Genomic DNA, 245,783 nt, shown 5'->3' with positions numbered 1-245,783 from the left:
TCTGAGGATGCTGTGTAAATGCTTCCTGAATTCCAGTAGTCTCAGTGCTGTGCCCACTGCCCTGGGGAGCCTGTTCCAGTGCCCAACCACCCTCTGGGTGCAGAATCTTTCCCTAAAGCCCAGCCTGACCCTCCCCTGTCCCAGCTCCATGCTGTTCCCTCGGGTCCTGTCGCTGTTCCCAGAGAGCAGAGCTCAGCGCCTGCCCCTCCACTCCCCTCGTGAGGGAGCTGCAGGCCACCATGAGGCCTCCCCTCAGCCTGCTCTGCTCTGGGTTGAGCAATATGAGTAACTTCAGCACTCCTCAAATGTCTTGCTCTCTAGACCCTTCACTTCATAGCACTCCTTTGGACACTCTAATAGTTTTATGTCCTTCTGATATTGTGGTGCCCCCAAACAGCACACACTACTCGAGGTGTGGCTGCACAAGCACAGAACAGAGCTGGACAATCCCTCGACCAGCTAGCAATGCTGTGCTTGATGCACCTCAGGACACTTTGACCCTCCTGGCTGCCAGGGCACACTGTTGATTCATATTCAACTTGATGTCAACCGAAACCCTCAAATCCCTTTCCACAGTGCTGATCCTCAGCCTCTCATCCCTCAGTCTCTCTGTACATATAGCCAGGGTTGCCCTGGGTCAGGTTCAGAGTCTGGCAGTAGCTCCTGTTAAACTTCATGCAGTTTAGGCAAGGCCTCCCTACCCTCAACCTAGTCAACAGCTCCTACTAATTTAGTGTCATCTGCAAACTTAGTATTCACTTTAAACCTGCATATAAATCATTTATGAATACACTGGAGAGAACAGGCCCTAAAATGGAGCACTGGGGAACCCGACTAGTAACTAGCTGCCAGCCTCATGTAACCCCATTTACTATAATCCAACTTGTCAGCCATCATATACTGTATTTGTCTAGTTGTATGCTGGACATTTTGTACAGAAGGATTGAAAGTTTTTTTGAAATCCAAAAAGATTACATCAGCTGGCTTCTCTTGGTCAGCTAGATGGATGACCTTGTCATAAAAGGAAATTAAATTTGTTAAGCAGAACTTTCCCCTCGTGAACCCATGTTGGCTGGGACCCATGATTGTGTTGTCTTTCAGGTGTTTTTTAATAACTCCTGTAATAATCTTCTCCATAATTCTATCAGATACTGAAATTGAAACTGACAGGCCTGTAATTACCAGGGTCTTCTTTTTGCCTTTCTTGAAAATTCGGACCACATTTTCCATCTTCCAGTCATGTGCAACCTTTCCAGATTTCCAAGACTGTTAAAAAATAATTGCAAGAGGTCTCACAATGACATCAGGCAGTTCTCAGAGTAACCTGAGATGAATTCCATCAGGCCCCATAGATTTACATGCATCCAGCTTCAGAGGCAAATCCCACACAGGTTCAGGGGCAGCTGGGAGTTTATCATTACTGTGGTCATGGTCCTCTAACTCAGGGCACCTGGGGTCCCAGAGCTCACCATCAGTGTTGAAGACAGAGGTGCAGAAGGCATTAAACATCTCTGCTTTGTCTATGTCCCTATTTATGAAGTCACCAACTTCATTGGTAATGAACCGATGCTTTCTCTGGTCCTCCTTTTGTTGTTAACTTTTTTAAAAGCCCATTTTATTGTCCCCCACAGTAGTGTCCAGCTTCAATTCTAACTGACCTTTGGCTGCACAAATTTTCTCCCTAAAATGGCAAACAACATCTCTGTAGTACTCCCATGTCACCCAACTACTGGGTGACCAGTACACTTTCTTCTTCTCCCTTTCTTCTTCCCTTCTCCCTAAGTGCCATACACTTTCTTCTTCTCCCTAAGCTCTAGAAGGAGATCCCTGCTCAGACAAGCCAATCTTCTGCCCTGTCTGCTTGAATTCTGATATTTTGGAATTGCCTCTTCCTGTGCTAAGAGGTGGTACTTAGAAAGCCACCATTGCTGGTGGACCCCAACATCTTCAAAGGCAGTTTCCCAGGGAACTAGTTCTCTGAACAGCCTGAAGACCTGTTTGTATCAGCTGTGTTGTATTCCCAGTTAACATCTGGCAAATTGAAGTCACCCACACAGACAAGGAGAGCTGATCTAGAGATACCTCTTAGTTCTTCAATGAATAATTAATTCACTCAATTTTTTTTTTCATGTGCATTGATTCAGGTGAATGCACCTGGCTGTGCATCTAAAATGGAGCTAAAACCTTGCATTGTGGACCAGGGTACCCTGGGTGTGACAGATTCCCTGCTGAAGGACAAGTCCCATTCTGAATCAGGTGTGCAGCTCTTGCATGCACTGCTCAGAGAGGCTACTGTGGTTCAGAGCATTGATTCAATGCTCAGATTCCCTGAATAACCCTAAGAGCAGCCAATTTTAACATGTAATACCACATTCAATAGTAATAGTGAGTGCTAATCTAATAGTCTGTTACTAAATAAATAAATAAATAAATAAATAGATGCAGAAGTGGAGTGATAGACTCCTGCTGTAAACAAAACACTGTCAAGAACACCCCCCCACACACCAATGCTAATCAACCAAAGCATCTGCAGAAGGCAGCCTATCCTATTTTCTAACATTTGCAGGCTTTTTGCTAAATTTCAAATAGTCAGAAAATCAGAGTGTTCAGCACTCATCTTTCCTTGCATGAATTCACAGGATAGGAGAAAACTGCCCAACTCGTACTGACATTCAGGATTAGTATTTATAGAGATGTGAAATTATCTAAACAGCTATGATGAGGATCTGACTGAAGAGTAAAAAAAAGAGAAAGATAAGTAATCATCTCAGCATTCCAGTTGTCTGCATTCAGTTTATACTGAGAAATCCTTTACAGGAAGCAGAAAAACTAGATGATGTGCAGATGGATCAAAATTGGACTGTTCAGAGTGTTAATGAAGAAATCCCATCCCCATCTTAGTGCTACTGAATAGACCAATGTGAGAATTGTGAGAACAAGGTGCAAAGAGATGTTTCCTTACTGACACCCGCTATTAATGAGGTTCATGTGTCAGGCAGACTCAGAATGGACCAGGTGAAGAAGCAGAAAGCTGTGTTACAGAAGGACCCCAACAGGAACAGGACAAGGTCTTATGATGCTACCAGTAAAATGATTTAGCTTGAAGAAACAGAAGGCAAAACTGGTCAGGGTCATAGCTAACTAAAATCAGAAGCAAAACTGAGTATGTTACCAGCTCACTTCTCTGAAAGAGGCTTGTATAACCAAGCCAAATTGTCAGTGCACATTGGTAGACTGTTCCTCTAAGGGTCCACTAAAGACTGTAATGCTAGGGGATTACTGCTGTGCAGCTTCATTGACACATAGCTTTACATGGAAGCCTGGACAGTTTTTTTGTTCTGCAAGATCTTGGTTCCAAAAAGTAGGAAAACCAATACCTCCTTTTCCTCTCTTTATACTTTTAATCAACATAATCAGTTGCCAATATAACTTACATTTGTAGGGTATGCTAGATAAAGTGATTACCTAGTGACCTACCTATCTAATAGCTTAGTTTATAATAGAAGATGCTTCCTTAACTGAGGTCTCATCAAATTTTGCTTTAAAAGCTTCTAAAGTGAACCACATTTCAATTTAAACATGTTTCAAGTTAAAATATTTATCAAAGAAGATTAAAATGTTTAGCAAATGTATACATTATGTGCATTAATGTGGGACAAGCCACACTAACATTTACAGTGAGTTTAAATAAAAGCATCTTACAGACACGCTCATACTTAAGCGATGAGCGCATTTTTGTATACATATATTAACTCCTATTTTTTCTGCAGACTGTCAGTTATAAATACAGAAATGACTGCCAAGAAAATATGTTAATAAATGAATAAATCAAACAAATTTTGGTTCACTTATCTAGTGATAGGCACAATAGTAAAAATGCCAGCTGCCACAAGAGGAGAGATCATCTGTCTTACCACTACAACACAACAGCAATGAGAAATCAGTAACAGATATGCAGCAGTAAGGGTAGGGCTGGCTGATCATATGTAGCCTCAGTTTTACCAACTGGGAGAAAAAGCTATGAAGGCAATGTACACAGTACTCAGTCGACTTCAAAGCCTTTTTGTTTGTTTGAATCTGAATTCTGCATGTTGGTCATGATAGCGGAAGATCTACTGTTCAGTCCTTGCCTGTAAATTGGATGTATGAATCTGTCTGTTCAACCCAAGAATTAATGAGTGCAGTAGAAGGTCTTTTCTCTCCCTGTCACTTATTGATGGTTGCTCTTTTATTATAAGACAACAAGTTATACAAATGTGTAAACCTGGAAGGAATAAGAAACCCATCTCCTATAAAAAGGCATAATTCAAATAAAAGTAAACCAACTAAAAATATCACAAACAAGAAGCAGTGAAAAACCTGACAGTCTCAGTGGAAACCTTTACAGAGATAATTCATGGAAATAATCTTGATCTGAGAAAAACAGAAGTAAGCATTCTGTATATAAGAATAGCATTAAGTCTTGTGAATATCTTGGACGAAGCAAGAAAAAATGCAGTAAATGTATTCTGATACCACTCTGACCAAATTATTTTTGTATTCTACCAAGGTCTCTCAAAAGATGCATAAGATCTTCTCCCAGTACATGATACTGCTTTACATGAGGATATGGGACAACAGGTTGTGGCTCAGCATGGCGTGGTATGTGGAGCTGGGCAGCCGTGGGATGCTCCCCTTCTCAATGACCCCAATGAAGGGGATGCACCCAGCCACAGCTTCTCTCTTTCTCTGTGACACCATATACCCTGCATGCAGTTAGTTATCACATTTCAAGTCAAGCTAGCCAGTTCAAAAAGTCATGGAACTGGAGATAGGATGGGATATCTGTTCTATGCTGAGATATGTGGGATTTTCAAAGCAGTTGAGTCTGGGAAACAGTTTAATGACCTTCAGGTCTATGGCTTTTAAAGTACTAAATATGTGGAACTTTGCACCATCTTTTTGTACTTTTCATGTTTTTTGTTCCTTCTGCAAATGCTTTTCAAGATGAGAAGGATAAACTGGGATTGTGCAACAGTCTGAGGAAATGCTCGTTCCTGGGTGGCGCTCAATTCATTCCAATGACTTATTAAAGAACAAGATTCCACTGGAGCTCATCACAGGAACAAGATCATTAATTAGGTGGGCAAGGAAGAGCTTTAACTGAAGACACCAGTGAGATTTCATTGGCTTTTAGTAGCTTGAAGTAGCTCTGATCCTTCACATGACTGCACCAAGTTTTATTTACAGGGAGAGCAAAATCTCTTATTTTTGGAGGAAGAGTCTAATACAAAAATTGAAGCAGGCAGAAAGAGTGTGGGGTTCTCCACTCAAAATCATTTTAAATGCTGCAAATACCACTTCCCACCATAAATGGAGGATGCTTGAGTTATCACAGAATCACAGAAGGTTGGAAGGGACCTCTGGAGGCATCTGGTCCAAGCCCCTGGTCAAGTAGGGCCACCCATAGCAGGTTTCCCAGGACCATGCCCAGGCGTTTTTTGAAGATCTCCAAGGAGGAGATTGCGCAGCCCCCCTGGGAAATCTGTGTCAGTGGTCTGTCACCTGCACAGCACAGAAGTGCTTCCTGATGTTCACGTGGAACCCCTTGTGTTCCACTCTGTGCCCATTGCCTCTTCTCCTGACACTGGGCACCACTGAAAAGAGCCTGGCTTCATCTTCTTTGCACCTTCCCTTCTGGCATTTATAGACATTGACAAGATCCCCCCTGAGCCTCCAGTTCTCCAAGCTGAACAGCTGTAGCTCTGTCAGCTCTTCATAGGAGAGGTGTTCCAGTCTCTCAGTCATTTTGGTGGCCCTCTGCTGCACTCTTTCCAGTATATCCCTACCTCCCTTGTACTGGGAGGCCCCAAACTGGACACAGCACTCCAGGTGCAGCCTCACCACTACTAAGTAGAAGGGAAGGATCACCTCCTTTGACCTGCTGGTGATACTGTGCCTAATGCAGGCAAGAATATCACTAATTTTCTTGGCAGCAAGGGCCCATTGCTGGCTCTTGGTCAACTTCGTATCTTCCAGAACCCCCAGGTCCTGCAGTGCAGAGCTGCTTCCCAGCTGGGTGGGCCCAGCATGTCCCGGGGGTGCCTGGGGCAGGACCAGGCACTTCTTGAACTTCACAAGCTCCTTGTCAGCTCATCTCTCTGGCCTTATGGGTGCTACCTTGGCACTTACTCCTCTGGGTTTAATACATTGGGAAGTTTCTGAACTGGGGTTACAGCTTCATGAGAGAAACGCGTGTGCCTGGGCTTTCTTAGTGGGCAGGTTTTGTGAACTTCCACATGGCTCCCCATGGGCAGGAGTTGATGCTTGGTTTAGTTGGCACCGAAAACACAATTCTTATGATTTTCAATAGCAAATGTTTTGATGTGTAGGGCTTTCCTTAATGCTACTTTCAGTTCCCTTAAAATGACTCCATTGCTGGAACCACATTGTTCCATAAAACTCATTTGACATAAAATAAAATAAAATAAAATAAAATAAAATAAAATAAAATAAAATAAAATAAAATAAAATAAAATAAAATAAAATAAAATAAAATAAAATAAAATGCTTTTGTCCCTCCAAGAAAAAAAGGAAAAGGAAAAAAAAAAAAAGAAACGCAACCCTCCACACACTTTTAGTCCCCCAAAGTAATAAAAATAAATAAGCAAATAAATATAAGCAATTGTATTTCAGTCACAGTGAAAAGAACACGGAAAACATTTTATTTATTTTATTTATAAACATTTTATTTTTAAACGCGAGCCGTTTCCCTCCCGCCTGACCCCCCTCGCGGCCCGTAGCGGCTCGCCGTGCGCGGCTCCTCGCCGGCCGCGGCGCATGCGCAGCGCGGGGTGGCGGCGGCAGCGGCGGCGCCGGGGGGGGTAGCGGCGGGGCGCGGGCCGCGGGGCGGGGCGGGGAGGGAAGGGAAGGGGGCGGATGGCGGCGGGGCGGCGCCATGTTGCGCTGGCTGGTCGCGCTGCTCAGCCGCTCCTGCTTGGTCTCCAAGGGCGGCGCCATGTTCTACGCGGTGCGCAAGGGCCGGCGGACCGGCGTCTATCGCACCTGGTAAGGCCCCGCCGCCGGGGCAGAGCCGGGAGCAGCGGGGCTGAGGCGAGCTGGGCCGAGCCGGGCCGGGCCGGGCTGACCAGACCTGACCTGAGCTGACGGAGCCGCCGGGCGCTGTGTTGCAGGGCGGAGTGCCAGCAGCAGGTCGACAGGTTCGCCGCCGCCAGATTCAAGAAGTTCGCCACCGAGAGGGAAGCCTGGGCCTTCGTGAACGGCGGCACCCCCGGGGAACAGCAGCAGCAGCAGCAGCAGCCTGCGCCGGCAGATAGCTCGCCTCCCCTCGCCTGGCTCCCGACGGCCACAAATAAGAGTAAATACCCTTGTCAATATGTTATACGTGTTGGGGTTGGAGTTAAAGGGTCTTTAAGGTCTCTTCCAGGGAAGGACTTGGGGGTTCTGATGGATGAAAAGCTCGACATGAGCCAGCAGTGTGCGTTTGCAGCCCAGAAGGCCAGCTGCATGCTGGGCAACATCAACAAGAGGCATGGCCAGCAGGGCGAGGGAGGGGATTGTGTCTACTTGGCCCTGGTGAGGCCCCACTTGGAGTACTGCATCCAGGTCTGGGGCCCCCAGCACAAGGAGGATGTGGAGCTGTTAAAGTGGGTCCAGAGGAAGGCCACAAAGATGATCAGAGGGCTGGAGCACCTCTCCTATGAAGAAAGGCTGAGAGAGCTGGGGGTGTTCAGCCTACAGAAGAGAAGAGTCTGGGGTGACCTCATCACAGCCTTTCAGTACTTTAAGGGGTTTTATAAAAAGGATGGAGAAGGACTTTTTACTTGGCTAGATAATGATAGGATAAGGGGGAGTGGTTTTAAACTAAAAGAGGAGAGATATAGATTAGAGGTTCGAAGGAAATTCTTCACTCAGAGGGTGGTGAGGCACTGGAGCAGGTTGCCTAGAGAAGTTGTGGATGCACCATCCCTGGAGGTGTTCAAGTCCAGGTTAGGTGAGGCCTTTGAGTAACCTGATCTAGTGAGTGGCATCCCAGCCTATGGCAAGGGGTTAGAACTAGATGGTCCTTGAGGACCCTTCCATTAAGGACCCTTACAACCCAGGCTCTTTTATGACCCTGTGATTCTAAGATTCCAACCCGAGCTGTTCTGTAAGTTGGTATGGGTTTGCTTGTGCTGGGTCTCTTTTTGTTTAAAGGCTGTTAATTGAGACTCAACTTCACTTTGAGCTGGAACTAAGAATGACTGGCATATATGATCATATTTTTTTCCATATTTTTTTGGGGGGAGGCATCATTTTAATAAATTGACATTGCCATTAGGTGTAAACAAAATTGGTGTCTTGAGTTGTTTTGAATAAAACTTGATCCTATGTACATAGGTGGGGTTTTTCTTCTATTTTTTTCTTTTTTATTTGAAGATGCCCATGGTCCTTCAGCTGTAATACAGGAAAATGTTAGCCAGAGAGAGGAACCAGCAGAAGACCTCTTCTGTTGCGGTACATGTAAAAGGCCATATGAACAGTCTGCAAATGAAGAACATACTGCCAAACGTGCAAAACATGATGAGGTGCACTTGGCACCAACAGTTAGTGGAGACAAATTTTCATATATGGGTAAGGTCTGTCATTCTTCCTGTAATTCATTTGAGCTGTCTGTGTTCTATAATCAGCAGTGTAACTATTAGAAAGCTTTTATGGAGGTTTTCTATGGCAGCACCTAACTGTCATAGTGTAACACTGTTGTTTTTTCTTTTTAAATAATAATCTGAGCCACCATATATTATTTCACGTTGTGTTTTCAATGTAATATAAATTGGCTTAAGTGACATCAGCATACAGCTTTATCAGGTTGTTACAATTGTGATTTTTACATGCATCTAGATTACAGTCTTCATTTAAATACAGGCATAGCTGGAAAATTTTAATGTTGACTGAAGAAGACAAGAACTGTAGAGAGAATTTGGAACTTGGTGCAAAGATGCTTCGTGATGCTGACTTATTTGGGAGCAGTGAGGGTGTGAAGCTGCAGTGGGACTTCTGGTGTTCTGCATTCCTAATTTATTTGGGTAGTTTCTGTAGATAACATTTTGAAGGGTTGTTCAGGGAGTTTGGGCATTGATCTGCTAGCAGACATTTCCTTCTGCTTGAAGAGCCTGTGTCCTTGAAAGACTGCTTAAACTTCTGCTTTTGGGACTTCTCCTGCAGGTGACTTTGCAGTTGTTTATACAGATGGTTGCTGCTCGGGTAATGGACGTAACAGGGCACGTGCGGGAATAGGTGTCTACTGGGGACCAGGCCACCCTTTGTAAGTAATCGTGTGGGTTCTTTTTTGTATATGCTAATACTTGTTTTGGGTGTTGTTAACAGTACTGGCCTCCTTTTGAATATAAAGTCCTGCTAGTGAGACTTGTCTTAATGATAGTGCTGTTAGAATAATGAGTTACTGCAGGAAGACAGAAACCAGCTTTTCTAGGAAGTAAGGTTGTAGAGAAAAATGATTGGAAATAATATTTTTAAGAGGCTAAAGCTGGAATACAAGGGATGCAGGAAGTCTTAAAATCATTGTAGTTGTGCACAGTAGACAGCAAGAGTAACTACAGATTGATGGCAGGTGCAGATATGCAGGTTGCACTGCGTAGGAGAAGTTAGACTCTAGAATTTCCAATCGTCTCCTTTATAAGACAAAAAATATCTCTGTTTTATGTATGCTTCTAATATGTAATGATTGTACACCACTGATAATTTTGAGTTACTAATCTACTATTTGTTCCTTGAATACAGAAATATCAGTGAAAGACTTCCTGGACGGCAGACTAATCAAAGAGCTGAAATACATGTAAGTAGTAAACACCCTAAAATGCTTCTGTACGAAGAAAGCAATAGTATGCTCATGATTATTTCAGCTCTGGCCTTCAGAAACCAGTTAGGGAGCTGAGGGAAGTACACAAAATGCCAGGAGTTCAGGACTTGAAACAAATTGTTCTCCTTAGGTTTTACGGTTTTTATTGCTTTCAGACAAGCAGTAACTCAGCTTGAGAACTCCTAAATGTCATCAGGCCAAGCACAGATATTTAAAACAACCTTTGCATTAGGAAAGTTCTCAAATCTCTGTAGTATCCTTTGTATTATTAATGTGCACATCTCAGACTTTGCGTAACGGCTGCTTTAGTTGTGGTTAAGAGGATAATTACTTTCTTACTGTGTACAGTCAGAGTATTGTATTTCTTTGATAAATAAGTAATTTTCAGAGTAGCTTCTGTTACTTTTGAAGTAAAATTCTCTTGGCATTAGCAGATTTAGTCTTCGCCTGCACAGTGTGGAGGTAAACTGAAAGGGGAAGCTGATCTCCTTAAAAATGTCAAGAAGTTCCTTTTAGTGAGGGACAAGCAGAGCTGATGGGTTTGCCAGGGTTCAAACTTAGCATTGGAGAGTTCTTCAGCTCTACATTCAGTCCAACCCACTTCTCTTATTATATTTCATAGCACCAAGAGGAAAGCACAATCTACCTTTTAGGGGTTCCAAGCAGTTGGAACGTGTATGCATTCTTGTTCTATAAAGTTACAAAGATGCCTAAAACTCGATGTGCTATTGAGAGAGCTTGGGTAGTTACTCAAATGGGCAGAGAGCTGCTCCTGCAGTAAAGAATTGAACATCAGGTTTATTTTTTTTTTAAATGCTAGGGAAACTTAAGTTACTTTCTGTTTTTCTGATTCAGTAAGTGATCATCCGCATCCGTAATTTTGGAAAACTATGCTGTAAAGCATGATGGTATTCAGTGATGGAGAGACTGCAGTGATATTCTTTCTAGTTCTTCTGTATTAACATCAGGTACTTGGCTGGTATTTTAGTTACATGTGTTCAAAATCATGTGTTGAATTGTGCTTCTGTTGAAATGTTCTTAAGGCAGCCTGCAAAGCAATTGAGCAAGCAAAGAGTCAGAACATCAAGAAACTAATTATCTACACTGATAGCAAGTTCACTATTAACGGTAAGTTGATGGCTTTCCTGATTTTTCAAAGGTGTTGTGCACAATTTCATCGTATAAGGCCCACAGAACTTACTGGGGCTTGGGGAGATGAGTATAAAGATGAGAATGCCTAACAGAATTCAGTACTCATGACTGCTTGATGAAAAACTTTGAGAATATTGGAAGGATGATCTGCTAACTGTATGAGATATAATTAGAGACAAAATACCCATTACTGGGAAGAATGAAGAAGTAGCTAAAGAATTTTTGTCTTAATACGTTTGGTATGACACACACAGTCTAGAAAAATGTTGTTCGTGTACATGCTGTTAAGGATGCACTCAGAAGCTGGTGTAGTGACCCTGTAGTTTCATTTTGGCTTGGGTTTTGTTTGGAATGGAGAAACTACACAAACTTGAAGTACAGTTATATTTCCTGCTTTTCATGTGTGGAGAGAAGCAATAGAAAATCCTGTAAGTTGTTTCTTAACATTTACTGTCCTTAATTCAATTTAAAAACCAGAGCAGGGGCAGAACACGAGTCCTTGATACTTTGCTTCTAATCAGAACCTCTTTCAGACACATGCAAGCTAACAGAATTTGAAATGAGCAGGAAGTGACAGGTCCAGCAACTCGTTCGTTAATCAAAGCTATTCTGTATATTTATCTAGTTTGTTTTAATATGAGAAAAGCAGGCCTGCAGTGAAGTATAAATGGATGTGATTTGGCTTGTTTTTTAGGGGGTTCGGTATGCAAGGTCCATGATTCTTTGTTTGATTCAGGTCTTTTGTTATGAAAGCAGTAGGGTTGTCTCATACTGTCCAGAGCAGCAAAGAGATGAAAAAAAAACCAAAAAAACAACCAACCAACAAAACAAACAAACAAAAGTCTTTGTTTAAGGAATACTATGGAAATTTTGCTGGCCAGCAATGGATGGCCAGAATGTTAGATCTTGTTCTGTAGAAATCTGTGCATGTGGTCCTTTTCTAAAATGTTCTGTTTAGCTTGCAGAAGCCTTAATATGTCTGTTATTCCAATGTGTGTCTCTTCAATTTCTCAAACCCAATTTGTTCCAGCTTAGTGTACAGTCAAGCAAATCCTTAGCTTCAGTTTGTTGAAGTGCGGGTCATAAATGGATGTGTAATGTTTATGTAACATTGTAGTCTTCAAATATCTGTTTGGGAAAACATTGGCAAGTAACTGAAGCAGAAATGGAAAAACACAATTCTGAAAGACAGTAGCAGGGAACCAAACAATGTCTCCTATATTTGATGTCTTTGCCTGAGACTTTGTTTGGAGTTAATGCATTGAAAGACCTGTTAAATGGTTGTTTGCTGCATCGTGATCCTTGCTGACTTCTCTGATGTTTTATGGTAATACTCCCTGTGCACAGGTATTACAAGCTGGGTTGACAACTGGAAAACAAATGGCTGGAGAACAAGTTCGGGAGGAAGTGTAATAAATAAAGAAGATTTTGAAAGACTTGATAATCTATCAAAAGGCATAGAAATTCAGTGGGTGAGCATCTCATTTCATGGTCTTAATGACATCTTAAATACTCTTGTAAATTCTTATTAAGTATGACTGTAACAAAGAATTTTACAAGATGTTATATTGTACATCTCTAAATACAGTAAAGCTGCTTGTTCTTCTTGAAGTAAGATGATCACTTCAGTGTAAGCTAGGCTCTTCTAACTACCATTTCATTTATTGAAACACATGTTTATATTTTTGTTGCTGTTTCTCTTGTTACTACTTAGAAGACATCTGTAATAGTTACGTCTGGTTTTGGAAACCTGAGCTTGGAACATAACTGTGTCTTCTTGAGCTGTTGCTCAGCTCCTCGATTTGCTTTTCAGAATTCTCTAAATGCTGGTTCTTTCGTTTAACTTAATCACGAGTGTCTTTAAACAGGGAAAATTAAGACAGTATACCCCAAATAAACTAACTCCAGTTTTCTGTACCGTAACAGCATTTTTTTCCATGAAAACTGGGTGCAGAAAGGTCATTAAAATATCCATTGTGTTAGTTTCAAATTACTTAGCTCTCTAGTAGAGAAGTAAAACCATGTCTATACATGTATTATTGATAAAAGGTATTTTTCTGTAACCACTAATAGCAGTGCTAAACATCATAGGGTATGTCTTCTCCTCCCCACCTCCGAATTTGCGTCTAATTACAGTAAAGGAGTGCTGATTCTAGAAGTACGTCTCTGTGCCATTGACTTCATGGCCACTAATGGCATATTTATTGGACTTCTGTGTCCGCTCTGTAGAAAACAGTGGGGTAGTTCTTCAGCATGCTCTTCTACAGAAGTCTGTTGCAGATGTTCTGTCATTCATGTTGTCTGTGTTCCAGAGTTTGCAACTCCCACTAGATTATGTATAGTTACTCTTATTGTTTATTGAGTAGTAAAAATTGTAAAAATCTAAACCTAAGGCTGAAGTTCAGCTGTGCATAGTGTATTTTATATTAAAAAAAAATGTTGTATGTACATCCATTCCATCTGAATCTCTCAAACTTTGAGAGACACTTTATTTCCAGAGGAGAAATGTATTCAGGCACCTTTTTTATGGTAATGGATCTGCTGAAGCAGAGAGTTGTTCTCACACATTCTTTCACTTCTCTCTCTTACAGCTGCTGGTAGTGGCTTTTACCCTTCCTTAAATACGCTGCCACAGGGAAGCCAGCAGTTCAGCTGGTACAGCTGTGTCCTGTGGTTGGTCTGTCTTAGAACTGTCTGTGTGTGGCACAAGACAGCCCCTGGCTGCTTCTCACAGAAGCCACCCATTGGAGCCCCTGCCCCAAGCTAACAAAACCTTGCCTAGGAAACCTAATACAATCTCACAAGTCCTTCATATTTGTCTTCTCTCAGGTCTTGTCAAATGACAAGCCTGATTTTCTTACTTTCTTTCTCCCCTGTCCACCCTTACTTGTCACAAGGATTGATCAAGGGCTGAAAGTATTTTTTGTTTCTTATTTTTAAGGATGGATAGTAAAGACATCTGAAAATCAAGAGATTGTTTTCATATCCTGTTGCTGTATTCTGAGTGCTGTAATCACCGAGGCTATTGGTTTTAGTGGCATAGAGGTCTCTGGCTTTCTGAGAAAAGGTTAGCTTGGTTTAAGCATGGAATGCAGAGGGATTTTCTTTCTGCTGAAAGTAGGACTTTTGAGTTAGTGTCTAAGTCTTGCTGCTGTTACCTACACTTCTTAGGTTAGGTGGTCCTTATCCAGACCACCACTTCTCATAGCAGTGTTTTTCATAATTTGGCGGTTCAGTTCTTGCTCATTGAAGAGACTACAAAGATTACTGGGAAGGACACAGTTCCCATGTGAGGCATGTGAACAGGAGGGAAGTACATGACCAAATTTCATGGATATACTTTTTTTCCTTGATTTCTTCCATACTTAACACTCTTGTACTTTTGTCCTGACAGATGCATATTCCTGGTCATGCTGGTTTCCAGGGGAATGAAGAAGCTGACAGACTGGCAAGAGAAGGAGCTAGTAAATAAATGTGACATATTGGGACTAGAGACTACTGCACTTGCAGGAAAAGGACTAACATTGCAGTGACGATTTGAACTGCTGTTCTTGTTCCGGAGTTGAACTTTGAACTGTACTTATTTCTGGCCTGAAGCGCTAACCGTACACCAACGGTGGGAGAAGAAGAAAAAAATCAACATGTTGTATTCTGCACTTTTTGCTTTGCAATCAAGTCAATATTTAGTTGATCATATACAGTGTTTGCTTTTTTCTCCATCTTAACCGAAGCGCTGCTGTCAGTGTCTTTTAGCAGTCTCATAGACGTTTGGATTCACCAGAAAGACAGACTTCTGGAGAAATTACATTAAATCTTTACCCTATGTGTTCTGTATTTCCCTCTTATAATGAAATAAATTAATTTTTTTTTGTACAGAGATATATATAAAAAGTGCAAAGTCATTGAGGGGTGTGGAGTGAGTTGGTTGGTTTGGTAAGAGATGATAACCTAACATGGAGATGTTAATGTGCCTTGGCATTCTGACAGCAGCAGTAATCTCTCTGCAGGTAGCCTTGCAATGCTCACATGTGCCTCACGGTATCGCCAGTGACAGCACCTGTAGATTTCTTCATTATGTTACTTGCTGTTGCTAGTTGGCAAGAACAAATTAAAAACCCAGGTCATGAGAGAACTTGAACAATCAATTTTTACTGTTCTTCTCTCTAGCTGCTTCTAAATGTCCAAGCTCTTGGTTTCTGGCTTCCTGTCTCCAATATGTCATTATTTTAATGTGTATGGGTTCCCATTATCATTGTTTAGCTTCCTCTTCACTGTTGTCCCAGAGGTAATAATTGGCCATTTCATCTGAAATGGAACTAGAAGATGATCAGCTTCTTCACATCTTCCGGATGTCAAGTGTTTGACTTCTTTTTTTTCCAGTCAATGATGAGACTAATGGAATGGCTAATGTGCACTTGAATTAGAGAGTAATTACTACTAATCAACAAAAGTTTTATTTTCTGTGCATCTATATAGGAAGAGCAAACATTTGCAACATTATCGTTATCAACTTCTTTGTAAGACACCTTAATGCCACTGAGTAGTAGGGCCTAAGCTAGAAGTCGTTGAATCTTTTTTGTATTTGTTAATTGCTGTATAAAATGGTGGAGCTGCTGAAGCTTGGTTTCTTAATGGTTCTCACTTCCTTACAGTGTTCTTACTGTGGCAGAGTGCATGCTTGTAGGTATGTAGTGTCACGTGAATTGTGATGGAGCTAGGAAACTGGCTGGTTGTGCTATTGACTGATAGATGAGTGAGGTTTTCTTTTATTTTTTCATCCAACATTGCACGGCAGTTCCTGTAACTGCACGTGTAGGGGTGAGGTAGTACCCTGATTAGAGTTTGCCATCTGCTTTTTTTGATGTATGTGTAGATATGTATATACATATACATACACACAATTGTCCTGTTTGTTTATTGTAGAGGTTAGACTTTAAGGAAAGAACGTAGTTGTCCCTGATCAGATCATTAGTTGAAACCGTTTAAGTGTGACAATGTACTGAAAAGGTGTCATCTAATAATCTGTGTATCATACATCTCAGGGTAAACTTGCAGATCCTATTTATTGTATAGAAATCTCTGTTGTTTCAAGCAGTGGCTTTGAAGAAAATGTGTAAATAATGATGGGCATATGGTAACAGAAGTGTAACACTGTATTGTATTTAAGTTACTTTACTGTCTGAAGGAGTTCCTCAATGTGGAAACAAGGAATCTGATAGGAAATAGTTTTATGTTAATTTGATACCAATGTTTATCATTCTATTTCTGGAAATTCAGAATAGAGGAAAGCTGAAAGAAAGCTGCAAGGTAAGGCTGATATTTCTCAGAGGATTGAGAACGCAAAGAAGGTTGGCTGTAGAAGTTCTTCATAGTGAACTAAAACTTAAATAGGATATTGCCATTTAATAGACATGCTTCAGTGGATAGGAATTAAAGTTCTGGCTGGGTTTGTGCTTCTAAAAATGTGCGTAATTAATCAGCATTACACCAACTTACCTATAGTGTTTTGGGACTTGCAATTAGTTTTATCCAGGAGTGCAATTATGTGAAATATACCTTAAAGAGATCTGGTAACATTTCTAATAATCCAAGAAATATCTGTAAGACTAGTCATTTTGGTGAGTAAATTTCTCACTTTTTATGAAAATAGGACAGCACAACCTTTATGGGAAGCATGTTCCAGTGTTTTACTATCTCCTTTTTTCTCCTTTTTCCTCATGTATTTTTATTTCTCCGTGTTTGGATGCTGCAATGCAGGTGTTTGAGGCTGAGACCAACTGGTGCGTTCACCCTTGAGCATTACTAGTGCAGACCAGTAAGCCAAGCTGATTTTTAAGTTAGGCACGATGTGTGCTGCCACCAGCCACCAAGCCTGGCACTTGCAAGAAACCTGTTCACCAGCCCAATTTGTCCACGGAGACCTAGAGCTCGAGGCATGCTTTCATTGCTCGCGATGTCGAGCCGAAGCCTGTAAGGGAAAGTAACAGCTATTTACGCTGTGCCTGTGCTTCCAGGGCTTGAAATGGTCCTGAAAACAAAAAAAAGAAAAAAACGCGGCCCCGGGAGCTGCTCGCCGAGCTCTCCCTGGGGCGGGCCGCAGCGCGCCGCTCCCGCCCAGCCCAGCCCGGCCTCGGGGAGGCTCCCGCTGCCAAAGAAAAAAAATAAATAAAAATGGTGGAGGCCTGGTACATGGACGAGTCCCAGGAGGACCAGCGGGCGCCCCACAGGCTGCAGCCCAACCGCGCCGTCAGCCTGGAGCAGCTGAGCCTCATCGGCGTCACCTACCGCAAAGTAAGCGCCGGGGCCCCCCCACCCCGAGCGGGACGCGGCTGAGCGAGGCCCCGGCGCCGCGCCTAAAATGGCGCCGGGCCCCCGGCGCTGAGGCGGCAGCCGGGGGGGTCGCCCTAATGCCGCCGCTCCCCTTCTCCTCACGCAGCGCAGGCACCAGGAGTGTGCGCTCTGTGTCGGTGCTGAGGGCTCTTCTGAAGCACAGCACCAGCCGTGCTGGGCCGTGTGGTGGTCGTGCAAGAGCCCCCCTTTCCTGCGTGCATCAGGCAGAAGGGCTGCGTGACAGGGAATTTCTGTCACAAACTACAAATCGGGCATGCCTCAGCTGTAAAACGCGTTCATTAAGAGCTCGTGATTTTCTCTCCCCTGTAATCGCACCTCAGGGGCTTGAGGAGTGCAGCACAAGCAGTGCTGCAGAATTGGGAGTACCTCGGGGGGACGGGGACATACGTTGTTGGCCTTTGAAGTGTGCTGCACGCTGTGTGAGGTAGGGACATGCTGCAAGAGTCAATAAACCGTGGAAAATCCCGCAGTTATGAAACCTCAGGTAACCTTCCATTTCCCTGCTTTTAGTAGCTCTCCCACTTTCAGAAATTTGGCATCTGAGCAGAAAAAGTGGAGTGTATCCAAGGCAATTTATTAATACATTTCTGGCATAATCAGCAAAGACCCCAAAGTTACTACTTTCTAATTTAATCTTATTTATTGGTGCCATGCTGCTGCTGTTTTGTGTATAACAATAACTTTGTGTGCTTGGAAGCAAGTCATACCGAGTGGGGAAGTGGTGCTGAAAGCAGCTGGCATGTCTGCCAGCATCTCCAAACCTCAGAAACCGGGATGCAGAGGTAGCAGGAAGGCCTCCCAGATTATTTCCGTGTGAAGGTGGACAGGATATAGGTAAATCAAATGAATCTGGCCCTTGAATGATATTAAGGTTGTAAAAGCAATGTGAGAAGGCAAGTATAGTTTTCTTCAGGGGTAAGTCCATATGGGATGTCCATGCTGATTTCAAAAGCTTTTTTCTCCTTTTCTTTAATCATTCTTGGTTTTCCCCCATGATAACCAAAGAGTAACTCTGTTGGACTTGTTAGTATCTGGTATATCATTTGGCATGCAGTAGTTGTGCACTCATGCATTGAACTTTCAATCTTGGAAGGTAGTGGTACGTGCCTTGTGTACCTATGAGAAGCTAACTTAGCTACCCACTGGTGTTATTTGTCTCTCCACTGACATTCTCAACAACTTTGTTTTTTCCTGATTAATATCTTGAATTGCGTCTTAAGCGATTGTCTGAATTCATTTTTTTTCTGCCTATTTTTCAGTTGGATGCTGATAACTATGAGACTGATCCACGTCTGAAAGAGATTCGGAAAGCGGAAAATTATTCTTGGATGGATATAATAACTATACATAAAGACAAGCTTCCAAATTATGAAGAAAAGGTATGTAAGCTTTTGCTTTGAATGAAGATTTGTATTCTGAAGTCCATTGCTAGTGTGTGCAGCCAGCTTCGTAACACACGTTCATTGTGAGCAGAGTCTCAGGGGTGAGATTTCCATGTTTAAAATATATTCTGTTCAGAAGTCCTTAACTTAAAAAAAAAAAAAAAAAGTTTTGATACTGATTTTCAAATGGGAGGGGGAGATAGGTTTTTCGCTTCTTAGATTGGCTTCAAAGTTTTTTAGGTTAGTTTCCATGACTGTGTCATTTTGAACATAAGGTTCCTACAAGTAGAGCCCTATAGATATGGACCTGACTTCAGAGAGACTAACAAACTGGGATGAAGGCAGGTTGTTGCCAGCTCTTCATGAGATTTGAAGGCCAAAACATCCTAATGGCTGTTGCAAAATTCATCTTTTCGAAGGAACATATCATGGAATTTGAGGGATACATTCCCCTTACAAGAAGATTTGTTAACTTGGGCGGCTAACAGCATGGCTATTTCAAAGCAGCTGAATACGAACAGTGCCAGGCTCTGAGATGAGCCTTCTAAAAGGAATATTCTCCCTGCCCCAGGGTGTTGGACTGCTGTTCTGGCCTGAATACAACAACCTGGTGGCATTTCCATATTTTCATTCAATTTTTGTCCATATACTGGTTTGTTTTAAGTGTATTGTGTTACACTGGCATTAAATTTTTTACAAGGTGAATTAGGTTGTAACTCAAGTGTCCTGTGTGAGCTCAACGATACAAAGATAAGCCTTTACTCACTGGGAACATGGACTTTTGCTCATTTTGCTGTGCTGAATCAGTAAAGGCTGAGGTCTGTTTCAGGCCCACCTGCTCTAGCATGGCTAAACAGCATCCAGAACTAAACAGATGATGTTATCTGGTATAGAACATTTAAAGCATTTTTAGAAGCATCCAGAGACTGTCTCTGGCTGATTGGATTGGCTGTTTTAATCCTATTGGTCTCATCTGTCAGTTAAATCACTGCATAGTTAGAAAGCCTTTGTCTGCTTTGCCAAATGTTTCAGCCACGTTTTTTAGCAGTGCTTTTGTGTTCAGTAGTTTTAAAAGATACCTGCTATCCCTAGATAAAAACGTTTTATGAAGAACATTTACACCTAGACGATGAAATTCGCTACATCTTAGATGGATCTGGCTATTTTGATGTTCGAGACAAGGATGACAAATGGATCCGAATTTCCATGGAGAAAGGAGACATGATAACCCTCCCTGCTGGCATATATCACCGATTTACGCTGGATGAGAATGTATGTTACTATAGTTTACCGTAAGTTTTGATGACAAATGTCTGTGAGTGTATATCTTATTAGTAACTGCATGCCCTGAGACTTTGCAGTTCATTAGCAAAGCATATTAAATATGAAGTAGGAATATGAAAAATACTAAATAATTCACAGCATCTGAACCTTTCATCTCCAGGTCACAAATCCAGCTTCATCTCATCGGCTGTAACTGCAAGTCATTGCCACGTGATACCCATAGTGTATTTTGTGTGACAGTGGTGTCATAGCCAGGCCCTGCCTGCAGCAAGATTGCCCCTACTGCCACTTGTGGCATGGAGATGGATCCTTCTGTGTTACCTTGTTGGGTGTCTTTGTACGGAGAGACAGAGCATACCTGTCTAGATCAGTGGCATTCTTTATAAGCGCTAAATTCACCTTCAGGGAAAGAATGATTTAAGGGTCCAGAGCCACTACATGCAGCTGGCGTATGCCAGACTGAACGCTTGCTTCACAGGAGGTGACCTGCTTTTGGAGAGTATTTTTGGCAACAGGACTGTGAGATTGAGAGTCCTGAGCTGTGTGCCTGCCCTTGTGGACTTCTACATGTGTGTTTTTAATCTCAGCATTAGCCCTAGAAAAAGGGGAAATGTGTGTCATTGTCTCCTGCATAGCAAGATCCCATCTCTGGCAGGGTTCTGACTGTGGTATAATTTTGAATCAGCTGCCCAGGTAGCAGTTAGTATCTATGAAAAAAATAAAAACATGCTTTAGTGAAAAACCCAGCTTCTCATGTCTACATTTTGAGATCCACAATGAATCAGCTACAAACATTATTTTAAGGCTTTTTCATTACATACACAGAATGTAATGGGTTATGGGTTGAATCCGCAAAAAGTCATAAACATTTATGTCCACTTCAGGAACTTCAGTCCAGAAATGGAATCTTCAAAGTCTCACATAAATTCTTTAGGTACTCCTAGACCTTTGGGTTTTGCAGCTAAGTTCTTTAGGTACCTAACTTTGTTCGTGACATTGCTGAGCATGTAGGTACAGGATAAGCACTTCACAGTGTTTACAAAATAGTTAGGGCCTAAGCCTGTAGAATAATTGGTAGTAGAGAAGAGGAGAGTTCCCCATAACTCAGTGTTTGGAGCGCTTCTGCAGGATGTAAAACTCCGTTCTCTGCTGCCACAGCTGCACCTTCCCACCTGGCATACTTTTGGCTAGCTAGTGGCAAGGGCTATTATTTTTTCTTTTGAAATCTGGAGACTTTTCGCGTTCCATACATAATGGATTTTTATTTTTTGGCTAGTTTCTGTATTCCCCATTCAGCTCTTACGGCCCTCACTTTGAAGCTTGTGATATTCCTCAGGCACTGTGTAGTGATCTTGTGTCTTCTGCTTGTTGTTTAACTAAGCAAGTAGGCATTAGATGCTGTACTGCTCAGTATTGTGGATCCAGTGCAAAATGATCTGCATAAGACAGGATTTATCTGGTTTCTTTGAAACAGGGAGAAGTACTGTTTGCCTGGCCTGGAGGCACTGGTTGTGACACAGGAGATCACTGCATAAATGCAAAATCCCTTGCTGCAGTAGCTGGCAGCAGAAACAACAGCATAATGCTACAATATTCTGGAACATGTGAAGCTTTCAGTCCATCTTGAAACAGTTTCAAAAACCACTGCAGAAGTGCAAATGAAACCATTAACTTTGGAATTAAGATCCCATGGAAAGGAGCTCTTACGTTACTTGTGGCTTCTTGTTCTTTGACAGAATTACGTGAAGGCAATGAGGCTGTTTGTTGGAGAACCAGTCTGGACAGCATACAACAGACCAGCTGATGATTTTCCTGCTCGGAAACAGTATATGAAGTTTTTGACTGGAGAAGCACAGTAATGGTGTCTGTGACCTGACAGGTGGAGCAGCCTTGAAGCCAATCAGAATAAATGTGATTTTTCAACCGACTACACTACTGGTTGCATATACACTGGAATCACAAAATCATAGACAAATTTAGGCTGAAAGGTCATCTGGAGGCCACTTAGTCTGTTCCCCTTTCAAGTACAGGGCCAACTTCAAAATTAAACCAGGTTGCTCAGGCTCTTGAGTTTTGAAAGCCTCCAGTGCAGGAGACTCTACAGGCTGGCCAGGTACTTGCTCCATTGCTTAGCCGCTCTTGTGGCCTCACAATTTCTCTTCATGTCCAAATCCCTTGACACCGCGAGTGGTTGTTATCTCTTGCCCTGAGAAGAATCTGGCTTGGAGTTCTCTGCACTCCCTTCTCTAGTGGCAAAATACAATTAGGTCTTCCATTCTCCAGGCTAGACTAACAAGTGTCCTAAACTGGACTTTCATCAGTCCAAGTTGTTAGTGATGACATCAACCATGATTTGCCCTGACTCTGACTACTGAGGAATGTCACTTGTAGCCAGCTTAGTCAGACAGGAACAACTGGCTATTCCTAGCCTGATGGTCCACAAGTTTTTCACCTACTTTGTAGCTCGTATTCCCAGTCTGAGTACAACGCTACTGTGGGAAACTGTTGAAAGCCTTGCTGTATGCAAGGTAACTGCCATCCACTGTTTCCCCTCTGCAACAGAGCCATTTATTTCCTCCTAGACGGCACTTAGGATGGTCAAGCAGAATGTGCCTTTGGTAAATTGGTGTTGACCAACTATTCCCAGTTCCTTATATTTCGTGTGCCTGGAATGGCTTATTCCATAATTTGCAGAAATAAGGATGGCCAGCCTCTTGTTCCCCAGATCCTCTTTCTCTCCTTTTTGAAGATGTCTGTAACATTTGCCTTTTTCTGGCCAAAAAGATTTCTGTTATCTCTCTAATGATGGCAGCCTTCTGGTAACATTAGCCAGTTGCATTTACAGTAGCTCAGGAATCCATTTTCTAACCTTTTTTTTCCTGATGTTTCTGGCAGGTAGAGTTGGGAGAGGTGGGCTACATTAATATTCATTCTGCTCCGAATCCATGCTAATGAACTATGTAGGATTCTAGTTTTAATTAAAGAAAATAAACCCAACTTCATTCTTGTCTAAAAATGTTCACAAGATAAATTTGCATAATCGCCATTTTAGTATGCAGCTTCCCTAGCTCAGGCCTGGTACGTAAAGCTTTGGTTTTCTCTTGGCAAAATGTAGCAATTTGCTCCCATGAGTTATTAATAAAATTAATTTGACTTCAGTCTGGTTGCTTTTTTTTTTTTCTTCCATTTTTTTTTTTTCTGCTGCTGACATTAAGGATACGTTGAGAAATGGTGTTACTGCTGTAATTGTTAACCAGCTTTTATTCCTTGTTCTGCTGCTGACCTGTTCTGTAACTGGACAAAGCATTAAGTGCGTGCCTCAGTTTCTTTAGCTGTGAAATGAAGATACATGGACTTAAACGTGCTGGCCCAGTTTTCAGTAAGTGCCTTGCAGTTACTCTGGGCATGCTGCTCCTCAGCAGTGGGTACAGAAACATTTTGGTATGAATTTGCTCCTTGCAGCGAGTCAGCTGTGCAGATTGTGGTGCGTGCTTCAGCTCCCAGCGGATGATGAGAGCACAGATTCTGCACTGCCTGCAGCCTGTGTGCCAATTTCAGCCGTATGCAGTACAAACTCCTGTCTTGCAGTTGCTCATATAAACAGGACTCAAGCTAGATGAGACTTGGGGTTATGTAAATTTTCATAAGGTAGCACAAAGGAGAAAATTAATTGAACTTTCCCGCTGTTTGTAAGTACAAGTCTGCTAAACATCCCTTCTTTAGCAAGCAATCTTTTCTTTATCTTGCAGGAGCATTACTTACAATAATGGCTAGGTCTAGAAGTGTCTCTGAAAACAAAGTTGTGGTTTTGAAGTGAAGCTGTACCAGCTTTTATCTTAAAATGTGTAAACAGCAAGAAAAAAGGGCATATAGTTCCTGTCTCCCAGTATTGGATTGCAAGGTCGCTGCTGAGGCAGGCACACACCTGATCATAAATTCTGCAGGTGCTGGACTCAGTCTGTGGCAGTAGGGTGCAGGCACAACCCACGTTTGCGAAATGAGAGCCTGAAGAGAGCTTAGCTCAGCCTGCATTAGCTTTTGTGCTGTGGTTTGTAAGCCTGGCTGAAAATCAGAGTTACCAGCAAACTATCGGGTATAACTGTGGTCAGGTTCTTCAGGTAAGCCTGCACGGATGCTGTGCTGTGCCCCCACCAGACTGGGGACTTGTGTGCCATGTCCATGGCAGCAGCACTGCAATAGCTTGTGCAACACCAAATGCACGGGGGCATCCCAGTCTCAGTACAGATTTATGGGATTTTTCAAGGTACAGCTACAGGATTAAGTGACAGTTACCACCTGCAACAAGTTTTATTTATTTGACTTCTATGCCACAGAAAATGGTACTTCTGGATGTGCAGGAAAATGACTGCTTTTTCCTGGTGCTGCTGTCAGTCTGTGGTATCCAATATAATTAATCTTTTCCTTTGTTTTCTTTTTTACTAGAAGTCAACACAAATCTATTAATTCCTCCTCCTTCTCCCATGGGCCTCTCTGCTTTGATTCTCTTTCTTTTGCTCTTTGTGCAAAAAGAGAAATGGAAGCTGTGGAGCTGAGGAGCTCTGTGCTCAGCACTATCATCCCCGGTCAGACTGAGGGAGCCACCAGGAAGGGAGCCCAGGTGATGTTCTCTGCTCGTGGGAGATTTACGGCTTGGAGGCAGCAATGAGGGGATAGATACAGGAAAGAAGCTGCCCACAGCAATTGCTTTCGGCATCTCGCTGATGTAGAATGTGACCTCGGAAACAGGACTGAACCACCTTGTTTTGTTGCCTCTCCGGAGGAATATATACCCTCGGTACAGCTCCCATCTCCGGGCTGTCAAGAATAACACACGATAACACCGCTGAGCATCATTCATCATTTTCATAGCACAATGCATTCTGCTGCTGAGAGGTGGCAGTGACTGCGAGGGTCTTGCTGTGAATGCTTTTAAATACGTGCCCTTTAGTGCTATAGGTGTTCTTGAAGGGTTGAAAGCATTACTATCCACAAGCATTTTTGTCAGCCAGGAAAAAAAGCAATTTGGAGGCAGTATAAATATTCGGTGAAGAGCTTGCATGGGAGATTGCACTGGGGGAAAACAGCTGGACAGAGAAAATGTTAATATTAATAGGAAAAGCTCCAAGGAGTGGAGAGAGAACATACGATTCTATCACATATCTAAAAGCAAGAAGTGAAATCGATACTTTTTGGTCCAAAAACATGAGTCTGTTTTGCTGCAGCCAGTGGAAAACCTCAGTGCATTGATGTAATATTAAAATTTATGTAAGTGGTTCAGCAATATCACGTTGGCACCGTTAACTCAGACAAGGGGAATATTTCAACTTCTCCAGGATTAGAGTTTAAAAAAAAAAGATGATAATGGAGAAATGGTGCTGAATTGAAGGGTTTGAAGGTAGCTTTTTGAATACCTGTGTATTATTTTTCACATTAATGGAGCTTGTTCCCAAGTGCTGTGTACCTCACTTTCTCGTGACCGTCCTGGGAGAGCAGTGCCCTTGTTTTCTGCAAGTGGACTCAAAATGCTGGATGGTCAGTGGGCTTTTTAATGGACCAAGTGAACTGTTTGTGGCTGACAAACTCTGTGACCTTGCCCTCCTTTGTTAGCTGTCCTGGGTAAGTGTCTTTGGCAGGGGATCCCCTCGGGGAAGCTGATTGCCTTAGCACCAAGGCGTTTCACAGCCAGTCAGCAGCCACCTCAGGTGCCTGTGTGTGCTGTGTGCAGGTGCCTACAAATGAGATCCTCCAAATCTGGCTGAGGGAGATGCCGAGGGAAAGGGGTGAAGCAGCCGTGGCTGTGGAGCGCAGGGGTCATGCCGCTTCCCCGTGGCTGGGGGCCTGTAGCTGCCTGTCTGGGCTGCTGAACTCAATGAGTCAAAGCCTTTGTGCTTTCAGAGCACTGTGTCTGAATGTCCTGCTGGCAGAACAGGTGCTCTCCTGCCTGGTTTCTGCCTCCAGGATTTAGCTTGAGCTAAAAACTTATTGGAAGGGACAGTTTCATGACAAAGGGAATCGTTTAATATCAGCTGGCAGAGACCAATGCACATAAAGACTGAAGTGGCAGCTAAGTGCCACTTTGAAGAATGTCCCTTGTTGCCAAATGGTAAATTTAGGGGTTTGGTCAGACAGAAGCCGGGAACCCTTCCTGTGCTATACTCAGAAATTACATCATCTCTTTGGGATTTTGTCCTGTGGAAATGACAGAAATTCAGACTCCCTTCCCTCTCCCCAGAACAGGGTCACTGCCAGGTGTCTTCTGTTTCCTGAAACCAAACACCAACACATCAGGGAATGAATTAGTGTTACAATTAAATATTCCTGGCTCAAAGAGCCATATTTGATCTGAATTGCTGCATTCATTGTGACTTTACAACTTGAATCCCAAAACATTTTGTGTGTTTGCAAAAATGTACTCTGCTCTACCTGCAGCTTGAAAAACTTACGATTTTATACCATGTAGTCACTAGCTCTCCTTTTCTGTTAACTGTATTAATGCCCAGGTAAGACAAAGAGACAAAACTTTGAAAATTAAAATGCTTGGGTAAAGATTCAGCAGCTAAAGGGAGGGGGACGTATTTTGCTGTAGCTCTCTGTGGGTTACCTCCACTGATTTGAGAAGTCCCCTGCCTTTTGATCATCTTTTGTGCTTTTTGTCAAGATACCAATAAATAACTGTGGTGCCTGTCAGCGAGCCACATCGACTGGTAGAAAATTAGACAGAGTCTGCTCCTTGTGTTTTGGGTGGTGGCTCTGTGTGAACCACAGTTAGTGGCCACAGCGACAGCAGCCACTCTGCGCTCTAAATCCCAATTTTCCCTGTGGTCACAGGTAGTCCAGCCTGGAGGATTTGGATCTGGGCTTATTTTTTCTCTGTTTTACCAATGGTTCAGGCAACTGAACACCAATCTGCTGTTAGTGAGTGGGAGGGAAGCTGCTGGTGGTGATGCCGGGGTCAGGAGGCAGCCCTGGTGCTGTCAGGCTGGGGCTCGGTCCCGTTGCCTGCCCCTGGTGTGTGGTGTGCCAGCACCTGCTCAGCCCCTCTGCCGTATGATAGATGCTTTAAAAGCAGCTCAAGTCATTCTATTCCACAGCTTTTAACTTCAGTATTTTCGGTTCAGCACTGACAGTTTTGACAATTTTTCAAAGTCAGCTAGGAACCTCCTCCCTCCTTCACTCCCTGCCTCAGCTAAATAACATCCCATTTTTTTTTCCCCTCTCTTTGTGGGTAAATTGCAGGCTGTTGCTGGCTTTCAGATGGACTTTTTAATGCCGAGCACTCTCATACATAACAGAAATATCTGCAAATATTTCCAAAGGTAGGTAGGACAGATTGATTCAGAGCACCATGGATAAGGCAATAGCTGGATTCTCCCACCCACCCCAATCTCTTTTTTCCTCACCAACACCAAGACTGTGACTGTCTCACACACCTGCTGAAGATTTGTGATTCCCAAGCTGATTTGTAGAAATAAGCAGAAAAGCAGCTTTCCAGCAGCTTGTCTTCAAGTCAGTGCCGGTGCTTTTTTACATTCAGTACTACAAAACTGCTGTCCATGTGCTAAAATCTTCATGATTTTAGCACATGGCTACTGTGTAAAGATCCTCATTGGTAAAATCCATTTTTATAATGTTCTATCAGGAGGGCAGAAAGCAGGGAAGAAAGGGAAGGTGGCCTCGTCCTTTGAGATCATATAGGTGTGAGCTTAGGGACAGAACCACCTTGTTCCAACATCTAGAGTTTCCTTGGCCTTTGCTCATGACAGCAGCAATCTTGGTGGTTTCTCTCTGAGCAGCCTGAGAGGATGACTCTGGCTGCTGTGGTTCCACCTATTTGCAATAAATTTCTATCTGTATTTTATGTTTCAGGCTTGTTTTCAGCACACTGCTTGGATTGATTGCACGGTGAAGCAGAGAAGGAATACAAACTTCGCACTACAGCTAAATCTGACTGGAGATGGGGTGCTGAGTACCTGGCAGACATCTGTTGGAGGACTGCAGTGCACGTGATTGATGAAGCACATTAGCTGACATACCAGTAAGACAGACATAACTTACCTGGTCACAGCCCACTTATTCCCCTCTGATTTGATCTGGGAGACACCTGCAGCAAAGGCTTCAGAAAAGGATTGTCTGCCTACCACTTCTTAAACTACGAAACTACGATAATGCATGAAACTTTGCAGCTCATCCAGGTGGGTAGTTACTCCTGTTACATCCTCGTTTTGTTACCCTCAGGATGAACGTCAAGCTGCAGAAGGTTTTTGCTGCCTTGGTCAGTTTTTCAGCCAGGTCAGGAGCTCAGCCAGCTTGTGTAGAACCGCATGAGTGCTCACGCTGACATGAAGGATGGGGTAGGTGGAGGACCGCACATCCTTCCCTGTATACTGGCTGAAGTCCACCGTGGAGCCTGAGTGCTTGGGCACGTCTGCACCTGTGTTTGGGGGAATACTTAATGTGGCCACTCTGAAAACTGAGGCACTAGGAAAATAAAAGTAAGCAGCTGCTTGGAGGACGCCAGCATCACCTGAACTGCAGTTAGGTATGAGGAATGGCAGAGAGCTGCTGAAGTGCTTTTGAGGCTCAGGGTCTCTGTGCATAATGTAATTATCTGAATGCCTGAAGTACAGCATATTTGCTTCTTTTTTTAATAAAAGAGGAAATTTAAATGCAAAACTTCTGTTAAGGCACATTAAGCTTTAAGACTCGAATACAACAATCATCTCATTCAGGCTCTACTCTCTGCAGCTTTTCTCACTTAGCCAGATGACACATGCCTGCTGTGTTTTAGAACTGAGTGCTGCCCTCATTTACACCAGGAACCCTCATTAAATTCAGCTGAATTCATTGAATTTAACAGGATTGCCTGGTGTAATTAATGTTTTGAGGACAATTTTTTTTTCCTTAGCTTTAATGCTAAGGAAAAACCATACGCAGCATTTAGATGTGTAGTTGTCTGAACACAGGAAATTCAAACACTTCTATATATGTTAAGCCCAAGCCATCCAGTGACATTGACACCATTTCTTGCATTTTTATAAACATTTAACAATTTGCATAAATCCTGCAGTGATGATATGCCTTTGCATTTAAATTTTAATTATTCTGCAAGTCTACCAGGATGTCACTTGTTTAATGGCTCACTGAGCTTGGAGGTCACCCAGTCCAAGTCTCCTCTACTGATGTTTTTATCCGAGTAAAAGCTTCTGCTAATGAGAACACAGCAAACATACTGAAATGTATGAATGTCATATGTATGAATTAGAAATTAGAGAAACTTAGAGAACAGGGGATTATGTTTTCATGGTGTTTCTGTTTTAATGATTATTTGACTCTGACTAGGACCGTAAATTCTTGTTCTCTGCTGATCTGGATACAGGTTGTCATTTACACATGCAGTGAGTGTAAGGGACTGCTGAATCAAAAAAGAAAACATTTTTTTCCTTGACTGTAGAGGTGGATGGCTTCTGTGTGCTGGGTGATGATGACTCCAGCTAATTTCATTTAGAATTGGGAAAGACAAATCAAGCTTCCTGAAAGCATCTTTTGGAGTTGCAGAGGTGAGTAGATCAGACAACAATGGAACGAGACAGCTGACCTTAAGCAAAAATCATGGGAATCTCTGTTATATGTTATTAATTTATGTATCATTATAAATTTATTTAACTGGACTCATTCAGTGCTCTCAAAACCTTCAAATATGAGGAAGTTTATGTACCAGGATCCCTCCCTATCTGCTAAGAAATCCCCCACACAAGAAAAAGTGACCTATGTTGGAGAAAACACTAAAATTATAACGAGTAACTATTGGATCAGATTAAGAGTTGTGAAATCCTGAAAACGACACTGATTTCAACTCAGTTATACAACTTGAACTAAGAATTTGTCCAATTACTCTTAAACTTCATCTAAAATTATAAAAATATTTAAATTAAATGTAAAAGCTAATAAAGAGTAATGCAGAAATAACTTTTCATTTCACTGTATTTTAATGCTTCCTAAAGATAGGTAAATGGTGCTTAAGCCCACTTGAAAGGGGAGGTGCTGAATCTTTAATTTTTGTTAGTAGTGGTATCTTAGGACAAGTCTACCCAGGTGCTGCACAAGTTTAATTCAGACTCAGCTATGGAACCTAGAGGCCAAGCCACAGAAATACCATTTAATTTCTTTCAGTTGATTAGTACATACTCAGCCACTGATTTGTATGTACATTTGTACAATAATAAATAAAAATATGTATAAATAAAATATGTACAAAAAATAAAAATAAAATTGTACAATATACTGCAAGAAAGGAACAAGTTCTATGGAGCCAGGCTCTGTTCAGTAGTGGCCAATGCCAGGACAAAAGGCACAAATTGGAACAAAAGAGGTTCTGTTTAAATATCAGGAAACACTTCTTCACTGTGTGGGTGATGGAGCACTGGCACAGGTTGCCCAGGGGTGTTGTGGAGTCTCCTTACCTGGAGGTCTTCAAAAGCCACCTGGACATGGTCCTGGGCAGCTTTTTCTGGGTAGCCCTGCTTGAGCTGAGATGCTGCACAGACGATCTTCAGAGGTCCCTTCTAAGAACAACCATTCTGTGACTTTGTATGGTGGTTTTCTAGCAACCTCATTTCAGAGCAGTGGACATACAAAGGCCTAGTAGTCAGTATTCTGATTGGGGGAAGTAAGATACACACAATAAAAGCAACTGAATAAATGTGCATTCAGAATTTCTATAACACACTTAGCTGATGTAAACTTAGCTGATGAAATTATCTCAGATCATTTACTCGCTAATTACTGAAAAACACTAACAGTCATCAAGACAAATAAGGTCAAATGCATTTTTTCTTATAAAAGGAAGCACTGGAGTAACTGTTTGTATATATATATGCACATACGTACTGTAATGAGAAATAACTAGACAGGAACAGACTTGCAGGGATAAAGCTGGCTTGAGGTCAGCACAAAATCTTCACAGTGATAGGGCTGTTAGAGACAACACAGATTCTGTAGGAATGCCACTGACTATTTATAACTGGATAGATTTTATTTTACATTTACACATTACCAAGAAGTATATACAACTTTTAAAATCGGCTTTGCAGGAGAAAATTAGTTGGAAATGATCTATCCTAACTTGAGACACTGAGTATTAAAGCTATCACCCTCTTTGATAGCTACAGCCTCTAAAAGGGCCTGCTTCTTCTGCATACTGCGAGATGACTCCAGTTCATACATAGTTGTCAAGTTGAAGAGAACACTCTCATGCAGGTAGTGCTTAGGGTCCTGCTGAACCATTCCTTCCAACTGGCGAAGGGAATCCTTGAGTTTTCCCAGATAAAGAAGACAAACAGCAGCATTGTTATTAGCCTAGAGAAAAAATATATCATAAATAAATGTGTATATATATATATATTTACAAGTGATGAGTGAGAAAGTAAAAAGGAAGTCTAATCATTTATTATGTGCTATGTACTACTATTTTGTGTGCACAAGCAACTACAATAGATTCTCAGTCACCTAATCCTAACCTTTTCTTCTTTTCTCAAGAGTTATCCTGTGCTAGTAGGATGCCCTGACTTGTAAGAACTCAAACTCTAAAAGATAAGAGTATAAAATGTAATATAAATAGTATAGAACATTAGATAGTTAATTGGGAAAATGAATCAGATTTCAAAAACTACATAAGCTTCTGAATACTGTCTTTTTTTTTTAAAAAAAAAATGACTTCACTGTATCTTCTACAGTGTTTTTCTCTCTGGCTTATGTGTAGAAAATCCACACAAGCAACAGGAAGAAATTAACCTATCACAAAGGCATCTACAATTTACTTTAAGGAAGTTCAGCAAACAGGGCAGTCTAATACATCTTAAGGTATCAAGTCAAGTGCATTTTCTTCTCCTAACAACAGGTTTTATGAGTTAACAAAGGATTCCACCAGTACAAAGTCATATAACTTGTTTAGCTGCAGAATCTGAAAGCTGCAGATAAAGGAATAATACACCCTTTTAAAAAGTCTTTCTCTCTCTCTTCAGGAAACCTTATTGATTTCTCAGAGTTTATAGTACATACTACTTTACAGCCTGCAAAATGATGCAGTTCATGTGCTTCTTAAACTCAGTCCCCTCCATTTTTAAGTCGTCTCAGATCAGGCTTTTGGGGATAAGCTGTCTGAGTTCTCAGGGATGCTCCTATATGACCATGCACTGAAAGCTGCCACAGGTACAAATAGCAGAAGTAAATAAACAAACAGCTCTTCTTTGATCTCCTTTTATGATGGGAATCCAAGGCTCTGATGTGCACCATGTTAAAAATGTCATTTCAAAAATGATTATATTCCTTCAACACTGTGAAATCATGTTACTTTTACATATGTTGGCAACTGCTATTTCTTTTTCTGACAAGCATGCCTATACTAAACACAGTGAATGCAAAAAAAAAAAAAAAAAAAGCACTTTTGCAAAGGTCCCATAAACATAATGATTTGCAATGCCTTCATGCATGTCTAAGTATTTACCAGTTCTTCACTTCCCACCTTTGTCTGTATCTTAACCTCACATATACTAAAAGCTCTTTGGCATACAGGCCACATCTAATTTTTCTATAAAGCTCTGAGCATACTCTGGGTACTTATTAAATACATGTATGAAGGCATTACAAGAATAATTTAGGTGTTCATTATAAATGTAGCAATTTGGAGATTTACCACAGCATTTGATGAGTCGATCCTTAAAATTTCTGTGAAAAATCGATGAGCTTCTGCAAAATTATTCTGACCAAGGTGGAGGAATGCTCTAGAAAGTAAGTGACACATGAATGAGTTCTCCTGGAAAACCCAAGGTGATAATATATTTTAAAAAGAATGGACATCATTTTTTATTTTTCCTATTATAGATGTGAGAGTTTCTGACATTTGTTCTTCACGGTGTAATCTTGAACCAGCAAGGAGACACTGATTTACAGACAAATGGAATGACAACTTGGATCATTTGGCTATTATATATTCTGCCTACCAAAGCAAGAGTCTTCACTGTGTTTTCATTAATTTAAATGTAGATACTCTCTTCCTGGAATTATTTCTCTTTAGGAAATTAGCCATGCTATATCATTTTCAGAACACTTTTGAATTGTATTTTCTAAATGTATTAGGCAATTGCTAAACATTACAAAACTGAGCCCCCCATCATGAAACTCAATTACTGCTGTGTTTTTGAGCATTTTTTGAAACTAAAGAGGCAGCAGCTTTCCTAGCAGATCTGACTGTGGGATAAGGGCCCCAAATAGCTTCTCCTCTCCTAAGCATTATTTATGCAAATGTATATTCAAAAAGCAGACTGAAAACATACAATGCCTGGTAGAATGAGAAAAAGCTTCATAAAATCAACTGAAGGATCACAATTTCAATGCTGGATAATAGGACTGTACCAAGTACTACATATCTCATGGGTCTACATTCCATTCAGTCTCCCTTACAACAGATGTAGTTATATAAAAGACAGAAAGAGAACTTAATTGTGTCAAGGGTAGTTTGATACTCATTATGTATACTTTGAAAAACTATATTTTAAAGTTTCATTTAGCCATTAAATTACCTACCTGTTCATTAAAACCATAATCTGGCTCTGTAGTCCATCCAATTTGTGAGTCACTTTTTCAACATCTTGAAAGTACTTTTCTGCAGTTTTTATGTCTCCAATCTAGACAGCAAAATTGTGAGAAAGTTACCACAATAAGAAGAAAAGAAATCCAGGCTGATTACATCTTCTACAAAGGATAAGAACATGAAAACATGTTGAAGTCCATTATCTAATTGTTTGGTACCAAGACAACTGGGTAACGTCTGTTATCAAACAAGGTATCTGAAGAGCCACACTAAGATTACAAAAAAGAACACCAACACCATGTACAGTTTTATCTAGGGCAGTGATTTTCAGCTGTGTTTGTGGAGCACTCATGTACTGTAGAGTAGTGGTGCCACACCTCCTCATTTGGCTCTTTTGTTGTAATTCGCTCCAGAGTTTGTAAAATTAGCCGAAAATGAGAGGTCAGACTTACTTCCAGCAGCACCTGCCTTTCATAAACCCATGCTGACTGGGTCTGATCACCTGCTTGCCCTGCAAGTGCCGAGTGTCATCACTCCTTTTCCCACAACATTTCAATTTCCCACAGCATTCTCCTCAAGAAACTGGCTGCTCATGGCTTGGACTGGCATATGCTTCATTGGGTTAAAAACTGGCTGGATATCCAGGCCCAAAGAGTCATGGTGAATGGAATCAAATCCAGTTGGAGACCGGTTACTAGTGGCATTCCCCAGGACTCATTGCTGGGGCCGGTCCTCTTTAATATCTTCATCGATGATCTGGATGAGGGGATCGAGGGCACCCTCAGTAAGTTTGCAGATGACACCAAGTTAGGTGCGTGTGTCGATCTGCTCGAGGGTAGGAAGGCTCTGCAGGAGGATCTGGATAGGCTGCACCGATGGGCTGAGGTCAACTGCATGAAGTTCAATAAGGCCAAGTGCCGAGTCCTCCACCTGGGGCGCAATAACCCCAAGCAGACTGGGAGATGAGTGGTTGGAAAGCTGCCAGGCAGAGAAGGACCTGGGAGTATTGGTGGATAGTCGGCTGAATATGAGCCAGCAGTGTGCTCAGGCGGCCAAGAAGGCCAACAGCATCCTGGCTTGCATAAGAAGCAGTGTGGCCAGCAGGTGTAGGGAAGTGATTGTCCCCCTATACTTGGCTCTGGTGAGGCTGCACCTCGAGTACTGTGTTCAGTTTTGGGCCCCTCGCTACAAGAAGGACATTGAGGTGCTTGAGCGGGTCCAGAGAAGGGCGACGAAGCTGGAGAGGGGCCTGGAGAACAAGTCCTACGAGGAGCGGCTGAGGGAGCTGGGCTTGTTCAGCCTGGAGAAGAGGAGGCTCAGGGGCGACCTTATTGCTCTCTACAGGTACATTAAAGAAGGCTGTAGTGAGGTGGGGGTTGGTCTGTTCTCCCACGTGCCTGGTGACAGTACAAGGAGAAATGGGCTAAAGTTGTGCCAGGGGAGGTTTAGGTTGGATATTAGGAAGAACTTCTTTACTGAAAGGGTTGTTAGACATTGGAACAGGCTGCCCAGGGAGGTGGTGGAGTCACCATCCCTGGAGGTCTTTAAAAGACGTTTAGATGTAGAGCTTAGTGATATGGTTTAGAGAAGGACTGGTTACTGTTAGGTCAGAAGTTGGACTAGGTGATCTTGAAGGTCTCTTCCAACCTAGACGATTCTGTGATTCTATGATTCGGTGTTAGTCCACGGAAAATTAAGACAGGTGCTCACTGCTCACAAGCAGAAGCTGTCAATAAGCATGAAAACGGGAACACAATAGCCTGGTACTAGCGTAGGACCTGTGCTTAGTCAATACACAAGGTGTTTCTGGGTCAAAGCCAGAGATCACAGACAACTTGAACACATCAGACCAAAATGTGTCAGAAAACAGCCCCAACACAATGGGTCGCTGTGGGGAGACAGTCCACTTGCAGATTGAAAACTACTGGCTAGTGAATCACGCAGGCTGAAGGAAAGGGATGTGAAAGCTGGCTTAAGGACAAAGAAGTTTTATTGGAAGGGGGACAGAAAGGGGATTCCTAGAAGGAAACAGGTATTTCACCTAAGTGCATGTCACATACATTGCTATCTGAGAAAAGAAAAATATTTTCTCTGAAGAAGGTCCCTTTGGTAAACAAGCTAGCAATTTATGTTTCATAGGAGGATGCGCTCATATTTTTGGTGAGGCTTCCTGGTACAGTGTCTAATTTTAAGCTTGAGAGACGGAAGGAGAAGAAAACTCACTACTGGGTAAAATAAATCTATCAAAAGGAAGGAAACTAAACTATTTCAGGAGCATAAAACCATGCAAACCAGGCAGCCTTCAGGTGGGGACCTTCATGAAATCAACTTTTTGTTCAAAACCAGGACTAGCATTACTGAAGATGTTTGTGACAAATGTGTGGAAGTCCCCTTAGAGCTCTCAAATGGTGTATATTACACAACCTCCCTGGAAAACTCATTCCAGAACTCTTAAATACCCTTACTATTAGAAAACACACTCTACCCTGCTGCACTTTTTATGCCACCTTTTGTTCTATCCATAGTGGTCAGGGAGAATAGTATAACTCCTCTTTTCTAACAGGAGCCTGCAAAACACTGTGCTGTTTGTCTGGGAACATGTTATTTTTCTGAAGTGCTCCTAGGATTTATTTACCACTTTTACCTTTAATTTTTTTTTTTTATTTTGGTCAATATTGTAGAGGGTAAGGTCAGACAGCTTTCCACTTTTGAAATTCTCTAATGTGTTATTTAAATGGCAATTTTGGACAGGTCAGCCAGCAAACAGAGTCTATTAGAAACACACAATAAATACTAGAGACTAAAATGCACTCACTGTTTCTTTATCACATGTGAATTTCTGTTTCAGAGGTCAGGTGATTGCTGGCAGAATTAGAGTGCTTCTTAACATTTCTTTGTGGTAGCCTCTGAATTCTCCATTTCTCTCATCCCCATTTCCCATTTATAGTAAGGAAACAGCTAAAGGCTGGCTGTACATCAGATCTGGGTCTCTTCACTTTCAGTAAGCGTACAATGTTGCTTTTTGATTAAATGATTAGCATAATTTTCTATAGCACCTTTTTTATTCACTAATATATACACATGTAATTTTAATATTAGTGCTTCGTATTTCCTAGCATTATCTAATATCTCACGGTGAAAGTTTTTTAGTTTTGTCCACTGCCTCTACAATTTGATACAGTTTTAGCTCTCGTTCTAAATGCAACAATTATTCACTATATAGCTGTCAATAGCAACATTACCTAGCATATTTAGAACCAAATACATACCTGAAGGAAAATCCTTCCAATTCCGCTCAGCAGCTGAGGCTCTTGCTGTGGGTAATATTTGATGACAGAGTGATAAGCATCTACAGCAAGCACATAGTCCTGAGGGGTGAAAAGCACACAACCAGATACTTAAGCCCAGCACCAGATACTTAAGCTCAGGCCTTTATGTAGCCTTCTTTTTAAAGATATATGTAAACAGAATCAAAATAATTGCAACTTGTGAATGGGACAGAATTTCTGCCTATCACTGTAGGCTATTATCAGTTATACTGGAACTGCTTAAAACAGGGACCTTCCTTTATTTATTTTGCAACTGGATCATGTTCTATTTGTAGCTCAATGCCAGGAGAATGAATCTCTTTACTTCGTTCTTTCATTTCATTCAAAAAAACCCACATTTACTCTCCCGCATGGATTATGATTTAGGATGAGAGTCAAAAGCCTTGCATGTGACTCAGGTGTCACATGAGAAGTACATGAGAAGTGTCACATGTTTAAAGTATATGTATGATTACATAGTTGTGTTGAGAAGCTTTGGGAACTGTTTGTGCACATGCTTTTAACTTGTGAAAAACACAAAGTAATGTTACGGAAACTAAAATGTCTTCCATGTTTTCAGATGAAAAACTAGTGGCCAAGGGAAACACATGTAGTGGGTACATCCACAGGGCACAAGGTTGCACCAGTCTCAGCTACAGCTTCTTTGATCAATTCAGAGCAGAGGCAGGGAAAATATGCATTTGTTTATAAAAAACAGGCATTTGCAGAGACAGAAGGCTATGTGCTGTACTGACCTGGTGCTTCCTGGCAGTTTTGCCCTTCACCTTCATACAAGAACTTGTGGTAGGTGTTCAGAAGCAAATATATCAAAGAACAATCTTTTAAAATGGCACAGACATCTCGGGATACTCTGTACCATGCCTTTTTTTTTTTTTTTTTTTTTTTTGTTACAGTGCTTATTTAACTCATTGCTGATGTGATCCCAGCTACTGCTAAATGTACTTATTCCTCATCTCCTCCTTAGTCTGAGGAGGCCGCATGCCCCAGGTATAATGTATTTCTTTTTCTGAGATTGTATTTAAAGTGACTGAGCCCTATTTGTCCCAGGCATCAGGTCACTCTTTGGAACATACTGATTTTTTCATATACACAAAAAACATGAGAAGTCTTTAGAGTCTTAGCTACATATGAGAGCAATTACATAGCCTATGATAATAGAGACTGGCTTAAACAACCCCAGGAGCACTTTGCAGGACCCTTCGTTTGCAAGCAACTTGTATATTACACATGTAACTATTAAATTTGAACATCTAGCATATAGCATATGAAGTATTCCAACTCTAGTATGCCATGCCATGTCCATGTTCATTAGTGGTAATGGCAAGAGTTCAGAGCAAAGACAACAGGCCATACGGGCAACAATATATTTGTTTAAATTCCGATTCATTTAGCATTCACAACTCAAACACTATGTAATTTATACTACCAAAATTCCTCATGAATTTATGACAGGACAAACTCAATTTTCACTGTAACAGCTCTTGCTACAGGACTTGTTTGATCATGAAGTCCAACAGTGTTAGGTATTGCATAAAATTCATGGAACAAGGCTCCTCTGAACTGGTTGCCCAGCCACACTATATTTATTTAGTTATTTATTTAATTTATTAGCTATTAATCCTTGCAAGAGTATCATTTATAAATAAACAAAAGATTGTCTGTGACTTTGAGTTTTATCCCTTTGTGAATAACAATGTACTTACTGGACAAATAATTTTATTACATCAAATTCTAGCTTTTGTGCTCAATGTCTTCTATTCTGTAGTCTAAAGCAGTCCCTTTCCTGGTGGTCACTCTCACGTACACTCCAGCTTAGTCCATGTGACAAAGGCGTGCAGCAGAACTGTGAGGGACAGGGCTGTTGCACTCACATCCCCCACACAATTCCCTGGAGACCTTATGGTTAAGTTGAAAGAAAAGTGCTTCTGTCATCTCAGTATGAACTGACTGAAGGAAAGTCTTGGCCAGCATAGGCTGCACGAGGGGGCACTGTTTGCCCAATTATAACATCACAGGCTGCCTAGCATAGGTAACGAGCCAACCTTGGTAGGAACAAGCAGACAAATAACATCTTGGAGGTCTGCACTGCAGGGCCAGGCTTGGCCTAGTCAGGCAAACAAACCTTCTTCCCCTTTTGCATTCCCTATCAAGCATTGTATTATGTATTATGTGCATTATATGTGTATTATAACTAGGAGTATGTAAAGGTTCACACCTCCTAAAATGTGAGAGTAGAGGTGAGGCACTAAGAGCCTATGCACTGTATTTGTGGATCAGGAAACATATTGCACTTTGTTTCTATGTGATGGTACCTCACACAGCACCTGTGTGTATTTACCCCATGCCCTGCAGTGCCTGTCACAGGAATGGGGCCCATTTCTTCTAGGAGATGACAAGAGATAAAGTCACGTAGGTCTAAAACCACACCTGAGCACAGGCAAGGCTGAGCCCAGCATGAAACAGTAAAGCGTTATGAGAGCATCCAGACTTGCTTCTAAATACAATTTCATATCGTTTAGTGAAGGACTGGTTAGTGTTAGGTCAGAAGTTGGACTAGGTGATCTTGGAAGTCTCTTCCAACCTAAACGATTCTGTGATTCTGATTCATCTTGTAATTGCTTCAGTACATGCACATGAAACTTACTGCATGCGGTAGGTTTTATATGTGTATACTCCCCCCCACTTATTTATCACAGAAGCAGTAGTAGATTTCTGGGGTATCCTGTATACTGCCAGGTGACACAGAAATATGCCACCCATTGTATGTTACAAAAGCACCTTATTTGACAATTCCTTCTGAAGGAGCATATTGTAAAGTACATGATATTTAGTCTTATCTACTGAAGACCAGATTTTAATTCCCTGCTTTGCTACTGGGACATGGTAAAAGAACAATTGTCTGTGAGAATGATAAATGAGAAACCCTCTCAGAAGAGTGGAATCTTGTTTAATACAAGTTTTGGTTGGGATGAGTAAGAAATATTAAGTACTGGCAGTAAAACCAAAATAAAACCAGTCAGCTTGTGATCTTAAGACTTAAAGGTACTGTTGATATATTATCACAGTCTTTAACTTCTACAAATTGTGACCCTTCAGATTTTCCACACCTTCATAAGAAATCCCAAAAGAAGAATGACAGTTACACAATTCAGGATACAAATGAGAATTGGTATTGTTTAATAATTCAGTATTTCTTTAATTACGAAAAAATTCAGAGCTAACATTAGATATAATCATCCAAAAAAATGTTGTATTAAGCCACTGGATCTACCTGCACAAAAATGGCAAGTGGGGTTTATTTTCCCCTGATGCACTGCAGTGTAACTGTATTTCCTTTAATGGTTACTGCATTACACATTTGTGTTTTTTCCTCCTCACTTTAAGTACTTAAAAATCAGTTATGAGATATTTAGAAATAAACATAAATGATCATGATGTGTAGAATGCTAATATTAGGTTCAGAAACCACAGATTACAAATCAGCTTTAGTTATTACAAACAGTATAGCTCATGAAGGCCGTAACTTGGGAGAAGAGGATGGATAACTCGCCCTTCCTCTCTACCTAGTGCATTTGAAGAAGGGTTATGAAAGCAGAGATTCACAGCATTATGAATCCAGAGTGTCGTACTGCAGCACAGTTAGGCAAAAGACATGATTCATGCAGTCTTTCTCCTTATGCAACCAAAGTCCTTATGCATCAGTCCTTTGCACCATTAGCACAAGGTGCTAGCTCCTTCTTCAAGTGTAGTTTTAATTGTATTTAGACCCAAATGAAAAACAATTCTAATGCTTTTGTTTTTTACTAAGGGCAAGCTCTACAAAAGCTAAAACAACACTGACAAAAAAATCTTACAAAATGCAAAATATGCTCTTAATTAGAGTGCATTTATAATATATATGGAAAGTACTTAAGTATTTATTCCTCAGAGAGCTAAAAGTCTTGTAAGATAATGTCAAAAGCAATTTTAGCTCAGATGAAAAGAACTTTAAAAAGTTCTTAAGACACTTCCATGGTGATTTAGTAAAATGACAGACATTTTGCAATTATATTGTTGAAATGAAGCAATGCACATCATCAGTTGCATTTTAAATGAATGTTCTCTCATGCTGCTATATTCAGGGTACAGTTTCACAGTGACTTAAGCCCACGGTTCTTATAAATGAAAGTCTGTAGCGATGCATGTTAAGTGGTCTTCCCTTCCCTTCCTGCTGTATTTCTACCTCCTCCCTTAAGTTGCCCCTCGTTCACATGAAAATGTAAAAGCTGATTCAGTTGCTGTGACCGAGATTCACCATGTCTTTGTTTCTGTCACTTAAAGTCCAATAGTGGTGTATGGAGAAGAGCAAGAATATGTTTAAGAAAGGTTGTCCAAGGGAAAGGTGATGAATAGAAATATATAGCAGTAAGACTGCCTTAAACTGCTACTGAACTGTAGCAGGCAGAATTCAGTAAAAGAAACGGTCCCAGGATAAAGGAGACTTATGACTAATTGGTTTCTTGTGCAAGTCTGGTTAAAGCACTTATTGACACCTCATTCGCTACCTTCAAAACAATCTACTCCTCCACCTCAATAATTTAATGAGATGTTCAGCTGTGAAACTAAAGAGGCCATATAATGTATTTAAAAAGACAAAAATCATGAACAGAATTCCTTAGGTCAGATAGGTAACAGAGAAGAGAGATGACAAGAAATAAACCAAACTGAATTTGAGTACAGCTGAATTAGATTTAAAGAGACATAGGTCCAACATATGTTCTAAGTATTTTTTTTTTATTTTGAAGAGTCAATTTTGACAAGACTATTCCCTAAATACTACTGAAGTTTGTTGGGCAAAGAAACAGGTTAACAAGAATAATATCGTCAGCTTTTGCTTTATACCATTGTTGAATTGTTTTAACTTAACAAAAAAAAAAATATTAATCTACTAATAGCACAAGCTATTCAATTTACTGAATAGTACTTGGGGACCAAATATGACCACACTGCAGTATTTTAAATGTACACTAGATGGCAATGCATGACACTGACTTGGGGAATGATATTTTTTTTCAAATTATTATATATACTTGAAACACTTGAATAAAACATTTAGTTTTTAAAGTGTTTTACACAACAGCAAAAACAACTGTAGATGTGGAATGTTGTTCAATTAATATAATTGTTCATGAGAGAATTAACAGAAGTGTGTTAAAATTATTTGAAGAAATCGGAATACTCTAGAAGGTGGAGAAGATGATTACAGTTTTCTGTATGTTACAGTGGTCTTAAAATTAGTACATTTATAAATAACCAATATAATTCTTTCAGCAAGGATTTGTCACATAAGCAGAATAAATTAACTTGATGCACTACTCTGATTTTAACTGTAATAAGACTGTGTTTGAATATCACAGAATCATGGAATGGTTTGGGTTGGAAGAGACTTTAAAGATCACCTGGTTCCAATACCCCTGCCATCGGCAGGGACACCTCCCACTAGATCAGGTTGCCCAAAGCCCCATCCAGCCTGGCCTTGAACACCTCCAGGGATGGGGCATCCACAGCTTCTCTGGGCAACCTGTGCCAGTGCCTCACCCCCTCTGAGTGAAGAATTTCTTCCTTATCTCACCTCTTTTAGTTTAAAGCCATGACTTCTTGTCTTATCACTACACCCCCTGACAAAGAGTGCCTCCCCAGCTTTCCTGTAGGCCCACCTTTAGGTACTGGAAGGCTGCTGTAAGGTCTTTCTGGAACCTTCTCTTCTCCAGGCTGAACAACCCCAGCTCTCTACTACTCCATATAGGAATATTTCTGAAACTTGTGAGATTCCCAACTGCTCCACAGCCTATGTGCTAAATTCAAGTTTCAAATGGGAGCACTTGTGCATTAACATGCAGTTGCGGGTAGTCTGGAAGTTACTGTGGAAGTGTAAATTTCTAAATTAACAGCAGTGAGGCCCTAAATAAAACTGATCTTAAGAAGCATCTGAGCTGCAGTATTTCTGAGATATCATTTCCAAAAAGTTGATAACTAGTATTCACAAATATGTTGTGCTTCTCTCCACTTGTTTTTTGAAAAAGCAAGTTCCTTAAGAACTGAACCTATGTCAAGTACCTACTTCAAAACAAGTGCTTATTAATTCTTAAAAATACTTCATGGTTTAATGGACAATTATTACTATTCAGGATAGAATTGTTCTGATCACAACATAATTATGAACAGAATTTTCTATTTTCCCTAATTCACATAAATAGGGCATTCTGTTTTATATAAAGCAGTATTTGGATAACTGTATGTGATGCATGCTTTCTGAGTTACTACAATATTATGAACAGAGCATCAACGAGGCCCAGCCTGGGAAGCAGCTTAGTAAACGTCAGGTTTGACATGACCTTGGACAACCAACTAGCAGGGAGCAAGGAGCTCGGCCTGTGAAGGTTATAGTGCTGACAGAATTGCTCTGAGCCTGTTGCTGTTAATTGATTTGTGAAGCACAGTTAAACTCAGCATAACAGCAGTTTGTTGCATGCCTAGAATGGCAATATCCCTATTTCCCTGACTATGAGGTGAATGGCAGGAATTATCATATTTCTCAAGTTTCCTGATCACAAAGAGAAGCCAGTGTTCCACCAAATGCAGCAAAAAGTGCTTAAGGAATAAGGGGGAAACAAGAGAGAAACAACAAAACAGTGGTAGTTAGGTTTTCCTTTTATTCCTTTCTCTTTTCCCCACCCATTAGTGCGGATTTAAACCTGAAAGAAGCTATCTTACAATTGAGATAGGAAGGATGTATTTAGATGTTCTGGATCTTCATCATATACCAAGCCTATAGTATTCATAATGTGCATACACAGAGCAACATTCTTAGTGCACAGTTTGAAAAAGACAGAGCACATAATTGCTTTTAATTACAGCATTTAGTTAAGTGTTAGAAAAATTCAATTTAAAAATGTAAATTCGGTATTGTTACTGCACGTTCTCCGGGATGATTTGGGGAGAAATAAGTGCAGATATGTTCCCAAAGAACATTACTTCAAATGGTTATCTATTAAATAAGGCATTATTAAGTCTAATTAATTCTTCACTATGCAAAACCTCCGAGTACAGTCAGGTAGCCTTATCTATGCACCAGTAATTCTCCTGCACTTTCTCTGACATTCTATTCCGGAATATACGGTACCTCTGCAGTTGCTGCCACCCACGTACCTTCATCATTAGCAGACAGTTTGCCATGGAGTACATCACCCGGCCCAGACGTGACCTCCACAGCTGAACAGAGGCTGCAAAATAAGAGCAGCTTGTGAATTTGCACAAATAAATTAGAGGTTCTTTCTTGCCATCAATTATTGGTCCTATGAATTACGATTTTGAAAGATCCACCTCGTTAACACCACTGGGTTTTAGCCGAGAATTTTTAATTCTCTGCTACACTGCACCATCAGACAGAAAATCCTGCATCTCTCCAAGGGAATTACTCAAGCAGTTCTGGGGACCATACACGCTGTAACAACGCAGAGCAACAGACAGCCGCTCAGCTTTGAGCTCAGGCCAAATATTAAACACCAGAAGAAGCAGCCACATATTTTCCAATATAAGAACAAAAGATGCATAAAAAAGATTAGAGTGATAATGAGTATCAATTTTAAAAACATATAATCTACAGGATTAAATGAGATAAACTCAAAAATCAAACACAGCTAATGCCATTTCAGAGCCAAAACGTGCAGGGTCAGAACTGTCTGAGTCTGGGACTATTTCTGCTTGCCTCTGGCTTATAGCTGTGCTGGAAAAAATCTGCCAAGCCTGTCTGCTTTCCCCATGCTCCTGGAGCTTGCAGGCATTAAAAGCTGCAGCAGCAGATTTTTTTTTTTTTTCTCTTTTGGTTTGCAGACAGACTCCTGATGTTTTAAGAGAATAGTTCACATAGATCCTTATTTTTCTCAATCCATTTCCCTAGATCAATGCTAGAATCATTCCTCTAATCCTCCAAAATAAATGTTAGGAGTATTAATTCAGTACATTTGGAAAATAAATAGGTCTCAGTCAATCAGCTGTCAAGGTCACTGTAATGATTTGAGAAGGAGGGGAGAGGAAAGGGCGAAGAGGCTATTTCAATGAGACTGTGATAACTGAGACCACTCATTTGTATCCATAATGTATGCTATGATGAAAAGCATGGCAGGTCGCACAGATAATTTTTTTTTAACACACATAAATGCCATTACAAATAAGAACAGAGTCTGGTGAAATGTCTACTCCCCTTCACTTCCTAAAAACACCTTCACCACTCCCCACCCACAACAACAAAAAATCAATGTCAGCATTTCCAAACTACCTTTGTCAAAAGAAGGGGCACCAAGACTGAATCCAGTATGTCATTCACTGTACCTTAAAATTGTTCATTAATGCTAGCTTTTGTTTTAGGAATTCTCCCTTGACCACACATTGCTAGTGCTGTTAATGGAGAGGCTGCTGTAAACACTGAGCAATTATTGTATGCTACATTTTTTCTTTCCTTGGGGGTGTCTGTAAAACCTGGACATAATTAAATAAATCTCTTCTTAACTCTCCTTTATTATTTCACTTGTGCTTATCTCCCTGTTTGCATGTCCCCCTAGTTTGGTAACCATGTTCAATTTTTCAGGATCTTACCAAGGACTTAGGTAACAACAAATGAGACGCTGATTTCTGCAGTGGAGACATCTAGGTTTCCTGCTCACAATCCAGGAGCACCAGCCACAATACTTAAACAGGATTGCAAAGCAGACACACCAGATGTCTTCAGTCAGTGCTATAACTAAACAGGAACTGGCTCTGACCTTGAAATTGGGTAGCCCTGTGGATGAGGCTTCTTAGTGCTGGCAGAAAGGGGTTAAAGAAAACCTGCAAAGCCGTAAACAAAATTGAAAACCCAACACCAGATCATTATGTGATGCCTGAAAAATGCCTGAAAACCACTTGCTCGCATTCTAAACATTCAGTTTTGCTATTTGTCAAGGACTGTACTCCATACTGCCAGCCATTTTAATACAAACACTGTGCACTAAATTGCAGAATTGGCATCTTCTAGAATGCATTGCCAGGTAAGTGATGCTAGAATTCTTCTCCTGTTGAAAAACTGGCAGGTGAGGTGCTCTGTTTCAGATTAGAGGAGATGTACATGATGAGTTGACTTGCGTGGCACCTTCTTACACCAGCAATAAGGAAATTACTTACTAGGCATAATCTCCATAATGAATTATGTCTGTCTTCAAATAAAGTTAATAAGTTTTGCTTCAGCGAGATCTCACATGAAAACAAAACAAAACATCAAAAAACCAGCATTATCAGAAACAGACAGGGAGCAGACCCAGCTGACCTCCACAAACAACAGCAGTCACCCAACACTCCTTGCAAAGGGGACTGCTTCAGCAGCCTTGTCCTCTGGCAAATTCTGGCTGCTGCTTTTCCAACCACATCCTTCTGAGCTCATTTCAGCTCTGATGCAGCAGCAGTGAGGAAAAACGAGGAGCCTGAAACTCACATCAGAGAAAGACTGCTGGCCACAGGATGATGACACAGCTAGGAAAAAAAAAAAGTCCTTGTCCCCTAAAAGAGAATCAGACTCTTGTTTTACAAGACAAAGAAAAAAAAAAGCAGAAAAAAATATGGGGAAAATTAGTACAAAAAATGAGGGTAGAAAGGGAACAACAGGGAAAAGGAGGTAAGGGAACAGAGGCAAGATGAACAACAGCTATAAAGAGAGAAAACCAGAAACTGAAATGCTGTGCATGAATTTGGAATATCAGATTATCTTTCTGCTTTTTCCTAACCCATTTTGAGAAGAATATGTATATTCATTTGAATATATCTGCAAATGCCTCTATGATATACACTGCTCATACTTGCATACATTTTTTAGGGCATATCTAGATGGTGTATTAAGTGAAGTACATTGACACATTAAAGCTGCTCCATGTCCAACCAACTTGAAGACCAGGCAGAAGAGTTCAGACCAGGTCTGCACCACTCCATGTAGGCATCATTTTAGTGACCTGTTTATAATATGTCACTCTGCTGAGTACCCAAGAGCTGTACCCAGCCTTTTCACATCTCAGAGGAAGACCTTTACTTCCCATACCCTCCAGAGGTAAATGCTAGCATGGAAAGAAGTTGGTAAGATTTCCTTAGGCTGTTGGCTAAAGCAGAAAGGTTCTTGTTTTCTTGGTATTATGTTTTTAACTTCCATATTGCTGGGCACCATAAGTGGTTCATCTATTTCATAACAATGCTTAAAATGTCATTTCATATTCAATTTTTAAGCGCACTCAAATGATCTGATTAGTATAAATTCCATTAAAAAATACTTGGACAACTAATTTATCTAGATGACCTTTATACAGTAATTTATCCCACACTATTGAAGTTAAAAACTCAGATAGAAGGAACAGGAAAAAAAACAAACAACATAATTCCATATAAAATTATTTAGATGAGTATATTCTGAAACTCATTTTAAAAAGTGACTTAGGTATTTCAGGATTCTATGTATCACACAGTTGCAGTGAGAATTAGACTATTAGAATATAGTAACATCCTAGGCCAATGCAGCCCTTGTCTGATAGCAGTTCAATCTTAAAAAAAAATCACTAAATTTTAGGTGGGAAGACTGAGAGGAACCAATGAGCCAATGCTGAACATGAAACATTCATCTAAGCTGTGACAGCAATACACTTCTAGATGCATCACTAAAGGATGGTAGTCATGTTCTTTGTTTCTTCTCAGTAGGAAAAAAAAACTGATTTAGTGCAACAGTTTGATCAAGGGCAAAACTGTGAAATTAATTCCAGCAAATAAAAGTATAAGGTGTATCATTTCAGAGGCTGAGTAGACTATGAGATTACAAAAATACTGTTTTAACAACTCTGGGGCAGTCTTGTGAAAACTTCTGGCATACTTGGGCAAGTGATAAAACCATACTGCCTGTGAAAAAATGTTTAAAGAATACCTACCTTGTCTGTTCTCCTGTGTAATATTAGTCATACTTCCATCTTCAGCTAAGCCTTGTTCCAGATTTTCTAGTATCTGTAGTAAATTTTTAAAGTAACTTACATGAGTTTAAACAATGCTATGTATTAAATGCAAATTATCTAAAATTGACAGTCAATACGAAAACCAACTCAGGCAAGAATGTTTCACCTAGATACAGTTCAAAATTACTGATTATTACCATAGCACAAAGGAAGACATTACACGGTAGAAGGATGTTAGAATTCAGGTTTATGATACTTACAGAACATTAAATGTCAGCACACTCCGGGGACATACACATTTTGTTAAACAAAACATGAAATATGCTTCACCAGAGAATGAATGTTAATGACCACAAAGAATGTCAAATTGATTTTTCTAAGAGAGCCATCCTCTCTTGACTCCTCCACCCTAAGCATGGGCTCTGGTTTCCAAAACACCTTGCTTCTTTTGTCCTTAATCAAGTATTCCCCTTAGGTCTTATTCCGACTCCCTTCTCAAACTTTGGGTTTTATTGCCTCTCTTTATTTATTATAGATTTTAAATCATCCAAACTGTTGAGTGAATGAAACATTTGTAATATGATTGGGAGAATGAAAATGTATACTTAATGAAGCTTGTGTCTCAGCACTTTTGAAATATGCAGGTGAAGTTCCATTTGAAATGCAAGTCAACTTTCCATTTTCTAATCCCATTACAGTTTCTCCAAATCTGTTCTCCCATTCCCACAAATAACCCCCTTTGTTCTATTACAAATTTATTACTTTGGTTGTAGAATACTGTTTGAGATCTCCTTCAAAAAGAGCACTAAAGCTGTTGCTCTTGAACAGCCGTTGTGGTTAGACAATTAGAGAAATATAAGACATATCCCTGTCTAGGGCCTGAGTGCACTTTTGAACACATTGCACAGAGCACTCTTACCCTCTGTCAGTATAAGAAATTGTTTTTTTTCCACACCAGGAAAGCATTCCAGTTGTGCTCAGTGGTTTGTAAACAAACACTTAAAGACAACACAGGAAATCCTCAAAAGCAAAATTAATCTGGCCTCAGACAGCGTGTTGGTGCCTCCGACAGTCAATGAAGGGCAATCAGGACCTCCACGAAGCGAGTTCACACCATCTTAAGGTGAAAGGAATTGCCCTGAGAGATACCAACCTCTTTTCATAGACTAGAGTGAAAGCCTTAAGTTAGGTGTCATAAATTTAGCTACAAGTAACTTAAGAGCTAGGAGAGGCATTCGATGAAATGACTGCAGTTACCACATGCCAGATGAGCCAGGGCCATTTTCCTGGTAAGAACTGTTAGCCCATGACAAGTACAAGGTAGTTTGATTTAGTTCATAGAGAGCTAAAGCAAGTTGCCTTACCTCAAATTTTGAGAGGCTATGAGCAAACAATTGTACAGATACCACAACTTAGTTGATAGGTGGCAATTTATGAGATCACAGCAGCATGTCTGTGAGATTGAATCCCTGTCCCAATTTCACAAGCAATGTAGCCACTTAGAAAACACTTAGAAACCGAAGCACCAGATTTAAGTATTAAATGCCTAGTATATAACAAGTAACCTTGTCAGAGTAAAAAACACTCTTCTCTCCCACAAGCCAAAAAACCACCTTGTTGTCTGTTCCCTATCCAGTCTAAAAAAACCATGATCTCTCTCTTCCCCTGGAAAAAATCTAGTTATCAGCTTTCATTCTCAGTAAGGCTCAGAGCTCTTACTCTTGAAATGGTGTTAGCATAACGAGGTGCCTTCATTAATGAAACATATTGTTTTGTTTGAAAAGACAATAGGTTAGTTTGACAAAGCCATTCTCTGAAAACGCCCCAACTAACAGCATCAAGAAAAAAAAAAAAAAAAGGAAAGAATTGGATATTAGCATACAATTAGAATATTACATTAACCATTCTGTGATATTACTTGGGGATATCTAGCTGTCACCTCAAGCTCAACGTAATTAAAACAGAACTCGGTGCTGATTTGAGGCTAATTGGTTTATTCCCTAGGTTTATCTCCTTTTGCCCTTCTTAAGTATAGGAACATCATCTGCAGTCTTTCAATATTTAGGCACTTCCCTAGTTTTCCATGAATTGTTTAATAATAAAATCACTGATTCTAGTAGTTATTCAGTGTAAGCTATGGTAGTTGACATGAAATGTTTGATTTTAACAGATCCCTTCATCCTGCTTTTCCACAGATGGTAAACTGTTTATTCTAGCAATATCATATGCGATAGCTCTAAACGTCCTTGTTTCAAATATAAAGACAAATAACATTGAACACTTCTACCATCTACATTAAACAAGCTGTATGTATGAAATATGTTTTTCCTTGTCTTGAATATTTATAAAGACACAATTTCTAGTTTAACTGGCTAGCACTGTTTCACCAAGCCTCCTGTTTCATTCCTCATCCATCACCTGTGTACCACAACTACTAACCTAGGCACGCTACCTTTTGTATTACTAATTTCCTGTCCTTCCATTTCTCTTTTTAATAATTTGTTTTTTCTTCCACAACTTTTCATCAGCATTACCTTCTTACTCAAAAGAACCCCCCCCCCTTTTTTTTTTCTGGGTGCTTCTGTAATTGTGGCTTTTGGGGGACTCAGTTTGGTGCAGGATCATCATAATTTCTACAAACTCATCAGACAAAGCATCAGGACAAACACCTCCCAGGCTGAAATAATCTATGAGACACAGAATACTTATGCATTCTTAGTAACTGATCCAGAACTGGAAGCTGAATGAAAATAAAGAGCAAAAGCATTCAGTAGCTAAGAGACTGAAAAGTTCATTAATCTAAATTAAAACAAAAGACTGGGAGATACATGAAGTGTGTATATGGAAGGGTCAAAGAGAAACACAACTTCTCTTAAAGAAGAGTGGTGGAACTACAGAGGAAGTAGCAGATGGCCAAGTGGCAAGACTCTTGAACACGAAGAGCAACTTGCAGGAGCTTTTTCAGGAAGCAGGGCAGTTAACCCACTTGCCACTGTTCCACCCACCTGGTAGAGAGCACAGTACAGCTCTGCCACTTGAAGGATAAAAAGGTAAAAAGCAAAATACATCACCCTATGGGATACGTGTATTTCCAGGAGCTCTCCCTCATTCAGCTAGGAAGCTCAGGCACAAGGAAGGGGCAAGAATAGCTTAAGCCTGACTATTGCTCTTCTCACATTTTGGTCTCCAGGTAAGCATTTATTATATAGCATGTCCTTAGCAGAATTAGCACTACGATCATGCCTATGTTTTTGAGTGAAAGCTGGAAAAGAACCACCCTTTTTATGACTTAAATTACTACTGTTACTCTTACTGCCTGGCTGCTTGGAGTCCTTTTATTTCAAGGCAGACTTATAAGGGCAACAACTTGTGGCAATTCAGGTTGGGAAGACCAGCAATAACACAGAGACAGTAACAATATCACTTCATTCCCCCAAAAGACCATAACAGGCCTTTGGCATCACAGATTATTTCATTCCTAAATGCTGCACCTGCAGACAAGAGATGTAAAATATCAGATCAGATCTTGATTACAAATTTAAAGGGATGCTAGAGGAACTAAAAACATTATTGCCTATACAGGGAAAACAAAAATTATGCTTTTCATCTCAATCTCCAATCCTGATTCAGGTACAAGAAATATATAAGTAGATGAGGGCTGAAGAGACTGAGTTACCAACATAATGTCAAATTAAATATGGTTAGATCTTAAAGTCGAGTAGCTAATCCAAAGTTGACAGGCATCTGCAGAGAGCGTACAACAAAAAACAAGAGGGAATTTAGCAGGTTAAAAAGAGGTATCAGATAGGAATAACACAATTACATTAAGGAAGAGAAGCAAAATAGGAAGACAAATTTTCTTACGATAAGAATGCATTAGCATTAGCCTGGAATAGCCTCCCAGGGGAAGTGGCCTCAGCTCCACAGGCTGGCTCATTAAAAACTAGAAAACAACCTTGCATTGCAGAGAGACAGACGAGGTGAGCTAATAGGTCTTTTCTCTCTCCTAGTTTTTATGACTCCAAGATCATCTCATTTACATAATGACTATTCGTACGCCCTTCTGTAAATAAGGATGACCGAAGATTATTTTTCCACTTTTTCAAGTAGGTAAGTAAAACACTAGAGGTTTTTGGTTGAAAGCTCCCCAATTAATTCTGTTACAACCCAAATGGTTCCCAAGTGTCACATATAAATATTAAGAATAATGTGTAAATTCTTTATGTTATTTTCTTGGCTACGCCATACATTTTCATAAGCTTTCATGTGCTTTATTCTTAAACATTCCAGGTGAGATCTAGATTAGTAGACTGATAGCATTCCACACAAAAATTAAAACATATATCTAAATAATGCTTTTTTTTTTTAATATATTTATGAGATGTCCTTTTTCATACTCTTGTTTCTATAGCTGTCTTTGAATTGCTCCAAAATACAAGACACTTAATTTGGATACAAACAACTGAAGTAATATGCAATGTAGTGCCTAGAAAAACTAATTGTAAAATATTACCATAGGAAGGATGGAATGTTTTCTTTGTAGTCTTCCGTGTACTTTATTTTAAAAAGGAGCCCTGGCGACTGCACTCTGCCTCTGGTGGAACCTTTCAGAAGCAATGGGAGATTGCTCCCATTAGACCTACAATTGAACACCCTAATCTAGGAAAATCTTCTCCCAGAACGGGGAACTCCTTGGGAAGAGCCAGCAGAAGCCTCAGAGAAGCTTTCCCCAAGGGCACAACGGATCATATAGTGATCTAGGCATCTAGAGGTTGAGGGAGTGAGAGTATGAGTAAACAGGTCTGTTCTTCAAGAACTTATCAGGCAGGGAAATCCACATTTTTAATTTGCAAATGTCCTTTATTCCTATTTTATATTCTCTCGGTTCCCTTATTTAAACAATCAGCCTAGGTCATGTTCAAACAAAACCTTGAAGATAGTTTAGAAGCTTCCTTAGTATAGTGAATATGCTTTAAGGATATGCACTTCAAGGAACAGTGAGCAGGCAGAGTCACCTCAGGGTTATAAATAACTTAACGGTCTTGTGAAGAAGTGTGTTGAGGTGTGTGTCTCGGGGAATTAAGTTCCTTTTCTTTCATTCCTCTACTGACCAATATCTTTAATCTGTGGAGAATCATGGCTGATCACACTGTAAACGAGATATGGCCATGTCAATAAAGTTAACCAGATGGCTGATGAACGTCCTGCTCAAGTCACTTCCTCATTCACATCCATACAATTCTCTCCCTCCTTTACAAGATCAAGGAACTTCAGTCAAATTTTGGGATCTAGTCACACTTTCATTACTCAAGAGTGACAGCACAATACTTAAAACTAGATCATACAAAAACAAGATATGAAACACCTGGTCTGCTGCAGACCAGGGCAGGCAAATGTCAGTAGGCCCAGAAATCCTGCATCAGAGCAGTATAACATATCCTGGAAAAAAAATAAAAATACTTTCAAATTGAGGAGGACTGTTTATGAAGGACAATGCTGGAGAGAACTTGGCACTAATTTTATTAGATGAGATGGTCACAAGCAGATAACATCATTCATGAAGTGCTAAAAAGTAGCACTTCTTGGCCAAATTAGATCTTTCTCTCAACTGTTTCCAAATTAATTCCTTCCAACTCTACAACAAATGCCACATTCATTTCTTATTACTTCAACCTTTCATCTTTTTCCCTCATAAAAGAAATAACTATTTTTAACTGTAAACACTTGGTTATACTTGGTTACCCTAGTAACTGCGCTGTGCTGGAAGCAAGTTGGTTTTTATATACATAAGACCACAGTATCTATACAACTGGCAATTACCAAATTCCTACACTTGCATTATTCAATTTATTTTCAGAAGTAAATATAGGAAGCTTCCAAGGAACACCCAAAATAATCACGTGCGTTTATCTCATATACAGTTCTGAATTTTCAAATGTCACAGGTAAAGCAATAGTGCTTCATTTCTTCTAGAGGTTAGCACATTGTAACATTTGTACATAACTGTTCCATTAGACTAGTAGGGAAGATTTCTGTTAAAAGCATTTAAGGATGAATGATTAATGCTCAGGGTGCTGGGTTTAGTGGGTAAGGCTTGTGCTTACAATACCACCACTCCAATTCCAGCACTGACAAATCTCATATTATAATTCAGGCCCAAATTTTGCAATGCTGCAACTTGACAAAACAAGTAATTCCCCTCAGGCCCCAAAACAACAACAAAGAAAGCTTCATCAAAATAAACAAACAAACCCCAAAACAAGCTCAGCAGTTCATATTTATATTCCCATTTATAAAGACTGTCATTCATTTCCAAAGCCAGCTATCCAGGCTATTGCTGAAGGATGGAGCAGCATCTTTTGATCATGACTCTACCTGGAGCACTACATTCAGGACTGGGGTCCCCAGCACAGGAGAGACCCAGACCTGTTGGAGCAGGTCCAGAGGAGGGCTGTGGGGCTGACCAGAGGCCTGGAGTGCTTCTCCTATGAAGACAGGCTGATGGAGTTGGGGTTGTTTAGCCTAAAGAGAAGGCACTGGGCAGACCTTATAGCAGCATTCCAGTACCTAAGGGGGCCTGCAGGAAAGCTGGGGAGGGACTCTTTGTCAGGGAGTATAGGGACAGGATAAGAGGGCAATGGTTTTAAATTAGAAGGGGGTAGGTTTAGATTAGATATAAGGAAGAAATACATGATGGGGTGAGAAACCATAACAGGTTGCTCAGAGAAGCTGTGGATGCCCCATCCCTAGAAGTGCCAAGGCCAGGTTGGATTGGGCTTTGAGCAACCTGGTCTGGTAGGAGGTGTCCCTGCCTATGGCAGGCGGGTTGGAACTAGATGATCTTTAAGGTCCTTTCCAACCCAAACCATTCTATGATTTTACAATGAACAACTGTTTTGAACAAGCTGGATGCTGGTGAGTGAGGGAAAAAATCTCCCACATGCCCTTGAACATGTCTGCTTAATACATCTGTTCTGTGTCTTGTTGGGCAGAAGCACGAAAGCAAGAGAACTGTATTTGCACTGTTTTACTCATTTTAGTCTGAGCTGCTAAGCAGAGGAGAAGAGGATGCTGTATCCTAAAATGGAAGAGACTTAATTACTTCTATTAGTGAGTTCCTTCTCTGAATCAAGATGGAATCCAAAATGTCATAGTTGAACCAATGTTCTATTTAAGCACAGTGAAATGTATTTCCTGAACAGTAAGAAATAGCACTGCATAGAGAAGTTGTTACCTTGGCGCAGATTATCTTCATACTGTGCAGTCTATCCAGTGACTCCTGAGGATTACCTAGGTACTGAGGAAGTTCAGCATGTAAAATCCGCATGGAGAAAGGAACCATGGAACCTAGAATCATAATTAACTTCATTAAATGTGTTTGCTATAATGATGAGTGTGTACATCCCAAAGGTATTTCTCACTAGTATACATGACACAAAGACCATTTTACCTTCATATTCTTTTTGTCTCTTGATGAAAGATGAGAAAATAACAACCTTTTTCTTAGCTATAACATGCAATGTTATATGTTTTAAATATTATTTATGTATATATTTATATATTTATTTTACATGTGAAATGTTTTAAATATGTAAACATGTATGTAACCATAACCAAGAAGGCAAGAAAAAGGTGCAATCTAATTCAGATTTTCAAGAACAAGTTGTGCATGGAAGTAAAATGTTTATTAAAGATTTTTATAAACCAGTTAAATAAATCAGTTAAAATAAAGGATTAAAAAATGGGACTTTACTCAAGTTTCCACTACCAAATTGCCCCTAACATTAATACTTATCCATATAATCAGTGCAGAAGAACAAATATGGAATTGTAGGTCTTAAAAGCATTATTGCTAAAAAAAGTTATAAGACCAGGGCATGCATAAGTGCTTATGTGTAAGTTTTTTTCAAATAAACAAAGGCTGATATGAAGGACTCCTATAATAAAGGAAGAATAAGAACAGAAAATCAGAATGAGTCAAAGGAAATAATGAATAAAAACAGTATAATGAAGAACATAAAATAATAATAATATTGTAATATATTAAATCTAAAAATATATTAAGTCCCCTGTGAAATTAAGACATTTTATAAAATAGTTTCTTTTTTTTCTATTAATTTCCATAGTTCTGTGTAAAGATCTGAATATGTTAGGATGAAAATAACTTCAGAGTTATAACTCTAAAGACAACACTTAGTCTGAGTTCTATTCCATTAATGTTCTCTCTTCTACCAAGAGTTACCAACTGACTATACTGCGAGACTGACTCTTCATAAAGATGGTGTATTTTATGGTTTGTTGAAAACATCTAATAGGAAAAGAATTTTAAATAATATCCGGGAAAATAAAAGAAATGTTTTCATTTTAATATTAGTTTACTTTTATCTTGATTATCTTATTTCCCAAAGACCTAATCTTGGAAGTTTATGAGCATTATGGCTTACTTCAAGGAGAGTTTCAGGAACTTCAGGGAATCCTAGTTCATGTAGTATCTTGCTTTCCAGCTAACTGCATATCCTTTATATAGACAATAATATTGAACATGATCATAAACTGTTACTAATAAAAAAGCAAAACAAAACAGAAGCAAGTATAACGGGGAAACAAGCCTCGCAAAATACTGTGCTACAATTCTAATATTTTAATATAATACATTTGCTTACTTCAGGCATATTCCAATGGGATTTCCTTCTCAACTTGCCTCTTGCCTCATCTTTTCTCACAAATAGGACTCAGGAGCTTTTTATGAAGATTTTTGCACCTGTTCTTAACAGGCTTATATGTCAAAGAGGTAAATGCTATGTACAATGAGTCACTGCCTCTAGACATTTTTTGAAAGGTTGACAAAATTTTCATCACAGACCTCATTCACTAATTATGACCTTCAGAGTAAGCCAATTACATCTACATAAATTCTCTTTTGCCAAAGCTAACTATTCCCAGTGGCTTCTGTGCCTACTGCATTCCCTTAAGGAAGTACACACAAGTTTCATGCATCATCATATGTGGAATAGATATTAAGAAAACAAAACTGCATTTGAATTTCTTTTTAGTGAAATTTAAAAGGTTATTGAGCAAGTAACAAAAGATGTCAAATATTTAATGTATCTATCTTGTCTAGTACCTAGCATGACACAAGCAAAGATACAAAGTTGGCAGGGGTGAAAAACAAAGGAAAGTATTGCAAAATTAAGAGCAAATTCTGAGCAAGAGCACCATGGACAAATTACTTTGCAGACAGGTGCTTTGATATTCACGAACTTGCGCTGCAAATCTATGGAAGCAAACTTAACCTTAGGCTGGTTACGTTCTCTGCCACACCTCTGGTTGACTGGAGTTCTAATTCTGCCATCAAAAAATAATAATCCTGCCAATCAGCTATGCCCCAAACCAGCTATTTTGTTAGTGTTCTTCTGTAATACTGCTAACACATAAACCATGCACCTACTGATGTACTTAACAGGATTTCCAATATAAAAGGTTAAAACAAAATGTTTCGTTCAAGCAGTAAAGCTTTGGAAAACTTGACATATAAAAGGGAAAGAATCTAAAGTTTTACATTTTTGGTTAAGGAATGACTGTGTCTAGCACTCTCAACTCTGAACAAGGTTGTATCATTCCATTCTCTTGTTAAATGTGGCAAAAGGTAAACTCAATAAACACACACAGAGAAAATCTTAATTGGTAACAGAACAGCTCAACACACAGATAGATGTATATTTAATTTAGTGCAGATGAAATGTCTCACATCTATTTTTAGAGAAAATTATATATTTTTTTTCAAAGTACTTTTTGGGATTGTGGATTTTGGTAAGTATTGATTTTATATATTGCTGGATGAAGCCATGCAATTATGATTGATGCAAAGGGAAAGAATTGCTCATTACCAAACCATATAATCCAAATTGTTGTCAGAGGATGTGAGAATAATAAATGGAACCTCCAGGTCAACTTAGGCTTGACAAGAATCTACTTTATTCCCTATTACAATTAAGACCTCAGTTGTGATAAGCAGTCAGAACTATATCACCTCCAAATGTACTTTATTAATGTGTTATTTCTTAACCACCTCCTATTTCCTTCAGAGAATGTGACTAAAAAGCATAGCAGTGCAATCCTTACTAAGTATGTCAGGAGTAATGACAGGTCTCACCAAAAAAAATCAGAAAGAAGCACAGTGTAAAGGGCAGTCAGTGTAATGACTTTTCAAACTAGAATTTATATTACTATTTCATGTGGGAGGATTTAAAGCTCTAGCATCCATTTCTTCTCTCTGAAACTCATAACTTAACTAGTATCCTGCAAGTAATTTTACTGTGAGTATCCACCAAATTTGACCAGTGAACTTCTGTTGCTTAATGCCTGAATAAACAGGTTGCTGAAATTATATTTAAGATCTCAGAAACCCTGTTTCTGCCCTCTTCCCCAGTTTCCTTACAATACTTCCAAATAGTGGAATATTTTTGGAAGAAGGCATAAAACTGTATAGGTGTTCTCACAAAAGTGTGGTAATGGGGCAAAAAGAAAAAATGAGAAAAGACACTACCTTCTACCACTGGTAAGGCTGTCTTACCACTCCATGTAAACAGTATTTTGTAATTTCAAATGAAATCACTCATAAAAAACCTGCAGCATTTTTCCAAGCCACTTATCCACACATACTCCTTAAATACTTATTCTATTTATAAAAAAGAAACTCTGAGATCTTTGGGTAAGTAAACTTCCTCTGATGTGTTCCCATCTGCAAGTAGTTTAGTTAGATGATATGAGGTATGGATTATACATCTGGTTCAGTTCCTTCATTAATAAAGTGAATTTCTGGTTAAAGAGAATTATCATAAATCTACTAGATTTTGTAAAGCTTTCAACAAGTGGTACTTCTATAAAGCATCAATACGGTCTACACATACTTCTTGGATAAAAGCTATACAGCGTTAATATAAAATGCATGTGAAGATATCTGTTCATCAAAATAATTCTGTTACTCCTAGTTAACAGTTGTGTAAAAAACAAATAAATCTAAAAAGTGTATTAATGTATTCCATTACTGTATTGTCTGTATCTATTGCTGCACTCTCTTGCTGCTTTGAGAGAAGCAACAGCAAGGTACCAAAAGCCTTTTCAGAAGATGATGATTATGAACCTTTGCTATCAAAAGGCGATAAGGTGACCTGTGTGCGTACCATGGTGGAAGAGAAAATCGAGAGCAGAACAGGTTTAGAAAAAAACTTAGTAGAGTTTCACAGGGTGAACAAGAAATGAAAAAAGTGAAGGTAAATCATAATACGACTCTTGTGAATCTTCACCAGTGCTTCTGCCGTTCACTGACAAAATGTAAAAAGCAATCAAATAAAGAGAATCACAGAAAGTGCTGCCTGTAATACTTTCATGAGCTAACACAGCTCATTAAGAATTTTGGTCGAAACAATAAACTTCTATTTGTTTTTTCATGATGTTATCATATTGAGTGGTACCAAAAGCACATCTTCCAGACTTTTTTTGCACACAAATCCACAAAAACACAGCTTCTACTCTTGTCTTGCAAGGCACAGAAATCGATCCTTATGATTAAAAAAAAAAAAAAAAAAGTATTTCCTCCCTTTTTTTAAACTAGGAATGTGACAAAGGAAACAGGTGAAACTTAAAAAGTTAACTGTCAAAAATTCTGCTTAAAAAAGCACAATTACAGATATTATAAAGACAGAATGTAAGAAGCTGAATTATAATAGAAAAATAAAGATAATTTAAGTGAAACACACGTATAATGTTTTTAAAGGTGATCAATAACAATTCTATGCTTAGTTAACTGTATTGTCTTTACATAAATCAAACATGTCAGGAAACTGAATACAACATGAAAAATAACCACTGTATGTAAATATATTTTAAGACAAGATTAAACAGAAAATAATTAAATTTAGTAATCATAATAAGAACAGGTACTACTTAGTTTCCTAACAGATTATTCTTCCTGCATCCTTTTCACATAACACTTATGAAAATTTAAGTATTACACAGAGACACAAGAAATAAATATGTATGCATCCAATACACAAAACACAAGATAAGAATGAATAAGCAGTATATTGCTAAGGACATTCTTAAGGTTCATTTTTCTCTGTAGGTCTCCTTTCTTTAGCCAAACTCAAACAGAAAAAGGAGGTCTACAGGGAGTGGGAGTAAGAACAGATAGCCAGGGAGGAGTACAGAGACACTGTCTGAACAGCCATGGGCCAAGTTAGGAAAGCTAAGGCCCTTTTAGAATTAAATTTAGTCAGGGACATCAAGGGCAACAATAAAGGCTTCTATAGGTCCATTGGTGATAAAAGGAAGACTATGGAAATCGTGGGCCCTCTCTGGAAGGAAACAGGAGACCTATGGAGAGGGCTGAGGTTCTCAATAAATTTTTTGCCTCAGTCTTCATTGACAACAGCTCCAGACACAAGCCCCAGAAGGCAAAGGCAGGGAATGGAATAATGATGAACTACCCAGTGTAGGTGAAGTTCAGGTTTGAGACCATCTAAGGAACCTAAAGGTGCAAAAGTCCATGTGATCTGATGAGATACATCCATGGGTCCTGAGGGACCTGGTGGATGTAATTGCTAAGCCACTATCCATCATATTTGAGAAGTTGTGGCAGTCTGGTGAAGTTCCCACTGACTGGAATAGGGGAAACACAACCCCCCTTTTTTAAGAAGGGAAAAAACGAAGACCTGGAGAGCTACAAGCCAGTTAGTGCCTGACAAGATCACAGAGCTGATCCTCCTGGAAACTATGCTAAGGCACGTGAAAAACAAGGAGGGGATTAGTGACAGCCAACATGGCTTCTCTAAGGGCAGATCATGCCTGACAAATCTGGTGGCCTTCTACAATGGGGCTACAACTTTGATGGATAGGGGAAGAGCAACTGACATCATCTACCTGGACTTGTGCAAAGCATTTGATGCTGTCCCCCAAGATATCCTTGTCTCTAAATTGGAGAGACATGGATTTGATGGATGGACCACCTAATGGGAAAGAAATTGGTTGGATGGTCACACTCAAGGAGTTGTGGTCAATGACTCAATGTCCAAGTGGAGATCAGTAATGAGTAGTGTTCTCACGGGTCAGTATTGGGAGCAGCGTTGTTGGTGATATCTTTGTTGGTGACATGGACAGGGGGATTGAGTGCCCCCTCAACAAATCTGCAATGACACTAAGCTGTGTGGTGTGGTTGACACACTGGAGGGAAGGGATGGCATCCAGAGGGATGTGGACTGGCTTGAGAGGTGGGCCTGTGCAAACCTCATGAGGTTCAACAAGGCCAACTGCAAGGTTCTGCATCTGGGCCAGGGCAAACCCAAATATAGGATGGGCAGGGAATAGATTGAGAGCAGCCCTGAGGAGAGGGAGTGTTGGTTGATGAGAAGCTTGACACGATCCAGCTATGTCTGCTTGCAGCCCAGAAAGTCAACCACATTTTATAAAATATAAAAAGCCTTTAAAATCTGTGGAATTGTACAAGAGATGCAACTCATTCATTAAATAACAATTAATATTCTAGAGCTCTACCCTACGTAGACTTCTGAGGAGGATTACTGGTTATCTCTGTTGGCTCCTAGTGATTAATGCTTCTGATATGAAAAGGAAAGGTTTCCCTGAAGTTCATGGAAATAAAGGTAAGAATGAGAGATTCTGGTTTTCCACTATTACTGCACTATTTCCTTAAGTCTAGTCTTTCTTGATCATCTCTAAGGAGTAAATAAACACCCAGGCCTGATGTCAGAACATGACAGCATATAAAAGACGCCCAATCCTCTATGCAGCAGATCTTACAAAGCTGTAGTGCATGCTGCAGTCTACTTCTAAGCATGCTCTTTCAGCTCAAAACACGTTTTGAAGAAATTTGCCGTGGTACTTGTACTCTGCAGAAAAAGGGAAACTTTGTCACCAATAAAGTGGAAGGGAACGCTGTACATTAAAGAAAACAAAATTGGGCACAAGAAAAGAACAAAAGAAAAAACAAGCTAAAGAAAAGGAAACTCTGGCTAGTATACAATGACAAACAAAAAGCTATCCCTGTAACATGCTTTTTTTTTTTTTTTAAAAAATAACATTTACTTTGGAAATCAATTCAGTAGTCTATAATTACAAAACCAATCCACAGAACAACTTAGTTTAGGAGAGACCCCAAACTTCCATGTGGTATACGAAAGGCTCCCCATCTTGCGTTTCAGATCTGCTAATTACAGTAAAATAAGAAATACCCTGCATTATCAACAACGGTAGCTAAATTACAGGAAAAAAGCTTTTCTCATGAACAACAGGAAGGCATGGGAATGCTACCAGTTCAGACAGTAAACTGCCCTAAATAGTGTGATTTAATTGGAACTTTGGCAAAAATCCCAAACTGGGGGAAACTTACAGCTGGTATTAGTCCAGAAGCAGACACAGACATTTAATGGGGTGCCACCTTGCTGAAGTGGTTTGTGATGCCTGAACCAACCCTAACCCTCAGGCTCATTTTCCTCATAGAAAAGGAACTCACCATCAGGCATGATCCTAGAAACTCTCCGAAGTGTGATCTAAATGAGATATCTATACAGAGAAAGGTCTCGTTTCCAACATGTATACTATTAAGTTGTTGGTAATTACAGAAAAGTTCACTTGTTTCTCACATTTACAATTTGCTCATGCACAACCCATAGGTCTGTCTTGTTCCTGACATGCACGAGAGCTCTGCACAGTGTTGTATGGCACTGTAGATCCATGCTCACTGAACAACTCAGGAACACAGTTCTTGCCAAGATGAGGGCTTTTAGCACACTGAAATTCAAGGGAACTTCACACAGACTGTACCAGTCTATGTTCTTTGCCAGTACCTATTCGACAAGGCCTTCTTTAAGGCTGGGAGACAATAACAGTGTTGACAAAAATTCTATCTAGCATTACTGGATTTTCTTTCAGTTAGCAATTGATACTGTTACACTGAAGTCACATATTGAACTAGAAAATTTGAATATTTAGGAAGTCCACAAAGCAATGGAGGAGCATGTGCGCATTTATGTGTAACACAATCCTCTTGAAGATCTAATCCAACAATTCTAGCACTTTAAGCGGGGGGCTTAATTTGATTTGAGCAAACACTAGATCACAGGTATTTCATTCTATCTAGTCTTTTTTCTACTATATTGCAAACTCTAAATATTTCACCTAGCTATACTGTTATGAGTCTAATAACTTATTTGCTTAAAGCCTAAATTCAGAAAAAAATAATTTGAAAGCATGAAGACACTTTTTCAAGAGTTTGCTCGAATCTGTGCCACCTTCATTGGGAAAGCAAACGTGTTTCATTGGAACTTCAGTATCAAGCTATCACATCCTGCTGAAGGTTTTTTCTTGTGCTTTGTCCTACATGTATTTATTCACTCTCATTTCAAAATCCCGTTTAGAGATACTTTTTTCCATGAAGAAATCCTGTGTTCTTCATAAAAGTGTGGTTGTTCTTTTAATAAAAGTGTCAAAGCACGCTGTTGAAATGGTGTAAATTAGTGAAGGGAAAAAACAGGAAAACTTTCAAAAAAAGATTGTAAGAGTGAGTAGTTGAAAAAGAAGGTTTAGAATAGAAAGTGTTTCTTGATCTTATTCATCACTATAATTGAAATCTCATTATAATTAATTGTCAAAGTATCATTGAAGCGAACTTCTGTTGATATTTGGCTAAAAAGAAAAAAAAAAAAAAAAAGAAAGGAATAAAGAAAGACATGCCATAGTTGTACATCTCCCTCAAGACTATTGCAAGATTGTGCCATGAACTTTAAAAACACATGCTACGAGACAAATAATGTCATTATTCTGTAGTGGCTTGTACAAAATAATGAAGGGCTAAAGACATCGTTTTAAACTGCCAATAAGATAGAAGTATTTTCTTTCTCTTCCATCTCCTTTTCTGATGAGAAGGAGAACTTGCTCACTTTACTTAGTGACAAGAAGAAATTCAAGGACAAGAATGTAAACTCCTTTCTACAATTCTAATTGTTCAAGCAGAACATAAATCTTTCCTGCAACCAAGCCAGAAAAAGAAGTAAATGTTAATAGGATGAAACAATACTATACATATCACAGAGAGTGTTTCTGATGGGAATGGATGCATTCCAGATGGAAGAAGTAGATCACAAACTGCGTCTGAGATTTTAGAAAACATTGTAATTTTCATTTTGTACCATCTAGTTAACGGGAGAACAATTGGGAAGAGGTAATGACATTTGTTGATGTTTCTAGTTGATCAATAACAATAGTGTTATGAAGGTCTAAAGGGCAGGTTGTAGAATTCAGTACAAAATTTAATTAAAAAGCAGATTAACAGTAGGGAAAAAACTATACTTGCTTCAATAAACACTGTTGCATTGGGGAAAAAACAAGAAAGACTGAGTACATTAACATTAAGCTGTAACAGAAATAACTATACTTACTAGATTAAGTACTTTGGGGGGAAAAAAGAATGACATTATATTGTTGTAAATTCTTCACCTACTTGGTTATTGTTAGGCCACATACTTAATGCACAGAGTGCCTTACTCTAACACAAATTTCTTTGCAAAAGGTTCCTATGTAAGTGGAAATATATTTCATGTGAGAGTCCTCTGGGGATAAAAGGATTTTAACTAAACACTGGATTTTGGCATAGGCTGACTTCTGCAGAGCTATTTTGAATCAAAACCATGCCCTCTATTCTATTTTACTCAGTACAAAATTAAACAAGGCAACATAGCTTATGTATACCACCACAGAAATATTTAAATCAAGCAGCGTAGCCTGCAATTAAAATATTTACTTGTGACCACTGGACAATGTCTTTTTTTTTTTTTCCACTCTTCCGCATGCTGCAGATCTCTGCAAGAAGTGATACAGCAAAATCGTGTCCACTAATCATAGATGATTTCAACAAAGGCAATACCCTACAATTACTGCCATGTCTTGAAATTTTATTTTTAAGTTTAATAAATCTTCTTCCAGCTTGATGTTCTACTTGTAACCTCTATTGACCATTTCATGGTAAGTTTATTCTTTGAAAATGAATAATGGAAAAATAGTATCATTTTAAGACAATTTGTTTTTTAGCTATCACTTCTAAAAACAGTGCATCTATTTTTTTCCTCAAAGAATATGATTTTTGATTGTCACTTTGGTATGAATTAGTCTCATTCATATATATGAGACTAATATGAGACATATATACACCAGCATACAAAAGGCAAAAATGAAAGTTAAAAAAGGTCTCTTAAAAACAAAATTCATACTCCAACAGCATGGGAACACAGATGGATTAGATACTAAGATCAGGTAGAATTTTCTAAGACCACAGATTTCAATTTTTTTATTTTTTTTTATGAACAGCTGCATGTTTTCCTATCATAACATAGACATGCCACCTCATGCCAAGCAAATTCAAACTAAAGCCCTCAACTGCAGCAGCCCTTTTAGAGCAATAAAACGAGGATCCCAATGGCTAGTATTTTTATCTTTTTTATCATTTTTATCAGAGGTTATTTCTCATCTGCCTTCTAAAGCTTATTCAACAGATTTTAAATGACAAAAATGCAGCAGTAGGGCAAATGACCATTTACTGGAAGTATAAAGCAGGATCTTAACATTAAAAAACAAAAATAAAAGGAAAACTGCAAATCCTTCCCTTCATTGGGTAAAAAAAGAAACACAGAAAATCTAAAGAGGTATTCTGCTTTATGCAGGCAGAGACTCACAGAGGTGTGTATGTGTGCATTTATACGCATACATTTACATATGTCTACAACAGCACAGTCATAAAATTTATCCTCATACATTTTTAAGAGTGATGATACAGTGACATTGAATGTAGGTTTCACTGGCCATCAAAGAAAACTAAGTAAAAAATCCAGATTCAACAGAATATTTAGTTCCCAAGCTTTTGTTTATTACTTTCATTCCAAAAAGACTGAAGAGATAGGAGCAAAAATGCTCATAACCACTGAAAGAAAACATTTTGAAAATTTTATCTGAAATTGCACGCTTCCATATGCTTCACAACTTAAGTGCACATGAGCTAAGAGTACAGAGATATTCCGAATTAAAATCTGGTTTTGAAAGCTTTCAAAAATATTTTTTTCAGTAATCTGGAGTTGTTATTTGCACTGAAGCAAGGAAAACTGAAGAGAAAGAATGCAAAAAAAAAAAAAAAAAAGAAAAAACAAAGCCACCAACTCCCACCCTCCCCAAACCAAACTACCCAACCAACCCCCAGAGAAACAACAACAAAAAATGAAGAGTTGCCATACCACAAAGTCACAAAGGGATCACCATAAATCTTACCTACTGATAACTGCAGTAAGGCAGAATTTTAAGGAATACTACATAAAGTTGCCAGTTTCTATAATGACTATGTAGCCTTGGGAAAGAAAGCACAATTAAATATTTTGGCAGTACTCCATGCTCTTAAAATTGTACATATATTTGTTAACTCAAGTATCTATATTATCTTAGAAAAATTTGTATTTGCAAGTCTGACTACTCTGAATACCCATCTGGAACCACAACACTTCTATTCAATCTGTATTAGATGATTTTATAGTTGGAAGGTAACTGTGGAACAACACAACAGACTGAATTTAAAGAGACCATAAAGGGATGTACATGGAAATATATATCACCATTATATACTGCAACCATTAAGTTGAAAAGAATATGACCTCATGCTTCAGTTCATATTTAAGTTGAACATACCAACTTGGATCATAAGTTGACCGTAAGGACAATGAGGCTGGATGGATCTAACCTGCTGGGTGTACATGTCTTGTGTGAATACAATGGGATTAAGGCGTGGGAACAGCTATCACACTTTCCTTATAGAGTTTTGATTGGGCAGGGGGAGAGACAGAGAGGCTGTTCCCAGGCATGTGCGAGAGAACAAGCAATTCTGTTCTGGCTAGCATTACATTATGCAGTCTTGGATTATTGATAAAGGCATTTATTATACATGCATTGTTAACAAGCTAATTTAAATAATAAAATAGATATAAAACATTCATATATTTTGGTTGAAATATAATAGTAGGAATCCACAATCCACTGCTGTCTGGTAATCCTACATATAATTTTGTGGTGTAACAAGCATAAAAGGAAGAGTTTTGTTTCAACATTATAATTTTGATTCATGGTATATAAATGGAGTTAGCACTTAACAGTCAATTTAAGAAATGAGACTACAGATAGAAACAACGTAAACATTAATTGCACCATGTACAGTACTTTGCATCGTTTCTTTACATTCAAAATATTCATAATAAGGGATGAAAAACATTAGATTTTTTTCTGTGTTTTTGGTGCTTGAGGTAAGGGAAGTTTATATAGCTCTGCTTCTTAAAGCAATGAGGGTAGTCCGTCATTCATCACAGAGGAGCATACCTCAAAGAATTTAAATTCTAAGTAAATGTAGGAGGTGGGGAAGATATTCTATCAATTTAACTTAACATGGTGAATAAGGTCAACTTAATTTCCATCTGAAGCTTTCCCAGAGCTCTTTTCTTTCCCTTTTGGTAATGCCACTAGCCTCTCTTTTGCCTTGATGTTTTATATAGCATTCACAGCCATGGATCTGTGCACGGATCCCACTACCATTTTCTTCATCACAGTTCTAGGATCTAATATTTCAAAAATCTTCCTTTCCTGATTTCTACACTCTCTTCATTTTGTCACCTCCATTACCTGTAGGCATGCACTATTTGAGAGGGCAGGGGTGGAGTCTGCTGTGATCCTTGTATTAACCAGTGAAATTAGTTAAGTCACTCCTTGATCCTTCCTGCTTGATGTAGAACAGAGATTAAACTGGTCTCATTTCCTAGTAAAATCTTAAAATCGCTCAGATATGGATTTAATTCTTCCAAATTCCATTTTTATTTTTCCATATTTATTTAATCTTTTCCGCTTTCCCTTAGCTGCAAAGCTGTTTCTTCCACCAGCGCATCTGTCCTTGTTAATTCCTTTGATAATCTGGAGAATATTTTTACCTAAATATTTTTATACGTAAAAATTTACTGCTGTTTTTGTCATTTGCACCTATGGCATCATTTGAAGGAGTGTCCGTTTTACAGCAGCTAAAAGGCAGCTGTCACTCATCAACAAGGTCTGTCAGCAAGGAAGGACCAGCTCTGCTGTAACTAACAGTCAGGATTCCAGTTTGTCTTGCTAGTAGGGCTCTTGCATTTCAAAAAGCCTTTGTACATAGGAATTCCAAGCAGAAAAGAACTGTAGTTTGGCCCATATGGTCACCCACCTCTCTGCTTGACTGCAGAAATAACTGATAGTATTTTGTAGTAGATTAAAATAACAAAGGTACCTGTTTGGAGGCAGCACAGAAGAAATGTTTTCAATAGTAAACTACAGAGGGGAAAAAGTCCCTATTGCTATGTTTTTTGTGCAGCATTCTTAAATTCAGTAGTTTGTCATACATGTGCACGTGCATCACCATTTCTAGAAATCAAGGGCAGTGAGAAGCAGAAAAATCTGATTTCATATGCTTACTAATAATATTATTTTTTAACAGATAGTTACTCAGGTTGGGAACCAGTGTCCCAGATTGCTTTATGCACATCTCTGTTACAGGGCTGGATTTTTGTTGTCATTCTTGCAACTCATGGATTACAGAATTCTTTTTAGGGTTTTGTCTTTCAATTATACAGTCTATTCATCTTTTTTTTTTTTTTCTATTCCACTTTTACTCATAACTTCTGCTTCTGTGTTCCTTATGACAGTTCATAAACTCTCTCATATCAGCTAACATAACATGTCCTTTCCATTGGTAATGCCTGGGTGTTTCTGAAAGAGCCAAGGATTACAATAAAACATTAAAATGCTATTTCATTCCTTTATGAGATAATTTGCATTTGTTTCTGGTTAATAGACCAGTAAGTTACAGAAAAGTTAATGCTACCAAAATGAGTGTTCTAAAAGCTACAATAATTGAGAATAATTTATTTTGAGTTAAGAAGAAAAAAAAATGTATACAAGAGATGGCTTTTATTTCCCTAACCAGAGCTCTAGATGCTTACTTTTTCTTCCCCCTCCTTTCCCCTTTTCTTTCTCTTTTTGATGATACAGCATCATCTTTACTCCTTTAACATGAAATCAGTCTTCTGCATTCAGATTGCAAATGCCTAAATTAGTAATGCATTGTTAAATATTTAGTTGCATGGGCTCTAGAAGCTGCTTTCATAATGTACACTTTCTTATGAACTGTATCCCAGTACTAGTTTTTAAGGTGTGACACAATTTTGAACATAGGGATATACATGTACTAGTGTGTGCTGCAATAAAACTGACACTTTCAGATGGGCAGTAAAAGTTTTATTTATATATATATTTATAATATATACAGTGTATAATAGTATGACTCTAGACATCACTCAACTATTGGTTTAGCATATTTCACTAAGTCTGTATTACTTTTCTGACCTTACTAATGGCCAATGTAGCTTGAGATTTTGGTAGAAATAAACAAAACAAAAAAAAATACCCCCAAAAATTCACACAACTACTTATGTGTCTTTATTTATTCAAGCAGTGCTATTAATTTATTATTTGTAATGCTGCAAAAGGTAAAGAAAACATTAGTTCTTTTGCTGGCTTAGGTTGAAAAGAGACAGTATTTGTAAAGCATGAAAATGTTGATAAGTCAGGAAGAAAACTAAAGCACGGAAGAAAGGGTCAAGAATTCACTCCAAGGCAAGGTGGAATACAAGGAACAGTGTGTCAGAGATCCCAGGAGCCTCCTAGCCTACTTGTGGATGAAAGCACAAGACCGCTGTTGCCATTCACAGAATCACAGAATGGCCAAGGTTGGCAGGGACCTCTGAAGATCATCTAATCCAATCCCCTGCCAAGCAGGATCACCTAGGGCACATTGCACAGGATGGCATCCAGGTGAGTTTGGAGTATCTCCAGAGAAAAAGACTGTACAAACTCCCTGGGCAACCTGTTCCAGTGCTCTGTCACTCTCACAATAAAAGGTGCCCCCTCATATTCAGTCAGAACTTCCAGGCTTCTTGTCCTGTAGCTGGGCACAACTGAAAAGAGACCAGCTCCATCCTCTCAACTCCCTCCCCTCAGATACGTATACGCATTAATGAGGTCTCCCCTCGGTGGTCTCTTTTCCAGGCTAAACAGTCCCAGTTCTCCCAGCCTGTCCTCATATGACAGGTACTCCAGAACTCTCATCATCTTCATAGCTTTCCTGTGGACTCGCTCCAGTAGTACCATGTCCCTCTTGTACTGGGGAGCCCAGAACTGGACACAACACTCCAGGTGTGGCCTGGAGTAACACCTGGTAACACCAGGGCTGAGTAGAGAGGGAGGATCACCACCCTTGACCTGCTGGAACACTTTTCCGAATGCACCCCAGGATAACATCGAAGGGAACACTGCTGGCTCATAGTCAGCCTGCTGTCCACCAGCACTCCCAGCTCCCTCTCTGCAGAGCTGCTCTGCAGCAGGTCAACCCCAGCCTGTACTGGTTCTTCAGGTTATTCCTCCCTAGGTGCAGGACCCTGCGCTTGCCCTTGCTGAACTTCATGTGGTTCCACTTGGCCCGACCCTCCTGCCTGTCGAGGTCCCACTGAATGGCAGCACAGCCCTCTGGGGCTCCTCACAGCCCTCCTCAGCAACCTCAAAATCCCTCCGTCATCCTAGGTTAACTCATTGAGACTACCAGCACTTCACATAAAACGGACCCTATTTTTTTTGGATGGTGGCCCTATCTATTAAAATTACATTACTTACAAGCATTTTATTGTAAATGGTTGTTCAAATATGAAAGCCAAAGAATGATAAGATAACTTGCACCAGAGAGAATTTAATAGATTTAGAAAAAATAAAATTTTGAAATAGTGTGTAATGGGAGTGAAATTACTCTTAGAAACACTAATTTGTCAAACCCAGACTCTTAGAGTATCAGAATATCCTAGGAAACAGAACTACAGGGTTAACCTAGCGGCAGCAGTGAGAGTGCATTTGAGTACATTTGCAACTCAAGATAAAACCCTTAAACAATTGAGGCAGGTTGTTTATTTTTTCCTCTTCATCAACAGGACACACGATAAACTATTATTGTGTGCATGGAGATGTGAGTGTTAGCCCGTCTGCTGTCCGTTAGTAACTATGGAATCTATGGGCCAAGAATACATGCAGAAAGCTCTACAGATACTAGTCCCCTACAGCTTTGAGGAGAAAAGGAAAATGAAAGAACAAAAAATACCAAACAGGTCTTGAACAGTAGGGAAAGATTGTGCTTTCCCCCTTCCACTGTGAAAAGCCACAGAACAATTTAAAGCTATATTAAATATCAGAAAACTCATATAAAGAAAGCTTATTAATGCTGTACATATAAACTCTCTCATGATCTTTAACAGTTGTTTCTGGAGAGAATGAACTCTAAAGGTTTATTAATTTAAATACTCTAGAGCTAGAATATTTTATCATATTTACTTGTTAAAAATATCCCTCTCTCAAATCAATGCTGTATCAGCAGCATGAAATACACTGCCCATCTAGACTGTGATGGAGTAGCTTTACTCCTTATTTTTACTTCACTACCGCTGTAACACAAACATTACTTTAACTTAGTAGTTAATCATGTTCTATTTTTGGGGAAAAAAAAAAGAAAGAATCAAAAAGATCACCAATGCTTTAGATTTTAAAAACAAAACAAAATCCATTATTTCTGTGAAGACTAGTAAAAATAGTAATAAAAAAACACCAATAATTCATGGTTAAAATAAATGTTTTATAAATCAAGTATCCTACCTTTTCGTCCAGGGTATACATGAGGGTAATATTCATAATAAAGATCAGGCTGGTCCAAATTTCCAAATGGTTCAAATTCCATTTCTGCATTTTGGAAGAGATTCAGTTTTACGAGTAGTGCTAGCCTCACAAACCACAGCTAAAAATGATTATATATAAAAAAAGAAAATATGAAATCTGTTATTCTCTTTAATCACAAGACACATCTAAATACAACTTTGACTAAGTTTTTCTGATAAAGTTGAGTGAAGAAATTCTATGCTACTTGCTGGTAAGAATCAGGATTTATATTTACTTGCATATTCACAGAACACCTTTCCAAAGACCATTACAACAAAACTCAGAGGAGTAATGTTTTGTTTCTTTGTAAAGATATAGAGAAGTTGAAGACAAATTTTGGGTTTGTCCATGATGGTAATTGTTGAGGGATCTCCCTGTCCTTCCTTAAACAAGCTTTTTCCATATTTTCTCCCTTTGTTCCTTTAAGGAAGGGGAGTGAGACAGCAGTGTGGCAGAGTTTAGGTGCCCATCTGTGTGAAACCATCAGTGTCCATGAACTTTGTGCAGTGAGTCTTTTAAGACAGAAAAACTTACTCCTTTTATTAATGTTATATTATTAATTACTATATTTTAATTAATTAAGTATTAATTAATATAATTAATAATATAATTAGTATTATTAATTAACCTTTCAAAATATACAGTCAAGACAGAATTTTACTTTTTAGAACTGTTTTGTTTAAAATGAAGACCTACATTACATAAGCAAACAGAAAAAGTGACTTGGTACAATGCCTTATTAAGTCTAATTTTTAGGAACAATTAGGAAAACAAGTTTGACTATGTAAAAAATAAAAATAATAATAATAAATATATATATATATTCCACAATGAGTATGCTGGGAAAAAGCAACAAGGGGGTATCTTTGAACATACCTGCAAAGAATCTGTTGTATGGTTAGTAGGTAGTCCACTTTTTTTGTAGCCTTGACCATGAGCAGTTAGAAGACGTCCACACAAGTCAACTGCTGCCCTCCAGTTTTTACTGCTCTGGGAAGCAGGAAAGAATAAGTAGCAAAAACATAAATGTGCAACCCCTAAAATACACAAGCACTTGTTTTGTCTGAAGCGGCTACATATAACCATCAGTAAAAATGACAAGGTCAGGAAAGCTGGTTGGTAAGAGGCACAGTGTCATTTGTCAAAACTGCATGTGTAATTAGGTAAAAAGTGAAGTCAAGCATGAAAGAAAGCAGTATTATCAGATCACTAAATCAAAAGAATACACAACACCATGTGGGTCTTAAACTTAAAGCTGTATCATGTTTGCTAATACAGTTGCAATATTTAAAGTTTTGCCTTCTCCTCAAAAGAAGAAAATATTGCCACACAATCACATCCACTCTACTGTTATAAAGTTCTTAAAGCCTATTCCTGCAGCACTGAATTCAACGTTTCAGATTATAAACTCTGGTGTAGTTTGTTTAATGAAAACGCCTTCTAAACATTGCCCAGAACATGGAATTTCTAGCAATTAAGAACAAAGGAAGAAAAATAATTTAATGTATAAAATGATAAATTCAAAATCATAAAAATGCTTTCAACTTTAAAATGTAAACATCTGAATTTTCACTGCTTTGCTAACTTTACAATATTCTTACATATATTTTTCGTTCATTAAACAAAATTATCCCTAGTTATACAAGTCACACTGTACTGTCACTGTCATCCAATTAGCCTTGTATCTGCTAATGCAGCCATGTAAATACCTAATAAAATTAAAAAAAAAAAAAAGACAGAGAAAGCCTTCATACTTCTATTTTATACAGAATAATTTTCTCAAGGGACACAAGTCCAGAAGACACATATCATTATAAAATTAATATCTCTTGTTACCTGAAAGTCATCTTTTTTTCTAGTGGAATTTATTAAACACCACAAATATAATGATAAATGTAACAGAGAACTGGCATTTTGTCTGATAAAACATAAAGGAATAGAATATATATATTTCAGTGTTTGCAAAGTTCAGATACCTTGAACTGGCATTTCATTAAGTTCTCCCTAACATTTAGAGTTTGGAAAATGTGTCAATAAAGGAATCAGATAGGAAAACTACTAGTAGCAGAGAGATTTCATACTCTGGCCCCTATTTTGCAGCCACGCTAATTCAAAGGGCAGCTACAGCAGTGCACTGACCACCTCATCTTTCATCTGCATCGTCATACTGCAGGTAAAAAATTTCAATTCCACTGGAAATGCAGAAGTTGGACAACAGGACAACCACGAAGCAGCATAGGAACTTATGAGATGTATACAATCTTATGGAAGAGCAAGAATTGATATGTATATATTTTTAATAATTTTTAGGATACTTTAATAAAGGTAGAAGTTTAATTATCTGAATTTTCACTACATGTGAAAGACTGCATTCTGGTTGTATTACGAATATATTCATTGATTTGGACTGAAAAAAAAATACTACCAAGTACCTGACCACCACTCTCTCACAGGTAACTGTTCTTTAAAAGTCTCCACCTGCAGGCCAATTTTATTTGATTTTTTGAATTACAGTTGAACAAAGAGAGTGCATGACTGCAGAAGTATTCTTACTCATTCTTTGTATGCAATAGTTTACATTGTTTTCCTCAATGAAAGTACTGCAGCTCAGGTGATGCAACTAACAGGACTAATACCCAGGTGGTAAACCAGGAAAGTCATGCAGAAGAGACAGAATGAATAGTAAAACTGTAAAAGAAGCTTGCAGCGGAATGTATGTTCAATGACAAGTGAACTCACCTGGCGCACAAAGAGAATTTCTAACATTACTCGGCTTCTCAGGCAAACAACTGTGACTTAGAGCTATTGATGCTTTTTAGTTGCAGAAATTCAACATCCCCCTTCCCCTCAAGCCCTTTAAGCCCCCAACTACTGTTTGTGTTGCTTTTGTCTCCAATCTTCTCTCAAATCGGCTACAAAAATGTTAGAAATTGAAAACTAAAGGAATACAAAAAAGTAACTGTATTTTTAAGGAGAATTTCTAACTTATTAAAGTAAATACGTATGCCATACCATTGTATCCAAGTTTGTTATAATTGAAAATATATGCAAAAGCACAACATTAATCACATGCAAAAGTAACACTATATGATTTTTTTTTGAAAATAGACTCAAAGGGAGTCATTAACTCTACATGTAACACCATTAAAGTGATTAAAATGTCCTCCTCCACTAGCTATGACATTCTTCTCCTCTGTAAATTACATTTGTAGAGCACTTTTACATCAGTTAAGAAAATGTAGTTAGTAACCCTTTCCTGGTCTAGTAACTTGGAGAAATTAAAGAAAATTAAAGTTAGAGAAATTACTGCATGCTTAGAGCAACTGTTGCATATTTATAGGTGTAAGATTGTGGTTCTTTTTTTTTTTTTTTAGGTATGACACCTATCAAAGACGATTTTCCTATGACTGCAAACACCTTACAACTCAAAACATCAGAAAGGTCTCTAGCAAGAAATACTGTGCTATTTGTTCAAATAGGGTAAAAAGTTAATTCAAAATATAGAATAGGAGGAACTAAGATAACTTGAACTTGCATTTGTACACGTATGTGTAGTTTTTTATTTGATGCTGTAAAACAAAGCAACACTGAAGACAGGTTATTACATGCACTTAAGCAAGAGGTAAATGCATGTTCCTACACCTGATTAACAAAACTTTTTAGAAACTTAGATTTTCTGTTTTCAGTTGAAATACATAAATGCTTCGCCTCTACAGCCCTTTAAAGCCTCAAAGCTGTAAAACTAGTTCAACTGTAGAACTTCACCACCGTTGGTCTAACAAGAACACATTTTCAATTATTTGTTATACATATCATAGCAAAGATTTTAATTGTGAAATTACAGTTGTTCAATAAGCCAACTATCTACAGGTACAAATCTCCCTCAAATGATCCCCCCAAAACAACTTCTGTCACCAACATTCAAGCACTAACGTCATCCACAGAATTATCTTTTAACTTGCACAAGTTTTTTATTTTTATTTTTGTAAGGAAGGTAAGAATTTACTACTCAAGATGTACACCAGAATCAATCCAATTTAAGATACTCTCTTGTGATCCTGGTGAATGGAGCTGGTATCTGTATTTGCAGATATAATCCAGGAAGTATTGTCAATATATGGAATGACCACATCACTACACAGAGATCACATGATTTACAGTATCAGAATAATAGAAAGAGATAAAGCATGATCATTAACATGTAAAGTCACATAGCTTACTGGGTTCAGTTCTACACAGTTATAATAACAAGGTATTAGCTTCAATTGGAACAGGTTCCAAAAGGAATGTTAGGTTGATTAAGACATCTACTATCAGATAAGTAGAAAAGTTATTTTTGCCTTTAAAAAAGAATATTCGAGTAATGGAAATGTCACTGCTGTCTCTCCAAACAAAGTCATAGAAAGAAGAAGGAAACGCCAAGAAAATGACTTAAAAAGCCACATGGGAACTAAATTCATCAATAATTATTAGGTATCACCAAATTCCATACACTAAACATTTTGCTTAACTGTGACAGAGATCAGGAAGAATATTTTCTCTTTTAAAACACTTTGTTTGCAGTGCTAGTAGCAGCAAGATATAAGATGCTGAACCACGTACAGTGATAATAAAGACCCTGATGTCAGCTGTTCAGGGTGTTTTTCCCATCCACATAGAATTAGAACAGTTAAAGATGCAAATGAAGAATATTCCTCTGGAGCTGACAGGCTTGGAATACTGAAATAAGTTTGTTTTTTATTCCTGTAAGTCTACTGGGGAATGGGGAATTGCGGTCTGGGGAATTACACCTTCTTTCCTAACAGGATTTAGCATTCATTTTTGTTTTCAGTTGCCACTGGTTGACTTCCTACATCATGTTATAGTTCTTGAACATTTTAGATGGGATTCCAGATTTATACATCTAAACATAGATGTTCCCAGTAACTGTACTGATTAGATTTCTTTTGACTTAGGACTTTAGACACCAGCTCACATTTAGACACCTAAATTACAGGTATCAGTTTGAAGTTGGCCATTGTAGGAAGAGAATGAATTGTGTGACAGAATTGATCTCATTAATTTGTATGACGATGTGCAATTCATACGCATACCAAGCAAACAGGTAAAGGAAAATCTTGTTTTTGTGGAAACCGTATAGCAATATTCCCAACTTTCAACTGTGTCTGAATTCAAGCTCCATATTTTGTCCAGATGTTGATTAGAATATTCCCTGTGAGTGGACCTTCATATGAAAAGATGCATTCACTAAACATACTTTGTCAGGAATTTACTCATAAAGAAAGTAAAATTGGCAGTTACTAAAAGAGCTCTCATTATACTGATTCTGGCCTATCATGTATGTAAAAAACATCCATCTTATTAATCATCTAGAATGGAATTATAATATTTTTAAGAAAGTTCAAAATACCTTTTACCTTTAAGGCCAGTCAGAAGGAGGTTTTCCACATTAAGAATTTCAGAAGAAAATAGCAATATTTATACGGATATATAAGGAAAAAAATAAACCAAACTAATTCTTTCTTTAGAGTTTTGCAAACAAAACTAAGAAATAGCTGTATTGCATACTTAACTATCAGCTAACACAATTGGAAGCCTTGAAAACTCAAGAGTATATTGTATATTGACTTCTGGCTGAGTGGCTGCTATGTTACTAACCCCCTCTTCCTCCCCAGTAAAACAAATATTAAAAGAAATCTGCTGCAGGCAGGAGGAAAAAAAAAAAAAAAAAAGACAGCAGCAGATTCCCTCCTGCTTTTGATCCCAATAGCCGTAACTGCTTTTACAGAGCTTAAGAGTGCACTCAAAGCTAAAATACTACCAGTGGCAGCTCTGTATTTATGGTACGCGATGGTCTGCAGCACAGAAGAACATTTTGCATGGACAAAGCTACCAGGCCAAGTAGAGAAAGATTTAATTTTCTCATATGTCAAAACAACACTTCTGGATGATCAAAAGGATTGGGGAAAAAGGCCTCTCCTGCTTAGGCACAGACAGGGACCAGGTTTCTTAATGAGACTTTTTTTTTCTCCAAACTCTCCAGTTAAGCGGGGACACTGAAATGGACAGAAAAATATTTATCTCCATGATAGAGATCACTGTGTTTTTTCAGGTGTACTTTCAAAAATTACCTCTGAATTCCTTGAGCAATTTTTGAGGAGACAGACCACTTAGAATCTTCCTCAAACGACAGTCTCCTTTGGAGCTTTATTTGTAATCTAATGCAACTAAATTATAAAATGGTAAATACTAAATATGAATTGTGCTAACACTTAAAATTTTTCAAAAATAAAACAAGCTTAAAATGCTTTGACATTTCAACAGATAAATTTAGGCTCAGCCATGTAATAGTAATGAGTTCCATATAGGAATACAGTGATAGAAAGAATAAGGCAAGGGTCACAAGATTTCACAAGGTTTGCTGCTAGAGGCAACTATTTTTGGGTCTGAAATATTTACATTAAGGAAAAATTTTAACTTACAGAAAATTAAAGTTTAATTTGGAAGTATTTGTGTAGTTTTACTGCTCCAAAATAAAAAAATTAAAGCAGTTGAAACAATCACTTAAGCTTTGCTTACCATTTGCAACTACTGTATCTTACCTTCTGTAAAACACTACACTGAAAGCATATACATACACAGTTAAAAGAAACAAACAAAAACTTTAAATCTATTTTGAAACCATTTGCATTGTGTAAAAAGTAACATCTGATAAAGTTCACAGTAACTTAAGATTACCTTGTTTCTAACTTTTGCATGCAGAAAAGTTTACTGCAACCTTTAATACCTGTACTTAAACCCAAGCGTCCTTCCTACTATAAAAAGTACTGTAGCTAGTGCTTTTGTAGGATCGTGAACAGCAATATACGCATTTTTTAATTTCCTCCTTACTGTCATTAGCTCCCACTAATGTTGAGGGAAGCGTGGCATTTAACATATATTGAATTCTGAAGATTCTTACTTACAATTAGCTGTTTCAGGCCTACAAATGACTGTTCCACAGAGTTGGCATTTAAAACTTGTCTCTTCACAGCAGCTTGCTCCCCCAGGAAGCGAAGCATTAAGTCTTTCACTGCATCTCCCTTGGTGTCCATGGAAGAAACAAACGAAGAAACATAACAAGAAACTTTTAAACATTATTTTAACAAAATAAAATGTTGAGTTACAGGAGACCAACACAGTTTTCTACCTTACTTATCTTCCAGTACTTCCTGTGTGAAATGAATATAAATATATGCATATTTGCAGCTTTTTAATGAAAACTTTTAGATTTATTCCACATTATTTGCTATATTTTTCCCCCAATATTTAGCTTTCAACTAGCATAGAAAGATTCAAGGTTATTTGCTTCCTTCAAATTATTATCCTTCAAATACCCATAGTAAATATATACTCTCTCTATACATACTATATACTCTCTATACGCACAAACAATATACATAAGTATATTATTACATAAGTATATAATTATTTATACTTATTTATATATAAATAAGTATATTATTACATAAGTATATTATTATCTGTCAAATAACTGACAAAATACTCTTGAAAAATCTTACAAATCCAGTAAGTTTTACTGGATATTTATAATGGATAATAATGTTGAAAGGTACCATCTACTGATCAAAGATAAAGGGACACATGGTCAGCCAGCCTTAAATATCCACAGAAACTTTGAGAAATCACAAGACCAATTACACAACAACCCTCCAACAAGTATTCTTAATTTCAAAAGAATAAACTGTAGCAATCAGAGAAATCGGGTTATCTGAGCAGCTCATTCATTTGAAGACTTGAGGCGAGTTTGGACAGACAGACGTTTAAAATACAGATTTCTGAAGCCAGGCAAGATTAAATCTGCATTTTACATCATACAGCATCTAGGAGGAAGTGTCCCAATCCAGGCTGTTTCCAGCTTTGTTAGCAATAAACCGAGTAATTCTGTACATGGCCCTCTATGTGCCTGAATTTCACCTTCTGCTCTTTGTTCAAGTATTTCTCTGCCTTCCCACCTGTGGCACAAAATCCTAAGAGCACTGTGTACTACTTTTGGAAATTTTTAAAAAATAATCAAGAAATTCAATTAGTGCTTTATTCAAGCAGCTAATAAGAAATTGTAGACCATATACTGACATATATTGATGTACCAAAAGCAAATATGAAAAATTATTTCTGAAAGATTTTTGCCAATCTTGTGGGTTTTTTTTGTTTGTTTTTTACACATTTGTAATCTAGAAAAGCAAACACCTGAAAAAAGATTACCAGCAATGTATTAGCATTATACTCATATTTTTGCTATCATTATTTTTTAAAAAATATTTATTTTTTATATAACCTGCATTCTACAAGAGCAAAGATCTTTCTGGTCCACCATCCTGCCAGAGAATTGCAGATGTCCATGGAAGTAGTTTAAAAAAAACAAGACAAGCTCAAACTGTCCAACTTATAGTCCTACTGCATGCTTTATGGTCCATCCGTGCCCAAGGACATATTTGCCTACCATTTTCAAACACTCACTGACAGATGTACCTCCCGTGACATTTCTTTTCAGTCTCTTTTTCTGCAGAAAAGTACATCTGAGGGCAATGAATTCTACAACTTAAAAACAGTACAGGCACTGCAAAATGGTCCCTCCTTTTGTTACGCTTCTTACCCAACAGCTCTGTCTCCATAAAAATTTTGCTGCCTTTTATGAACTTCAGATCACTGTTACTCTTTTAAGCCAAAAGGTCCTATTCCTTTTAGCTATCACTCAGACAGAAACTCCGCAGGTACTGACCATCCCTCCTCTCTAATTTGTTTTAATTTCCTTGTATCCTTCTGGATTCTGTGGTAACTAGAATGGTGTGCAACATTTAAGATGCTAAAGCAGAAGGTGACCATGAGAAAGTGTAAGCATACAATAGAATATTTGCAAAAATGAGTAAATTTTAGAATAATATTTGCAAAAGGAACATGAAAGCGTTCACTTGAAGAATTCACATAGGAAGCTCTTAGTGAAGAGAGCAAAAAGCAAGCCACAAAGCTTTTTGCATGACCTGCATAAAGTACAGTAAAGTTTAGTTACGATAAAAGTAATTGATAATAAATGTTTGCACTTTCCCCATGGGTTGGAAAAGGCATTTATGTTTTCTGTCTAGTTTCTTGAGGAATGAGACTGCAACTACTGTTTTACTACATGGAATTGTTTTTACTTCTGAAGCTGTTAATCATCCTATGAACAAATAAGATTTAAACCTTTCAGACTGAACAGTCTGAAGGATTAACAAAAGACTGTGTGTAGATGAAACAAACACAAACTAATGATAAATGCACCCAGCAATTTTTGGGAAGAGGAAATATCACGAATGATGAACTGTGATGAAAAAGGGCATCACGACAGCAGAAAGTAACTGACGAAGAAATGCATAATGGACAGAGCAGCGCTCCAGCTAGTTCCCATGCTTAGAAAGCACAGGTACAGATTATCTGTAAAATACACAATCCAAGAAAGCTTTAAAAATAACGTTTCTTAAAATGATCACTGAGAAGGAACAAGCAGTTGAAATCAAGCACACTGTATATTTTTTGTTGTGATTTGTCCACTTTAAAACAACACACCTGTAACAAGAACAAACACTTTCTGAGTGAGCAGGAAAAAAGAAGCAGTGAGCTTTTCAATACAGGTCATTCAATATTTCAGCCCTTTTCAGCTCACTGTAAATGCACTTTCCAACTAATTTCTTTGTTAACTGCCTGCAGCCTGGTTGAACATCTTGCATTAACATTTAGCGTTAGGAAATTATTCATACCAAAGCTTTAATGAACATTGTTGGAAGGTGATTTAACATTAAAAACACACCTCCCACAATGTTTTAGTTGGCATTTCAAGTACTCTACAATTATAGTCTCAGTTACATATACAGTTCAAAGCTCCAGCATCATACAGAACAATGACAGTAACTAAGTGATGTCTGTCTGGTGACAGAGAACACTCAGACCACTGAAAAAACAGTAACCAGAAGTAAGGAAATTCATACAAAGATACAGCACTTCAAAACTTGACACCATGCTGATGTTTGCTTATAAAAAACAAACAATGAAGAAAGCACCAGGAAACCCCTTTAATTCATTTGCTGATATGCATCAGGTCTTACTGTAGAAATGTATCACGTGGACATAGCTGTAATGTTTTCTTTTCAGTTATGCACTAAATGGTACATCTGCATATATATGTGGTTCCAGATTCAGGGAACTAGAGGTACAAAAAACCCTTCAGTACTTCCCTGGACCAAGGAAGGTGAGCGAGAATGAAGGTAAAAATGGAGGCCCACAGTAAGAAGTACCTCATCTTTGGGGCCAGTGGAAGAAATCATTCTTTTTTTCCATTTTTTTTCCATTTCATTAGCTGTCAGGAGAGAAATGCTACACAGTCCTGAATGACTCACCAAGTTCTAAGGGATTTTTTGGGGAAGGTGGAATGGAGTGAACAAAAAAAAAAAAAAAAAAAAAAAAAGGCAAAGCTCTGAGCCTTCTCACCACTTGGGGACTGGTAGATGAGAAGGAAAAGAGCTTCCACTACTATGTTCTCCCCTTCAGGATCTAATCTGGAGTTTTCCCCATAACTTTGGTCCAGTAGCTTGCTCCAGCATTCAGTCCTTCCTAGAGCATACACCTTTCCACTGCTTAACAAAGACAGAAATGGAACAATTTCAGCCAATGTCAGCATTATTAAGAGCATTGTGGACATTACTGAGATAAAAAAAAAAAGTTATCTCCTCACCTGCAACAGTGAGCTTCACAAGCAAAGACCACTGTCAGCTTTCAGACTCTGTAGCACAGCTTTCTGATTTTGTTTATCTTCAAATGTGAGCATTAGTTTACTAACTAGAGGGCTAAAAACTTAACTGAAACTACTTAAAAAAAAATACAACAGGCTTTGGATTTTATGTATACTGTCAACACCATTTTTCATCATGTCCAACAAATCTCACTATAAATCAGATATTTTAGCCTTTCATGTCCAAGCAGGCAGTGACGTTAAATTTTCTAAAGAGGATTGGAGTAATACACACAAAATGACAGCTGGCAATATAAAAGCACTAAGATACACGCATTATTGGACAGCTCTTATTCAACAGTTTTAACATACAATGAAAGACTACAATGCAACCACAGACTCTTACCTGAATATTATCAAATTTCAGTCCAGGCATGGTGAGATTCTCTTTGTCTATGAACACAGTACTGTATTGCTGGGTGGCAACTGAAATTAGAACATTTCTGGTTTCCTCACTGGGAAGCCAAGCGTCATTTCTTCTGTCTAGTTCACTCATATTTAAAGCTGTGGCAAATGGGTCATCGCTCCCAGCAAAAACAGCTTGGATTTGTGAGAATGGCTTGGGGGACTGAGTTATTTCTAGTGCTGCTGCAGGACCATCTGCTTCAGGTCTCCCATTTCCCACAGAGAAAGCAGGCTTAGACGAAGCACAAGAACCATCTCCACCATTTGAAAGAGAAGACATTTGTTCTGGAACTGAGGAGCCTGCATTGGGATTACTAACAGAAATAAAATTGGATGTAGTAAACGAATCAAAAAAATCTGAAGCTAAAGTGTTAGTGTTAACGGGATCACCAAAGAACTTGCTTAGACTCGGACTTGGCTGAACCACCTGTGGATTAGACTTCACTGGAGTCTCAGTTATACTACTAAAACTGGGAGATTTTACCATCTGAGGCTCAAACCCGTCAGGTAGGAACAACTGTGGCTGAGTATTGACATTGTTTCCTTGGCTGAAAATAGTACACACAGGGATAGGCTCAGCCTCAGGAGATGGCTTGCAAGTACTGGGTGATGGTATCTGGTCATCAGACTTGCTTTTGTCAGTATTACTTGGTTTTGCTTCGACAGGAATGCCGTTTCCCAGCTTTGGTTCATCTTTCACTGCTTCCTGAATCGATTCTTCCTTTAGAGATGCCTGGTCATCTGTTCCAATCTCAGAAATGTCTTTGGGTGTTTCTTCGTGTTCAGTTTCGCTCTCAGTACTAAAAAACTCTTCCTTACTCACTTCTGCCTGTGGTTTTTGATTACCTTTAGCTTCCATTTGTTCTACAATCTCCTGCAGACACCCAAGCTCACCAGTGTCATCCTCACTGTTGTTTGGTGAATCCGAAATAATGACGCTCTCCATCATTTGCTCATTAAGCTTATCGACAAAGTTATTGGAATCTTCTGACACCGTCTCATTCCCCTCGGATTCAAACTCATCTCCGCCGAGATCGATGGTTTCCTCGTGGAAGAGGATTTCTTCCTGACTTTTCTCTCGAACCCTATTTCCACCATCCTCTTCATCCGAGGCACTCCTGGCACCCTGTGCATTACTTTCTGTGTTCTCCATGGCAGCTGAAGGAGAAAAAAGCACGTACAAGGGTTAGCTTTGGCACTTGGGCACTGCTCATGGTAACTAATAAGTACCTAATATTGAATTTCTTGCTGAAAATAAGTACGAAGCACTGAAATTCTTGCTTTAAAGCACAGTCAGCTATCTGATAACATTTCTTTTGATAGCTACGTAGAGGAAAAAACACTAAAAAGGCTTTATCATTAAATAAAACACCTTTCTCTCCATCTTTTGGTGCCCTGAGAGGGAGGCACAGCCGCTGGGCCTCCCGAGCCCAACCCACCCCTCAGCTGAAGCCCCACCGAGAGCAGCTCAATCTGTGTGAGGCAGGGCCCCGGGGACCCCACAATGTCCCCTCTCAGGACCTCCCCAGTCTCCCTCAGGACCTCCATGTCCCCCCTCAGGACCCTCCCGGACCCCCCCCCGGTCACCTCAGCGCGGCGCCGCCGCCCCCCTCCCGGTGCCGCCGCTCCCTCCCTGCGCCTGCGCCGGGCGCCTGCGCTGGGGCGGCTGCAGGAAGCGGCCGGCGACGGGCAGCGGAGAGGGCCATAAAGGGCGGCGGGGCGCGGGGCGCGCTGCGTGGGGGCGATGGAGGACGACGCGCCGGTTATCTACGGGCTGGAGTTCCAGGTGGGCGCCGGGTGGTCGGGCAGCTGGGTCCTGTCTCTGGGATGTTCGTGGTTTTGTCTCTCCTGGGGGAGAGAGCTGCTGGAGGGGTGGTTTTGGGGTGCCTGCTGCTCGCTCTGGGGGTGTGAGTGGGGTGAGCGTGGGGCAGGAGGGGGGTGCTGGCTCTGAAAATTGGTGGTTTTGGGGCAAAAAGTGTGGGTGTGGGGCCAGGAGGTAAAAGCAGGGGTTGTCCCTTCGTGGTCGTACCTGGCCTGGCTGTTAGGGCTTCTGCTCTGCCACCAGTTCCTTGTCCCCTTTCTGCCTTGGGAAGTCTCCTTTTGTGGTGCTGGGGTGGTAGGAAGGTGCCAGGAGCCTCAGGTGGCTTCTCGTGGTGGTCTGTGGCTTCTTCCTTGCCAGAAAGAAGTCTGTTTTCTTTCATTTTATTATTATTATTATGTTTTTTTGAAACTCTTTCCAGTGAGCTGTGGGTTTTACTTTGTCATGTCCAGCTGTGAAGGTACCTGGTGTCTGTAGGTGTCCCTTGCTGTACTTTCCATTTGGTGTACTTGTCCCTCAGGACAAATTTGGCCTTTTTGCTAGTCATTTTGGCTATGAGACTGTTACTGGGCTGCCTTACTGTAGTATATAAACTCCTTGGTCATCTTTGTGGAAGAGCGCAGGTCTCAGTGCAGTTTCTACAAGTGCTAGGAAAATGCCCCATTAAGTGGCTGGGTAGGTGGGAGAGATCCTAACCTGTGCTTCCTTCCCCCAACAAGGTTTTTACTCAGCTATTACACTTTCTCTTTGGCAACAGCTGGCTTATCACCATTATGTTAGTAGTAGGAGTTGCTGTGTTTCTTCTGCAGCTCCCAGGGCACTGTTCTCCTGCAGTGGATGTAACAGCTGAAATGTGTGCACACATGTCCTTTTTCTTTTCCAAAGTGCTCTTGGAAGGTGTTCAGGCAACACATGAGGGCTTTCTGGAAGCAGTTCTGGTGTCCTATCTTCAGAGTTGTGTATTCTGTAATCCTAACTATACCAATAGATCTCCTAACCAGTCCATGTGTATTTTGCTATTCGCCTTGCATGGGAGCTGGTGTGTAATATTTACCTGTACTAAATGTTAAATCTGTTGAGGTCTGGTAGTATCCTATTGTGTTTGGCTGTAACTCATGCTTAAAAAAGTAATAAAACTTACATTTGCAGACTAAAATATATCCTCCATTTAATAAAATTCAGTTTCTTTTCAGTAGGTCTTAAATTGACAAGTCTCCCAGAAGTTTTGGAAAGGCAGCCTGTGTGTCGTTTGGTGCCTTGGGGGACTTTCACCATCCAGCGTCCCAAATCAGACAGCTTCCCTTCTTCTGTAAAACATCTAACAGCTCTCTGGTGGGATGATGGAGCAAAAGGACTGAGAAGGTGGTGGTAATCAGAGAGAGTTATGGTTAATTCAGAGCGTTTAGAGAGAGGGGATGGGGAAGGCAAGATAATTTATGGGTAATACAGAAAAGGTAGAGCAGAGATGAAGGTTTTGGTTTTGATTTTCATTAACTGCCAGTGTAGCTTTAAAGCAAGTTACATCACTGTTTTTTTCTGAAAAAGGCCCTAATGGAGAGGCTTAAATCTTAAACCATTCTGTTTCTTCTAACTTGGTTCATCAGATCTAATAAAGATGTATGTGCTTCTAAAAGGTTCTTTAGCAAATTCACCAATATCCTGCGTTATAAGAACATGGTAAAGAGGATCCCATCAAGAAGCACATGTTTACTGTGTGGGTGACAGAGCACTGGCACAGGTTGCTCAGAGGTTGTGGAGTCTCCTCCTTGGAGATCTCTAAAAGCTGCCTGTACATGGTCCTGGGCACCCTGCTCTGCGTGATCTTGCGTGAACAGGGGTTGGACCAGATGCCTCCAGAGGTTACTGCCACTCTCAGCCATTCTGTGATTCTGCTATCTTTTTCTGTTCTGTTTCTTATTTGTCCTGTGTAGAGTTGGCTTATATTTACTCTCTAACCTGGTGTACACAGAGTGTTTACCATGTGTTATATAGGCTTAATTTTCAGGTGATCTGTAACTTCTTTCTGTATCCTATTTTTTGAATATTTTAATTAGGTGTGTAGGCAGTACTGAATGCTGGAAGTGCTGCACTGGGCTTAGTTTAAGGTTGCCTTGCAAACTTGCAAATTTGCCTTGCAATCTTGCAAAGCCAAGAGAGAAGCATAGTACACCTGAGGACAGGGCAGTATAGAGCCTGCTGGCTGGCTGCAAGGCCATGCAGTACAAGAGCAGCTACAGCTGCACCCTGAGATGGAGACTGGCTAAGTCAGCCTTAAAAAGCACATTAATGCTTTGTCACTGTTTGTGTACTGCTTTGTGATCCTGCAATAGAAAGCAATACTTGCCCATATTGAAATTTTTAGCTGGTTGTTAGTAGGTTTTACAAATATAATCAGAGTATTGTTGGTTTAGGGTTTTATGCCTGTTTGTAAGAGTAAGGCAAGACTTAATTTCTGTAAATGAAAATGTGACTTTTCAGGAAAAAAAAAGAGTGCAAAATACTAACTGGAATGGATTGGTTACAGGTTGTGTACAATGTGTGTATATGTATATAATTAGTATGCACTGAGAATAGCTCCAGCGGTTTATCTTTATTCTGGTAGAAAGCAGGTGTAGACTTACCTGAAGGAGTACAACAGAACTTGAGGAAGACATAGGCCACGTGTGCAGTACCCGGGGAAACCTTTGCATCCTCTTAGGCTCAGATGTGCTCCCAGTACAGGATAGGAATGGGTACGAAGGCTATAGCCTGATAGGAGTCGAGTTCTCTTCCTTGGGACAGCCTTTCTGATGGCTTGTAGGATGAGAGAAAGCTGTCTATACACAATGAATATGATCATTTTGATTTTTGCTTTAGAGACTTCTTTGGAGGATTTATTTAGAAAATTGGATCACTTCAAGAAACTGCATGATAATGTCTTAGTGAAATTCCTAGTGTTTTTCTCAGGCTTCTGTCTTTCCCAGTATTATTTCTCACATGAGAACCAATCCTGTGTATTTTAATCCAGGCTGAGAGCATAGTTTTAGTCTTCTGATCTGCCTTCCCCTTCATGTCCTCACAGCTGTCCTCCAGGATGGACATCTGTGGAGCTCCAGTCAGACATTTAAGGGGTTTAAAGGCTTACTGGAGAAACACACAAGAAAGTAGATAAATGCAAAACTGTCTCAAGTAATTTTCCAAAGATCTTCATAGTGTATTAAGTGGATGAGATGGAAACTACTTCTTTTAAGAGCCTCAAGCAATTAGCAGGAGCTCGGTAATATTGGGTATGGTAGAGCCTAATGGCAATAAGAAGCTGTAGTTCTGTGAACATGAAGGAGCTGTGACGGATCATTGTTGCTCATTACAAGTGAGCAGTGACAGCGTGAAAGGGTGATTTCTGATGATTGTGCCATGCACATTTTTGTGAGGGTTGCTGTTGTAGCTGTGAAGGTTTACAGAGCCTGTCAGTGTTGGGAATAGCTTGGTGGTGGGAATTGGGTTTTACAAGGTTTGAGAGAGCAGCTGGCAGAGTGCTAGGGGTGTGTGTGCTGCCAGCCTCTTCTCCGGTAGGTTCACTGCAGCTTCTGACAGTTGGTGGAGGAGGGTCTCCTGCTGTCATGGGAGAAGCAAGGGTGTCCTACTTTAGTAAAGAGCAAAGTGTACCTGCTTGAAAATTGAAAATATGCCAGAAGATGAAAGAATTGTACATGACATAAGTTTGGGGCATCCCTGAGGTGGAAGGATGACAGCTTTTTCCCTCCAGAATGGGGCATCAGCAAAGCCAGCCCTTGTCCTCCCCCTCCCCTGTGAGTAGCTGCAGGCTATTTCTGGGTTTGAGTATAAGCAGATGGTCAAATGACTTTAAATTCAGATTTGGGGGCTGCAAACCAAATACTGTGTCCTTTACATCTTGTATTGCAATTCCACTGCTTGTTAGTGCAGATTGTTTATATGATTTTCAGATGATACATGGGCTAAGCATATTCTTCTGATTGTATTACATTTAATGCAAATATTCACGTGTTGGGGGCAGTGTTTTTGTTTGCTGATACCAAACCAGTGCAATGCTTCAGCTAGACAAAATGTGCAGAAGTATTGACATTACTGACTTTTTTTTCATATTAACACCTGTAGTAGTAACAGTCTAATACACTCACTTTAAACCAAATTTCCTCATATTTTAGAAGCTCGTCATTGTGTTCCTCTGGGTAATTTCTTGCTGTTGCCAAGGACCATCTATCCTGTTTCTGTTCCACTGCATTCTGAGGTTTTTGTTACTCTGCCCTTCTGCCAGGAGGCTGAGTTGTTAGGGTTTGACAGAAGGGGGTCTTTACCCAACGTCTCACACAGCTTGTGTGATGCCCCCTCTCCAGTTGGTCTTTCCTGTGTTCTGGCATGGTGAATGCTGCTTCTACCACTTTATACTGCTATTAGTCATGCTTGTATTTTAGATTTTTACATGCCCTTTGTATTACATAAATAAATGTGTATTTCTGTTGTGCATTTGCAGTTCTCTTCTTTGTCCATTGTGATGTGTTCCAAGACCTCTTTCTAAGACAAGGGAGCAACACTTACACGGTGTCAAAGGTTCATTCACTGTGAGCCTGTTATTTTTTTCACCACAATTAAAATCATATTGTATTATATTCAATCTTACTATATGCAATAGGATCTGTTAAGCATATGTGCCTGACATGAGTAACTTTTGACAGATTGGGTTTGTCCTGATGAGTACAACTGTTTTCTTGGCACAGGAGTTTTTTAAAGTCTTTGCCCAAGCCTGCCTTTGTTTGTTTCCTTAGATTGTTGCAATTTGCTCTTGGGTCAGCTTTTCCCTGGTGTGTAGCTGCAATTGTTTCCCCATCACTGGAGGGGATAAACTATTTCCCCCACAGCTTATAGCAACCTCTTCATTCACCTTATTCTCTTCTTGGTTTCATCTTAAATTTTCCTGTTGGGATTGGGTCTTCCTAGCTTTAGTCTAAATGGCTTTCCCTGAAGGTTCAGTTTTCCTCAAGGCAACAGTAGGATTTTTTTTTCTTCAACACATTGCTTCATTCCTTTTCAAGTACACTTTGCTGTATCTTCATCAGGCAGTTTGGCCATTTCCTGCACTTTCACAGGATCTTTGTGCTTTGCTGGCAGTATGCTCAACAAAATCTGATTCAAGAAGGTGTATGATGACTTCCAAACTTCTGGTCCTTTCTTCCTTGAATCATTTTCACAAATGTTCTTACAATCTGGTAGCCAGTTTGTGTTAGGTGATACGCTATCTCTTTCATCTCCATTTGGCTGCAAATAGACAATAATAATCAGGCATTGCTTCAGATTGATGTAGCAAGGCTTTCTTCATGCTTGTATAAATCTGGTCTTCTAGTTATATATTGGAATAAGCAGGTAGAGTCTTCATGTAGAGTTTCATGTGGCTAGAGTTTTGGAGTGGCTGGAGAGTTGTGCAGAGGAAAAGAATCTGGGGATGCTGGTCAATGCTCACTTGAACAGGAGCAGGCAGCGTGCCCAGGTGGCCAAGAAGGCCAATGGCATCCTGACTTGTATCAGGAATAGTGTAGCCAGCAGGACCAGAGAGGTGATCGTCTCCCTGTACTCAGCTCTGGTGAGGCCGCACCTCGAGTACTGTGTTCAGCTTTGGGCTCCTCAGTACAAGAAGGACATCGAGGCCCTGGAGCGTGCCCAGAGAAGGGCTACGAAGCTGGTGAAGGGCCTGGAAGACAAGTCCTGTGAGGAGTGGCTGAGGGCACTGGGCTTGTTTAGTCTGGGGAAGAGGAGGCTCAGGGGAGACCTTATTGCTCTCTACAACTGACTGAAAGGAAAGTGTGGGGAGCTGGCTGGAGGTTGGCCTCTTCTCCCAGGTAACTAGTGACAGGACTAGAGGGAATGGCCTCAAGTTGTGCCGGGAAGTTCAAGTTGGAAACTGGGAGATCTTTTTTCTCAGAAAGAGATGTCAGGCATTGGAACGGGTTGGTCAAGGTGGTGGTGGAGTCACTGACCCTGGGGGTGTTCGAGGAAAGGTTGGATGTGGTGCTTAGGGACATGGTTTAGTGGGTGACAGTTGGACCAGATGATCTGGGAGGTCTTTCCCAACCTTTTTGTAAGAGTTCACATAGAATCATACTCTTTAACTCTTCATTGCTATCGATACTCATTTTTTTTAAATATTTTTGAACCAGTTTTATACTTTTTTCCTTCTCCCAAATGAGTATGCTTTCTTGACAGAGAGATGTGTCTGCACCTTTGTTTTTGACAAAGGGCAGTGCAGTTTTGCATGAGTGTAAATTGCCAGGGGTGGTTGTAGGCTTACTAGATATCTGAATCTCTAGCAGTTCTGGGTTCTGAGTTTCTCTTCTGCTGCAGATTAGGCAATTATTCAGTTCTCTGGCACAGACTGAACTGAGTATGAAGCAACATTAAGCTTTCAAAAGTGGAGATGCCTCTCTGAAGTAATCAACATCAGGGACACATCAGCACTGTGTTTTTGATAAAACCAAACAAGTGCACTGTTAGAAGTAAGATGCCATCTTCTAGTGGGTGCATAACTAATTGGAGATAGGGATGGAAATCTAATATATTAGCTCATATCAAGAGGAGCTGTTATGACAATCTGTGTAGTTTTACTGATGAAGATTGTGTAAATTGTGTGACCACCTCTGATTACTTCTGCGACAGTTTTTCATAGTACAGCAGAATGACCTAGGTGTGAAGGGACCTATGGAAGGTCATCTCTTCCAACTCCCATCTCAAAGCAGGTTCAATAGATGAGGCTGTTTAAGGGCCTTGTCCAGCTGAGCTTTCCTTTTTTTTTTTTTTTTGAGATTCCACAACATAGGTCTGGTGTATGACTACCATCACTGGGCATTTTTTCTTAACTTCTAGTCTGAATCTTCCTGTGTTGCAGACCTGTCTTTGCTGCATCTCAGCTTGTTGCTGTGTACCTTGAAGAATACAGATGTGCTCTTATCTGTACCCTCTCTTCAAACACTTTAAATAAGCAGTAAAACTTATTAGTTTAAGCTGAATAAATAAAGGGAAACAAAAGAGGATTTCACGTTCCACTTCAGTTACTGTTCTAACTCTGCCATTAAGTGGGAAAGGGCAATAACTGCTGCTGAAGCAGTTGTAGTCTGACTACAGAGATCTAAGTTTAAAGCAAACAAACCAAACCCCTTAGATTTCAGGTAAGTGAACAAAATTTAAGCCCAGAATGGGTAACCTCACAACTAATGCAGTCTGAGTGTGGACATCCATAAGCAGAGCTTAGTCTTGTTCCCATGTCTGCAATTAATTCTTCAATCCACATAGTAAAGGAAGGATTTACTTTCTGGTAATGGAGCAGGCAGTGTTTCCTTTCTGGTTGTGTGTACTGTGACTGTTTTCAGTTACAGGAGTAGTAGCAGGGATAATGTTTTCTATATCATTTGTTATTTATACATTTGATTACGGGTAGGTGATGTGAAATCTTAATATGAGATGTTCCATCTCCAGTGGGAAATGCTAACGTTGGATTTCAGATCATGTGTGAAACTAATAAATTATTTAAATTTTTGTTCTCTTTTCTAGAAAAACCCACACTTAAGTAACTCATTACCACCCCAATGAGCCTTCATGCCTCCATCACCCCCATTACCACCATCACTCTTCTTTTTATCTCTGTTCATCCGAGGTGTTTTTTTGCTATGGTATTAGTTCTATTTCTTTTCTGCTGTGATATTGGTATAAGTTTTATGCAAAGTTCATTCAGAACTTGCACTTCTGCTACTAAAAACATGGCAGCTTTACTATCTTGGGAACAGATGATGCATTATGAATGCATCTTATAATCGTTATTTTTGTATTCATTCATAAGCTTTTCCCTCTCCAGGTATGTGACTTATGGCTCTAAAGTACTTTAGGATGCAGTAAACGAAGAAACACCAGTTCATTATGTTTAGCTTGATTCTGTCTCTCTGACCCATATTGAATTTTAGTGTGACCATTGCTATAGACTATTCAGGTTGATGTCTGTTTAACTATGAGTTCACACCTTGCTTTAGAAAGCTTAAAAATAGCTTTAGCTGTACTGCAGCAACAGTTTATTTTTTTATTTTTAAGTTTGAGTTTGACATGGAAACAGGTGTTTCTATTTTAAGCATGAAATGGTGTACTTCTGTATTCCAGTACATGCAATATTCCTTACATTGGAATCCTAAACTCTATTTTCTCCACTCTTCCTCAATCTCAGTTTTTCTCCAGACTGATTTTGTCACCTTAAAAGACTCTATGCGGGCAGAATATGCAGCTGTGGCCATGTGATGCAAAGTGTGCTGGTTAGAAATGCCTTTGGAGCGCAGTGATGCTGTGTCCTGGATCTCAGCACATGTTGAGGAGCATTTGTTGTCGTCCATAGAGACTTTTGTGTTCTGAAAACACAGGGAGGAATTGATCATTGTTAGATTCTGTCGGTTTTCTGTTTTTTGTGTATGTGTAACCCTTAATTTTGTGGAATAAATCAGAATTGGAGAAGCTACAGAATACTATGCAGAATAAATGCACGGACTTTGGAAAGCCTGTGGTTCATTTGGTTTTCTTGGCAGATGGCATTGAGAAGTCTTTCGTGTTTGCTTTGCAAAGGCGGTACCTGCTTTGTGTTAACTGGGTGGGATTTTTGACTGTGTATTTCTAAACTTCCTTCTAGGCTGTTAAAGTATTTGGTTGGGAATATTGATCGTAATTGGGCTGCTTCTTTACCTGGTTTAAGCCATTCACATTTTTTCAGAGGTTCCTGACTGAGCTTCATGGTGGGTCTGAAGTTTAAACCTTTAACCAAAAGGTTCTTCATAGCTCATGGTAACTTTACTCTCACCTTGTTAATAACCTTTATCCTAATCTTAGACCTTCTTTATTAATGAGGTGATCTAATTACCGAGGTTCTTGGATTGTCTAGAAGCACCAGTAGGTGAGGCTTTGCTGGCCAGTGTGTGATGCCATGTATCATGTCGATTTTCTTGGTAAATAAAATTTTAATATCTTTTGATATAGATCGTTTCAGGTCTGTATGCAACTTAGCGTTCTGCGAATAACTGGCTTTGTATAAGACAGAGCTTTATTGGCCTAGATTAAAGGATGCTCATTATACTTTGCTCTTTGTTAAGTTTCTAATTGCTGCAACCATGAGGCAGGATGCTTTTTGAAAGATGTTAATTGCAGCCTGCTCTGACAGGTTATAGGGCAAGATGGCAAATCTGAGTCACTTTCTTCTAGGCTTCTGACAGTGCTCCCAATGCGGAGACTTGGTTAATCACAAGTGTTATTCAGTGGCTTCGCCTGTTGAAATAACATGCTCATTCTCAAAATGTAACTCCAGGTAGACAAAATTAGAGACACATTTGTCCATGAGATACCTGGTTGTCCATCATAATGCTACTCATGTCAAGATTCAGATTGTCCTTACTTGTGAATAATTGATGAATTTGATCCCGATGTGGATGTTTCCATCTTATGATGGACAATAAACAGTAGTTTACCATTTTATTTTGGACACTTTGTGTTTAACCTGATTCATTCTTAAAAGCAAAAACATTAGATCTACTTGAAAGGCTTGGAAAAGGGTGAAAACCCCCTTTGTTTCTTTATTTTATTAAAGATCCTGGAGGTCTCTTCCGCTCAATTTGCAGAGACTATAGAAGCTTGTTTGCTTGAAACAGACACATTGCCATTGGCTTACTTCTAGTGTTAATGTCAGTGCAATTGAAAGGAGGTCTGAAATATAGAAGAACTCTTGCTAGAGATCTGCAAATATAACTGCTGCTTAAGGCAGAACAAAAGCTTTTCTGCAGTCTTCTTGGTTAACTCCTATTATTTCTGTCAATTAGAAACACTGTCCAGGCTTGTAGTTAAGTGCTGTATAAATAAGACAGCAAAAAACACATCAGTATGGACTCAAACTGGACTCTGATCTACATTTGAATGTGTTTTGAGAAGAAACTGAATCATGTTCTGTAGTATTTTTTTCCCACCCATATAAATGTTGCTAGTAGCCTATACTTACTAAGCTCATTACTTTTTTTTAACCTTCTGTGCTCAAGACTGAGCAAAATATTACATTGTCTAAATTATTTTTTACATTTCAGATGCAAGATTTATCCACCCTGTGAAACTCAGAGTTTGTTCTGAAAAATGAGTTTATCCTTATTAATGTTGCCAGACAAGGGCCTGGATTGCTTTGTCTTGTTTAAGAAAAATCCATCTCTTCAACGTAGTTCTAGCATAGCAACTTGTTGTTTTAAGTATGTGTTGTGATCCAGTTGAAATTCATCCTTCCAAGCTTCTAGGCATCTTTCTGATATAAATCTATAAGTTTTAGACAAGACTATCCTGAAGCTAATGGGCCTGAATACTGAATGTAATCACTGGCTAGCTGCAAAACATGAGAGCAGCACGCAGGGCCAATTTGCAGCTATGAGTCCTGAAGTACTTGCTTACTGTGTAGGCTCCAGTGTTCCAGTGTATGAAGAAATCTGAACTATTTTGTGCCAAGTAGGGTGTGAATTGCAAAGGTCTGGCCTTTTTGTTTTGTTTTTCTCCCTGTTTTTTTTTTTTTTAAATAACCTGATATTCATTATGATTTTATTTTTTTTATATGGGAAAGCAGTAGATATATGCTACTCTACTTATGGTTGCTAGAAATGCCTTTATGAGTGTGTTTATTCTGCTTATCTACCATGAACTCAAATTTAGCTGAGCCTCAACCACTGACTAGTACAAACTAATAACTATGCATTATTAGTTTCTTATGGGTTTAATATGGTTTATTATTAATTCAAACTATTTCTCAATGTCTTCCATATATAGGAGGTTCTTAACTGTTGATTTGCTTCTTCCAAGACTGGTTGCAAGGTGGAGTCTAGTATTCTCGTTAACAGTAATATTACAATCATGTAGGACTATGACTGCTTATGGTAAATAAAAAAAAGTTAATTCTCCAGTCATTCAGACAACCCTTAGTGGTCTAGAATTGAAGGAAAAAAAGGGTTGTTTGTAAATTTTTTTCCAAGTTTGTTGTTTAGTCCTGAGGAAAAGGATAGCTTCATTTTTATGTGGGGTTCTTCAGTCTGAATTGTTCGGGGGGAGCAGTGGTGGGGAAACCTTCTGCAAGAAAAACGTTTTGTTTTGATATCATAGCCAATGTATTTAAGAGTTGTTCTAATTTTTTCCTTCATTCCTGATTCATGAAGGGGAATTAATTTGGAAGAATTGCTTTAATGATGAGTGTTTTCACTTACGATGAAGGCCAGGTAATACATTTAGGACCTGTATCTTCCATGCACATCATAAATGTCAGAAACTGCAGAAAAATGTATTAAAGTAGACATAAAGGACAGGAAACTGTGCAAACTAAGAATGATGTTTGTAATGATAGATACATAAGATTAAAGATTTCTTTAATGTGGATTGTATTAATTGGACTTTTCTAATGGCTTTCTCTTTCCCTAGGCTCGAGCTTTAACACCTCAGACAGCAGAAACGGATGCAATAAGATTTTTAGTTGGAACACAATCTCTTAGATATGATAATCAGGTAATTTTTTGGTGTAATGTTAGTTGTAATTTTTTCTTCTTTTTGTTTTAACATTGTTCCCATATCTTTCAGTTTTTTTCCTTCTATCCCCCTTTCCCCACATCAGTTTGAGCTTTAAGTGGTAGTCAAATTCAAGACTCCTGTGAGTAGGATACAAAGATACTGGTAAGAAACATAAATTAATGTGTAAATTTCTTAAATAAAAGATTAAATTCTTTTAAACTGTACGACTAAATCAGACAGACTTAACGAAGCAACTGCTGTGTTTCTGTGAATTTAAATCTTTAGATTCTCTGGAGCTCTCTTTAAGCCATGGAAGACATGCAAAGTAAAACAAAATTGTTTAACCCAAAATTATTTAACCCTTGATTGTCTCTTACGGGACTCCTGGCATGCATATAGTATGTGAAGCTTCATAGACTGGATTTTTCATTTTTAGTTATTGGTAATCAGCTGTGTACTTTCTGATCATAAACTCAGTAGGTTTAAAATTTGAAGGAATCAAATGGATTCTCTCAATTGAGCCAATTGAGAAAATGGCTCAATTTTTGTTGGGCTGTTTTCTTCTGTAGTTAAGAGTATGGTACTTCTAATTTTACAGTATTCTCTTTTTTTGACTAAAATTCAATGAATGTGTTCATACTGCAAGGAGATTTTGAGTGCCAGAACAATTAGAAAAACTATTGGCTGTCAGGTGGATGAGAGTTGCGGAGGGGCTACAGGGATGGCTTTTGTAAGAATTGAACTGCAGCTTCATTCTCTGTTCTTAATGTGATGCATTTACCAGATGTTTTCGGAAATGTATGCAGGAAACATACTGCACTTTATTCTTTTTTGATCGCTTAGATAGGGGTTGGACTCGATGATCTTGAGGTCTCTTCCAACCTAGACAATTCTGTGATTCTGCTTTCTCAGAGCTCTCCCAGTTACCTTCAGTCTTGTGTGTGAGAATCCCAAATACTTCTATGGCTTACCTTAATGCATGGCATTATGTAAGGACAGAGAATGGCAGTAGCCAGGCTGGAAGTGTTCCCCTGTCTCCTCTGCAGCCCATGAGAGCATGATGTAAGAAAATCAATTATGGGGATTGCGTAATTAAAGAAATAGTAATCTTGTTCTGAAAGAAGTAGTTTTAGTCTCCTTGCAATAGTCATTTCTGTCACTTGTAACTTCTCCAAACTTACAGGAGAATCAAAGGATTTTATTCTCTTACAAATCTTTACATTTTTTTCCTCAGTACTTGGGTTCAGGCTTTACCCAGCATAATTACAGCAGACAGATAACTTCTTTGTGCAGATACTGGTAATAAAACTGCTCATGTCCAAAAGGTGCTTTAGAACTAGGATAACAAACCTCCTTAATCAGGACACTACGGTCACGTTGAGGAAGTTCACCCTGTAGGCTTACACTTACCATTTTTGGCATCCTCATCTATAGTGTCCATATGCTGCACTGATTTACCCCAGGTGAGGCTCACTTCTGTACTGCGAGGGAAAAGCTAGAAAGCCAGGGATTCAATAACCGAACAATGACAACATGCAGAAATGGAGCTTATGTAAGACAGTTAGTATAGGTCAGTGAATGTTTCTGCTAGTATTTGTCTTTGTGGCATCACACCGTGATGCACAGTACTTGGTACTGTGAAAATTCTGTGAGAATTTTTTGTCTTTAGCATAGTTGCCATTCCGTATGATAAATAAAATTTATTATGTATTCAAATTCAAAAGGTTAAGAGGATTGATTGCATAAAAACAGTTGAGTATGTCTGGAATTTTGTGGTTCTTTGTGTAAAGCTGATAAACTGGAAGACTGTGCTGTTTGACCTGCTGCAAAAGATGGCAGTTTTCAACTTGAAAAGGATATAAATGATATCCTCATGAAAGAATTACATTTTGTATTTCCTTAGTTTTACTCTGGACCTTTGGTTAGTTCTGTGTTCCAGCAGGATCTCCAGCTATTGGTGAAGTCAGCTGAAGCAGAAATATAACAGCAGAGTAGAAATTGGTTACCTGTAATTTTCAAGGACTTCAGATGGGATAAAGAGCAGTCCCTTACTTTCTGTGCTAAGTGACCCTTTTAACCTGGTTAGTACAGGCACAGAATACGTGCAAGTGTAGTAAATGAAATTTTGATTTGTAGTTCACCTATGGGGACTTTGTTGGAGCTGCTGAAGGAGACTCCAGTGGAAGGTTTACTTCCCCTTTTAATTTTTTTAGGTAACTGAGAACAAACAGTTAAGCAGTTCTGATTGTGTCCTGTGCAGAAAACTAAAATCTTAATTTTTAAAGTAAGATCTTCACATTTCACATAATTTCTGTTAAATATCTGATTTGGTAAATTTGGGGGATCCACTTTGAGATGTAAAAGCCAATTATAATGTTTTTGCTGTATGAAATAATAATAGGAATTGCTCCTCATGGCTAGAGCCTGTTGGAAGTTTTGCCTGAAGGCTGTAAATATGTTGCTGTTCCTCACCTTGGAGTTCTGAGTTTGTTCACAAAAATAAAAATAAAATAAAATAAAAAAAAATAAAATAGCTCTTTTACAATTCAAATTTTAAGTTTATTCAGAACATCAAAATACATCTGATAAGAGCAGTATAAAGGGCTGTGATGTCTGGTGATGACGTTAGTGATTTTTAGTGATGAACATGTGTACCCTCTGTAGAGAGAGAAGTACTTGAATTAGGATGCAAGGAGTAGATTTAAAAAAAAAAAAAAGACCAAAATAAAGGGGGAACTATAGGTAAGTCTGAGTGACATGACTCTGGAGAGTTATGGAAGGCAGGAAGGACATGAAGTTGGAGATGCAGTTTCTGCAGGAGATGGATAGAGTCCCGATTCCTGTGTAGATTTGCAGATTCAGGGCAACAAATAGAGTTCAGTCTGAAAAGGCAGCTTGCTAATCAACTGCAGGAGTGCCTTTATGCCTGGAATGGCAGAGTGGAAGAACACAGGTGATGAGATCCAGCATGATATTTGAAGAAGCATTTGCTGCTGACAGTGTTTGGGAGGAGAAGGAAAGAGGTAACACGTAAATTCAGTCATTTCAAAAAATAGTGTACAATATTGTTTAATGAGATTATGGCTCTCTAAAACTTGTTGGAATTCGCTGTTGAGCTTACTAGAATTAGTCCCTTGAGGTTACTTGTGTGTGTTGTGTGAGGTTGGAATCTTTCTCAATTTCTTCTCTTTCTGAGGCAGCTGTATAAAAAAAAATCATCAACAATAGGGAGGAAAAATGAGAGTAAGATATATCTATTAAAAGACATAGAGCTAGTAATTTTAAAAAGAAGTCCAAATATTCTTAGTCTTTCAGTTCATCATTTTAATTTTGCACATAGCTTAAACTTGATTATATTTCCAAATGCTTTAGTAATTGGTACAGCTTTATATATTGGTGCAGATGTAGGATTGCTTGAAGTGAATTCTCAAAGTTTCTTACTGAGTTTCTAGTATTCGTGTTTCAAAACAGAGTCCTTTCCCTCTCTCCCATTCTTTCTTCACAGGACATTTAAATTTGACTTCAGTATAGGATTAGTGCAGACATCTAGACTAAGGATTGTGATGTTTTTATTTCTGTCTATTGCTAGAAGTGTTGAATTGCAATACTAGTGGCTTATTTACTATTAACTAAAATATGAAAAATCACCTTCAAGCTTTAAGTTGCAAAATTGAGAAGAATAAACATGGTATTTCATCAAAACAGGGAAATGGCTTGTTTTTCTAGAAAAGTCTATCCTGCATGAAATCGATAATATGCTAAATTGTTAGTATAACAATTAATTAAAGTAGATATCAGATACAAAATTCTCATTACATTGTTTTGTGCAGTCATCATGTATAATTAAGACCCACAGGAAAACATTTGAAATCCTAATGTTCTCTTTTATTGTATTTGCAGATTCACATCATAGATTTTGATGATGAAAATAACATTATAAACAAAAATGTGCTTCTTCATCAAGTGGGTGAAATCTGGCACATTAGTGCCAGTCCTGCAGATAAAGGTGTACTTGCTACTTGCTACAATAAAAGTAAGTTCTTTCTAACAATTTTGAACTTAAATATTTTGATATTTTGAATGCACAACGATGGAACATTTGGCTATGTGTAAACACTTTAAAATAGGAGTTACCAACACAGGCATTTTTTAAGATCACCTGTGCCATTAATTATACCTTGTCTGTCTCCTGTCCATAGATCATCCTGGTTACAAGCCTGTTTGTGTTCATGTCAAAGAATGCAGCATAACCAAAGTGTTGCTTACTTGATTAATGTAAGCATGTGAAATAAAATACTCCTGTTATTTTAGGCTTCATTCTTTTTATTGCTTTATATGTTTAGTTTTGAAAGTGAAAGTAAACATCTTTCCAAACGGCATCTTGCCAGCATCAAGCTCCTTTAAAATTGCAGGTGAAGTCTGTATATAGTGTTGTTTGTCATATATTTAATGCAGACATGCCCACAGAGGACTATAAATTATCTAAATATCTCAATGGAAACAGTAGGAGTGTTCCTTGTGTAACCTATCACTAAGTGCACAGCTGTTGAGATTAAGGATCTTCCTGCCTTTCCTAGGCAAGGCAGGTGTGAAGATATTCCTGTTATGAGGTGTGAAAAATCCCCTTGCATCACTTGAGGAAGGCGGTACTTTTTCTCTCTGACAAGCAAGAAATCAGTGCTGTCAACCTGAATAAATATTGTTCTAGCATATATTAGTGTATTCTTTCATGGAATAAAGCAGATCTAAGAATTTAAGAATAAAGTAAGTAGTGAGTTTCAGATTTCATGCATCTGTCAGCTGCAGAGCTGTAAATTCCTACTGCTCAACCTTGTGTTAGAGAAAGGGTTCCAAGACTGCTTTGTTCTCCTTTGTCTTCTGGACTGAAAAAAAAGAAGTCCTACAATTTGAATTTGGTGTGTGTGTGGGGAGCGTTGTTGTGTGTTCTTTAAAACAAAACAAAAATTGCTGTATAGTGGGAAAGACTTCATAGAATTTATGCATTTCCCCTCTCCCCTCCCCCTCCCCCCCGTGTAACTGAACAGCAAGGTGGTGAGAAGTTACCAACTCTGGTATTTAAATAGGATGTTACATAAATTAATAGAATATCCGGAGTTGGAAGGGACCCACAAAGATCATCAAGAAATGTTAACATCTCTTAATTTATTCAGTTTGTATCTGTTTTTAAACTCAAATATTTTACAGTGTGATAACAACTCTTAAATATATGCCTTTCTAAGAAAGGCATATGAAGTTATTTGTGGTTACTCTACAATGCTATAAGAAACATTCCTTACAGCAGTTTTTTTTTTTTTGAAAAAAAAAAGCCTCTTTGGGAGAGAGCTTATCAAGTGAGTATGTCTGCTAGCCAGGCAATTTAAATTTCTGTACCATTTCTGGTCTCCGTTACTGGATCTATTAAATCACATTCATGTTTTCTATTCTAGCTTTTCCGTGTTCTAGATTTGGCTTACTTGTTTATAAACATTAAGCTTTCTTGTTTGTACTTCGTTCATTTTCATTTAGAATCATCAACCCAAAATGTTCTGCAGAAAACAAGATCTGATTCTTAAATGTTTATTGATGACTCTAAATAGCAATGTATGGAGCTGAAAGCACACAGCACAAGGTTCTAATAATAAGGAATACAGAGTTCAGCAGACAACTTACTTCAACTAGTAATGCAACCAAATTAAACAATCGAAACCTTAAAATCCCTTCTAAGGTACTGTTTTTTCTAAATTATTTTAAGAAGATACTACTTTCCCTTATTGAAGCACCAGGTAAATGAGATCCTGTCAGGAACAGTCATAGGTATTGGGACCACCTCTTTTGTCTGAGCACAGTACTTCTGGCAAATTTTGACTGCTGTTGGAACTGAGAGAATGAATTAGTGATGTGTGGCCATTGCTAATAGCTGCTTCTCAGTCACTTCACTAAGTAGTGAAACTTGGCAGAGAAGAGAAGTGGAATCACACTTTGCAAGCCATAGATCACAGAAGTGAGTTAATGAAATAAGGTGAAGCACTTGTGGAAAAAACTGTGAAAATCTGTCTTGGATATTGGTGAAGAGACTGAGTTTTCCTTCATTTTATATATTTTTATATGTGTATAGTTACCTAACCATAACCATAGTTGGTTAGGATCTTTTTTTCACATCTTGGTTATGCTGTGTTACTTCACAAAAAAAAAAGCGTGGTACATGCGAACAAAAGAGCACTCTTTAGAGATTTGTGTTTATTGTCTATGGAGAGAAGTATATCATTCATATAAGAATTTTTGGGAATATAAAATCTGAACTGTAAATGTAATAGTGTGTACCTGCCTTGTAAAGAGACTTCTGATGCTCAGTGTTTGAAAAGGATTTGACATTTAGCGGTACAAAAATACATAGCTGATTTTTTTTCTTGTTCTACTGTTTTGGTCATCTGGAGTTGCTCTCATTAAGACCACAGATAAATTTTCTTTCTAAAGGTGATTTATTCAAGACAAAAATACTTTCTAGGCTCTTTTTCCCCAGATTGTAGCTACTCTTTGTTTTAAGTGATACCAAATTCTTCAAACACAAAAATCTTTCTGTAGTATCCAGTTATAATCTCCTGTCTTATTAAGACATTCACACTTTTTTCTTAATAAACTATACAGCCATTAATACTACTGTCTCAAGGTCAAAAGTGACACTAGCAGTCTTACTGTATGTGTTGAAATACAAACAATTTGTTGTTACTTGCTTTTCTTTCGGAGAGGTAAAATGTTATAGCTAAACAATTTAATATGTAAAGTATTTTTCTAATTTCTGCTGAGTGCTAGGAACTGTATGAGGGGAAACTGATATACTCATCTGATAAAGGTATGTTATCTGTGGGATCAAGAATTAAATGGTAAGATGTAAGCCCTTTGTGTTTGGGATGGGATGGCACAGGATGCAATGGTGTTCTGAAACTTACCGTTCTTTTTGAGAGAGGCTTGAATTAATGTAACGTGTCTGTCAACAAAAAGTTGAAACATACTCTTGGATGGGGAAGTCTTTTTCATTTTTTTCTCCCTCTCAAGTACTTCAGCTACTGATAAGCATCGTGGTATTTGTACAGCATATGCTTCCAAGAATACAGTTATGAGGCATTTTTCCAGGAAACATACAGCTAGAAAACCAGAAACCTCCTTCAAAATAAGCGATGCTAATGTAGAATCTTCTGATGTCACTCTGTGCACTGAATTTACAAACTTTTTTCCCCGATTTGTGAATGTGAAATCATTTAATTTCTTTTGAATGAAAGAGGCATAAGCAGGTAGAACTTACAATGTAGTAATTGTTATTGGTTACCCCTACTGAGGAGCAAAGTCTGGTGACAAACCGTAACAGTATAGCTAGGCTGCCATATCAGTGAAAACTTTTGTCTGTTAGCCACTAGATCACAGAATCATCCAGGTTGGAGAAAACCTCTGAGATTTTTCTTTTTTATTTGTTTGCCACTAAAAATTATTAGCTTGGATGTAGCTAAGGTATGAGAACCCTACAGATAATACAGTAAAACTGATGTAATAACAGGTAAGATTTTTCTAAGTTTAACTTTTGCATCTGTTTAGAAGAAACATACTTATTAGAAGGTTTTAAACAACCTTCATAATAGTGCATTATTACCATAATTGGATCCTTCCATATAAGCAAAATGGTGATTTTACATTGTCTCCATCTATTTTGGGCAATCGTGACACTGACATAACTTGTTTGGGTTTTCAGTTTGGCAGCTATTTGTTATTACGAGCACTGTAAGAATTAGGAATGCTGTATTTTATACCACATGCCCAGATTGTAAGGAGAAAGACTTATAAATATGTGAAAGAAGCTAAGTATAAGAGGAAAAACTGTGTTAAAACATGTATGAAAATCTTGAAGATGGGGGAAGCAAACTTCTAAAATTAATATTTTAGATACCTAGATGAAATTATGCACTGCTAGTCAGTTTTGTGACAATGATGCATCTTTCCTCTCTATTGTGCCAAGTCAACTGAATCAAAGAGGTTTTCCTTAAGCAGGATAAGATTACTATTGACAGCTTTGACATAGATAAGAATTAAGGCAAAAATGATTTTTGTAATCTTATAATTTTGAAATTTAACAATCTAACCTAATTTATAACACACATTAGGTTTGAAGAAGGAAAAACAAACAGCCAAAAGGATGGATTGCGTGAGGAAGTAATGGCCTCAAATGGCACCAGAGGAGGTTTAGGTTGGATACTGGGAGAAATTTTTTCACTGAAAGGGTTGTGAGACTGGAACAGGCTGCCCAGGAAAGTGGTTGAGTCCTTGTCCCTGGAGGTATTCAAAAGATGTGTAGATATGGTACTTAGTGACGTCGTCTAGTGCTAGCCTTGCCAGCAGTAGGCTAACTATTGGACTTGATCTTAGCGGTTTTTTCCAACCTAAATGGTTTTATGATTACACATAGGGTCTGTGGTAATACAGGCAGCAAAGAACTGGCTGCAGTTGGACTTTGACTGGCTAATGCTTTATCTCTGAAAATTTACATGGGTTTATTTCTATATAATGTCTATTGTATCTTAAAGTTACTGTACTTAGTGAAGCAGAAATTACTTTTTCTCACAGTGGCCCAGTAATAAAAAGGAGAATGTGGTATTCAACAGAAAATCTACATCAAAACAATCCTAGAAACTTTACACTCTTCCTTCTGTTACTCTGACTAGCTTCAGTCAGTTGCCTCTTAATTTCTTACTTTCTCTAAATTAAAGTGCTACAGTAGTGACACTTTCAAAAACATGAATAAAAAAAGTGACAAAGTAATTAAGGAGGTTATAACAGCTTGGTAGAAGTATACTTCTAAATATCAGAAAAGAATAATGATGGGGTGGGGTGAGGGTCAGGACTAACCTCCACAGAGAGACATAAACCAATGGGAATGATACACTATATATAGAATTAATATAAAAATGAAGATAAATTAGTCTTCAAATTTGCAAGTGTTTGGTAGCTATCCAAGAGCTCTATTCACCTTCTTAGGGAAAATCATTTCACATGTAATAAAGTTTGAAAGAAGCTTTGTTTCAGCATTCAAAAGAGCATCATGGCCTACACTAGGTTAATTTTTTCATTGTGATGAGGTAAAATGCCAGAAAGGTTGTAGATCATGGTAGAGAAGAGTAGCTTGGGAAATAGAACTTGTCAGCTTTTCATTGTTCTAAGAACCTGTTGAAATGCTATTTATATGAAGTCTCTGTATTGCTGGAGTTACAGGAAGTAGGAAAGCGTTCAAGTGGACTTCTAACAGTGTCCCAAGGCAGGGAAAAATATTGTGTCACAACTGAAAAAGTTCTTGTGTGTGAAGTGAATAATGAAAGCCTAGAGTTGGCTGAAGAAAGTGGGATCCTTAGGTTAAGATCAAGTTGGGGAGAACTTGGAAATAGGTTGACTTCTAAATGATGCCCTTTTTTGTCAGTCCAGTTTGTAATACACTGTCGCAGAGTATGTGAAACGTTTCCCAATTAAATGGTTGCACAGAGGTGGGTAGATGTTGTGTGTGGTTTTTGTGAACATGTGTATCTTGAACATGAGTTTCACACACACACAGAAAAAAAAGCTTTAATCTGCTCTCCTGTTTCTTCTATGCAACCCTCCCCTTTTCTCACCTGCCACTTCAGGATGCTGCTGAAATGGAGATGGAATATTTCTATAGCACTTCTCTGTGCTGTAGAAAGTAAATTTCAACTATATTAAAAGAGAATGCAGGGGGATTCTTCTGTAGGACAACTTAAGAGTTTTGCAGCCATGTTAGTTTTCCAGCAATGGATGGATTTTTCCTGAATTTCTTGAGTATGGTCCCTGCCCAGCAGGGTAATAAGGTAAATAATGGTCCTAATATGCTAAGGGAAAATTATCATCCAAAAATAACAATTTTTGGTAAGTATGTAAATACTTAGAGATGTTTTTATATATAATATTTATATTTATATTCATATATATATGTTTGTATATATATATAAACATACTGGTCTAATCCAGGCTAAGAATTCTGCATCAGTAGTAAATGCTGTTTGCCTGCTGAACCTCTCATCATGTCTAAATGGTTACGTGCATTACTGTAAACGTGAATTTTGTGGAAGTGTTTGGAAGCAGTTATTCTGACTTACAGATAAATGATTTACTTTTACATGCAAGTGAAGGGTGTGCTTGCAGCTCAAAAGTAGATAACCGTATCTCAACCTTAGGCATTGCCTAAGCGTACTGTTAGGTTTCATAGGTCTGATAGGGGATATGCTTGCTGAAAAACAGGGTGAAGGAGTGAAGGAAAAAGTAAAATTGGAGTAACAAGGAGATCTGAGGGAAGGAGATCTCAAAAGCAAATAAGGGATGTGTCACTTAAGGGACAAATGTATGGCTGCAACCACTTGTAAGAAAGCAAGAAGGTACAAAGTTGTCTGTAGCCTTTTGGCATGTGGTTCTGTAGAGTACTGTAGAAATCTTGTACTAGTACGATGTCTCTTCAGTGTTAGTATTTAGTAAGTGTTTTCTATAGCACTTACAGACAGTAAGTAGAAAAATCTGTTATTGTGACTAAATGTCTGTTCTATTTTTTGATTATTGGTCTCTATTTTGCATTTTCTTTCCTCTTTATCCATGGCAACTCCCCCTACTTTCTTTGATACCTTATGTTCTTCCTTTCCATGCCATCTCCTGAGAAGATCATTGGTGAAATAAATTCATTCTTAAATTCATTCTTGGCTCTGGCCAGCAGTGGTTCCCTTTGAAGCCGTCTGGAGCTGGCTCTGATCTGACATGAGGCAGCTGCTGGGCTCTGCTCACCAAGGACACCCCTGCAGCCCCATCTACTACCAAAACTTTGCCACGTAAACCCAAAATGGTCCAAATACTTCTTGAACTCTGGCAGGCTCAGTGCTGTGACCACTTCACTGGGGAGCCTGTTCCAGTGCTGTGTCAGTGAAAAACCACTTCCTAACACCTGGGCTGAACCTTCCTCCCCCCAGTGCAGCTTCTTGCTGCTCCCTCAGGTCCTGTTGCTGGTCAGAGAGGGAATATGCAGTATTCCCAGGGAGAATAGTGTATATCAACACTGATAATGATTAAAGAGCAAGACAATGATTGCTTGATTGTGAGGAATAAAAGTTGCTGACCATAACAGTCTTAACATTGAATAATAATTTTTTGATATAAGACAGTTGGCTTTTTCTGATTGTATCAGTATTGCTAGTAACAATATCTTTAGCTGAAAGTTATAAGCTGTAGTGTAAAAGGAATAGTCTTAGGACATCAGACCAAGATTTTAAGGTTTTGTATATATCCCAGTAACTTCAGCAGGGCCATGACATTGCAACTGGGTCATAACAGAACAACCACTGTATGCTACCAAGGTAATGGAATACATACAATAGTGCAATCAGCATTGCAACAGACTTGCAATAGTGTGTACTGTTAAACTGTTAAGATTCCCATGTGCAGTTCAGCAGTTTGAGGTATTGACACCCAGGGGTAGTCCCAGACCATCACTGTTAGTTTTGAGCGTAGCCTCATCCTGTCAGCTTGCATTGCATAAAGGGTGAGTGCTACTGTGCCAGCTGGCCTCAGGTTGGACTTTGAGTTGCCAAAAAAAAAAAGTCACAATTCTCTACTGCAGTTTGTTATACAGTATACAAATTATTTATTTTGGAGAATGTGTTTCAGGCAGACATTAGACAAATACTGAGAAAACATGATAAAGATATGTATGAAACTTAAGCTGTGAAGATAAAGAATTTCAGTTCTGGTATCAGTGGTATGATAATTCTGTTGTGAGGGTTATTCCACAAAACTGAGACAATTCATTTTTCTTGGAGATAATTTGATGCTTCTGGAGAAGATGGTATTTTGGAATAGGGCTATTTTGATACAGCATTTATCCAGACTAGTGACTACTGCAACAGGGTGGTTAAGATAGGATTGCTAGGTGCTGTGCTGGTATTTTTAAAAATGCTGATGAATTCAAGAGAAAGCTTAACATGTCCTGTTCTGAAGTGAATGCTGGGACACCTCCCACCAGACCAGGTTGCCCAAGGCCCAGTCTGGCCTGGCCTTGAACACCTCCAGGGATGGGGCATCCACAGCTTCTCTGGGCAACCTGTGCCAGTGCCTCACCGCCCTCTGAGTAAAGAATTTATTCTGAATACCTAATATGAATCTACCCATCTTTTAGTTTAAAGCCATTACCCCTTGTCCTATTACTACACTCCCTGACAAAGAGTCCCACCCTAGCTTTCCTGTAGGTCCCCTGTAAGCACTGGAAGGCACTATAAGGTCTCATCTCCCCTGAGCCTTCTCCAGGCTGAACAACCTGATCTCCCTCAGCTAGTCTTTGTAGAAGAGGTGCTCCAGCCCTACGATCATCTTTGCGGCCCTCCTGTGGACTTATTCTAATATGCCCATGTCCTCCTTTTGCTGGGGGCCCCAGAGCTGAATGTGGTGCTCCAGGTGGGGTCTCAGGAGAGGGAGCAGACAGGGAGATCACCTCCCTTGCATTGCTGGCCACGCTTCTTTTGATGCAGCCCATGGTTGGCTTTCTGGGCTGCAGGCACACATTGCCAGGTATTTCATTTTTTTCTTGAAAACTTCAGTGGGAACAGAGGATGAAAGATATGTTTTATTTACAAATGCACATATCTTACCGAGCATTTGGTTTTAGGACTTCTATTCCTTGCTTTCTCTACCATATTTTTAAATATTTGTTTAAACACTTTGTCATAATTTACTCACAAAATTTATGACCTTTTGAAAGTTTTTTATTTTTGAATTTGCCTAAGATTAGTTTATTCCTGTGGAGCTCTGAAAATACTTTAGCATTCTTATTTATTGAAATCTCATTACCATCTCTAGCAGTTCAAACTATCAAAAAGCTTTAATGATTTTAAATTTTGTTTTCAGACTTGTGAAACAAAATTGCTTAAAACCAAGAAAATAGTTCTTCAAGATGCATAAGCCACAAAGTCTGGCTTTCTGATAACTCTTCCTTGCTTTTCTAAATTTCTTTCAACTTGGTGCATATTTGTTACATCCTAGCATCACGGAAGTGAGGCAAATCTTGAGATATTTTGAAAATTCAAAAAAAAATAATTCATGGGGTTAGGCAAGCTACACGACTTTGACATCTGTGCATTTGTACTTGGACAGGTATACATGCCTGCTTACAGAAATGAAAATTCATTATGTGCTATTGCAGATTCTTAGGCAGACTTGTTAACACGAACAAACATCTGTTGTACTGATGACATCAGTATATGCTGTTGTATATGGTCTGTCTGATTTTTGTTGCTAATAAGATTTCTTTCACAGGAGGGGAAAAGTGGCTGTAGTCTATCAATTGCAGAGCTGTATAAAATATAGAACAGCTATCAGTGAAGGTCTCATTTTTGCCTTTGTAAATGCAAACATTTTGAAAACCATTTTGTGAAAGAAAGGCTAGTGTTGTGTTTTTTGTTTGGTTTGTTTGTGTTTTCCCTTTCTATTGCCTTCCTAAAAGTAAGGAAACAAAGCCCTAGATTTTGCTTATCACCTTTCAACACTTTTTTCTCTCTTTGAGTTGGATTTTCTTCCTTGTCTTGATGACTGGATAACCAGGGAAACTGGCATCCCAGGATGTGTGCTGATGAAGGGAGAGCTACTGATCAGTCTGCTTTCAGAATCTTAATTTTTAATGAACAGTGACGTAGCTTTAATGACTAAGAAAAGTGTGGAGGAGTGTCTTTTGATTTTTTTAAATACAGTACCCTTTTCCATTAAAAATAAATAAAAATGCAGTTTACTGTGCCCTGGCTGTATTCTCCATCTCGCACTCCTCCCTTAGGGGTTATTTGTAGTTCACCTGAATGTGGTAATACAATTACATGAACTTTTCCCAAAGTAAGAACATAAATTAATCTGTGCATGCATTTCATTCCCTGGCTGTGCCTTCTGTGTTAAAGTGTGTGTGTGTGTTGTTTTAAGAATCAGTTGTCATAAAACATAATATTGCTTCTCCTCCATTTTTGCTCTGGGTGTTGAAGGGAACAGATGAAGACGTGCTGAGATACGATTTTTACTTATCTCCAAAATAGATCAGGAGAAGTGGGAGCCTAACATGGTTTCAAGGAGGTAGAGGTTGGAATTGGTTATCAAGATAACCTTTGAACGTGTACAATTACAGGTTTTCTCAGACAATAGCTATCAGTTCTGGCAGGAAACCTATAGAGGCAAAAAAAAAAAAAGGAAAAAGGAATAATACAACCATCTGTATCTGTTGTTGAAAATTAGTTTTGGTATGGAGTGGAGGTGCAGTAAGGTGTTTGACCTTCATGCTGCGGTGTCTATGAAAGTTAGGCACTTCTCACATGCTTAGGGCTTTTTGTTTTCCTTCCAAAATAGTCTTCCCAACTTATTGACCAGAACAAAGATTGGTTCATCTGTACAAGTATCATGACTCCGGAGGAAGTAACAGCACATGCTGGGTAGGAACAGCACAGACTGGCATCTAATCCCTTTCTGAACTTGTCAAGGCTATCTTTCTCCATGAACTTTTTTTAACATTGAATTTCAGCCTGCTCTTTACTGATGAAACTCCCTGCCCTTTGTTTTTGAACATGTCTTGTACTGTTTTGGTGAGTACCACTTAGTTCTAGTATTGCAAAGTTTTGCCTATAATGGATTTAAAACAAACAAAACTTTATCATTGCTGTTCTGTTTCCCTAAACTTAATTCTTTCCAGGACACTTTCCTTACAAATGAAACCTATTGAACATCTCCTAATAGGACATGTGTTCCATCCTCTTCATTTATGTTGCCCTTATCCAATCCTGTTGTGCCCTGCTTTACATGCAAACATCAGAATTGCTCACGCTGTTGGAGGTATGGTATCAGTGTTTTATGGAGCTGTGAAATAATTTTTGTTTTGTTCTCTGTACTCTTTGTCAAAATGCCCAATATTTTGCTGTTTGTGTAGCTACTGCTCATTACCCTTGGAGAATTGTCAGTGGTGACATGAAGAGCTTCTGGGGAGTTGTAACAACCAGTTCTGATTGCAGCATCATGTCAGGATGGCTTAAATTATTCTTGTCTATGTGCATTAGCTCATGTTTGTACACAGTGAAGTTCATCTGTCCTATTTGGGCCACTGAATTTTCTGGGATTCTACAGAAGTTCTCACCTTTGACATGGTGTGGAATTACCTGAAAGTGTGTCAGAAGTAGACTAGGGGTTTATACCATGACAGTAATAACTCTCTTTGGGGAGCTCACAGTGAATGCCAGTTCTGTTCTTAACTTCAGCCTTTTGGAGCCTTGTTATACATCCATTGGGATAATGCTTGATGAATTCCTCTAACTATGAGGAGGACAAATGAAGTTTGAAAGCAAAGTCTCTCTCAAGCATAACAATATAGAGATTTTCTTGAAGTCAGACTGTTACCAATGCAAGAAAAATATTGTGTGGCATGAGTGACTAAGGAAAGGAGCACTTATAAAGTTGGTTAAAACAGTCTCAGACCATTTTAAAATTAAATACTTTGGGGAAAAAAAAAAATCCCATATCACTTGTTTTTCCATGTTTTAGCTTTCCCCTGTATATCTTAAGTGTTCAGTTTCTTAATCAAATCCATTGAAATATATATGGAAAAAAATTGTTTTCCCAATGCAAATGTGTTTTTGACTTCTATAAAATTAGGTTTGGGGCTTTGATTACATGTAGGGACACAGAAAGCCACCAGAGGGCAAAAGAAAAGTACTGTTATCTCAAATTTCACATGTGCAGGCATGCACATGTACAAACATCTTTTTGCTGTTTTTGTTTCTGCAAACAAGATAGGTGCCACTGTCTTAACAATTATGAAGATCCAATATAAATAGCTTTGTTTTATAGGTCCAGAACCTACACACATACAAACACAGAACTGCTGTTTAATTTTGATAAAAAAGAAAAATAGAATTTGTTTTTAAAATCTACCTATTTCAAACATTGAATCTGCTCTGAGTGTAATGCATTGCACTTCTCACACAGTGAACTTGTGTGTTTAAAAAACTTCCTGCAGATAAATTTTACTTGATAAGGGTGTTGGAAATAATGCTGTTGGTGGTGCTATCAGCTGCTTAGTAGTGAGGACAGTAAGCGACATGAACTTCTTTGGGTTCACTGTTCTTTGCTCTGGTGAAAATGCTCTGTTTTGGGACATCTTTGGTATAGCCCCATGAACTAGAGTCTCTCCAACATGAGGGGGTTGGCACAGACTGGGGGATGGCAAGATTGAACGCATCTCAAAATATTGCCCAGTGCTCCCCTCAGCAGTACTGGAGGCCCACATGGAGGAATTCCCGTCCTTGTGGTTTGAGGGGAGCAAATTACACATGTAATCTGCTTGGTGTTCTTTGTTCTCTAAGTGCTCTTTGTAGATCATACCTGGTGCTTTTCTAGGAATTCTTATGTCCAACTGGTGGTAGTGTTCCCATCTAAGTACCTCCCAATAAGGTTTTGAGTGGAAATAGTTGGCTATCTGATGCATGTGATGGAAAACCACTATGGAAATAGTTCCTCTTCTCAAGCTTATGGGCTTGAGAAGTTGTTTCATGTTAGTTGCTCTTCAAGTTGAAGGCTTCTGTGTGTAGATAAATGTTGAGTCCAGTCCAAAGGACAGGTAACAAAGCAGTGTCTCAGAGCAGATATGGAGGGAAAAGGGTAAGAACTGAGGAGCTTACGTAAAAAATAATTAGCTAGAAGCACAGATGCTTGTTATTCATTGATTTAGCATTTCATCTTTATTTGACAACTGTTATTGGGATAATTGTAACGTTTGTGCTATGAGGCAAAATAGAGCTAATGTCAGAAAGAAGAGGGAGGAGAGAAAATGACTGAAATTGATGTATTACAGGATGGTCATGATATTGAAAAGAATGCTCTAAAATATCGAAAGATAAAATGCTGCTGAATTAGAGCCCTCAGTGAGGGAGAATCCATTGAGTTATCAGGCTGCTCTGTCCTTCAGCATCAGAAGGTTTCCCCTTTTTTTGAGAATAGAGCAAGAAAAACTGCTTTCCTTATCCGATCTGTAAGTAGTCTTGTTTGCCCAGTGTTCAAATATTGAACTGATCCAGCATAGTAAACTGGAAAAAAAAAGTTCTTTCTCTACCTCCAGCCAGCACATTGTTGCAGTAAGTAACGTTTGGTGGATACATATATTGTCTTGTAGTATTTCTAAGCATTCTTTGTCCAACTAGCTTGTCAATAAGTGAAATCTAGAAGCTTGTTCTTCTCTGGTGTGTATGGACTTCAGTTATTGCTGAAACATGTAAGTGAAACCAAGCATTCTGTGCAAGATCCATCAGGTTTTTAAGAGGTTTTGGGACTTCACTTTTCTCACATTCAATTTTGTTACTCTATTTCTACCACGAAAAATGTAGCCTGCTTTTACTTCCTCATACCGCATCATTATTAATAGGCTAGAGAGACTGAAGGAGGGTCACTTGCTTGACAGACTCGTAAGAGGACACTGAAGATCTATTTTTTCCCTCTTCATGCTGACCTAATCAAGATCACAATTCAACTCCTAATCATATCTTAACTATTTGGTCAGTAGGATTATATTTATGTGTAAGGTAGTCAATCTAGATTTGGATGTATCCACGTGATAACACTAACCATGGTTAACCCTCACCATGTTTTTTTTATGCATGTAATGGGTTCACCTCAAAGGTATGAGAAGCCAGGATCCTCAAAGGTAAAGAGAAGCCAACATTTGGTCCTTGGTGCTCCCTGGCTTCATCAGCAGTCTCCACCACACAGGAGGTGAGATGAAGCTGATCATCCAGTTCCAACCAAGCTGTAGCAGAGTTTCAACTGACTTCCCTAAAGTTTAAAGTCACATTATGCAGCGTTTCACTCCCGTGTGAGTGAATATAAATTGCTCATGCTCAACCTGTGAGCTGAACCTTTAGGAACTGGTCCGCTAGCAATGATCTGAAGCCAGCAATGAAGATACAGGGTCAAAGCTGAACTTGAAATTTGTTGTTTTAAACTAGATATCAGTGAACTATTTCACATAGATTCTACATTGTATTTTCTGAAATTAGTATGTGCGGCATAAAGGAAATGTGAGTGTGGGAGGTAATTTTGTTGAGTACTTCAGCTCAATCTGTTGATACTGTTTTGGCCTAGACATAAGAAGCCAACAAATGATGAGAGTCAGTAAACTTATGACAGCAAATATGAAAGTTTTGGCATGTGCTTTTAAGGCAATAAGAAGGAAGAAAATATAATAGCATATGTTATTAGTAAAAGGGGAAGTATATTTGGGGTATATCCAGGGAATGGAAGTTATTGGAGATCAGTGTGTGAGCTGGAGGCTCTATAGGGACAGTATATGCCATGGTTCTGTGCTTTTCTGTAAAAAATAATAAATAAATAAATGAAATTACCTAAAAACCAGTGTTAAAAATAATCCCAGGGCACAGGATGGGAGGTGCAGTGCAGTCCCTGTGGCCAAGGGACAGCCTTTCTCTGTGGCAAGCCAAATGGCTTGGGGGAGCCAGCCTCAGAAAAGGGGCCCTCAGCCCCCCCAACCCTCCTCCTTGTCCATGTGAGGACATCTTCCAGGCGGCTCCCAACACAGCTGCCTTTGGCCACACATGGGCCGCTCTATCACAGAGCCTTGCTCACAGTGGCCACCACTGCCCCGGGCCCTATAAAACAGGCCCCTTGCAGCCAGCCCACCATTTGCTGAACATCTCTGCCCTCTGACTGCCAGCTCGTGTGGCAGGAAGGACACTAGGAGAGCAAGGCAAACAGCAGACCTCTTGGTGTGCGAGGACAGCCATGCAATAGATTTATACAAATCTATAATAGCCATCCTACAGTCAAACTTTTAGCTCAGAGACAGGACACTTTCTTTGTGAGTACTGACCAAATACACCTTATGTTTATGGCAAACGTCATCTTAGTGGGATCACAGATACATGGAAGAACCCAAGCTCTTTTGGAAGGACAGATCATGAAGGCTTAAAGGGAAAAGATCTCAATTACAAGTCATTGCTGGGTAAAACTGTGTGTATTAATAGAGTGGCTGCACTTCTTGATCTCCATTGAGGTAAAGAAAGAAGTGGAAATGGCAAAAGTCTGCCATAAGGGGTGGTGAACGTATCTTTCTCAATTGAGATATTAGATGTTAGTCCTGCAAATTTGGACAGTCACACAAACTGCTCACATTGCTTCAAACAGGACAAGTGGAATTACATCCAGATTTCCACGAAGTGTCAAGCAGTTATTATTTGTCTTTGGAACTCATATGCAATGAAATTGAAATGCTAAAGCTTATTTAAATTGAACATTGAATGTGCAACTGTCTGGTGATGGCCTAATTCAATGAGGGGATAAGTGGTTCTCAGTTGTCATTAAATTGTTAAGGAGTATAGTGTTTTAATATCTCACGAAACATCAAGTGGGAGCGTTAATGCATTGCTATCATCTAGTCCCACTTAACTGACAGCTGCTGTGGTTTTTGTGGTGATGGAAGTGAATGCCTCCACGAGACTCCTGCGTTCTCTTTGGTACTTTTGCACACAAAAAAAGGACAATGTTGATAATAGTGTTCAGCTTCGCTAGCCTTAGTGATGATGGAAGCCAACACGTATATAGGGTTCATTGGTTTTTATTGGTGTGTTGTGTAGCTCTCCTCAGCCCAGGGTTAAATCTCCCAAAGCTTTTTGTAAGCTTTTTGTATGGCTGGCTGATACCTTGCTTCAGGTACAGCTGCTGCAGTTCTGGTGGGCTGGTGATAACAAGAGTGTGAAGGCTACCACCAACAAACAAAAGCAAGTAGTTAGTGGTAATTTCTCCATTCTTTTCTACAATGTTAAAATACCTAGAGAGGGATACCTGCTGTATCAAAAGTGCCATAAGTCACTGTTGTGTCTTACAAGTTCTGTTCCTCTGAAGTGTTAGAAAGTAAGCATGTCTGTTTGTGCTGCTAAGCAGCTTTTACAGTGCTATAGCTAAATTTTAGCCTGAAGAACAGAGTTCAGCTCATAAGTGTAGTGAGGGTTACAGTTCCTCACTTGGGCTGGCCTCCTATGGCAGAATTCCAGAAATGCAGTCAGTAAATGTTGAGATCCCTTAAATATCTATCCTTGGAGAGCACATCCCAAGCAAAAGATATGTGCTGAGACGTCATCTCAAATCACCTCTGGATAGGGTAAGAAACCTCAGTATAAAAAAGTGCAATTTGTGCCTTCTCCAATTTTTCAGCCTGCTGACTGCCTGCTTTCTGCAGGTTCTGTCTCCTCCTTCCATATAACATGATTGGTTTACCTGTCTCTTCGTGTCATACCTGCTCCTTTGCAGACTTTTAGATCATTGTCTCTGTGTTGCCATCCAGCCTGTGAGAGTTTCAAAACGTCCTCATACATGTGTTAGCACAATGCAGAATGGGAGCCTGCTGTCTAGCACCCAAGTCTCACCTATGTTGTATTTGTGTGCCATAAATGTGAATTTAGGATTATCTGTGGTCTGCATGCTAGCAGTAAAGCTGCTGTTTGTGCAGTGCTTTCCACTTGTTGGAGTCTTGAGACAACAAGTAGGCATGAAAGATGTCTTCTGTATGAGTATGTCTTGGGCTGGACTTGATTAGAGGATGTTACTGTGTTTGTACTAATTATTTCTGCTTCCATCTTGACTTGGAAACATACTTCTATTAGGATACAGAGTGAGCTGGTATATCGTGTTTCTGCTGTGTTTCTATGTTTATGTTTTTCAAAATCAAAAGCAGTTTTTTGGTACCTAAAAAATAAATGGAAAGAAAAATCAGGCTGCCTATAATTTATTATTCTTACATATACCTCACCCCATGCATTTTTGGAAAAACGAAAAAAGGTACTATAAAGGTACTATGCAGGCCTGTAGCACTAAAGAAGAAATTCTGAACCCAGAAAAAAGAATGGAGGTGTTTTTTCCCCCACCATATTCTTTTACCTGTAAAAGATGTGTTCTGGAATAAATGGAATGTGGTTTATTTTTTTTACAAGCTGATTAAAAAGGCTACAAAGTTGTTCTTCAAAAAATGCGTACTTAAATAATTTTGGTTTTGATTTCCTCATTTTATTAAAACAAGAGAAGGATGTTTACCTTCATTAATAAGGAAAAGCGATAACTCTGTCAATGGTAAGAAGGAGGCTTCTGAATACTCGCTGCTTGTTCCTGTCCTACTGAGAGCATTAATGGGCACCAGCTGGGCTGTAGCTATAGCGGCTTCGCCACTTCAGCCTCGCACAGCAAGAGCTGCTGTGGCAGTGCTGCAGAAGGGCCTCCTGTGCAGATTTAGGAAGCATACACTTCAGTTGTTGTTCCCTGGGCAACAGAATAACTGCAGCCAGCTGGCTTTGCACCACCTGAGCTGATCAAAGAGCAAACCCTGTCAGGCACTGATACTTCGGCTCCTCCAGCTTCAGTGTGAATGTCTGCAGGCAGTGATGTAGGAAGCATTGTCATTTGGGTTTCAAGGTTAAACACAGGGGAATGAGGCAGAATGACAGCAGAAAGTAAAACGTAAACATTGTTCCTGTACATGTTACTGTCTGTGTTTCATTATTGATTTTAAGAAATCAATTAAAAAATACTTAATTACTAATGTACATATAGAATGTGCTTCAGAATGATTTAAAAAGAGAGCAGGAGACTAGCAATAACCGTCTTTGTTTTCTTTCTTCCAAAAGAATACATTAATCAAGGGTGATTTATCACATATTTAGGTAAGAAAAGAAAGATCGTAAAGAATAATTGAACAGAAAGACTCACGTGCTTTGTACAATGACATAATTGGGAAGGGCAGAGCAGAGCTGGACCTGGTCTGCTTTGGGTGACTGCAGTAAGCCTCTGAAAAGCCAGGACTGCAGTTCTGTATGTCAGAGCGTGCTTCAGTGGCATGGTAGGTTTTATTCAGCAAGTGGCGCCACAAGAATGAAAGGTAGATGATTGAACAGCTGTGAGCTGCAGGGCTGACTGATGTGTTCCTGTATAATTGGGATGAAAATCCACTTGTGTGGGATTGGGGGGTGGTGTGGTGGTGGTAATACTCATATGTTCATTTATCTGTATTCTTACACTTTACCATTTATATTACAACAATGCCTACAGGCATCACTTTGCTTACAAGTTGTAGTGGGGTTTAACTTCTTAAAATCACATTTTTAAACTTTGTTATCAAATGGTAAACATCACAAACAAAGGGTATCAATGGTAAACTCTTGAAATAAATTTCTTCTTTATCTTTTTTAATGTCTCTATTGCCTGTGAAAGATACTAGCTTCAGTTCTGGAAGAGTAACTGCAGTGGGTAAACTGGAGGCAAGCAGAACGTGGATAAGTGATAGTACGTATCGATGGTTATCAAGTTCTCGATACACACCTGAACGAGTAAGGGAAACAATTGGTGGTTTTCTGCATGTACTCAAACCTCTTATCTGCTGAAACTGCAGAGTATTGATCGCCATCTATACTTCTGATGATGATTTATTTTATTCATATTCCATGTGTTCTTTTTGTTCTTCAGTTTCATCTTTGTTTTAGTAATACTTGACTGTCTCCAAAATAGTTTCGGATGTTTTTTCTTTTTTTCCCTCTTTTTTCTTTTAAACCCAGACCATCAAGCAAAACTCTGAGTAGTTTTTCTGTAGCTTCCTTCCAGAAAATCTATTTGTGGAAGGAGAGTTTCAATAAAGGAATTAAGTTTGGAAAAACAATGAAATTACTGGGTTACTTTCAATTGCAAAATCTTAGACCTTTGTTTTTGTATTAGTGAGAACAAAAAGGCATACTTGTTATGTTGGAGCTCTATTTCAGACCACTTACTGTCTTCAGTGGCTATAGACCACATCTCTTCCTTCTGCATCTATTCTGAGTTATTGTGTCAGTTATCCAGCTATCAGTTGGTTTCTTAGAATATTTACTGGGATTATAAGTCATGTCCTTGTTAAACTTGCAATTTATTAAAGGGAATAAACTGTATTTTTCAAGATGTCTCTGTAAACAAATTTTTATAATGGCACCAATCTGAAAACTTGCTAAAGTCCAGCATGTGTTACACTTGGCCTCATTTCTGAACTAATTTAGACCCAAACTGCAATCACTGTGTAATCATCTTACATCTTCCCACACTGTTGATTCAGCACTAGTCTGGACTATGTTTGTTGCTTTCCATGCAAAGAATTCTTTGTAGTTTTCCAGGCTATAGAATTTTCTAAATAAATCTTTTAAAAGTCAATCAAATTTTTATAAACTTTTAGGTTATTCACTCTAAATCTGGAGACCTGACAGAGCTCACTTTTACTATGCGAGTCTGTAGGAATTCATGAATCGAAATCAGGGGTTGTTTGAAGTGCTTAGACAATTCCTTCTTGCTTAAAAATCTGGAAACTTATAGCAAGATGTAATTTTTCATAAGAACAGGAATGACTTCTAGTATAACGAGCAGAAGTATTGCATCTGGAATCAGCAGTCTGTGTACTTATATTCACATTTTTCTTTTTGCTTCTAGTCCTGAAATGACTCTGTAGATGTTGAGGAATGTCTGCTTGCTACAGCATTCCAGCCAGCAGTGCTTCAGTGAATTCATCTGTTTATGTATTATAATTCTCTAAAGGAGTAACAAGTGCTTATATTTAAGGTTACCTATATTTTTATTATTTTTGGTGGGAGGCTTATTTCTTTCTCAGAGCTGGTGAAGTTGGAGCAGCTCTCCCAGGGGAACATTTTTTTTCAGCGGTTGATAAACAGGATGCTTCACCTGTGTATAACTTCTACCCTTTTTCTGTGTTGAAAAAGCTGGTCGTGGGAAGCTGAAAATTGTTATGGAAATAGTCCTCATTGGGAAGTCCTTTGGAGTGCTGTAGTGAAAATTGGTATTGATTTGACCAAGTTGTGACCCTTTGCAAATTGCACACTCTGCATGCAGAGAGTTTTCTCACTTGCTTGACTTGTAAAGTAGGCATCTGAAGAAGGTCTTGTGCTCTGTAGCTCTCTTAGGCTTTGGATGAACTCCCCAAAGTTTGTCTCCTGCAGTTACTGCACCCTCAGAGCTGCCAGCATAACTGCGTGTGTAGATGCTTTCCAACTGAGTGCTGTCAAAATGTGGGATATTTGCTTATTCCTCGACTTCTTGTTTGCTTGTTCTTGAGCTTGGATCATTTCAACAGAACCAGGTAGAACAAACTGTACAGTCACTCTGGCAGATCTGTGAGTGTGATGTCCTCTGCCCAGGAGTTCGTGTTAATGAAGCTGGGGAGGAGTTGTTGCAATTGTTAAAGCATGTCTAACTCTGGCCTTAACTGTACCTAGTGAAAGGTGTGCTGAAGGTGCATGATGGATTAGACGAGGATTTTTTTGAGTAATGAGGAACAAAAGTGACAAAGATGCAACAGTTCATTGTCTTAGTCCTGGGTCATTTCTTCTGAACAATGCTTTAGGAATACAGCAGGACTCCCTTCTGCGAACCTTTTATTTATATTTTATGAAAGCGTAACTTAACAGTTATTTAGTGCTTAGTTAAACCTACAAATATATTTCTTCATACACTCAGTGATAAGACTGCAACAGTAGCTAGCTTAACCTTATCTATTTTTTTTCTGCATTGGTGCTGTGCCATAAAGAAATAAAAATTCTGGTTTAAATATGAGGTAAGGAAAAGTGGTCTCCAGCTATGTGAATAGCTTTAAGGAAAGCATAGAGATATGACCTAGTTATTATGTGTTTTGCTTGCTGCTCTTTCTTTGATAGAGTAACTAGTATTGTCATTTCAATATTACATTCATTCATATTGGTCTCTTAACATTTTTAGAGAAATAATGCAAGAGGTTATAGATAACAACCTTGTCATTATCAATGTGCGTATGCAGTGGGATGAAGTGAAGATAGTAAAATAAGGGAAAATCTGGGGTTTCTGCTTGCCCTTAGGTATTCAGTGTAAGCAGTGGAACTATAGAAGCAGTAGTGAAATTACTTAGTAATATTGTTTGCAAATTTTAATATGAGTGCTTGGGAAGTTACAACTAGGTGGGTAATTCCAGAAACTGTGCTACTAGAGAACTTCTCGTACAGCCACAAGCAGCTTATTGTGGGACTTGGATTTCTATGCAGTGAGTTATCTTCTGTCTATGGGTTTATAAAGGTTTGTTGCCAGTGCATTTTTGATTAAAATGAATCATGACCCACAAAAAAGTTCATGTCGTAGTGGAATGTCATAATGGAATGATACTTTAACTCAGACATAGTTTGCCTGCTTACCAGGACAAAAATGGTGTATACTTTCAAAGTTCCTTATATAAAGGAAAACCAAGCCTAAGGATAAGACCAGGTGTATCTAAAATTACTTCTGTGGGAGGCAGTGGTGATTCCATATTGGTTTCACACATCTAGGAATTAATAGTGTCAGAACTGTAGATGAGTACATAAGAAGTGCAAAGAGAAACTAAAAGTACTCTCAATTAAGTCTTTTCAGTCTACAGGTTTTAGCTATGTATGTAATTCCAGAATTTGTCCAAACAGTAAAAATGAAAGCTGAAGATTTGTAATGCACATGCTGTTGTTTATAATAGTTGATCATTCAATAGCTGGAAAGCAGCCTGTTTTTTTTTTTTTTTTTCCATGCTCATCTCCAAACCCAGCTGCAAGCAGAGCACTACACTGAGTGTGCTGCATCTTGAGGAGTTGTGTGTTGTGTGCAAGCTGGCTTTTAGTGTTGTTCCTTTCTGACACACACAGAATTGTTCTCCCATACCACCAGCCCCATGGAAGTGAAACACATAGGATGGCACGGAGTTTTGCATGTGAAATTCTGAGCCAACCTAATAAAAAGAAAAAAGATTGCCTAAAGTCCTACAAAATCACAGTCATTAATACAGAAGTCTAGCTTGCTCAAATTACTTTCCAGAAAGAGAAGCTTCTCATGCATTTTGGAAGAGCAAATGGCATCTGATACGCATCGTATAGTCAGAGCAGCTTTCCAGAGAGAATATATGCTGGGCACCAAGAAATGGCTTACATAGGTTTGTAAGATGTGGAAATCTGTTAAATTTGTTTTTATTACCCAAGTAAATTTCTTCTGCCAGGAATACCAACATATACTTCCATCTTGTTCCTTAGAAGCATCCACAGTTATAATCTGAAAACAAATATGAATTCTTCATAGAAATGTTGTATGCATTCACAATTGGTGGCCTTTGACAAATTTTCAAAGCATGAAAGTGCTATAGGAGCCTGGGTTACATCAAGTTTCAGAAAGATTTCAATATTTTCTTCTTCAGGTTCAACCACTCTTCAAATCACTGCTCATTTAGTTGTTTTAGAATTCTTATTTTTTCTATTTTTTTAATTTTTGAGAAGTTAAAATGACTTTGTAAGGTTGTCTTGAGACTCGTGGTGCTGTTCTGTCAGCAAAGATAGCTTGAGAAATTTGTAGTTCATTTTCCATGATGGCTTTTGTGGTTCTCTGAATAGACTTTGGTGATAGTGGAAAAGCTAAAGCTTTATATGCATGGTACAGACCTTTCACTAATTCTAATACACCGTAAATTTCTTTTCAGTGTTCTTTAACATTTTAACATTCTGCCACATATTTGAGTATCTAGCCAAAACACGGAGTAAATCTTAGTTTCTCAAACTACATTGCACGTTCAGTTTAGGTTATCTTTATTTGTGTTGTGTAGAATGCATACTGTGCATTGACTTGCCCTTTGTTAAAGAAAGGTAGCCATGTGCTACCTCTTCCTATTCTTTATTCAGTGGCACATTGATTTAAAGGGAAGGATTTGCCTCAAATGGTTTAGAAATGGCTATTTAGTTAGCATGCATTAGTATTATTACAAGCTCAATTACATGCTAATAAATAAGTGATTATCCATCATCTTCTGATATATAGTCTCTTGATACTGTATTCAACTTGTTATACAGCAAACTAGAATTTCTATACAGTTACCAAAATCATACATATATTTCATACTTAGTGCGCTCTATCAAATACGTAGTGCTCATGTATTCTGAATTCCATACCTTAAATTCCTTCTCTTACACCGTTTACTTTTTTCAGAAATGGATGTTGCTTTTTGTCCTATTGTGTGTTGCTTGAATGCCTGTTTTGTGTGTATAATATTCAAATTGGTTACCTCTGTAGTGGAGACATTTCTGTTAAATGTCACTGAGCCTGAGAAGGCCTTTTTCAGATTTACCATCCACCCTTTTAAAAACAAACGCCCTCATTACTACAGTCATTCCTGTTTTCCTCTCTGCTGATCCGAGCTGGTCATGTCTGCTCATGGGTCTTTAATCAGGCACTGGACTAAGATCAGCCAGATGTACCTGAAGACAGAACAATGAGAGACACACGTGAAAAGGCTTTGCAACACAAAACGTTTCACCCGTTGCTTATGCTTTGTACTTTGCACTTAGCATCCTCCAGCAGGTAGTGACACCCTCCATTCACCTAACATCCCCGTAGCTGGTTTCTTTGTTCCTGCTGCAGTAGATAATTGACCTGTCCTTGTTCTGGGAAGCCTGGACCACAGCTTGTAACGATATGAACATAGGTGGTGCTGCTCTCATCTCTTCCCATTCTGTGCTGCTAGAAATTCCTTTTTTTGGGGGGGGTGATGGGCGTTACCTTATGGTATTCTATAAACCATATGGTATTTTTCCCCTTCAATCTATAGTCAGCTCGTTCCTTGTATGTTGTAATACTTTGCTATATGCATATAAGTTCTGTTTTCTTTTGGAAGCTGTTTTTGTTCACTGGAGATACAGGAATGTATTTGGGTAGAAACCTGAAGTTTAGTGGTAAACGGTTATTGGTAGCAAAGGATACAACATAATGCTGTAGGTTTAACTGAAGGTAGCCCCTGAATGGAAAATATTAAGTGTCTCAATTGTTAAGGGCTCACGTAATACAAGTTGTGCATTATTCTCATTGACGTCAACAGGGGGAATGAAGCTTTGAAAACTTGCCTTAAACATTGTTGTTTTCATGGGCACTGACTTTTGCCTTCAAAACAGGGAGAACTGGGTTGAATGAATGCTAATTATGAGTTTGCAGCAACTTGACTGCTAACTTGGGGTCTGTCGGTATCCATGTTCTGTGTTCTTTGATTCAGCTTACTCTAATACTTTAAAATTTTTTAAACAGCAGATGTGCACTGCTTATAGATTTGTGTAAATGTTGATGCACTGTATCCAAAATATGTCTCCCATACAATGATCTGTTGACATTATTCTTTGTTGCTTAGCTTCAGACAGTAAAGTCATGACATGTGCTGCTGTTTGGAGGATGCCGAAGGAATTGGAATCAGGCAGTCATGAATCCCCTGATGATTCATCAAGCAACACTCAAACCCTGGAGCTACTCTGTCACCTTGACAACACAGCCCATGGCAATATGGCCTGGTAGGATTCTGCATATTTTATACTCCTAGAAAAAAACTAAAGGAGAGACCTGTGCTGTTAGTCTTGTGCAGATTTATATTGTAGAGGCTATACTACACACTTTAAAACTACACATTTTTTAAAAAAGTACAAATTGGATTTTTGTCCCAGATGTTTCATAGATTAAAAACATTTATTATAGTCCTACAAACACATATGGAGTAACAGCCTGTGTACTGTTTTAATGTGCTTCTCCCCACCTGCCCCCATCTAAAGCCTTTGTTGCACAAAGGTATTATACTTAGTGTTTGTCTTTTCATGGAATATAAATTTGATGTTGCTTTTCAGTCTCTACTCACCTGATCTGGCATGAGTGCAAGTCATTTATTGTTTATTAAGGATAAGAATTCATTATTTGGTGAACTAATCTTTTCTGTTATCCAAGAAAAGACAAAAAGAGCTGTAATACTGCAGAGAGAACTATGGAGGTTTGTTTCCCTTTCTTTTCTGTTCTTTGAAAGAAAGTTAAATGTGTCTGTCGGGTATTCATAAATACTTTGCTTCTGGGAAATGCATATGACATGTTTCCCCTGCTTTCTGAACAGATGTGGGGCAAAGAACTGCTAACACGTTTGCTATTTCACCAACTGAAATGTTGTTTGTGTTTGTGGGACCACCTGGCCACCTTCCACGGGCAGGAAAAGTTGAAATTATAAGAAGATGGTCTGTAGAAGTCTTGGAAATGTCTGCTTGTCAGAATAGAGCAGAAGATGATCATGCAGGTTCTACAGTCCATTTCGCAATCATCAGAGAATTTTAAGAAAAACGGAACAACAGAGCAGGTTTTTTTTAAATGAAATGTGACATCTCTGAACTGAAATTGAACAGGGATAATGCAATGTCAATGTCGGTATTACTATAAGTGTCTTAAATGAGAGTAGAAAGGGCTTCTGGTTTCTGAATTCAGATACCTGCTGTGTGAGGTATCCAGCATGATCTCGTTATCCTTAAATATATTCTAGTAGCAGTAACTTTAAATTGTATCAAAAAGGAAAGATGCTTAAAATCAATCTCAGTTCCTTTTCAAAATCTAGTTACGTAAAGTTTTCTTTTCTTTTTTTCTTACTAGCTAGTTAATGGATAATTTAGAAGTGATAGCTAATTCAGTTGATTTTTCATTGTGTCATGCATTGTACCATAAGTTTTAAGCCTCTATTTCTGGTTTGGGGCTTGTATTTGAAATTTCAAGGTGTGGTTTGGTGGCTTTTTATTAGGTTCTTCTTAGAAAAGAATGGACATAACAATGAATTAAAAAGTGTGTTGTCTAGGCTACTTTATTCTAATATCACAGCTTAGCTAATGTTAGATTTTTCAATGTTAGCAACTTTTAAAGCTTTGCTACTCATTTTCATATGAATACTTCTGTTTATAACTCTTCAATCACATTAGGCAATGCGATTTTTACTATTGAAAACCTCAGATAATTACTTTCCAATATAGTTGGGAATATTATGAGGACTTTTTTTTATCTTCACCTTTTGCCCCTTAAATTAATGTGCTTTGTCTTTTTATTTCCCTTAATCTGTTCCTATGTCTCTGATACTGAGATACCTGGGTTTCATCAGAGGAAAAAGAGGGGGCACATTGCTGCTTAATATCAGGATGTGAATTTATGTGCAAGCCCAAAATCAGTTTGTTTTTTTTTTTTTCTCTGCTATAGTTGGTAACAAGTTCATTTTCAATTTTGTCTCCTGTCATGTGATTGTTTTTGTTCAGTGCTAGTGTTTACAAATACCTGCTACTATTTTAATACCTGTTATCTGTGTGTTTTCTCCATGATTTCTTGCCATTACATTTCTTTGGTGTCCTCTATTTTTGATTCACAGTTTATATTCAAACTTCATTGTTGATCTCTGTAGAATGTCTTATTTCTGTCACTTTACTATTACAAAATTTCCGTGTTTATAATTGGTTAAAATTCAATTTACGGTATGTGTTTCTGCTCTTTCAAGTATCATAAATATGGCATTGATGCTCTTCTCATTAGGTTATATGCCTGAGTATGTTTTACTCACAAAACACAATTTTGACACTGAACCTGGGGTTCAGGGTGGCCACGTACACTCTGAGGAGGAGTTTCCATCCCCAGGGCACACTATAGCAATAAGCCTCAAGTTCTACACCGGCTGAGGGTTGAACAGTTTTTAAGTCATGATAGCTTTTGAAATTAAATATTTTACATTTGATAGAGATGTTGTTTGTTGAAGTTAACTTTGAAAATAAGCAGTCAGAATGCATGTTTTGAATGCGGATAAAACAAATTGGGCTTTCATCACGTGTGTATATGCTGGGTAGGCATCCACTGCCTGTCTCTGCTTTGCTTGCTCATACTTTCTTTGTTTTCACTGCTCTTTATTTTTTTTTACCTTCTTTTTAATAAGGTTTATCTTCTTGCATTACTTTTCTGTTGACCTAAGAAAAATTTCCTCACAGATTTTCTTATTTCTAGTGTCATGTATGAGGAACATATGGGGGGATTTTCTTACCACATCTGGTGCGTTAGGTATTGGTTTTGCTTATTTGTTTACTGGTAATAAAAACAACTAATCCTGTGTTTCCTTATCTTTATCTCTTTTCATTTATGGAATGCTGTTCTCAAATACCTATGAAATGTCTTAGTAAAAACTACCATGGAGGTATTAATATCAATTTGTCTTCTGTGAACCAAAACCACTATTTCCAATTGCTTGTGACTTCCACTGGCAGTCTAAGCTTTCCTTACATAGGCACAACATTCAGGCACCTCCTGCTCGAGATCTTTGAAATACTTTTCTGGTTTTGACAGTTTTTTGACAAAAATCTGATTTCCAGCATGTTAAATGCAGGTGAGAAAGCAAGTTCTTTTGTAGGGTTCTGGTGTATCTGCAGTGTAAGAGTTGTTACAAATTAACTGTAACTATTCACTTTCAGTTATTAAGATAGTTTCTGTAACTAAGTTTTTGGATCTGGGAACAGTCTTTACTCAATTTTTACTGTTCTACTCAGCTTTTGAATGGCACAGGCTTCAGAAAACTCAACAGGTGCCTAAACTAGGCAAACAAGTAGCCTAAGAAGGTGGGGGAGCAGGTAAGAGATCCTGAAATTCCACAGAAAAGTGAAAATGTTCTTTTAGCAGCTCTAACGCTTTCCTGTTGCATTCAGGTAACATTTGTTTGCTGCCGTGTTGTAACATTAATTCTTCTATACTACCACCTTGTTAGGATTAGGATCTATACAGGAAAATTCTACCTTTATATTAAAAAAAAAAAGTCCAAAACAATTCAGTGGTCTTTATCCAATCAATTAAAACTTGAAAGTAACAGTTCTTTTAGGAGGATCACACAGTCTTTAAATTACATCAACTTTTATATTTGCTTGACAGCAAAGGCGTATAATAAATGCAGTCATGATTTCTTTTGAAATGAAAACCTTATTTTATTTTAATACTTCATATGTCGTGGTACCAGAAAAGTAATTGTGAGGAATGAGATCCCTTTGATATTTGTGTAGAGGTTTAATGAGAGTGTCAGGAGTGCCTACTGCATGGGCTAGCGTATAAACTACTATGTTTTTTTCTTTCTGCAATAGTTGCCTAACTGATGCTAATTGTTTGTGACATAGGCCTTTCAATTTCTTCAAATAATGCAGAAAATTCAAAGCTAACAGGAGATGGATATCAGTGAAGCTAATTAATTACAGACAGAATCAAAGAATTATCAGCTTTTAACAATAGTTTGCTACCTGTTTCTTTCCATACATTCTCCATTACCCACCTCTGGTGTTACAAAGATGGAATATATAAATTTTTTGGGAAAAAGTTGCTAAATGACAAGTCTTCACTAAGAGTGTCCTACTAGGCAATTGTCCTTTTTCTTCTTAGCCATATTTGTTCTATTATTTGAAAAATGTACTTGGATGTGTATTCCTTTTTCACTCCTTTCCAACCATGCAGATGGCCTGTTTGTTGCAAACAGATGTAAAATAGTAAGAATGTGTTATATCCATGTTGCCGTTTTGAAAAATCCCATATGACACTGTGCAAATTCTGCTGTTCCCCCACCCCACCTGATGTTTCTTCTAAAATGACTCTGCAGAAATTGCTCTTTCCACCTCCAGCTGTTTCAAAAATGAGCTTGTTTCATCCCTTCATTTCTACATTAGGACATAGAAAATTCTGTAAGCATCACGTGGCCCCAGAGGCTGGACAAGACTTCTATCTGACAGCTCCCTGTGTGCTTTCCTGCCAGACATTCCTACCACTAAAACATTTTTCCTAGGTTGGCCACCTCACTGATCTTTGACAGACAAGTCAGTTAGATGTTTCTTTCATGACATGTCATATATCCTTAATATTCTTTTTCTTTAAGTCTTCTTCAAGCTATAGAATGGAAAAGGTGTCTAACTTCTGTCCGTCTGCTTTGGAAGTGAATCCTGGCTTTACACCCATCTTTGTTTTTTATCAGCTTTCGTTGAAGAAACTCATTCTGTTCTTCTGTATGTGCTGTTCATTCTGTGTAGCCATTAATAATGGTAACAGTAATGCAGCATCAGTGTCTGTATATGTGAAATGTGTTACTCCTTACTTTGAAGCTTTCTTCCTGTTAGTATTAAAATAGATGAGCAAAGTTATAAACTTGTAATCCTCATGTAGACTTTTTAACTGTACCTCTTCTAACAGTTTATTTTTTTCTTAACTCCTTGGCCCCGCTTTTTGTTTGAAATATGTTGCCAATTGATTCTTTTTCTTTGTTAGTGAGTAGGTTCTAGCTCCTTGGTGTGTTGTTCATAAAGCTGTAAAAGGTTTGTCTTTGTAATAGTATCTGCAAATCCTCCAAGCAGATACACAGCTTTAGTCTTAAAGCGCTTTTTCTGGTGTGGGAAATAGAGTTCAACAGGAACAATAAACTATGCTGCCCAAAACACCTCACTCCTACAGTAATTTAGATACATATACTCTAGATCTTCTGTTACTGTAGATATGTCATGGAAAAAAAACAAATGGCAATATATGAAGGCAGAGATGGAATAGTGAAATAATTTTTAATAATGAAATTACAATGTTTTTGCATATTTGCTTTAGAATACTCTTTTTCAGTGTTTCTGCCATGATATTTAAATATACTTGTTGTATATAATCCAGTATTAATTATTTTAGTATTTCCTTAGTGTGTTGTATTCTTTAACCTGAATTTCATGTTTTATATAATGTCAGAAACAAGGCATAACTTCTTAAGTTAAAACAGAAAACAAAAGTCAGTTATTGGGGTTGGGGACGGAGGAAGTCCTCTTCTCTTCCTCTCCTCTGAAAGAGAATGGACACTAGTAATACAGTCCAAGATCTATTTAAAACAAAAAAATGCTATCCTCGTGATAATGTAATTTTAATCTTAATAAACAGAAGACAATTCTGTTTTTAATGTTACTGCTCTGGTCAAGCTGAACAAGTTATATAACTTGCAGCTTAAAGGTAATCAACAGACCTTGGGGAGTTTGGGACTATGGTCTCTTGTACACTGATATTGCTATAGCTGTACTTAGCAGCACTTAACATATAGGAAATGTTGTTTGCATATGATAAATCCTTAGTCTATTCGATCTAAGTAACAGACAAAAGTGTAGACAAAACTGAGAAGAGTACCAAGGCCAGGCCTCAAACATAGGCTCTCTTTAGGAAAGACAGGCTGGGGAGATGAGGAGGGAAGTTATATTGTAAGCACAGCTGGAGAGCATCATAGAGCTCTGCCTGGGGATGGAGGATGAGCTAGCTGAGATCTTGTGCAAAGGTTTGAGAGCAGAACTATGTGGCTGACTCAGTAATGGGTGCTTGCTGCAAGCTGCCTGATCAGGAAGAACAAGTAGATGAGACCTACAGACAGCTAGAAGTACTCTTGTGCTTGTGGGGTCTGGTCCTTGTTCAGGGTTTGAACTGTCCCAGTATCTGCTGGAGGGACAACACAGCAGGGTGTAAGCAATGCAGGGGCTTTCTGGAGAGCATTGGTGGCAGCTTCCTGATCTTCAGAGATCTGTTTCAATAAGTCCCATGTGATAGGGCTCCAGAAGGGTCTAAGAAACCCAGTTGGTATTCAGGAATCCCTTCCTCTGAGCTAGAGAACAGCTCATTGCTATGAGCAGGAAGTCAAGCAAGAATGCCTGGATACCTATGCTGTATATACTGATAAAAAGCAGACCTTAGAGGAGGAAGTAGGGTCCTGAAGAATCTAGTAAGAATTTTATATCTTTGAAAGTACAGCTCTTTTTCTGGAAATATGGATTAATGTTCCTGATCTGTCTGGAACAAGCACACGTGGGGAAGAACCAAGCAAAACTACCTTCATAATGTCTTTAATCAACTATAATGACTTAACCTCCAATACCAAATGAGTTTGGGGAAGCCCCCTAGCCTTGATAGGACCATCTTTGTAACTTGAGCAGTCAGTGTAAGAGTACAGACCAAACCTGAGTATGTGCACAATAAACAAATCTACCCTGTAGCATGGATTTCAATTAGTGCTACTCATGGTTTTCATACTCTGGGATTTTCACATTGATTATTTCTCTGAAGATAGAAGAAACAATCAGCTCCACCTACAAGTCAATGGGAAGGAATTTAGGACTTCTAAATAACTACAATCTGAAGAATGGTAGGTTACTTTGTTAGAGCTCTTACCACATGCTCCACAAGGACTGTCCCTGTGTACAACTTGCGTATTTTATTGCTGCAAAAAATGAACACAGTAGAGAATGGCTGACTAATGTCTTAAGTCTGAAAACTGTTAGTCATAGCACCCTTTCTGTAAAGTAGATCTTGCTACTTACTGTTTCACACGTGTGGTTACATAGCATTTTCATGTTTTGTCCCCGCTAGTAATTACTGCGCTGCAGGTATGTTCAGGACATTAGTTATGTTGGTTAAACTGCAGACTGGTGATGCCAATTCATATCTATAACTGTTCATAACTTGGAATGTTAGCAGTGACACTTTGCTTTGCTATTTTAAGCAGTGTTATGTAATATAATGTATACATTTTCTGGGGTGGCCACCTAGATGGAAGTCTCAGTTTTATAATGAACTATGGAGATGTTCACCTGTTGGTCATCTCTTAAAATTGTGAATAATTATCAAGAATATAATACTCTTTACTACAAAATAGGTATTTAGGAGCTCAAACTTAAAATGAATGGGTCCTATATCTTGCTTTCATGCAGCAAATTCCCTACCATGCTTTCTATTAGATTGTGAGCTCCTAGGATTCAGACTGTCTGTCTTATGTTTATACGTTCAAAAATATCTTCTCAATGCTAAGATTGTGATTCTTGCTTTAGAGAGCCCAATTATTTTTCTTGCTATAAACTTGTGTAATTGCACATCTGCAGTAGATAGAGACGGAGTGAGATAAATACAAATACTGAGGCTAACCCTTTATTTTGTTTTTATTTAAAACAAAGACTTCTGGGGTCACCAGCATTCTAGTTTGATGACTTAAGGGAAAGAAATTAAAAACAGTTTAGTGCAAGTATTTATCCTGTGTCACCTCCTTGTGGGATACTTTTGCATACATTTATGCAACAGCTATATTTTTAATGTAAAAATAATTCAAAGAGCCAGAAAGAAGTCCAAAGTAGGTGTCTTTGGAGGGGGAGAAGGGGGGTCTTGGCCAAATTAATCTTTACCTTTCTCATTTTCCTCAGTATACTCTTCTTCATAAGAAACTTATATTCTTATTCTATATCTTAACATTCTATGTCTATATATGTGTACTTAAGGAAGCTATGATTTTTCTCTTACTTTGTTTTGACTACTTGAACACCAAAATATACCTGGGTGGTTTAGTATTCTGAGACAATTCATAACCTGCATTCACTAAACATACGTCAGCAGCATGTCAGACTTCAATACCAGAAAACAGACAGAACTGTTCTCATTCAAAAATGTGGCCACTCTGTAAAGCACTTGAGTAAGGAGTAAGAATTGTGAATTCCTGGCTGTCCTCTGAGCCTTATTCTTATAATAACAACAACATTGAATTACAGTACTTAACAAAATGAAGGATATTTGGGTACATAACATTAATTTTTCTGATGGCCTCTGTTGAGGCTGCAGGATGTTTGGATATATTTTCCACTTCGCAGTGTGTGAGAATTTTCAGTTAACAAAATCTTTTATTCTTATAAAACCGAAGAACAGTTAAAACTTTTTGTCCAACATATTATGTCTGACTTCAATTCACATCTGCAAAAGTGTTTACATGTTGCTTTATTCTTCTTTATTCTACAGTGGAGAACTTGAATTGTTCATTTATAAAAGCTCAGTATGTTAATAAATGATGGCATTAACTATCTATTCAGCATAAAACAGATAATGTAGTCCTTTTATGTGTGCATTTGAATGAATATTGTAAATTCTCTTTTTTTCTTTACTAGGAAAATGTTTTCTACATGATTTATTTTTTAACCAGAAACTGCTAGCTAGAAGCTAATCTGAAGCATCAGGAGTCAGATGATAACAAAACAGGGTAAAAGGCAACAAATATAATTGCTTGTCTGCTGTTTATAGATTATCTAAAGAGCAGCAGTGAAGTTGACACTCAGTTTCTGAGTGGCAGCTGTGAATTTGACAAGTATCTTGTCCATTTCTGAAAACTGTAAGCATCAGCAACTGTTGGCACACTCAGGGAAAATGGTATTGCTGTTTATCTGCTTTCTTTTTAAAAGATTAGCACCACTTCTGCTGTGTCTAAAAAATATTCTAAAATGTATATTTTGCTTTGAAAGCAGTGTTTTTTCTCCTACCCATGTTTTTCCCCTTCTCTATGGTATTTCATGTTTGACATTCAGTTGCTGCTGCAGAATACAGCTGAACATATCACAAAGGGTGATTTGAATAACCACTTAAATTATAAAATGTGAATGATCACCACAACCACACCCATAAAACAGTGAACTTTCATAAAGGATAAATTAAACAGAAGCAAAATGGCCATCTCACAAGGACAGAGTGAATGTGCAGAGACCTTTTTGTTTTAAGATATGTCAGCTGGGTTATATAATTGGTGCTAATTAGTGTACTATTCAGCTATAAAAATTCTTTACCTTGAAGCTCAGTAACACTCAAAGACATGCAATTTCTTCCCACCTTTGAAAACATCAAAAAAAAGAAAATAAATAAAAATGCTTCCAATCTTGCATTTAAAACCAAAAGTTCAGTGATCAGTGTAGGAAAAGGAACAAATATATCAACAGGCGATGAGAATATTGATCTCTGTCTGGAAGAACCCTTAAAGAGGTAATTGCTCAAACCAAATTTTATTCTGTATAATTAGAGAATATCTACATAAGTCAACACCAAACAATAATGTTGCACTTCCAGCAATATGTAAGAAAAATAGTTGTTTTTTTTTTTTAAAAAAAAGCAAAATTAAAAAAAAAAAATCTTGGTTGAAATCTTGAGGATTTCTTAATTTACCCATTTGTCACCTCTTATAGCAGTGATAATTCTGATGGAATTTAAAAGCTATGATCCCAAAATGATGTCTTCACTTTGAGAAAGTGAATTGTGGAAGGTTAACTGTGTGATCAGGTGGAGGTCATGGTGCATTGATATTTTATCCTATTATATGCGGATAAAGTATTTTCATCTCTTTGAAGGACTTAATAAATATACCTGTGCAGCAGAACTATATGGAATTCTGAAATACACATAGTTGTGACAACTGGCTACTTCTAATTATTATAAAGCAAATTGATGCTTGAACCTGTAATTGAAACTGCTTGATCATTTTATTATCAACTCTTGTTTTCATTTGCTTATAAGTTTGTCCAAGTTGTAACATACAACTTTTAACAAAAAACACTAGTTAAAAATAAGACTGAGAATAATAAAAGTAAAAGCCTAATTTAAAGCAAATCATAGAATCATTCTAGTTCCATATGCTTGTTAAAATACCTAAAACATGATGGCAGCTTAAAGTGCTAAATGAAGTGATTTTGTCCTAATACAACAGAGCTCATTACAAATGATCTTTTATAAGTAGTTAGTTTCCATGGACTGACTATGTAATAAGGATGCAGGTCATGGTTCCAGCAAAAGATAGATGCAGAAGCTATTCCTTTCTTTGAGCTTCTCTTTTGCCTTAGGGAAACATTCAGTGGGTGAGGAGTCAGCAACACACCTGTATTTATAGTTCCAGCCTCTTCATCTGCATGGTGTTAATTTACCTTTTTTTTGGCATGATTCTATCTTCTCCTTATCACCTGGCTTCTCTTTAACAGTTGCATTTGTCTAAGCACTTTTTTTTTTTTTTAGTAAAAGTACAGCGTTTAAAAACAATGAAACTCCTCATGGAAGAAGCAAAGTGGAAAATTTTAGATAAGAATGAAATATTTCACCTAAGGTGTGAAGAACCTACATTTCTGTTACTTGCTCTTCCTAATGGTTTATAGCATATCCTGGATTGTATTGAGCCCCTTGGGTTAGGTCTGATGTCAGACAGCTCATACTTACTGTATTAGGAAGGTAAGAGTAATATAAAAGAGTAATATGAATTTGGAGATAAATGGTGTGTAAGAGCATTTATAGTGTACAGTACCAAGGTAGGAAGGTAGCCATTGGCTGCCTAATGTTGGGCTTGCTTGCCCAACACTGCATCTACTCACACAGCCTTACTCCATCTCTTCAATCCAGACACTGACTTGATTCGTGCAAGAAGTTAGCCTAGAAAATCTATGTCTAGTGATGGACTCTTGACAAACTTCAAGAGCTATTTCTTCACATTTGCACTGAGAACATGTATGTCAAATGCTTTTGAATAAATCAAGTTTTTTGTCTAGTGATAGGAGAAAGGTTCACCATGTAGCTATCGATATTAAAGTTGTAATTTCTATCTTTAGCTGTGTTGTGGAGGTAGGAAGTTGCACGATTTTATTTTAGACCTCTTGGGTACAAGTCTTGGATACAGAAACCTATTCTCATCAAATAATGAGTATTATTCATTTGACCTTACTGTGATCTCCAGAAAACTTACTAGGGTTTTTGTGTATGTATTTAGCTGCACTGCCTGTACCCCCTGGTTTGAGTATGCTGCTTCTTGTAGCTAGAAATAGAGATGAGGGCTGATGATTTCTTCTGTTCTTTCATGTATAGCACAAAACTGGTGAATCAGGTAAAAAGGGTGTGTTGATTGAGCTGTGATGACAGCTGCTGAGTTTGAAGCAGTTAGCATCAAAGCTCTGAGGCTTACGATTTTTGATGCACCTCCAAAAATGATGTGCAAAGTCGCATATGAAGAACTTTCAAGTAATTTAGCTTGAAACCTTAAAGTGAGTGCATGTCAAGGCCTTTGGTTTTTCCCTTGCATGGATGCAGAATGGCTTGTGCTACAATGACATAATCACTTTTCATTTTGCTTGATTGAATATACAGAATGGATGGCAAATGAAGTGGGGATTTCAGGAAACTCTTACAGTTAAACTTGCGTCTAGGGAAGCTGAATGGCATTCCTTTTTCTGACAGATTTGGACAGGATGTCAAAGGGTACTCAGAAGGAAAAGGAAAGCACCAGAGCTGACTAAAAGATTCCGTAAGCAAGCCTGGTTTTGTATCATACAGTTTAAGTAACTGACACTGCTATAGCGTTCATCTATGACATATAAAAGTTGCTTGTTTGTTGTTAATGGCAAGTTTTGCACTTCAAATGTGGGCCAGTTTCAGCTGAAGGAAACCATAATCAAAATCATTTAGGAATTGTTGGAACAGATTAGGTACATGAACTTAAAATGTCTTTCTAGTGCTAATTCTGATTAATCTTTTCAATCTTTTCTCCTGTTTTACAGTGTTATGTGGGAACCTATGGGAGATGGTAAAAAGATTATTTCTCTGGCTGATAATAACATATTATTGTGGGATTTGCAGGAAAGTTCAGCCAAAGCTGTGGTAAGAATTTCTTTTAAACAAATCATGATATATTTGAAAACAGTATAAAGAACAATATTTACCAGCCCTCAATTTGCTAATCGTTTAACTATTACCTCCCTAAAGACTCCTCAAGTATCTTGTTATCTCTAACGTGTGGAGGAAATGAATAGTATATCAATTGTCTTGAACGTGAGTGTTTAAGAATAGGCAACTGGATATTTTTATCTGTTGTTATTGGTTAAATATTTCCCTTTTTCTAGAGTTGTCCTTACTTTCCTATTTATTCTAAAGAAAAACAATATTAGTTTGATAAATATGTATGGGGGAATATTTATGATTAAGGAAGCCAAAAATAATCTAATTCACATGACAGTATATTAACCAATATTGGTTAATATGTCACAGCCCTCTGTTTAATTTACAACCCTTGCATTACGGGCTTTGCATAAATTCCCCCATTTACTGTGCTTTAAGTTCTCAGTATTAATTTAGCACAAAATCATCTATTTAGACTGTTTCACGTACTGTTAAAATCATTTTATCTGATACTCAGTATACACAATAAGGTGTCATTGGCATGGACTTCTGTCTGATTTTGTCACCTCTTCTAGATAACAAAAACGTATTTGTGTAATGGCATAGATCATATATAGAAAACTTTCTATGTTTCTGCATAGAGAAGCCACTGGATTTACCTTACTTGTATGTTAGTCAATACTTCTTTTTTAACACCTGTGTGATGGGCAGACTTCTTTGGAATGCCTTCTTTAAACTTGTTGAAAAATTACTCTGGAGGACAATTGTGCTTTCATGTTACAGTGTTTCATATAGGGCTGTTTTCTGTACATGGTCCTGGGTGCAGGTGGTGCTACTTGAGCAGGGGTTTGGACCAGATGACCTCCAGAGGTCCCTTCCAACCTCAACCACTCTGTGATGCTCTGATTCATGTGATGTTTTCTGTTTCAAGGACAGATTTTGGAGATGTATGATTTGAGATACTCTTTTTCTTGATATTCCTGCTGTCAGTATCAATAGAATTTAACATTATAGTAAAGGTAGTTTAATTTTTGAAATGTCCTACTCAAGCTCCTCGTGTTCTCTGTTGCCTGACCATCAAAAAATAAACAGTACAGTCTTTTTTATTATCATCAGCCCATTGTCCTGTGCTGTATCTTATTTTTTATTAATAACCTGCAAATTGTAGAAAGGTTTTCAGACGCAGGAGGAATGGTAAAACAATACTAAGTCTGAATACAGTATGGTATCACATATTAACACATGAGTAATGTATGAGCTTGCATGCTAAGACTGATGTATTCTTAAAACATAGATACTTCAGAAAGATTTTTTGGAAGACAACACGTCTTAGGCATCATAGATTTTAGGGATGGTAAGAGCTGTACTTTCTAGATTGTTAACCTGAATGTGAAGACAGACATTCTTCAGTGGAAATGTAATAAATTAGAAACTACAGAAAGGTGTCTTGGAATAACATGTAAGGAGGTTTAAACAGTCTTGTATTAACAGTATGTTTTTCTGTCAGTCCGTTAGACTTTATGTAAGCAGTATATATATTTAATCCTTTTCATCCAACCAGGTCTTATATTTCTGCTGAGAGTAGCAAGCTTTCTGTTAAATCTTGTATTTAATAGAATATTCTATGATATGTTAGTACCTAGGTGAGGGAGAAAAGTGATCCAACAAGATCCAGTGCTGTAATCTGCTTGTGTGAAATCCCTCTCAATGAACCATTTGTAAATATGAACGTCATGTGCAAGACGACCAAATATGTCTGTCTGCTCAGGCACTTTTAACTTTTATGTTTTTTTAATCTGATTAAAATGCAGTTATTTTCCTTTTCCACCTCCCTCTCAGATATGAATCAATCAGCTTTAGTACATTACTGGAAATATAAATAATTTGTAGTGTCTGCACCTTGTATTTTCCCCCATGTTCACATGGAATTGGAGGACAATTTGCCTTATGTTAAAGACAAAACTAATTGCTTTTCTGTCTTCCTTTTATTAACTGTATGGAGATGCAGAGCTGTCTGTTCATGGTGTGTAAACCTTGGAACTGTGAAACTTTTAATTCTTACAGTTTGTTGATTTGTGATCTAGTACCTTCTATTATTTTGATTGGCATGCATGTGATGACATGGGCTTGTGGGTCTTGATTTTTTTTATTTTTAAATGCTATTTGTTTATTGAATAGTTTTTACCACAAATTCTCTTCCTGCAGTTAAAATACAGTGAACTTATTTGCTCATTTAAGACAGCTACAAATGTCTGCAGTGTGTCTATATTATCTATCTAATGTTTCAACACATTCAGATCTGAAACTGTTTTAGGTTATAAAGAAGTATAGTACTGCTAATGCTTCTGCATATATTACACTATATAAGCCTTTGTAAAAATTATCTTCAGATACAAGATAAGTTTTGTCTTCCTAATTTTTTACCTGGTTTTATCCCAGGATTTTGCTAATATGTTATGCCTGAAACGTTAGGCTGTTGTGCATTTTTTTGTCCTCAGTGGAACTAATTTCACTTTAGTTTTGCATCTTTACATTTAGAAACATTGCTAGCTTTTTTTATATTTTTTTTAAGCTTTCTAGTTCTGCAGCCTTGGAAGGGAAAGGACAATTAAAATTTACTTCTGGAAGATGGAGTCCACACCACAATTGTACACAGATTGCAACAGCCAATGATACCACTGTTCGAGGATGGGATACACGAAGCATGAGGTAATGAAAAATTGCAGTCCTGTTCTCAGAAAAAGACAATCTACTTTGGAGATGGATTTTTCATTGCTCCTAACTTTTTTTTTTTAAGATTAGAAATGTGGCAAAGCTATCACTTATAAATGGAACGGTTGGGCTTGCATAGCTGATGTATTCACAGTTTAGTAAAGGGTTTTCTCAGTTTTTTCCCTGAGCTTCAATTCTAACTTATATATTGAATTTTACTCAGCTATGTACTGGTCCCAAGATGACTTGTTCAATACGTAGGCATTACCTGAATGAAGCTGTTGTGTAATACAGACTGAAAATCAGGATTTACCATCAGTCCTGACTATGCTATGAACTGTCTTCGTAGCATGCTTTATAAAGGTAACTTTAATCTCTGAAGGTAATTCACAGGGTAAGTTCACTCTTCACTTCACTTTTCTGATTTTAACAAATAGTACACTATACTATGTGTAAGACTCTAGCATACCAGTTATATGAAACTATTGAATCTGTCAAAATCATAACCAAATTAATTAAAGCTTTGAGTCTACCTAATATGGTGTTCCCCCCCGCGTAGTTGTGATTTTGATAAGCAAAGGAGTGATGTTGTGCACATCTGTTGCCATGACTACTAAAGCCTGTGCAAGCTTTTTTAAGATACGCTTTATCCCCTTAGCACATAGTAATTTATCACTAAACCGAGAAGACTGATGTCTTGTAATAACTTTTGTTGCCTTAAAGGGGGATGACTTTAAATTTAGTTCCATGGTTCCTGCCAGCTCAGGGGTATAGCAATAAATCCCCATGTTTGCCAGCCTTATGTGTTTCTGCCTAACAGGTTTGTTTAATTTAATGAACAAAAGTTAAAAATACAAATACAATTGTTAAAAGTCACTTGTATACCTGTTGTATTTGAAAGTTCTATTCTTTGCCCTGTGAAAGGATATATAAAAACTTTATATACATCTATATATGCTCATTTATGAAGTTTTTTTAAATGAAGCATAGAAAAGAGGAAGGGTCAAAGGAGAAACCTTTTTCTAACATACAGCATGCAGACCCTAAGATAAAACCCTTTATTTCTAAGTAGATAATGTTTAATGCTGTGAAGTCTACTTCATGTTTTGCATTTCTGATCTTGTATTAAGTGTATTCTCCGAATAACTTGTGTGAAAGGTGCTCCAGATATTAACAAGGTCTGCAATGAAGGGGTAGTTTGGCTAGCAAACCCCACAGTTCTAATTACTTTAATCAAATCTCATATTAGATTGTCCTTGAACAAATTTGAGAACTACACCATGCAAAAGAGCTTCTTGCAATTTACTTGAAAAAATACACGCAAGAATGTCTCATTTCCAGTTACATTGTAATATGTCTAGAATAATGTGAATATTTGATAAGGACTGTCTGGGCTAGAGGTAGGTGTTTAAAGTCAGGGATATAAAAACCATGGCAGTATAAGATGCAAAAACCAAAAGGTCAGAAAATTTGCTATACCAGCAAAGAGGAAAGGAGCTTTTAAAGTAGTTAGAATAGCCACCTCTGTGAGAGTGCAGGTAGGATAGCAGTAAGATAGAGTAAGTGGTATGGAAAGTAGCAAAGAAGGATGGGAAAAAACAAGAGGTTGGCAGGAGGACTGTTAGACTAGACAAGGAAGCAATCATTAGTAAACTTAATCAGAGAAGCGTTTGTGAAGCAGACAGGTCAGACACTAGGCTGAATGGATTTTTAGAGAGAATTATAGAATTATATCAGGGACATTCAGAGTCCAAGGATAAACTGTAAAAAAAAAAAAAAAAAGTATATGAGAAAGGGGCACAAACAGTTGGAAGAAATGTTTGTGTAGTCTGATGTAATCCTACTTATCTAAGGTATTAGTGGGAAGTTCAATATACGCTGTATTGCTGAAGGTAAGATGATAGAGTGAAAGAACATTTGTATTTTGGAAGGAAAGAGATCAATCAAGTGATCAGACTAATAGTTAAGTTAGTATAAAGGCTTTTGTGGTAAGCATAACGGAATGTAGGGTAGTGGCGTTTCTTTTTAAACCCTGACCCATTGCATGAGTAGTGCAATCAAGAATGAAGTGCAATAAAATCAAGTGCAATAGTGAGGGGAAAAAGTGTTTTACTGTTACAAGCATACTTGAGATTTTTAAAAAAGTTCCCATGAAGTTACAAGAAATGAAAAGAAAATGTAAAATTCAGACGCTAGAATAGCTGGTAGGAAGGCATACCTCAGCCATATCCTCAGTCTCTCAACCTTTGAGAAGAGTTTTGATATCTAGGTGATATCCTCTATCCCAAGTGATTGCAGTAGTTGTCAGGAAAGAGGTTAATCTATGCATAATACACTCTGAATCTCCTCATATGGATCTGCTTGAGGGTTCGAAGGCTTTGCAGGGGGATCTGGATGGGCTGGATTAACGGGCTGAGTCCAGTCTCATGACATTCAAGAGGGTAAGCGCCAAGTCCTGCACTGAGGTCATAACAACCCCAGGTAGTGTTACGGCGTTGGGGAAGAGTGGCTGAAAGCTGCCTGACAGCCAGCTGAACATGAGCCAGAAGTGTGATAGGGTAGCCAAGAAGGCCAACGGCATCCTGGCCTACATCAGAAATGGCGTCGCCAGCAGGTCTGGAGAAGTGACCGTCCCCTTGTATGCGACACTGGTGAGACCACACCTGAAGTACTGTGTTCAGATTTGGGCCCTTCACTATGAGAAGGACATTGAATTGCTTGAGAAGAAAAGTGCAAAGAAAAGCAACAAAGCTGGTAAAGGGACTAGAAAATAGAATTTGAGGGGGAACTGGGCTGTTTAGTCTGGAGAAGAGGAGGCTAAAGAGATAACACATCACTCTGCAACTACCTGAAAAGAGGTTGAAGTAAAGAAGGGTGCTGGTCTCTTTTCTCAGGTGACAAGTGATAGGATGTAAGGAAACTGCCTCAGGTTGTACCACTGGAGGTTTAGGTTAGAGATTATGAAGAATTTCTTGATGGAGAGAGGGTGGTTAAGTATTGGAATGAGCTGCCCAGTTAAGTGGGGTAGTCCCCATTCCTGGAGGTAGGGTGGACAAGATGCTAAGGGACACGTTTTAGTGATGGGACATGGTAGTTAAGGTAGATGGTTGGACTTGATGATGTTGAAGGTCTTTTCCAGTCTCCATTACTCTATGATTCTACTTTTTGCTTTTTATTGATAGTTAGATGCTAACAACAAGAGACTCCTCTAGTCTTGATGGGAGAACCTCAGGAAACACAAACTTTTGGTCAGTCCTCATTTTCTAAAGGAAAACATTTTTCATTGAAAAACAAAAGGCAAAACAAAGCAAACAAAACAAATCTTTCTGTACAAGTACTGTGAAGATTGTAGGAGACTCAGATCTAAGCAGAACCCTGGTATGGTGGCTTTGACACTGGTCATGGAAACAGGTACAGCCTTTTAATAAAGCCAATGATCATAGAATCACAGAATATCCCAAATTGGAATGGACCCATAAGGATCATCAAGTCCAACTCCTGGCTCCACACTGGTCTACCCAAAAATTCAGACTGTGACTAAGAGCACAGTCCAAACACTTCTTAAACTCTGACAGGCTTGGTGCTGTGACTATGTCCCTGGGGAGCCTGTTCCAGTGCACAACAACCCCCTCTGTGAAGAACCTTTTCCTGATGTCCAGCCTGTGATGCAGCAGCACAAACAAAGAGGCAAATTTAAGAGGGGGGAGGTAGTGAGGCAAAATGATGTAGCTTGAGTGCTTTGAATAAACATGCTAGGTAGTTGTCATTACTGCAGTACTGTTTTCTGAAGTGGTTCACATGAAGCACATAAACACAGCGAAGTTGTATGAAGGCCAAAGGTGAGTTAATGCTAAATGCCAGAGCTTAAAAAGGTGAATTCAGAATAATGTAATAAAGATCTTTTGGTCATATTGCCTCCCTTGCATCTCAGCTTTTTTTTTTTTTTTACACAGAGAACATATCATAAATGCAGAACTGGTATAAATACTTACAGAAGCTCTTATCTGAACATACTGTGGTTTAGTCACAGAATTTTCATGAAGTTGCTAGAGAGCTGTGCTAGAATAATATGGATCTCATGTTTGCTTTTAGCTCCAGATGATCCTAATACAAACAAGTAATGAGGAAAACTTCAAAGCAAGCTGAGAAATCTATATGACTCACTGCAGTTAACAGCTGGGATTTCCCCCAAACTATGCACTAGCAATGGGAACTCAAGGTCTGCGGGTGTTAAGGGGATTATGCAAGTTTCCAGGGAAACAGATTCTTGTCAGTGGAGTGCAGTTAGCTTTTTATAGACCATTTAATTTTTTAAATGTGTTTTACAGACAGATATATTGCATAGAAAATGCACATGGACAGCTGGTACGAGACCTCGACTTTAATCCCAATAAACAGTACTACCTGGCTAGCTGTGGAGATGACTGCAAGGTGAAATTCTGGGACACAAGAAATGTCACTGAACCAGTGAAGACACTAGAGGAGCATTCCCACTGGTAGAACAAATTATCTGCATGCTGTGTTGTGGGTGGATGGCTTATGTAATTTATTCAGCTAATTATTTTACTGTTTAGGAACAATGCAAACTAACTATGTTTGTGCTATTGTGAATAATCATTTTTCTGCACAGAGGAAAGGTTTTAACATGTGAATGTTCCTCATGTGATTGTAAATTAAGAGTTTAGACAATGTTTTAGTGTAATTGGCAAGAAACTGTTGTTAACGTTGGGGAGATAGGGTACACCTTTGAGAAGCACAACACAGAGCTTGGCTTGTAGGGACCAGCTGGGATACAGCTGTGCCTTCCCAACTTGAGCCTAATCTGCTGCACCTGATGTGCAGAGAAGCCCCTGAGCTGTTTTGGTTACAGCAGCTGCCATCTATCCTTCCAATGCAGAGCAGTAGATGTGCAATAATGCAACCTCACTTTTTTATGCTATTTGCATCCCTTAAGCCAGAGCAAGTGATTTAAAACAAACAACAAAACAAAACAAAAAACCTCTAAGGTAATATTTAGAACTTCTGTCTACTGCTCTGGCCTGTGGCTGGAGAAGAGAGAATCTTGTTTGACACTTGTAGACTTCTATGGTTAAGACAAGATGAACAATTCATATTTTACAAGACTTCAGTTGTAGTAATTCTTGCAAAATAAATCTGGACCCTGAAGCTGCTTTGAGGGGAATGAAGATGTGAATTAACAGAAACAGCATTTATGTTTTTTTTTTTTTTCCCTGAGAAGATTAAAAGGAAAATAATACAAAAAGAACCCTAAGACATTCAGTATTAACTTGATATGTACAATGTTGAAGTTGAAAAAAAAAATCCTTCTTTTGTTTTAGGGTCTATTTTAAATTTCACTGTTAGAATGTTTGAGACTTTTATTTAAAAGATCACTTCTAATCTGTATTTTGCTTTGGGGATGCTTTTATTTTTAGAACTTAAATATTTATCTGACTTATTAAACAATGAACTGGCATGTACCTTCAAGGAATTATATTACTGAATGGTATCTTTTGGGTTTGGGATTTTTTTTTTTCTCAAAATGTATTTGAATTTTAAAGATAAACCTAGAAAATGAATGACATGGAAGCTTAAAAGCCAAATGAACAAAGCAAAAAGTCGTCTTTGGAATGAGGCATTTCACTTCTATGCATACTTACCTCATTCAAATCAAAGATCAATTTTTAATTCTGTTCTTAAAAATGAAGTCTTCTAAGCAATATTGATACACTCTCAACCTGTCAAGAATAGGATGTTGTGTTTTTTTTTTTTTAGGGTCTGGAATGTCAGATACAATCATTCCCATGATCAGCTGATCCTTACAGGAAGCAGTGATAGCAGAGTTATACTGTCTAATATGGTATCAATTTCTTCTGAACCATTTGGGCATATGGTAGATGATGATGAACTGAGTGATCAAGAGGACCAGCATCAAGAAGAGAAGTATGAAGTTTCCTGGGTTTTATGTAGATGCTAATTGTTTGTCCTTTCATTGTAATGGTTAACTTGCTATTCTTTGCTGACTAGGATTTTTGTATACAGGCCTTTCAGGTAAGTACTTCCTCCTTTTGATATTTTCTCATTCTTGGGTGCAGTCCACTCTGAATTGGCACAATCACGTATTTTCACTGGTAGAAAGGGGGATGGTGATACTAAGAACTGGTCCTAAAGTCAGCTGGGTGAGTGAAAAAATCATCTTAAGGGAGCTCTGGATCAAATAAAGCACATACAATAATCTGTGTTAAATGAGAGTTGAAAATCTGCCCTTTTTTCTTGTGTATGTGTTAGGAAAACAGTTCAGTGGTGGTCTTCTGTACAGTCAGGAAAAAAAAATACAAATACATTAGGTCTTGTAAATTTCATGTTTAAAGAATCTTGACTGCTCTAGAAACCAGTATTTTATAGACCTCCATCAAGCAAAAGATAAATTTGTTTTCAGCTCTGCTGGTAGAGAATAATACATGCTGTTGCAAACATTTGTAAACACTTTTCCACTTGGGTGTGGGGAGTCACAAATTTTGCATGTGTATTTTGGAGAGTGGGGCTTTTTTGCATAAAGAGTTAATTGAAATGCAAAAACCATATTAACCTTTTCATTATGCAATATATAATGTTAGTTTTCCTCTTCTGTATCAGTATATATGTGTATAGAGGGAGCTCTGTAGATCTAGCATGGAATGATGCTTTCTAATTTTACTACCAGCACACATGGTGATATTCAGCAGATTCTTACTTTGCAAAACAAGGGTAAAACAAGGGTAATGGTACTGAAACTCATGTAAAATATTTTGAGGCCAATTGGCTTTAGTCTGTATTCTTCTGTTCTTTGCAACTATGTGTATAGATATGCTCACTGCTTGCAATTGTTTTAAGTTGGCTGATTTATTTTAATATGCAAAAGTGTCTGCAATGAAATAGGCAGATTACCTTCTGAAGTAATTTTTTAAATGAGGAATGGTCAGATGGGATGAGGAATAAGGAGGAGTTGCAAAAGGACTCCTCAGTTACTCAGCTGTGTTCTTCAGGTGTTTCACTTAAAATTCTAAGTTTAGATTATATCTGTAGTTGCACTTTTAAGGTTGCTCTGGCACCTTTGTTAATGAAGACATAATTTTGCTCCAACTAGTTTTGACATATTGGCTTCATGTAAAGAGAACCTGGAAACTCTTTTTTATTAAATGGATAGGAATGGATACTTTGATTAAATACTAAATGTCTCTAGAATCAGTTGGTGATATAAGTACCTTGAGAATAAAGGTATCAATTTAGGTGTGTAGGAAGTTGCTCACATCAACAGTACATACTTATCTAGAATGTGACTATAATACATGACTACAAATATGTACCTTTTGGTGGCTTACCATTCGCTTGGGAATTATATTCATTTTGTTCTGAATGGAATATAAGTAGCATTAGTGAAAGCGAGAAAGAGGTTACAGAATCTTAAGGGAATATGATGGGAATGCATTGATATAAAAAAACATTGCAAGTAAATAGTGTTCTTGACAGATGGATTATAGTAGGTTACCCAGAGTTGTTCTGAATTTGTGTTGCTTGTAGACGTTGTTTATCTCATTAAAATACAAGTGTTGTTTCTAGAACAGGAATTCTTGGAACCAATAATATGCAAAAGTAATACAACAAATACAGCATCTTTTCTATGAGATGGATGTAAACCACATCATACATGTAAATGACTTGTATAGTGATGATGCAGAACCCTTACCTGTTCCCAGAGGTTGCAAGAGTACCATCAATAATGACTAAATTACTAAATAATTCTTTATTTATAAAGAACTCTAAATACGTGCTTTTCAGCTGCTAACCTGTTCTCTGTGAATCTGTGAAAGCCTTTGTAACATTCACTTGATACTGTAAGTTTTGTCTTTCTGCTTTCTCTCCTTGTTAGGAGTTGAGCTGGAAGGACGTTTGCAAGGTACTCACCAGCCTTAACTGTTGCCAGATGAATGTCTGTTTAGCTCTGAGTGCAGTAATGAAACAGGGCATAACAGCTGTTGGGAATACTTCTTGTTAGTCAATGACTACTGCCAAATATTTAGGCTTTAGTACCTTTTTCCCACCTGGAGACCTTTTTGAAGACCCTATTGTACCATTCTATGGGTACTGAGTCTTCTGTAAAACAGATTTGGGTTGTGCTTGGAGGATTTGAGGAGTAGGAAGGTGTTTATTTCAAGTTGTTATATCCTTACCAGGTTCATTTTTTACCATTAGGAGAACATGTATTCATTCTATTCCTATTAAATAGCACAGAAATCTCATATATATATATATATATATATATATTCTCATCATATATATACATGTATATACATCATATATATACATGTATGATATATGAGAATATATATATACATTCTCTCAAGTGTATCATGAAATACACCAGGAAGAGGAAGTTTGTACAATAGTATCTCCAGTCAGTCAACTTCAGACTGAGCAACCAACTCTCCACTTGACATTTCAACCTTCTTTTAAGAGAAAGAAGGGAGAAGGCTGTTTCTTCATATGCTATTTTTTTTGTTATAACTAAAATAACTTGTAATATACTCCTTGGGTTAAATATAAAAATGTAAAAATGAAGAGTATAGACAAGTTATATCTTCAAAGCTTTTTTTACATAGCAAAAATCAACATATTTTAAAGATACTGACTTGTATTACAATTCTAAACAGCTGAGACTTCTGAGTTCTTTAAAACTCAAGTTAATTTTTAATATATTTAGATAGTTTGGAGTAAACTTCCTATGTTTTAATGTATTTCTTGGCTGGAGACAAAAGCAAGTAACATGTTAGCATAACCTCGCATTGTGACAACATGTAGAATTACACGAGTGCACAATTCATTTATTTTTCCCCAACTTTTCTGTAGTAAATGTCTATTTTTTAAGGATCAAAACTTAAAAATATATATATTTTTAAGAGAGGAATATAGGTTTACTGAGGAATGAATAGGTAGCATAACAAAAAAGTTGCTGTTATCTATTCTTATTAAGGAATTGCTCTTTGAAGTTTCTCCTTTGGGTGTTTGTCAATGTATTTGTTACTACCTTGACATGTGTTCCCATCTTGGAGACCGGACCATACTTGCATAAGCGGTGTAACTAGGACATTGTATGAGGTTCTGTCACAGATCACAACCGAGTGACCTTCATTTCCTCTCAACTGCTGATTCAGATCAGAGCAATTGGTTTGCGGTCTCTTTTCTGCTTTTTCTGCTGTTGCTGTCTCTCATCAGTCATAAAAACAGAAGAACATCCTCACTGCATCATATCAAAGGTCTCCTTAGCCCGTATCATGTCTCTGTGGCCAGGAGGAAACATTAGAAAGATGGGAAAAGGAGATGATGCTTCCCCTGGGTATGCTTCCAGCCCCTGTCTGTTTGCAGCCTAGGGACCTTTACTGCTTTCTGAATCATCTTTGAAATCTTCCAATTCTCTTTAGAATTGTCTTTTGCCATCAGCCATATTCTTGAGTTTTCCCTCTTCTCACTGACTGTCTTTTTGATTGTTCCGAAGCATGCTAGCTGTGCATACACTGCCTTTTGTATCTAGGATGAATGTGCCAACTATCTTTTGGCCTTGCACTGAATAAGGTAAAGCTTCATCACTCTGCCAAAAACAGGTGCTCGTAAAAAGAGAATCACAGTTTCCACAGGGAGGAGGCGGCACAGACATGTGGCTAGAGGACTGCTATGGTGTATTCTGGTCAACTTCATGATCTGGATAATTTAATGCACTTTTCAAATATGGCAAAAAGCTAGCACAGGAAGAAGGAATGAAATACTGTTCTTCTAGCTTAATTTCTAGCATGTTGACCCAGACGTGGAAAGAAGTGTACAAAACAAAAATAGCATAGATTTGGGGAGCATTTTGTTTTAATCCCCAAAACAAAGCTGGTGTCTAAACCTGGGTAGGAACATAGGGGAGTCTCTTTTGAAGCATGTCCTGAACAAAACATCTGAAACATGGGGTCATTCAACCCCTGTGTGTGTGATGGAGGCTGGCTTCTCCTCAGCCTCCCTTTTTTTTATTTAATGGTTTTTCAGTGTGGTATTGCAAAAATGAGCTTGCCTTAATTCCAGAGTTTCTTAAGGTGCTTGTCAGTTCCCTTCTAGACATCTGCAGAGTACTAAGAACCCTCTTCCTCCAAAGGGAGGAGGTGACTGTCTTACATCTTTTATTTGCTGTTTGGTCATCCAAAATCTTCATTAACAAGAGAGTCTGTGTTCAGTTTAATTAAATCAGTCTGACATTTATTCTAATTCTACTCTGCCATTTCTAACAGAACAACAAAATCTACCAGGCTTCTGCAGTTCAGTGGCCATCTTTACTCATCAATCTGGATTCTTTTTCTGTAGTTATTGCAACATGTTTCCTTTGCTCTGTAGGTTTAAATGTTAAACTCTGTAGAACTCTTTGGTATGATGATTATATAGTGCATGAAAAGGCCATCTGCTACCATAGGCATGGCAACAGTAAAGTATAGGCTATGTCTTCAGAAGTGTTTCCATTCTTCATATTGTCTATGGCCAGAACTTTGTTGCAAGGCTTATTTGATAATGGAATATATATTCCATTTATGTAATATGTAGGGGTGAAAATTAATAACAAAAAAAAACCTTTTTGTTATCCATACCAATGAAAACACTTCTGTGGTCAACAGAACTGAGTCAATACATCAGTCTTAGAAAGGAAGACATACTTAAGTTATGATTTTGCAGGCTGTGCTACCTTCTCCCTTAGCTCTCTGGTATTTACATGCTACCTGATCACTTAAGATGTGACTGTGGCAGATGTCTTTCATTGGCACAACTATTATTCAGGTCCATGGGCTGCCTTCTTCCTTATGCTACGTTTTTGCAAGGTAGGTTCAAAGCTTATTGTTTTATTAGTTACCTAATTTAGATCATACCAGAAATTCACATTAGGAAATAGATTTATTAGTGTTTTCCCAGAAGTGTTTTGTTACTATCTTTTTCACTATAAATGTTAGCCATGTTGTCATTAATAATAATAATATATATATTTATGAACAGAGCTAGATCTAGTATGAGGACTTCTCACCATTTTGCCTTTTAAGTTGAGAGGCTGGTATATACTCTCCTGGTAGAGAGTAACTCATTGGAATAGTGGAATTTTAATGAGGTTTTAAGTATAGTAACACCTTCAGCTGCTGGAATGTGGCAGAGGGCAAATGGTGTCTGGCCTCTCTGTGGAAAGAGATTTTGTTCAAAATTTCATCTAAAGGAGGTGATGGCTTCTACTGTTGTGATAGAAATGGTGGTTTGAGGCATTTTGAATAGTAAACCGTATAATTTCACCATAATACATATGGACTGTGTGATCTACGCTAACACCTTTGTATATGTATCTGTGAATTCAGGAGAGCAAATTTTGTCGTTATTACACTTCTGAAAAACGTTAGTCAAACAGTCATAAGGATGGCTTTCGGATGTTTTCATTGAGCTGTTAATGGTGAAGATAATTTGCTTGTGATATTTATGACTCAAATCTAGAATTTATAGATTCTAATCTAGAAAATCAAGAGTAGAATCATGCTATAGGACTAACAAAAAAAAAAAAAATTAAAACAGCTTAAACATTTGCTGTTCTGGGGAATGCCAGTCTTTGGCGCTTCACTTGATAGGATGTGTAAGGAAGCTGGGCCAAATCTAGTGCACCAGCAATTTCCAGCTTCTAGATTATTTTGAATTAAAAAAAGAATAAATCTCTACTATTTCTTTAATTCTCATCAGCAGATATACTCTCAATTTATATTTCATAGTAGGGCAACTATGAAACCCAATATATTACAAATAAGCATTTTTTAATGTTTTTTCATATAGAAGCAGTTCAGAAGGCTGTGTTTTGTGTAAGAAAATAAGGCTTACAATAGAATGAACGGCTAATTAATATACATGGAAATTGCATTCAAGTATAAAAAGCCTTGAATTCTGTCTTCCTTAACAGGGTAAAAAATGAGCTAGTGCATTGTCTGAGCTTACCAGAAACACTCTTAGAGTTGCAAAGTTCTGCCCTGCAGTTAAAGGGAAAAGGGCATCTGCTGGGCTTGTTTTAGAGTCCAATGATGTGCATTTAGTCTTCAGGATTCATTTGGAGGCTGCAGTACGAGTTGCTGCTCTATTGAATCACATCTGTTTCACAGCAATTTTTACATTAAAGAGGATTTAACTTTGACTGTGATAAGGAATTAATGATTTTTGGTGACTCTGAAAAACATATTTTATTAAACACTGTGGTGACAAAACAGAATCTCTAGCACTGCAAACTTAAGTGGTTGTTAGCATGAGCAGTAATTGGAAATAACAGCTCTCTACATGAAAACAATTATCCAAAGCTTAACAGGCTTCTCTCTCAAGTCAGTAACACAATTAACCTCAATGTTATCTAGTAAAATGAAAGCTCTTCTCCTTTTGTAGGAGAAGCTGGTAGGGGTCGTGCAATACGAATAAGACTACAAAGAGAATGAAGTCCTGTTTCAGCTCTGTCTGGCACAGGTATTAAATTTATGCAGGATGTAGGTAGAGATTACACATTTCTTAATGCGAATACTTGATGACATAAGTGTTTGGTGCCTTGTCAATTGATGCAGTGCAAGAATATATATATAAAAACATATATATATATATATTTATAGAAGAAAATGGTACTTAAATCTTCTCAGAAAAAAAAAATCTTTACACTACTACAGGAAAACCCGAAACTCAAGGAATGTTTTAAGGGGCAAGGAGAGTTTTGGACAAGGAAGAAAATTAGTTTACAAAGCTTGCCAGGTGTAACAAGTGATTACCAAGGATGCTCATCAAATGAAGTTCTAGTCAGACTTCTCTATCTAGGAATCAATAGGCCAAGCCACCTACACCTTCAGTACACTTATCTAGCTATATAACATGACTGCATTTTCACACCTATAAACAGCAAGTTTTATGTAAAAACAGAAATCTCTGTTTTGGCAACAACCTGAGTTACACATTTTAAAGTAGTATGGAGGAAAGCTTACCTCATATTCACTCACATTGTACAGGTAATCTTCCTGTTTCTGAACTTAACTGGGAAGAAATTGAATGACCCGTCCTGTTCCAAAATATGCTAAAGACCCGCTCTTTTTATCCTGATAACCAGTCCAATTTGAATGCCCTCCTCTTCTGTCTCTGGTGTTATGCATGTGAACCAAGAAGGTAAATAACCTGTGAATTTTCATTAACAGTCAGTACTTAAAGAATAGAAGTTATTTTGAGATGAGAATAAATCACATGACAGAACAGTATTAGTATTTTTAATTATTGGTACATTAAATAGAATATTAGAAAAAATACACTCAGTTCTATTGTGTTACACTCTGAAATTGTGGTATGTGAAGGAGAAATAAAATTGTAGCAACTGGTTAAAAACAAAAACAAAGGTAATTAAAATATCAAATGAGAAAACTGATGTCCTAAGATAAGTTGTCTTGTATGTCTCACTGGTATGCATATGGTATATGCATATGTCTCACTGGTATTTCCTGTGGTCAATATAATTTTTAGATTATTTTATCAGGTTCTTGTTTATAAATATATTTTTAAAAGTGCTTGTTACTGTGGTTAAATAAATGTCAATTTCATAGCTGCTAAGGATATATATTGCATTAACCAAATTGTATTTAATATCCAGGAGATTAGGAGAGCCTGAGCTGATTCTTGAATAGATTAAAAAAAAATACCTAAAAGCAGCGTAAAAAAAATCATCAAAAGTAAATAATTTTAGCCCTGGGACTCAAAGTAAATTTCTTTTAAGTCTCCTACATTTATGCAAAGTTGAAAATTGTATATTCAGCCTAGTCTTGGATTACCAAAAAAAGTGCTTGCATAGCCACAATGTAGATGATTCTGTGGTGTTTTCTTGGATGTCTCTGCGTGTGGGGTAAAGTGATCGATCTCCAGGAGAGGAAGGGGAAAAAAAAAAAAACACACCACAAAACACAAGCCACCTTGTGCCTTCTGGTTTTGGACAATCTTTCAGATACACAAAATATTCTGTTCTTTATTCCTCTGTACAGAATCCTTTTGGGTTAATTACCCATTGTATAATTAAAGATCTTAACTTTTTTTCATTCATAACGTTTGTAAAGGACACCCGTGTACAGTTTTTTCAGATCTTTTGCATTGTTCTTGAGATACATGTCATTCTGAGATTTTTTTTCCATCTGTGTATCTTCTGTAGTATCTAGCTCTTTTACACCAAGGGATTACTTTCATAAGGATTTTCTCTGATTATCAGTCAGAGATATTCTGGGTTTCAAGATCATGCCAATCTTGTGAACAAGTAGTCTGTAAAAACATTGTTATAGAGCTAACCCATTTAAAAACAATGACTGAATACACACACAAAAAAAACACCTCGTGATCTGAAGAATCCAGTGAAACTTTCTTTTTATGGAAGAAATTTTCTTCTTGAGTATGGAAGTGTATAAACAACAATAAGACAGTTAAAAATTGTAATTATAAATGGAAATACCAAACAGCGGTTCATCTAGTACTAGGGTTTTCTTTTTTTGAGCGCTCATTATTCCCCTCTGAATTCTGTAAATTAAATTAGATGAACTGTATTATTTAAATGAAAGACTGAAACAACTTGGAGCATACAGAGAATGGTGTAAGTTAGAGGCTTATTTGTCCTTGTTTATCCAACCTTTGGTTAACTGCGACTCCTGGTTAAGTGAAAGTCGGTCATGTCCCCTGACAGCAATGTGCACCATGCATTACTCCCCTGCTTTTCCAGAGAGACATTTGAAACCTTCAGAATAATGGAGTTCTGGATAAGTGGGTGAGCACTGCATGAAGCACATTGCTGTCTGGGGACATGACCAACTTTCACTTAACCAGGCATGTCAGTTAACAGGAAGTTAGAAAAACATGTTGCAGGAGATGAAGTGTCTGTATATGCATGTTTATTAGCTCTCTGCTGTTAGATGGTTTGTAGCAAAGTACGTATTTGGGAGAACTGCAAAACAATTCTGCTCTCTGCAATTAACCAGAGGCTGTATGTTGTTTGTGCTATGACCCTTTTTGTTAGTTGGCCTTAAACATAACATAAGTAAATGATAATAGTCCTTGAAACTAAATATCTGAAGCTATCAGACTGCTTTTGGTTTATTCATTAAATTCAATTGAATTTTAATCATGATGTGAGATTCACAGCTGTTTAAGCTGGCTAGGTGGGCCAGTGATATCCTGCAAGCAATTCAGATGTAATGCTGTGTGTGCTTTGTGATTGTAGGGATGTGTGCTTTCAGAGAGAAGCAGTAAAGGGCAAAGACTGCCAGTAACAACACTTCATTTCTGTAGTAGTGGTATCTGTTTAAATGATTGAGCGATGTTCATGAGGCTCTCTGTTTTTTGCTTTCTGTTGGGAAGACTGCAGCTGTAACAGAGGTCTGTTTTGAATCATAGAATATCACAAATTTCTTTACTGTGAGGGTGACAGAGCACTGGAACAGGTTGCCCAGAAAGGTTTTGGAGTCCCTTTCTCTGGAGATCTCAAAACCTGCCTGGATGCCATCCTGTGCAATGTGCTCTCGGTGATCCTGCTCAGCAGGGGGGTTAGACTAGGTGATCTCCAGAGGTCCCTTCCAACCTCAGCCATTCTGTGATTCAGTTGGCCCATCAAGGATCACCAAACCCAATTCCTGGGTCCCCAAAGGACCATCCAGAAAATCAGACCATGTGTGTCCCACCTTTTTGGAGGAAGTAGGGGGATGCTTCTAAAAGGCTGGCTGATCACTACTACGCAGACATGGGTGATCCTCTGTGATGGGGGTAGTGTGACATTTTACATGAACAGATAGTGATAGGTTTAGGGGGAACAGTTTTAAATTAAAAGAGGGGAGATTTAGATTAGATGTTTGGAGGAAATTTCTTACTATGCGGGTGGTGAGGCACTGGAACAGGTTGCCCAGAGATGCTGAGGATGCCCCATACCTGGAGGTGTTCAACGCCAGGCTGAATGGGGCCCTGGACAACCTGGTCTAGTGGGTGGCATCCCCACCCATGGCAGGGGATGGAAACTAGGGGATCTTTAAAGTGGAACTACGTGATCTTTAACCATTCTATGATTCTCTGAAGAGACCTCTGCAAACTCACCATGAAGCTACAGAATAATGTACTGTGGTGTTGCTCTTAAAGGAGGGATTGGCTATGTGAGGTGGGGGCAAAGAAAGGCTGTTTTCCCCTATCAGAGCACAATAAGTGACTCTTGGAGGTGGTTTGGAATTTAAAGACTAGCCTGAATCTGCTTTTAAATATTTGTAATGCAAAATAGAATCAGTTTTTGTCTTGTGGTGATGTAGGTGACCAAGAACTTGGGTGTTGTAGTGAGAGGTGAAGTATATAATAATAATAATAATCAGAATCTAGGTTTTATTGTAGATCTGATGTTGATATAACACAAGGAATGGGAGAGAGAAATGAAAGTGTTTGGAGGCATTCCTCTATCTCCTTTCCCCTATTCTGGATGGGTCCAGGAGTGTAGCACAGGAGAAACTGCATTGTTAATGACTGAAACTTCTTACCTGCCTACTTCCACGTAATGAGATTATATATCCAGTAAATTCAGTTAGTAGAATTCAGTTAACAACAAAGAGGGTGGACCATAGTGAGAGAAAAGTTGTTGATAAAATACATGTAGATGTTCAAATGCCTGAAGTATAATGAGAGGGAGAGGAGGAGAAAAATGCTCAGTGGAGGTTCTAAGAGATAGGTAACCACACTGAGGTTGAGAATTAAGGATGCTTTAGTCCCTGCAAATGGGGTCTTTATACTCACTTGACTCTGCTGTGTTATCTGAAATATAAGTACACACAGATAGCAGGTGCAGTGATTCTTCTTCAGACCACACTATTGCATTCATAGATTTTAAATGGGAGCTTGCACTCTAGATGTTAGTGACACTTTAAAATGAAATCTATTCATGGATCCTTACTTTCTGTTCTTTTTTTTTTTTTTTTAATTTTAGGATTAAAGAGCCCCTTCAGGACAGTGTAATAGCTACCTATGAAGAACATGAAGATAGCGTATATGCAGTTGAATGGTCCTCAGCAGACCCATGGCTATTTGCCTCTTTAAGTTATGATGGGAGACTTGTTATTAACAGGGTTCCAAGAGCTCTTAAATATCACATATTGTTATAATTTGTTTGGATTATGATGGAGTTGTTATCTTGATGTACACAACTGGTAGGTATTTAATTATTTTTTTCAGGATCTACTTTGATTTTTATTAAACAAATATTGTTGAGAAAATCTGTATTAATGTAGACACTTCTGTCTTTTGTATTTGCCTTGGAAAAATATGATGCATACATTAGAAAAGCCTGTGCTAGCTAATGGTCTCTGATTTATAATCACTGAGATTGGGAATTGCAGTTTCTGGAGATACCGGGTCCTTTCCATACTACTGCTTTATTACTTCAGCTTTATGCAGATGTAGTACACTACAGAGGAGTTATACCTGTATAAGACTGGGGCAATGTAGGGTGCATGTACTAGAAGTGATCTACTTGTCTACAAGAATAGTATCATATCTTTCTGATATAAGCAGACTTCTGTTCTTAGCTAGTATTTCATTCTGCTAACTGTTCTAGCTCCTTCTTCAATTACTGTAAAATACAGTTGAGAATGATCTGAAAGGTTTTCTTTATTCAGTTTAGTATTTTAAACAGTTTTACTCTTGTTCTCCTTGCTCTTCTTCTGGAGTATCCTAAGAAGAAATACTAATATAATATCCTAAGAAGAAATATTAATTGTGACAATGAAACCATCAAAGTACATTTTTCATACCTTTTAGTAGGTACCTTTTCATGCCTTATAATAGTATCAACAAAGTATCATCTTAATTATTTGTGGATAAAATCCACTTTTGTGCCACATATTGCTGTTACAAATAACATCCATCTTTACCAAAACATCTTATATTCTCATGTAATGTGTTTATACCATGTTCATAGAACTTACTCGTTTTGTAGTATATATTGAGGGACTCTGGAGCTACACCGTTGTTAACCTGGAAAATCTCTTTAATACTTGTAAGTAATCTCTCTCTCTCATCCTTCTGGCTCTGTGCCATTTTCCAGTATAATTTAGCAGGCTTTCAAGTAAGCACAAAACATCCTTTGCTATATCTTACTCTTTGCAATACATGACGTAGGCATTGGTGACAAATGCTTGTCACAAATGCTGGGAACAGGCAGATGCTGCCCTGCAGAAGAATACACAGAAAACTTGAAATATAGATGGAAGGTATGGTAAAATATTCCTGCACATATTGACACCTCCCCACACTCCCAGCTTGCTGTTACAATGAAAATTCTGCCTCCTGTTCTTTGTATACTTAAACTAAACACAACAGTAATTATTCTGTTGTCTTTCCATCACTATTATTTCCTGTTGTCTTGAGAACTTGGGTATATGAAATGGCGTTGGTTGTGGTGGCATTGTGTAAGACCACTCTGAAGAAGAAATGCAAGGACATGGGATGGAAAGATCAATACCAGCCTCTTCCTGTGCTTCCTGCAGTTGCTATAGTTACTGTTGAGGGACAGCCTGCTTCTCACCTCTGCTTGTCCTTATCCGCTGTCTGGATCGAAATATGTCCAAATGTGATTTGTTGTGTATGCACAGCTGCTGCTATGAGAACACCCTTTGAGAGCATCACTGACTGCTGTAGACCGAAATGTCCAGAAAAGATTACAAGCCAGGAACAGAATTCATCTTTTAAAAAAGCTTGTTTGGAAGAATTCGTAAGATGGAATTAATTTAATTAAATCATCTGTATTATTGTTTGTGTTAACAATGATGCCTGTCTGCTCCAGAGTGAATGCTTCATTGGAGATACTGGTGGTCTGCTTTTCTGTGTTAGGATTTTAAACTTGTGCTATTTGAAACTGTCTAAATCTGTAATTAGGCGTGAGTTATTCACATGTATACTGTAAGAAAAAAATAATTGTATTTCCAAATCAATAGTGCTTCATTTGTCTGAATATCAAAATCCTTGGCTGGGCTGCAGCTTTTTGTGGACTTCTCAATCTTCAGACACAAAACCTTGTGGCTTTTTTTCCCCACAAAAAAAACGCCCTGTGGAATTCCTTTAGTATGCGACAGAACTCTTAAAACTTTATTCGCATTACGAATAAAGGTGTAATGAAATTTTATTGTCTCTTAATATATGTGGCTTGTAGTATGAAGGTGAGAGGAAATTGCGTAACCATATGTAGGATTTGGTTTGATCTTAACATGTAATAAAATGTGGGACAGATTTCAGACTAATTTTGATGTAGCAGCATTTCCTTTAATATTGTGAGCTTACAAGAGCTCAAAAGCTCTAGCTGCAAACAAATAATAACAAAAAATACTTTCTTTTGGTTTAGTTTGGTCAAATGCATGTATTATCACTAACAGGGAATAAAAGGGTGGTGAACACTGGGAAGGGAAGGAGTAGCAGGTCAAATTTGAATGAAATGAGTTACAGTAGAATCAAGAGAGCAGGAAGGGTCAAGTATTAATCATTTTCAGCTATCTCTAAAGCTGGATCTGAGTTACGTGCACAGCCCTCACAGCAACACGAAAATGACCTTCAGAAAGGGAAGGCTTTTGACAAGGTCCCATCTCAGGCTGTTAGAGAAAGCAAGCTGCTGTAAGATGAGAGGAGGGGTCCTCAGAGGGTTAAATAACTGGTTAAAAGATAGGAAATAGAATACAGGAATAAATCATCACGTTTCATAACTAAAAGAAATTACCAGTGAAGTCTGGGATCTCTACCCAGGCCTGTGCTTTGCAGTATATGTGTGACCTTTGTGGAAACAGGGCTGCACAGAGAGATGGCAAAGTTTCCAGGTGATATTCAGTGTAGTAAAGTTGACTGACTGAAGAATTATGGAGGGGCTTTACATCATGGAGTATCTGGATGATAAAATGAAATTCTGTGCAGAAAATGTGAAGCAATAAATACGGGAGAAAACTGATTTTACATGTATGAATTGGTAGTGCCCAGTTACTGCTGTTACAGCTTGGAAATAAGATTTTGGGGTTATAATAGATCTTTAAAAAGAAAAACATCATCTTGACATAGGAAAAAATCTAACGAAGTCTTGGGAATTAGTAGAAAGCAAGTAGAGAAGAAATAAGGCATTGTTAACCCATTACATAGTATACATGTATATTTAAAAATCAGTGGTTCACAGACATCCAGAATACTGTGTGTAGTTCTGGTTTCTTCCATCTCAAAAGGGATACAGTGAAACTGGGAAAGGTTTCACAGAACGATGACAAGAATGATGAATAGCATGCAACACATGTATAAGGATAACTAAATAGGCTGAAAGGCAGATGGTTAAGAGGGAATGATAAAAGTCCATGCAATCACAAGTGGCACAGGAGAGAGAATGAATAGGGAATGATTGTTCCCTGCCTTTTCTGATACCAGAACTAGAGATTATTAAATGGAATCTGCAGGTGGTGGCTTAAGGTATACAAAATGAGGTGGTCTTCACAAGCGTGCAGTTGAGCTCTGGCACTCCTCTTTAACACCACCCCCTATCCCCACTCCTGTCCAGGAAAAAAAAAATCTCATTAATGTTACAGTTCATGTGACTTGAAAGTAACTGGACCAGTTGAAAGATGAATCCACTAAAGTCTGTTAAAAATAAAGGTAAGATCTCCAGCTCAGAAAATCCTTTTGAACCATGAATTGCAGGACACTGTAAAGAATACTGGCAAAGAATCTATGTGCGTGCCTGGGCTTTGTTTGCTTCCCTGAATGTGCTATTTGCCAATAAATAGAATTATTATTTTTTTTATAATAACGTATTATCTGGGTCTGATACAACCTCTGCGTATTTCTCTCATAATTGTTTGCTTTGGTTATAAGCTGTGTTTTAGGGCATTCTAGAAAACCTTCACGTCTCAGCTGAGATTTGAAATTCGTACCGAATCTTAATATTTCTGGAAATTTTCTACTTGAAACACTCTTGTGAGACTGTGGAGGCAAACTGATTTCTGTAAAGCGGACACCATCGCCTCTTCTGAAATTCAATTTGTGGTCCAATTGATTTCCCATCCCCGCCTTGTTTCAGAGAGAATGGTGTTCTATGCGTATCAGCATTGGTAAGCACGTGGTTGTTATGTTTTCAAATAAACGCCTCTTAAATTAATTTTCGTATTTGCAGACTGTAGTTTTTGCTTTTGAAAAAATATATTGTGGTATTCCTTAAAAATGTCAGACTGTCAATGTTGTTATCTAAAAACTTGTTTTATTCCAGATTTGGAGCTGAGAATCTTTTGTGAAAAATTCAGTATATGAGTTTGGTACGTATGGAATTGCAAAAAAAACAAAAAAAGTTTGTGAAATTGTGTTTTTATTCCATAGAAATGGAATTTCTCCATAGGAGAGGGGAATTGATAATATTTTTATAGAGGTTTTGGGCATGATCTAAATGAAGTCAGTAGAAGTCTTGGCTGTTTAATGAGAAGCTTGAAATAACAATATCTGTTTCACTTTAATTAAAAAGGATGCTAACTTGAATTTGAATACAAGAAACATAAAGCAACATCCCTCGATACTGACCTAGACTTGCCTGTGGTGTAAGTGCTGAGTCTGACCTGTACTGAAACCCAGGAAGATAATGAACTGCTTGCCAACACTAGAATTTATGAAAAATAAGTATTGGATGGCATGTGTAGACTTGACATTTGTTCTAGACCAATTCTTCTTACCTCTTACCTTTTCATTTCACAAAGGTGAGTGGACATAAAAAGCCATATGATCTGTACTGTGTTCAACGCTAAAATAAGTTGAGAACAGGTCATTATAAAGAATTAAGTTACCTAACCATTGCATTTTCTAGCTGACAGCAGGAAGTATTAGCTCTGTATTTGTGTTTTAAAATTTCCAGGTTTTACAGCCTGGTACCTCTTGTAGTATTTGAGACTGAAATTCTTGCAGTTTCAGATTGTCAGGCTCTGCTGTTTAAGACCGTAGTCTGATGTGGTGTGATACCATGAGGTAGCTACATGTATGTCGTGGACATGAATTCAGCAGTGAAAAGTGAGTAATGATAACTGTTAAGATCAATATTGAATCAATATAGTTCATAATGCAATAGAACTGCTATTTGCCTTCACAGAGTATTTTGAGAGTTTTTTGTTGTTTTTGTTTTCTTTTTGTAGGGGATATAAAGGGAGGTCTTCAAAGGTGCTTTGTTGTGGAACCTGTGGTATGAAAGCTGTTCCGAGGTTGCAGAAAGCCTATGGTTTCTGGAATAGCAGGTTAATTGATGGGGAGAAAAGTGCAAATCAGTTTTTAGGGAAGCCTAGCCTTCCTATAAAGGAAGCTGCTGAGTTTAAAGCCATGGATACTCTCCAGAACAATTTGCACATTGCTCCTGCTCATTCCACCTGCCACTCTGGTCAGTGAGGACCTAGTGAAGTGAAAAAAAAAATGATACAGAGATTTGGAGAAAAAGACAAAGGAGAAGAAACAGGAAAACTGACAAATATAGAATGAAAAGTAAATTGAAAAGGACAAGATCAGGGAAAGATCAGTTCGGTAAACAGAAATGAGAAGGACAGAAAAAATTGGCAATAAATGAAGAGAAAGATATGGTGGCAAGGAGTTTAAAAAAATAAAAAAAAGTAATGATACAAAAGGTCCTTAAAATCTTCCATATTAGTCAATTGACCTAATTGATTTAAGTGTTGGAGAACTGCTGTTTTTTTTTTTTTTGTTTTTTGTTTTTTTTATAACTATTGTAGTTCTGGCATTGGAGATGGTTCTTGCGGGATAGCTGCTGACAAGTTTGGGCATAAAGAAACAAATTAGCGTTAGGTCAGAGGTTGGACTCGATGATCTTGAGGTCTCTTCCAACCTAGAAATTCTGTGATTCTGTGATTCTGTGAAATTGACCCATAAGTTATTCATCCTAACTGATAGCCCTTAAAACCTAGGATTTTCAGCTGGTCATTATTCTTTTTCAGTGATCAGGTTGCAACTGTGTTTGTGAGCAATTTTGGTTCATTTCAGTGCAAAGTTATCAGATAGGGTAATCAACCTGAGCTGTAGTACCCTGAGAGGCAGGAATGAATGGAATAGAATAGCTCAGTTGGAAGAAAACACTGATGGGGCATCAACCACCTCTCTAGGAAGCCTGCTCCAGTGTTCGACCATCCTCACAATAAAGAAATTTTTCCTGATATCCAGTCTCAACCTCCTCTGGTGCAGCTTTGTGCCATTCCTGCACATCCTGTCACTGGTTACTAAGAAGATTTCAAGCTGGCTGTTTCTTGAGTCACAGAGTCACACTGGTTATATCTGCGTTTTTTATCCTGTTTATGACTTTCAGGGAGTGTCCTAGGGAGAACAACTCAAGATACTAGATTAAATTAATAAAATATCTGAAGTACATCCTCCCTTCCAGACTAAATTACAGCAGAAGAGTTTGGAGTTGTTCTCAAGAAAATCCTGCCCCCTCTCTTTTGGTGCTACAGCAGTCACAACTTCATAAAGGGGTGTTAGCGCTGCAGCAGAGAAGATAGCTTTGGGGAAAAGGAGATGAATGAGTCTTACTAAATCCAGGAGCCAAGCTCCCTGTGTGGAAATGCATGACAAATATGTGGGTTGCAGTTGCCCTGGAGCTATAACAACAGCTGCCAAGCAGCTGGGCTGAGCAGGGAGGACCTCTGATGTACCTTTTCAGCAAATTGTCCATTTATTCTGATTCTGCCCCAAGTTCAGGATTTTGGCAGGAGGAACTATGGAAAAGCTTTTAAACAGAATGAATTTAGAAGAATATGGGAAACCTTGGAAAATCCAGTGATACCACATACTAATGGGCAAGTCTAGATGAGCTGAATCCTGGGGTTGTAATAGACTTGGCAGACAAATTCTCTGAACCTCTGCCAGTTTTTAAAAATTTGCAGACAACTGAGGTAAGAGGAAGACTTGAAAACTGCAGAAATGGTATTAATATTTGAAACAGCAGTGCCAGGAGTTGGACAAAGAAATGTTGGAGTGAAGAAATTTTAGCCAAATCGTGAATGTTTTGTTTTTATTTTTATTTTTGTTTAAGGCATCAATCAAAAATATGAATATATCAGAAATGAAGTTATCACATCTATGCAGGAAAGTGTGGTTTGTTTGTTGTGTTCCACAGAATAACCACAATTAATATTTGTAAAATTTCCTGTACACCTTTCTTTTCTAAACAAGATAGATTGAATTTAGTATTTGATGTTATCTTAACCTTGTCTTTGAACACACATGAAGAGAGAAAAAAAAAAAGTATTCTCAGGTTTCTGACCATGGAAGAAAGCTTCCACTAAAGAAAGTAATGAACCATCCCTTGACTTCATACATCAAAAAGGGTGTGTGTGAGTGAAGAATAACTAACTGGAACTTGATTTTCCAGAGGTTGTGAACAAGAAGGCCTATTTTCCAATATGCAGTTGGTGTGGTAAAACACAAGTACTTTTGAGTACTTTCAGCTGTGTCCAAGTATACACATTCATTACATCAAGCAGAAGTTGCCTCTCTAAAACTGCTTCCAAAAAAGGGTCATGATACTCATAATGATATAACAGCACAAATAGGAAAGCATCGTAAAATTAAGAATGTCTCTTGCTGTGAGAAGGGCTATCTAACATCTACTTGCAACTACAAAAGTTGGGCTTGGGTGCGTATGTGTCTGCTGATAGCAACTGGTAGGTAGATGGAGCCATAGATACTTGGATGCTGTTATTTTTTGTTGTTGTTGTAAGGTTGAGATACCAAAAAAATTGTAACATTCAATCTGAGTAAAATGGGAAAAATCTGGTACATACATTATTATAGGAAAGTCTGTTAACAAAAGCACAAACAAAAACTTCTTCACAATGGGATCTGTTTAATCCTTTGCAAAGCAAATACCAGAGAGCTTCGACAACTGTTCTGACCACCCTGTCAGTTGTGAGTGACAGTTACTTGGATTCTGTTTCCTAGATAGATGCATATTTCTGATCTATGTTTTAATCATTTATTTTCAGTGTTGATACTGGTTGAATATTTCCATTCTACTGTTTGAATAACTTGCATAAATCCTGCACAATCTTCTCTTGCAGTTTACAGGCATTTCTTTTAAAACAGAGGGAAAAGCTGCTTTTGTTTTCAAGTCTTTGTGCTGTATCAGGAGATATTCAGGTTTCTATTCTCTTGTCCTATATCTCAAGGCTCAAATGACGATTTAAATTCTCCAGGTTTTGGACTGGTCATTGCTGAAGGCTCAGAAGAGCTATGGCTGAAGCCTGAGCGTGACTGACATGTTCATATTCATCAGAAAACAGAGTCAGCAGGAGAGAATGAGGGAGTAATTGTTGCGTTGTTCCCTCCCTCACTGCTTGTGCAGAAAGACATAGGCTGCAGGGAGGAAGCTACCTGAGGTTATTAAGATTAATACTGCTAGAAATTCCAATCAACTCACACAAGGCTGTTCCTCAAGGCTGTCAGGTGCCTACTGCCTTCTCTGATTCAGGCGGGGCCACATCAATTTTGAATTTCCCAGCAGAGATTGCTATGATTTATGAGTTTAGGAGGCTGATAAATGTGGTTAGTTGAAGTGTTCATGAAATAATTGAATCAGAATAATTTCAGTCAGCTGTGCTCAATTTATTTTCTCCAGTAACCACAGGAGGGTGCAATTTTGGATTGGGAACTCCATCTCAAGGATTCCTATCACAGGAAAGACATTGTGGAACCTGGAATAAAAGCAACATGTTTTTGCTGCCAGGCCTGTTTGACAGCCTTATGAGCTAATGTAAGACCCATCAGAAGTGGAGAGTAAGTACCCTGGGCTCTTCTGGTATGGCCCATGACAGAGTCTGAGACAGTTCTGTGCTTTGTGGAATAATGTCTGTTGGGCAGGATAATGAGAGTTTTATTATTTAGTGTTTGATAACCACTGTTCAGCTGGGGGGGAGGAGAGGGAGTTGGCTATATTTGTTTGTAGCAAATTATTTTCAGGTGACAAGTGTTATGAATATTTCACTTCTGGGTTTTATGATTTTTTCTTTGAGTGGTGATCAGCATCAATTCTATCCCGACAGCGAAGGGAGCTCCCGTGCATCCCTGATGAGTGATATATTAGAATTTAAACATAAATTTTTTTATCATTTGTCTTTTGTAACTTTCTCCTCTACACAAAAAAAAACAAAAAAAAACAAACAAACAAAAAAAAAAACACAAAATGATATTATTAGTGGATTGTTCTAGAAAGATTACTGAATGTAAACAGCACTGTTAAAGAAGGGGAACAGGTTAAAGCATTGTGATGACTGACTCAGGTCAATAGAGAATAGGACACCCTAACAAGTTTAGGGATCAAGCAGAGCAAATGTGTTGCAGGTGAACATCTTCCTGTAGTCATGAACAAGATACTCATTGTAATCAATGGGAGCTGCAATCAGGGGAGGCTATGTGGGGGAAGGTAGTGGCTTCTGTCTGTCACTGTTACTGTTTGGGTATCTTAAAGTGTGCAAAGAAACTTTGCAAGTGGGATAAAGGCTAAAATTTAATGAACTACTAGGTTTAGCACTAGCATATTCCCCATCTTCAGTAAGACACCCGAAGTGAATTTTGCTGGCCAGAAAGGTGTCAGCAGATTGGGGAAAGTTTGTCCTTTGCTTCATGGAACAGATTTTCTGTTGTAGAGTTACCATCTTCCAGCTCTGTTTTTCCCTTTAGGATTTTATACCTTCCATACATTTCCTTTTTTTTTTTTTTTCCCTGGTGAATCCGTGAGCAGCTAATGTTTCCCACTATGACAGCATTCCCTCTGTCTGCAATTTTATGTTTGTCTTGTGTGGCTTTTCTCTAGAGAGTTTCATACCACCTTTTGTCACAACTCGTCAACTTTCTTGGTAGTAGCTAAAGCCATGCAGTGTGCCATAGATGGCAGAGTTGAAGAGTGAGAGCAGTTTTCATTTCTAGCATCCTAGTCTGTGTAAGTTAAAAATGGATGGGTTTATTCTCTGGTGAGCCAGGCACATAGGCTGATGCTAGAGATATGCATTACTCCAGACAGTTCATATCAGCATGGATGTACTGATGATCATGAAACATAACCTGGTGTGCTTGTGACCTATTGTCTAGTCACTTGTGGCTCAAAAGTCTTGGGATAGTGCCTTTCACCTTGTGGTGAAGAATAGCCCTGTGCATGCATAGGAAGAAATGAGTCTTTCTCCAAGCTCTTACTCTGTAAGTGTCCTTCCCTTGGAACTCAGTCACTTTAGATTTTTTTTTCCCCCTACACTTAAAGTTTGTAAATTGCATTTATTCATTCTGTCCATGGTCTTCAGTTTTGTAGAAGGGGAAGGGAGGATTCAAAATTTGGGCAAACAGTAGGATATAGGGGTGAAGTGGTCTGACTACATGTAAAGATTTGAAACCCAAACGTAAATCAGTACCATGTTTCAGAGCCCACTATGACAATGGTAATTGAATATGCTGAATGTCAAAGTCCGCTAAAATTCAGCTACTCAAGTCTGTGACTTTTCTATGAGTACATGTTAATTCCTGCAATTAATTCTTGATGGTTTCTTTCATCTCTCACAGTGCTTCCGTTGTATCCAAATAATGTGGTACTGTCCCTACCTGCTGTAGCTTATTTCTGTAGATCGTATAAAAGCCTTTTTTGTATAGTTAGAAGACAGTCCTATAGGGTGTAGGATCTTTTAGTGATGTGTTCACTACTGTGGGAGCACCAAAATCCAGGCCTCCTCTCACAGGTAACTAGTGATAGGACTAGAGGGAATGGCCTCAAGTTGTGCCAGGGGAGGTTTAGGTTGGAAATTAGGAGAAATTTCTTCTCAGAAAGAGCAGTCAGGCATTGGAACAGGTTGGTAAAGGTGGTGGTGGAGTCACTGACCCTGGGGGTGTTCAAGGAAAGGTTGGACGTGGTGCTTAGGGACATGGTTTAGTAGATGGTGGTAGTGGTAAGGGGGATGGTTGGACCAGATGACCTGGGAGGTCTTTTCCAACCTTTATGATCCTATGATTTTATAGCAGAAGTTTTCTCAACATATATGTTGCAAAGATTTTATGTCCCTTTTTCACTGCTGTGCAGTTAGGAAGATGTTTCCATGAATAACAGTTACTGAATCTCCTTGCTGAGATCTACTGCGAAGAAACGCATGCTCTGCCTTAGAATGGTGGGGAGGGCGTAATGAAAAATCTGCTGCTTAGTTGGGATGTGGATATAAACCAGAAAATGTGTTCCAAATCAAATGTGGGTCTGGGCTTCAGTGTGAAATTAGAGCACAAAATAACTACATTCTGTGCAGAAGATGTTAATAGGAAGAAGTCAGGATTACAGTAATGTATTCTGTGTGGTCTTTTCTGGTGAGCTGAGAACAGCAGAAGGGCATGCGGCAGGACTGTCTCACTGGTGTTTTTGCTTCTGCTGTGAAAAGCATTTTCAATACTTGCATAATTTAGAGCATGACATTATGATTTTCAGAGCTTCAAATCGGAGTGAAGCATTTACATAATCTAATTAAATCATGTAAATGTTTTATGATAATTTTCAAGTAAGTGCAAAACTTGTTCCACAGATGCATCCCATTCTTAGGCCGTTGGGGAAACCCAATTTAAGCATGCAGATGTATGTTACCAACCCTGCATGCTCTGGGAGGTCAACAGCGTGCTTACTGAATGCTCTGTTCTTAGTATAACCTCTGACACCTGTTTCGCAGAGCACCGTCTTTCCAAGAAGCGTGAAGGTAAGCTGATACCAGAGGGAAAGGCAAAGCAGATTTAAAAGGCTACTTGCAACCTCTTATAATTTGAATGAAAGTGATGCTACTGCAGTATGTAATAAATTGCTTCCATTTCAGTGAACATTAAAATAATCCCATGGTGACCCTCTTAGCAGCAGCCCTGCCACATGTAGTATCAGATCTCACAAAGTATGCATAGTACTTGGATGGGAAGCTACCAGGGGAAACCCCACAAATTCTCCTGGTGACTACTGGGTTTGTTTTTGCCTCTGGCTGCACTAACTCACAAAATATTGGAAGCACTTGGCCAGCATCCATGATGAGAGATGCTGTCTTATACTGAGATTTTTAAATAATCTTTTTTTTTTTTCTCAGCACATTACAGTTGAAGACAGTTTAGTGATGGTTCCTACTGAATCCTGTCTTTTTTTTGGTCCTAATACTGCAATAAGAAAGTGAATGAGTCCTAATTCTCCAAATGCACACAAGCTAATACTAAGTTAGTGCTAATAATGCTTTAGAAAATACAACACTGCTTTGCTCAAATGAATTTGGGTCATTAGTAGAGGTAGGTTCTCTGAGACAGGCTGCTATGTGCTCTAAATAAGCTCATTGCTATTTACTTTTATCAGTTATTTACTGTAACTGATGACAGAATGTCTGTGTACACTGCCAGGTGTGCTGTGCTTTCACAGTAATTGTCATGGCTGGTCATTGTAATTGTCATCCAGGGTGTTACCTGTGCCAGGTTGGTGATGCAGCCCATGTGCTGTTAGCAATGCAGGACTGCACACACAGTGCTGACCTGGTCTGTCCATACTCCAGGAATGGTGAGAAGTTAGTCCAGCAGCTCTGATTTTTATCCTGAAACGTGAATGTTCTAAGGGAAGCCTGCATCTAACTTACCTCTGAATCTGGGTGTTGTATTGCTTACTGTCACAATACATAATGATATCCACAATTTGTAAATCAGCTTGAAGCCCAGTGGTCTGGAAAGCTCTGGATATTTGAAAGTCATTGCTAAAGTAGCTCACAGAGAGGTGAAATATACCAGTGGTAAATTAAGTCTTTGCTAATTAGGCATAGAAATCTAATTACTTCACAAATTTTTCATCTAATTTTTGAGGGAGTGCAGCTAGTGTAAATTTAAAATGGAAGCTGAGATGTTCAGCACATAGTGTTAACTGCCAAGGAGAACAACACGGTGACCTTATTTGCAGCTACACATGCATCATGTGTAGGAATGCCTGTCATAACCATAATGATTTAACATCAGGGCAGGCCAATATTTCTTGGTTCTTCCTCCGCAGTGTAGGCAGTTTCCTTTAGAGGTGGAATGGGAAGCTGTAGGTGTTTCTGGTGAAAAATGGTAATGCTCGAGAGGTGCCCTTTCCTACAAATCCAGCACTTCTCACTTTATTTCCCCTTATGAAAAAGAATTTGCAAAGTCACAGCCTGGTGAATGAACTCACAGCTGGATGAAGCTTAAGTTTTGGCATGGTTGGATTCTGTATTTTGTGCTACTCAGCTGTTGATTACACAGTGTTTAGGTGTAGTGATAACATTGGGAAAGTTTAAAGCTGCTGAATGTGTGTATATATATATATATATAAATGTAAGTATATATATATATATAAGGTACTGAAGCTATTTCATTGCAGAAAATAATGCTTTCACTTCAAAACCTGTAATATTTTGGTCACAGGAGATACTAACACTTAGATGTAAAAGCTCATAGAGCAGCTAATGTTTAACTCCAAACATCAAAACTTTTGCTGTAGTTTTAATAGCAAGCAGTCTTTCCCTGTCTCTTACAATACAGAAGTTACAAGTGTCCAGTTAGCAAGTCAAAAACAAAAAATACTTTTCCTTGTAGCACATACTTTGTGGTAAAACTCACCACTAGTGGTGTGAAGACCAAAGGAGTAAAGGAATTAAAAAATACTTAGGCGTATTAATGGACAGTAGTTTCACAGACAGCTTTTGTAACAACTAGACCCCACTCAACTTTTGCCTTGGGAAGTCTTTAGTCTGGAATGCTGAGAGCTCAACAGGTGAGTAAAAGGGCAGATCCTGTGAAACATGGTCTTGCATATGCTCTTAAAGCATTTCTACTGACCTATCCTTGAGATAAAGTAGAGGTCAGATTCATCTTTAGTATGATGTAGTACAGTGATCTTCCCTAGGATTGCAATCTGACCTCCATGAATAACTATTTCCTTACTTAGAGCTATGCCTTTCTCAATGTTTTAAAAAAATTGCTGAGAGACTTACTAAACGGTTGTGTATTTGGTTCACCAAACTGTATAACCCTACCTGGGACATGTATGAGAACTACCATCACCGTGCAAGTAAAACTCAAGCAAGGTGAGCTTGTTACAAAACTCATTAATAATTATGAAACCTTTGCTTCAGTAGTTATGTTATTTTTTCTCAGAAATATAACCTCTTTTCTGCCATGGTGTATGAGCTGAGGCTTGCGCTTGGTAGAGTCAGTGAATCCATTAAATTAGGTAGGCTTGTGTTTAATCTTCGAAGAATCATCATGTAGGTTATCAGTTTAAATGGAAAAGAATACCTGACCAAATATATTAAGAGAGAAAAGACTTAATTCCTTCATAATTGCTTCATAACAAAAATCTTAACGTTGTCTCATCAAACTTTAGAAGATGATTTTTAAGTATCCTGTACACCAAAAGACAATTTTTCTGTGTTCAGTTTCTCTGACATGGGTGGGGAGAGTTCTGAATTTAAGATTATTTTTCTTTTTTTTCCATTACAAAGCAGAAACATCTACCAGCATGGGGGATAGCTAGAAATCCCCCATTTGGTATACAGCCATGTGATTCCATTAATCTGAACTCGAAATGAGCTCAACCAAGATAGTTCATATGGGGGGTGGAGGGGATGGAGAAGGGAGGAAGCCCTTTATTTTTCTATTTTAATTAAGCTGTTGCTTCTTAGTGTTATTATTCTCTTCTAGTCTAAAGTGGGAGAAACTTGTATTACGACAATATATTATTGATCCTGTTACTCTACAGATTGTGTGGGCTGTAGCAGAAGCTGATGGCCTTAAACACTTCCTGTGTTCAAACAGGAAGGACTGTGACAACCAACTATAAGATATTAGAAGTCTGACAATTTTTAGATCCACTTTAAAAGGATAATAAATTGATTTTTAGAAAATGCATGCGAATCCAGACATGGCCCCATATGATGTAAATCTGTAATTCAGTGACTTTGAAGGAGCCTCTGTGTTTCTTTCCTTAATTCTTTCTTTTGCTTTCCCCTCCGTTTTCCCCTGCAACGGTCCACCACTGCAAATAATTCGCTTCTCATGAGAACATGGTCCCTGTTGCAAGAGAACAAATTCAGGGTTTAACTTAATTTTTTATTCTGTCTTTAAATTTTGATGCATAATCTTGCAAATGAGACCACGGTTCCACTGGGGCAAGAAGAACTCCGCTGTCTCTTACCTAAGAAGATAATGAACCCAACTCTAAGCATCTCTGGGTATGTACCCTGCAACTGCTTGAGAGAAAGAAGAAGCCACCTTGTTGCAAGAAGGATGGATCTCATAGCAATATTTGACAACTCCCAAAAATTTCTGGAGGAGGACACAATTGATTTTATATTAGAAAAATTTCCCTGATTGTTCAACTCTGATTTGACGCCACCAATCCTTTTAAGTGCAATGTTTCCAAAATATAAAAAGAACCAACTTAATGAATTTTTTGGCACAGTCTGTATTTGCTTTTGGTCTTTCTTTGTAAGAGAGCCTGATTAGAAATGAAAAAGTAATTGTTTTAATAGAGACTGGCATAAGCTTATAGAGTACTTCTTTTGAAGTTTTTGACACATTTGTTAATAGAACCCAAGTATTATCACTACAGCTTTTTAGCATGTTCACCGCTTTTGCTGCTTTCTTTCAGGGAGGTTTTACAAATATCATAGTGTCACAGACTGCACGCTTAACATGAATGAAACAAGAGGACATGGTCTGATCTTCAACAAAGCCTGAGTTTAACATGACTCTTCTCTTGTCCTTGATCAAACTGATTGACATGTTATTCTGGTTGGACAAAGCTAAAAATGACACTTATTTGGTGTTTTTTTTGGCCTTGGGAATGCTCTGGGGCCTGTTATTCATGGTGTTCTGCATATAGAATCTGTTTTGTCCTCCACAACTGCAGTGTCTGTACACATAATGTGATTAATTTTATTTGCATAATATTCAAATGTAACAAAGAAAAAGCAGGAACATAAGTTGGTTTACGTGATTTTCTCAGTTAAATCAACCATTGTCTGTGGACATGCCTGAAGAGATACCCCAAGCGTTTGGGTATTCTGTTCAGAAATTCAATTGCTAGGTCATCCTTTTACAACTATAGAAACATTACATCCTGCTGATACCTACTAATAGCGTGATGATTCAGAGGAAACATGTGTTGGTATTGTTTTATGTTAAATCAAGTTATACCTGGCGGAGAAGGGTTAGATGGCACTGTTAATTTTAAACGTCTCAGACAGCTTGGCATCCAAGATCATGCCAGCAAGAAGATCCTACTCAGAGCACGCAGGTCTAGTTAATCATTGGACATTAGTGCAAGAGAAAGCAGAGGTGAAAGCAAGCACTGAAGCTGTCTTGTGTACTCCATAGCTGGTTGTAGAGCTGACTGCCATGCTCTGAATACGATCGCTGTCCCATCAGTTTTTCTTTTACCCTTGAGGAATCACAACGATCAACTAAAATGAACAGAAGAGATATGTGTTGTGAGAATAAAGCCTCTGCACTGTAATTCAGAACTAAATAGCCATCCATGATCTACTCCTGCAATGTATGGTCAGTTACTGCTCTGCTGTGATGACATGTGATCTTAAGTGTTTGGAAGGGAGTTTAATTAAAAAAAAATACTTCAGTGCATCTGGCAGTGGAAAAAAAATTAATTTTGTTTAATTTTTAATCAGACAGCCTGAGACAACCACTGAGCACTACTTGACAATTAGAATACTAATGAACTACACACTGGGTTAGCCTGTTTTTAAAGGACAGCAAGCAGTGTGCTCAGAGGTGAGGGATTCAATTTTGTTCCAGTCAAGTCTTCATGTGTTTACCTTCTCACTTGGTAAGAATTCAGGAAATGTTTGTCTTTTTTTTTTTTTAAATCCCACCCCACAACTAATTATTTTTCAAATGCAAAAAGCACAGTGTGTGGTAAGTGGCTTTCTTGAAAGCATTCTTGAAAGATATATAAACAACATAAAACATTAATCTTCGCTGTTTAGGGCACCATCAGTGTCTTAAGCATTTTCTTTTTGTTTGTTTGTTTTCATTCTTCTGCTAGCATATTTTCAACACTCCACCATTCTGCAACAGTTTGAAGTCTTTGGTTTTCATGCTTTCTGGAAATTAGATACTGTAGTCGTTATTCTAGAACACACAGTTTCACAAAAATTAAGCATGAAGAAAGAAATAAATTGCCCATGCCTAAAGTGTTTATTTCTTATAACCTTTATAAGCAGCTATCTATAGCAAGGCTGAATATAGTAAGAAATGCTTAATGAATTTCGATGAGTTCTGAAACATATATTAAGTAGCCTAACCATCCATAGTGGCCATGTCATACTGGCCTCACTGTGAAATGGATATTTTATTGCCCCCTCTATGTCACATTGTCAAATGGAGTGATATAATTACACCCTAGCTGAGATGAAGGATTTCCGCTAGCACTTACTACGTGCTCTCTTCCGGCCTTAAACATTAGCAGAGGCTGTGGCTGCCTGCACTCGGCTGCAATCCTTTCATTTGTCGTCATGGCAAGTGGCTGCTGAATTCTGAGCTCTGGCACTTCAGTGCAGCTTGGACCCAAAGCCTGGTGAGGGTAGATGTGGTTGCAAGGCAGCTATCTGCTGAGGGTTGCAAAACAGCTTAGGGCTGCTGGCACCTTTATGTGGTACAAGGTCCCCAAAAGCCAGGCCTGCTTCATTTCTTCCAGGTAGTAGAAGCTGGATTGAGGCTAAGCCATTTTCACTAGGAGGAGGGAGGCAGATGTTATCAAAAGTGGAGATATTGCCTGCACCCTTTGCATCTCTCCAGCATCCAGAGCAACAAGCCTGACCCAAGGGCCTTCTGTTCTCTTTTCAATTAGGTCCTCATTTTCCCGTTGCTCCTCACAGCAGAAGTCAATTACCAGCACTTCAGACTTAGGAGTCAAAATTCAGTTCTTTCTACACTGCTAAACTCTACAGATTCCTGATTTACTCTATATGCCTACTGCCCTGCATGTGCAATGTCAGCTTGGTCCCACTTGAGCCCAGTCTCCTCCAGCTCTGAAGGTGTTGCTATGGGATGCAGAGCTGCGCCTACATCTGGGAACACCATTTCTCCAGCCAATTGAAAAGGACACCAGTTAGGGATGGAAACGTAAAACAAGCTGACATGTCTCACCTTAATGCAAGTTTACAGCTTTTGAGAAAAAAGGCATGCCTGAAGTTTCAACAATGTGAGTAAACTTTGCTTCCAACACCTAGCAAACAAAAGGAACTCCAAAGAATCCAGATCAAAGTGGGATCAAAACCAAGCCACTGTCATTCTTTAAGGAGATGTTTGCTCACTGGCTGTGTATGTTCTTATGATTCAGTGGATAGGGAAGTTTTCTTTTTTGTTTGTTTTAAATACTTAAATTTGATTCCTTTTGCAAGATTGTCTGAACTTTGCAAAAAGAGTATCAGAAAAGTCCATATCACCATTTGGACATTTTTTCCATTATACAGTGCTGAACCAAAAAAAATTAAAAGCTAACTACACAGGAGAGACAGAATATTATCTAAATATAAAAAGCAGTCTTTCAGAATATAGAATCATTTGATGATATATTGTAAATCAAACTCTGCCCCACTTCTACTGCCAGCACCAGCAAACGAAGCCCAGTGTTCTAAGAAATATTTAGTATGTAGTTCTAGGGAGCTACGATGTTTCAGTGAGAAATATTTGACTCATCAAGAAAGATGTTTTCCTAACTGTTACCACTTTTAAGTTCAAGAGTTTCTAGGTTTGGTTTGGTTTTAATATGATAAACTGAGCACAAGGAATGAAATCATCCATAAGGATGGTGACTGTTGGTATTTAATATTTGCAATGTATTTCATTCAGCTGCTCTAGACATCGTTAATTGTTGACAAATAATCATAGATGTTATACAGATGTCTATATTATTGCTTGCTTTGTAAAACTGAAGCCATGTTGTTGATCAGCAATAACATGGTTTAAACCTTTTGAAGATCTTGCCTGGGATGCAAACAATCCAGTGGTGAAGGTAGGAGGTGAGGAATAAAGTAGTAGTTCTGGAGAATATCTAGTAGTCCAAAGAAGGCGTGGAAATTCATGGACAACTGTAGAGGTTTCATTCAACTGAGATAAGGTGAGCATGAAGCCATGCTTTTTAAATAATAAAGGCTTATAAACAAAAACTTACTGAAACGAGAATAAGAACTTCACTGTTCCGTTCAGTGTCTTGGTTTTGTTCCTGCAAAAGTCCCTGCATGTAAAAGCCAGTATGTGACAAAGATGGAACCAGTGCATAAAAGGTGGAAAAGGAAGAGGCGTAGGAGCTAATTTCTCACATAAAGGCCATGCCCTTACTCATGGGAGAGGTAGCTGCTTGCCTGGTGCATGGGGCACAAAGTGGGAGCTGCAGCTTGTTCAGAAATGGGCGGAGCAGAGAGGTCTGGTCTCTGTGGCTCTTGCAGTGCTGAAGTGCAGCTATTTGCCTGAGACTGAAGGAGTAGTGCTGGTAGTAGAGTGGGTCATGGCATGTTGGCACGTGCTGAGAGGCACAAAGCTCCCTGTGTGTTGGGCAGCACTCACACCTCAGTGCTGGTTGCTTATTTGCCAGTGCATAAATCTTTGTACTTAATGAGCGGACAGCAAATTTACATTAGAAAGTGCAGCAATTCTGGATGATCTTCCTTAGTGCTTGTGGTCTAAGCAGGCACTCTGGCTTTGTTTATTTTTAATGAAGGTTTTATAGCATATTGAGATATAGTGCTGAACAAAGCAAGACAACAGAAGTAACACTTCTTTGTTTAGCAAGCCAAGTCAGTCTCCACATTAGTAATAGAGTCTTTCCCCCTTTTCCTCCCTCCAACCTCTGCTTCCTTGGCCATCAAAAGTTACAGTGAAATGTAACTATGTATGTAGTTTGCTCATTACTGATCTGACCACTGAGCTGCTTTAAAATGTATTTGTACAGTTCTATCATTGTAATCTATTTTTCGGCCTTGGTGCACTATATGGATAGGAAAGGAAGATACTGATCAGTGTTAGCATTTCTTTGTTCATGTACTCAACTCTTTTAGCAGCACGTTTGACTAAATACTGTAGTTTTTAATAGCAATGTGTGTATCTGCTGTGCTCATCAGAAGACATTAAGTAGAGAACTGTTTATTTCTTAAAAATTCCTAATCAGGGTGGAATAAGATACTGTTTTTGTGCTCAACATTTTGTGCTAATAGTGAATAGTATTAATCGAAGGTCAAATTCAGTTGCCCAGCTCTAGTTATAAGACAATCCTCTGAATGTGATTCCCTTTCTTGGAAAAAAAGGATTTTATTGCCTTGTATGCTATTAGTTTCAGGCTGGTGCTTAACAGAAATCTGCAGTATTCACAAAAAGCCAACATTAAAAAAGTTTACTCAAAGTACTGTCGTACTTCGAAGGTGATCAGCATTGTTAAATGTCTCAAATTCTACTGTCATATACTGTCTCAAATTCAGTCGTATAACACGTCTATGATGTGTTACATTAGCCTCCGAAAATGCTTTTGGCAATCCATCAGAAAAGAACGCAGTAGATACGGTAGTGGAAAGTTTTCATACATGTACCTATGTACAAAATTAACTCATGTTTAAGTTACTACTTATTTTGTGTAAGTGATACTTTTCTTCTTTGGGGTTCTTAAATTAGCGTGTAAAGTAGTTCTATCCCCTCGGGAAGGGTTAGTGTATGTTATTGGTGCAAACATAAAAATTGGCCTATGATGAAATGCTTAATGTCTGTTGGAATACAGTTCTTTCATGTAAATAATATGTTGCAAGATGTTAACAGCAGAAAAAAATACATTATCTTCAGTTAAAATTGAACAGGCTTCTTTCACTTAGCAAATTTAATTGTGTTTATAGTGACAAGCTTAACTAAAGCAAATTTATACGTAGAAGTAAAGGTTTCTCAATAAGTCTGAACAGACCTTGACTGGAATGTGACCGATTTCCTCATTTTGTTCATTTCATTTGGATAAAAGGGGGGCATTCTTATAGCCATGTCTCTCTAATACGCTCTTTGAGGCATCAATAAGTTTATTATCTAAGCTAAACAAACTTGCCCCACTGAGCAGCAGAATACACTCAAAAGTTCGTTCAAATATGTTAAACTAACAAAGTTACATAGTACAATAAGTCATATAAATATGTACATAAGATCACGTCTCCTACATAACTCACAGTAGCTTGAAGACTGAGCCAGCATTCTTTTGATACTGTGTTGTTTTAAGTTACTTGTCTTATTCCACTGATATATTTTAACATGCAGATGAGGAGTGACTATTTTAGGAGAATTACGAATGTATATAAATAACTAACATCTGGAAAATGCACTTAAATGCCCATGTCATGAGCCCATAAAAATAATAGGCTAGACATAAAGGACCTGATGAGCAAACTCAAAACATTCACCAGCTCCTTTTGAGAAAAGTTCTGTGATGTTATTGGTAAATAAGAGAGGGTGATTCTTCATTGTTCAGAAAAATGAGCCAAGCTGAGCAAGGAGAATGAAACTGCAAATTTCAGGTAAGTCGAGCACATTTTCAGTGCAATCAGGTCTTGCATCCACAGATCTGTGCACTGAAATATAGCTGTTATCTTTACTGTGACCGAGGCAGCAATGTTAATAGGTTTCAAGCACAGACAAGCACTATAAAAAAAAAAAAAAAAAGGCATAGTAATTGGTAACAATTAGGAAGATGTACACAGTACAAACTGAGTTGAATAGTTAGTCTGGTTGTGCTGTTTGATCAGTTTAAAATTGTTTGCGCCACTTGGAGAGAGAGCAAAAAAGCCCAGCAAAATCCCTCTGTCTGAGCTGCCTGGGAGCTAGAACTGTCTCGTGACCCTACATGTGGTCGGATATTGAAGGGAGGAAGCATGGGGAGATTTTCAAGCTAGCTCCTCTCCTGTTGTCCTGCTTGTGAATATATAGCATCTTTCCAGCTTGGCCGTGTTTAACATAGAACATAGCATGGCTGGGAACTCAGGTTACCTCTGTTCTATGATCAGAATCCAGTTAATCAATTTAACTTTAAAATAAAACGTCCATTTCTTGGTCTCAGAGGGAAGCTCAGAGAAGATCTGTGTTGATTTCAGTTTTAAGAATTTCCATGGACAGCATCTAAGTCCAAAACTAAATTTAAGTAGGAGATGGGGCACATAGAAAAATCTCTAATTCTGTAAACAAGCATTCTTAATAAACAAAAGCTGTTATGGGAAGGTTGTATATATTTTGGGATTACTCAGCATTTCAAAGTACACTTTCTGTTCAAAAAGGTACCATACTGCACCATTTCTAGACTTGTTCTTTTTGTTCTTTGTGTATTTAGGCTTACTCTTGTTTAGCTTAATAGATAATGTTTTCACCATTTTCAGTTGCTCTAGATTAATATGGCAGTGGGAAAGTGCTGGACTCTTTCTAGTGTATATTTTTGTTTCTTTACGGTCCTGGTAGCATCTAAATGGCAATTGTACTCTGGAAAACAGCTATGAGAAACAGTTTTCTGGTAATTTATTAACAGCTTTGTAAACCAGTCTGTGATCACATCATCTTTGTTGTTCCTAATGTATCTGTATCAAACACTAATTTCCAGCTTACTTTGTGCGGCTAGGGATAATTGAGGAAAAAAAAAACAACTTGTAGTGTGGTAACATAGCCTACTGGATGAAGAAGTAATGAATTTAGAATGTTTATGTTGCAAATTTTTGCATTTATTCTCTAGAGTGGAATTGTATCTGAAGAGGTCTTGGGATTTTCACTGATACAAGACATTTACTGAAGTTGACAGTGATTGAGAACGAAAGCTTTTTTTAGGACCAAAGGTGGATTATAACCACTTCTCTATTTAAGTAAGTTGAATAAGAGTCTTTTTTTAATGATGGCTTTTGCCATGTATGAAAACCCAGTTGTCCTCTTTTTAGAGATAAATAAATAATAAAACACCAGAATTCATTCATCAGAAGCAAAACATAAAAAAAAATAAAAAATAGTGGTGCTTATTGAATACAATTTTTGGAAGGCAGCTTACCACTCAGACCAGAGGTGGGAGCTAAAAATAGCATGGGAATATCAGTGCTTTTGCAGCAGAGCATGTTCTGGTCTGATACTTAAGAAAAATGTCGAGTAGCAATTCTTTTACCTTAGGACTCTTGTGCTCTTCAGCAGGCGCATTTGAAGATGGGTGAATGATAGAATGTAATTATTTTGGGAGTCTCTGGAGGTTAGACTCTCCCTGTCATGTCTTCTGTGTAACTCATTTTTCCCTACCCTTCTACTTTTATCTCACAATATTTTGAGAGATACAGAATCCTGCTTGCCTGTGAAATACTCTTTGGTTGCTGCAATACAAAATAGCATGCCAGACCTCCACTGAATTAATCGAATTGGACATCTACCATGAACTTCAGGGAAAGAAGGCTTGAGGCTTAATAAGGAATGGTATTGTACCTCCCTGCTTCTTGGAAATTATTTCAGAACAATTTTAATGAAATAAAGAAGCTTTACGGAAGCATTTATCTCTGTCTAGAAACTCTGTTGGCTTTGGTACATATCAAGGGTTGAAGTTAAGAATTTCTCTATTGTCTGGTCAGGTCTTAGTTTTTATTTTTGCTTGCATGTATTTATAAGCTAAGCTACCATGGCTTTAAGCAAACAGTGCAGTTAATTAAAACATTGGGCAGAGCAGGTTTATTTGACTCCAATTCATCAGCACCCAGGGGTTGTGAACCTCAGCCTATTAGGTGTGCATTAATGATGTGAGTAGTGGCACTTACTCCTGCCAGTTTTGCTCTGGAGGTTGACTTCCACAGCAACAGGTCATCATCAGGGAAAATTCTAGGGTAAAGCCTGTTAACGATCCCTGTTTCAAAACTGGAAATTCTGAGTCATGCGGAGATTCACCAGAACCAAACTAGAAAACACATTATTAGAAAGGGAATAATGGATGGGGCATACATTTCATTAATCTAAAAGAGCAAAACTCAAATGTCTGTCTTTTCTCTATATGTGTTTCTGTTTGTTGTTTTTCCTACTATTGTTTTCAAAGATGCAAAGAGTGTTTGCTGGTGTTTGGGACTACCACATCCCTAAACCCACTCTTTTAGAACCAGAGTTGTTGAATCTGTGTCCAATCTACAACATGCAGATGGGAAGAGGAAGTTTTTGCAGAGGAAGTATACACAGGTGACATGATGACCTTATAACAGAAGACAGTAGTTTATTGTCTTGGAAAACTGTCTTGAGAGAGACATAGAGAAGCCATCCTTGTGCCAAAAGTAGGATTGATCAGAATGTCATTTCTGTTTTATAGAACTGTGCTGGACCTATATCCTCCCTGGACAATCTATTCCAGCATTTCATCATTTTTCTCAATGTAATGCTTTTCCTAAAGTTTATCCAGTATCTTTCTGGTTGTTGTTTGAACCCATTATTACTCATTCTGTCCATCACTGATATGCAGAAGAGATTATTTTCATCCTTTTTTTTGTGTGTGTGTTTTGTGGATTAGGTTTTCCAGCTGTCTGATGATTCTAGTAAGGGGTTGATACCTAAAGGGGACCTACAGGATAGCTGGGGAGGGACTCCTTGTGAGGGAATGCAGTGATAGGACAAGAGGTAATGGTTTCAAACTTAAAAAAAAAAAAATAAATGTAGATTTAGATTAGACGTAAGGAAGAAAATCTTTCCTCTGAGGGTGGTGAACAACTGGAACAGGTTGCCTGAAGAAGCTGTGAATGCCCCGTCCCTGGAAGTGCCAAGGCCAGGTTGGATGGGGCTTTGAGCAACCTGGTCTGGTGGGAGGTGTCCCTGCTCATCATGGCGGGGGGGAAGGTGAGGGTGTGTGTATTAAATTTAAGGTCTCTTCCAACTCAAAACCATTCTGTGTTCCAAAATGATTGTGCATGGTCAAGCATGCCATTCATAGCTTGGCAGTAGCCTTCATTTAACCCTTCCCCAACTCCCCTCTTTTTTTTTTTTTTTTAATAGAACCATTCCTAACTAGCTCCTCCTTATCTTATATTTGTAAATGAGAAATCACTGTTTCCCCACCTTGTCAAAACCTGTTGGAATCCTTCTCCAGTGCGCCAATGCATTTCAAATCCAAATTACTGTCAGGAATATTTTCTTCTATCTTTCATGTAGATTGTTAAGAGGGGCTCTGAAAAGGACTGGACCCTCAACAGACCCTTTGAAACACCACTCAATACATCTTTGTATTTGACAGTAAAACATTGGCTCTTGGGTACAATTATCTTATTTCTGTTTGCAAATTTCACCATGATTTACTGAAATCTAGTTGTATTACAACTACTGTTCTACTAGTAAGGCTTATTAGCCGTACATAAGAAGAAATTGGATTGTTGTGTTAGTTTATTCTTAACAAATCTATATTGATTGCTGCTTACGTCTGTGTTATTGTGTAGCTGTTTGCTATAGTATTGCTTTTTCCAGATATTTTCTCAAATAGAAAGTTTGGCTTAAGTTGTCTGATTTCTCAGCTTTTTTTTCCTCCTGTTCCAAGCAGGGACAATACATTTGTCCTTTCACCCATCTGCCATAAGATATCAGTTTAACTGCTTTTCTTTATATAACTTAGTTGATATTTGTCAGGCCAACTAAATTTGAAAAATGTAATTAATAATCCTTATTCTTAGTTGAGCTCTAACTACTGTTGGTGGTATTAAATTTGCTCAACAACAGTAAATTTTCTTCATGAAGACTGCAAAAAGTTATTAAACACTTTGGTTTTCTCTGCATCCATCTATATTCTTTATGACTAGTTTGTTAGTGTCTTCTTTCTAGTTGTAAAAGCTGCTATCTTCTTTATTATTCGCTTATTGCATAGGTACTTTGTTCTGTTTAATAGCTTGTATAGGTCCATTTTTTTGGCTTCTTGTATTTAGAATCACATGGATATCTCTGGGGAGGGAAGATTGCTGTTTCCCAAGTGCATAATCAAGAGGACAAATTTCTGGAAGGCAGTGAGGTTTTGAAGTAGAGCAAACAAGGAGACTGAGAGACTTACGAGACACGAAGGGAACAGGCAGACAGCAATGTCTCAGAGGTAACAGGGGCCGGGAGGAGGCTACGTTATTCAGCCAGCTAGAAAGGCTGTAATGGCTGCTGGATTAGAACATGAGTGAAGAGGAAAAACCTACTCTGTATGGGCATGGTAGGAAGAAAGGAGCTTTATTTTCAAAGCTTTTTATTTCTTTCTTATTTGACCAATCTGGGACTTTGCTCTACTTCATGTTTAGAGATTGCAAACACTTTGTTGTTCTGGAGTGTTTGCTTTAAGGGCAAGTTATGGGCAATTCCACTTCTTAAGTGTGCCTGACCTGGTCTCATGCTCAGCAATGATCACAAGGGTTCCTTTGTTTCTTATGGTCATGTTTTCTGTCTTGACCTTTCCTCTTCTGCTGCAGCTGCTTGTGCCTCTCTTTTATGTTCTTCTTTAGTGCCCTGACCTAGTTGGTAAGCTTCTTTCCTGTGTTTGGGGTCAATGAGGAACTCATTATTAAGCGAAGCTAGTCTCTTAAAACACTTCTGTCCTTTTACATGGAGATGAATAGAATTTGTCCTTAGTGTTACTTCTCTGCTCTGCTATTTTTTTCTTCTTTTCTCCACATTGAGAACAGCAGCTATGCCTGATTTCAAGGATGAAGAGTCAGATTCTTCTATAGTGTTCAGTCCCAACCTTCTCCAGGGTACATGCTCTTGATCTCCTGGCATCTGGTTGTAATATTATGTGGCCTTCAGATGATCCTAGCAACCAGGTTCTTCCCTGTGCAATTGCCAGGTTATTCTTTACTACTAGCTACTGTTCTGTAAAGCTCTTCAGTTTGTTTGTTATAGGGGCCTGTGGTGGTTTTACTCAGCTGGACAGCCGAGCTCCACCACAACTGCTTTCTCACTCCCTCTCCTCAAAGAGAAAAGGGGACAAAATGCAATGTACCACGGGGTCCATCCCCCAGGAGCAGACGGCTCCAGCACGGGTCCCCCACAGGCGGCAGCTCTCCCAGACCCCCTGCTCCTGCGTGAGCTCCTCTCCATGGGCTGCAGCTCCGGCCTGGGGCCTGCTCCTGCGGGGGGCTCTCCGTGAGCCGCAGCCTCCTCCAGGCCACATCCACCTGCTCCACTGGGGGCTCCTCCACGGGCTGCAGCGTGGAGATCTGCTCCATGTGGGACCCATGGGCTGCAGGGGGACAGCCTGCTCCACCAGAGGCCTCTCCACAGGCTGCAGGGGAACTGCTGCTCTGGCATCTTGAGTACCTTCTGCCTTCCTTCTGCACTGAACTTGGTGTTTGCAGAGTGTCTTCCTCTCTACGGTTTCTCATTCTTCTCTCCCAGCTGCAGTAGCTGTTTTTGTTGTCATTGTTTGTTTTTTGTTTGGTTGTTTTTGTTTTGCTGTTCTTCAATCTGCTCTCACAGAGGCACAACCAACACCTCTCCCTGGCTTGGCTCTGGCCAGCAGTGGATCTCTTTTGGAGCTGGCTGGAGCTGGCTCTGATCTGACATGGGGCAGCTGCTGGGCTCTGCTCACAAAGGCCACCCCTGTAGCCCCCTTGCTACCAAAACCTTGCCACATAAACCTGATACATGGCCTTTGTATCCTCTGTAATCCCCACGAGCACGGATCTCTCTCTGATCTTATCTTTTAGCTCTCCTTTTGTCTTCCAAAAAGACTGTACCAGCAGGCATCATTGAATCAGACATCTTTACTGGAAGACGAATGTAGGTGTTTCTTCTTTCAAGTACAGTTCAAGGCTATGCCAAGGTATTCAGATTCCTAACTGGGCATGGCTCACAGCTGTAGGTAGACATAGAACAAATGGCTATGGTGGTACTGTATATCCTCATTGATTTTCTGTATATTATAACCATTATTGACTGTTCTTTGTATCCCCACAGGAATTTCTTCTGTTTGTTGCTCAAATGAATCAGGATATGGAAAGTAGTAATAAGTCTGTGTTGCAAACTAGTGATTTTCCTATCTTTTCCACCTCCAAGTATTTTGAACATATAGTCCTTTTATACTGAGTCGTAACTGCTTGTATTCTCAAAAAGAAAGAAACTTGGATAGAAGATAAGGTTCAACTGTATCAGTGAAGAAGGACGTAGAGGAGAAGGCTCCTACTTAAAGCAATCTATAATTAGACTATTAAGTTTTGAATCTGTATGTATAGTCTTGAAAGAGAGCTGCCAACCACAGAAGAACATATTTAGACCTGGAAATGGATTATGTGATAAGGAACTTTAGCTCAATTATATATACAAGAGACTCAAGTAACACTTAAAAGGCTTTTACTGTGCAAATTTTTTGTATTGAAAACAGTTTGACTTCACTGTGGTGAAGTGCAAGATTGTTTGGTACCTTACCAAAGATTTTAAGAGTACTCTTGATAAACTGAGGCAAAATTTGAAAAATGAGATAAAATATTCTACTGCTGTGCTGTTTTAAAGACATATAGTGTGTTAGCGGTAAAACTCATTGCAGGAAGACATTACAGCAGAGGTCAAAAGAGAATTACACTGTTGTAGGAATAATGGGAATGTTCACATTGGATAAATTCATTTTCTTGTGTCAGGACACAAAGATTGAATGAATTTAAGAAAAAGCATCTGTATGGTTTTATTGTGTCCTCCTCTGAATATCTGATGCCAGATGATGTCCAAGACAGAATATTTAGTTAGATGAAGCTTGGTTGATATCTGGAATTGCGATCTATATTAGATATATATTTTATATTTCTACAAATGCACTGAGGAATTGGAAACTACATGTTTTGTCCCAGTCTAAAATTTTGCACAAATTTTAGTTTTCTGGTTCTTATTTTGCCTTTCATAAAAGATAGCTGTTCATGTAAAATCTAAAGAAAGAAATTAGCAGGAGAGAACGTAAGTTGGCAAAGCCGAACATATTCATGGTAAATTTTCATGTGGCTATGAAAATGATGGATTTCATGGATTATTTTCTTTAGTGTAAAAACTGTACTAATTGTAGCTTGCCATCGGTGTTAAACTAGGATTTTGAATTTAGCCTGTGGCAGTATAACAGGAATTTATGCCAACTTGTAGTGCTGTGCAGCTGCTGAAAATCTCCACTCTAGCAAGAACCTTGAAAACACATGAATGCAGAGCTTCATCTCTGTCGATCTTTTCTGAAAAACATTGGAGCATATTCTACTCCAATGTATGCCAATAAAAAAAACTAGAATTGCTTCAGTGGTGACTGTTGGACAGTTTTCATCGATGTAAGTGAAATAGTGTTTTTGTTCATTCCAACAGGCATGGATTTATGGGGAAGGAAAGGACTAAGAAGGCTAAACTGTCCAATTCGCATCAGGCAGCCCAGCACATTCCCTTTAAACTGTGGCTGCATCTGTCCCTGAGTGACAAGGACCAGTGCAGTACGACTGAAGTAAAGCAGAGATTATAACTACACCAAAATAAGCTTTTGTTTAGGATGGTAGATGCAGACATTTGTGTAATACGCACATTGCCTTTGTCCAAGTAGATGACATCAGTCGGTATTCCCTTGTCAACTGATGCATTCACTCCATCACAGAAGTGACTGCATCAGTTGACAAGGGAAGACTGACTGATGTCATCTACTCGCACTTGTGTAAAGCTTTTGACACAGTCCCACACAACTTCCTAATCTCTAATTGGAAAGATATGGATTTGAAGGATGGACCACCTGGTGAATAAGGAATTGGGTCGATGGCTGCACCCAGAGAGTAGTGGTTAATGGCTCTATGTCCAGGTGGAGGCCAGTGACAAGCACTGTCTCTCAGGGGTCTGACTTGGGACTGGTGCTTTTCAATATCTTCATCAATGACATAGACAATGGGATCAAGTGAACCCTAAGAAAGTTTGCAGATGACACCAAACTGAGTGATGCAGTTGATAGAACAGAAAGAAGAGATGTCATTCAGAGGGACCTGGACAGGCTGGAGAAGTGGGCCCATCTGAACATAATGAGGTTCAACAAGTCCAAGTGCAAGGTGCTGCCCCTGGGTCTGGGCAATCCCAGACAGGAGTACAGACTGGGAGAACTCACTGAGAGCAACCCTGCAGAGAAGAGCTTGGGGTTTCTGGTAGATGAAAAGCTCAACGTGAGCCAGCAGGGACCTTAGACAACCTGATCTAGTGGGTAGTATCCCTGTCTATGGCAGGGGCATTGGAACTAGGTGATCTTTAAGGTCCCTTCCAACCCAAGCCATTCTGTGACTATGATTTTTCAAAAGCATCAAGGCAAATTAAGAAACAAGTCTAAGTGTTTTGTTTTGGTGGAACTTTGGCCTATAATTTGCGTTAGGAGCATTTTCAAAGTCCATTCTAAGATTCTGTAATTCTGTTTTCCATTAATTCATTAAGATAAATTTCAGTAGTAAAATAGTTCATAAGCATAATGCACCAAATGTATCCCTGGCTGTATTTCCATGGAGGAAAACTTAATGAAGTAAGAACAAGAACTAATAGTCTTAGGAGATTTAAAGCATGCATTTGGGGTTGCCTCTGCTTGTACTATTGGTGAATTTAACCCTGAAAATTATTTTCAAGGCACACAAGAAAGATGTATGTATTATAGTTATGAATAGTTTGGCCTTATAATGAACTCATTTTTAACACTTCAAGAATTATACCCACCACAACCATGTTTTTTCCTTTTAATGAGTAACAAAGAAGCTTATGGCTCTTAAGTGGGTCTGTATGTTTTGCTGCCACCTTTAGAGTTGTGTAAATGGGATGGCTAGAGGACCTTATTCTAATGAAGAGTTGCTAGTTCCTCCGTTGTCGGTACCAAGTGTGATTTCTGTCACTGAATTGAGTCTGTCTAAAAAACAGATTTCTAGACTGAAGTAGCCATTTCTACCTTCTGTAGATTAGATTGCAAGGGACAGCTGGAAAGAGTCGTCACATCTCCCTTAGGATGTTGATGAATTGCCCTGTGAAAGAACTTGTTTCTCCCCAGTGATACTAGAGAAAACTTAAGCAACTATCTATTAAAAATTAGAAATTTTAATTTTAAATGGATAAAAAGAATCTTTTTGTATTGGGAAGCTGTTAGGAATCAAATTAGTCTGTCCGGCTTATATGTAGGAGTGTACTGATTCTGGTATTTCAATGCTTATTTCTTTTATCCTTATTCAAAAGGATGCGTATCTCCAGATGTAAAAGTAATGCTTTTTACATATTGCTGTAAATAGAATAACTTCTTTGTTTTGAGACCTTACTCTTTGGTGCTTGTTGTGAAGATATGCTCCCCAAAAGGGATTTCCAGAGGTAGTCCAGTCTAACCTCCTGCCCCAAGCAGGACTGACTTCAAAGTTAGATGAGATTGCTCAGGGTTTCAGTTGAGTTCTGAACATCTCTGAAGTGACCCAGAAAAGTTGCCATCTGTGGGGGGTGCTGAAGTCAGCGATCCCAGTCTTCACTTTTTCTCATCTTTTTCTTTCAATTCTGTGACAGTAAATCAGCTTCTGTTGAGTTCCCGTTTTGGAATTACTCTGAGGTGAGTGCAAATTCCCAAAGGATACAGTTCCAGTAGTCAGGCACACCTCTGGGACATCACGTTTGAGGGTTGCCCTCCACTGGCACTGCAATCGAAGCACATTTTTCTTTCTTGGGAAACAGTGCTGTTTATTATGTGTTTTCATTGTATTTTCAGTTTAAACATGTCTGTAAAATATATGAAGGTACAGATCTGTAGATTTTCTGTGTTTAGTTTCTGTTTCCAAGCAAGGTTTCCAACCAAATCTTGGAGGCTCATGACAGACACCTGAAGAAAGCCAAAAGCAGTACTTCAAGTGTGTCCATAAGATGCATGTCAATAGCACAGAACTTGGATTTGTGGTGTATTTGTCATGTAGTGTATTGCAGTTTCAGATACTCAGCTAAATCTGAGGAGACAAATATTGTACTTTCTCTGCAAAGCTAACAAAATACACATTCTGGGAACAGGATTTTTTTTGTTTGTTTTTCTGTCATTTCCAGATGAAGGAGAAAGGTTGTTTACTGATATGCAGTCTTATGATTTGCAGGTACTACCATAAGTATGAAACTGGAATTCCATGATTTGTCTTGTAATTTCAGCAATTTGATTCATGGAGACTTTTTTGTCTGAGCTTTATATATTGGTTTCAAAGTTTAGATTTTTCGATAGTAGGAGGATTCATCCTGTTTTTGAGAACTGCTGCTTCTCAGGCATTCTAGAAGACTTTGCTGAGAGTCCTACTCTACATTTCTCAGGATCAAATTTTGCAAAGGTGTCTGCTGTGATTTTTCCTTGGTATTAAGGTTATCCTATTCTGCCTGTGCTGCTGCACATTATAAATTTCTTTCATATAACCTGTGTTCCCACTGAGGTGTAGATACTTTGGATCCAGGAACAGCTTTGTGGAGATGAAGCTTTCCCAAGAATTTTTTTTTCTATTAAAGCTTACAATGTTAATATTTTTAGTAAGGCCTTTCATCTTACGTTACAGAAGGTATGCTTTCCTGAGTAGATGAGGCATGTTATCTCTCTGTGGGAATCCGTCTCATGTCATAGCCAAAAGTGATAGTTTTAAATCTTCTATTTGGACTTCATTATGTTAGGCAGAACCTTGCAGTGCAAAAAACCAGATGTTTTAAAGCATAAAAAATACACTCTGTTGCGTACACCTAGCCAAATTAATTATTTAGTAAAATGTTTGTGGTGAAGCAGCAGTTAATAGAAGAGTGGCAGATGTCATACACAGAAGTGTCCATTTCATTGTGTTACTTTATGGTCTGTTGTGACAGCTAAATGAAGCAGCTCAACAGCTGTCAGCATGTTAATGTTTTGGATTAAACAAACACACTTGGAAGAACTTTTTCTCTGATTTTAAGATGTAATGGCTTTGCAAGCACTCTCACTTATTTGCAAATTGTTTAAAGTGTCTTGTAAATGATGCACAGATGAGACAGGGATTAACATTGGACTGTATGGTAGACCAGCATGTTTTACTTTCTTCAGAGCCATGCAACTCTGAACCTTAATTGGCCTTAGAAATTCTTATTCAGCTTAAACACCAGAAACAAAGTAGACTTGAAGAGTCGTTGAAGTAAGGTAGATATTCTTTCTTCATTTAATAGTCTTTAATAAGCACAGGTCTAAGAGAAGTGTAAGACAGCCTGCTCAGTCCCAGTGATCTGCAAGACATTGAAAAATCAACTGGAGTTAATGGTAAAGATAGAGAGGTGGGGGTTGGCCTGTTCTCCCACGTGCCTGGTGACAGGACGAGGGGGAATGGGCTAAAGTTGCGCCAGGGGAGTTTTAGGTTAGATGTTAGGAAGAGCTTCTTTACTGAAAGGGTTGTGAGGCATTGGAACAGGCTGCCCAGGGAGGTGGTGGAGTCGCCATCCCTGGAAGTCTTCAAAAGACGTTTAGATGTAGAGCTTAGGGATATGGTTTAGTGGGGACTGTTCGTGTTAGGTTAGAGGTTGGACTCGATGATCTTGAGGTCTCTTCCAACCTAGAAATTCTGTGATTCTGTGATATATTAGCAAGAAATTTACTAATCTAACACTGAGGGACATCACTACACATTCTGAAAGGAATTCAGTGCATGTTATCTTTCTCAGTAATGTTAAGAATAGAGTCAGATCAACACAGGATACTTTGACTGAATACTCAGATAACAAGTGGTGTGGTATTTATTTATTTATTAGCAAGTTTAGACACTCAGAGCCATAAGTGAAGGTAAAATATGTAGAGTACTGCAACATCTAAAAATCAGGTCCTTATTATGTTGTCTGAATTTGTCAAGGCTCCTGAACCATTTTTGATGCCACAGTAGTGGCATGTATGACAAGTACACAGCTTTAGTTACCTTTTGCTTTGGAAATAGCTATGACCGCAGTAATTATTCACTAGCTTCTCTTTCATGCTCTTCCTTATTTTCCAGTTAAAGCAAGTGCCTGGCATGTAGATATTTTAACTTATGTTTTTGAAACCTCCAAAAATCTGTTATTTTCACCTTCTTTTTTTCAATGCAGTAATCAGGTTTCCCCTGGCAAGTATTTTCTCTCACCCTTACTTTTCAGTCAAATGACAAATAAATGAGTTTTAATTACTGTTTTTGTAGGGATTGTGTCTTTCAGGATTTGATTTCTTATTTTAAATTTAGTAAATAAAATAAATGTGATTCCTATGTCAATATAAGGCAGAGGAAGATTAGAAAGTAAGGCTCTACTTTTGTAGCTTTGCAACAATAGAATAAAAAGTGGAATAATGAACTGTAAATGCATCTAATTACATAAATAATGCATTTGTGTAATTGTCTAGTAGGGGTGTGCTAATGAATCAATTATTTTTAATTGTAGCATGCTTGATTGTTTCAGAAATATAATTGATTGTAATCAAGAATCAATTAAATGTTGGTAGTAATTGTATTTATCAAATTTAATATATTATTATAGTTTAGAAAGGTGTTTAGAAAAGGAAGTATTAAAGGGCTATACTAGTGTTACATGTGCATACCATTGGGCTAATGGAGATGGCAGTTAGTGTAAGATTAAAAAAAAAAAAAAGAAACATTTATTTTCTTCTGGTCTTAGTTTCCAATCTCATCAGATCTGTGAGGATAACCAAGGGTTTAGCCCTATTCAATATTCATAGCTCTTAGCTAGCTGTGTGAAAGAAGGTCTGATTAAAAAAAACCAAATACCCCCATGTGAGAATCTTTCAAAGGGGTGAAACTTGCAGTGAAAATAATACACCTTGCAGCAGGATAGTGGTCTAAGAAGAATTCATACCAGTTTCAGTTCATCTGCCTTCCCCAAATTCCCTAGCAAATAGTTAGCCACTTACACAGTTTGTATTCTAAAGTATTTGTAGTAGTGTGCCATGTGGAACTGTTAGCTTTTGCCCCAAACTAGTTATTGTTCTTCTTGCAAATAAAAGTTTAATAAGTTTCATTGTAAGGAACTTAGTGTATGAGATGTACAAAACCCATAAGAATAAAGGGCTCTATGTGATGAAAACTTTCAAACGTTGACAAACTTCTGCTATAGGAAAATGAACACCTGTCTCAATGTAGTATTTCCACAAGTGTTGCAAGCACGTTTCACATGCTTAATAAAGATTAATAAATGTAACGAGAATTTGGCTTACAGAAGAGGAGTTCAGTCTGCTTTACATGACTGTCCTGGCCATGCAAATATGAAGGACAAGCAATTAAATGAAACTGATACTATCCCAAGTGGATAGTGCGCTGACCTAGTAAGCAAAAAGAATTTTGGTATTACATGCAGATATTTTGTCAATGCTGAAAACTTTGTTGGCCTTTGTAGAAAGGACAAATTTAGATGCTTATTATATAGTGGATAGGAGAATGGATTATCTACTAATTGCATAAAGTACAAACCATATGTACAGTTCATGTTTCCATAGGCTTATGTGCTCTGATCAACATATTTGACCAGCTTGTGTACCCAGGGAAAACAGAAATCTGCTCTAAGCAGTAGGCAAAACACAGAGCTCCTCACTAAGAGATGCTATTTAAGGACATGGGATCTACTACGGTAGTTCCATAAAAAGAAGCATTTTTTCTCATAAGTGTGTAAAATATGTACATAGTAAATATAAAGAGTGCCATCTACTGACATGTAAGGGGAGAATATATATGTAGCATTGTCCACAAATGTGCCGACTCAATAAAGTTGTTGTTATCCTCCAAATGGCTTCAGGTGCCAGCCTGAGTCTAGTCAGGGCTTGCCTTTTGACAACAGTGCTGTAAGGAGAGCAGAAAAAATGCTTGAATTTGTGTAAAGTAAAGCACAAGATAGATGTATTGAATTTCAGCAGAAAGAATCACAGAATCACAGAATTTCTAGGTTGGAAGAGACCTCAAGATCATAGAGTCCAACCTCTGACCTAACACTAACAGTCCTCCACTAAACCATATCACTAAGCTCTACATCTAAACGTTTTTTAAAGACCTCCAGGGATGTCCTCCTGCAGAGCCTTCCTGCCCTCGAGCAGATCGACACACACACCTAACTTGGTGTCATCTGTGAACTTATTGAGGGTGCACTCAATGCCCTCATCCAGATCATTGATGAAGATATTAAAGAGGACCGGCCCCAGCACTGAGCCCTGGGGGATGCCACTAGTGACCAGCCTCCAACTGGATTTGACTCCATTTACCACGACTCTTTGGGCCCGGCTATCCAGCCAGTTTCTAACCCAATGAAGTGTATGCCAGTCCAAGCCCAGAGCAGCCAGTTTCTTGAGGAGAATGCTGTGGGAGACGGTGTCAAAAGCCTTGCTGAAGTCAAGGTAGACCACATCCACAGCCTTTCCCTCATCCACCAAGTGCGTCACTTTGTCATAGAAGGTTCATAGAGATCAGGTCGTCAAGCAGGACCTGCCTTTCATAAACCCATGCTGACTGGGCCTGATTGCCTGCTTGCCCTGCAAGTGCTGCGTGATGACACTCAAGAGGATCTGCTCCATGAGCTTCCCTGTCACTGAGGTCAAACTGACAGGCCTATAGTTCCCCGGGTCTGCCCTCCGGCCCTTCTTGTAGATGGGTGTCACGTTTGCTAGCTGCCAGTCAACTGGGACCTCCCCCGATAGCCAGGACTGCTAAGTCCTGATGGTAAGCGGCTTGGCCAGCTCCTCTGCCAGTTCTTTCAGTACCCTTGGGTGGATCCCATCCGGCCCCATCGACTTGTGCACATCCAAGTGCCGTAGCAGGTCACCAACCAGTTCTTCGTGGATGGTGAGGGCCACATCCTGCTCCCCATCCCCTTCCACCAGCTCAGGGTACTGGGTATCCAGAGAACAACCGGTATTGCTGCTAAAGACTGAGGCAAAGAAGGCATTAAGCACCTCCGCCTTTTCCTCATCTTTTGTAACAAGGTTTCCCCCCGCATTCAGTAAAGGATGGAGATTATCCTTAGTCCTCTGTTTTGCGTTGATGTATTTGTAAAAAGATTTTTTGTTGTCTTTAATGGCAGTAGCCAGGTTGAGCTCCAGATGAGCTTTGGCCTTTCTAATTTTGTCCCTGCACTGCCTTGTAACATCCTTATAGTCCTCCTCAGTGGCCCGCCCTTTTTTCCAAAGATTATAAACTCTCTTTTTTCTCCTAAGCTCAAGCTGCAACTCTCTGTTGAGCCAGGCCAGTCTTCTTCCATGCCAGCTCATCTTTGGGCATGTGGGGACAGACCACTCCTGCACCATTAAGATTTCCTTCTTGAGGGTTTATTATTATTATTATTATTATTATTATTATTATTATTATTATTATTTGGAAGAATCTAAAGTGTTTATTTTTTTCTGAAGCTTTGTAGTCAGGTGCTACTGGAAATCTGGTATAATCTGTGTCTTGCCTCTAGGTCTTCTCCTAGATGGCTCTTTTCCTTCTCCATGGGAGAAGGGTTACCTGCCCCCTTTTCTTCCTCAGGAAATTGAGAGTTGAATTCTCATTTTACTACAGAAAAGTGCTCTATCAGAATGAATCTGACTATTGCTATGAATTGTTCTTTACTTTCTTAAAGAGAAATGGTCAGAGTTCTGTGCTGGCTAATCATTTGAGTAGTGAGTTTATGAACTTGAGGTTGAAGAGAGTAATTGCCTTCGGGAAATAAAGGTTTATATGGAAAAGAAAGCACAGGAAAGAAAGAAGGAATTTCAGGCTTAAATTATTTTTTTTTTTCCTTTTTCTTTTGAAAACTGCTTACTGCTTGGAAAAGGTTAAAAAGACAAACAAAATGTTAAGCAATACTAAGCTAGGAGTGAAGAGCAAAACAAAAAACTCATTAATCCCCTGTGGCACACTGTATCTGGAATGCTGCGTGCAGTTTTTGTCTCCCTGCTTCAAAAAAAAAAAATGTTACACAAAGGAAAGAAAGGTAACAAAGATGATCAGAAGTTAAGGCACTGCTACAGTATTTGAGAGGATCCTACAAAAAACACGGAAGGAAGGAAATGGTTATTCACCACCACTCATAGTAGAAGAATTGGTAGGCAAACAAATTAAAAAAAAAAAAAGTTACTGTGTACAGATGAAATGGTGGAACTTGATGCCATAGGATGATCTGGGAGCCAAAATAATGGTCTCCAAAACAGACTAAAAAAAATCATGAAGAATAAATACTTTGGCTGTCGAAGTTACCATATCACAACCTTTGACTCAGAAAGCCCTTTCCCTTCTAAATTGGGGCATCCAACTGTGTGGGTCCAGGAAAGGTTGCTTTATTCTTATTCCATTTCTTTTGTATTCCTCTGGCCTACTGGAGCTAAAAGGAAACAGATTACTAGACATGAACTTTAGTCTATCTCAAAGCAGAAGGAACCAGAGGATGTGGACTTGCTTCTTACCCTGTGTCTGAGAGTCATGCTCCGTTTTGTCTCTGTGCTCTGTTTGTAGCCCAGTAATTTATTTATTTTTCATGTCAGCACAGCTGCCACTGGGTGCCGCTTGGGATTTCTACCCACAGGGTTTGCATAGGGTATCCCTCAGGAAGAAGGGAGATATACCCAGAACAAGATCCTTGACTCCAGTTTGTAGCACAGATACCTAAAATAACTAGGGATTGTAGTGCCAGTCTTTCAGATTCCTAAAATGTTTATTGGATCTATCCCTCAATTATGACCCAAACACAATATTTGGCAGTTCAGCTGTAAATCTCTCTTGAGGCTATTTAAGTTTGAAAAGCCAGAGGAAATTCTCTTAAGTGAACTATTTTGCTTGTAAGATAATATAACACAAACATCATTATTTGTGTGACTATATTTCTATGCAAATATGCTACATTATTTCTATTAGATGTTTGAAGTAGAAAATTATGTACAAAAATTGCAAAATTTTGCAATTAGAGCTCCTCTAGGTGTCCTCACTTTCCTCCTGGGTACCTGTCTACCTTTCAAACATGGTACGCCAGCTCCTGCATTGCCATAAAAGCTTTGGTCGTCAAAGTAATTTTCCTTGTTTATAATTTTTGCTATATAATTTGCCTCCCATTAAATGTCACCATTGGCCCATGTCAACAAATAGCCTTCAAAGCACTAAGTAACTCTTTCCATCTACTGTTGCTTTCTTTTCTTCAGTAATTCTTTACTATTTAGTTAGTGCTGAAGGAGCCTGATTGAGGAACAATGTATATGTGCAGTCTTCAAGCATAGAAAAGAAAAAAAAAGCCAAACAAAAATAGAAAAAGGTCTTTTTTTCCAGTCAGTCAACAAAGCTAGCAATCATGCCAGTTTCCTAAATTGCTTGCCAGTTACGTACTACAATCTCTTTGCTTCCTATAATATAGAAATGTTTGTTCCTAACCTTGTTAGTAGGGTCCCTCCTGTGTTCTATAATCTAAATTTGCGTTCTTGAACTTTTTTTTTTTTTTAAATCCTGCTTGCATACATGCTAATGTCACAATATCAATTGAGGATGGCTTAACTGAATGACACTGTCTGGAAAGGTATTAATGTCCTGATGCAGCTGAGTCTTGTGCAATTGCACCTGGAGATGAGAAGCAAGCAAGATGGGAATGCTGCCCTGATATCCTTTTTTTTTTTTTTCCTCATTAAGTGGTGGCGCATGTCTAGTGTGAAGAAATGTTCTTAAACAATGTTAATTCTATGAGAATGAAATCATTTGCTTGAGAAGAGCAGCTGAATGAGAAATATCAGTCCTTGCAGTGCCACAGTGCTACACCACTAGACCGGCAGGTCACACTTTGGCAAACACAGAGCTCATGCATTTCTCTCAGTGATAATACTGTCAACTCCAATTTACAGCAGTCTGTTCTAATGCAGGGTTTACCAATAATTTGTAGTGATCAGAAGATCAATAAGATTTAGCGTTCACATTCAGAATGAACAAGTAAGGTGGCCTCCTGGGGGCTCCTTTCTCTTCTTTGGCTGCGACAGCTCTGAGTCCTCAAAGTTGAATTGATGTAATTTTAATTTCAGGATGTAAAAATCCGAGCACTTGCTGTTTTTAAAGCCAGCAACTCATGAAAGTAAAATCAGGGTGCTGTGTCAGTGATTGAATTTTATCTCCTTGTTTTTCAGCCTTACAAATGCAAGCAAACCCTGGCTAATGGTTCCGGCTGGTAGCAGTGGCATGCTCTGCCCTGCCACAGCAGGGCAGCTGCGTAGCAGTTTCTCCAGAGCTTGGTTTCCCCTGTGGAGTGACCTCTTTCCTATCTCACTGAGATAAATTCTCCAGGATTTTTGACCTGATCTGATGGAGGTGGCAACCAAGCAGCAGTTTCTAAATCAGTAGTCTCCCCACGAGCACACTGTCTAGCACATATTGTGCCTTTAAAAATGAAATAAACCCCACCCCCGAAATCCAGCCGTGGCTTCGGTCTCTTCTGGCATAGTGGCATTTCATGCAACCTGTTGAATTAAAGAGATTTTTTTTTCCCCTCACCTTATCTAATTTTTATGTATACAACACTCAACTTGTCCAAAAATACTTTCTCAAAGAAGCAAAGCATTAAGAATAAATTGCTGAGAGCTCTAGTGAGAAGTGTGTCATGTGAAATCACGGAGGAAAAAGAGTCAGCAGCTGTTACCATGTTACTAGGAGAAACACCCTATAACAATGAAACATAGCGATAACACAGAAAAAAAAAAAGTTTTAGCTCTCCCAATATCTAGAATTTCTTATTTATTTTAAATGAATATACCTCATGTCTGTTTGTCTTTTGTTGTCATCTGCTGACCTATTGCATCCCTCCTAAAAGGAGAGCATTGGGGTGAGATCCACACTTGATATAAAACCAGTACTGATTCAAAGAAAATCGTAACAAATGATATTAGAAAGAAAATAAATTTGCCTGACAAGACATGCTAATTACTTGTAATACTTGTCTCTATTTGTAGTCCCATAGACTGGTTGTTCTATATAAGATTCCTCCAGTAAATGACAAAGCCATTCAGGATTTTGGTGTATTTGCAAATATGTATAATGTTTATCTTTTATGCACATGGAATACACATATGTAAATGTATGTGCATTTAAAAGAAATGATTCATCAACTGCAGCTTGTGGTGTATCAGTGATACGAAGACATTCTTAAACTTTTGTACTTCTGGATAGTTAAGGAAGCCAAAATAACTTCGCGTTAGCAATTTTCTAAGATCTAGGCATTTGTCAACAATTTGGAAGGTTATTTTTGCCCTACATGAATGATAGTAGCTACAGATTACGGTAAAATTGGTGGGCTACTGCTGAGATTCCAGTGTTTCATAAACTCTAATGCATACTGACTCTAGATATGTGAATTTTATTAATATTCCTGAATTGACTCCTATAGGTATGAATTATTTGAGGTGGAACTGCAAATTTTCCCTAGCTACTTAATAGCTGCTCAGGAAAAACAATTCAGATTCTGCTCTTGCCGAGGGAGGAAGCAGGCACATTAATCCACTTTGCTTACTTTGCAGTTATTTAAATTTATTATTTTGGAGATGATTTTCTCAGAACCCTGGCCTCGAATTGCTAAAAGTGTACCTCTGGAAGAGCTTTTATCATTGTTTCAGATGTACAGGAAATGATATTACAAAGGATTCTCTTGCTTGCACATTTCAGTTTTTAAGATTCAGGTAAGAGCCTGCCTGAGCAGAGCAGGATTAACTCAATGTGGCCAGAATACATAGCTTGCCTACTGAGGTCTCTCTGCGTTCAATATTTCTGAGTCTTTTCCTGTCCCTGCCATTTGTTGTGCTGACTGTTTTCAAGTGCATAACTGCTCCCAGTAGCCTGTAATTGCAAGGTCAGTTTAAGGTGAAGCTGTGCCTTGTTTAGGAAAAGACATGAACAGTCTGTTTAGGCCATATGTTGTTGCCTTGTCCTTTTCTTGAAACCTTTGGGTATCTCAGCATGTTACGTACAATGATTAGGAGCACCAAAATCTTTCAGAGTACATGATTGGGGCCAGCTTAGCTTCAGTGTAATTGGCAGCTTCATGGTGTCTGTTCCAGCTTGAGTCTTAGGTGGCATGGTAAGAAAGTAATTGTGATCTGGTATTTGATTTTGAAGGTGAACTCCTCCACGCTCCCTCATTTTTTTCTTGCTACCTTGTGCACTTTTATTACAGAGAATAAAACCCACCAGGTATTTATTTTTCTGTTTGTTTATGAAAGCAGCACTTTTTCCATAGCTGTGGACTTGGCTTCACTACATCAGCCAACAGCTAGTGTCTGAAGGATATTTTTTTCTTTAAGAATCAAGGCTTTTTTTTTGTCATGAATGCAAAAAACAGGAAAGGGCCAACCTATGTAAGGATCCTGCTTTGACCATGAGGTTGCTTACAGTCTTCCAGTGATGCTCAGTCTAGACGTTCCCTCTAACTATTAATTTGGTTAGAAACACTTAGGGACAGAGATCTATTATTTCCTTGCTGAAAAAAATCACAAGCTAAAGCTTTGTTTTAAAACCGATTAAGGTTGCTAAGTAACAGTCTTCCTTAAATTGAGTGTCTTCCTCAACAACTAATTCCAAAGTCTTAAAAAGTGAGAAATTAAAAGCATGATAAGTCTTCCTCTGTCCATGTGATTAACAGATATTTGGCATTAAACTTTGGTCCCACTGTTATCAATGGAAAAAATTGCACTGGCTCAATGTCATGAGTAGTTCTCCACTGGTTCTCATTCAGTGTAGAGAAATGTGTAGTATAACATACCTATTTGGCAAATTCTGTTATTTTCAATGAACTAATTATTAGAATTTCACAGGTTTCTTCTGAATCCTTATTTCTGTAGTGGTTTTGTTTATTTGTTTTTGTTTTCTTTGTTTGCAGGAGAGATCTTGACAAATGGGAGGTCTGGGCAGTCACTAATTATATGAAATTTAACAGGAGCAGGTGTTGGATACTGCACCTGGGAAGGGGTAGCCCTTGGCTATATGTACAAACTGGGGGGCAAAGAGGCTGGAGAATGGATAGATGTGGGAGGGACCCCACGTGGAGCAGGGGCAGAGAGTGACTGGCAAGGAGTGGCAGAGACAAAGCATTAGGGACTGACCGCAGCCCCCGTTCCTCTGTGCTGCTTGGTGTGGTGGTTTTACTCGGGTGGGCAGCCAAGCTACACCACAGCTGTGCTCTCACTCCCCTTCCTCAAAAGGGAAAGGGGAGAAAATATGATGCAGAGGGCTCAAGGGTTGAGATAAGGATGGGGAGATCACTCAACAATTATTGTGACAGGCAAAACAGATTCAGAGTAGGGAGACAGTAAAATTTATGACCTCTTACTAACAAACTAGAGAAGTGAGAAACAAAGGAAAGAAACAGAAAATGCCTTCCCCCCCATCCACCCTCTTCCCCCTGAGCAGCGCAGAGGAATGGGGGCTATGGTCAGTCCCTTGATACTTCATCTCCGCTGCTCCTTCATGGTCACTCTCTGACCCTGCTCCATGTGGGCTCTCTCCCATGGGATGCCGTCCTTCCTGAACTGATCCTGCAGGAGCTGCCCACAGGCAGCATCTCTTCAAGAATGCTCCCACATGGAGCCCTTTTCCATCATATTTTTCCCCTTTACTTTGCCAGAGGAGTTGTGGTGGATTTCAGCTATGCATCAAGTGAAACCTCCACCCTCATTCAACTGCATTGTTACACAGGAACTGTTAAATTATCTTCCTCTCCCTTCAGGTTTAAGTCACTGAATGTTGTTTCATCTGTAAATGTAAATTCTTTATAGGCAGCTCATTTTTGAAATGAAGCAAAAAAGCGTTGTAAATATAGATCCTTTCTCTGTTTTCTGCTCAGTAAAAGTAGGAAACTGAGAAAAACCTGTCTTTTGAGTGCAAACTGTGTTGTTGCTTCATAGAGTTATTTTTTGTGTTAGGATCTATTAGACACATTTTCTAATGTTGTGACCGTTTATCTGAGTGATTCAGATTGTATCAGTAACCAGCTCCCTCATTACTCACTGTTCCATGAATCTTTGTCAACTAAAACACTTAACCACTAAGGATTTTCTGTTCTCATTCATCAGAAATATCCCCGGATCATCAATTAAAAATATTGATGAGAATTAGACCAAAAATGATCTTTTAGGAACCTCACTACTTAGTTGCCTAATTAATTAATATTTTCTCAGTCACTTTATTTTCAGATGTGCAGGTAGTTTTGAATATTTATAGTCTGTGTTGATGCTTCTGCGTACCGCCATTTTTAAAACAGTAAGATTATCGAATCAAGATGTCATAGTAGCAAGTCAGATTTATTTGCTTATTTTAAAATCCAAGTAGTTCATCAAAAGAAATGTTTTTAACACCCAAACTCATATACTGTCAAAAAATGCCAGTGGTTCATTTTACAAGACCTGGCTACTATGGAACTTGTTGACAAAAGTTGTTTTAATTTTTAGCATCTATTTCTTAGTTGATGGTCTCTATTGTTGAATGATCTATTTAGATATTTTAGGAGCTGTATCAAGGAAGTTAGACTCTAAGTCCTTATCAATGACACTGTTTTTTTCTTTTTTTTTTCCTTTTATATAAAATGTATACAATCTTAACTGTGGATCCAAATTTACATTTCTGTAATTGGGTACAAATAATCAAGTTTTTCAAAAGATGTATTAATAATTTCCAAATTATTTGAGAAAGTCACATCTACAACATTATCTATTGTGGGACACCTAGTAATTTACAAGTGACTTGTTATTATTATCACTAATACTTCTCTAATTTTTGTATTCCCAATATATACCTAGTGTAATAACTGCTTAATTTTTTCAGAAACTGGCTCATTGAAATGTTCTTATCACATTCTTTATTGTGCCATATATTGGTCAAACAACATAAATGCAATGTAATATCTGTTTTTCAAGTCAGACTGTACATTTAAAAGACAGTGATTAACTCTTCTTTGGTCTGCGAGGCTCAGTTACCTCTGTTGGATGCTGAGCATGCTCACTAAAGAAATTATTGTGCACTATTTTTGAAAGCTATAAATTTTGAATGTTTTCCAGATTGTTAGGTATACAAATGCATTTTTTGACCCTCTTGCACATCGTTGACAGCTATTAAAGGAAATTTTTGCCTGTTTTCTAGTGATACTTGCTGTTTGGAAGAAGTGGAGTGGATGTCCTCCAGTATCCCATCTTTGATTTTGTGAGTCAGACTTCTCATATTCTAAATTATCTGCTGAAAAGTTAATGTAGACACAGTACCATGTCACTGATAAGCTTCAATTTGATTGAGCTTCAAAAGATTCAATTATGATCCATTCCACTGGATTTCAGTAGTATTTCCCATACTTTATTTATTTTTTCTCTATATGCGAAATACTTCAATTCCTCTGACCTGTTACCTAGGTAGATAGTATTTGTGGATGGGCATTTAATTTTTTTTTTTTTAAGGTATGTTCCTTCATAGATTCGGTATGTTTGGTTTTATGTTGTTTTGAGACTAGCTTACAGCAAAAACAGCAAAGTCTTTATGCCATAATTATTCTACTGAATGAACAACCTTCTGGTTAACTGACCACGTTTATTCCCTCGGAGAGTGAGGTATTACAAAGACAGAGGGCAACTGAAGCAAAACCTACCTCTTGGTACCCTACCAACGTTTTAGCTCAACCACAGATTGCCTTACAGATTTTGCAAATTCCTTCTTTTTGAGGGAAAAGGGGCATCATATATGACATGACTTTTCAGATATTAATTTCCTTAAATAACCCTAAGTTCTTCCAGGATCAGTGGAATGCAGGTTGATAAGACATCAGAGGTGCCAACGGAGGCTCATTGCCAGAGGAATTGCTCTTTCTCACCTTTACACTTTCATTTCTGGAAGGCAGAAAACTCTCCTGCTTGTTCATTAGCACAGTGAACATTACCTCCACAAGAATGCTTTCATAACCTTGTTGTGTGTCTGTGCATTTTGAACTGGCCAGTAGATGAGTTCTTTCCTCCAGCTGCTTGTTGCTTCTCTTCAGATGCCTCATTCAGCACATTATTGCTTAGGTCCATCTGTGAAGACATCCTTTCAGTCCTCCTCCTTGGTGTATTAATGACAACTTGCAAATTGACATTGCAATTGGGTACATTAATGAAATAAATAACTTTAAGATGCATCTTCAGTCTTTTGCAAACTACAAGTGCTGTACATTGTCACCAACAATATGATCATTAGTACGCCTTGACCTATTTCAAAATTGTGGAAGTAAGAAATACGTTCATTATTTTTCCAAACACATTTCTCACAAATGAATGATTTGTCTGGAGAAATAAAATTGCACTTATTTCTGCATGATTTCCAGAATTACGCTGTGAACATATAATTTTGTAAGATAGACAAGAAGTAAAAACTTTACAAGAAACAAATCATCCATCAGATATCAATTATACTGTGTTTTATTACCTAGATAATAGCAAGTCTAAGGTTTCCTGGGAATTTAAAACAAACTATTATGTAATTTCAATAGGGGCTCCCCCATTATTTTCTCGGATTTGTGCTTTCTCTTCTACTGGCACTGACCTTTAAACATCCATTTTTTATGTTTTGACCGAAGCCAAAAAGATCATTGCTTTTATACGAAAAGAACTTGTACAACATGAATCTCTCTTCTCTTATTACGATATGTTTATTTGTGATCCAGTGTAGTAATTTACAAGTGTGCTTATGAGAGAACCTGCACTCACAGGCATAAAACTGGCTAGGCAGAAAATCCTGGTTATGTGAGAAAAGAACTTTCTTCCACTTAATTTAAATGCGATGTTGAAATAAAACATTAGCACAAAGAGATTTAAAAGTATCATATTTTAGAGATTGAGTTATTGTCGTATTGTGGTAATAATACACCGTTTTCATAGGTCATCAAACTCATAATGAAAAGGATTGATTAATTTTGTGAACCTATACAGAAAATTAAGGCTATTTAAAGTATTCATGATACAGACCCCTGAAATAACAAGTGCCTTATTAAGAAGAAGTTCTGTTGCTAGGAGACAGTAACCACAGTGTCAGAATAACATGTTTTTATTTCATATAAGAAATGCTTTTTAATGCACATAGTTAGATAATGAGCAAGGATAGCTATGCGATATAAAAGACTGGGCGAGTGCTTAATTTGTGAGATGGAAAGCCAATAAAAAGTGCAAGTCTTTATACCTGAATAGTGTTGTGTGCTACAAGAGCAGACTGGTGTAGATCTGTTTGAAGTTTGACTAGGAGCAGGTAGACAGGCTGCTCCAAAGTACTCAGATGAAGTAATTCCAATTCATAAATCAAATAGGAATAAATAAAGATAATACACAGCTTTAAAGGATGAGGTGTTTATACAGCTGTTTAATCTTGCTGATACATAATCAAGTTAAGCATCGGAAAGAACGGTGTGAGTCATAATGCCATGTAATAAACTGTCTAAAAACAAAGTCTGCGAAAACAGAGAGACAAGAAGGATCATTATCACCAGAAGGAATAGGATACTGCATTATAGGAGATACATAGAAAGCTTTGGGATGACCACAGCTAAAGAAATACCAAAGTAGCTGAATCTTTGTAGAAACAATGTCCTGACTAATATCCACCACTTGCCTTAACTAGGGAAATTCTGAAAAAAAAAAAAAAATATAAAAAAAATCTATACATATGGATTGAAAGAATTTGACCAGAAATCATGATCCACCTCACTAATGTGTAGTCGTAAAAGTGTGGCAAATGGGCAAGCTTGTTGAATTCTGCCAAGGCAGCACCCTAAAGCTCACCCCACTCTTTGATTGTGTGCGTATTCTCCATGGTGGTCCAACCTACCCCGTTCTGCTAGTTTCTGGGACTCTAAAAGCAATGCTGACAGCTCTCAGCTGGATGCTAGGCAGATACGGACTTGTGCCTTTAATTCTTGTTCAGGCTGTAAGTACACAGGCATTGGTGTATGAGTTGTTCATACAGGAGGAGATAATTTATAACAGAAACATCTTGTCGCTCTCCCAAACCTGTGTTCTATATCTTTCCAATTAAAGCAGCCTGGAAGCTGGATGGGCAGAAAAATGGCTAGGCAGCAACCCCCAGGCTGTTGGTTCAGGCACACTGAACTGCTCTTTAGTTGTTCTTTCTTAAATTCTTTCAAACTTTATACTGATTAAAACAAAATATTTATTTTAAGAATTGAATCTACATTTTGAGAAGTACGCCCTTGCTAAGTCATTAATTTAATTACTTAACTAATGCTGATTTCATATTGTATCAAAGCTTCCCAGGATGTCTGTGACAAGGTGTGCTTGGCTGCTATCAGTAGCTGACACAATGGGGCTCTGCCCTCTTACCAATAAGAGTGTGTGGGTGGATAGCCTTAAAATGATTTAAAATATTTACTTGTGTTCAAAGTTTGTATGTTGTCCCCACCACCACCATCTACATTGTACATCTTCTTTTTTGCAAAATGCTGGTAGATTTTTTCACAGAAAGACAAGTTAAATATTTGTAAGTCAGAATTTCAGTTCTTACAAATGTGAAAGTGTTCTAAGTTTAATCATTCAAGCAACAGAGAAAGAAATACAGGCTGATATTTGCAGCCAATGAAAAGTAATAAAAGTGTACATTTTTTTTTATTTTTTATTTTTACTTCCCCAGGATCAACCTATATGGGCTAAAGGCTGATTTATAGAAATTGCTCAGTAGTGAATACATTTGTGATTTATATGAAATCATAAAAACTGCTGCTGGTTAATTCACAAAGGGGGGGAAACCAAAAAAATACAAAGCATAAATAATTTGAATAATTTATTCCTCTATAAAGTCAGCTGTTCAAGTTGAAACACATTTCTATCCCACTCCCAGAGGCTTTATGCCCAAATTAAGGAGCAGCCAGAGGGGACATGCATTTTGCACATGATCAAAACATCACTTGAAAATAGACTTGGGACAAATTCTAGTTTGACTGGATTTCTAGCTAAGGGCCATGCTGAGAATGTCCTGCACGTTCTCTGTTGGTGCTAATGGCAGAAACTGAGGAAGTCCCCCTTTCATTGTTCAGCGAAACCTTTGGAAACCTTTCAGTATGGTTCAGATGATGCCTGAGAATGGATTACTGCTACAAGATCATGTATTTTATTAAGATATATCTGCCTTTGGTCTAAGCTCAGGTAATTTCTAGAGCTGTTTATAGGCTCACTGTTAGCAGATAGCTGTTAGTGGGTAAGAAAAGTGCCCTTCACGATTTTACATGTTTCCACAGAAGCTGTTGTCCATCCAGAAGCCAATCACAAAATCCCCAATCCTTCATCAAATTCTGGTACATATATACTGCAATACTGTTGCCTTGTCCTGTTAAGAGCAGCATTGGTCGTATAAAGTTAGCTCTGTCTTTTCAGTCCAGTTTACAAAGAATACATGCAGTTTCCTGAGCAGAGCAGGAAGAAAAAAATTAAAAAAAAAGAAAAATCTTCCTATTTCAAGAAATCTGAGTCATCTTTGCTTCCAGTCCTGAGCTCATGGGCATTCTTCATTCAGATGCCCCCTTGTAAATCTTCTTTTTCCCTGCTTCCGTGCTCGAACTGCTGCAACCTGCTCTCCATTTGCAGGCTGTTTACATGCTCATGATGGTCATGTAGCATACCTTCTGCTCAGACCTTGCCTTGCTTGTCTGTACCCAAAGCCATCAGTTTGTGTTCATGTTCATCTCCAGATTCTCATGAGAAACTAAGTGGGAAGATTTTTTCTCTCCAGTGTTTCAACTATCACTGGATAGGAGGGAGTGTGGTTACTACCCCTCACTGATACTCTTGATGACTGAATTCAGGATGGTGAGGTGTGTTTCAGAGATGTCCATTAATATTGTTAGCATCGGGACAGCAATTGCACAGAAGCCTCTATTCTCTAACATGTAGGTGGCACTTTCAATCAGGATTGAGATTATGCTGTACAGAAAGAGCAACTGTACTTGGCAAATAATTTGTCAGGTTTGGGAAATAAGCCCTCTGAGGACTTGTAAAAACAGCATGTTTTTATTTCACAATTTTTTTAAATTTTGTATTTTTTATCAAAATGTCTGTCTATAGTGCAGAGCTGAGAATTAATGAATTAAAAGACCAGAAACATTATATCTAAGTAAAATAGATAAGCCACGGAAGGGTATTTTCAAAAGAAACAACTCACTGACAAAGTCTTGTAGGTGCTGCTGTTTTTTAAAAACAGTTTCTTTATTATAAATTAATAATTTGTATTATTCTTTGTAATCAGTGTTACTTCATTTAGGCATGTAGTTATGGAAAGCAAAAAAAAAAAAAAAAAAAAAAAAGTGTCCTAAATATGTTGCCTTATGTTTCTCTTTTCTGCTGAGGTCAAGTTCATTATTGAAGCTTGGTGACTGTTTTTTCATAGTGCCACTGCCAGATGACATTAAAATTACAAATACAGAACTAGATTAAAAGAACATGATTAAGATTGCAAAGTCAGGAAAAATCATAATTAAGGTTGCCTGTGCAATTTTAACTCAGTTCCTGTGTGCATATCCATCCTGATAAGAGTGTTTAATTACACAGCCATGGTCATTTTTTTTTCCATGGGGCGCTTTCCCAGTCAGTGAGCAGCACCAGTCCTGACGTAAAGTAGCTATTCAGAACTGATTTTTCTCCCTGTTTTAGTTATTATATATCTCCAGGCCTCTCTCACTGCTGGCTAGCCAAGTCTTGTTAAGGAGAGGGAATTACTAATTTCTTTGCGTCTCTTTGGCAGTGTTTATCACTGTTATATTTCATGGGTCCTTCAAACAATGATGAATGTATTTTCACATGGGTGTTATTACATTTTTATAAAGGGGAATAGAGATACATTTTTGTGATTGAAGTTTTTTGCTATTTTTTATCCAATTCGAGGTATTTACAACTTGGTATTTGGGTCAAATGCGATGCTACTAAAACTTAGTGACTTCTGTGCATCTCTTCCATCACATAGCTTCTCTTGGATGTCTGGGGTTAGCAATGAGGATGCAGAGTCAAGGTCGCTGCTTTCTGACCTGGACTTGAGATGTCCCATACTGGCCCAGAACTGTGAGTACTGGGGAAACCTAAGGCCAAAATAGATGCTTGAAATTCTGAGTCTTGAATTCTCTCCTGAAAGTGTAGGTAGTGTAGAAGCTTTCAGAAAGTGATGGTCAGGAGGTGATGGATACCATCTTTCAAACAGGAGAGGAATGGCTATATCTTTTCTGTCCAGTGTGCTATCAGTTGCTTCTCACCTAGACTGACATATAGGCTGCTACTTCTCTTCTTCCTAAGGGTATGCAAACCTCTTTGATACCTTAGGGAGGTGCTCTATCAGAAGATTATATTGGAGACAGAACATCTTACTGACTCTTCTTAAAACAGTTATAATTTTATGCATTTTTTTTTCACTTATTGTTGTCCTGGATTAGAGGACGAAAGAGAAGTAGTAAGATTATTTCATATAAAGATCAGGATTATTCCTATTTCACTGTATTGTAACTGCTGTATAACAGAAATTCCTTTCCTTAACTGTAACAACATACCTGACTAATGCTTTTGACTGAACTACCCTGTCTTCCACAGCCCCTCAGAAGAACTCAAATTCAAGACCAAATACCCAAGTATAGGCAAATAAAAGTAGCCTGAAGCAGAAATGTAAATGAAATGGTTGATTCTCATTCTTTTTTATTTATTTTGCAAATTTAAGAAATTATAATTTAAATTGATTGTGAGAACTGTAAGAACAGATAAAATTAGAAAGAACTTAACCAGAAAGAAAGGAAAATAGAAATTATGTTCATCTTCTGTCCTGTTGGGATTGGGTTGGTACCAGCTTGGTATTCACCAGTTATAATTTTTTCTAAATCTTTCATTGACCTTACTAACAAAAACCTTTTGAAATTCAGTGAGGACAACTGTGAAGCCCTGTACCTGGAAAGGAAGAACCCCTTGAAACAGCACAGGCTGTGGACTGCTGGCTGGGGAACAGCTCCGGTGAAAGAGACCTGAAGGTCTTGGTGGGCCACAAGCTGAACAAATCAGGTCAGTGGCATCCTGGTCTGTATTAAGGACCACAGCCATTAGGATAGACGGAAGTGATTAACTTTCCTTACTTGGCAGTCATTAGATCACATCTAGAATATTGTATCCAGCTTTTGTGCCCCCAGAACAGGAAAATAAGGATGAAATAGATTTAGTTTAACACAGCACCCTCGTAGTTAGGGAGCTACGGGATGGGTGCACTTGTCCTGTAAGGACAGGATGAGGAAAGTGGACTTGTTTAGCCTGGAGAAAGGAAAGGCTTGAGGATACCTGATGACAACAATATCTTTGAGATTCCAAGAAGCAGGAGCCAAGTTCTTCATGCTCCTGCCACGCACCATGATGACATACAGTGGTGTGATGGATGTACATACGCATGCACCACATACACCCCATTTTGTGGTAGCAGTAGGCTGCTTCAGGCATTGCTGGTAATCAGGCCTAATTGGAGACACAGATATTGTAAACTATTGCCTAAGGACATGAGTTCCTGTGCAGAACTGGTATATTTTGGACACTAGTGATAAGAGAAAGAGAGAAAAACAACTTTCCGCATGACTATAAAAGGAAATTTGACTATAAGTCAACAACTTTAGTTAGAGGTTGGACTCGATGATCTTGAGGTCTCTTCCAACCTAGAGATTCTGTGATTATGTGAACTTTATGCTGTAAATACTTGCAGCCACCAGAGCCCTGTGAGCTCTCCTGTATGGCATAGGACTGCACTGCAGCGATCTCCCCTTGAACAGGGACACCTCTCAAGGTTACTCCTGCAGGTTGAGAGAACCCTTACCCAGCATCTGATGTTCACAGCAAGGTAAGTCACATTTCTATTTGCATGCAGCATTTCTTTATATTGAGCTTAAGTGACAATTTATATACATTGAGCTAGCTTAATTATTAGTATGTAGTAAGTAGTAGAGGGTTTGACTGATGTTTAACTATAATAGAGTGCTTGACTGACATTGCTGTTCAATCATTGATTCAGTTCAATAAATTTATTTTGGTTACCTTCACAATGAGAACTTGTTTATCCCACTCACCTGCAACAAACGGGCATGTGTTAAAAAAAATGTGGTATATGACTGGGTGTAAGACAAAATGTTTTTCGCCATGAGGACAGTTCAGCACTGGAACAAGTTGTCCAGAGAGATTGCTAGAGACAGAGTCTCTGTCTGGGGATATTCAGCACTGGAAGAATCTAGTCTGATCTTATAGCTGACCCTGCTTTGAGCAGTAGATTGGACTGATAGACCCATGAGGTCCCTTCCAACTCTAATTAGTCTATCATTCTATCACCTTGAATGAAAGTATAGTTGCAGTGTTCATTCCCCTGGCATTGCTGTACCAGTGAAAATTTAACACACCTGTATATCTGGCCAGATATACAACTTAAAGGTCCTGTAGTGAAAAAAACATGTAAAGAAAGTCCTAGTGGATGACTGTTTTTGGAAAACATGGCCTACAAGCTTTGTATAAAGACTTCTGCAGCTTTGGTAATTCAAACTTTAGCCTGGGCTTGCATACAGTTCTCTGAACTGACAAAAGAACAGATTCCTGTCAGATAGCCAGAATGTTTGATCATCTTTTTTCAGGTATCATATCTGAAAGCCTGTCTGTTGAAATGAAGCAGTTTTCAGACTGTTGAACTCTTAAAATGTCTGAATCAGAAGAATTGTCAGTAAAAAATATTTCAGAGTGAGAATTCAGTTCTAGGGTTTTGTGTAGTTTAAATCAGTATCTGGCTGTCATGTCCTGATAAAATAGTAGCTGAGTATTTAATTTCTGTAGCCTTCCTCAATCATATTGGTTTTATTCTTGGAAATGATATTTTGGAAGAAACTACCACTGAAAAAGGGAAGGTTTCTACACAAGATTTTCTAGTCTTAGTATAATGTGATACTGACTGTTAGCCTGATGTTTTCTGTCTTGTGCTGGTTTGTGTGGGGCTAGGAAGTTGCATGTACAAGGGTTGTTTTTAGTAGTCTGTATCTATCTGCATAGCTGTACCTGCAATTACCGTATCTGACAAAGAATAAGCTGTATTCATAATAAAACTGACATAGGAGGTCTTAATATAAGCTTTCTTCTTGGTAATTGGCAGGAGAGGCTGCATGACTTTAGTATAGTGCACCAAAGTGTATTTCTGAATTGGTTTCACCTTTATTTCAGAGAAACCAGAAGGAAAATCATTTTAATAATTTCTGAAAAATGTTATCAAGATCTAGAGAAGAATGCGCTTCATTTGAATTTGGAAGCAAATCCAAGTGACTGCTTTGCATCACTAAACTTCAGAGTGCTCTAGTAATTTGTCATGCTCGACAGCAAGAAAACCAAGTTGAAGGAAGTGCATGTATAGTGCTCTTAGAACAGTTTTGGATTTAGCTGAACTTTACTCTTCAGTTCACTGACTTGTGTGACATTAAGAACACAAGAAAGGTCAGTCAAATGGCAACATCAAAAAGTTTTTTAAATTATAAGATGGCTCTTGCCTCTTGACTGTGTCCAGGCTGGTGAATCCTTAGCTAATTGTCATGGTATAACCAACAGACATGCACATGCTCTTGATGTAAAAATATATCGAAGATCAAATTATATACAATGTTAGAACAACTTTCCCAAATTTCCACCACAATCAAATGGAAAATATATTCTGAAAACACGTTTCTTAACACTTTCAGTAGGTTCTAAAAGATGGAGGTTTTGATTTGTGTAAAACTGTTTATGGTACTATTTATGATTTGACCTCTACCTTGGTGCTAAACAGTAATGTAATTATTATTTCTTCCTGGCAATAGGGTCAGCAGGTCAGTGGTCACTCAGGGAAGGAAAATGTTATATGGAGCTCCTATGCCAAGTAGAAACTCTACTATTTGAGATTCTGCTTGTACCATGTGGGGTTACAGTTTGGTAGATAAGAGAGCTGTAATCAACAACTTGAATGTGCGGAAACAAAAGATTTTTATTTTTTAAAGCAACGGATCTCCTTCACAGATTGTAGCCAGTTAGGCATACATTTATTCAATACACCCAACTCTTCATCATGTGAATGGTGTTGAAAATTCTAGTGAGCCTGGCAAAATTCCAGGGTTAGCAAAATGATGTAGAAGCACCTTCACTTGTTGAAGAGCAAACAGTAAAGAATAAATGAATTTTTCTCAAATGTCCACTGATGGAAATTAACCCTGATCATTTATGGATGGATGTTAGCAGAATAGTGGCATAAATTAAAAATACCAATAAAATACCATTCAAGTGATTTAATCAAGGGTATCAAGGCCAACTAGTTCAAGAAAGAAAATGAAAAGGAATAATTCTATAGATGACTGCTGATTTAACCTGTTGCAATTAATATACTTCAGTGCGCTTGACATGCCTCCAATTGATGAATGCAGTGATAATGACTACTGAATCCATCAAAAATAAACATATTCATTGTGGCTGGCTTTTGAATTTAGAACAACCTTACCAGAAAGTTAAACCATTGGACTAATTTAAGGCATCTCACCACTGCAGTAGATAATGTTTTAATTTCTTGTATAATGTACGCTTGTATGTAGTTAGCAAGAGGAAGCTGAACTGAATGGAGAAGACCTAAAGAGATTATGATAAAAACCAGCTCTTAAAAGAGTATTTTCCCCAAGTCCCTAAAAGATACTTATGCATCAGTTCATTTTAGACGGTAAACCCATTGAAGATGGATTTTCTAAGTGTGAGTGAGTCGATCACATGACCACTGAGATAGACTTTTCTGTGCATTGGTATGGATTGATTGATTCTAAATAGTGCACCATAAGAATTACATTTGTTCTCCCAAGATAAAACAAACAAACAAACCACCACCAACAACAAAATCCAAACGCAAGTTAATACTTCAAACTATTTTTAGGATTCTGTTAAGCAGCTGTTTCCTCTGCATTGTACCAATTTAAACAGGTAAGAAGCTGAATGGACAGATCCTGACAAGACTACTTACTGCTTTTTAGAATTTTTTTGTGAATGCTAGGCATCATTTTTGTCATGCAGTATAAGCTTCAATGTCTGGAGATCAGCCATGAATAAATGCTACTGTGGATGCAAACTATATCTTAAAGCTGATATTCCAGTACTTCACGTACTGAACCAATAGCAGCTTTATCACTGACATCAACTGCAATATAAATACATAATGATAGTAAGAGTATTAAAACAACAATGACAAAAAAAAAAGGAAAGAAGCTTGTTATTCAATACAGAAGTCCATAGGAGTCTCATAGCTAATTGCTCCAAAGAATTGAACCCTAATAATGTAGTTCAATTTTCTAAGGAAAGACTCTATAAAATACAACTTTTTAACTATTTCACTGTTGTCGGTATTTAAAACAGAGTCACTGTTTTTTATTTGCTGTGAAAGATACTTATGTGTTTATTTTTTATAAAAAATAAATATGGGGGGCAGGGGGAAGGTAAGGGAAGGGGTCTCCTCTTTTTGTCTATGTCATTCAAACCATCTTAATTTTAAGTTATAATGGACAAATTCCCAGCTTTCTGGTATTCTCTCTTAGAAGTCATTCCCAAGCCTGTCATTGTGATGGTAAGGAACAGAGTCTTTGGAGAGGCAGCATCTCATTTGCAGTGAATTCCTGGATGGCTTTTCTTAAATTGGCTCTTCCCCAGGAGTAGCTTAAATGTGGTTATTCATTTAAATAGTTTACTACTGGGAAAACAAAGCTCTATAAAGTACAAGATCTCATTTGCAAAGGGGGGTCCTGGGGACTGAAAGTGGATATACATGTGCCATGTGTTGTAGTCTCCATCTTCTGCTTTTCCTGTTAGGAGATAATTTGAAAATTACCTAAAATAGGAACAATAGACTCAATGGCTGAACAAAAGGCTCAGATTTGTCTCCACAGCAGAACTCAGAGTGCTGACCTTCAACAGTAGTTCCTGTAGCCCTGAGAAGAGTGAGTTATTGGGAGGAAGAGCACAGCTTTCTACCAGGACAGATGTCACAGACCCAAGGGAGATCCTGGCTGTGGTGTCTGGGAACCTGTGGCCATGTGTCTGGTAGGAAAAGGGACATGCCTGGAACTGCTCTTTGGTGCTGTTAGCATCAGACAAATCATATCTTACACGTCTGTGTCCATATTGATTTAAAAAAAAAAAAAAAAAGGAATGAAAGAAGGAACGAAATAAAAAAAAAAAAAGAAAAGGTCTCATGCTCAGAAACAGAGGCTGCCTCAAAAATGACTGGAAATTTTCTTAGCTGATCCTAAGTCTTAAGCCTGTGCACAAAGTATGTCAAGGATCAGTCTAACAATTTAGCAATTGACTTCCAGTGCAACTTTGCTTTTAGAGATCAGCCTCCCTGATCCTCAGTTTCCCCCTGTACTCGGCTCTGGTGAGGCCGCACCTCGAGTACTGTGTTCAGTTTTGGGCCCCTCGCTACAAGAAGGACATCGAGGTGCTTGAGCGGGTCCAAAGAAGGGCGACGAAGCTGGTGAGGGGCCTGGAGAGCAAGTCCTACGAGGAGCGGCTGAGGGAGCTGGGCTTGTTCAGCCTGGAGAAGAGGAGGCTCAGGGGTGACCTTATTGCTCTGTATAAGTACATTAAAGGAGGCTGTAGCGAGGTGGGGGTTGGCCTGTTCTCCCATGTGCCTGGTGACAGGACGAGGGGGAATGGGCTAAAGTTACGCCAGGGGAGTTTTAGGTTAGATGTTAGGAAGAATTTCTTTACTGAAAGGGTTGTTAGGCACTGGAACGGGCTGCCCAGGGAGGTGGTGGAGTCACCATCCCTGGAAGTCTTCAAAAGACGTTTAGATGTAGAGCTTAGGGATATGGTTTAGTGGGGACTGTTAGTGTTAGGTCAGAGGTTGGACTCGATGATCTTGAGGTCTCTTCCAACCTAGAAATTCTGTGATTCTGTGATTCTGTGATCACTTATATAAAGGTTGTCCTCACCTAATTTATGGAAGGATTAAACTAAATCCTCAGGTCATTCATACTTATCTAAAAGCCCAAAGCATGGGTGAAACCTGCTTTGGCAGGGGGGTTGGACCCGATGATCTTTCGAGGTCCCTTCCAACACCTACAGTTCTGTGATTCTGTGATGGGTGATAAAATCTCTATGAATACTTTTTTTTTTTTTTCATGTGTCTAACATTTCTTTACTTGGAGTAATTTTGTGGATGATAGTATATAGAATATATCTCAGAAAACACACGTAAAATAGTAACAACAACAATTAATTGCCCTGAAAATATTGTCCACATTACTAATAACACTTCAACATCATCCCTGTTCATGTAATGCTTGCTTGAAACATTATAAAAACACATTAAACGGTATCAGAAAATCCCATACTGTGATTATGTTTGTTGGAACAAAACCCAATATCATCCCTAAACCAAGTTTTGTTGTCCAACAAAGTTTAAAATAAAGAAGTCACAGAAATAATGGCATGCTTTTTTTTTTTTCCTGCCAGTTTTACCTAATGCTCTCAGTCAGGCCCTTGTTTGGCTGAATTCTCTTTGGAGAGTCTAAAAGACTTCTGAGGCATTTCTAAAAGTATCTAGGTTCATCAAGCATGGCATCGCTAGTAGGTCAAGGGAGGTGATTGTCCCGCTCTACTCTGCACTGGTGCGGCCTCACCTCGAATACTGTGTGCAGTTCTGGGCACCACAGTATAAAAAGGACATGAAACTGTTGGAGAGTGTCCAGAGGAGGGCTACGAAGATGGTGAAAGGCCTGGAGGGGAAGGCGTACGAGGAACGGCTGAGGGCACTGGGCCTGTTCAGCCTGGAGAAGAGGAGGCTGAGGGGAGACCTCATCGCAGTCTACAACTTCCTCGTAAGGGGGTGTCGAGAGGCAGGAGACCTTTTCTCCATTAACACCAGTGACAGGACCCGCGGGAACGGGGTTAAGCTGAGGCAGGGGAAATTTAGGCTTGACATCAGGAGGGGGTTCTTCACAGAGAGGGTGGTTGCACACTGGAACAGGCTCCCCAGGGAAGTGGTCACTGCACCGAGCCTGTCTGAATTTAAGAAGAGATTGGACTGTGCACTTAGTCACATGGTCTGAACTTTTGGGTAGACCTGTGCGGTGTCAAGAGTTGGACTTGATGATCCTTAAGGGTCCCTTCCAGCTCAGGATATTCTATGATTCTATGATTCTATTATTAACTACAGAGTGTAGAAAAGAAAAAGGGGTATCTTTAAATTTGATTTTGATTCTTTTTTGATCTGCACTGTAAAATCGATAGATTGGAAACTGGCTTTAACAGTTAATGGTAAATTATTTTCTCAGCATACTATTACAGTGAAAAATTAATATTTAAATATAATTTTAATATCATATAAGGGATCATCTGTGCTATTATGCATTAATGAAGAAGATAAAATTCCTTTTTAGGTAAAATACGTAACTTCAAAATACGCATATTTCTTAAATACATTCCTCATATTTTCTGCCATCTATTTTATCATAAATACAGAAACAAGTTACTGTCCCCAAAGTAAGGAATTAAATTTAAGAATGCAGAGAACACTCATAGGTTCCTGAAATTCTATTGAACACCGTAATTTAGATTTTCTAAATGGAATCACAGTTATTATATTCAAGACACGATTTTTATTTATTTTAAGGTGGTAACTAGGAGAGGTGAACTGAAGTTTCATATTCTTTATAAAAACAATATTTTATCATGTTGATATTTGTCTTCTCTGAGAAACAGTTTCTATTAGTGTCTTGTACAATTATGTTTTATTATTAATGGCTTCATAAAATATTGTTTTTACCTTATTTTCTATTTTGTTGTTTGTTCTGAGACGGAAATTTCTCCCTGAAAAGACAAAGAGCCCAGTTGCCTGAATGTAATTGTATTCTCAGTTTACTATAAGCAGAGATTTTGTTGGTTGAAGGATTTTTGTCTTTCTGTAATCCAAGTGAATAGAAGTTGGGCTTTCTCATTTTTTCCTGACTTCATTACCTAATTGTTACTTCCTGTTACAAAGTATATATCATCATCATTATTGTTGTTGTTGTTGTTATTATTATTATTTTGCACCAGGCTGCCTTTCTCTTACACTTGTTCTAATGGTAATAAAACCCTTAATGCCACAGTGACCAATGGAAAATCATAGTGTCTGACACCAGGAGAGAGAAGAAGCAGGAGAGATCTGTGAAAAATGCCTGCAAGAAATGAAGCACAGTGTGGATGGAGATGATTCACATCTCTGCAGTGATTCTTCAGTAAAAGGTAGCAGAGCAGAACCAAAGACCATTTTCACTCATCTTGAATTCATTTCACCTGATCTCTAAAGTATTTCCTTGCTACCCACTGGAGCTTTGAAATGGGCTGCATGTCTGAGTACTGCCTTTTTTTTTTTTTAATTCCAAAAAAAGTGAGAGTAAAAAAGGCAGCTAACAGAGGGAGAAGCTGCAGGCAAGTAATACAGAAAAGAAACCCATTTGGCCATCTGTCCATCCATCCATTTAAACTTTCACAGATTTTTTTGTGAACTGATTTAGATTAAAAAGTTTGTCAAAAGTGCGTAATGGTCTTAAGTTCCTGAATCACTTACATGCTTTTGAAAATGTTGCTATACACTGATGCATCCATATTTGAATGAAGAAACAAGTCTTAACAAAGCTACCGATAATTTTCTGTCGATTTCTATGTCTGTTTTAGTTGCTTTCTTGAAAAAAAATGAATCTTTTTTTTTTTTTTTTGGTCTTCTGCAAGTATTTCAATGATTTAGTAACTTGCTATTTTTTTATCTTATCTAGTAATTTAGTTTGATTTAGTAACTTAGGGCTATCTTACTCCTCTTCAAGTCAGTGAAAATCTGCTGGTGGCATTCAGTGGAGCGAAATCAAACCTGTTGGCCTTCATCTTGGAAAGCTGTGTGCACTTGCTTTTGCAATCTGCTCACAGACTCAAGGTAAGTTTACGCCTGCACAGATATAAATAGCTGAGATACATGACACAGATAAAAATTGGGCTGAGAGGGGCCTTCTGGATTGTCATGTTCCCTTCTAGCACAACCAACGATGACTGTCTTATGAGTTAGTTTTCCTTTGTTTTAAACCAGTGATGTGTCTTGCCCTGTTAGAATTTCTGAAAAGATGATCTGAATTTTTCTGCCCTTGTGGTTGAAACATTTTCTAGCATTCCAACTCATGCTTGCAGGAGAAGAGCGTTGGGATTGACATCCAGTTGCTTTCGGATTGTTGACTTTTTTTTTCAGCTTGAGCTAAGTCAAAGGTTTTGCCACTGTTGAGGTATTGAGCCTGGATCCCTCACAATTTAAGTTTAAATTTCATGTAACTGGGGAGTGGATTACCTTGTTAAATTCTCTGGCAAAAGCAAATGCATTTTTTCTAGCTACTGAAGCTCCATAGGTGTTACCTGGAGTTTAACAGCAGAGACTTTCAATAGTTCAGCTAGGCCTCCTCTATTCTTTATGGGGGCTGCTTGTTGCTGCTCACTTTCATGACTGAATTTTAGATCTTTCTAGAAAATTAATTCTTATAAAACTTCTAGCAATGTAATTCCATTGTTACCATGTAACTTTTATTATATGATTTAGGCTAAGTACGCCGTTGAAAGCTTAAAAGGGAGCTGCTAGGGCCAGTGGATCTGAATCTTTGCTAAAGAAGCAGTAATTTACTACCCAAAAAGTGACAGACAATTAGGGCTGGCAATTGTAATGCCATAGGAAAGTAATGAATGGCCCATTTCTTGTTGTACAAATAGGACATAATCTTTTTATGCTAACTACTCGGCTTGCAGACACATACAAGAGCCCCTGTGCTTGCATGTTAGAAGAATAAACCTACAAATGTAATACTTATTATGCTCCTTGATGCCATGTATTGTAAGGTCTTTACTGTAGAACTGTTTTTGCCTTGCCAAGGTTAGACAAATACCATGTTAACCTTTTTTGTTTTGCTACCACTGATCTTCCAGTTCCTAATAGCTAGGAAAGTAATTAGTACAAGCTGTGCTCCCCTAATGAGGGCTGGTGTGGTGAGGAGGTGTTTGTATACCCGTCCCGGGTCCACCTGGCAGCTGCAGATGTCCTTGCCCCCAGGCAACCCTTTGCAGTCCTCCCTTTGCCGAGTCTGCCTCTCTCACAGGCCTGCTGCCAAGCTGTGGGTGTAATCGCTTCCAAAACCACCTATGCCAAAATGAGCCAAATCACCTTAAGAAGTGGAAATAATAAATACCTACTAACTTGGTTCATTCTGACTCAGAAGCACTTAGACAGGCTGTTTTGCCAGCAGACTGGCACAGCGGGTACTGAGGGACGTAGAGGTGGGGCCGGGATCAGTAACCCACACCACCAGTACAGCTGCCTCTGGAAGGGGATCTGCAGATGGTGACTAATCTTCTGATGGCTCCAAACCCATTCCCAGAGCTAAATCAGGGTAAAAAAGTCACCCAAATAGCCTTACTCATCATCCTGTTTTTCGGTTATGGCTGTCAGTTAACTAATGGTTCTGGCTTAACTATTAAGACAAAACCTTGGTCCCATTACAAGAATAACTAAAGAAACCTTGCCTTCTATGAAATCAGAGGTTACTTCTCAAATTGTGGGTGAATTTATAACTCTTTCATCTGAAACAATGCAGAAGTGCTCAGTGAATATAAACGTTTGATCTGGATCGGCCCAATAAACACTAACACCTGACCAAAGAGCATGGGATGGGGTGTGGGATCTTCTGTCCACTGCCAGACCTGCAGCCAGGGTTCACATATTTACCTATATTTACCAGGTGTTACTTGGGTATAAAAGGGCTGCAAACCCAGTAATTTTGACAAGCACTGAACTTATTGCTAAATATTTAAATGGAGAGAGTGCAAGAGGGCTAGAGGAATTCTTTTGACATAAGCAATGTTTCTCAAGTGTTGCCCTGCTAAATCTCATGTGGTAGTCATGGGACAAGCTCAGGTTTCAGGAGGGGGTACCAGCCCACAGAGGGACAGGTACGAGGTGTGGCCCCCAGGTTTTCATTTCTGGAGCCACTTTCTCAGCATGGGCTGTGGGTAATAGCAGTGCAACGAAAGTTCTCACCTTTTGGCCCCTTCACCTCTAAACCTCAAATAATAACCCAAATGTGAAGTCATTCCAATTAAAAGTTTTACGTCTGTCAGACTATAAATACATAAAAGAGCAGGTCTGCTATGTTATTCAGTCTCGTTAAAAAGAATCTGAAGAGCCTCTGAATTGGAGCATGGTTGCCATTAGATAAGAATATGTTTTTAAAGAGCATATCCTTATTTTACTAAAATACCCACTTTAACCTTCATTTTTCCCTGTCTCTTGTTATTCAAAGAGCAGCAGATGTTAATTCCACTAAAACCAACCCACTCCTACAATACTGTGTGTGTTACACATACATGTCTCTTCAGATCTGATCACATGTAGAGAAGCTAGTTGCACCTAATGATCTGTTTAATCATCTGGATCCCATATTTTCAGGTTTTATTTATTTAAACTAAGTAACAATGTGAGCATGAAATGTCTCCTTTTGGGCATCTCTTCTCTGTCACAGCCTTGGGCTGCAGCTGACCCATCTTCAGAGGTGTAGGGGTGAGGTCAGCTGTGTGGGGTTGCAAGGAGCTGCCTGCATTTCTAGGAGGAGCATCAATCCAAACCCGAATGGTGCTGTTGAGCTAATGAGCCATGTACCTCTGTGGTGTCAAATACCCCACACAGGTCCAAAAAAGTGAACTGGGGTATTTCTACACAGCATGATATTCGTGCAGTGGGAACAATTCACACACCACATGGAGTATTTGAATTGAAATTGTTGTCCTCTGAATAAATTAATTGGGATAGGTTCTGCAACTCTACCCCACCTCAGGCAACTAGCTAACTTTCAAAATTTTGTGTAAAGGACTGGACAGACACAGCTATTCTGGCTGCAACAGGATCCAAAAATTACTATCCCCGGCCTGCCCTTTGCTGCTCATTTCTTCTCCTGATACCAAAGGTAATGGTCACGGCTCTGTGGGCTTTACTGTTTGTCTGAGTGGTTTCCAAGCAGGGTGAGAGATGATCCTACTTTAAAAACCCATAAGCTAGGGATTGTGGACAGAAGCCGGGAAAGGAGCAGAATCTGAGTTATAGCTGGAGCTGATGATTCTCTCAAGATGAGCATTTGCCAAAATTTGAAGATGTTGTTGTGTCAGTGTGCTTTCTGAAGAAGTGTTGTAGGACAATACCATCTGTCCAGAATATGTGAAATTCTTTATTGATTTATTAAAGTCAGTATTATTAAGGTTTTATTTTTGAGTATTTATAGTTATTTAAAAATGTATCTACTTGTGAGTGTTCGCAATGTTGTATGTTTATTTCTGTGGACCAACACTTACCTAGGCTGATATATAACATGGTGTTATTTCAGCACAAATGCTTATTGTTCAGCACCTGCATAAAATCAGCCATGACAGCGGATGGTTTAAAATTTATGATGCTTCACGTTGCCAATATGATTTCAGCTCCAGAAATGTACAAGCTCTACAAGCTTTTAGTCTCCTTGTCTTTGCACATATAATTTTAAGTAAACCGAGAAGAACTTTAGGCTCATCTGACAATTTTATATCTTATTGCATCATACAATGTGGATTATATACAGCACAGACAGTTGAAAAGTACAGTTTCCCTGCAGACTTTACCCTGACAGATTTGTAATCTGCTGAATCCTGCAGAGAATTGAGGATATGCATTACAATGCATTGTCTCCTGCAGGATGCCATGAACTTTCAAGTTGTTTTCACTATGTAATTGCTACGGTTTTTAAAGTCAGGTAATAGCAGTGAAAGACTAAGTGATATGTACAAAAAATACAATTTATGAGCAGTGTTTTCACATTTAGAGTGATACACACAATAAATCAGATCATTGTCTAGTTTGCTAATACATGGCACGTTGTACTGTGGTGTAAAACTAGAGCAAAGCACTTACCACATCTGGAGTGCTATTACTTAATTGAATGCATATCACAAGCCAAAAAAAAAAAAAAAAAAAGGAAAAAGGCAGACATAATATATATAAGGACAAAAGTGGAATAGGATGACGTTATGGAGAAAAGCACAGTGCTTTTCACTTTGACATCAGATGATGAAGTGGCTACAATCAATATATTTCAGCTCTTGTCATTCACCTTTTTCATGCCAGTAATGGTATTTATTAATTTATCTTCAGATTTAAAAAGATTAATATTATAAATTACAAATGATATAGCCATATACAAGGTTATATATTCAAAATCCGAAGTGGGTTTATCACAACACTCTACTAAAGTAATTATGGCCTTGAGGTTTAAAACCAAAATTAGTAGTGAAGTAAAGAAATTGTTAGTTGGTGCGCTGGTGTTGGATTTGTCAGGAGGAAGCCAAGCATTTTTATAACTGTAACCCCTCCCACACTAACATTACCTAGGTTAACAGCTAGTAATTTGATATCGACTATTTAATGAGCTAGGGTTTAAGCAAATATGAGGTTTGCCACAGACATTTATTTCCATGTTTATTATCAGTAAATTGCAAACTGATGTATTATGCAAATGATACCATCTTTGGTAAGCCCACCAGCTTCCTCCGTCTATACTGATTGTGTATTCCCATATTAATACCTTCATTTTCAACATCTTTCTAATCCTTTATTTATTGTTTTATAGGTTTCTCATGAAGAAAACACTTCCTTTGAGCTTCTTTCTTTTCTGTTTGGAGCAAGATGTTGGTAAAAAGCAGCTTTCTGGCATCTCCAGACTTGCTGGGCTCACAGTTGTCTCTGCAGAGGAGTAAGGGACTTGCTTTTGCTCACCTTCTAAGAAAACTCTGTGCTATGAAAATCAGGTTTTAAATAAACTCACGTTCATTTGAATTTCAGCTAGACCATCCCTGTCACATGGAGTGACAAAGCCAAGCAAATTTCCATATGATGTAAAAACAAGTGTGGTAAAGGGACAAAAGTGGTTGTGATGACTAGAGCATGCTCCCAGAAAATGAAAACATCTAAACAAAATATGAGGAAGCAAGAATGTTTGAGATCCGTTCAAAATTGCATGGTGTGATTGCTATAAGCTGATAGCTTGACTTCTCACCTGCCAACCCTCACTGTTTTTTTTCATACTGTTGTATGAAATCTGGGTAAGAGCTTTTCCTTTGAGTATCTCTTTATTAAAACCCTAACACAATTTAAGGAAATGGGAAAAATAATACAGTAATAGTAAGACAGTATAAATGCTAGTGCTTGTATCACTCTTCTTTCTTCAGAAGCAGGCATTTTGTACTTACGTTTATTTTCTTATCTGAAAAAGATAATATAATAATAGAAAAGTTAAAAATCAGGGCTTCTTCCTGAGTGGTTGTCACTCAGGAAGCTTCTGGAAAGCAAATGCAAATGTCCATTAAACACATACACAACAGAGAGGGTGAGCCTAAATTATTAATCTGTTGTGATCTGTGGGAGGGGGATAAGCAAAGCATAGCCAGTGGTTCCTGATGGTGCTGAGCTTGTCACGCTGGCCCTGGTGTGAAGAAATACCACTTGGAGGGGTTGAAGGCAAGCTTGTGCATGCAGGTCGAGGACAATGTATTTACTGTGAATGTTTATAATTTCTCTGATAATAGATTGTCATGTTCAGTGCAGAGAACAAAGAGCAACTCTCACCTCTCCTTCCCTTGAATATCAAGTCACCTCATCCTGTGATGTACAAGGCAAAGTAATTGCATCTCAACTGTGTGGTGCGTTTTTGTTTAGAAGGTTAGTGCAAAATTGATTTATGAAACAATTTTCCCTGTTTATGTCAGAGAGGCCATTTTCTGGTAAATAATTAGATGTGGGTTTCTCCTCTGTGGTGACATATGCTTCTGTGAAGCTAGGTGCAGTTGCTGCTTTTCATTACATAAAACTCAAAGGAAATCCTCTGTAGTTCTGCATGAGATTTTTTTCCCCCTCTGACATCATTTTAAAGATAGATTCTATTTGATTTTTCAACAGTAATTTTTTGAATTGTGTTTACACGTGCTTACTGTGAAATGCAGTAAACAAGGATCTTGTGCTGTTCTGGAGGTTGCTTCCCCCTTTTCATCTCAAAATCAATTGTTCATCTGAGATCAGTGCATATGAGGACACCTGTACTGCACTCGACATGGAAAAAATCAGTCTTCCTGGTTCTCAAGCTGCCACCTGGGCTTTCAGTTTGGTAGTGGACAGCTCGGGGCAAAGAATTTCTTCTGACCTAGTGCCTTTATTTTATCACAGTCATCTATCAGAAGTAGCCAAAGTGGATGCATGCTATTTGTTTTTTATTGTTGTTGTTGTTTTTCTCCCTTCTTTTACATAGACTTTTAGGTAATTTTTCAGACTTTGCTACCTAAACTTATGTACATAAATTATTACTCATTTTTTTCTAAGTATCCATTTTTAATAAGGTATATACTGGATTAGATTCAGATGTCCAGTAGATTTAATCTCCTAAATTTGAAATGTTGCTCTGCTTTGTATTAGACTTAGACTTAAACTGATATTTTTTAGGAAAGTTATTGTGTTTTCAATGAATTTCCTTAAAGCATAATTCAAGTCTCCTCAAGTTTACACAAGAAAACCTGGACATTAAATGAGCAATTTTTTTATAAACATATATTTATTTTGGTAATACAGCAGACAAAACTTTCTAGAATATATTTGGTATGTTACTGAAATATTAACTCCATTTTTTTAAAAAGTATATTTATGAATTTATTAGATGAACTGGATCTCTTAAATGCACTACATTTGGAAGGGAGCTGCAATTCATTGAATAAGATGACACTGGGAGAAATCAGATAATTTTTTTAAGGAGTTGTGGTGTTTATACAAATCTAGAATCATTGTTTCAAACAAATTCAATTTTACCTTTTTAGATTTCTTTAACTTTTCTTTCCCCTTTCCATGGTGGATGAAAAATTAGCATTTTTTCCAGGAAAATGATACTCCAGTCCTGGTTGAACTCTGATTTCAGAATTATTGGAAGCATTATTATTATTGAAAATAATTTTGGCAGTACTTTAACAGAAATAAAACTCATTTTATCTATGATGATTTATTTACTAGTTGTTGGAACAACAATGAAAACACTTTTTTTCTTCCTACTTAGAAATTCTAGAAATAAACTTCTCAATTGTCACCTGTTAGGCAAAAGTGTATACTGGAGTTATGAAAAATGTAGGGTTTTTTTGAAAGTATAGAGAGGATGGAAATATATCAAGTCTGCTGAGTATTCAGAATATCAACAAAAAATTCCACCATCAAATATGAGGGTTTCTGTAAATCCAGAACACACCTGGAGTAATGCAGTTCTCTAACAGGATGAGCAGACAGTCTAAAACTCCTCAGGCAGATGATTTCTGACAAGGTGGTCCAGAATTTAAACTGCCGTGACCTTCTCCCAAACCTTAGATAACAAAGGCAGATTAGAAATAGTACTAACGGTAGTCATAAAAATCATTCACCCAGACTGAAATCTTCCTTAAAATAGAAGTTACAGCCTTCCTGGGAGGATCATTCCTAAAGATTAACAGAGCATTCACTACTTGTGGGGAAAAAAAATGGGCCTAAAATTGGAAGGCATCATTTTATAAAGCAGACATGCCCGGACAGAGACAGTGAGTCATGAAGGATGGAAGCAAGGCCACCCTCAGCATCTCAGAGGAAGTAATTAAGAGGAACTTAGTGTGGGGGAAAAAATCACCCTCTTGACATCAACATTACTAAGAGACCAGCAGGTCCCCATGCTGGCTGTCTCTGGCGAGTGGAGGCTAGACAGGAGCACAACTCTGATTGTATCGATCTGGGTAATAAAAAATTTAAAAAGAGTAAGAAAAAGATCTTTTTTGAAAGAGCAGAAATGAGCTAGGAAACTGATTGCACCACAGACTGGTAACTTATTGATCCCTCTTCAGGGCAGCTGGAAATGGTACAAAGGATATAGGGAGGGGAAGGCCAGCAGCCACCCTGCAAACAAATAGATGAGCTCTGGGTAGCATATGAGAGAACCAGAAGCCAGATGAATACCCTCCTGATCTACTATGTGGCAGAAATTTACATGAGAAGCAGAGACAGGTAAATATAAGAGACTTACTGCTTTGTGAAGCTTGTAGTTGTGCACATTTCAGGGCAGTCTTTCATTATGAGTTTTTTCTCACACCCTAAAGTGGTTGGCCAGTCATTATCAACCACAGTTTTTACACACATGTTGACATGGAAAACTGTGTTGGTAAGTAGATGGTTAAGATCAGTATGTTTGTGATGCTATTAACAGACATGTATTACTGCATACAAGGAATTGATTATTTATTCAAAAACAGAGTAGTTCTCAATTGACCAGATGTTTTATAGCCTATGTGAAAAACAGACTCAATGAGATCAAAATATAAATGTTCTAACTCGTGTGTGATGGTTTTGAGATGGGAGTATAACTTCCTCATATCTGTTTATTCCTCTGTTTATCCTCATCTGTTTATACTCATCTGATTATTAAAAAGTAAATTTCCATAACGAAAGAAATATCAGCAATGATGTGCTGTCCTCAGTTTAGGTGTTCTTAATAAACAGGTAGGCATAGCAGCAGACTGACTCTAGTTGGCTGTGCTCTAGAGGATGTTTTAGATGCTTTTGTGTCCTGATTTTTCTCTGCTTGAGGATTTAAGTATGTAGTCCACTCCATTACACAACTTGCCACTACCGAGTATGCATTTCTGATATTTCTTAGAAATTTGTGTTGAAAATGTAACAACTTGATAACCTACTAACCTTCAGTATTGCTTACAAGCAAGGAATATTTTACATGTTACTTAGCTAAATTGCTGCTTCTACTGTTTCATTCCTAAATCATAGCAGCACAGTGAATGGCAACTTCTACAACCAATGCAAAAGTGACTTGATTTAATATTCCTAAAATGTAATACCACTTCACATATGATTTAAAATATAGAGAAAAGATTGCTATCTTTTCATATACAAGAAAACAAATCTCAGCTTTGCAAGTACTCTGAGCTTGCTATAGAACCGCTCTAACAAGAGGTGACCACCTCTTAATGATTTTAGACTGGTGGTGACATATAATACTCCAAAATAAGAGTAATCCATCTTTTAAGAATCTAAGAGAGTATGAATTATTTCCAGTTGTCTGTAACTATATAAATATATGAGAAAAATCTTGACATATTAAATGTTAGTGATGAATAATAATCTGTCTTTATCTGTAATGCAGTAGCTTTAGTGGTATCAGCTCTTCATGCCTTCTTTAAAGCAAATGGTTCAACACTGGCTCAACTTGTATTTTCAGTCCCTCTATTCTAGTTTCAACCTGTCTAGTTTAATTTTTGTACAAGTGTTTGGACCAAGATATATTCAAACTAATTACAGATGTGTTGCTGCATCCATTTGCCCATCTTCATGGGGTTCTGCTGCACCCTTAATGAGAAAAAGATGCTAAAATCTTGCTAACAGATCTTTCCCAACACTATATGCCATATTGACTTAATATACTGTAGATTTTTTTGAGGACTATAAGGAGATTTAGAAGAAATTTCAAAAGTCTTCCATGTCCTCCTACTGGAAGATAAACCACAGAGGAGGAATAAGTTCTGGAGTTGTGATTTTAAGTTCTGTGTTTCATCCTTGGCCATATCCAAAAGCTGTTTGGACATTGTCCTAGGCAACTGGCTCTCTGTGTCCCTTCATCATTTGGTCCAGATGACCTCCAGATATCCCTTCCAAACACAACCAGTCTATGGCTCTGTGACTGATGAAAGAAATTAAGATGTTTATGGATATAAATGTCTCTGGTATCGATATATATCTCACAAGAACACTGTCTTATTTTCACTCATCAAGTACAGTTATTTGAGATTCTCATCACTGCAGGGTACAATCAGCCAGAGAAACACATATTTTCTTCTAACATGCATACCAGGCTTAACTTTGTACTTTTCCTGAGCTTTCAGCTATAGCCACATATTGAAAGTGTATGTTTTATTAGAGTTGACGTTCTTATGGATTTCTGTACTCACAGGATACCATTTTTTGACCTCTTTTTCTACAGCTTGACTTGTTGGATATCTCACATGTCACTCCATCCTTGACAAAATAATATATACATATATATATGTAAGGGGAACTGAGTTCCGATATATATATATATATATATATATATATATATATATATATATAAATTGAACTGAGTTCTGATATATATATATATAAATGTATATATATATATCAGAACATACATATATATACATGTATATATATATATTTAGCTAAGTAACATGTAAAATATTCCTTGCTTGTAAGCAATACTGAAGGTTAGTAGGTTATCAAGTTGTTACATTTTCAACACAAATTTCTAAGAAATATACATGTATATATATGTATGCTCTGATATATATATATACATTTATATATATATATATCAGAACTCAGTTCAATTTTTATATATATATATATATATATATATCAGAACTCAGTTCAATTGCTGTTGCCTTCCTTATAGCTTCCATCTTAGTTTCAGCCATCTACAGCCTTGAATATTGAAGTGTTTATGACCCTTTCTTGTCATATTTTGTGAGTGGTATTTGAATTCATTGAAGGGAGGCAAGTTTAGCCACAGATTTCCATGGGACTGACTTTTTGCTTCCTCTCCCAATACTACTTAATTGCTCTAATATTATCTGTGAATTCAATATCCTAATAACACAGAAGAATTGTTCTTCATTCTGCAAAGCAAGAGTAATACAAAGAATCCAGTTCAAAAATCTTTTATTCATAGTCATCTTCAAGGTTTTCAGGGATAAATGTGTAAAATTAAAATATGAAAATCCCATAGTGTCTATGAACTTTTCATAGGTTTCCATACCTAAGTTCTAGTTTCTGATTAAAACAGTAATATCATGCATGACTTATTACAATACCCTTCTGCACCCCCTCACCCCAGTTTGCTTAAAAGTATTGTATCTGCAAGGAACACCTAAAATTTCTGTATTTAGAAAATAAATAATTTCCTATTTATCTGAGTCTAGAAACAGAATTCTTTGGTTAAGCTGCTGCTTGTTTCCCCTTATACATTCAGTTGGACCACAATTACCACCAGTGCTAGACCATAACAAAGAAAGTTAACTATATACCCTTGTGTGCTTATGGTTTGAGTTGAATTTTTTTTTTTCTCTTGTTCTTGCAGGGAATAGAACTCTTAACATATGTCAGAGAACAGTTTACAAAAGCTTTTATACAAAGTTTCATATATGAAATAGTGAATGAAGGAAAGCACTTTTTTTTCCCCTCCAATCTTTATACTTAAATCTAGACTTATCTGCATAGAAATATATATAACATTTTCTATAATTGCTTTCCTAATACAGGAGATGAGTTGTCAGCAGATATTAATATACTTAGCACTTAAATAATTCTTTCTTGCATACTATTAGAAAGCATTTTACAAATACAGTCCCTATAATCACCACTATGCATACAGAGAAAGAACAGGAATATTAATTGATTGGTTAAGAGGCAAGCAATGGATAAAAGCAAGATCAAACACAGAACCCTAAGATGAAATTCTAATGTCCTTTATGCCAACAGGTAGATGTTCATTTTCATGGAGCAAGGATTTTATCCCAGAAAGTCTCTTACTTATCTGTTTGATAGCATAGACTATTTATATTAAGAGGTAACTCTTAAAATAATACCTTGATTTGAATTTTTATCCTAGTGTGAACTACTGTGCTCGAGGTTGGGATTCCTCTCACTTCAACCATCTGCAATTAGGCATTTAGTCTTTAGCTAGTTTTCTGAGCTTCCTTTGTTGCCAGTGAAAAAAAGAGATGCAACTCTAGTACGATTCTCTCCACCTATCTGAAGACAAAGATGAATCATCAGTTTAAGCTGGCCCTGCTTAAGAAGAAACAGTCCTGGAGTCTTCCCCCTTCTTCACCCATTCATCACAAGGTGTGAAGTGCACTGAGTTGTCGAGTTAAAACTAACCTGGGGAAAAATGACTAGTTTTCAGCCAGATAAGTTCACAGAAACAACTTACCACATAGTTGTGCAAATGTTGGTATCAATGCAAGGATATGAGCAGGATATGAATAAAAGACTATGAGTAACAGCAGCATAGGACTGCTTTCTTTTCCTGGTAACACTGGGTTAAAGTAGCTATTAACTCTAGCCTTAGCCACCTACCATGTGAAGCAAGATTAAACTCACCTAGAGTTTATGTGCTATCAATGCTACCTGTCATTAACCTTATCAACTGAAGTTTAGTGTGATATCAGTATAGCAATAAGGCTTTCTTAAACTCCACCTCCACGTGGGAATCTGACAAGATTAAATAACAATTAGAGAAATATTGTTGTTGGAATGCTGAATTCTCTGTTTGTAATGTGCTAAGGGGTTTTTCACTTCCAGACATGAATTATTAAAATTTCAAGAAATACAAAATTTAAAAACACCGAACAAGTCCACCCCATCCTCTGACTTTATATTTGATCTGGTTAAAATTCTTTTAGATACTTATTTATTTTAGTGAGACAGCAAACCCAAAAGGATTAAACCTTGCCTGCAGCTTTGTTTTTGTGCAAAAGTCAATTATGGCTGTCTAAATATCCCTGAGGTAAACATGTGTGAGGTTGATAATGTGGTTAGAATAGCAACGGCAGTTGTAAAGGAGACACTGGTGTTCACGGAGTTAACACATTCCATATTGCTATCATGCAAAAAATTACAGGCACTTCCAGTCAGGGAGCATCAATCAATTTTGTTAACTTTCAGGATTTTTTTTTTTTTTTCTGATGGAGCTAATATTACATCTAAATATTATGTGTACTGCATCTGTAAATTTCATTCCATTTGCTTAAGGAATCCTTCTATATGAAAGATGTGATTTAGAAAACTATGTTATTTACATGGTGCAGCTGGATTGATTGTAGAATGGGTCAAATTCTGCTGTCCTTAATGAGGAAAATATTGACTAATGGCTTAAGTAAATATTATCTGAATTCAATGAATGTTTAAGTCTTGTATTAAGCATACAAGGCAGCAGAAACTGGTTCACAGCTCTTCCTCCTATGAGCGCACTTAACCATTCATGCTCACCCTTACTATTTCTTTCTAAATTTTACCAATCAAAATGATGCAGCTTCAACAGTGCTACAACCATCACATATTACGACATTCTGCATCTTTGTCATTAAGAAATTCACCTGGAACTGCAAGTTCCTCACAGCTAGAGAAAGGGGCTAAAAGTATGTTTGCACAGGCTAGCTGCATGCTTTATCCACTGATATTGGACAAAGGGAAGCAGGATCTGTAGTACAAATGTCTTCCAACCGTATTTTGGGAAAAAGGCTGAGCTAACTCCAGGAGAAGGTCAAGACGGAAAAAAATAAATAGCATTCCTTCATTCCTAGAGAGGAATTATTTAGCATTAGCTCGAACTAACTCCTGACTAAGTTATTTACCCTCCAAATCCCAAAGTTGGACTGCAGACTCTTTCCATGCGTTGTTTAGGAGGCTAATGCTTAACCTTGGTCTAGGACTTTCCATGAGCAGTAGGGTACCTGATGCCTTTGCTCCTCTAGTGTGTCAGTGTTTTGATGCCTGGTCTGTAAAATAGATATGGTTTTATGTGTTGGGATGTTGAGAACAGCAGACTGAAAGACACAATCCTTGCGTCCCTGACCATGGTAGGGGGGTTGGAACTAGATGATCTTTAAGGTCCCTTCCAACCCAGACTATTCTGTGATTCTATGTGAGCCAAGAACAAAATAACCAAATGTTGACACACAGCAAAAAAGTGAAGAAGAAACTTGAGTTTTAAAATATTATTGGGTGTAGTATACACAATTTTGTTGAGGTGGACAACCAGGAAAATGTCCAGAAAAATTGAAATGGATGGATATTTTTTATATTTACTATTTTTATCTCTTTGCAATCTATGAAATACCACCCTTCAAGAAAGAAACTGATTGCTACAACATATGAGAAGATTCAATCCCTCTGTGTTCTTAGTGTATTTTGTATTTATTTACCAAACTTTTTTTGTCATCAGTGGCATCTTCTCTTTCTGCTTACTTTCCTCCTCCTCAGTCCTTACAAAAATATTATGGTAATCAAAAACAAAATTGGTTACTAATACAAAAAGGTATTTGGCTACAGGCGTTGATCCCAGTGCATAAGGTGAATAGTGTGTTCACCCTCAAATGTGGTCATAATGTCTGCATCACTGATCATTCAAAAACAAAATGCAAAATAGGGGAAAAAAGCACACATTTTAAAGATATTTTAAGTCGTTAAATCCCACTGATTTCAGTGAGAATTAGGTACCAACATGCTTTTGAGGATCTAGGCTTTACAGTTTAATTTTCTACTAAATTACACTATTGTACTTCTATTGGCATTCATATATTTTACCTATTTAATGGAGTATAAAAGCCCAATTTATCAATTTTTCTCTGGGTTTGCATTATTTGTATTATGAAGAAATGTATTTACACTTATTGATTCAAAGCTCTTTCTTTTCCATGACCAAAACATGATGAGCCCAGCATAAAGAATATCAAAGTTATCTCAACTCCTTTTGAGATGTACAGCATAAAGGCTTCCTGTGAAGTGCTGAAATCCCCATCAGTGGACGAAAGTTGATTGTGTTGGACTATGAATGCAATTATAATGGTGGAATAAAAACAATGATATGATGAAAGATTACATTTGGATAACTTCAAGGCTGCAAAAATCAAGAATACAAATGTTGAGAAATGTTAGTAGGTTTGTCTTAGCAATCTTAATATGTCCACTTTCATTGTATGTAATGTGAAAGTGAAATGTTTTAATTACAAGATTCCATATAACCTTTGTCACAGTCCCTGACTAATTTAATACTCTGAATGGCTAGTACCCACAAAATGAGTAGTGATCTGATATTTACTTTATTTTTCTCTAGTTGAGACAAGGCTCTTCCTTTTGTTTCCTTTGCAAAACTCAAACCTATTCTTGAATGTAGAAATACTAATGTTATCATTATCTTTTCTATACTCTTGCTGAATGTCATAGGTGTTTATTAATTTAACTTCAGTATATCCCTATTATAGAAAATTATATCTGTTTTATAGATTGAAGAATTAAACTAAAAGGCTGACTGTTGTTGGGACTCCCAAACAATTCTTAACCCAAGGTATTTTTTTTTCCATAATTTGTATCACTTTGTAGAACTGGGGAGTGACCTGGTAGCAAAAATGCCATGGAATTTGAGGAGTAACCCTAAGTTCTCACCTTACCTGTTAAATGGTTCAAATGGGGACCATAAAATGAGGAGCACAAAGTGACCTAGGAAAAGACTTGGGACCCCTTAAGGGACCCCTGTAACTGCAAAATGGCAGTGTAACATAAGTTACAGAATTTAATTCTGTAGCAGAAGTAAGGCTAAAACTTGACTGTTCAAGGTAATGCATGCTGTTATATGGTTCTTCTTTTTTTTTTTTTTTATGCATTCTCTCATCACATTCGTTATACTGATTTCAGCTTCTGGTATGAGTGGAAATCAAATTCACTCCACTGCCCTAGCTTGTCCTCTGAACTGGTAGGTGGCTGGCTTTGAATGAAGTGGAGGTGCCATTGATGGGAGAAAGTGTTACACTTTTCTTTACATGAAGTTCTTTATGATATTTAGTAATATAATTATATTTTTTGTTGTTTATTTTAATGTTGTTTTTAAGAAAGCATAATTTGTGTGGAATTGTTTTATCCAAAGCAGGCATCTCAAGCAGGACTTTAGGGCTCTTTAAACCACAGCAAGAAAAGTGTCCAGATAGCAGTAATAGACCATGGCTACGTAGCTGGGACTTGTAGGAGATTACCTTCATCCTTACTAGTGGTCTTCAGAGGTAATTATTGATAGTAGGACAATGCTTGTAACTCTGCTAATTCGGGTATTTCAGGCTGCCCTTACCTTTCTTTTCAGACTGTCCCCTGACATTAAAGTGAAAACCCAGTTGTCACTGGTTATCCCATACCAGCTCTGCCTAAGATATAAGCCTTGATATAAGCCTTTATTTTTTATGCTCATGTTTTTGTGCTATGAAATACAGTACACTAAAAAGATCATACCTTGATTGTTTCATTTAAGTACTCTCAATATGAATCCCTAAATGAAAAGGTCAGCAAAGTGAAAAGAATTCCAATATCTTGTCTTTTCCTTTGTTTACTCTAATTATGTTGATTATGAAATTGAATCTCTTTTGAAAGAACCTTTTCTTGTTAGTAAAAAAAAAAACACTGCACCTCTTCCATTTTGGCAAATGTTTGTTAAGGCTGTTGAGAATAATTTGTGCATAGTTTAACCCCTTTTAAGGACATTATTTAAATGGCTATAAAAACATCTTGCATCCTCTGCCCTATTATGCTAGGAGAAATGATAACAGCTGATAAAGATGCAGTTATTAAACCTTTAATGGAATTAAAACATTTCTGTTAGGAGCACAAAGGAAAGATTTGTATTTTTCATGCAAGTAAATGTAATAAGGATGTCTTTTTTTTTTTTTTTTTTTTCCCTCCCCCAAATGTCTGTGCCTTTGACATGCCATAAGGGATGAACTGCTGTTTTAATGACCTAGGGGGTTGCTTCTAGAAGCATTTGCCCTTGGTGAAGAATATATTTGCAAAGGATCTGAATGACCTTGTACTTTTGAGCCAGACGGGTGCTATTAGTATGTGATTTTGCTGAAAAACTCCTGAAGAGGCAGTTGTATTGTCTGTCACTGCAAGTACAACAGCGCTATAGGAATATCAAAAGATGGACATTGCATAAAAATAATGCAAGTGTTCTTTGCAATATTATTGCATCAAACGTGCAGAGATTGACATTTTATGAAAACCATAACGTTTCAAGCACGCAAGCAGTTTTTTTGTTTTGTTTTTTAAATCTCTTTCATTTGAAATAGGAGCACACATGTGAATGCTGAGCTAAACTCGTAACAGTTGTTCCAGATCTCCTTGAAAACACAAAGAACTGGTGTCCCTCCTTTTTCAGCTTGTGGTTGTCTTAAATCCCTGGCCTTTTATCTAGGTGATTTAAGCTAAAGCTTAGGAATTAGGTGGTCCAACTCAGTTTTCAGGAAAAAAAAAAAATGAAAAGGATGAATGTCATGAATGAATGTCATCTCTAAAATGTGGAACATTTCTTGAGATCCTGAACTTGCCAAGGGGCAGCAAATATCATTTTTCACCCAGACATACTAATGGTAGGTTCCTGATCAGTCATTACTTGTCAGGCATTAGAAGCTGTAGTGACCTGAAGACTGAAGGCTTTCAGAAAAACAAAAAAGCTGAGTAATGCACTTCTCAGACAGGAGTTTTAGGCACAATGGAGCTGGAGCTATGGAGTTTTACTTTTTTTTTTTTTTAATATGTTTATTTATATATTTCATTTATTTATTTACATTATTCATACTATTCTATTTATTTATATGTTTTATTTTATTTTATTTTTTATATGGAGCTATGGAGCCACTAAAACCACTAAATCCTAAATAGTTACAAAGACTTGAATATGATAATTGTGAATTTTGTTAAGGACAGGCTATGAAAGACATACGAAATCTTATTCTGTAAAATAAAAATTTGGAATTGTCCTTCTTTCTGCAACACATCTGATACTGAGAGCAGGAGGCCTGAGTTGAGATGACTATTTTCTGATCAAATAGGAAAACTAATGTGTCAAGGAGCCATTGGCATTATAAGGAAGTCATATCAGACATTGGACTTGTTGATCATTGTGGCTCCCTTCCAAGTCACAATATTCTATATTCTAATTTGTGTACATGTATATCACATTAAATAATAATAATAATAAAGTACTAATAATCCATACATCTAAGTAAAACAAATAGGCATTCATTCTGCCTATTCTCAGTGAAGAGCTCTCATGCTGGTTATATTCCTGCTTTAGTTAACTTGGATGTGTACCTGCATAGCTGGTCAACCTTGTACCCATCCAAACAATATTTGAATGCCCTTCTGAGGCTGCAGTAGGAATTTCTTTTTTCTTCCTCTTATGAAATACATCTTGGGATTCCAAGTTTCCTGCATTATCAAAGCCTACGAAACATGGTCCTACAGGGTTCTGCTATTTTAGTCTTGATCTACTGATGCACTTAAGCATATTGGTGGGATCTATTCTCATACTTACATACCAATGCACCAGGCTTTCTGTGATTATGAGCTGTAATTGACTGGGAAACAGAGCAAACCAAACAAGCAGTTAAAAAAGAAAAAAGAAAAAAAGATCACCCCAGCAGTAGGGAAGAGAAACCCCCAAGGTGTTGTTTTGTTGTTGTTGTTTTTTTGTTTTGTTTTGTTTTTTTTTTAACAACCTGAGGGTTGTTCTGAAGGTTGCATTACAATGCAGTACTACATCTGAAATAATGAGGAATAGGACTTGTGAAGGAAAATAAATATTTAGGTGGAATTTGCCTATATATTTTTCAGTGTTACTGGCTTTCAGTGTTCAATTTCAATTGCAGACTGCTTTTCTGAGTTGGATCAAGTGCTTTACAAAGGAAGGTATCATTGTCCTTACTTCAGATTGTCACAAAGAACTTAGATGACTTGACCCAGTCTCATTTAACGGATCACAGCATAGCCAAGCTTTGAATGCTAAAGAAGACAAGTGAATAACAGTTCTTGTATGACAAACATCTTATAAAAGAAAAGAGTGCTTGGTGATGAATGTATAGGGTACTCAAACTAATGAGGGTTTGTCAAATGACACTGCTGATGGGGTTCTTGAACAGAACATAGGTACCTGGATAAATTTAATGTTTTAAGAGACGTATATATAACATACATATATTTTATCGAATCATAGAATCATTTAGGTTGGAAAAGACCTCTAAGATCATTTAGTCCAATCTTTATACTAGTACTGAAGTCCACCACTAAACCATGTTACTAAGTTCTACATCTACAAATTGGTGGGTCACTACCCTTGGTGGTGACCCAACTGCTTCCCTGGGCAATCTATTCCAATGCTACACAATCCTTTCAGTAAAGAAATTTCTCCAGCTATCCAACCTAAACCAGCCCTGGTGCAACTTGAGGTCATTTCCTCTCATTTCATCACTTGGTGCTTGGGAGAGGAGCTCAATTCCTACTTCACTAACTTCCTTTAAGGTAACTGTAGAGAGTAATAAGGTCTCCCATGAGTCTCCTCTTCTTTAGGCTAAACAACCCAAGCTCCCTCCACCACTGTTTAGAAGACTTGTTTTCTAGACCCTTCACCAGCTTCATTGTCCTTCTCTGGACATGCTCCAGGGCTCCGATGTCCTTCTTGTAGCGAGGGGCCCAAAACTGAACACAGTATTCAATGTGGAGCCTCACCAGAGTCAAGTACAGAGTCTGATACAAACCAGGCTGCTATTGGCCTTCTTGGCCACCTGAAAACACTGCAGGCTCTTATTCAGATGGCTGTTGACCAATATCCCCATGTCCCTTTCTGCCAGGCAGCTTTCCAGCTGCTCTTCCCCCAGCCTGTAGTGCTGCATGGGATTGTTGTGCCCCAAGTGCAGGACCCGGCACGTTGCCTTGTTGAAACATACAGTTGGCCTCAGCCCATCAGTCCAGCCTATCCAGATCCCTCTGTGGAGCCCTCTTACCCCTGAGCAGATCAACACACCCCTATCTTGGTGTTGCCTGCAAACGTACTGAGGACACAATCAATCCCCTTGTCCAGATTAATGTCAAAGACATTGAAGAAAAGTGGCCCCGGTACTGAGCCCTGGGGGACACCACTAGTGATCAGCCTCCAGCTGGATATATCTACATTCACCATGACTCTTTGGGCCCAGCCACCCAGACAGCTTTTAATCCAATGAAGCATACACCTGTCCAAGCCTTGAGCAGGCAGCTTCTTCAGGAGAATGCTGTGGGAAATGTTGTCAGAAGCCTTACTGAAGTCAAGGTAGAGCACATCCACAGCCTTTCCCTCCTCCACTGAGTGTGTCATTGTCATAGAAGGAGATTGGTTTTGTCAAGCAGGACCTGCCTTTGATAACCAATGCTGACTGGGCCTGATCTCCTAGTTGTTCTGTAAGTGTTGCATAATGGCATTCAAGATAATCTGCTCCATGAGCTTCCCTGTCACCAAGGTCAGATTGGCAGGCCTGTAGTTTCCTGTATCTTCCTTCTGTCCCTTCTTGTAGATGGGTGTCACATTTGTTAGCTCCCCGTCAACTGGGACCTCCCATGACAGCCAGGACTGCTGATAAATGGCTTGGCAAGCACCTCCATCAGCTCCCTCAGTACCCTCGGGTGGATCTCACCTGGCCCCATAGACTTGTATACATCTAAGTGGAGTAGCAGGTTGCTAAACATTTCCTCATGGATTATGAGAGCTTCATTCTGCTCCCCGTCCCTATCTACCAGCCCAGGGGGCTGAGTACCTGGAGAACAACTGGTCTTGCTGCTAAAGACTGAGGCAAAGAAGGCATTAAACACCTCAGCCTTTTCCTCATCTCCTGTCACTATGCCTCCCCTATATCCAAGATAGGATGGAGATTCTTCTTAGTCCTCCTTTTCTTATTTATGTAATGTATATAATATATACATTATGTAAAGTTATGTAATGTATAAAAACATATTTATCGTCTTTAACTGCAGTAGCCAGATTGAGCTCCAGCTGGGCTTTGGCCCTTCTAGTTTTGTCCCTGCACAGCCTCACAACGTCTTTGTAGTCTTCCGAAGTAGCCCGCTCCTTCTTCCAAAGGTCATGGGCCCTCTTTTTGTTCCTGAGCTCTAGCCATAGCTCTCTGTTCAGCCAGGACGGTTGTCTTCTACACTGGCTCATCTTTCGGCATGAGGGGATGGCCTGCTCCTGTGCCTTTAGGATTTCTTTCTTGAAGAGTACCCAGCCTTCCTGGACTCATTTGCCCTTCAGGACTGCTTCCCAAGGGAGTCCACCATCCAGTCTCCTAAACAGACCTAAGTCTGCCCTCTGAAAGTCCTGCAAATCCTTCTCATTACTTTTCCAATAATCTAAAACTTCATTAATTCATAATTGCTGTGTCCAAGACAGCCTCCAGCCTTTACATCACCCACAAGTCTTTCTTTGTTTACAAGCAAAAGCTCCAATGGGGCACTGTCCCTAGTTGTCTCACTCACCAAATGTTACAAATATATATACTCATGTAAGTATATACAAATATATATATATCACTGCTATACCATATATAATGTGTATATATACACAACTATACCATATATATAATAATTCAGACTATATATATAGTGACAAATATGTTCCTATTTATATGCAAACATATAGTGTGTAGATCCTGGGGAAATCCTCCATTAGACAGCAGTTGGGTGGGAGTTCACAAGCTGTCTGTACCTACCTCCAATTTGAAGCACCTACATTTTTTTGAAGAACTTGATTTTAGTTAATTAAGTATGCTAGAAAAGTTTACCAACTACCAGTAAAGCAATCATTTAAATTCAGTTAAATACTTCTGATATAAAAAAAAATGTGATACAATATTGCTTGGAAACTGTTTGAAGCTTTATAATTGGCAGATGTGCTTAATTCTCCATCGCACCAGCCAATCCCAGAGGATTTTCAGGGAAAAAAAAAAAAAAAATTGGGAGAAAGAGAAGAAATAAAAGTATCACTAAGAAAATGAAGGCAACTGTTAACTTTGGTGTGAGACAAAATAAAACAACATGAACAGTGAGGCAAAGATGGCAGAGGAATATGGCAGAAAGGATGAGATGGCAGAAGGATGAGATTTTTTTCTGCCTCATCAGTGCACTGTGGTCCTCTGTGCCTTCCTCCTTTCTCCCTTGGTAAATGTTTATTTCCTTGTATATTTTCATTAAGATGTGGCAACTAGAGGAGAATCTTTCTATACTAGTTTACTTGCTTTGCACCTTTAGCACAAGAAATGCTCCTATACCTTCTCCCAGTTAACTTGGTCAATCAATTAGTTCAGTGGTTCTCAAGTCCATGCTTGTTGGTTTGTGGTTATGTGCTCTCAGACCCTAACATCTGACAGGAAGCAAGGACAGGGACTGAAGCAACTTTATTTTTGATTTACCTGTCATTTGTGGATTCAACTCTTAGCATTTATGTTCCACTAATATTGTAGTTTCTGGATGGAATGAATATGAAATCTAATCTGTCCTCTCCAGAGAAATCACTGTAACACTTGAACATGTTACTGTTGAAGGGATTTGGGTCAAATATTGATTTTTCTGGTATGCCAGTATCAATCAGTGTATTTTAATTTAATTCAAAATACAAGGAGCTGAGAGTTCATAGAAACTAGAGTTACAGAGATAGACTTAATTTTCTCAGGTCTGCTATCTCTGAGTCTACTGACAGTGAACAACAGAGATAATTCGGTATTTTAAGAAACAGCAAGGCTGCTGGATTGAGATAGTTCATATTTATTCCCATTCTGATAAAACCGAGAAGCAATCTGTTAACTGAAGATGTTCCAGAGGAGCCTGAGCAAGTGAGCCTTCATTGAGTAGTGTTGCAACCAGAGGGACTCGGTGGGTGTGGAAGAACTAATGGAGGGGAACTGATTTAGTAATTTAGCATTGTAGTTCACAGTAAAAAAAAAAAAAAAAAAAAAAGGCATATGTCTGAGATGTCTAATCTAGAATATCTCTAGTAGTGAACCTTAGAAAATAGACTGACCATGGCAAACTGTAGTTTTAAGAGGCAATGAAAGCAAAAAATGTTGCTGGATGTTATACCCAGACATTTCATTTTCAAGTGAAACTACTAGTTTCACAGAAGTGATGGACTGCTCTGAACATAAAGCTGAATTACAGATGATTTTTGCATATTTACCATTGACATTTCTGGGTAGTACAGGGAGAATGTTAGAGAGCGATGTGAGAATGGATTTAATTGATTAGTTTGTTGGGGAGAAATTAGGAAATATGTCCCAATACTGTAGGTACCCAAGTCCAAAAGTTTTGAGCCATTATCTAGGATATGGTGGTTTGGTCTGAGAGAGGTGAAAGAAACCTATGTGTTGGTTCACAGACCTCATGTGAACCTGCGTATATATACTTTCTGTAGCAGATTTTCTAGGGTCTAATGTTGTGCTGTATCCTCTCCATGGGGATTTTAATAACTCTGTCAGTAGATTGATTTTTAGTAAGTAGAGTTCAGATTATAATATCTGTTCTTTCTCTAACAAACAACTGCTCTTGCAGACAGGTTCATTGAGACTAGTGGAATGACTTGAGAGAGTGCTGACTAATTTCAGTGAAACCTTAAGTCTTGGTCCATTTTGGGAAGTTGGATTTAATTGTGCGTGAAAAGGAATGGAGCCAAAACAGAGTATGGAGGGAAGAAATCTCAGTGGTTTTTGTGGATATACCTTCATAGTGGGTGAAATCCACATTCTTATCTGAGGTTTACCTCAAATCCCCCCCGGCTATTCACATCCCTTTAAATCCTAGCATGCCTGCCTATTGAATAGTGATGTATTTGCTCAGATGGAGCTATAGGATATAGTCTGTGTTGTGCTTAAAGAACAATTTAAGCTTATCTACTTTGCAATGAGCACATAAGTAAAATTCACCTTGTTTCCCCAATTCTATTCTATATATGAAATTTTCTGACCTTTTTCCTTCCTCATGCACCAGCAACTACATGCGTATATGTTTCTATACGCTTGCCACTTAAATCCTCATTTCAGATCCACTACCTCATATCTGTTCTGCTTTACTCAGCTCAGAAATACCAAAAAATACCTGTTTGATGTCGGTGCTTACTGACCAGAGCATGGTTAAGTCGGACATGGTGATACTCATAAACAGAGAATGTGAATGAGTACTAGACTCTCTCCACCTCTAGAAGAAAGACAAAATATGTCCCTGCCCTAAGCACACATACACTCATCTTGGAGTATTTTAACTGTCAAATCTAATTTAGAAATATGAATTTGAAACCTCAGTTAAAAGAACATGCAGAAGGAAATGTACTGAACATGGTCTGGGGTGGTGTTGGGGGTTGGGATGAAAGGTAGGAGGACAGGAGGAAAAAAACTTCAAGAGTAAAGGTAATTGGGTAAATTGAGTAAAGAGTAAAGGCCATTTATTCCCACAAAGTATTCCATACAGAAATATGCTGAGTTGTCCTCTGGAGTCTTCACTGACTCTGTAGAGGAGGACAAAATTCCTAATTTAGGGGATATGGGGACTCTGGCAGAATTTGCTGGTATGCATCACGACCCTGACTTGCTTCTTGCAGCACAAATTAATCTGCCACTCCAGTGAGAGGACAAACAGCTTTCAATCTTCAGCCCAGAAGAAAAGCCATATAACACACATCTCTTTCCTCCCTGCCTACTTCCTACTGGTCACTGACTCTCATGGTCTGCTGTCTTCTAACAGTATAAACTAGAGAAAAACGTCCTTTCAGTCAGTGCATGCACTCAGCTCTGGAGTAATTGCATGATTGCAACTGCATATACAACTGTCTTTCTTCCTTTTCCTGGCATCTTTGTTTATCCATTTGTACTCTTAATGTAAAGCTTAGTGTCAATGCACTTTTTAGTGCAAGCATGGAAGTGTATGTGGATTGTAAATGAGCTTCGGTTTATTTCAGGACAAAAGAAATATGGATAGGCATAAAAGTCTGCGAACCACAACAATGGGCAAGTCTGGCAAATGACTGTGTAATCTGTCCTGCTCATGTACTCTCATCAACAAAATTTGGGATTGCCCTCTCTTTCAGATGTAAATCTAGTGCCAATATTGGCAAGCCCTATAGCAGGAGGAGGAAGGAAGAAGGAACAGACCTGACATGAGCTGCTGAGCTGGAAGCTATGCTAGGCCAGACACTAAGGATCTGCTGGAGATAAATCTGTGTATCTAAGAAGTAGCAGAGTCAAAGTCATAGACTGGTAAATACCTGCCACTATCTTTCTATCTGTTACTGAAGAGATGGCATTTCCCAGATAGCTGTCAACATAATAAGTGCCATAAAAACTATTGCACTGCAATATTGTGGCTCACCTTTGATGGAGTTGCTGGGGGACCTTTCCTTTCCTGTTGCTGGGGACCTTTCCTTTGACTTCAATTTGTGTTGTTTGCTCTGTGTTGTATGATCCCAGACAGATTTACATGTGTGAAGGATTTGAGTGTGAAAGTAACATTTTACTCCAGCTACTGATTGTGAAGCTTATGATCTCTTTCCCTTGCATTTTTCTGTTCATAAGTCTGTTTATGCTTTTATTCTGGCATTACCATTACAGGTCTGTCCAAGACAATGCCCAAATCCCAAATACTGTGCTGCAGTATGGCTGAGAGGGGGACATTTATTCTCTTGTTTGCAATTTCTCTTCTGTAATTCAGCACCCTGTTAATCTATGTGTAATTTTTGGCTATCAGTGCTTGATACTATGTTATTTTATTTTATTTAGAAGGAACTGAAAATAAACAAGGTCTTGGCTGAAAGAGGTTTCCAGCCATGGAAACTACCAGTCTTGCTCATTCGGTGGCAAGCTGCCAAGTCAGCAAATCATGAAATTTCTCTCCCATACAGATAACTAGTTTTCTAATGGGTATTTGTAAAAATCACCCTTAATTCAGACTTTATTTGATTTTTTTTTTCCTGCTGAGCCATCTTTTTCTGTGCCTTCTTCAATTCACTCCCAATATTTTTTTTTCCCCCTGGAGTTTTGTTGTTTTGGCTTTGTGAGGTATGGACCAGTCTCAGAATCTTTCAGTGTACCTTTTCCATCTGTCAGATAGTCTTTTGTAAGTTTTAACAGACTGGTCCTTATTTGCAGGGTACTCAAGGCAATTCCTACATAATGTCTGATAAAGTTATTGCACTGTTGCTGTATGATTTTGTGTTAACTGTTTAGTCACATCGTATCTCACAATTCAAGAATAGGTGAGTCAAGTGTGTATTTCTGGTCATTTCACATTGCCCACCATCTGAAAGATGCAGAAGGTCCTTCTGCTTTAGGTACACATGAGCAGATATTTTGGTACAGGCACCATGTATTTTATTCACACAACTAGGAATCTAAGGTCCCAAAGAATCATCAGAGCCTCCAGAGCAACCAAGGAGCCGAAGGAAGGAGAAAGTGAAAGAGCAATGAGTTGGAAAAAGGGAAGGGTGGCGACTGAGAGGAAGATTAGTTGATGCATACTCCTAAACAGTGCTCCACACTGAAGAGTCTGCATTGCCTCTGAATGCTTGATTGAAGATTCAGTGAAAGCAGGCTTCTATACCAACACTTAGCTCAGATGCACAAGGTTGGTGTGCATACCTGTTCACTTCCCCTCTGCCCCTTGCGCCCCTTTAATAAGGAGAAAATTGATTCTCAGTTTCTGAACAAAAGTTGGTAGCTAAGAGAAAGCATGGTCTCTCTGGCTGAGTAACAGCTGGGGAAAAATGAATAGACCATATGTCGGAGAGCAGCCGCCAGAACACTGGGACAAAGCTGTGGACCATTGCCAAGCTTACAGCGAAAGCCATGGCTGTCAGGGCAAGGGGTGGAGGGAGAGTGCTCAGAAACACAGTCAGGGACCCTGCACTGGTGTGCTTTTTAGGGATTGCAATATATGAATCCTGAACAAAAGAAGGAAAAATGACTTGTTTTCAGAAGGTTCCATGGAAAAGAAAGTCATTCACCCAAGTGGCTCTGAGCATCCTTGTTAAAACTTGCCTAGTTCCCTTACGCTTACCTTTTTTTCACCTGTCTGATTATCTCTGGGAAAGCATAAAGATTTACAGAATTTTATCTGTGAGAGTCATTGATTTCTTTGTTTTAGCTTTTCTACCCTTACTTCTCTTTCCCCACAATCCAGTTCATCAGTATTTCTTCTATGACCTGGACTCAATGGAAAAATATGATCTTCTCAAATGACCGTCATGAACAGGTGTAACAATTCTGCAGCCCCTGGAAGGGGATCTTGGTTTATAAAGACTTTTATGCAACAGGAATCAATTTGCAATATGTTCAGTTTGAAACTTTCTTTTGCCTCCTACCTATAAACTGATTATATGTACCAGTCTGCTCCAGACCCATGGAGGAGGTCCTTGGTGGTGATGCTTTATTGGAGGTGTAATGGAGGGCTGAAGCTAGTGAACTTGGTGAGCTCTGAGAGGGAGATTAGGAAGGAGTAGCAGCAGCGCTGAGACCTGGATTCACAATGTAACCCCACAAGATGTGGGACACAGACATTTTTTTCACATGAGATAGCATTATGCGCTGGGGTGGTTGAGAACCATGGATCCAATTCTACACTTTGTGCTAAGCCTCCATTGAAGAGTACAGACCCCATTGGTCTCACTGTTCCCATGTAACTTGATAAGTGAGGATAAGTGCTAGTAACTTGATAAGTGAGGAAAAATAGAATCTTGGCAAAGTTTTAGTTTTTTAAAAAAATCAAAGTTTTAAAGTAGGGAAATTCTTTATAGAAAGAATATATGGATGTTATTAAAAAAACACGCTTCAGATTTCTAGTGAGAATCACATTCATCATACTCCTAATTGCATTTCTTTAATCGGACAGGTCTCTTCTGAAACTTTGTACTTTTAAACAGAGTACCTGCTTAGAGACACTTAAGCAAAAATTGTGTAACAGTTCACATTAATCGATTGTGACTGATTTAAGTGAAAACTAATTGCCTACATTGCTGATACTTATTTGTCTAACACACCTAAATGAAAGCAATTGGAAAAAAAAAAAAAAAGCCTTATGCAGTGTTTTACATGTTGTTGGTTATTCCTCTGTAATTACTCATTTTAGATTCTAGATATCTAGTCCACTGTAACTTGTCATATATTGGCTTATAATTGTTAAAGGGAAAAATAAATGAGAATATACTTCTGGAATGGCAGTTATATCTACCAAATATCCTTTAAATATGCACAACAAAATGGATTGTTAAAAATAATCCCCTGAGGATGGTGCTTCTTTTGTCAGTTTTCTACCAGAGTGCACCCTGCACTTTGACAGAAAATTGCTCATTAATCTCAAACGAATGACCAGTTTTTCAAAATAGTCACTCAACTATGCTGCTGATGTTAATTTTTTAAGCATTATGGGTGCCATTAGTTGCTTGCTGTGGCTGGAAACAACACTAATCCTTTTTTGAATGGGACATT

The 245,783-nt window shown here is 38.3% G+C and overlaps 4 protein-coding genes and 1 long non-coding RNA gene across 10 annotated transcripts; 4 read left to right on the top strand and 1 right to left on the bottom strand.

The window, feature by feature from the left end:
* The first annotated feature begins 6,886 nt into the window (after window positions 1–6,886).
* On the top strand, window positions 6,887–14,890 carry RNASEH1 (ribonuclease H1). The gene is made up of 8 exons (XM_068678519.1): window positions 6,887–7,047; window positions 7,173–7,357; window positions 8,419–8,613; window positions 9,205–9,304; window positions 9,781–9,835; window positions 10,903–10,987; window positions 12,359–12,483; window positions 14,406–14,890. The coding sequence occupies exons 1-8, from the start codon at window positions 6,938–6,940 to the stop codon at window positions 14,481–14,483; spliced, it is 933 nt and encodes a 310-aa protein (XP_068534620.1). The 5' UTR covers window positions 6,887–6,937; the 3' UTR covers window positions 14,484–14,890.
* A 2,162-nt stretch (window positions 14,891–17,052) lies between these two features.
* ADI1 (acireductone dioxygenase 1) lies at window positions 17,053–23,186 on the top strand. Of its 5 annotated transcripts, none has more exons than XM_068678520.1 (4): window positions 17,053–17,302; window positions 18,622–18,741; window positions 19,837–20,016; window positions 21,503–21,758. In XM_068678520.1, the coding sequence occupies exons 1-4, from the start codon at window positions 17,183–17,185 to the stop codon at window positions 21,653–21,655; spliced, it is 573 nt and encodes a 190-aa protein (XP_068534621.1). In that variant the 5' UTR covers window positions 17,053–17,182; the 3' UTR covers window positions 21,656–21,758. The 5 variants fall into 5 exon arrangements, with proteins under 5 accessions (XP_068534621.1, XP_068534624.1, XP_068534623.1 ...); XM_068678523.1 differs by having other exon boundaries at window positions 17,066–17,302; window positions 19,837–20,036; XM_068678522.1 differs by lacking the exon at window positions 21,503–21,758 and adding an exon at window positions 21,765–23,186 and having other exon boundaries at window positions 17,098–17,302.
* Window positions 23,187–27,540: 4,354 nt separating this feature from the next.
* On the top strand, window positions 27,541–28,701 carry LOC137854711 (uncharacterized). The gene is made up of 2 exons (XR_011095343.1): window positions 27,541–27,723; window positions 27,895–28,701. It is a non-coding gene; the product is annotated as an uncharacterized lncRNA (long non-coding RNA).
* A 2,338-nt stretch (window positions 28,702–31,039) lies between these two features.
* Window positions 31,040–84,731, bottom strand: TRAPPC12 (trafficking protein particle complex subunit 12). Its single transcript, XM_068678516.1, has 12 exons — window positions 84,625–84,731; window positions 82,979–84,195; window positions 78,776–78,892; window positions 72,687–72,800; window positions 71,751–71,889; window positions 55,174–55,286; window positions 47,919–47,991; window positions 44,134–44,207; window positions 36,886–36,984; window positions 33,610–33,710; window positions 32,720–32,807; window positions 31,040–31,383 (listed from the first exon to the last, which is right to left on the bottom strand). Exons 2-12 carry the CDS (start codon window positions 84,188–84,190, stop codon window positions 31,141–31,143), a joined length of 2,373 nt encoding a protein of 790 aa, XP_068534617.1. The 5' UTR covers window positions 84,191–84,195; window positions 84,625–84,731; the 3' UTR covers window positions 31,040–31,140.
* Window positions 84,672–158,750, top strand: EIPR1 (EARP complex and GARP complex interacting protein 1). 2 transcript variants are annotated; one of them, XM_068678517.1, is made up of 10 exons: window positions 84,672–84,823; window positions 96,326–96,409; window positions 100,313–100,445; window positions 124,695–124,851; window positions 136,699–136,798; window positions 139,389–139,525; window positions 143,857–144,024; window positions 145,304–145,471; window positions 145,556–145,579; window positions 156,558–158,750. In XM_068678517.1, the coding sequence occupies exons 1-10, from the start codon at window positions 84,782–84,784 to the stop codon at window positions 156,730–156,732; spliced, it is 1,188 nt and encodes a 395-aa protein (XP_068534618.1). In that variant the 5' UTR covers window positions 84,672–84,781; the 3' UTR covers window positions 156,733–158,750. The 2 variants fall into 2 exon arrangements, with proteins under 2 accessions (XP_068534618.1, XP_068534619.1); XM_068678518.1 differs by lacking the exon at window positions 145,556–145,579 and having other exon boundaries at window positions 84,673–84,823.
* The last annotated feature ends 87,033 nt before the right edge of the window (window positions 158,751–245,783 follow it).

This window comes from Anas acuta, chromosome 3 (genome assembly GCF_963932015.1).
Source record: "Anas acuta chromosome 3, bAnaAcu1.1, whole genome shotgun sequence".
Taxonomy (NCBI): domain Eukaryota; kingdom Metazoa; phylum Chordata; class Aves; order Anseriformes; family Anatidae; genus Anas; species Anas acuta.
The sequence above is the reverse complement of the archived record's forward strand: the minus strand, read 5'-3'. Positions and strand labels throughout refer to the sequence as shown.

Coding starts and splice junctions, on each gene's coding strand:
- RNASEH1 (XM_068678519.1), top strand. CDS start 6,938: ATGTTGCGCTGGCTGGTCGCGCTGCTCAGCCGCTCCTGCTTGGTCTCC. Junction 7,048..7,172: donor ACCGGCGTCTATCGCACCTG/GTAAGGCCCCGC, acceptor GCTGTGTTGCAG/GGCGGAGTGCCAGCAGCAGG. Junction 12,484..14,405: donor AAGGCATAGAAATTCAGTGG/GTGAGCATCTCA, acceptor TTGTCCTGACAG/ATGCATATTCCTGGTCATGC.
- ADI1 (XM_068678520.1), top strand. CDS start 17,183: ATGGTGGAGGCCTGGTACATGGACGAGTCCCAGGAGGACCAGCGGGCG. Junction 18,742..19,836: donor TTCCAAATTATGAAGAAAAG/GTATGTAAGCTT, acceptor TGCTATCCCTAG/ATAAAAACGTTTTATGAAGA. Junction 20,017..21,502: donor GATTTACGCTGGATGAGAAT/GTATGTTACTAT, acceptor TCTTTGAAACAG/GGAGAAGTACTGTTTGCCTG.
- TRAPPC12 (XM_068678516.1), bottom strand. CDS start 84,190: ATGGAGAACACAGAAAGTAATGCACAGGGTGCCAGGAGTGCCTCGGAT. Junction 36,985..44,133: donor ACTGTCTGCTAATGATGAAG/GTACGTGGGTGG, acceptor TTCACCCCTCAG/GACTATGTGCTTGCTGTAGA. Junction 32,808..33,609: donor ATTATGGTTTTAATGAACAG/GTAGGTAATTTA, acceptor CTTACTTTCTAG/AGCATTCCTCCACCTTGGTC.
- EIPR1 (XM_068678517.1), top strand. CDS start 84,782: ATGGAGGACGACGCGCCGGTTATCTACGGGCTGGAGTTCCAG. Junction 144,025..145,303: donor CTAGAGGAGCATTCCCACTG/GTAGAACAAATT, acceptor TTTTTTTTTTAG/GGTCTGGAATGTCAGATACA. Junction 145,580..156,557: donor TTTGTATACAGGCCTTTCAG/GTAAGTACTTCC, acceptor TTTTAATTTTAG/GATTAAAGAGCCCCTTCAGG.